The sequence below is a fragment of the Miniopterus natalensis genome, chromosome 5 (assembly GCF_054644295.1).
Source record: "Miniopterus natalensis isolate mMinNat1 chromosome 5, mMinNat1.hap1, whole genome shotgun sequence".
In the NCBI taxonomy this organism is placed as follows: domain Eukaryota; kingdom Metazoa; phylum Chordata; class Mammalia; order Chiroptera; family Miniopteridae; genus Miniopterus; species Miniopterus natalensis.
Genome location: NC_142085.1, coordinates 68,275,047 through 68,510,038, shown reverse-complemented (window position 1 = coordinate 68,510,038; position 234,992 = coordinate 68,275,047). Strand labels below are relative to the sequence as shown.

The 234,992-nt window shown below is 36.1% G+C and overlaps 3 protein-coding genes and 1 pseudogene across 3 annotated transcripts; 3 read left to right on the top strand and 1 right to left on the bottom strand.

Moving 5' to 3' along the window:
- The first annotated feature begins 8,990 nt into the window (after positions 1-8,990).
- Positions 8,991-129,526, top strand: THEMIS (thymocyte selection associated). Its single transcript, XM_016204897.2, has 6 exons — positions 8,991-9,081; positions 39,215-39,373; positions 52,983-53,441; positions 67,642-68,690; positions 117,073-117,226; positions 129,359-129,526. Exons 1-6 carry the CDS (start codon positions 8,991-8,993, stop codon positions 129,388-129,390), a joined length of 1,944 nt encoding a protein of 647 aa, XP_016060383.2. The 3' UTR covers positions 129,391-129,526.
- A 41,954-nt stretch (positions 129,527-171,480) lies between these two features.
- On the top strand, positions 171,481-189,157 carry LOC107530938 (protein LEG1 homolog). The gene is made up of 7 exons (XM_016204874.2): positions 171,481-171,592; positions 177,528-177,767; positions 180,395-180,481; positions 181,313-181,497; positions 182,438-182,538; positions 185,533-185,771; positions 189,057-189,157. The coding sequence occupies exons 1-7, from the start codon at positions 171,481-171,483 to the stop codon at positions 189,155-189,157; spliced, it is 1,065 nt and encodes a 354-aa protein (XP_016060360.2).
- A 12,245-nt stretch (positions 189,158-201,402) lies between these two features.
- Positions 201,403-213,907, bottom strand: C5H6orf58 (chromosome 5 C6orf58 homolog). Its single transcript, XM_087817768.1, has 6 exons — positions 213,607-213,907; positions 211,648-211,734; positions 209,374-209,558; positions 208,374-208,474; positions 202,201-202,439; positions 201,403-201,575 (listed from the first exon to the last, which is right to left on the bottom strand). Exons 1-6 carry the CDS (start codon positions 213,905-213,907, stop codon positions 201,403-201,405), a joined length of 1,086 nt encoding a protein of 361 aa, XP_087673894.1.
- LOC148093125 (large ribosomal subunit protein uL6 pseudogene) lies at positions 210,018-210,818 on the top strand (annotated as a pseudogene).
- Positions 213,908-234,992: the final 21,085 nt, after the last annotated feature.

The window sequence follows — 234,992 nt, the reverse complement described above, 5'->3', positions numbered from 1 at the left end:
AACTGAAATGATTATCTGAGGATCACAGGTAAGTCTAGGGATTCTTGACTATGCAATATGACCTTTTATGTCCAACTATCCTCCTTCCACACCAAATCTAAAAATTCCTCCCAAATATTCCATCAGCGTTGGACTTCTCCCTTTTTACTTCCAAGCTCCATTTGCTACCTCAGGTTGTTTCTAGAGTCTACTCACTGTGTTTTCTTAATATTCTTGACCTGAGTACCTAAGATAATGGTCCTGCTTCTGAAAGAACTTAGTCCTTTCTTTTCTCAGCCCTGCATTCTCTCACATGCCTATTTATCATTGCTTTTGCTCTCCTGGGGAGGATTAGATAATTACATCAGGGGTAATTTAACAACAGGGAGAATTTCCTGATGTAGTAAGACATTTAGCAGTAGGTAATCCAGAATTGATATAGTAACTCTGTGATGTTTTTCAGATGATCCAATTCCTCTCTTTTTTTAAACAAACTTTTTATTTTAGAATAGTTTTAGATTTACAGAAGAATTACAGAAGTTATACAAAGAATTCTCATTTGTGCCTGATTTCCCATTATTAACATTTTACTTTACTACACACACTTGTCACAATTAAGAAGCCAATATTGATAGAGTATTATTAACTAAACCTGATATTGTTTTCAGATTTTCTTAGTTGTTTTCTAATGTTTTTTCAGTATGCCAGGATCCTATCCAGGATACCATATTACATTCATTTATGTCTCCTTCACCATGGCAAATTTTCAGACTTGCCTTGTCTTTTGAGGGGTACTGGTCAGGTATTTTTTAAATGCCCCGCAATTATGATTTGTCTGATTTTTCTCATTATTAAACTGGAGTTATGGGTTGTTGAGGGGAAAAACCTCTAAAGATGAAGTGCTATTCGTATTACATCATATCAAGGGTCCACACTATCAGCATGACTTATTGGTGTAATGTGACGTTGAGTTTTATTACCTATTAAAGTAGTGTTTTGTTAGGTTTTTTCACTTGTAAAGTTAACCTTTGCCCTTTTTCAAACTGTACTCTTTGAAAGGAAGTCATTAAAGCATGGAGTGAACGCTCTACCTTCTTGAAGGGGAATATTTATAAAAATTATTTGGAATTCTTCTGATTGGAATATTTGTATTTTCCTCCATCTATTTAATCATTTTTAATTTGGGTGTGAGCTCATTAATATTTACTTTGTACTTTGGGTTATATTTCAGTACTATGTGGTTTTTTTTTCAAATTGTTTCCAGATTTGGCCATTGAGACTTTTAGTTGGCTCCTGTGTCCCTGACATACTCCATCATTGAGAGAGTATGTGTGTGTGTGTCAGTGTGTGTGCCTGTGTGTGCTTGTTTTGTGTGTTTGAGTACTTTCTTTCTGGCACTACAAAATGCTACAGGCTCATCTCATCTTATATATTTCTTGCCAAAGGCTTAAAATCAGTCATCCATTCACTTAATTTTTCAATACCAGTATACGTGTATAGTCTGGATAAAAAAGAGGCTCTGTAATAAATCTAATTGAAAGTAACCTTACAGGGTAATCTGATCAGAAATTCCTAAACTGGATAGTTCATGGTGGTTAGTCATGTCTCAAGCCTATAACTTCCCTAGTAAAAGATTATCTTTGTCCTGTTGTTTTTACCCAGGTAGGGTTAACACACCTTTGAAATGCCTCCTTTTTAGATCCTTTGCAATTCAAAAGTAACCACCCTCCAGAGAGCACATAATCTTGTTAACTATCCTGTAATCCAGTCATAGAGATTTCCCTGTCTTTCCTATGTCCACTTTCATATAGTCTTCCTTACATTCCCTCCTTAATTCCACATGTATAAAAGAAGCTCCAAAAATGTCATTCTTCGGAGCATTTCAGATTTTGCTTTCTGCCTGTCATCAGTAGGGCACAGATAAACTCTTACAAGAATTCTCTACAGGTTTGAATGTTTCTTACCTTGACAATAGCGATATCAGACTTGTTATCCCATACTTCCATGGGAAACAAGTAAATAATAATAGGTTAGCATTTAAGACATCACTATGAACTCATGTTTAGCTTACTATAAATATTCGTGTGTGTATGTAAAACTACACACCCATGTATTTCTTTGCTTTGTTATTTGAGATGGCCTAGAAGCAATTACACCCCAGTAGCAATAAATACACCTAGTACTCAGGTCTTGGTTTCTAGCACCATCCTTCAATAAAAGAAACCAGAACTTTTTGGAGAATAGCTGATTTCCTTCCTGTGGCAGGAAGCATGCAAAATGAGCCGGAGCCTGTATTTGCATTTGATTAGTGTTATCATTCAGCTTTCTGCCTTTGGAAATTTTCAGTGTTCTTGAATACAACTCTGTTCAAATGCTACAGGCCTCCTGTCTATTAATTTCTAATCTGCCTCATTAGTCAAAAGCCACAACCACAGATCTCTTAAGGAAAATCTCCTTTCTCTCTTGGGTTTACTTATGAGACTGCTAAGGGACAATGGCCTTAAGATTTTTAGAACTCCTTTTATTTAACTGAAAGCCATGCCCTAAGTTCTTCTGAGGCCTTTCTGTTTGTCTGAAATTTACCATGAGGCACTGCCTTAGGTCTTTTGGATAACTCCATAGTCACATTTTACAGTGATCTTTGCCCTGAGACCCTTTATTAGAGAGGCTTTTGCTAGATCAAAAGAACATTCGGGGCCCTTTAAATACTCTCAAATCCAATTCAAAACCTGAATAATTTGTTCTTTAGAACTAATTTGTTCTCTCATTTTGTAATAAGCAGCTAGAAGAAACCAGGCAGCACTCTCAACCCTGGGCCTGGAAATCTCCTTAGCTAGATCACTAAATTCATTGAATACATTTCCCATTGTCCAAGTTACCTCAGATGACAGCTTCGTTCAACTTTTTGTCACTACATGATAGGATCTCCTTTCCTTAACCTCTACTATAGGGTGACCCCCCAAAATATATATATACACACTTTGAATAATTATAAGGGCACTGTTTATTAAAATACATTTCATTTTAAAATTGAGCTATCAGCTGTTAAAGTGTGTATACATTTTGGGGGAACACTCTGTATGTCTCTCACTTTCCTTTAAGCTTTCACAGCTAGCCTTCTTCAGTTCTTTTAAGATTCTGCTAAATTCTTCAGGCTCTTTAGACTTTTCTTAATAGTCTCTTCAAGGCTCTGATAATTTCTGCATGGTCCAAGACCCAGTATCACATATATTTGGTTTTTATTATGGCATCCCGTTTTCATGTACTAATTCTGTTCCATTTCTCTCTCATTGCATAATAATTTATTAATCAGAATTGACAACAGTAATTTTGCCTCTCATGGTTTTGGTGAGTCTGGAATTTGGGAAGGGCTTGACTGTGGATTTCTGGCTTAGAGTCTCATGGATTTGCAGTCAGATAGTGACTGAATGTGAACAGTTGAGGGCTGCATCTCTCTCCATGTAGTCTTAGAGCTTCTCCATTGGTCTCTCTCTCTCTGTGGTCTTGTTGGGGCTTCCTTACAGCATGGTGGCCTCACGGTAGTTGAGGAAGCCAACATGAGAGTGTGGGCAAGCAGAGAAAAAGATAAATTGACTTTAATACTTTAGCCTCGCAATTTACACATTTGACACATTCGATTGGTTTTAAGAGAGTCAATCATAAGCCACAAAAATTCAAGGGGAGAGAAGTTATACTGCATCTCTTGAAGGAGAAGGGAAAGAGTATGAACACAGTTTTATTTTGTATACTTGTAATTCAATTCGTACAAAATGCCTTTGCCTTTGGTATACTAAGATATAGAGATAGTGGACCTATTAGATAAAAAAGGTCAGGGCCTCCCAGGAAGCCAGCTCATCTACTACCTAGAAATGTAAGTTAGAATTAAATACTTTTTTGTATGATAAAATATATACAACATTAAAATTTTAACCATTTTTAGGTATGCAATTCACAATGTTGTGCGTTAAGTACATTCATAGTGTATAACCACCACCACTCTTCAACAGAGATCATTGCTTTTGAAGGAGGACCAGGTTCAGGAGGACCTGAACCAAGATCATTGACAAGAAACAAACCACAGCTTCTAAAGAAAAACTATGCTAAGATAGAAAGAATATTGGGGGCTGGTGATTTAGGCTTAGTGCAGGGGTTGGGGAGGGCTTAATCAGATGTGAATGCATTGCTGAGAAACCCTGCTGTTAACAGCCAGATGGCAGGTTCTAGGTTTCAGAGAAGCGTAAAAAAGTAAAGCAGGAAAAGAAAGCAAATATAACTGTATCATATTCTAATTTTGTACAACTCATTGTACTGGTTACTTAGAGCTAATGAGTATACAATATTTAAAAACTAAAAGTTGACTTTGAATTTAACTTTCAGTTTAATATATTCTTAGCAACTGTGAACATAGTTGAGTTGAGTGGGGGATATTTCATTTCTGACTCCCAGTAACTCAGACATTAGAACAGGTAAGGAAAATGACAAACCAGTTTTCATTCTAGTATTATTATAACTTTTTGGTGTCAGGAAAGCCAGGCTGTTTTGCTTCTCTCTGTGGGAAATTGTCAGTTGATAGGCAAAACTTCAAGAATAATTAAAGAAATAGGATATGTACACTGTCCTTTGGGAAAATCAATCTTTTGCAAATGTATTTAAATGAATTCAATCTCCTTTCCTTTTAATAGTGCTTATCTGGGTGAAAACATTTATTTGATATTTTATATGGCACCCAGAAAACTCTGATGCCTCTTTAAAAATAAATTATAGTGTAAAAGTTACAGGAGTTTATTGAAAAGAAAAAAAATCTCAGGAACACTCCCTGTGTATCTTCTACTGTCTTATGTGTACTTAAAGTATGCCAAATAAATCTCAAAACACTTCCTGTTATCTGAGACTATCTTGAAATATCTCAGTAAATGTTTAATGCATCCCTATCTCTTATTCAGCATGCTAGGACAAGAGAGATTTGTTTTTGGCAGAGGTTGGCTTGGGCAAATGCCACAGGTTAATTCAGCAGGTGCTGTTGCACCTGTGTAAATTGAAGGCTTGACAGCTGCACAGAAATACTGGCCGTTCTCTTTGGGAAACCAAACTTTGACACTTGGATTAGGTCATCAGTGAATGTCAGTTTATCTGTTTACCACACCTCCTCCTCCACAACAAACAGGGAAAAATTGTTTTTATCAATAGCCTTTCTTTAAGAATACTCAAGGCCATTGGATTTGTGTTTAGAACTAGAGATGGAATGGCAGAGGTGTTTGGAGGACTGACATGGAAATATTGATACTAATAGCTCTAGAGCCATCAAAAGGTTTACCAAGTCCTGGTGCATTATGGGTGTCATGAATGTACAATATCTCATTTCCCTCTCACAGCAATGCTCTGTGGTTGATATAATTACTATCTTATTTTAAAGATGAGAAAGTGAGACTTGGAGAATTTAAATGACTTTCTTACGCTCTGCCTAGTGTGGTGCAGAATCAGGGCTAAAGAACATCGTGGTCAATGACTCCATCTACTACACTGTGTTAGAAAAGAAGCAGACAGAACGGAGGTGGTAATTATCTGGGCCTTCAAGCAACTATTCATCAACCTCATTTAATATGTATTCATTTGGTGCAATTTACCAATTAGTAAAACATGGAAGCAATTAGATTTGCATAGCTGATTTTAGTTGCTTTCAAGGTTGAGAGTAAAGTGAAGTAGTAATTGCTCAAACCCAGAAGTCAAAAGATTTGGATTTCAGTTCCACCTCTATTACAAACGAGCTGAGTGAATGTGAAAGTGTTACTTGGGCTCTTTAAGACTTGCAGAGAAAATAAAAATGAAAGATGATGAGAGAACACTTTAAGTTCCAGATGTCTTTTTGATTTGTAGTTCTAGTTTTTACCTGATCCCCAGCTGCAAGCTTGCCTTTAAACAATTCTGAAACCTTATAATAATTTGACTCTTCAGGTTAATCTACCTGGAATCAGTTGCTGTTACTTTCAGCTAATACAGCAGGAAATACTGAGTCTGGTCCAATATGAGTTTAACCACATCAGGATTTATGAGCTCCACCCCATTTGTAGACACACAGGTTCACAAATGGAACATTTTGAAGACTCAAGGTTTATATTTACATCTATAAGATTTATATTTACATTGTTCTTTTTTGCTGGTGGTGGGAGTGAAGGACTTTTTATGGCTCCCTGCTGAAGAGGAAGGGAAGACCTGGGTTGTTCCAATGCCCTTATGTAGATATTGATCCTTAGCATCAGTCTCTGTGATCAAGGGTGCAGCTCTTTGCAGGATAATCTTTCTTGCATAAGACTTCCAAGGGCCACAGTTATCACTGCTACTTTCAGGGTTTTCTCCTTGCAAGCAGCCATTACAGAGATGTAGACGAGATAAAAATTTCTCTAAAAAATATTACTGTTACCTGCAGAATCAGGTTGATAATCCTTTTCTTTAGGATTAAATACTGCTCATGGGGCATGTGTTATACGTGGATTTATTTATTTATTTTTACTGGTGGGAGTCTGTGCCAGTTTGGGGTTAACTATGAGGCACTCTTTTTTTAAAAAAATATATCTTTATTGATTTCAGAGAGAGAGAGAGAGAGAGAGAAACATCAGTGATGAGAGAGTCATTGATAGGCTGCCTCCTGCATGCCCCCCACTGGGGAGCCTGAAACCCAGGTATGTGCCCTGACTGGGAATCGAACCGTGATCTCCTGGATCCTAGGTCAATGCTCCACCGCTGAGCCATACCCGGTGATGAGGCACTCTTTATACTGGAATTAGGGCCTAATCCAAGAAAATGGCATCTAAAATTAATCCAGCCATGAATAATCTTAAAGACTGAGTCTTGAAATGGGGACCTTAACTAGAAAGTGTAGGGATCAGGGTTCTCTCAGATACCAGTGAGATAAGCTGACTCATGCTAGTTTAAGCAGAATGGAGAAATTTGTTAGAAACATATCATATTTTGTGTAATCTAAGGAAATGTTGAACCGTTCGGCCTTTGGATTTTGGAAACTAGGAAAAACAGGTCTTAAAAGCAGAGGTTTGTGATTAGGTCTTTTAAAGTTAATTTATAATTTCCAGCATGTCTTTTAGTTCAAATTCTAAATTTTGAAGGAAGAGAATTTGGTTGGCCCAGCTGATCTGTGTTGGTTTCTCTTCAATCAGTGATGGTCCACAAAGTGATCGTACAATACAGATACAGCTGAGAGGGTCTTCCCTGCTGATTGTTTGAAGAGAAAGAAAGTAATGAGCAGAGGCTGGGCAGATAGATCAGCAGTATGTTAAACAATGGCCGTCCAGAGGAGCTTTGACTCAATGAAGCACTTACAACTGCTGATTTGGGAGTTAATGTGAAAGACTAGGTACAGTGCCCACATATTCCAGATCCTGCTGCCTTGGACCCTGTCCTGTTTCCAGCATCTTATCAAGTCTACAAACAGTGAGTCGCCTATATCCACAGGTTTCACATCTGCAGATTAACCTAATAATTCATACTCATTCTTATAAATTAAGAATGAACATAATTATATCTCCAGTTGAAGATGGAAAAGTGAGGTGATTAAGGTACTACAACTAGAGATCATGCAATGTTGTGAACACTTATAGTAGACATACTATGATTTTGCTTATAAAACACCAATTTCTCCTTCTTTGGATTATAGTAAATGGTGAGGAAGGAGGTTTTAAAACTTGATAGTCTAAGAACATTTACCTTAGTATAGTCAAGAGATGGTAGTGGCTTTCATTACATAGGCTTGGGGAGAGATAGAAAAGAAATGTATCAACAATAGACCTGGATTTCCTCAGTGATTGTTTGGCAGAGGGGATGGCAGAGGAAAAAGTGGGATAAGACCCAGGGAACCAGTATAGATTCAGCTTCTTAACATCTTTCACGTGTATCTATACCAACCAGCCTTCCTTTATTCACCCTTAAAGAGACTTAGAAAATATTGCCTTGAGTTGTATACTCTAGCTCTAAAACATTGTTTCAGCTAAATAACAAAGAATAGAGAGGGAAAGATGTTTAAGATTTGTTTTTATAAGGCTTCTCTAGCTCCCTTTGACTTTGGGAAATTTCCACCCTAAATTTGGACCACAGAATCAGAACTGTAGAATTTTAGCCTACAAAGAAATTGTACAATTTATTTGATTCCTTCTACGTTTTTTCCATTTAATAAATGAGACGAATAAGGAACAGCAAAGACAAGGCTGAAGTAACCTGTGTATCAGAAGCAGAGCTAAACCCAGGAAATCCAGGTTTGCTAATGACAGATTTAGATACTTTCACTATAGCGTGGAGATTAGAAAATTCATATTAACTTACTGAATTAATTTACTGTATCACTTTGCATATTGCACCTCTGTCCCACTCTCCTTTAAGATTCAGCAAAATTTTTAATGTGGAAGAATAAAAAGTGGTTTCGATCCTCTCTCTCCAGAGTATCAGATTTCTGAAAATTGCTGACACAAAGCCCTTCTGGAACCAAATTTAATATAAAAGCACAGAGCATGCAAACAAGGCACAAAGCCAAACTTTAGACATGAACTAAAGAGATAAAGAATTAACATGGTGCCTTGTTTAAGATTAGGCTTTAGTCTTGCATTCCTGTTCTTTCCTGGTCAACAAGAAGCTCTGACCCCAAACTGTGGTTGCACACCTGGACCTACAACAGACAACGAGCTACTTATCAAATCTCACTTTTTGGGCAATGTCTGTTTAGACATGCTCACCCCACCCCCATCCTGTTCTACTTCAATGTCAGAAGGAAATGAAGCCACAACTAGAACAAAAAGAGCTCTCGCACCTTTTGTCCCCTATCTCCTCCCTCCCTCCCTCCTCACTGCCTTCCCCACATAGAACTACTCCACCCCAGTGGTGCTCTAGTGTGACATCCCTGTCAGCCTGAGGGAGGAAGGATGAGCAGGGCCTGCAATTTCAGGCAAGTGACACCCAGCAAACACAAGCTTCTCTAAGTACCAGGTCTGCACAAGAGGCAAGTCAGAACAATGGCAATGTCACTGGAAGAATTTGTCCACTCCCTTGACCTCAGGACCCTCCCCAGAGTCCTAGAAATCCAGTCTGGCATCTACTTTGAAGGTAAGCACCATCTGATGTCTTGGCTGGTTAGAAGTGCTTATATAGTGTAGACTCTTGGGAACTGAAGGAAGAAATTTTTATAGGACATATTGTTAAAGGGAAGGTAATTGTAAAAGAAAGTAATTAACTTACCAATGGTCAAGACCCAAGAGTGTTGCAGAAGAGAGGGGGGTGAACAAAGGCAAGGAACTGAGTGAAGCTTCTCAAGATTTCATAGGCCTCCAAATAGTTCTACATAAATGGTGAATTACTTCTACCTTTTCTTTGAAATTGGTTGTAATGAAATAGTGAAAAGTTACCCATATTTATGGTTTTAGAATATAAAAAATAAAATTTAGTTTTTCTAAAACAAAAGTAACTATTAAAAGAACAATGCTTAGAAAGAAAAATTTACTAAATTCTTAACTACTTCTCAAGGTTGCCTACGTCAATGCTTCTTGTACTCTTTCTGTAGGGACCTAATTCCTAATTTTAAAAATAATGACATTTTTATTTGAAGGTATAGAAATTAATGGTTTCTAACCGCAAGATACTTTAAAAAATGTATGTTGAAAAGTCAGAATTCAATTTGGATTATCGATTAATAATGTGTTTTGATGTAACTTACTATATTAATTCAGCAAAAGAATGTTAAAGCCTAGAGATTCTATCTACCCTAGAATTTTTTAAGCAGTTAGTTTGAATATATGCAAGAAAAAGATTCATTTTCTCAGCAAATATATATTTCTGGTCGGAATAGTGGTAGAATTCAGACAGTAATAAAATTAGATACAGAAAAACTACTGGGAAAATAACTTAAAGACATGTTGGTAGGTAAATCTTTTCTGTGTGTAGACAAAAGAATGTTTTAGATATCATATTATAAAATAAGACTGACAAAGGCCAGATCCAATACACACACACACACACACACTCACCTGTTGGTACAGGCTATCATCAGCTTAATATTGGGTTTTGTTTATTTGTAAATTGATTATCTGAAATAAAACCATATTTTTCCATTTATACAATATTATGAAATATATTTTTTTTGTTCATAAGTCAGCCCCCAATCAGTTTTTGTGTCATGGTTTGTGTTATGGAGGCTTTGCATAGAAAGTTGGTCTACATGTCTAAATTACAAAGATATTTTCCTATATTACTGTATATCACCTTTTCAGTTTTATATTTCCTATAGTTTTTAATCCATTTGGAGGACACTTTGCTCTGAGGTGCAGAGGGATCCAATTTTATTTTTTTCGCTATAAGAAACCCAACTTCCCAGTACCATTTACTAAGCTAACCATCCTTTCCCCATTGATTTGCGTTGCTGCTTTTAAGTTACTGGATTAATCTGTCTCTGAAATATCACTTGTATTCCATTAGTCTATTTTTTTCGCAGTTACGCCAAAATCACCCTATTTTTGTAACTATGGCTCCGAAATAAGTGTTAATATGTAGACTACTCCCTGTTTTTGCTCTTTTTTTCCTAAGTTGACTTAGCTATTTATAGACTTTTAAAATATGTTTTTAAAGAAATCAGTTATTTAAGAAATTCAACTAGAATTTGTATTGGATTGGATTGCTTTTGTAGATTAACTTCAGAAGAATTGCTATTTTTATATTGTTTTACAGAAGAACATAGTATGTCTCCCTCTGCTTTCAGACCCCCCTCAAACACTTTACTACTATGCTAGAAAAAAGTGTATATTTAGGTGAATTTTTACAAAGTATGCACATTTATGTAACCACCAAACTGGACAAGAAATAAAAAGTTATGTATTCTAGAAATCTCATATTGTACCTTTTCTCAATCATTATCTTCCACCCTCTGCAAAGATAGACATTATCATGACTTTTATAAAGCTTGTAAGCCACTATCCAGTTACAAGCTTTATATAGATGGAAAATTATAGCATGTGTCCTTTTCTGATTGGCATGTATGTTTAACATCATCTTTAAAAAATTAATCCATGATGGTCCATATAGTTTATTCATTTCATTTGTGTGTAATATTCCATTGAATAAATATACCACACTTTTTTATGCATTCTACTTCTACTGGACATTTAAATGATTCCTAGTTTGGAGTTGTTACCAGTAATGTCATCATGAACATTTTTGTACAGGTGTGTTCACATGTATATGCATTCAGTTGGGTATATAAACAGGTGGATTTGCCATGTCATGTTATATGTATGTTCAGCCTTGGTGAATAATGAAAAACAATTTTCCCTAGTAGTTTTATCAATTTACATTTCCACTGGCTGGGTATGAAAACTCTAATTAATCTATGTCCCTGGCAACCCTTGATGTTATCAGTCTTCATAATTTTAGTTATTCTGGAGTATAGTGGTTGTAGTTTGCACCTCCTGGTGACTGATGAGATTGAGCACCTTTTCATATATTTAAAGTCCTTTTGGAGATGCTGTTTTATGAAAACATTGTTCATGTTTCTTGCCCATTTCTCTATTGGGTTTTATAAACTTTTTTATTGATTGAACAAAAAATATATATATATTGGGTTTTGTGACCCTTCATCAGTTACCTGTTGCAAATGTCTATTTCAGTCTATAGCTTCATATTTCATTTTTTAAATGGTGTCTTTTAATGGAAATTTTAATTTTAGTGGTAGTGTAGTTGGTTTACAATTGCTTTCTTTTTTATGTGTTGTCAAAGAAATTTTTATTACCCTAAGTTCATGAAGATGTGCTCTCACTTTAAATTTCTAATTGTTTTCAATTACAGTTTACAGTCAATATTCTTTTGTATTAGTTTCAGGTATACAGCATAGTGGTTAAACAATAATATACATTACATAGTAGTCCCCCCAGTGTTTCAAGTACACATCTGGAACTGTGCGTAGTTACAGTATTATTGACTACATTCCATATGCTGTACTTTACATCCTCGTGACTATTTTGTGACTACTTATTTGTGCTCCTCAATGCCTTCATGTTTTTCGCCCAGTCCCCCGTCCTCCTCCCCTCTGACAGTCATCTGATCTCTGTATCCATGAGTCTCTTTCTGTGTGGTTTTTCATTTAGTTTGCTCTTTAGATTCCAAATATAACTGTGATCATATAGTATTTGTCTTTCTCTGTCTGACATTTCACTTAGCATAATACCCTCTGGGTCCATCCATGCTGTTGCAAGTGGTAAGATTTTGTTCTTTTATTTTGGCCAAGTAAAATTCCATTGTATATATGTACCACCACTTTTTTTATGCACTGGTCTGTTGATGGGCACTTGGGTAACTTCCATAGCTTGGCTATTGTAAATAATGCTGCAATGAACATAGGGGTGCATATAGTAGTGTTTTGGCTTTCTTCAGATATAGTCCAAGAAGTGGAATCGCTGAGTTACAAGGCAGTTTCATTTCTAATTCTTTGAGGAAGGTCCATACTGTTTTCTATAGTGATTGCACCAATCTGCATTCCCACCAACAGTGTGTAAAGGTTCCCTTTTCTTTACATTCTTGCCAACATTTGTTGTTTGTGGATTTATTATAGCCACTCTGACAGGTATGAGGTGATATCTCATTGTGGTTTTAATTTGCATTTCTCTGATGATTAATGACGTTGAGCATCTTTTCATATGTCTGATGGCCATCTGTATGTCATCTTTGGAGAAGTGTCTATTCCTGTCCTCTGCCCATTTTTTAATTGGATTGTTAGTTTTCCTGGTGTTGAGTTTGAGTTCTTTTTAAATCTTGGATATTAACCCTTTATCAAATATATCATTGGTGAATATCTTCCTACATTCAGTATGTTGCCTTTTCATCTTATTGATGGTTTCCTTTGCTGTGCAAAAACTTTTTAGTTTGATGTAGTCCCATTTGAAGATATTTTCTTATATTGTCTTTTAGAGATTCTATTTGTTATTATTTACTGTCTTTTTAAGATCTGCAATCTACCTAGAATTGCCTATTTTTTAAAATATGGTTTGAGATTGAGATCAGTGTTTATTTTTTTCTTCTATGGAGCTAATTGTTACAGTGGTTTTTGTTGAAAAACTGTCCTTTTCTTTCTCCCTTACTGTGTTGTATTAGTCATAAACAGTGTCCATACATGTCTGGGTCTCTTTGCACAGCTTTTATTCTGTTCCATTCATGTAATTGATATACTTATACTAATTTCACCCTGTCTTAATTAACGTAGGTTTGTGCCAATGTTATATGTAACTTATATTACATATGGTAATATGCTGCAGAGCCATGATTTTCAAAGTTGACTTCACATTAGACATATCTGGGAAGTATTAAAAATATAGATGCCTGGGTCTCTCCTCAAAATCTAAGAATTTAATTATGTAGGAGATAAGGGTTACCATGAGGTTTTAAAAAAAGCTCCCTGATGTCTATGACATGCAGCCAAATTTGAAAACTGCTAATTCTCTACTACTATAGAATAAGTTCTCTCAATTTATTATTCTCCTTCAAGTTTGGCAGCTTGACTTTTCATAGACCTTTTAGAATTAACCTCTCAACTTCCACAAAAATCCTTTTGGCATTCTGATTAACAGTGCATTGGTTTGGAGAGAATAGGTATCATTTTAAATTTTCTGATCCATAAACCTCATGTAGCCATTCAGTTATACAGCTTTTTTTTCATTTTATATATTTTTTGTGTATAGAATTCTTCACATATTTTTCAGATTAATTCTTAATTATTTGGGGCTTTAAAAAATTTTAAATGATATCTTTTGAAGCTCTCATTTTCTTTTTGCTTTGTTGAATTCTAAGAATATATCTTTAGATTACTTTGTATTTGTTTTTGTACACATTCATGTTTTCTGTGAATATTGGTGGATCTTGTTTATTATTTTCAATGATTGTTGTTTTTGTTTTTCTTTAGTTAAAGAACTGGCTAGTGCCTCTAATCTAATTTTGAAAAAGAGTAATGGTAAAGGACCTTCTATTCTCGTTCACAACCCCAGAGAGAAAGTTTCAATAATTCATGTTTAAATAGGACGTTTAAGTTTAAAAGTTTCTAATTTTCTAATAGTTTTTAAAAAATTATGACTGTGTTTAATTTATCAAATATCCTTTTTGTGACTTGTGATATACAAAAATGACATTTGATAAATTAAACATATATGTATATTACATTGATTAATTTTTTTAAATGTTTAACAAGACTTTTATTTGTGGAGTAAAACAAATTTGGTCATATAACACTGAATGATTTACAAATTTTTTTGTTTTAGGAATTTGTATCTCTTTTAGGGAATGAAATTGACTTAAAATTTTTATTTCTTATAATTTCCCAGCCAGGTTTTTCTATTGAGTTATATTAAACTTAAGGGACTTCTTGGGTAGAGACTTTTGCTATTTTCTAAAAATGTTATGCAAATTTGATGTTACTTATTTAACTACTTAGCAGAATTTCAAAAAAGCCACTCTAAAATGGAATTTCTAATGTAGAAATGTTTTTAATTATGACTTCAATTTTTAAAAATATCTTCCCATTCACCAGGATAGTTCATCTCTTATTATAACAAACAAAAAATAAAAACCCTTCTTCTAGTTTATGTATAGAGTTTATTAAAATATCTCCGTGGAGATCTTATATATCTTAGACAAATTCCTAGAATGCACACACGTACGTGTGTGTGTGTGTGTATATATATATATATATATATTGTATGTTAGTTGATGATCATATTCTTCCTTTTTTCTCATTGGTTATCATTGAAGTGGGAAATGCAAGTAAATAATAGCAGTACTTATTAACTCTCCTATTAATTCTAATAGCTTATCTTTTTATTTCATTGGTTTTCCTAAATAGATATTGATGTCATTAGAAAATATCAAGAATTGTATCTTTTCCCTATGTTTTACAACTGTTTGTTTTTTCTTATTATAGTAGAAAACTTTCTTATTTAAAAAAATACATAAATGTGGATAAAAGTCAAACTACAAACTGGGAAAATTGTCACAATATATATAGCAGACAGAATGTAAATATCTAAGTGTATAAGAAATTATTAAATAACAGTAAACACCAAGTGAATGTAAAATTTTAAAATGAGAAAAGGCCCGGCCAGGCGTGGCTCAGCGGTTGAGCGTCAACCTAGGATCCAGGCGATCGGGGTTCGATTCCCAGTCAGGGCACATGCCCAGGTTGCGGGCTCGATCAATGACTCTCTCATAATTGGTGTTTCTATCTCTGTCTCTCTCTCTCCTTTCCTCTCTCTGAAATCAATAAAGATATATTTTAAAAAATAAAATGAGAAAAGATGTATAAAAAAGGCAGTTCACATGCCTCAATCATATTAAAAATTTGTCAGATTTACTACTAATAAGATGCAAATAAAGATTCACAAAACCCAATGTAGGCATGACTGTATTAAAATTAGGAGAAGCACAGTTGTTGGGTATGTAAACTGTTACAGACTTTCTAGGTATCAACAGGGCAATATGCATCAATATATAATATGTGCATAAACATATGACCTCTAGAAATTAAGTTAAAATATACTTACAAAAAAACAAAAACAGTGATTATATGAGAATGATCATAGGAGCATGTTTTATACACAAACATCAAGTGAATCTGAGCATGGAATAGCTTATATAAAGTACAATAATATAGTATCAAGCAGTGTTCAAGGGGCTAGAATTATAGCAGAGGAAGAAAGCAAAGCCCTCACCCTATTATATTCCAGTGGATGGGACAAATGAAAAACATATGATAGTTTTAAAATATATGCACGTGTCATGAAGAACTAAATAGTATAACAAGGAGGAGGGAAGAGATTATTTTTTGAAAGGGTGATTAGGGCAGATATGTCAGATGAGATGAAATTTGAGCAGGGGCCAGAATAAACTGAAGAAATGAGCCTTGCACATATCTGGAAGAAGAACATTCCTGATGAGGACAGAGCAAGTGCAAATCACATAACAATGTTCTTCATCTAAGAAACAGGCAAGAAGCCATTGGGGATGAAGCATTGCACCTGAAGGGAAGGATGGTGGGAGATGTGGTGGGGAGGTACAGATTGCATAGGCCTGAAAGGCCAGAGTAATGCATAATATGGTACAGAGTGGGCTTGGGAACAGGTGCGGGCCTGTAAGATAAGGTGATCAGGGAAGGTTACACTAAAGAGCTGATTTAGGAACAGAGACCTGAATGTTGGGAAGGAATCAGCCAAGGAAAGATCTGAGAGATGAATGTTCCAAACAAAGTGAACAGCTAGTGCAAATAGCTGGAGACCAAAAGGGGCTTAGTCTGTTTGAGGACGAGGAAAATGTCCCTGTACCTCAAACATACAGAAGAAAGCAGAGAGGAGAGTCTATAAGAAGATGTTTAAGGAGTGGGCAAGAGCATTTCAAGGAGTTTAGATTTTATAAGAACCTCCAATCACCAGTTAGAGGCAGGAGATTGACAGGACCTGATTGCTGTTTTGGAAGAATCATTGGCAGCTCTTGGGAGAATCTGGCAAAACTAGAACGAGACACATCAGGAGACCATGCAATAATCCTGAAGAGAGATCATGGTGATTTTATTTAGCTTGAAATGGCCAGTTCAGGATATGCTTTGGAGATAGAAATGTCAAAACTTGTTAATAAATCCATGTGAGGATCACATGTATGCACGTGAAGAGAAGACGTAAAGGAAAATTGCAAGAATTCTGACTTAAAACACTAGATTGGTATTTGTGCATTTGGCAGAGTTGTGAAGACCAAGGGAGGAAGAGGTTTGGTGGGAAAAGCAAAAGTTCTATTTTGACATATTAAATATAAAAATTTATCCAAGTGGAAATTTTTAGTAGACTATTGAAAACACTGTTTTGGCCACAGAGTAAGCTCATGGCTGGAATGCCCCACCCATGATATAATTGATCAGGATTTTATTTGATCACAAACCTTGTCAGTTAAAAAAAAAATAAGTACGAACTCTTTATATTGATATTTATGGTCAGTCTAAATTATACACAATAATAAAAATTGTAAGAGAATAAAGGTAAAATTAAGAATATTTTAAACAATTTCAATTTTTTACTAATAAAATCCATTTTTCTCTCATAAGGGTTAACTTTATTATACTATATTAACTATTAATATATTTTAGTGAAAGCAATATTACTGAAAATTATTGAAAATATTAAATATTTTTACTGAATACATCAATATTTATGGAAATGTTGATTTAATATCATGTGATATAATAATTCAAACACATGGTTGTAATTTATTTATGTCAGTACTTGTTTTGAAAGCTAGCTCTTAAAGATACCTCATAAAGGCCCAATAAGCACCATATATATACACACCATATATAATATGCCCTTAGAGCAGATTTATCATTATGTTGGTGACTATCAAACTGTACGTGAAACAATCTCCATAAATCTGACTTTGGCAGTTTCTTTAGATAGCAATTATGTGCAGCTGATGACAAGTTTGTGCTAGGAATAGAAGTGTCACTCCATTTTCTTATTGATAGGTTCTGCAGTCTTTAATTCTCAAGTGTCTTTGTAGGCATCTTGCAATGTTATTATTTATTTTGTGAGTTAGTGTAGTTAAAAATAGGTTATAACAATTATTAAATCAACTTAATGCACATAAAATCCATTATATGGATATATGCAAGCAAATGACTGAATTAGGACAATGATTTTTTAACTCATTTTTTGGAATTCCCAATCCAGCTCAGTATATTATAGACTATACATGTCATGTGACCATCTGACGTAGGACATAATTAGGATTTTTAAATATTAAGTACTAGTAAAGTTTAAAATTAAGTATTAGAAAGCCTTTCTATTAAATATTAGTATTGTATAATTTTCTTATTTGTTTTATGTCAAAATGAATATGAATTGAAGCTCTAATGTTTTCTTTTCTTACCTCACATCTTGTAACACTCTATGGAATATGTAACCCACTTTAGATAACCCTGTTGGAAGATTACATAATTGTATCACAAATCCCAGATTAAAGATCTGGGTAAACTAGTTCATGAAAAATTATGATACACAGCATAGACCCTTGATCTGTGTCATCATGTCATCCTAAATTCTTTGAAAGAGCAGTTTGTAGCTAAGAAAGAAATTTGAAGAATTTTAGCTAAGAAAAAATTGGAAGAATTTTAAAAATTAGTGTTCATTTATTCTATTTTTCTCCTTTTGAGTAGATCATAGGATTGCACTTCCCAACACATTTGTAGCATAAGACTTGCACTGGCCAATGTAATAAGAGCAGAAGTAATGTGTATCATTTGGGAAGCAGATACTTGAAGAACCAGTTTATAATTTAACGTGTTCTATCCTAATAGACCATTCAAAATGGAGCCTTCAACAGTCTGGCTCCCTGGAGGACTAGAGTTATTAGAGACCTGCCCTCACATGTAGTAGAATAAGAAATATACCTACCTTATTTAAATTTGTAAGACATTGAAGTTTTTTGTTATTTCAGCATAACTTAAACAATTTCCTGACTGATACAAGTTGTATATATTATTGCTGGAATTGCATTTATTAATTACCCGTTTTGTAAATTAGACGTCAGACTTGTTCTGGAGAGAGTCATGCAGTGCCAGAGAAGTCACTTGGGTAATAATGCTACCACATGTTCATGGAAAAGTGAGTTCGCTTTTTGGGAATCCATTGTACATCATCGCCTCCTGAAATGAGACTCAATACATTTAACTGAACTGACTTATTCTCACAACTGAATGATCGAACTTATGAAATTGGGAACAATCTACCAACTTAGCTTCTGGAGTGTGAAACTTTATTATTTAATGTTTTAAAGGCGGGACTGAGGGGACCAAAATTATGCCACCCTGAAGCTGCTTTGGGGATATTGATTTTAAGCTGTTTATTAAGACACAAAAGATTCAGAACCTTTGACCCTGCCCCCTTTCCTTCCCAAGAGATTCAAACAAAGAAAAACCTGCTAAACCTGCTTCAGGAAGGAGATTTTAGGATGCTGCCTTAGCCTAATTGAATTAAGCATGGGCTTCAGGCTGGTGCCTGTTGGCTCAATACCCGCTGTCCCAGAGTTTCTGAGCCACCTAGGGGGATTTTCCTTACATGTGTGTTCTGCTCTTCCTCAACTACATGTAAATCACCCACTCTTTATTTTTTAAATTTATTTTTATTGTTGAAAGTATTACGAATGTCCTGCTTTTTCCCCCATTGATCCCTTCCACCCTGTACCCCTCCCCCAAGGCCTTCACCCCACTATTGTCTGTTTCCAAGGGTTATGCATATATGTACATAAATTCTTGTGTTAATCTGTCTGCACCCACCCACCCATCCACCCCAGCCTTCCCTCTGAGATTTGTCAGTCTGTTCCATGCTTTTATATTTTGTTTATGTAACATCATGTAAAGCACATGTATTTTATTACCCTTTGAAGATACTATGAATAATGTATCATTTCACATTTCTACTTAAAATGAATTAGGACTGCAGTTTCTCCAAATCTTTACCAAAACTTGGTATTGTCTATTTTTTATATTATGGCCAGTGGTATCTCATTGTAGTTTTAATTTGCATTTCTTTAGTGACAAATGATGTTGAGCATTTTTTTTCTGTGCTTATTAGCAATTTATTTGTTTTTTAGATACAAGTCTCTTCAAATTGTTTGTCCATCTTTGTCTGTCTTCTTGTTGAGTTATAAGAATTATTTCTATATTCTGTATTCTGATATTTGACTTACAGATATTTTCAGAAATTGCAAATTTACTATTGCAATTATATGTTTTTACCCTTCTGTAGTTTGTCTTTTCATTTTTTTAATGTCTTTTAAAGCAAAATTTTTAAAGTTTTGATGAAATCCAGTTTATTGATTTCTCTTTCTTTAGCACTTGTCTATTAACAAGACCACAAAAATTTTCTCCTATGTTTTACATGGGGGCATCTCCCAGACCACCCCAGTTTTGATGATTTTCTGGAAATACAGAACTCAGAGAAAAGCTATTTTACTTAGAGTTATGGTTTATTACAGGGAAAAGATATAAAGTCAACAAAGGAAAAACGCTCATATGGCAGAGTCCTTGAGGGAAAAGGCATGAACTGCCAGTTATTCTCTCCCAGTGGAGAGATTTAGATAGTGCTTAATTCTTCTAGCAATGATGTATCACAAGAGGGACAGACTATTTCCAACTAGGGAAACTCACTCATACTTTGTGTCCACGATTTTTATTGGAACAGTGACATAGGCATGGGGTATTTTTGTGACTGATAGCTACTGAGTCTTCATCCCTTCCAGAGGTCAAGTGATAAGTGTGATCCAGGACTATCAGGTGAACAAAAACAGGAATTCACCATTAATCACATTGTTAGCATAAACTATCTGGAGTGGCCCAAGATCTCAGATACCTGATAACACTCTAATCTGGCTGGATGTTCCAAGGGCTTAGATGTTATCTCTCAGTTGTGTGTCAAGGCTAGTGCTGTCTTTGGAAAGTGCAGAATTTGAGCACCAGGGAAGCCCATGGAGTTAACCCTTTGCTTCCCAGTTTTCTTTGAAAAGAGTTTTATCTCTTATCTTTACACCTAATTTTCAGTTGAGTTAGTAACAATTTTCTAAAGTCTTAAATCCTAGTAATAGAAAAATTAAGCAACTTTGTTCAGTTACTAAGGATGCTGGGAACAACTCAGAAAAGACTTTCTAGTTGAGAGAGACGTGGGAGTTTACCAAACAGATATCTGGGTGAACACTTCATCAAAATGTTGTAGCAGAAATGTGTTAATATATTTCAGAAAAAGTGAGAAACCAGTGAGGTTGGAAGAAGGAGGAGAGTGATCAGAAATGATAACAGAGAGGAAATGGTAGGGAACCATATATGGTCCTCTTGGACATTCAAAAAATTTTACTCTTAGAAGAATTGGAAACTTGGATATACTAACGTAAATTAACAAAAACAACTAAAACAATGATAGAACTTTTCATTATGTATTTAGATACCATGAGCCATTTCTTTTCACTATCAAGAAAAAGAATGTTGATGAAACCACACGTATATTTGCAGAAGTCAGAGCATAGTTTTGTTTAAATGAGCCCATAAATATAATGCTCAAAGTTGTATCAGTTTTTAAATACCATAAAGATGAGTTTCCTCTCTTGAACAGTATGATTTTTAAGCACCATGTTTTAAATATATTAAATGTTGTATTTCTTTTTCTTGCTAAAATATATTAAAATTAGGGAAATTATTGCATTAAATTGTATATCTATCTCACCTCATTTCTTCCTTATTTATTTCTTCCTTTTACAAAAGAAATAAAGTATGATTCTTGCTTAGAAGTTGCTTAAAGTATGATTCTTGCTTAAAGAACTCCACAGGACAGTAAAAGGAGATAGATTTTTTAAATCAGTATTTATCATGTAATGTGAAAGGTTCTCTGCTAGACATAAACTGTTTTGAGAACATTGGAAAGAGCACAGCTTACCACTCAAATCAGAGGAAGCTTTTAACAAGTGATAGAGATATTTTTGCAGACTTTATAGACGATGAGGGGGTAAATAAGAAATTTTCAGAATAAGAAGTGTTTAGAAGGTTATGAGAGTTTGAAAATTTAAAATATGGTCCAAGAACAGCTCAGGCAACAGTAGGTAATTAATTAATCTCTGGTCTCATTTTAAGTGGCTTCTGAACTATAATCAGGATATTGAATTTATTCTGTAATCAATAAAAATCTATAAAAGGATATTATTTTTATAATATGTTTTCCTTATGATAAAAGTAAAACTTGTTCATTGTAAATAATTTAAAAGTGATACAAAAAGCTAAAGAATTTCTGAGATACTTAAGGCAAAAAAATCAGCTCAGATGGTTAGACTTGATTCTGGTAGACATTGACCAGATGGATTTAAGTCAAACAGTAAGGTGCTAATAGCACCTATTAACAGAAAGGAAGAGACAGAATCTATGGTCTTTTGGGTAGAATCTTCTGAATGTCGCAGCTTATGAGAAGCAGCCAGCAAGAGGGAGGAGTTCATCGATCACAGGACTGAGGTTCCTGAACTAAGTAAAGATGGTAGATGCTAAAAAATGTTACTTGAAAGGGTTACTACAAGAGTGGCAGAGGTTTTGGAGATGGAGGCATGATTCAGTTATATTCCAGTGAGTTTGAAGCTTCTATAGGACATTCAGATGCAAATGAACATTAGACCAGCAAAAAAGTACTTCTAAAATAAAAGGAGTAGTAAACGTGTCACGTATAACACTACATGTGTGGAAGTGGGTGAAATAAGTCTTATTTCACAAATTACTCTATAGTCCACATGAGAAGAAATTCAAGTGTCTCGGAGAACAACAACATGGAAGGTATGGACAGAGGAGGAGCCTGTCAAAAAAAGTCTCCATTGGAGAAGATGGAGAAAGTGGAGTAGTTTGTTGATGAAATGACATAGAGCAGCACTAGATTGTGAAAGTGTCAAGAATAAATGTTTGCTTTTAGCACATAGTTTATGATGGATTATTAATTATGATTATAGCCCTATATATTGAGGGCTTATTATGGGCCATGCACTATGCCATGCCCTTTGTAAATAAATTTGGGTATGTAAGCATATATAATGCATATATAAATATATTTTATGTATGTATATGTCTACAGATGGATACATGTGAATATGTCTAATATAACACATAATTAAACAGTACTTTATATATGCTCATCTATGTACAAATTTAGTATCATATGTATATATGTTCACATATTTCATCTTATTTAAATTATTTAATTTATTATATTTACAGAGAAATTTAATCCCTGAGAGTATCTTATGAGATTATTATTATTTCCGTTTTTCAGGTCACTTACTTGCCATATAACCTGCATATGCCCAGAGATAAAACCTATAGTAAAGTTTATTCTTGCTCTGCTCACCTGAAGGGTTTACAAAATTCTGTAGTGAATCCTATCATTATAGAACCATCACTGTTTTTAAGAAATATTATAACAATTTACTAATGACATTAACTATACAAATTGGATTGCTAAAGTAAACATTCACAAGAAATAACTAGTACTAATTACACATTTGTCTTTTAATAACATTACTTATTACTGATTGCAATTGCAATTTGATAAGTATGATATTGAAGTATTAACTTTAGAGCTGGTTGAATAAGTATATTGAATAATGATACTTAGTAAATTATGTATTATATGAACATGATTTGTATGAATTTGATGCATCTATGAGAGTTCAAATGGCAACAAATTATGCCTATTTTAATGCCAACATAATTATTTTATGGCTAATTTAATTTAATTTTCTTCAGGCTTAATTTAATCAGCTGGGAACATGGTAGTAAGATCAGGGCAAATTTGAAAATTATAACATTGTATTCAATGTGTATTTACTCATATTTTATAGACTTCAAATATTAAGACAAAGTAAAACCATTTTTTCACTTTCCTGTATGTATTTACAATATTGATGTTGGTTCATATAGACTCAAGAGGAAGGAAATTGTTTAAAAGTCTAATGAAATATGGCCTGTCACATTTTTAAAAAGAAATTTCAGCTGAAAGAAAACAGGACAGCCATATTTCTTACATGAGCAAATGTTTATAAGGACTTATTAAAGACAAGTATTAAATTTTTATCATATAATTTTTTTTACATATTTACAACATGTTCTGTTGAGCTTCACAGATTGCAATTCAGGAGAGCCTAAGTTCACAGATGTTAAAAATTGAAAAATTTTTATATTTAAACTCTAAAATTAAGTAAAACTTGTTATATCCCAAATTTAAAATTGATAATGTTTCATTAAATAAATCTAAATTTCCTGTGTTTGTGTCAGTAGCATATGGTTGGATACTAAAATGACTATCAGAATAAAATTTGGAAAACTTAAATGTTCGTTTTCATTTAAGAAATTTACATTGGAATAATATTGATTTGGTAATATGCAAAATTACATTTATGGCTACATTTTTAAAGCAGAAACTTGTTTTAAATTATGTTGAATTTTTTTGAACCATTTTTTGTCTGAGACTTGATACTCCAGCTAATGTCCAATTTGGTGCCTAGAATGCCTGTAGGCCATACACTGCAGATCAATAAGAAGTTACTCTTTCAATGTAATTGAGCAGTTTTAGAAACAAGAATCAAAATATTTCAAGTTTAGAAACATAAAAGAATTTTACAAAATAGATTCAATGACATGGAAACGTGGATCAGACTGATGAATCTCATAGAGAAGGAGGGGATCAGGTGGGCAGGGGAGAGATTAACCAAAGAATATATATGCATAACCCAAGGACACAGACAGTGGCATGGTGAGGGCCTGGGGAGGGGTGGTGGTGGTGGTGGAAGGGGTGGGAGGGGTCAATGGGGAGAAAAAGGGACATCTGTAATGTTTTGAACAATAAAAATAAATATAAATAAAGGCATTAACTGTAAAAACAAATAAATAAAATGCATTTGTTTCATGTTAAAAAATAAAAAATAAACTATAAAAGAATTTTATAAGTTCAGTGCATTTTGTCTGTGTGTGCTTGAATGAAATAGTTTACTCTCCTAAAATTATCTCAAGTTGAAGCCTTATTTTAGGAAAATGTCCTAAAACAAGTACATTAAGAACAAGCAAAAGAAGCTCAGCTAAGAGTAATTTCAGCTATATTATTTTCAAAAGCTGTAGAAGACAATGACTGCCAGAAAAATTTTTGTGTTATTTACTGAATTGGAGTGTTCTAAAATGCAGACATTTTTGTATAATGGAGTACATTAGTTACATCTATAGCAGAGTACTTACACTTAAAATTTTCTAACTTATTTGTTGTTAAGTATCAAACTTGACTATGCAACACAAAGTTAAAAAGTGGAATGTAGCTTATATTTTTGCATATAATCATGTAAACATAGATTATTCATATATGTTTTTTATTTTATAAGTATAAAGAAAGGACTGAGCAAGAGATTAAATAAAAATTATATTTTTTATTGGCTGCTAGATTTCCAATGCTGTGAAATGGATATTTTGGTTAGGGATCTTAATTACCTAAATTCATTTTAATAGGTACAAATTATTGATCATTTATTTAACATTGAACAACATTTACTAAAGGAAAAGAAAATTAAAAATTTTACCTTACGTATGGTAGTTTATGTTTTTGTATATTATGATATCAGTACATTTTGTTAGGCACCGTTAAATGACTAATGAGTAAATATGGAAAATGGAAATGAAAGTAACTTCAAATAAAGCGTAAAAAAGTATGACAAATTTTTTTTACAAATTTCTATCTTTGATGTGATATTCAAACTCTTGAATTTAAAAACATTACATTTTAATTAAGGCATCTACTTTGTTTTACTCCTAACAAATATTTTGAATCATTTTACCTATTTAAAACTAAGATTCTAGCAAAAACTGTGAATTGAAATTTACTTAAGTGAACTATACCTTTTTCACATAAAATAATACTTTATAAATGGCAATGGACAGTCACACTTCAACAAGATTTTCTTGTTATTTTAGAGAAAAATAATTTATTAGAAATTGAGGCAAGTTTTCTTCTAATTTATGTAATGAAATTAGCTCTCCAATATTCTGATTCTTATAAAGAAAAATTAGGCCTCAAGACTTTTATTCTAGGTTAGAAAGGTTGGTTTTAATGAGTCAGCATTTGTGTCAGTTGAAGGAAGAACACCTGGCCCGTAAATGATGTGAATTCTAACCACAGACCAGAAAACTTTTTTTTAACTTTTCTTTTGTCATCAGAAAAAGCATAAAGCGTATTTAAAATAATTTTTCTAAAACCCCTGACATCAAATCACGTGAGTTTTGATTTAACTGTTCATTAACAGTGACCACTTTCATTTTGAACATTAGTAACATAGCTACTAATTTAAATAAATTCCTATGTAAATAGAATTCATGCATTTATTATAGTAATTTTAAAAAGATCAGCAATGATATAGCATGCTGAAAAAGTTTATAAAATCTTGCTAATAATGGAAATGTTCCATTTTCTTTTTTCCCCTACCCTTGCCCCTGCATAATTTGCCTATTGTTTTAAAAAGTAATTTTCTACATTTCTAGTCAATCTCATTTTAAAATGAGACAACATTATAGATCAATACAACTTAACCTCATTTTATAAAGGTAAAAACCTATTTAAGTCCCATTTTTGTGCAATTACTCCATTCACCAATTATTAATAAAGAGAAGACTAAAACTTATTCTAATAACAGAATCAAAAATTACCTTTCTTAGTGATACTTAATATAAGGAAGCAGATAAACAATAAAATGAACAAATAAATCTCAAAGAATATCCATTTATTCAGCTAACAGGGAGTGGCTGCCTAATACCTGGCAGTATGCTGAATTTGCAGCAACCAAGATTGTTAAATAACCATGGCCTTCTCAAAGAAGTCAAGGCCTCCTCCTGAAGTCAAGCACAACACTTAAAAAGATGTCATGACCTGCTCCACACAAACATGCTCAACAAGTTATGTACTCACTCCTGGATTGATATGGTTTCGGTCAACTATGAATTTTCAGATAATGTACCTAAGGGAACACTTTTTCTCTCAGTATAGAAATAACATTATTTTGAAGAAGACATTTTTTTTAAGTTGACATTTAATAAACCACTTCTTATTGTAACACATGCTTTAAAGTTTAAATGAGTGCTTTCAGCCACAGAAGGCAGAAGAATGAAATTTTAATTTCTGCTATTAAGAGCAGTCTGTTACTTGGAACAATAAGCCATTATTTAGCAAGGTCTCATTAAAAATTTGACAGTGAAATTAACAACTGATAGATGCCATTCATCTGACAAGTGACCTATAGTTTTGCCTTTTTATTGCTGGGCTTCGTGCTGGCTGCTTTTCTAAATAGATTCCTTTTAAAAACAAAGCTAAATTATTCAAGGCAGCACCATGTTTTTAAAAAAACCACAGACTCACTGCTCAGGAAAATTCAGCAGCTCCTATTTATTAATGTAACCCATTGATGAATATTAATTTCATCCTATTTATTAAGAGTAACTAAAAAAAAATCATGCCAAACTTTCCAGAGAAAATTACTTTTGTTGCAGACTGACCAGAACTGATTAGGTCATTCACCATGATTAGGTTTTTTTGGTAGATATTGATAGCCTTTATTCCTTGGAAGCACATGTTCTCATATAATGAAAGAAAACCTTAGATCAAATTTTACCAGATGTAAAACATTAATTTGCAAGCAGGCAAAAAAAGTTATATGCCCTGTGTGTCAGTTGATTTTATCCCAGCTGTTTGTCTTTTTAGATGCTCTGACAGCACCTTGCATGGAAGGTTCATTAGAGACTTCCGCAGCAATATTCCAGCAGCAGGATCCAGATACCTTTCTAGTTAGGTGGCAAAACAGCTTTGAATCAGCAGCTGAACTGGGACTATAAAGCACAGGGTTTATATTGGACTCACTATATTCTTATACCCCTTTGCAAGAACAGGAGTGCCTATGTTCTATTTGGAACTAATCAACACATTTTAAACACCACTCACTCACCAATGAAGCAGTCATATTAATACCCATTATTGTAATCAAGAAAACTTTTGTGTTCATAGGAAATAAATGTAGATGACCCACATGGCAGTTGTTTTAAGAGTATATATAGACTTCTAAATAATCTTTTGCATGTTAACTAGTCATTCTGGGTTGAAATATTTCTGATTAGTGTATTGCACATGTTGGAATTTTCTTCATCTCTTTCCCAGGTCTATAGGTTAAAACAATTAAACAACTCTACTTATGTGTCTCACTGTCTGTGCTGAAGTATTTCAAGTAAATTACATGTATATTATAATGTTAAACATTTACCTTCACATGTGTCCCAGATGCTCTATTTTTCTCACTTGTAGTGGAGCCGATTTATCTGTAGAGTTACTTTTGTTTCATTTTTGCTCTTATAGTTTTAACTAATCCTAAATTTGTATGATTTTCCAGGTTGACATATGTAGTCCTGACTTCCCTCTACCTATTTAGTGATTTGTAACAGTAGTTCTCAAACCTAAGTAAACTTTGGAATCTATGAAGGAACATTAAAAAATATCTATTCCTGGGTTGCACCCTGGTGAATATGCTTTAGAATTTTTTGACTATAGCCCAAGAATCTTTAAGTTGTGCAGAATTCATTCTGATACAGCCTGTTGGCAAACAGTTGTTTAAGAGGAAGTAGATAGGGCCATCTCTGCTTAAGGAGGACCATTTGACATTAGACACAATATATTAAGAACTGAGCTTGGCGTTTTCTTCTCAGTATTTCCACATCTGAGTATGCGATCACTCTTCGGGTCTCTGCTTTTCTTTTGCCAGTTCCCGCAAGGCCACATCAGTGTTCAGGGCTGCCCTCTTATTCAGGTTCTAGTTCTCCTCACTGCATACTTCTGTCACTGTAGGACATGGCAACACGTCTCAATTCCCCTAGTGTCTTTTGTTACTCTATAAGCTGCTCTTAGAACTTTCTTAGAACAATAGCACTATACTGCCTTAAGGTTGAATCCACTTTCCTTAAATTCTCTCCAACCACTGACTTTGTATTTTGTAATCAGATCATCTTAGAAATGCACTAGATGTCAGATAATCCTTTAACACATGTTAATTTGTTTAAATCTGAAAAGTATGTTTGTACTTTCTGAAATGCCCTTTTCATCAGTATTAATAACCAGCCATCCAGATTGACCCTGTTTGGCCACAGTCATACATCAACTACTAAATATGTAAGACATTATACTTTAAGGTGTTTGTTGCCAACTTCATTAGAATGAGAGGACAATCAAGGTGATACAAGGATGTTGAAATTACCAAAGCTCTGAAGCACATTGAATAACAAAACCTAGGTTCTCATTAAGCTTCCATTTTTCCTTTTAGTAGAAAAAAAGAAATGTTGCTCAATACAGTAGCCACTAGCCTTATGTGGCTATTTAAATTTAAATTAAGTAAATTTAAAAACTGAGTTCCTCAGTTACATTTACATTTCAAATGTTCTTTACCCTCCTGTGGCTGTTAGGTGCCGTGTTGGGCACCTCAAATTATAATGCGTCCATCATTGCATAAAGCTCTGTCGGACAGTGTTGCTCTGGAGTTCTTCTGGGAGACCCAAAGTTGGAAAGCGGCTTACATCTTCTCCAGCATCAGTATAACCCACTGCCTCTACCTCTATCTCTGCTGTCAGGACTCTCTGAAGGACTTACTGTAGGTTAGGGTTATAAATTTTCCTCAGGATGTTTCTACTACTTTACCTTGTCCACATGTGTTTCTGTGTTTGACTCAGACTTTCTCAGTGTGTCACTAGTGTGAATAGTTGCACTGCAGCACATACACACGCACACACACTCTTATCTTTTTAAATTAAATTCTTTGTTTTGGGATGATTGCTGATTCACACACAGTTGTAAGCAGTAATACAAAGGGATCCCATGTATCCTTCACCCAGTTTGCCTCTGTCTTCTCATCTTACAAAACTATGGTACCCTATCACAGCCAGGATGTTGACATCGGTACAGCCAAGGCACAGAACATGGCTATCATCACATCACTCCTGTTGCCCTTCAATAGGGACACCTACTTCCTTCCTACTTCCCCCATCCCTTCTTTTTTTAAAATATATTTTCATTGATTTTTAGAGAGAGAAAGGGAGAAGGAGAAAGAAACATTTGATGTGAAAGAGAAACATTGATCTGCTGCCTCTTGCACACACCCCTTCTGGGGATTGAACCTGCAATCTGGATATGGGCCCTGACAGGGAATGAACCCAGGGACCGTTCAGTGCACGGTACCATGCTCAACCAACTGAGCCACACCAGCCAAGGCCCCCATCCTATCTTTAATAGAATTCAACCATTAATTTGTTCAGCATTTTTATTTTTTATTTTTTAAAAATATGTCTTTATTGATTTTAGAGAGAGGAAAGGAGAGGGAGAAAGAGAGAAACATCAGTGATGACAGAGTCATTGACCGGTGGCCTTCTGCATGCCCCCTACTGGGAATTGAGCCTGCAGCCTAGGCATGTGCCCTGACCAGGAATCAAACTGTGATCTCCTGGATCATAGGTTGATGCTCAACTGCTGAGCCACACCAGCCAGGCTGTTCAGCATTTTTATAATTTTGTTATTTCAAAAACTATATATAAAGTAAATCATACAATATGTAACCTTTTAGGGTTGGCTTTTTTCACTCAGCATAATTCTCTGGGGCTTCATCCAGGATTTTTAATATATTAATAGTTGTTTCCTTTTTATTGCTGAATGGTATTTCATAGTATGGTTGTACCATGATTTGTTTAACTACTCCCATGCTAAAGGAGATTTGGCCTGTTTCTAGTTTTTGGCTATTACAAATAAATCTTTTATAAACATTTGTATACAAGTTTTGTGTAAAAATAATTATTTATTTCTCTGGGATAAATGCTCAACAGTGAAAGGCTGGTAGTTATTTTTAAGAAACCGCCAAGCACTGTTCCCAAGTGGCTCTACCATTTTGTATTCCCACCAGTTTGCATAGACTGCAGTCTCAGCTTCCTGAAGCTGAACATAGAGGATGCTAGGTAGGCTATTTATGGCATTTTCTATACCTCTCCACGTGATTTCTCCAAATTCATCCCAACTAATCTTCTCCAAGATGACTTTTATTTGAACTCATCTCTCCTCTCAGTTGGTCTCCTAGAAGTACCCTGGACTTCCTCTTATTCTCTGTACAAACTGACTTCAAAGTATAAATTCTAGGACCCTCTTCCTTAGGGCCTAACTTTGACTTCTCTCAATAAGAAACAAATCTTGTAAATAAATAGCTTTGATTTATAAAACTTTTTTCTCTCTCTGATGTGTCACAAAGAGCCAATTTTTGAAGTAAAAATGAGAATACTGGATTTTTAAAAATCTTTGTGATTAAAAAAATCTTAATTCTCTTTTTAGCCAGACAAAAATTTCTTTATGTCATGCACTGAATCTTGTCTACAATCTACTATATGATAATCTTTAATCATTTTATTTTTATAGTCACACAAAAATATTATGTCAATTGTAGAAACAAAAAAGATTTTCCCCTTCTAATAAAGCCTTATCTTTTTGTGATTACTATCTCCCAAATTTTCAAAAAATCTTTAGGTCTCAGAACTGAACTATGACTAAATGTCTCTCCTTTCCTGGGGAAATAATCTTCATGTCTTGTTTTTAATGGTGGAAGGAATGCAGAGGGAATCCAGCTACTAGTGAGATATATTGTTTTCTTAAATTTACTACTCAGCTTTAGGACATATTTACTTTTTATACTATAGGAATTATTTGACTCATTGGTTGGTAAAGCCAAATGTTGCTAGTATGAAATGGCTGTTATTTTTCTTATATAAAGATTTTTAGTTTCATGGCAGGAAACTTCCTTTGGACATCCCTGACAGGTACCATCAAGCCTCCCCTGGAACACTAAAGGGCACACATTTTATCATGTTACCACAAAACCAAGGATGGCATTCACATCCATGTAAGTTGTGCTTTAAGTAGTTTTACAATGGGTAACATAAGCTATAAGCAGTGGTCCTGAACATATTTCATTTGTTTGACAGATTGATATGTTATAAAGAATTGGTGAAAACTGTCTTCAAACATTTTAAGGTTGCTATAGGAAGAATTAAATTGTTGTTTTCTGTATGATTCCAAGGGCTAAAAACAGTTTTAATGTGTATATCCAATAGTAACACATATTCTACTTAATAAAATGCGGAGCTTTTAGCAGTGAGAATTGCTCAAAAGTAGAGTAGGTCACCCAAAAACAACTGGAGTTCCATCAGTGAAAGTGTTCAAATATAGTTTGGACAACCATTTGGTAGAGATATTTGTAAACTCAGATATTGTAGTATGTTAGTAGAATAAAATGGTATTTAAATTCCTGTCTGACAACTAAGATTCAGTGATTTAAGATATTATTAGAGCCCTGTCCAGTGTGACTCAGTTGGTTGAGCAGCATCATCCAGTGCACTGAAAGATTGCAAGTTTGATTCCTGGTCAGGGCACATGCCCAGGTTTTGGGTTCAATCCCTGGTAGGGGGGCATGCAGGAGGCAGCCCATCAATGTTTCACTCCCGCATTGATGTTTCTCTCTCCTTCTCTTTCCTCTCTCTCTCAAAATAAATTTTAAAAAAGATTATTTAAGGGGGGGAAAAATATTATTAGAATTAGTGACACTTTGCTTAGAGATGAAAATGAAACAAACTCACCTTATAGCTGTCATCAGAGTATAGAAAGTTGTTTTTGTTATCAAATTAGATGTTTTATGCCTCAATTTAGATGGCTGCCCTGGAAAAAAATGATGGATTGAGAGAGTCTGTATTCTGTCAGATTTCTTTTAATTAAGACTTTGGGTGTAAATTAGCCCAATCTGAAGATTAAAATCTTTAAAAATAAGTATCAACCAAAGGGGCTTAAAGAATGCGAGATAAGTCATAGCGTAGGACTGGGCTGAGAATAATTTATACCTGGCATGACCTCTTCAACTGATGGATAGTCACCTGGAACTTTATGTTGAAGAGAATTATTAGATCTCATCTGGATTCAGCTGGAAATGTCCATGGATGATTAGTGATGGGAGGGGAAAATGGTAGAATATGCTCTAGATATTTGCTGTCTCTGTCATGGAGAATACTGACACACTATGTAGGTAGAGCTCATGGAATTCACTTCCTAGGGAGTTCTATCTGCTTGTGGCTTTGGACTTTTGGTTGTATAGGTCTAACAATTCAAAGCATCCAGGGTCAGCTAGGCCCAAGCACTGCCTCATTCAACAAGGATATAATGTACAAATGAGAATGCCAGCATAATAATTTGCAATTAGAACTATTACTGTTAAGTTGATTAAAATTCCTGTCTTTTAGCCAGGACACCCAGGCTGCTGGTGACATTGAGATAGATAAGTTAATAATATCAATTAAGACTTTGTGTATTAAGTTCTAACTTTCTTTTTTTACATATGCTCAAATTTTATTCTAACTCTCTAACTCCCTCAGACTAGATCCTGGTTCTCTGCACTGACTGTGGTCATTTGTTTGTAATAAATGCTTTACGGAGATGCTTCTCAACCTATCTGTGGTGAAGGTCCAATTTATTTTCTCTTCCCAATCTATCATGGACAGTTACTTTAAGAACATACAATAAAAATAAATAGTTATAAAAATAAAAATTTAAAAGTAAAAATACGATCATATTTTCATTTAATTCAGTGAGCATAAAATAACATCAAAGTTCCAATGAGTTTCTAAACCTTTACTCTCAATATTTGAACTATATTTCATAAGCAGAATAGTTAATGAAGTGTTCAATACTAATGAACTTAGGGAAAATTTATAATATGGTGATGCTTTCTTTTTTATACATTGGATGAACACATTATAGTGCATTGGAGCCCCTGTATAATCAGTTCAACCAGTGTATTCATAGTCATTAAGTGGATGTAGAGAACAGGTTTACTATTTTAAGTGGCTATAGAGGTCTATGGTAGCTTTATTTAACATTTAGGATATAAAACATAGGCAAATATATAAAGTATATAAAATTACTAGAAACCAAGTGCTTCCTAAAACAAATCAAATTTCTAATGCAACATTGTTCATATAAGAAATTATTATTTATAATGACATTTTAAAGGTTAAAATTTGAGCAAAATGTGGTTAATAATAGTGTCAGGAGATGCAGAACCAGTGATTCATTCCATCATCATAAGGAAATGTTTCACAGATGTGTAGGACGGATATTCATTTCATACTCTCACATCCCCCATCCCTTTGCTTTGATAATTGTTAACACAAAGAGCCACAATGATGTCTTCTGTCATAATACCAACTTGCAAACCTTCTTAGCACAGTATTATTTAATCTTTTAAATTGATTCTTCCATTAAGCAAACATCAAGTTCTTAGCTGGTGTATAAAACTATGACTCTTTCTTCCTAAACCACTAAAACATTTAAATAACATACACTTCACTCAGGGTGTTTACAAATTGGGCATTTTCTAGTTTCTGGTCTCACTGCTATTTTAATCTGCTTTATTGGCTCTCAGTCTCCAGCCTTTCCAACTTGTGGCTTCCATTGCTTCCCCATATTTAGACTTTTTAAGACTCATCAACATTCACTGCAGTCTCTAGTATGTTTCTATCTTTAAGCTTAACTTTCTGGATAACACTTAAATCCCCAACTTACAAGAAGAACCCTATATTCTTAGAGGTAAGAGATTATACCTTAGTTGTTCTTAGTGTGGACATTTTTCTTACTACCTAATGCCCATGTTTTGCTGTCTTTATTTTGATATTTTGAAGTTGAAGTAAGAGAGTCTCTATGACCTTGAAAGATCATTTCTTATCAATGTTCAGATATACTTCTCTGTGGTATATCCAATATCTAAGTAGTTGAATCTACCTCTAGTAAAGCTGCAAGCTTATTGTTTCATGCTTACTTTTTTTCACTGCTTTCTAAAGAATAATAATACCTATTTATGAGGAGTGAAGTAAAGATACAACTCTGCTGGCAACACCAATCTGGTGTTGTTCTATATATGCACTATAATACAATATCTAGCAAACTTAACTCCAAACTATCTCAAATAATTTCATTTCATCATTTCATTTCACCCTCAAGTCCAGCAATATAAAAATGGTAAACATAGTTGTAAAATGGCAAACTAGAGTAGAGATTCATACGGTAGAATTACCTGCCCTAATGTTCCTAGGTAATTCACAGAATGGCCAGCTACTCTCATATATGCTTGTACGTTTCATAGTAAATGTACCAAATGAAGATAAAACCCATGCCAAAACCTTGGGTTCACCATGCTTTAAACTGCTAATGCAGAAAGACTTCTACTGTATTCAAAATAATTTACTGTGATTTTACAGTAAAACTGATATAATTCAACATTCACTAAGAATCTACTAAGAGACAAACACTGGGTTACTAGCAGTGTGTGGGGGGACAAGTTTAAATATAGTTAAGATATCTCTTCTCTAGGAACTCATAATAAATTCTAAAATAAACATAGTATCATTGGTTAGAAAATAATGCCTTAATATTAGGCTGTGATAATAATCACGTAGGGTGTATACATGCAAAGTTCTTTTAGAGCACAGAGGAGATAATGAATTCTCACTTAGGTGTGGCAATCAAGGAAGGCTGTGAAGAAAACCAGGAACATGAGCTGAATCTTTAGGATTGATTGATGAGCGGAATCTTCAGGTTGATTAAAATTCATTGACAGGCTGATGAGGAGATAAAGAGACAAGTGGCCTGTTATGGCTGAGGAAAGGGGTGGAAAATTGAGGGAATGGGTGAATCTTGAGTAAAGGGGGAGAAAAACAAACCTCTAAATGATGTTTCCTCGGCCCTGACTGCCATACATTTTTAACTTTGTAGAAGAAATGGAAGAAAATCTATTGAATCAATTGTTTTGGCTTTTCTGATGTGATCACAGTATTGCTTATATGAATTGTCAAATAAGGGATGAGCTCATAAAAGGATATTAATGTGTCATTTCTATTGAACAAAGTAGCATTAGAGAAGGTGACTTCAAAGGCACATGGCTCTTTCATTACAGCCTTCAGGGGCAATGTTTGATCACTGAAAACAGGCTTCTCTGTTCCAGCTTTCTCTGATGTTTGACATTCTCCTGAATACATATGCTCTGAGTTGGAAAGAATCAGTCTGCAAAGACTTAATAGATTTGCATATTCAAAGTACATGTCTTGTTAAAATGAAATAAAAACAGTTTTAATATCAATGCCTATATATACAAACAGTTCAGACACACATCTCAGCAAATCTTTAAAAGACATTTACACGTATTATGTGCACTTGAGCTGAGATTATGAAAGTTGGCTATTTTTTAAATTAATCATTTTATAATTTTACTGAGAAAAAGGTATATTTTAAGAGACACCGTATTGATGATAAAGTACAAGGTCCCTTTAAGAGTTTCAGGTATGTTCTTGTCACCTATCATGAACATAACTTTCTAGTGTTGGGCATTGCTGATATTCTCTTTATTAAAAGTGAATTAACAGCTTTCTTGGTTAGAGAAAATTGGAAACCACAAAAAATTAAAGATAAATGTTAAAATTAGTATTTTCATGAGGTGTTGTGGTTTGTTTTTTTTTTGACTGAAAGAAGTGATTTTTTTTTTTATTTAAAAGAGAGACATGTTTGGAAAGAGACCTAAAGAGTCAAAAGTTTTTTTGTGTGTTGGCTAAAACTCACAGAATTTTCTCCTCCTAGAATTCTCTAGCTTCTATTCCCTATAAATTGTTACATAATCTCACATACATCCATCTTTTAATTTTGAATTCCAGTGGAGGTTTGAAAAGGATGGCATTCCAACTCAGTCAGTTTAATATACATTACATCTACAATTAGATTTTCACTGCATTGAAATTAAGCCCAAAAGACTTCAGCTAAAATGGAATAGGTTACATTATGTTCTATTTTATGTGACAAAGAAAAGCCTTACCATATCACTTTCCTACTTAAAATCTTTTCCTTTTCTTGTTCCCATGTTCAACATCCTTTTCTTCAATGGCACTGAATGCTTCCTCTACAGGGCATGTTCTTCCTTCTCTGGTTACTTCTGCAACAGTCTCAGAACGGAGACTGTTTCCATTATACATTTGCTGCCTTGGACAGTGCTTTCCAAATGTCAGTGTGCTTATGAATCATCTGAGCGTCTTGTTAAAAATTCTGGTTCTGATTCATCAGGTTTGGGGTCTGGTCAAGATTCTAACAAGCTTCCATGTGATGCCATAGACTAGACTTTGGCGCCTAGATATGTATGACCTTTCATCAAATTCATATTAGTTCCTAGACCCTAGTAACTGAAAATGTAGATTCTTTGACTTTGCGATTGCTTCAGGTTTTTATAGGCCTTTTTGTTTATTGATTATTTCATAAAGATGCTGCATGACCTAGACTCCCTCTACTTCTCTAGTCTTCTTTCTTACCACTTCCCTTTCTTTACATTTGAGGCATAACAAGCTACTTTAAATTTCTGGAATGTATCATACTTCAGTACCTTTTCAAATTCTATTTCCTCTGCCTGTCCTAACATCTTGTGGGGCTTCCTTTAAAACAGCTCAGCTGTTATTTCCTCCAGGAATCTTTCCCTAACCTCTCTCCCATGTAATTTCTTAATCACCTCCAGTATCCTCCCACTGTGCTCTGTATTTCTTATAACTATCTCATAATTTGTTGCAGTACCTGCTTACTTGTCTGTTTCCTTCAAGACAGTGCTTCTTTGGGGGATGGGGGAAGGTTATGCGTTTTATCTTAGATGCCCACTGTCAATCACAATGCCTGATGCATAGTAGGTTTTAATTAAATATTGTTGAATAAATGAAGAAGGGAAGTTGATATGTTATACTTATGCAATAATGTAATGCAATATTTTCTTTCATAAAGCTTAAAATTGAATTGGGAGTAATAAAAACTAAAGTCATAAAAAGTTAAGTACAGGATGAGATAATACTGAAGATATAAAATGTTAGTATGTGATTAATTGCCAAATGAAGATCATAGAAATGAACTGTTCTGAGTTCATTGGAGGGAAATGTCACTATGGATTTATTATTATTTTTAATATCCCAACTTGTTCTGCAAAGGATTTGTGCTAGCTGGCAACACTGTGCATTGGAGTTGGTGAGAAGTACGAGCACGTGGTTCAGGGGTGAGGATGAAAAATAGGGGGGGTAGGGAGATACCCTAGAACTCGAGGGGCACATACACTGGCTTGCCGCAAGGGTGGTTCTTACTAAATACTGGGCAGTAAGGGTGGTGTGCTGGATTTTCATTTCCACTCTCTGCTTGGGAGGTGACTGCTGTGGGGACATCGGCCCCTCCCTTGTCCTCTGGCTTCTGGCTGAATTTGGCCAGTGAGGTGACCTGCGGAGGGTCAGATGGAGGGAGGACACTGAGATCAGGATATTTATTTTCTTGCATTGCCTAGAACTGACAGTGCTTCTCTGTAAATTGCTCCTTTGTTACAACCTTCTTAAATTATTTTAATTTGAATATTCCCCCTGATCTCTATTGGGATTCGGATACAATTGCAGATTTGTTTAAAGCTAGATTGGATGTCAGTTCTTAATAACTTTCATGATAACCATTAATGCTATAAAAGTGATTTAGGTGCCTGCTATGTATCAGGCAAGATTCTAGGAGGAGGGGGTTCAATAGAGAAAAATTCAGAAAACAAAAATAAACCTAAAATGTTGTGTGTTTATTGTCCACATTTTAGTGTGGTAAAGATGATATAAATCATATTGGAGGTAAGGAAAGATTGATATGTTTTTAAACCCTATAGTTTTGTAATGCTGATTTACATCAGCCTTTTGTTTATAATATTCCAGAGCTGTAGTTTTGGGGTGGTTCTCTTTTCACTAGGGGTAGATTATCCAGAAATTTTCACTCCTCCCTTTTCTGTTGCTCATCTTCTGACCATTTCACTGCTTGCTCTTTTTCCATTAGGAGATATGAAAGGAAAATAAATGAGTGGAAGGCTTAGCTTTAGCCTCTATGGTAAAAGGTTTGTTAGGAAGGAGACTGAAATATTGCACTAAAATGAAGTCTTCCTGTTTATCGGAACTGACCTGCCCCCTATTGCCATAAAAATATTGAGAGTTTCCAGCTTGTCAAAAAGCAAGAGGTAAAATGGACAAAAGTCTTATATTCACGTTAATGAAGAGAACCAGGTCTAAGAAATAGATATGATACTCTTGATATAAAGCCCTGGTGTGCAAACTTCTCTGTCTTTGGATCTTGGATTGTATTACGATCTTGTTTGCAGTACTTACTTAGATCATTGTTGACTCATATAAGCTTAATTCTGTGACCCTGCAGAAAAAGATCATAAATCCCAATAGAGAAAGACGTGTTTGTAGTTTGACCTTGGAAAGATGAGCTAAAGGTGCTGAGGAAACCATAAATTCGATTTACAATAATAACAAAAATAAGATTGTTTCTATCTTGCCCAGTGGATAAAGTGAAAATCTAATATTTTCCCTGGTACATGCTGTACATTTTGCCAAGGTTGGTTAAATTCCTGTTTAGTAGGTAGCTAAGAGAGGAACTGAATAAAAACACATAATATAAAGCTTTTGACTCCTACCTTGTTCGTCATGATTGAATTCTTTTTTAAGAGCTGCTTTTACTCTTCTTTTCTTCAGGTTCTATTTATGAAATGAGTGGAAATGAATGCTGTTTGTCAACAGGAGAGGTGATTAAAATTACTGGCCTCAAAATTAAGAAGATCATAGCTGAAATTTGTGAGCACATTGAAGGTGGTGAATCTCCACAACCATTTGAATTGCCTATGAACTTTCCAGGTACAGTATATTGGAACCGTTTCTTATTCGTAAAACTGCATTGTTAATAGGCATATGCATCTATACAATTGAAAACAATGAAAAAGGGGTAGTTGTGGGGTTTTTTTCCCACTCTAGAGCAATAGGTGAAAGAATCATAATTCTTATAGTTCAGTGATTTTAAGGACTGATAGAAGGCAAATACTTTCTTCCGCTTTTAAATAAACATCCTTTACTTAGGACTTAATACTTTCTGTTAACAAATATTTAGTGAGTTTCGACTATAAGCACCACTAACTATGGTACATAGTTAAAATAAAATAATCCAAGATATATTTTCATAAGTTATATGAAACTAATGAATATATATTAAACATATTGACCCTCTTTTTTCCTATTGCCATTATTTCAGCTCCCAGGATCACCCCCAAACATTCTTGCCTGATCTTACTGGCAAGTCTGGCTGCTTTTCTTTGTCTAGTTAATTCTACTCGGCCTTACAAAATGAGCCCAAATATCATGTCTTTTGGAAAACTTTTGTTGACCATCTAATATAACCTAGAAATCTCTCTTTTGTGTTCCCATAGTATAGTGGGCACCATAGCATGCGCCTTATTCTGACCATTGGTGATTTTCTTATTTGCACTATTCTTTAGACCAAGGATTGGCAAACCTTTTCTATAAAGGACTAGATAGTAAATTTAGACTTGGCTGCCAGATTGTTACTATAACATTGTGATGTTGTAGCATAAAAGAAGCTCTAGATAACAAACCAATGAGCATGGTTCAATAAAAATGTACTTATAAAAACAGGTGGCCAGCAGAATTTGGCCTGTGAATTGTAGTTTGCTGACCTCTGCTCTAAACTAAAATTTCTTCACAGATAAAATATTACGTAAGTGACTTGGTATTTCTAGTAACAAGTGCATTTTCTAGCACAGAGAATGTGCTCATTAATTGTTTATTGAATGAATGAGTAGTGGAAGAGAAAACTCTAATAAACATTTACCATATAGTGTGGTTCATTGTATGATGGAAGTATGCATGGCTTCACCGAGAGTCTTGATAAGGAGCACCTAACTCCAGTTGGTCACGTTTCACAGCGTGGATGTCTGAGTCGTCATTTGAAGGCCAGCTCTGCCGCTCTTCGTTGTGCAGCCTTGCCAAGTTATTCTCCTCCCTTATGTCAAGTGATGATGATAATAGCAGTGCTGCCTGTCTCCTGGAGTTTGGGGGAGCGTTAAATATTGAAATATGTTTAAAGAGCTCAGAATGGTACTTACCACTGAGCAAGGGCTCTGCAAAGTATCAGCTCTTATTACCATTATTAACATTGTTATTATCATTGGTGGAGTCAGGCAAAGCTTTTTAAAGAATGTTGTACTTGAGCTGAGGTTTGGAGAATAAATAGGAGTTAGCTATATGAGGAAAGGATTCTTCCAAGTACTCCAACATTCCACCCCTTTCAATTGAAATCTTTCTCATTATTTAATTCTAATCATTCCTTCCTCAGCCCATCCTTTATAATTCTTAAACTTGGCTCACATTGGAATCACCAAGGGAACTTTAAAAAATCTTGATGCTCAGGTCACTTGCCTGAGATATTCTGATTTATTTGGCCTGGGATAAAGTCTGGTCATCAAGGGTTTCTAAAGCTCCCAGAGTGATGATAATGAGCAGCCACATTTGAGAACCATTGCTTTAGAAGAATCTTTTCCTAAGTACTCTAATTGGATGTATCAACTCTCCTTTTGAATTACTGTAGGTGTTCATGCCTTAATCATTGCATTTACTACATTTTGTATGTAATCGAAGTTATTTATGCGCTTGTCTTATGAGCACCATCTGCTTAATAGATCACAAGGCTGCTGAGGACTGACTCTGGATCTCAGTTATTGCTGTAATGCCCACATTGTTTAGAAGATATATATAATAAACATTTAGTGAGTTAAAATAACTAGAGTCTTATGGTAGAAGAAGCATGTCTTATTATAATAGTTAAAACACTTAGCTTTTGACTAGGAGTTTAACTTGGGGAGTTGCTACTTAGAATATCCCATTGAACTTTCAGTTAACATAATCACCTTGCATGAATTGAGCAATGATTTGGAAGATGTATATACAAAGCTAGTTTTATTGTAAGGATAAGGATTACAATGAAGGGGTAAAGTGATAGGTGATGATCAGAGAATTGTTTCTTTCAGAAAAAATACCCTTCTAGGTAATGATGAAAGGGATCCCAGATATAGAACTAACTCATCGATATCAGCACTAGGGAGGAAGATAAAAATGAAGGCCGCCAATCTTTTTATAAATTTTGACAGAGAAATCTCTTTATGCTCTACTAAAAATTTTCAATTTCAACTTACAGTTAGATTTTAAACTCAAAAACTTCAATATATTTTTTAAACATCCTTTCTCTATTGGGAATTTCCTCCAAATTTATTTGTTACTGATTCCTAACTTCATTCTATTGTGGTCAAAAGACATACTTTGTTTAATTTCAGTTCTTTTAAATTTATTGAGATTTGTTTTATGGGCTAACATATGGCCTATCCTGGACAATATCCCATATGCACTTAAGGAGATGTGTATTCTGCTGTTGTTGGGTAGAATGTTCTACAGATGTCTGTTGATTTATAGTACTGTCAAGTCTTCTGTTTCTTGTGGATTTTCTGTCTAGATCTACCCATTATAGAAAGTGGAGTATTGACATTTCAAACTATTATCATTGAATTGTCTATTTTTCTTTTCAATTTTACAGCTCTAGCTTCACGTATTTGGGGGCTTTGATATAAGGTGGATATGTGTTTATAATTGTTATCTGTTCTTAATGGAGTGACCCTTTAATCATTATAGAATATTCTTCTTTGTCTCTAAAGTCTATTTTGTTTGATATTAGTGTAGTCCAGTTTTTTCTGGGTTAATATGTGCATGGCTTATCTTCTTTTATCTTTTTACTCTAAAAGGATTTGTGTCTTTGAATCTAGAGTATGTCTCTTATAAACAGCATATAGTTGGATGATGTTTTTTGTTTGTTTGTTTGTTTAGGAAAAGCTAGAACTTATAAACCAGTTTTTTTCCTTTCTTTTTATTGTTGAAACTATTACAGATGTCCCCATTCCCCCTTCCTTTTCTCCCCTCTACCCAGCTCTGGCCCCCCCTAGTTGGATGATGTTTTTTAATCCATTCTGCCAGTCATTGCCTTTTAATTAGAATGTTCAATTTATATATAGTTAATGTAACTTCTGATAATGTAGGATTTATATCTCTTTAATTATGGAAAACATTTGTTTTCCATATGTACTTAGCTTTTCGTGCCCCTCCATAACTCTATTATTGCCTTCTTTTGTGTTCAATATATATTTTCTAGTGTATCATTTCAATTCCTTTGTTTTTTAAATAGACTTTGTTTTTTTAGAACAATTTTAGGTTCACAAAAAAATTGAGCAAAAGGCACAGAGATTTTTCCATATTCTACCTGCCTCTAAATATGCACAGCTTCCCCAGTGTCAAAATTCCACAATGTCTCTTCATGATTTGTAGCTGACTTATTTTTCAGCACTGAATAATATTCCATTGTCTGGATGTACCACTGTTAATTTAGCCATTCACCTACTGAAGAACAGGTTGCTTCCAAGTTTGGGTAATTATCAATAAAGCTACCATAAATGTTCATATGCAGATTTTTGTGTGCATAAATACCAGGAGTATGATCACTGGAGCGTATGGTAAAAGTGTGTTTGGTTTTAAAAAAACCGCCAAACTCTCTTCCAAAGTGTCTGTACCATTTTGCATTCCCACCAGCAATGAATGATAGTTCCTGCTGCTCCACATTCTCACCAGCATATTGTGTTGTCAGTGTTTTGGTTTTTGATCATTCTAAACTGTAGACACCTATGGTATGTGTTTATTATTTTAATTTTTAATTCCTTAGTGACCGATAATGGTGAGCACATTTTCTTATGATTATTCACCAAGTGTATATCTTCTGAGAGGAGACTATACAAGGGTGTGACCATCAGGAGGCAGAAATCACTGAGGGCTATCTTGTAGGCTAGGTATCACAGAAATTTAAAAATAGTTAAAAGATGTAAAATTAATTTCAATAACATTTTATTAAAAATATACCTAAAATATCCTTTTAACATTTAACCAATATAAAATTCATTGAGATATTTTATATTCTTCTCATGTTAAACTTTAAAATGTGACATATGTTTTTCACTTATAGCACATCTCAATTCCAGCTATGCAAATTTCAAGTAGCCACATCTTAGATGCTCCGTACATTGCCTCCAGTAGTTGTACTATATTGTAGAGCACAAATACAGATCTAAAGAGTATGGTTCCAGAGTCTGTACTCTGGTGTACTTCTTGCTTAATCATAGAAAAAGAGTGAGATGGTTTGTTGTCAGCCAAAATCAGTATTGTAATGAAGGTCCACAGATCCCCTGGATATGTGTCATTTTTTTTCTGATTTTTTTTTGTTACATGCAGTAAGCATTTTAATGATAAGGGAAAAAGATCTAAATTAATGTCACTCCTAAAACAGGATGAAATTGGAATTTTTAGATAAACGTTAGAAAATTTAGTTAATATAAAATTCTTTTCATATAATGGATGAATTTAAATCATGCTTTAAATACAAGCTTCAGGCAGTGCCTCCCACTTAATTAATTTTGACCAGAGAAATGATTGGATGGATTTTATCTGTCAGGTGTTCTACCCATCCTTAAGTAGCTAGACTGACTTGCCACATTTCCAGAAATTAGGTCAGTAATAAAATAATGAGCCCATACGAATATAGCAGTTTATTTCTGATGGCACAGCAGACAGCATGAGCTTCATGCCTTAATGGTTTCCCTGAGCCCCACATCCCACGGGATAATAGAGAGCAGGCCCAGGAGGAACAGTGAGTTTAGGAAATCCCAAATGTGTAAGGGGCTGCTAGTAAACCTGCCAATCATTGCCTTAGAGGAAAACATTGTCTTCATTACTCTGGAATGTAAAAAAAAATTTTTTTTCTGGAGAGAAGGAAGATTTTACAATTTTAGAATGCCTGCAAGGAGGGAGAGAGTCTCTATTATTTCTATACTGGTTGGGAAGCAAATCTGTTATCTCCAGATTCTGAATCATGTAGATATGTCATGGAGAGTTATCTACCAACATATCTATTTCCCTTGACAGTTATACTCTTTTCAAAATCATTTTAATTGCAAATGTGAAAAACACAGAAAGGTACAATGAATGACCAATGAAAAAATTAGACTAATATTATAATTATTTTTTTCAAGAAACTGATTGAGGTTAAATGACTGAAATTAATGAAACCTGCTTCTTGTGCCTGGATATCAAAATACCTATTATGTTAACATTTTTCAAAATGAATTTTCCCACTGTTTTATTTGGGATGCTATATACTTAATAAAAAACATATAATATTACATTCAGTGGGCATTCATTATATGTTCGCCTACCATTGAAATGACTAATCTTTTATGGTTTCCGTTTTGTGATTGCACCTAATTTTTTAGAAGCTGACTAAAATATCAGCTTCTAAATTCCTTTTAGAAGTTACCTGATAGGAAAATTGTTTGCAAAAAATATTTAAAATATATTTAGTAGCTTTATAGTGAATAACCTTTTTAACTCCTGCTTTTTGAAGGACTTTTGTTAAAAGCAGCAAAATATAAGGCAGAATTTGCTCCTATTTTTCCATCTGGATGTTATGAAGACATGATTCAGAGAGGCCCTAAATAGGGTACCTGCCATTTGGATAATTTACTATTTAAGGAATCATGGGCTATTCTTCCAAAGTTTCTGGGTCAGCTTCTCTTAAGGCATCTCTTCCCTATTGTCTAATGTTAGTTTTCAGTGGTGTGGTAGATTTTCATTTTTTTCTATAATATTTTATGTCTTTTGCAAATAGTTTATTGGGAAGTCAGGAACTGTCATGTCTAGGCTACTACACAGTTGATATTTAAAACCCCCTTGATCAGATACAAACCATATGAAACCCCCCTTTGTTTATCTTCAGTATCTGAAGTAATCAACAAGACCAAGTTCTCTGGTCTTTCCTGCGAGCTACTGCCTGGCCAGTCTCTCAATAGTCTGAGGCATTTCCACAGGTGTTACCTGTGTCAATCTCCCAGTCCACTAAGACAAATCATCATCTTGAAACTGCTCAGGAACACTTGCTGAACAGGTCAGTTCTGTATGGAGTCCAGCAACCTGCTTTCCAAAGCAAATCCAGCAGGCATGGTGATAGGCTAACCAGTGAAAGAGATGCTGATTATAGGTGGGATTTTCAAATTCATGTTATTTGAGTTTTTTGTTGTCTGCCTAGTAATATGGCATCAAAAGGATACCTTTAGGAAGAAAATGTCCCTTTTTATATGCTGGTAAATTTAGGGAAAAAGTTGAGTTTTCTTCAACATGCAAATCAAAATCTATTTAAATCATAAGCTCTGATATTCATTTAAACCTTACAGCCATATTGAAAAATTATATCTCTTCCTAATTTGAATTTAATGTAAACTGATTTTTAATTGTTTTGTATAGCCATGGGTAACAGATTTTTTTGAACACTGCATGGTAAAAATCAGCAAATATGTCAGACAAAGCACAACATTTAAGCAAACACTGCCACATATGTGACAGTTAGAGAAGAATTGCTGCTGTTTTCACCCTTCACACCAGAATAATTTTTTCAATATTTACCTCCCATGTGTAGAGAAGGAAACATATGGGGCTTTACATAATCGTAAGCATAAACAGGTGGCTACTTAGGTACATTTAATTTGCAGGCAGCATCAATACTGAACAACGCAATCAGCGCCACATGGCTCCCAAACTCTTTCCACTAACATTCCATTAGCAAAATTATGATCATTAAAATAGAGGGAGGGTATATTCCTCCTGAATTGGCTTCAACTACCTTTCAGAGCCATGACTAAAACACATTTTGAAAAATGACTTGGCATTTTGCTGTTTCTTTTGTTCAAGGGAGCTTCAGCAACTGTGTTTAATGCATGCCTTGCGAATAACTACAAGCAGCACAATATTTGCATTTTAAAAGTGCTTACATCTCCCTATAATCTGCTCATTATAGGCATAAAATTAGGGTGGTTAAATTCTAAGCAGTTTATCAAAGCGTGGGGTCAGACAAACTCTTCAAAGCAACCTGGAAATGTTTTCCCAAAGGCAGTCCACCTAAAGAGATCACCTGAGACTCACTTCCATGTTCAAACACTTTGGCAAAATCTGTGAAAGATATTGTTGCTGGGATTTTTTGCTCAACCTGTGTCAGATGCTGAATTGTGGATTCTATATAGCTTGTCTCATTGAATTTGATCCAGGCTGGAATATCTGGTTTGTCCTCTTTGACCGTATAGATACTAAATGCTCTGACTTAGACTTCTAGGTAAAAAAAAGTGAAGAGAAGTAATAATCATTACTTTCTTGCTTTTTTCTTTTTTAGGTGCATGTTATATATTAAGTATTTTCTATGCATATTGCATTTATTAACTCATTTAATCTTCACATTGATTTTATGATGCAGATGATGTATTTTTTTCCATTTTACAGAAAAGAAAGTTGTAGCCCTGAGAGTTTGTTTTCAGGTTTACACAGTGAGGAAAGGGCTGAGGCCAGAATTAAACCCAGACTGTCTGAATCAACACTTCATACTTCTTACCCCTTCACTTTACTATTGGAATAGTTGTGTGTTGCTGGCTCTGAAAATTCTATTGCCCAAAGTCATCAGGGCCAGGAGTAGCAAATCTGTGGTATTTTGAAGTTTCTCTTAACAAAGCCTAGTGAGAGATTTGGGGTGACTGAGGTCTGGGGGGTTCTTTCCAGGCCTGATGCCTCTGTGTGTCTTTCCATAACCCAAGGGGCAGTGTTCTCCAGAACTAAAGAGTCCCTGGAGTTGTGTTCCTGCCGAGGTCTATGAGAAGAATTTCTCACATTCTCCCTTCTGATCCTAGGTTTATTGCTCATTCTCACTGCTGGGAGAGAGAAAGCTTTAACATGAACAAAAATATATGACAACTTTATTAATAAACTATGATTATAACAGAGATTTAGGCAGAGATACCAAATTATATCATTTGATTCCAAGACCTACCATTATTAGTATAAGTTATTTGTTAAACATCCCAAATGTGTTAGATATTGGAGCATCACTCCTTTCTAGGACTTTAAATGTTATTTGAGAAAAGAGGTCTTTTTTTTTCTCCTAAATATATTTTATTGATTTCAGAGAGAGGAATGGAGAGGGAGAGATAGAAACATCAATTATGAGAGAGAGCCATTGATCGGCTGCCTCCTGCACAGCCCCTGTTGGGGATCGAGCCTACAACCCGGGCATGTGCCCTGACCGGGAATCGAACCATAATCTCCTGGATCATAGGTCGACGCTCAACTGCCGAGCTATGCCGCTGGGCAAAGAGGTCTTTTTTAATGCCATAATTGACACAGAGTTAAAAATAAATTGGTAGGTTTTATGATGTATTCTTGTTACCTCCAGGTAAAAGAAGTATTAAAAACTCTTGATAGCTATTATAGACAATTCCAATTGCTGATAAGCATAGAAATTCTACAGCCTCACTTTGTCTCATCTAACATTTAAAAAAATCATTCGCCATCTTTGATGTATCTTTTTCCCTCCCAAATATTCAAGTTACTACACAAAATTTTCTTATCATGAATTTTTATTTTCCTCACATTATTTATTTCTGCTGTTGGAGACTCTTCTATGAAGATTATTAATGATGATTTTCAGTAATCCTGTAAATGACTTTGAGAAATCTGAAGAATTTTCTCACAATTTGAACATTATTATTACATTATTATATAATATGTTATTAGATATTATAATATATACTTTCTCAAGGATTTTTGAGGTTTTTGCTTTGATAGGTTATTTCATGCACTCCATTTCAATCTGAAGTTGAATAGAGATGCTTGAGCTAGAATTTCTAGTGAAAATAGTGGATTTGGTGTAGTCTTGAAGATTTTGTAGGATATGCTGACCTAAGAATTGTCTTGGGAATGTAACAAAATGCCAAAAAAGCCATAAGAAGCATGTGAAATGAGAAGTCCATATAGGCAAGTATAAAATAACAAGGCTGTTTAGAAATTCAATTGCTGAACAGTTTTTTAAGAGGTGGAAGTACACACTCACAAAAATGAGACCTGCTTTGCTTTATTGGCAGAGAGACAAGACACATTTTGAGATATTTGTAGCAGCCTGATTTATCTCCATTTTTTTCACATAGCACAGTACATTAGAAATTTTCAAGCATGCATCTCAAATATATGTGTATTAATTTAAAACTCTCTCTGTGTGTATTTGACATATCTTTACCTGTATCTCAAGGGCAAGTTTCTTTATAATGATAGTGGATGTGAATCCATATTTTGATAAATTTGTGTTAAAGAAGTTTCAGCCACTTTAATTATTTATTAGACAAAAGTACTATTATTTTATCTCACAGTATGGCTGAAGAAAAGCTTGAGTGGCAGTAGAAATGTCACCTCTCCCATTTTTGTTGCTCTTGTGTTTATATTAGTTTTAACTTTGATACATGGTTTTCTTGCAGGAAGTGTTTAAAGTCATTTATTCATTTTGTGAGGGTTACTTTTTTTAAAACTATGATAATATATTCTAGAAGTCCACTTAAAAGTGGCCAGATAACCTATAGCACATTGAAAGCACATGAACTAGTGTGTGCAGCACTGTCATCTCCTTCATCTTGTATAATTCCCAGGTGTCCTCAGAGGCATCACCTGCACCTACAGGCCTGTGGACATCTGACATATGGACAGATAGTGCTCATCAATGTCTTAAATATCAATGAGGTTCACTTTATTATGTTGTTAGATTTTAAAAGGTCTAAGTCTTTCTGCATCCAAAAGCAGAGTAGACACCCACCTTGGACCATCCCTGCTAGCTAATAAAAGGCTAGACAATGTATGGTTTCAGATAACAGTGAAAGGTTGAAATGTGTAGCTCTGTGATTAAGCCCTTGAGCTTTAGAGACACAAAAGCATGCTCTGTCTCTTACGATGTATGTGATGGTGGAGAATTTATGGCATCTCTTCAAACATTCCTGCACTTATCTGTGAAATGTTTGCATTTTATTTGTAGCTACCTCATATTGCTAGTTTGAAAATTAAATTTTTATCTTACATGTGAATTTCCAGCACATTTTAAGCTGCTAATATTTTAATCATTCTAATATTAATGATATGAAAGATGATAATCACTCTGTAAAGTTAACTCTTAAGATTCGTTGTTTCGACGATGGAGGAAATATACTGGGTTGGAACTGGGCAAGCAAGCTAAAGATTAGACAAGAAAAAGGATTGTAAACTTCACAGTGATTTCATACTATGTATATTAAATAATATTGTGATATACAGTTGGAAAATTTAATTTTAAAAATTACTCCCTATTTGGGTGGGAATTGATGAGTTAGAAAGAGAAAAAAGTAGAAAAAAAAAATAATGAGCCCAGATTCTGCAGTGAACCAGGAAATTATTCTTATTCTTCTCATACTGAAGGGTCTAGAAAGACTGATCCATGCAAGGGGAAGGCTAGCTCTGAGGTGTATATACATATTTTGTTAACTGGAATAAATATGTTTGCAATAACAATGTCTTTGAAAGTCATATGTGTGACAGGGAAGTGTGACCTATTGTGGTGGCAAGAGCATAAAAATCTGTTATTTGAGATTCTAGAGCCATGACTATGAAAGCCATAACCACTTTCATATCCCTCAGTAATAATATTTGTCTTACTGTCCTTAACTGATTATTGTGAACATAAAAGACACAAATGAAAAAAATTCTTCAAACGTAAATTTCTAAACAAATTTTATTTGTTACTATTACTATTAATAACAATGATTGCAGATCATAAGAATTAGTTAAAAATAAAAATTCCTTGAAAACCTAAGATTCAGAGTCAAGATCTTCCAGACTAAATTTAATTATTGGCTAATTTTCAATAGATCAATTTATTGCAGTTTCTTATCATTTTTGTTTCTTATGTGATATGCTTTTTGTGAGCAATTTCCTCTAATTATAAATAATAATAATACCCATTTTAATAGGTGATAATCTGATTTGGGAACAGAAATCTATTATCTGTTTTTTAACTTTCTTTATAACCATTACATATTGGCTTATTTTGTAATCACTCTCATGATCACGCAGCTCCTGGAATGTGTTTCGTTTTCCTTTGGAAGAATAACAGATTGTTTTTTTCCCCAGTGAAAACTTGCTATACTCTTTTTGAAAAAGATGGAGTAAATATTGGTCTAATTTAAACTTTATCAGGCCTGTGGTACTTCAGCTTATTGTGAAATAGAATTTCCTTTATGACATCATATATATATTATAGCTTGCCCTAGTTTATATGGTATTTAGTGGCTGTATATAAGGAGAGACTTTTGGATTGGCTATAATAGTATATGAAGAAATAAGTTAATAAAATTATTTGTGTACTCTGCCACTTGGTATGCTAAACTGTGTATTTAATCATTTTCTAAGGGAAAACATGCAGATTTATAGATGGATTTTTCTTGCAATAGAGACATCCAACAAGACAGCTCTGAAGTGTCTGATTAACTTGAATTAATGGTAGCCCTTAGGGTTTCAGGCTTTTTCTACTTCATAACATTTTAGGTCTGTTATTACCTTAGGTGAACCCAATTCCCCAAGAAAGAAGATGCTAAATTAATTTTCTGTGACTTATGTCATCAATATAGCTAGGATAGAAAAACACACACACAAAACAGTGTGTCTCTACTATTTATAAGATTCTAGGTAGCTATTTTTTTAAAACTTATTTCACAAAAAACTGCTGAATTTTCTATACCCTGATAATGATTGTGGACTGTTAGAAATAAATCTTCACACACAGACAAATGAGATTAAACATTGTGGGAATGCATATGTGCACACACAGACAGACACACACAAATTCATTTATTGTGAAGAATTCAGGAATATTATTTTATTAGATTTTCCCTGGTACAAAACATAATAAAGTAAGAAGTTCCTTCAAAGTAAATGTTCCTTTGCCTTAGTCTTTAAGCACTCCAGCAGTGGATGAACTCTATCAATTTCTGAAGCTTTTCAGGACAGGTTGTACATGCTATTTACGCATTCCCACCAGGATTGCATCACCTACACTTTTTCAGGAAGTTTATATCTAAAAATAACCAAAATCTTATATATTTTTTGTTTGAGCAAAGATCAACTACAAAAATAACTGACCATAAATCTTTGTACAGTAAACCAAAGAATACATAAAAGGCATCATAATTTGGGTAATAATGATTGATATATAGATAAACTTGGTTGAAATGTTCATATTGAATAAAACTAATAAATGACTTTTCCAAGCTATATCATTCCAGTAAGTTTTTTTTTAATACATTGTCTTCTTTGCGCATGCTAGTATATAATATTATCATTAATTTACTTTTGGGTTAAGAAAGCAACTATGTAATTATTCTCTTTATTTCTATTTTCTCTGGAATTTATTAAAAATTACGCAATATATAAAATTCTGAAAGTGCTACAAAGCAGATGACCCATAAAATAAAAGCAAAATTATTTAAGGAGGAGAATTAAACTTAACAATTAAACACACAAGCATAAAAAGATATATCTTAAGTAGTAAAATTTCATTGTATTAACGACTATTCTGATAGTATTAGAGAAAAAAAAATTGAATAGTAAAACTATGACAAAATTATAGAAGTAATGAGAAGAAGAATGATATGTATTTAGGAGTATTAAATCCAGAACTACCTAACCTGGCATTTTCCAAGGAGAGTTACGTGGAGCACTAATATATCATGGTGTGTTATATTGTGATTTATTAATGGATGTTTTACCAAGAGTTCTTTAATCAAAGAAATTTTTAAAATTTTGCATGCTATATTCCCCTTTTGTGAATCACAGTGCATCTAAAGTTTCTGAGAAATCTTAAAGTAATTGGAAATATGTGAATTCTTTGTTATTGTGGTAAAATATACCTAGCATAAAATTTACCATTTTAAAGTGTATACTTCACTGTCTTTAAGTATAGTCACAATGTTGTACAGTCATCACCAGTATCTAGGTCCATGTATATTGCTTTTGTAATTATTAATTTACCTATAAAAGAGTTTCCTTCTAGAATATCTCTTACTTTTGGTGTATCTAGAGATTATATTTATGGGAACATTGATCTAATTCAGTCCTCTCATTTTAAAAATTAAAATTAAAAAATGTGATCTTGAGAGATTAAATGCCTTGCTCAACATCACACTGTCAGTATCTCATACAGATTTTCCATTTCCAAAACCAGGGCCTATTCTCAATCATGATATTCTTTTTCTCATCTCCGTTTATGTTGCCTAGGACTGATGATCAAGTAATCTGCAGACCATACATTAAATTTTTTCTTAGAAGAGTTCAGGATTCAAAGAAGTATATCTAATCCTTAAAAAAAGATTAATTACTTTTAAAAGCTACATTATATTTGTTTTATAACTCTCTTTTTGTGATTTTTGTATAGAACTTTCTTTGTAAGAACTCTCTTTAATTCACATAATTCTGTTCTTAGGCCTTTTTAAGATTATGGCTGATAAAACTCCATACCTTACTATGGACGAAATTATAAGGACCATCCATATTGGACCAAGTAGACTAGGGCATCCTTGCTTCTATCATCAGAAGGATATGAAACTAGAGAATCTCGTCATAAAGCAAGGTGAGCAAATCATGCTCAACTCAGTCGAGGAAATCAATGGAGAAATAATTGTGAACTGCGGAGTAGTAAGGAATCATCAAAATCACTCATTTACCTTGCCTTTGTCACAAGAAGGAGAATTCTACGAGTGTGAAGATGAACATATTTATACCCTAAAAGAGATCGTCGAATGGAAGATCCCCAAGAACAGAACACGAACTGTGAAACTTACAGATTTTTCAAATAAGTGGGACGTAAAGAATCCATTCCCTAAAGGTTTTTATGGTGCTCTGATACTCAAGCCTGTTTATGAAATTCAAGGTGTGATGAAATGTAAGTATCCACTGACAGTGATTCTCTGTGAGCAGGAGCATTGTGGGGTTTGGGAAAGAGAAAGGCTTTAGACTGAAGAATGGGACTCTGTCCCTGACTTGTCCATTAAGCCCTCTAACAGTTAGATTCTCATCTACAAATAAGCAAGGCACATATTTGTTGAAAGGACCAAATTGGATAACGTATATAAACACATACTGTAAATTATGTGGTGCTATCCAAATGTAAGATGCTCTGTCTCATACAGCCAGATTAAAACACTTACTCATTTTTATCACTGCTAGTTCAACATGGTCAGAAAAAACTGCTTTTAAAAATAGAGTGCATGTGGTTAGAAAGAGGCTTTCTTGTATGGAGGTGGTCAAAAAGGAGGTAAAAATGCCGTTTCCTTAATGTGTCCCTTCTATTTTTGTGACAACCTTTACTTCAGCTGCCGTCACTGGTAATGAATCTTCCCTACTAGCTGGAAGTCGCTCTGACAAGGGAAATGATGTGACAAATTAGTTTACACATAGGTGTGCTTTAATATGTAATCTTCAGAGAATTATTTGCATTTTAAAATAGAACTAGCTGGAGAGAGCATTGTTACCCTAAAGGAATTAAAGTCTTGAGTTTTCATGATTAGGTACATAGGGCAAGACTGGAACAAAGAGCTCTGAACTTGCAGTCAAAAGTCCTGAATTCTAAGTCTGAATCAATACTTTAATAGATGGTGGCTTTGGGTGAGCCATTAAACTGTGCCTATGCAAAAAGGATATGATATCCCTTTGCCTGCCTTTTGGAGTTGTTTTGAGAATGGATTCACGGTCTAGTCAGGTACTTTATATAATACACTTGAGAACATAAAGTATATGTAAAAATATTTGATCAATGTGTACCCCCCTCTCAAATTCCGGATATCTGTTCTCCCATTAATATTGTTGGCCACCTATACAATTATGAAAAAGTTGATGGCTAAAGTTTGGGTAGGTTTTAAAACTACATGTTAAATTTTGTTACACACAAATATTTAAGCAGAAGTTGATTAATTCACTTGAACCAAAGGTATAGGAAAGGAATTCCATTCAAGTCATTATTTTTCAATACTGTAAAAGACTGAGGCCACAGTATGATTATTTTTTAATATGACCAAAAAATGAGGTTGCAAAAATTTTAATTCTTGCTTTAGTGTCTTGTTAGTTATCACAAAATGTGCAGTCAAAATTAATAAAAGTTTTCCTCAATATTCATAAATAATGGATAACATTTTCTTATTTTAAAACTTGTTAATTTTCTAAAACCACTGGCATCTTCTATCACATAGCTGCAAATGAAGGCCAAGCAAGAACCTAAGCATCTGAATAAGATGGTTACATTTAATTAATTTAGATTAGGGATCAAGAAAGGCTTCTCTGAGGAAATGGCATTTTAAAAAGACCTGAAAGCCCAGCTGGATGTGGTTCAGTGGTTGAGCGTCAATCTAGGATCCAGGAGATCGAGGTTCGATTCCCGGTCAGGGTACATGCCTGGGTTGTGGGCTGCAGCCAATCAATGACTCTCTTATCATTGATGTTTCTGTCTCTCTCTCTCCCTCTCCCTTCCTCTCTCTGAAATCAATAAAGATATATTTTTAAAAATTAAATAAATAAAAATAAAAAGACCTGAAGGACCAATAGAAGATAGGCTAACAAGGAGAGGACAACTTTGGAGGAAGTGGTAGCTGCTTGTGGCAAAGCAGGTGAGCAAGAGGTTGAAGCTATAGTACAGCTGGTGTGAAGAAAGAGGAGAAGGCAGGTCGAGACAGATACCAAATAAATCATGCAAGGGGGAGTTGAGTAAGTCATGGAGGGTTTTGAAATACATGCTTTTAGGAGAAAAGCCCAGTGCCTTCAGAAATTTGCGGGTACAGATTTTGTTCAGATATATGACATATTAATTCACCTATAAGCAGAAGACTGGAATCACACAAGCAGATATGTGATATCAGAAGGGCAGTATATGAATATTTTTTAATAGATGATAAATAGGTAGTGCCAGAAGCCGTTTCATGTCTCCTTGAAGGACTGTGTCAAGCAGCAAGGATGGAACGGCTTCCCGCAAGGTAGCAGAAAGAGAATGATTTTTTAGAATTCTGAGGGAAAGACACTCTCATTTCATTTTTTAAATAAATCCAATCTTTATCAAAGTAAAAAAAAAAAAAGTCAAATAGTGGTAAAAAGACTTATAATAAAGTTATCAGCAAACCTTGTGCCCTTGTTCATTCCCTAATTTTCCTCATAGTCTACTAATCCAGTGTAACTCCTTTCAACATTTTGTTCCTGTTTTCTTTTTTAAAATTATTTTTGTATTGATTTCAGAGAGAGGAAAAGAGAGAGCGAGCGAGAGAAACATCATTGATGAGAGAGGGTCATTGATCAGCTGCTTCCTGCACTCCCCTTTATTGAGGATTGAGCCCATAACCTGGGTGTGTGCCCTGACTGGGAATCCAGCTGCGATCTCCTGGTTCATAGGTGGACTCTCCACCACTCAGCCACGAGGCTGGGCTGTTCCTGTTTTCTTGTATTTGCATTTACATTTCCAAATGACACAGAGATTTTGCTATTTTTCAAGTCACCGACTTTAGACAGTAAATACCTCTACTCAATATGGTGAAGATCTAATTCTCTTCTATTTCTACTTACTTTTCTATCCCATTCCCTCAATATATGGTAAATTGTGGTTAATGTGTTTTTTTTGTTACAGTTCACTGCTGAATCAAGTGCTGTGTAATGACTACAATTCCATTTTGCCTAATTCTTTGGTTTTCTATAATGATGACCTTGTTGTTTCATGCTTGTGTTTCTTCAATCCTCTCCTAAGTCTTAGAGTATTCTTTAACATCTTTGTTAAAAAAAAAAAAGAAAAGCCATTCAGTGCAATTTTCCACAGAGACCAATCTGTTAGATCTTACCTTTTCTATTATTTTTTCCCCTGCAAGAGTTCCTCCTGGAACCCTTCATTTTCATGCTCTAATTTGAATTTGTTGTTCTCTAGACCTACTGCATCGGTGCTTGTCTTAGGCAGCTTGGGCAGCTATAGCAAAGATACCATAGATTGGGTGGCTTATAAACATTAGAAATTTATTTCTCATAGCTATGGAGGCTGGAAAGTCTGAGATCAGGGTGCCCTCAAGGTTGAGTTCTGGTGAGAAACCTCTTCCATGTTGCAGACTCCTGACTTCTCATTGTATCCTCACATGGTGGAGAGCAGAGAGAGGAAGCAAGCTTTCTCATAAATCTTAGATGGTCACTGATCCCATTCATGAGGACTTCATTCTCATGACATTTCTAATTTTAATCACCTCCTACAGGCCCGACCGAATACCATCACATTGGATGGCAGGGTTTTTAGGGTTTCAAAATATAAATATTGGGAGACACAGACATTTAGTCCATAACAGTGCTGTTCTGGGACTTATATTTTAAAAATCATCCTGGTGGTTCCCATTTGACTTGCTTCTGTGTCTACTAGCAATTTCTGAAATTAATTAACTGCTTTCTTGGTTTTCTTCCAGTTTTGAGGAACCCATCCCCCACTTGCTTCCTGAGATAGGCTCAGAGGATGTTAATTAGTTAATTAGGGAACCTGAATATTTGAAAAATCTTTATTCTACACTCACATATGACTGAGAGTCTTGCTACTCAGAGAATTCCAGGTTGAAATAATTTCTCCTCAGAATTTTGAAAGCTTTGCTCCCTCATTTTCTACCTTTCAGTGTTGCCTTTGAGAGATTATCTATGATATTCCGAAGCTTCACTCCAATGTACTTTGTGGTGAGTGGGTCAGTGATTTCATTGCAATGGCAGTTTTCAGTGTGGAAATTTAGGTCCTTCATTTCTGGGATTAATTCTTTGATAATTTCCCTTTAACCATTTTTTCTCTTCTCTCTCTAACTTCTGATCTCCTGTTGAAGCTCTCATGTTGATCTAGGACTTTTTTCTTCTCTATTTTATGTCTCCTTGTCTCTGGTTAACCTTCGGGGAAAATTCTTTAACTACATTTCCAACTGTTTTAATGAATTTTTAATTTTAGCTATCATATTTTTAATTTCCAAGAGTTATTTCTCACATAATTTTAAAAATATTACTGTGTTCTTATTTTAAAGAAGCAATATTTTATCTCTCTAGGAATATTTTACATTTTTTAAAAGTTTTCTACTGTTCCTTGTATTTTATCTGCCTCTTTAGGGATTTTTAAGAAAAAGTTTCGGTCTGTCATTCTTGTTAAGTGTTCTTTCTCAGACCTTGGAAATTACTTGCCATTTGTTCATATTTGCATGTGAGACATGTTTTAATGAACCAGTGAGGCACTATTTACATACAAGCTCTTTGTTTATGGATTTTAGGTTTCATTTTGCCAGGTTTTTCATAGAGGCATTTTCTCAAATTCAGTTTCTATGAATCTTTCCTCCAGAACATACTCAGTTTGACCTGAGAACAATCTTTATGAAATCGTCTGCAGGTCATGAAACTACTGTAGCTGAGTGCGAAAGCAGCTGAGGGTTTCACTATTGCCCCACAGACTTAGACTTCCCTCCTTTGCTTTCAGTGCCGTGCTTCTCCTCCTGTCCACCTATTCCAGGTTTCCAGATTCTGGGGCCCAGTACCTACTATTTCCTCTAGAGAAAGGAGTGGAAGGGTGGTCACTTATCTTCCCCAGATTAGTGTTGGAGCCTAGCTTTAACCACTTTTCAGACATTCAGATAGTTCCCTGTTTTTGCCACTTAGCTTCTTTTCCACCTTCAGAGGAGCCTTACGAACCTAATTCGTAAGCATAAGGGACCTTCTTTGGGACAAAAAGACTGACTTTTCATTGCACTTCTTAGGCACATCGGCTTTCCTTCTAGTCTGCCAAATCATTTACCATTCTTCCATCTGAATTCCATTTTCATTTAGTTTAAGGATTGCAGATGTCTTTTAGATTTACTGTACCTTTCTCCTGCCCCCTCTCTTTTTTCTTCTTTTTATGCTTGCAAAAATTTGAGGGAAGAAAGGGTTGGAAGGCAACATATTTCACCCATAAACCTCACTACTTGTTTAAATTAGTTCTAGCCCATAGTTTTACCAGGACTTGGTATAATCTTATAAGGACTGGTTGCCAGTATCGCTAAATGATAAGTGTAACTTATAAACAATAATTTTAGTAAAACATAATTTTCAGTAATTTATAAAAATATTAGAGTCAATTCCTTACGTATTTCTATTTAGATTCTCAATGCTTAAAATAAAGAAAATTTCAGTATTCAATAAATCAAATATATGAATGAATGAAGCAACTAAAATAATTGTTTCTGTATATACATATTGTACAGTACAAAGTTTTTATTTAAGTAATAAGAGGGTTTTCTCACCATATCCAGATTTGATTTATTACAATGACATATTCACAAATTTAATGTCTAAGGGGAATAAATGTTCACGGTATGGCACAAATTTGATATTATTTATGTTTATATAACAAGTTCAGTTTTTATTAGTGATGCTTTTTCTAATGTGTCTGTGAAAATACTGTGACTTAACATGATATTTAGAACCAGTGGATACTCTAGTCAACTTCCATTTCATGTTCTTCCTTCAGGCAGTCATCTTATTGCTAATAGAAATATGAAACAGCAAGCAGAGGAAAGTTTAGTTTTTAGTATGTATATGGATTTTTTAATTTTTACACTACCAACTATTAATGTTTTATCAGTCAAGGTTCTCCACAGAAACAGTATACATAATATTACATGTAGTTCGTATTATGTATACATAATTATATATTTATTTATTTATTTATTTTATTTAAATACTTGGCTCATGCAGTTATGGGGCTAATAAGTTTTACATCTATAGGACAGGCTGAAAGGCTGGAAAGTCAGGCAGAAGTTGGTGCTGCAGTCTTGAGGCTGAATTTCTTCTTTGGGAAACCTCACTTTTTGTTCCTAAGGCCTTCTTCAACTGATTGGATGAGGCTCAGTCACATCATCTAGGTATCATCCTTTACTTAAAGTCAACTGATTTAGATGTTAACCAAATCTACAAAATACTTTCACAGCAACCTCTAGATTAACTGTTTGGTTAAGTAACTGGGTACTATAGTACAGTCAGGTTGACACATAAAACTAACCACAAATATCAATGGGGAAAACATGTTGACCTGTATCATCCAGTATAAGAAATGACTATTCAAATTTTCTTAGCTTTTATAAACCAAGTGAAAATGTAAAAGACAGAGCAGTGTTACAAATAAACCCATATCACAAGCCAGTATATTCATTTTAAATGACTCTTCATTTCTCAGTGAGGTTCAGGATGATTTTTTTTCTGCTACAAATGTTAGCAATCCAAAAGGCACTTTCTCTATTTCTAAATACAAACAGCAGTAGAACCAGAGGAGAATCATCTAACAAAATGGAAATTTACAGTATAGCTTCTCTTAAGTTGTAATGAAACTAAATAAAATGAAAAAACATTCACAGAATAGTCATAAAGAAAATTGAGACCAAATGGGTGACTATATAGCAAATTTTAATTTAGAAGTCTAGAATAAGGCAGAGCTCAGAAACTACTAGTGTATCTAATAATCACCGTAAAGAGTATAATGTGATGCAAATGTAAACAAAACAATTCACCGAGTAATTGACAGCTGGAGCTGATATTTACAAAGGCACTTTTGAGAAAAATAAGTATAATTTTGAAAGTAAATGACAAATTAAACTTAGAAAGTGGAAATTTCCAACAAATATATGAATTATTATTGTTGTTAAATAATACTATAGGCAGAGCTAGAACCAGAAATTGAGAGAAACTGCAGGGCTAGAATTTACAAAACTTGTTTAGGAAAAAACTCCTTGCCTTTAACCCTTGAATAAGATTGCCTCAGCAGATTTCCAACCATATACTACAAATTGCAAAGGGTAGGTCTTCATATGCTGAGTTGATAATGAGAGTATTCCAGAGTTAAATATTAACTCTCCAAGGAAACATGCATTGCCCAATATTGCCCAAGCTTAAGTGTAAATCTTCATTTTCTTTTTAAAAATAGTGTTTAGTGGGGTCTGCCAAAATCACATGTAGCTAAAAGATTTGTTGCAGTGGGAAATGCAGAAAAGCACCACATTATGATTAACATTAACCCCAGCTGTAAAGGGACTTTCCCTGAGGGAACAGGCAGAAAGACAAAGTTTGGTGAAATGACTCAGCAGCATAAGGAAACCAGTGTAGCTCTTTTAGAGAAAATGGAAAGGACATTTTTCACAAGAGCTCCCTTTGAATACCAGAAAACATACCCAAGCAAGAACAATTCATGTTCGCCCAGAAAAAAATGGGAAGTCTAAACTAAGGTTGCATGAATATAAACTATTTTTACTTCGAATTAGTTTGAAACTAGAAAATTTGTAATAAACAACTCCAGGAAATTCTCTAGTGCTTTGAGTTGCTGTCTTCTTATCTCTTAATCATTTTGAAGTCAAGTTAACTGCTTTGGGAAATTTTTCAATTTAGCTTACATTCTATAGCTCTTTTTGTTTGTTTGTTTGCTAGTTTTTGTTGGGGAAGGGGAGCAGAGTGTAGATTACATCTTCCAAATGTAAAATAACAAATACTTGTTTAAAGAATATGTAACACACACACATACACAGGACTACAATTATGTATACCAAAATGTAAGTAGTAGTAACATAAAGCTGATAAGTTGAAGAAGATTGTAAATCTTTTATCTTGTTTTTCTCCCCTCTTGTTTTTTTTAACATGTTTTTATGAGCATGACAATTTTTATTTTATAAGGAAAGCAAAACAAAAAATGTTGATTTATCTTTCTCTTAGACACATACTCAGATATAATAAAATTTGTCATAAAAATTAGTTAATCCTATTCTAGTTTAAACCTTAGGTACAAATTCTAGGTAATTTTAAACAAATATAAATTTGTATTTTAACTTTTGACTATGGAGAACTTAAATCATGCAAGAGTAAAGAGAACAGTACAAAAAAAAAACACAAGAAGGATTTTGTTTTACTGTATTAACAGACATGAGAGCAACATAGGTAAAATTTGAAATTTATGCAAAATAACAGAGCAGATTGAGTCGTCAGTACACTGGGTATCTATGGGCTTCATTGCAGGCAATAGACAAAGAAAAGCAAATGCTCAGATTTCAGCTTCTCTTCCCATTGTGCTGCCAAATTACTCTGCCAAATTCCTAATTTAATTTGGTCATTCTCAGTCTCAAATATTTTGATGTCCTTCTAAAATTGTTCTTCATCCTCTGCCTGGTATTCACGGGGTTGATTCGCCTTTATAATCTTACTTTCAGCGGGTCCCCTGTCCAGGCCCTGTGCTCTAGTTTAAAGTCGCTGACTGTAGCCTGCTTTTTATGCCTCCCGTCCTGGCTTTGACTTCCCCCATCCTTAAAGGCTCATGTTACAGCCACATCTCTCATAGTATCTGTCTTTATCTCCACCCCTAAACTAGACATGTTATTTCTTTCAGTCTTTTTCTTCCTACTGTGGATTTAATGAACCTTTAACGCTATTCCATTTTTTCCTTCTCTCAGCATATCAGTTATACTTAAAAAATATTTTTCGTGGTTGCGGTAGAGTTTGCAATACACACTTATAGTCTAAGTCTACTTTCGAATAATACTGTATCACTTCCTGTGTAGTGCAGATACCTTGTTACAGAGTATTCCCAATCCCTCTCTCCTTTCCCTGACAGCATTACTGTCATTCATTTCATTATTTATGAGCTATAATTGCCCAATATATTATTGCTGTTATTATTTTGAACAAACTGTTATCAGTTATGTCAATTAAAAATAGGAAAAGTAGAACATTTTATTTGCCTTCATTTATTCCTTCTCTAACACTTTTCCTCTCTTTACGTAGATATGTTTCTAACCTATATCATTTTTCTTCTCTCTGAAGAGCTTCCTTTACATTTCTTGCAAGGTAGGTCTACTGGTGAGAAACTCTCTTAATTTATGTTTATATTAGAAAGTCTTTCTCCTTCATTTTGAAGGGGAGGTAAAGTTTTATCTTTACCCCATTAGGGTTTTACTGCTGGGCCTGAGAATTAAAGTGACATTAGACAAATTAAGAGAAGAAAAACATATAAATATATATTTTATGTGACAAATTTACAAGTTTTAGGTGACACAGGAGCCCATATAAGGAAATAAAGACCCAAAGAAATGGTAAAACCTAAACAAAGAGAGACAACTGTGGAAAAGTAACTAAACTATGTGGGTGGGTTAAAGGAAGGTAAGAAATCTTTTAACAAGATTTGTTTGTCCAGAATTCTCGTGACTCCCTCTAGTTTCTTTATTCCTGGTAAGGGGAGGGCATCTTTCATATAGGAGTTTTTCTATCCTGTTTCTAGAAGAAAAGGGGAGATCAGAATGCCATTCTTATTTGTGCTGTTTTTCAAGTATCTTTAGCTTAAAATAATCCTTATGCTAAAGTGGTATATTTTTGGGTGGCATATTTTGCCACCTTGACTTTTATAGGATAATCTCACTGGATACAGAATTCTCAGTTGGTGTTTTTTTTTTTTTTTCTTTCAACACTTTAAATATAGCATATACTGTCTTTCACTTTTCATGATTTCTGACGAGAAATCCAATGTAATTCTTGTCCATCTTCCTAGAGAGATAAGATGTTTGCTTGTTCTTTCTTTCTGGAGCCTTCAAGTTTTCTCTCTTCTTTGATTTTCTGTAGTTTGAACATGCTATGCCTAGATGTTGATTTTTTAGTATTTATCCTGCTTATTATTCTCTAAACTTCATTAATTTTAGAAAGTATTCAACCATTATTACTTCAAATATTGCTTCTGTTCCTTTCTTCTTTCCCTTCAAGCATGTATGTTACACCTTTTGTAATTGTCCCACAGGTCTTGGATATTCTGTTCAATTATTTTTTTCTCCTTCTTTCTTTTGATTTTTAGTTTTGGGAAGATTCTATTGATATAGCTCAAGCTCACTGATTTTTTTCTTTGCTGTGTCCAGTCTACTGATGAACCTATTGAAGTAATTTTTCGTTACTGTTAAACAGTGTTTTTAATTCCTTGCATTTCCTTTTGATTATTTCCTAGAGTTTCCATCTCTCTGTTTACATTACCCATCTTTTCTCACATTTTTTTCGTCCATTAGAGTCCTTAGCATATTAATCATATTTTAAATTCTCAGTCTGATAACTTCCAAATCTCTGCCATATCTGAGTCTGGTTTTGATGTTTGCTTTGCCTCTTTGGACTACACTGTTTGCCTTTTAACATACCTTGTAATTTCTTGTTGAAATCATGGTAAAAGAAACTGAGGTAAATAGGCCTTTAGTGTGAAGTTTTATATTTATCTGCTAAGAGTTAGGCTGTGCTTACTGTCTGCTAAGCTGTAGGTGTCAGAGGCTAAAATTGTACGTAGTATCCTTGTTTTTGCCTCTTCTCTTGTTGTCTTTCCTAGAGACCTCTTCTTAAATAGAGTCATTTAAAAATACCATTTTTAAAAATTGTAAGCCTCTTATTATATAGAGGTGCTGTTGATACTGTCAGTAAGGTGTGGGGGAGGAGAAGCATTCTATAGTCCTGTAATTAATTAGGTGAATCTTTTAGTGGTCCTGTGCCCCTAGGTTATGACCTTCACAAGTGCTTCTCAGTTCGCCTTCTCATGCCCCCTTAGTGAGACGGAATGGATAGTGGAGACTGGAGGTTGGAGCTGGATATTTCCCTTCCCCATGAGGATGGAGAGAGGTGACTGGAGTTGGGTAATTCTCTGCCTCATGTCAGTTAGACTCTGGTAAAAACCCAAGTTAGCTGGCTGAGGTAAATTAGTTTTTGTTTTTTAAGGATAACTAAATGCTCTGGATATATCTCAAAATGGTTACTTTTTCCCTCACTTGCCCAAAGCATGAAGAGATTTTTCTTTGATTTTTACCCTGAGAACCTGGTGGGGCTCTTGGAAGTAACCTGAAGGAAGTATGGGGGAATCCCCCTAATCCTGGCCATCCAGAAGTCTTATCTCTCAAGCTTGTCCATGCTTAGACCCCAACAATTATTAAGTATTCTAACCAGCTGCTGGCTCCAGCAGTGGTTTCTGCTCCCCATAAGTGGTAACTCTCTGTACTCAACTATCGCTCTAGTTTTGGGGGTGAGTTTGTCCTCTGACCTCAATTCTCTGATGGATCTAAGAAGAATTGTTGATTTTCACTGCATGTGCTATTTCTCTGTATTGAATCTTCTCTTAATGTATATGTATCATGATTATTGTTAAACTTTAAAAAGTCTAGATTATTATTTTGTAGAAACAAAACAATAAATAATTTATTGCAATTAACAGGCCATTGAGTAAGATAAACTACAACCTAAAGGGACATGTTTTAAATGAAATAGACAGTACCTTCTATGAGGTATCACAGGAGTTTTAGCAGTAGAAACTGCTTTCTTTCCAATCATTTTTTTTTTTTTTTAGAGCAAAGGAGAGGGAGAGAGAGAGAGAAACATTGATGAGAGAGTTGTCATTGATTGGCTGCCTCTTGCATGCCTCTGACTGGGGATCGAGCCTGCAACCCAGGCATGTGCCCTGACCAGAAATCGAACTGCGATCTCCTGGATCCTTGGTCAATGCTCAACCACTGAGCCACACCCAGCCGGGCTCCAATCAAATTTTACATGGAATTTAACTCGCTTGTTGACTGGACTGCATCCTTTAATGCTCAAAGACATTGTTCTCACAAATATTTTTCATTCAATTTATTTAGTGCCTACTATGTATCAGGCACCATTATAAACATGGGGATACATTGTTTAACAAAACAATCAAAGACTCCTGTCCCTTTGGAGTATATGTTCCAATCCGGGAGAACAAACAATAAACAATGGTAATAATAAAATAGCATATTATATGGAATGAATGAAGGTGAAGGGTGACATGGAAAATAAAGAAACTGAGAAAGGCAAGGGACAGATATAGAGTGCTTTCCTAGTCCATTCATTGGCTAACACAGAATGCCATGTTTTGAGACATCTATTAGATATCCAAGTAGAGATGCTAAGTAGATATTTGGAGGACAGAAGAACTATTTAGCTAGAGATTCTTTGTGGAGACCCCATCATACAGATGGTACTTAAAGACATGAGAGTGTAAGATTACAGTGGGTGTGAGTGTAGATACAGGAAGAGAACCAAGTCACATGAAAAGGTGTGTGAGGGGATAGGCAAGAGTGGGGGGTGTGAAGAGAGAAGAAACATAGGTAAGGTATGGAAGTAAGTGAGGAAAATATAGCAAGCAGGAGCAAGTCAGGTCTATTCTGTGAAATGCTGCTGCTATCAAGTAGGATGGGATCGGCTAGAATATCTTCAGTGGGTTTGGTACGAAAGTTTTGAAGACAGGTTAGGAATTTGAAACAATAACACTTAACAGAGGTTAGATTGCCTGGCCTGGAAGCTTTCTCTGGCAGCAATAAAGTTCTCCTAAGTTATTAAAATAATCCCTTGCTCTCAGTACCCACTGTGTGCCCAAGTATAGATTAGGATCCAGCTCTCATTCCGGTGCCTGTGTTCTGATGGATCAATTTAGGACTCCCAGAAATTCCTTAACAATATGTGTTCTACCAATGTCCAGCTGTTCCTTCAACTGAGGAATGACATGAACCTGTCAGTTGCTATCTCTACAATTCATAAACCTAATTCAATTTGATCTAAATAACAGATTTTAGAATTTCCAAAATTACCTTGGGGTTCAGAGAAGCCTGTGGCAACAATCTCAAAAGTTTGGGTATGCTAAACCTTATAAAATGAACTGATAAAGGTAAGAAATGTTCTTTTAAAGCCCCCCTCTCTCTCTCTCTTTTTTTAACAAATAATTTTTACTGACCTTCAACCTACAGATAAGCTTTGATTTTTTTCTTTTTTATATTCAAGTACATAATACATTTTCATTCTGTGTCTTCAATAACTCTATACATAGAATGTACAAATAATATGACACAAAGTATAGAGTTATAGTTTTCAGATGCTGCACACATAAACAGCATTATTATTTTTTCTAAGATTATAAAAATAATAATATGGGTAATGTTTTATAAAAGGAAGTTCTGTCTTCTAAATCTTCCAAATTTTTCATTTTCAAAAGCATACAAGGATGAAAGAATATTGATGGAAGCGTACCTGGAGATATTGGGACACAATGGTGGATCATGAAAACAATAAAACATTAAGTGTTAGGAAATTGTCAAAAAATATTAATCATAAAATCCTGTTAATAACATAGAACTTTATTTTTAATGCAAGACCATTTTTAAAGCTACTATGTGGGTTAGTACATGGAGAGCAGATAATTTCAGGACAATATTTTAAGTGTCTCCATAGTTTCAAATAAAGAGTTCTGGGACAGTGGGCTCTTGAAAAGAATATAGAGATTCATTAGTCTCCAGCGATACACCAGTAAAGAATACGTTGGTAACCTCCCCGCCAGCATAGCTAGGGCTCCTGAGGGGCTCCTCTGGCTACTGCCCATCCTGTGCCATCCTGTTCTATCCAAGTGTTAATGTAGCACCAGCAGAAGAAGAAATAACTGAAATGATTGCATAATGGTATCCATTTCCATATACTAATCTTAAGTACCTATATCCCACGATTTTACAATGTGGCTGTACTGTACATGATACAATTTTGTTTAAAGAATATGTCTTGGACCTTAGGCAGGAAGGGTCTTACTTAAAGTACCAAACTTTCTTTTAAGGTAATTTTACATATATTGTTTGGACCTCAAGAACATGATACAATAATAAACCTTTTGAAGAAAAAATACACACACACATACATTAACACACATGCACATATATTCATGTATGTCATGTGTGAAAAAATTATAATGAAAAATGAGGGAATAATTAACACTAGAATCAGGAGAATTGTTACTGTTAGGTTGCCATAAGGAGGGTGTGATTTTGGTGAGGTTCTTAGGGCTCCAGGGTACTGGTTAATGTCTATTTTTTAAGCTGAGCAACAGGTTAATGGGTGTTGGATTTTTTTCTATATCTATTTCATTTTACAATTTGAAAAAAAGGAAAGTCACATATAAGAAATGTTATATCATGAACATCTGAGTTTTTTAAAATTAAGTTTATCTATGGCACCTGGAGAAATTCTAATACTGCCTCACAGCAACATTTTGATGCACAAAATGTATTACTCTTTTTTTTTTTCAGTCCAAAAGGATATAGTCCGCATCCTCCCCAGTTTAGATGTTGAAGTCAAAGACATTACTGATAGTTATGATGCCAACTGGTTTCTTCAGCTGTTATCTACACAAGACCTTTCTGAAATGACCAGTAAAGAGTTCCCCATTGTGGCCGAAGTCATAGAAATGCCTCAGGGAAACCAGCTACTCAGAAGCATTTTACAGCCTGGGAAAACCATTGTGATTCACAAGAAGTATCAGGCATCCAGGATCTTAGCTTCAGAGATTAGAAGCAGTTTTCCTAAAAGACACTTTTTAATCCCCACTAGCTATAAAGGCAAATTCAAGCGACGACCTCGGGAGTTCCCAACAGTTTATGACCTTCAGATAGCAAAGAGTGAAAAGGAACCTCTGCATGTGGTGGCCACCAAAGCCTTTCATCCCCCTCACGATGAGTTGTCATCCGTGTCTGTCGGGGATCAGTTTCTAGTGCATCACTCACAGACGACTGAAGTCCTCTGTGAGGGTATCAAAAAAATGGTGAATGTTCTGGCCTGTGAAAAAATCCTCAAAAAATCCTATGAGGCAGCACTGCTCCCTCTATACATGGAAGGAGGCTTTGTGGAGGTGATTCATGATAAGAAACAGTACCAGATTTCTGAGCTTTGTGCACAGTTCCACTTGCCCTTCAACGTGAAGGTGTCTGTGAGAGATCTTTTCATTGAAGAAGACATTTTGGCTGCTATGCCAGGACTGCAGCTGGAGGAAGCTATCACAGATTCTTATCTACTTATAAGCGACTTTGCCAACCCCACAGAGTGCTGGGAAATTCCTGTCAGCCGCTTGAATATGACTGTTCAGTTAGTTAGTAATTTGTCTCAGGATACAGGATCATTTCTAGTCCGGACTCTAATCGAAGAGATCACTGAAGAACAGTATTACATGATGCGAAGATATGAAAGCTCACTCTTGCACCCCCCACCTCGCCCTCCCAAACACCCCTTAGTGGAGGAAGCAAAGCCAACTCTGCTACACTTAGCAGAAAAGAGGACCGTGGGGCTGCCTAAGTCTCCCAAGGTAAGGCTATGAGTTTGCATTTTTCCTTCTTGAGTGTTTTTTTTTGAGGCAATTTATTTCAAGTCCCTCCTGAGTTTATTTTTTGCTTACTTTTCTTTCTTTCGTGCCACATTTGAAATGAGCCTTTCTGATGCACAGTAGATGAATGAACATCAACAGAGCATAAGCTGTTGCAGCATTTTGTATTTTGATGCTTAACCAGTAAATGTGACAAACAGTTTATATTGAATTAGAAATAGCAGGGATGACATTTCGATATGCTGACCCAAACTGCCATTTTGATGGGTTTTAGCAATTAGGAATGTTTTATAAGGTGCCTCAGAAGCAAATCTCTTTTATTTTGAAAGCATTGTTTATTTTTTCTAGGTCGAGTTGTTTTAATATTTCATCTAGGAAATGAGTATACAAAAAAATTCTCCTTTTCTTGGGGGTTACCAGTAGCGTGCATCTATAACAACACATGTCTTCGTTTTGTTTTAAGTGCAGAAAGATGTAAAAATATCTTGGCAGAACTGTGTGAGCATATGAGCATCTGCCCACATTCTGCCTATCTGAGAATTGTAATCTTTAACAGTTCTGTTGAAAAACAAAATCGATAAAATCACAGACAGTATGAGATCATTACAGAATCAACAACTCCATAATGCTAAAGATTTTGGGAGGGGAGGGGTTGCAGCTTCATTTCTACTTGAAGTTTTTGCCTTTTGAAAACTGCTGAGTGCTTGAAAGCACTTGCCCTTACACCATGAAGCATAGGTCATTTATCTGGCAGGCAGTGGTTCTATGGTGTGTGGAAGGAGCGCGTTCTGGCCTGGCAGATGTTGTTCGAGCAGCTTGGGGAAACAGCTATTAGTAAAACAAAGAGAGATGCTGTGTTTACTCTCTATACTCGGGAATGATAGCTGCCTCAGGCTTCAAGTATGTGGATATGGATCTACTTTTAATTCTACATTTCGAAGATTGCATCCGATTGTATGCTGGGGAAATTCAGTAAGGATCTTCAAACTCACCTTCAGAAGAAGATAAAATTGAGCAAAATTATCTTTCCAGAAAAACAATTTTGAAGCAGTCATTGTGAATTAAACAACTGTTCCCAAATAATGTTGATTAACTTGCTTCTGTTAATGTGGAGGGTATCTGGCTTCTCCTGTTAAATATATTTTTATTACTGAATTGAATGATATGAGAGATGGATTGCTGGTTGTATTTTAGTGATAAGCAGAGATGCCTCCCATCCCCAGGGTGTCCATCCCTAAACCTTAAGAACCTGTGAATAAGTTACATTGGATGGCAAAATAGGCTTTGTACATGTGCTTAAAATTAAGGACCATAAAATGAGGAGATTATTCTGGATAATCCAGGTATGTCCAATTTAATCACAAGACTCCTTTAAAGAACTTTTCCCAGTTGAGTCCAGGATAGGAGAGATGTGACTACAGAAGAATCATCAGAGAAACACAACATTGCTGACTTTGGACAATAAAACTTTATTGTCCCAGAGTTCTGTAAGTCAGAAATCTGACATGAGTGTCATTGGCTAAAATCTAGGTGTCTGCATAGCTGAATTCCATTCTGGAGGCTCTGGAGAGGAAGGTTTCTTTTCTAGCTTCTAGACACCATCTTATTTTTCACTACAACACTGGTTGAGAATAAAGGGAGGACAATTTTGGTGTAATATGTTGGAAAAGATTTATTGTCCCCAAAAAGGTTATAGCAGAAGCTAGGAAACCCTAGTTTCAGTGATGATGTCAGCAGCTTGGTTGAAAGTTTATCAGTCAGTTGAGAAGGGTCTATGATTCTTTGTTTATAATTAGTTCCATCAAATCTAGCATAGTAGGTAAAGAACTATATTTTCCCCTGAAATCACTTTAAAATGTCAAGGGTACTATAATTTATCTGTGTTTAGACCTACTGACCTCATTGTCAACATTTTTTTCTTACCATGAAGATAGAAATCTGCTTAGAGGATAATTTTTTGGAATATAAACAGGAGCTCTGTCAGTTTCTGTGTAACCTATTGAAAAGTCTTGCAACCAACTATTTCTTATTATCACAGTGTCATACTTCCATATATTTATTTTAGATTTTTTCTGATATCTACATTAAAGCTCTTTTATGTATGCTTTTGAAGTGACTGGATAGAACTTCTTTTTAATATTCTAAAGGCAGGAAGCTGCCATTGAAAATAAGCCTCTAAGATTTTGGACTGTATGTGGAATATTGCTTTAAATTCAGAGAACAATTTCTAAGGGTTATTCAGAGTTTAAATATTCAAACTCACTTAACTCATTATCACATATGCAGAGGAGAATATCAGATGCCTCAATATATAAGTTTACTTTTGCCTTCCCGGTGGATGGTTAATTTTACTAGATCATTGCACTGTTAAGTAATAGGGCAGATGTATGGGCTGTCAAAAAGTAAGAAACTAAATGTATTCAGTATTAGCCAAATTCACCTGTATCAGGTATCCATTGTTAGTTATGAATCCTACAAGTTTATCTTAAAAGTTAATTAAAAGTATATAAGGGCACCTTGGCTGGTTTTGCTCAGTGGTTAGAGTGTGGGCCCATGGACTGAAGGGTCCCGGGTTCAATTCTGGCCAAGGGCACATACCTCGGTTGCATGCTCGATCCCTGGCCCCAGTCGGGGTGTGTGTGGGAGGCAACCAGTCGATGTGTCTCTCTCACATCAATGTCTCTCTCTCTCTCTCTTCCACTCTCTCTGAAAAGCAATGGAAAAATTCTCAGGTAAGGATTAAAATAAATATATATATATGCCAGTTATAAGACTGGGATAAATAGAAATAAGTGTTTTCTCAGGTTAGATTGTCAACTTTTCTCTAGTTTTAGCAATACCTAACTAAATAAGAGAAAATTAATTGTCATAGAAATTGGAGAATTGTTATGTGGATATGAGCAGGGACAGGTAGGGAGCAGACAGATATTAACAAAGATGGTGGCACATTTCAAGGCCTATGAAGTTTTACACTGAAGGAGCTTATTTTTGTTTGGAAAATATGATAATAACCTGAGAGCATAATGCATGGAGTCTAAACACAGGGCTGAGAATATACGAAGTGACCTCTCAAAAAAATTTTAGGCTTATGACAATGTATCTTTAGATTTAGTATCTAAATATTTAGTATCTTTAGAAATAGTATCTTTAGATTTGTGCATCCTGATTCTTAATCAGATGAAAACAATATTATAAAGTGATTAAATAAATGAGGCTGGGCCTAAAATTGTGTTTAAATAGGAATCTTATGGGGTAGACTCTTCTTCTCTGAGAGTTAGTTTCTATGTCAGAAGTAGTTTCAGAGAGTGTGAAAGAACACACTCACTGGAGTTTTTGCCTGTCCTAGATATATATGGCTATGACTTCTGAGTGCCACACAGGAGAAATGTAACTTCTGTATTCTGATGAAAGAGCCTATAACCGGATTGAAAAACAAACCTTTTGTTGAAACATGACATATTCCACCCCTTTGGAGACTGCAACTGGGACCAGAAATCTTGCATTTCACTAACACTGTTTGGTCATTTAATGCCCAAGTGTCCACTTTGCTGCCAGAATTTCTAGATTTCTGTTGGACAAGAACACCCATAGGAGACATTAATACCAAGAGCAAGGGAGGCAGTAATGGCAAGGTAGTGTGAACTGAGCAGAAAACAAACCCTGTACTAGAATTGGAGTGAGGGCTGGAAAAGGCAGAAGGAAAGCAATAGTTTCTGGGAGCTGCAGAGAGAACACAACAGCTGCTGCTGGGTGCTAAGACTTACTTCTGATCTGGTGTGACAGTTAGAGTGGCTGAAAAGTGTTAAAGAAACCTACGCTCCTGGGCTGAATCTAGATCTTTAGAGCAGCAATTTTCAACCTTCTGCATCTCATGACACACATAAGCTAATTACTAAAATTCTGCAGCACATCAAAATATATGTTATATTTTTTACCAATCTGACACACACAAAAATAGGTATAATTTTTATTCACTCACACTGGATAGATATTATTGTGTTGGCTGTTGTCATTTTTTAAAATTGACAATTTAAGGGAAAAGAGGTCAGTGCCCCTGACTAAACAGGTACTGCATGTTTCAAAAATTATTTTGGTAGACCAGTTGAAAATCACTGCTTTAGAGAATGGTATTATATCCACTCGTTTGTCATCTATAAAATTTAGACATTTTACACATAAAAATGGTGTAATTTGTTTATATTTTTGTTAACCTGGTATGGTATAAAAGCATTAGAGTATTTGTATTTATAACCAACTCTTACACTTCTGCAGACTGATAGCTATCCACTCTTGGTGTGTGCTTTTGATCTAACAAAGATGTAAGTCTATTTCCCTGTGAAGAGGGAAAATTAATGTTTTAGCAATTTCCGAAGACCAAAGATTAGAGGTGGAACATGGACATACTCTAAACATTGGAGCCTTAAATCTGACTAAAGAAAATAAAGGGATTTTATTATTTTTCTTTAAAATTTTGAAGAATTTCAACTGTGAGATACAGTCTTAGCATATTTTTAACAAATGCGTGGGTTCTCTGGAGACAAGATGTAAAGAAATCGTGACCAATGAATGTATTTCCTAATGCCCAGGAGCTGAGGGTGATAGTTGTAAGTTGTTAGCCTTAGGTAAGTAAGCTGCAGTGTCATTCCCAGTTGGGATGATTTCCAAGTGTTCTGCAAAAGTATTCTGTGAATTAACGGGTTGGCTTTTAATGTCTGCACATCTAAATTTCAGAGATATCAGCAACCCAAGAGTGTGTATCCTTTTTCCTAATTCCCTTTTCTCCCTCGACCCTATGCTGGAGAAGTGAAAAGGAGAGTTTAGTGAGTAGGGGAAGGAGGTGGAGAGAGCTAATAGTTAAGAAGTTAGCCATATTTTCTGTTACAGATTTGGAAGCTTCAGGAGGGCTTAAGTTTGCAGGGAGAAGTCTTAAACTAGGGAAAGTATTTGAGCTTTGGTTATTATGCTAAAATGGCCTGGAATGAAGTATCTATTACATATATAAATATAGATTTTATGGACTATTTGTTCACTAAAATCTATGGGATTTCCCCAAGATTTTATGCAGAGTTAGAACAACCACTAGTTCACAGAAATTTGAAGGGATGGAAAAGAGCAAGAATAAAGTCAGTTCCTGCTTAGAGTGTGTGTGCATGTAGAGGTTTGTATAAGTATTCAGCCATGTAGACACCCATTGGGCACATTTCTGTATGTGAGGACATATGTGTGGGTATGTGCAATGCAGTTGTCCACAGTCAGAGAAGCCCTCAATTTCACATAATTTTTGGCATTCTAATGCCCTTCCCTTTATTTCCAAAAATGTATGTGGGAGCTTTACATTTTCTCCTGTGATCTCCTTTGCTGTTGATCTTCACTCTTTTCCTCAATTTCATTTTTTAAATTTTATATTTTATATGTATAAAGCTATACATAATTAAATAACTTGATGAGTTTAGTGGTAAGTATACACCCGTGAAACCATCAACACGGTTTATGCTTTAAACTTATCTACTCCCTCCAAAAGTTTCCTCCTGCCTTCTTTATTACTGTTTTTCACTCTTCATGTTTTATCTCAATATAGGTGTTCCAAATATATCAGATTACTCTGGTTTTTAGTGCCTCAAAATATGAATTCTATTTGTTCTCTTTGATTTTTTTCAAGGAACTATGAACAATCCACTTTTGGGTAAAAGTGAATTAGCTGAAGATCAAATGAGAATAGCTAGAAATAGGAAGTGAAACTTTTAAACCCTGATGCCTTGACCCTTAACCCTCTCCAAGTTTTTTCATCTCCCAAAATCAATGCTTTTCCATCTAGAATCAGCTCATATGTGTTGGTTGCTTGTTTTATAATAATTATTATTATTACTAATGCATTCAAAATACTCTCATAATTTAGTTATGTAGTTTTAAGCTTAGAAAGCCTGACCTGCTTTGAAATCATATCAGTGTATAATTATTTTAAATCATTTTATATTTTCTTACTTAACTCCTGAATCCATGAGAAGTTTATATGATATAGTATATGAAAAAAACCTTTTTTAAACAAATGGTTAATACATTTTCCCAGTTTCATATATTTACTAAACTATTCTTTACCCATCTGTTCTGGAGGCAGCTTCTCAATTTTTTACTTGATTTCTTTCATTTACCTGGTTTGTCTTAAATCAGTAGTTCACAATGTAGTATTTTCTAAAATGTCACACACACATATCTTTTCCCCATTAATAAATATTATCTGGAAGTTAAGAAAATATTATTCTTGTCCTGGCTCTGTTACTAGTTTTTCATGTTATCTGGGATAATATTAGCATCCTTGTTTATAAAATAAGGTTGGAGTAAATGATTAGTACTATTTCTATGAGCCTAAATATTCTACTAATCTATGACTCTGTATCTAGATCCTGGTCAGTAAAGAGTAAAAAGTAACTGAAAATCTTGATTTGAGTCCCTTGAAATATCAATAGGTTGCTTTGCTGTAGCTGAATAATTTTAAAGAGAAGAAGTGAGAAGCATCCAAAAATGAGCTTGTGGTGTTTGGGGAAGTTGGTAGTCTCCCTGGTGACATTGCCTGTAAGTTTCTCTGTCTTTGGCACCTAAAGAGTACTTTTTGTCTGCAACGCTTGACTTAATAGGGCCTGTTTTGTCTTCTCAATCCTGCATTTAGTAGGAAATTGGCTTCAGTTTTATCTTTTCTTACTTCTCTGGGAGGATTTTCCCAAGAACGGCCTCTTTTAAAAATCACCCTTTCCTATTTTAGTCCTGCACTTCCAAACCCTGATTTGTGGTGATTGTGTCACTCCATTAAATATGCATATGGCAGTATCCCCATTCACCCTTTTATCTGTGTCATCTTAAAGTTTCCCTGTATGTGTCCCCCTTCTTGAGATTCCTTTCCAGGCCTACCAACTCCGTCCTCGTGCGGCCTCCACGGGGACCCATCTTCATGTGTCAGTTGTCCCTGCTCGCTCCTGCATCACACAGTGCATCTGATTGGTGCAGTGGCGCAGCCTATTCCTTCCTGAAGCTAACTCAGTTCATTTTCAAACAAGTATAACAATATTGTTCTCCCATCTCAAGGGTGTTGTGTTTGTGACTTTATTTGGCATTGAGAGACCAGAATTAAGGTAGTAGGAGGCTTTGGAATGAAAGACAAGAATAGCTTGTTCTTGCAAATGGAAAGAAATTTACCCCCATTTAGCTAAAGGCAAATGTCCTAATCAGACTTTTGACATCATGACCAGGCTGGGAGAAAAATGTACCTGTTCAGTTATAATTGGTTCTGCTCACAGTTGATTTCTCATTGTCTCTGCAGCTATGGGAAATATGGTTGATAAAAACACATGTCAGCCTGACTGAAGCTGTACTGTAAAGCCCTCCCAGACACTCTGAGACACCATTATTTCTTATTATGAAAACTAAATTTCTAATCATGCTTAAAAGGTAATCAGTCTTCAAAAGAGTGGTCTGTAGAGCTAAGCAGTAATTCAGATTTGATTGGCAACATAGGAGTTTCAGTAAATAGTTCAAAATGAGATGCATTCAGAGAGATCCAGAAACAATCAAAATGATTCTAAAATTTTCCTAATGTTGGTTATTGATAAATATATTAAGAATGCTTTAAGTTGTGTCTTTCCTAGAAACTGTAATAATAATAATAATACATAGTGGTTTTGTATACTTCATCTTATTTGAACCCTGTAACACAACCCTGTGATACAGATATTATCATCACCATTTTATAGTGGAGGCAGCTTGCTCAAGGTTCCCAGATTTGCAGCCAGTGCCAGGGCAGGCCTTTTTCCCTTCTCTTCTGCCCACAAAGCCCAGGCACTTCACATGGTCCTGTGACACCTCCTGGAAAGGTGGTATATGAATGTCTCAACTCTTCCACCCTACTGTTTCTTGCATGGAATCCCTGTTTATTGCTTTTATCATAGCCAAAACAGAACAATAGCATCTTTCTCACTGGGTGGTTGTAAAGAAAAAATCCAAAGAAATGACACGTCTAAAAATCATAGTACATCAAAGGGAATTAATGTGTCCTACCTAAAAGACAACTAAATTATTCTTGTTTTATTTACAAATTTTATTATTTGAAATGAAGTTATTTTCTTGAGATGAAAGGTATCAGTAACAGAAGTTTAGAGCAATCACATTTTTCTTTTCATAAAAAAACAATGTTACTGACACATTGTTGGAGAGACAGGTGTTGTATACCATTTTCCTTATTGGATCTGCACTGATTCTGTATTTCTGTGTGCTAACCATGTGAACAAAGACTGTGTTAAACCAATACACATGGATTGCATATTAACATTGCTACCAATTTTTTTAACATTATGAAATTAATGTCTCTCTACTTCTGTTTTATCTTCCTCTGAGACAGAACAAATTTCAGTTCATGAATATTCCTCATTCACTACGGAGAATTTTCCATTTTGGACCAAGTAATAAAGTGACCTTTACCACAGTTTTCCTGGAATTCCTTAGCTTTTTGTGTGTGTGTGCTATTTTTTTTCTAATAGTAATATTGATGTACATATCTTATCTCCTTTGTTACACCTAGGATAATCTGTACAGCAGATGCCGTATATTGAATGAGTGTACAACTGTCTTCAAAAGAAAGCATGTAGGAAAAGCTTCTTGACATTGATTTGACAACAATTTCTTGGGTATTATAACAAAGGCACAGGCAACAGAAGGAAAATAGACAGGGGCGACTGTATCAAACTAAAAAGCATCTTCACAGCAAAGGAACCAATCAATAGAATTAAAAGGCAACCTATGAAATGGGAGAAAATATTTGCAAATTATATATTGGATAAGGGGTTAATTTCCAAAATATATAAGAAACTACAACACCTCAACAGTAGAAAATAAATGACCTGGTTAAAAAATAGTCAAAGATTTAAATAGACATTTCTCCAAAGAAGACTGGCCAGTGTGTATAGGAAAAGGTGCTCAACATCACTAATCATCATGGAAATACCAATCAAAATCACCAGAGATTAGCCCACTCCTGTTAGGGTGACTTTTCATTTTTTTAAACTAAGTGTTGAGGTTATAGAGAAATTGGAATCCTTGTACATCATTGTGGGAATGTAAAATTGCATAGCCACTATGGAAAACAGTATGGAAGTTCCTCAAAAAATTAAAAATGGAACTACCAGAAATCCCACTTCTGGATATATATCCAAAATATTGAAATCTGGATGTTGGAGGGTTATTTGCACTCTTCTATATATAGCAGCATTATTCTCAATGGCAAGAAACAATCTAAATGTCCATCAACAGATGAATGGATGTAGTAGATTTGAAATATACCATGTCTAGTGTTTTCACTATAAACACTTTGCCATAAACATCTTTGTTACGAGCACTTTTACCACAAATCTTTTTACCACACAACTCATTGGCTATAGGCAGTTTTGCTGTAAAAGATACAATAACTGGTTAATAGTTTGGTTCACATTTGGCACAGTTAATGTATTTAAGCTAGTTGTCAGTTTGATTTCTCCATTGAAAAAGTTCTTGAAGAGGAACTTCTTTTATAAAGGAAAAACCTCTTTAATAATCAAAATAATTTGATTATAATTTACACATTTTAAATTCATAGGTTTTAAAAAGAATTATACCAACTTAAACTGAAAGGAACAGATCTTTCAAAACAAAAAGTCTTTGAGCCCCCAAACTTCCTACTAGGGGGAAGCAGGTGAGAGAACACTGCTCAGCTGCAAATTTAGGCCTTTTCCTAAGAAAAAGACGCAAAGGGTCGTTTCACGGGTCCAGAGCTTTGGACCAGCAGCCAAGAACAACCCCCAGGGCACATACTTGAGTCCCACTCAACATTCTCCCTTCCTTCTGAGCAAAGGAAAATGACAACTTGTGCTCTTCTGGATCTGATTTTTTTCAGACCAGTGACTTCTATATTGCTTGCATTATTCCTGTTTTTTAATAGAAATATCTCAGCTCTGTCTTCCCACTGTATGTTGGGTAAGTGAGGGCATATAGCTTATTTCTCTCTTTCATAGTCTTCAAATCCAGAAGAGGTTTCCTCCAACCTCAGTTTCACCAAGTGCGAGGCCTATAGTAAGGCACCTTGAATGTCGCATACCCAGAAGACATCACATGGAACTGGGCCTAAATGATACCTAGAATGGTGGAGATCATAAAATGATGTTGTTTTAAACCACTAAATGTTGAGGTGATTTTGTTATGCAGAATAGATAACTGAGACACTCATGTAAGCCACTATGTATAAGAACATAAGATTATATAGAATAAAAATGAGTAGATTGTCTAATTTCTCTCTTTGAATTTGAGCTAATCTTAACTTTCTCTGGTATGTAAGTGCAAAGCCACCAATATTAGAGTCTTGTACAGTTGTTGCTATATTAATTATGATTCTTTTGGCTGTTTGGCTTCTTACCTAAGGTTGCTTTTTACAAAGTTAAGTGACAGTTTAAGTTATTTGTTGATCTTGGCAGGGAAGAAGATACCAGATACCATGTTTGTGATGAAAATATCCATAATCTCCTTGTCATTAAAAAATCTTTCAACATCCTTTAGTGGAAGTTTATATTTGTAGCTACTTATCAGTAACAGGAAAGATGATAATTTTTTTAAATACGTAAAGTGTTTTTAAGAGATCTCTGAGTATTTTTAACAGTGTATATTCATTTTAATGATAGAAAATGGGATAAAGAGCCCCAAACATGTTCTAGACGTATAATACTTTTTTGGAAGTTTCTCGCATAAGAATTTGGATTCCTAATCATGCAAAAATATATCAGGAGTATGTATGATGATCAGAAACAGTGATTCTTTTATACATTGGTACTCCAAAAACATTCTAATAGATCTCAATGGTTCTACATTAGTTTAATTATATGAGACCATTATAAAAACTGCATTCTTTGCCATGTTCCCTAAGGAAATGCATTTCAGGCTAAAGTTATATTCTCTTGTCAGCAAAAATCTTGGGATTACCTTTAGCATCTTAATTATTTTTCTATCCTCAAAATCATGCAAAAAGTAACTTTCAGGCTTTACATACTTAAGTTTGAATCAGCATGTATTTATATGCAAACAGACATTGAATTCTGGAATTTATCCAGAAATAGCAACTTGATTTAGTATAACTTCATTTTTATGCTAAGTAGATCATGAATGACAGAGCCAATAGAAGTCTAATAAACAAGTTTTACTTCTTATAGAATAAGAATTGATTGAAGACTGAGTTTCCCCCACCCTTTTAGAGAGCTACCTAAATGAAAAGATTGGACTTCTAAATCATGCACTAGAACTTCTTGCAGTTTTAGACTTCTCTGGGAATGTAAACATGATAACGACATTAGATTGGAAGGATATTGCTGCCCCCCCAGAGGCCATAGGAATTAGACTCTTGGCAAGAATTCTTACTAAAGAGAAGAGTGTAGTCTATGGAATGATAGAGATGGGAAGATGTTCAAGTGATTCTTTTATACGGAAATGAAGCATCATATCCGAGATTGTTACCTAGAGGATGATTTCAAGAGCTTAATCTTTAAGCAATTAAGTTATTTTTAAAAACACTTTATTAGCTCTGATATAAGGACTCTTTCTTAAATGTCCTCAGTGAACAGATTAACATTTTTTTCTGAAAAATGAACAAATGATATAAATAGAAAATTTACATAACTACAAATGACCAATAATATGTGAAACACTTCTTAATCTAACTAAAAATCAATAATATACAAATTTTAAAATAAGGTACTTTAATTCACGAGGGACAAAAATAGGGAAAAACAAAAATTAAGAAGCTAAATAATCAGAGAGCATGCTTCCTTTCTAATGCGCTATATGAATACTTTTTGACCTAGCAATTTCACTTATCACTACCTAAGAAAATTCCCCCATACCTGCATTCATATAAGAAAAATCAGTTACCATGTTTCAAGTAATGAACACATGGAAGCAAGCAATATAGATGTCTATTAGTAAAGGAATAATTACGTAAACTAAGAATATCCATACTATGGAGATTTTTAAAAGAATGAGACAGATGTAGAAGTAATGGAAAATAAAAGTACCCAGATATATAATGAAGTAAAAAAAGAAAGTTTAAAACAAAATACACAGTATTTTTCTAGTTATTAAAAAACCACAAAACAGAATTATACATTTCTATATAATCGTATATATGTATTCTGATACATACATGTGGTATGATACACACATATCATGCTGATTTCAGTGACCCTGGGGAGGGAAGATGGAGAAATAGTGAAGTAAGGGATATTTATATATTAGTTTTGTGATTATGCAGAAATAAAAAGAATAAGAAAAAATCCACGGTGCATCTTTTGGCTTTAAACCATGCTTTAGGTGAACCATAAGTAATTATAGACTTCCACAGTTCCAACTTTCAATGTGAGATTAGTGATTGCTATGGAAAATAAAGTTAATTTTTAAGGTCTTTTATCTAATGGAGCAGAAATGAAATCTTCTTAAGCCCAAAAAGTAAGTATAATTGGCAGTAGACAGCAATGGCTGAGTGTATGGACTTAGTGACATTGAACATGTTGCTTTACCTCTGTGCCTCTCTTTCTTCCCTTGAAAATGAGGAGATGATGTCTACCTAGTCAGTTCCTGGGAGAGATCAAAGAAGATATTGTTGAAACACTTTATACACTGCCAAGCACCTAAATGCTCAAAAATTGGTACCTATTTTTATTTATAGTAAGTTCATAATAAATACAAATAACTGAAAAGTTTATAACAACTCCTTTAATTACTGATTAGAACAAAGTGAAGAAAACCAAAGACACTAACTCAAATGAATTACCCAATATAATAGAATCCCTAAAATTTGTAGATGTTTTTCAGTCTGTTTCTTTCCTCATTAAACCTTTCATTTGAAGTGTAGCTTTAAGAAGTCAAATAATTCTCCCAAATGAAGTTAATGTTTCCATCTCCCTGCTGAGTCACAAGTTGACCAAAATTCAGAGAAAGACTTAAAGAAAGGTTTGCAAAGTGAAAGGGAAATGTATGCTGTTTTCTGGTGATGTGTTTGAAACACTGTAACATTTAGACTGAGCTCAACATTGTGCTGCTTAAGGGTAAAAATTCTCTAGGATTAGCCATGTTTGATAAGTAAAGATTCGTTATGTGCCATAGGAGCTAAGACCAGGACTACCAAAAGGATTAGAACCTGTTAGTGGAAAGCAAAGCCAATATGATGAATAAAAGTGATATTTTTACATTGATCATCGAGCTATGTGCAGGTAACTGCAGAAATGATGAATAACTTAGAAACTTATTTAGAAACCTTTTAATATTTTTGGAACTGATACATTTCTGATCTGGGTAATTATCTGAATACATAAAGAATTCAGCTGATAATTATGTTATGTGATTTTAATATCTAAATTTTTAAAGTATAGTTAATATGCTTGAAGATCTCTTTCACACGTTGCCTTTCTTCCTTCACAAAAGGAAGTTCCCTAGTCTTTTTCTTTCTGGAGGAAGAGGCACACGTATTTTAAAAGGAGGAAGTAATTAGTATCCCGATTCTATTGTTTTCTCTGTAAAGTACGGTTTCATTTTAGGTAAACCAGCTCTCCCTTTAGACTACAAAACTGATGGTGAAGCAAAAATATTCATGCTTTGAAGTCAGAAGGAGCATGTTGCTGGGCTGACAGAGGCAAGTGGAGGGAAATGTGCCTGGAGTTGTTAACGAATCCAGAAACACAGCGTGGCACTTAAGTTAGAAGGGATGGAAGATGAATCCCTAGAATACAAATAGTGATAGTTAACACTTATGTTGCTCTGAAATTACACTTCTCTAGTTAAATGAATGAAGCATCATATTCCTCCACCAATGTGTAACCTGTAGGAGTGGAAAAATCATTAAATAGCTTAACTTACAACTAAATAGAGAAAATTATGTTTTTGTGTGTCTGTGTATGCTATAGTTCAGAGAAAGAGATTGTAAGAGGAAACAGAAAAATGTACTTATGAACATTTGGGAGGGGGTTCTATCATAAACCATAATAAATACTCACCAGTTGTTATATTGGGCCTATTGAACATATTTTACATTTTTTACTTACCTGAAGAAGGAAATTATTTTTTTTCTAGAAGTAGAATGGAAGAGTGGCTAACTCTGTGTCTAATAACCAGTTGTTTTACCAAAAAGATCATTCAGTTAAACATTTCAAAAACAACAATTTACAAATGCTACCAAGTTTGTGTTACATTCAATAAAACTGCTAGTTACTGCATGCAACAGACCAAAAAAAGCTACATGGGATGTATGACATTCACACTGGGGATTCCTGGTGGCCATCACAAAGAAGTGAGCAGTCGGTGGAAGAGCTAAGGCTGCGATGTGGTGGGCGCATTGGATGATGATGAAGAGTCTGTTAAATTTTCATGGACAGAAAGTATTAAGCAACCATTTCAGGTATGTCCCTTATATTGCAAGTTATGAGAGCAGATGCTTTGAATTTTGGTTGCTAAATTTGATCTGTTTGTTTCTACATTTCACTAATAAAGACTTGCTCTAGATTGATTAACAGTACGATTTAAGGATAATTAGTTTTTTCCATGGATTGCTGTATTGGTCAGCTAGCACCCACATATACCCAATACAATTCAATTTTGAATAAATTGCTTGCATAATTCCCTACATTTGGCAGTACAAAATTCTCTTCATTATTTTGCAAACAATAGATAAAATAATTTGTAATTTATAGCTGAAATTGACTCTTGCTGTGAAGCTAATGTGCTGTAGGAAGCTTCCCCACCCTTTTTTCCTAGCTGACAGTTCATCTCATTTTGGGTTTTTATTCTGTCTTCATCATCTTCTACACAGTTATACCCATGATGTGATGAAAACTTTGTTGCTTTGTGAAATATTTCCCAGGAAATAGCCAACTGATATTGTTGGTAGGAAGTAAAGAAGCCTAAGAAAGTAGCAGTTCTTATCCCTCACATAGCTTTATACATGATTTTGGCCTTGTGTTTGTAGAACCATTAAGTCTGAAGAGACCACTTACATATTTTTTTTCCATTTTGCATTATTGAATTTTTTAAGGAAGAACTTATGTGATATAAGAGTATCCTTGACTTTGAGAATTCTAGAAAGTCTCAGGGGTATCCCTTGAGAAAGCCAGGGTCTCTCATAACAGGATTAGATTAATAGGACACTTGTAGTTTACGTGAAGCTTTGAAATTCACAGTTAATGAGGTTTCCCTGGTGGTGGCCTATACAAATGGAGATGTCAGAACAAGATGAAGCATTAACTCCTACTGTAGTTGGGGAGTCTAATTTTATTAAAATGTGGAAGAAGAAAGGAGAGGGGAAAAAGCAAACAACATTTATGTTAATCTCTTCAGGAAAAGCAGAATTGGAACGACTTCTGGAAATTTTAAGTAAAAAATTAAAAAATATAAACACTAAAAAATTGAATGAGAGAATGTGAAAAGTAAGACAATACACAAACTGTTATTGACTCACAATGTCATTACCAATGATCGCCATTTCCTTCAGGTAAAGCCAGCAAGTAGCACTCTTCCTTAGGGCCCAACCTGTATCCTTACCAAGTGCATTATTTTAGGAAATGGGTCTTAAGTAGTCAAGGGTAGATAAGGGACAGTGTTAGTGGACTAGTGTCCCATTCAAGCCCTCTCTATTCTCTCTCTCTGTACACTTAATAAGGAGTTTATTTTATACTTTAATCTTGTTGACCACAGAATTCTCCTGCACACATATATTTTATAACTGATACCATTGTAATAATCTGGTTATTAACAGGAAAGGAATGAAAGGAAGACTAAATATAGACATGCCATTTATGTAGCTTTGCCAAAAAGCTGCATTTAACAGAGTCCAGGTCTGTTCCCTGCTCATTGATGGGGGAAGGGACTAGACAAAAACAGACACATGCCCAGCAAGGTCTGAGTGACATGGGAAATGCTTGCCTGTCAAACACACCTGGAAATAGGTAATTGGCCCTAATAGGATGGGCATGGCCACGGCAAGCATGAGAAATCTAAATATACAAACTTCCAAATGAAGTTCGCTCTCTCGGCTCTCTCTTGGCACCAGGGACCCGGGCCCTCTTGGGACCCCTGCTGCAGGGGGTGCTCTCCCCTGTGCGCACTTGGCGCACAGCCGTGTCAGGCACTGCACATGCACTAATGGACTTCAGTCTGCCTGAATGCTGAACCACACCCAGCCGCAAAATGGAATGGAAACTCTGGACACTGGCCCTGTTTCTGACTCTGCTGAACTCCCAGCCGCCCCTCTTCCAGGACTGGCTTAAGGGGCAGGGGACTTTGGAACCCGAGAAATACCACTACACAAACAAAGCCTGTTTCCACATCCCATCCTCCCGTGGGGGCTTCTGAAAAGTGCTTCTTTCAGCGGTACCCAAGAACTGTGCTTCCCCAAGCGACGGGAGGTTCATGCACTAGTAACATAACCACTTTTATTTTTTAATGTTTTACTATTTCTTTAGTATTAATTCTATCCCAGAATTAAAGGGAAGCTGCTGGAATAAAAAAGCCTCAAGTTTGCAGACTTCAACCACATGAGAGGGAAAGAAGAACTAATTTTTGGCAAATCACCATGGAAAAATATATAGTAAATGGCATTAGTATTGATTTAGCACCTACCTCATAGTGGTTTATGAGTATTAAATGGAATAAAGCATGCATAATGCCAGGTACCTACTAAGCTCTCAGTACCTGTAACCAATTGTAAGGGACTCTATTAGCCAATCTTAGGACAGAGATTATGTTACACACTTCCCAGTGTCTTTCTAAACTGGTGATAGATGTCTTTGTGTTCTCATTTATCCTTTCTTAATTAAATCTGATTAAAACAGCTTTAAAGAATGTATGTATAAGATTTGTCTATTACAACTTATCTCTGAATTATCTGTCCAATAGTGATATAATATGAGCCATAAACATGGGTCATATATGCAATTTTTAATTTCTTAGTAATCACGTAAACAAACAAAAAACCCAGGTGACAATTTGATTTATATGTTTTATCTCTCTACTTACAAAATATTAATTTCATTGATTACATGTAATCAAAATTTATTGAGATTACTTTTTTTTTTTGGTGTGTCTATTACACTTGCCGACATACTAGTTTTGACTAGCCACACTTCAAGCATTCAATAGCCACCTGTGCCTAGTAGGTACATATTGGATATTGCAGGTCTGTATAAAGAGGGAATAACTTTAAACTAAAGGAAGCCGTCTCTAATTATGAATTTTCAATCATTTGTAAGGGCATTCGATAATTTTTTATGGGCCTTGGTAGGTAGAGAGTGTAACAAAGCTAGGACAAATGTTTTTTGCTTTTGTTTTTGTTTTACAATCACTTACAATAATAACCTGTTCTATTATGCAAAAGCCTAGTGTTGCTCAAAAACACCTGCCTCACACAACTATCAATTCTTTTGGGCATTCAAAAGTAACTTTTGTTTTTGATCATGTTAATTAGTTAATCCAGTCACAACTACAACACACATCTTGATTTTGACGATCCAATGAGAAAACACACATGAAAGCATTCTGTAAACTGTGAAGCACTATATAATGCATATTAAGGATTAGGAATATTTTAATCACCCAGAAAATTTGGTTCATGTACTTAAACTAAAATAACAATGCTCTTCCTTTCCTTTCTAATGGATTTTTCCTTTACAAGTTATTCATTGAAATCAGGTAAATCCTTGTCTTTCTCAAACTCTTAAATCTCAAATTCGTAAGTTAAAGAACAAAGCCCGGTTGGGACTGATTGAAAAAAGGGACACTTGAAAGCGTTCCCCTTGTCTTTCCACCCATCTTCCCCAACCCAGATATTTCAAACTTACGTAGGACTCTATGATTATTTAATTATTAGAAATTATTTATCTCTTTTTCAGGGCAGATAGAGAACCAATTGATTAGGTTGTTTTGGGAGTTTTGTTTGGTTGGTTGGTTTCTTATGAAAGTTGGTAAGTTGGTAGGCAATGCAAAATGTCTTCCTTCTGTTTTTTCAAAAGAAATAATAAGGAAGAGATGACAGAAATTATAAATTTGAGGAAGATCAATGTCAACTTATCAAGCTGAATATAATTTTCAGTGCCTGATAAATATTGAAAACTTTAGAAAAGGCAGAGAAAATGTTGGGGGTGGGACAGCTGTTTTAATTGATCAGATAGAGTGTCAGGGAATAAAGTAAGCAAGTCTGTGGTTCCTGTTTCTGGGAGAAGAACAACAGAGGCAGAGGGAAGAGGCAATGCAAAGGCTTCGAGATGAGAAAGGTCCCATCCTGGCTGGAGTAGAAATAAGAGGTAGGATATAGATTTGAGAGTTAGCAGGGAGCCAGACCATGTAGGCAATGATGAGAACTTTAGATTTATATTCTGAGTAAAGTAGATGCCAACAGAGGGTTTTAAGTAGGGAAGTTAACATCATCTGATTTGCATTTGAAAATGTTCCTTTCAACCATCTATGAAGAAAGGATTGTAGAAGGGTAAAGACACAATGAAAAACAGAACCGACCCATTTACAACACACCTATGATTTGATATTTTTATACTCCCTCGTTTCTTACTATACCGTATTTTTATTGTATTCTCAATTCTTTATTTTTTGTATTCTGTTGGTTTCATATATAATTGTTGACCAATTCACATCTCTTTTTAAATTAAGCTGTGTAAGTATATATGTATAAATATATATGTATGCATAACTATACATATATATACATATTTGTGGTATATCTATCTATAGAGAAAAAATTATGTTACTGTTAAAATATTTGCTATCATTTTCTATCTGATTCCTCTCTACCAGACTAGGCTATGCCTGAAGGTAGATAATATTATCAGTACCACCAATATCTGGCTTGTCCATATATCTTGACTTGGCTGATGAAATGTGAAGTATGTGACACATGCCACCTTTGAGCAAAAACTTTGAGAGCCAATATATGGATCCACCATTGTGCTCTTCTCCCTACCAAGAAATTGTTAAGACCTAAATAGTAGCCACTCCCACTTGGTCCCAGAGCCTACCTATAGCTCTGAAAAAAAACAATAGGAATAAGAAATAACCTAAATTGTTGTAACTCGCTAAGAATTGGCGATTGTTGATAACCACAACTAAGTAGTTTAAGCTAATATAGTCTCTCTCTCCCTGTCTCTCGCTCTACTTATCTATCTGAATGACTGAATTGATACTTTACATATAGAGCACCTAAATATATTAGTGCCTTTAGAGATGATCACATTTTCAGTATATTTGTGTCTATTAAATAACTTTCTATATATTACCCAAGGTTTAGATACATCATTAGAAACTCTGACAGTAATTATATAATCAGGTAACATATTATGCCATACATTATGGCTAATATAGCCACTAGCCATGTGGAGGTATTTAAATTTCAGTTAGCTGAAATTAAAAATATAATTTCTTAATTCAACTAGCTACATTTCAAGTGCTCAGTAGCCATATGTGGCTAGTGGCCAGTGTAATGGGTAGCAAAGAGATAGAATGTGTCTATCATCCCAGAAAGTTATATTGGAATGCTCTACTATGGAATAAGTAGATGTTCTTTTGACTTGCAGTACAGATATTCTTGATTTCCTACTTTGCCTTTCTCAAATAAGGTGGTGCTCATTTTTTTAATTATGATACTGCTTTATTATTTTTGCCACAAAAACAAATTGACAGAAACATTCTAATGAAGGAAAAGTCATTATATGTTGTCCACTTAGCAGAAAAAAATTCAAGATTAACTGTAGTGACATTTTCTATTAGGATATAAATAATTGCAGTCCAGTTATTGCAGAGCAGGCATCATTTGGAGTTCAAAGTGACATTACCACACCCTCAAAAAAGTAAATAATGAACCACTCTGATAAAACTCGTATTTGAATTAACTTGATTAGCATATTAAAATACCAGAATATACACTATCACTAATGAAATAGGCTTTATTTCGTTAGCTAAATAAAGGAGCTGTCATATTAGTAAATAGTTAATAATTAGTGAAAAATACAGGAGGATGCAGTTGACTGACAGAGAAGTCAGAAGAAAAAAAACCCCAAAAGCTTCATTAAAAAGTGCCAGAATGTTTTCTGAAATGTTTTTTGTATACTGATCATTCTCATATTATTTTTTATTATCATCTTTTCAAAAGTAGCATTAGAGGCAATGGACATGCAGACATTTGAATTTGGTCATGGACATAATTCTGTTAGAAAATGTCATATAATAGTTTTCATCTTTTGTGCTGCTGCAAAAAGTGAAATTGATTAGTAACAACCTTTGGTTTGGTAAAAATTTGTCTATGATTTTATGGTTGCATTTGTGTCATTGATCTACAAGTTAATGAGATGTTTATGCACTACCTTTTTAACCTGACAGCAGCTCTATACAGTTGTTCTTCCAAAGTCGTACAAATGAGAACCTGCTTTCATATTGATATTTTTACATGTAGGCTTTTAGAAAGTCAAATTAAACAGGGCCAAAGTGACATTCTTAACTTTTTAAAGTTGATGATAACACTTTAAAAAAAAAAGGGTGGTGAGGAGATTTTTAAATGACATATCTGGTTGTATACTATGAATCCTTTTCTGTATTTGGATGAGTTAGTGTTGAATATTGTTGCTAAAGTATGACATGGGAGATGAGAATGTTGCCAATTTTCTGCTTTTACTTTATGGAGAATATTTGTGCAACATACAATTAAAATTTACAGTAAGTTGATACCAAAGTAAAAAAAAAAAACCAAAAAAACTTTAAAAAATGGTATCTTATATTCCAGATGGTTTCTTCCAGCATTCGGTAGGGTAATGGGAAAAAATGTCTATTTTCATCAAAATGTGAACTATTAAACATTTATTGGAAACCTCATAATTCTTGTTCTTTGACGTCTCCATTGCTGTCATAGTAGAAAAACCAAAACTTCCTTCTACTGGGAAGCAAAACTGGCCAGTTCCTTATGATAACATTTAATTTAGGTCTTTTTTTATTTAGGGACTCAATGCCTATCATGAGCAATAATCCCTAACTGTGTTGCCTGAGTCTGATTGGTGATGATGATAGTAATGCCAGATACAGTTTGGGAGTGTTACATGTTCCTGGAAGACATGTTCTGTAGATGCTGGCAGTTTTGGAGGAAAGATGCCTTGCATACTAGAGGAGCAAGATTTTTCTTCAAAGACTATGTTACCAAAGTAACAAGCGGTCATATCGTTTTTTAATGAGGTATTTTGAAAAGAATGGATAAAATGGAGTTTTAAGATAAGTCTTAACCTGCCTTATTGGGAAAATTTTCTAATTAGTTGTAATAATTTCTAGAAATATAACCCTACATACATGTTTTATTATGAATGTTAACATTCATAAACAATTCACTAATTTGAATAGTGAAAGAATAGGAAAGAATTCACTAATTCTTTCCTCATGTTTTTATTGTCTCCACTGTTGCCATCCCAAATCCTTAAAGCTGTATTGTGAATGTCCAGAATGCATTGCTAGCTTCTTTCTTCCTAATATAACCCTCCATTTTTTAAACCTTTGTCCCAAACTCCAAGGTTATTTTATAATTTGTTTAAGGCAATTTTCCTAACAACCATTCGGAAGATGATTATATGACCCAAGGTTGCCCAATGAGTTTGAAGGGAGGAAATGATGTTCCTTAGTTGAGGGAGGTATTTCTCTGTCTTCCAGTGGATGTGGACTGGGAGCATTTTATTGAGGGCTGCTGCTAGCTGTCTTGTGACCATGAGAAACGTTGGCCAGTGGACAGGATTGACATCCTAAGAATGGCAGAGTAGAGAGATAGCAAGTGTCTGGGTCTATGACAGCATTATTTAGCCATAGCATCCTGAGTTGCAAATATATATACATTTCACAATGAAAATAATATATTAAATATCAATTTGAAAATATTATTTGTATGAAAATGCCCAGAAACCAGTACACATGGTTGAGAAAGCTTTTATAGAAAAATTCTCCAAATCTCTTTACCCAAGTGTAGGAATACATCCCCTCTGTAGGCTGGAGACTGCTTGTATAGTCTCTGTTTGTAAAGCGTTTAAATAATGCAAAGTGAGTACCAAGCAGCTTCTTTATCATAGTATAATTTTCCCATGAATTTCAACCATTAACTCAAAATTGTATCCGTAATTAGCCAACCTTAGAACAAACAGATTTTTTTCCTGTGTCAAATCAGATAAGAAGATCTAGTTTGCCTCTGTTTTGTGCCAATGTTACGGGACTCCAAACCCAAACATTTATTCAGAGAACAGCTCCTGTATTAATAATGATGTATTGACATCCTGGTTTAGAATTTGTGATCAGACACAAATTTATCAACTATAAATAATGAGTTGTTTTGTGTTTTCTTTTTGATATTGACCATACAAAATACAATATAAGGTATATAAAAATAAAGTAAATATTTGAAATGTATATATGAAGAGAAACTTTTTCTTTTTAAAATATATATTGATTTCAGAGAGAGGAAGGGAGAGGGAGAGAGAGATAGAAACATCAATGATGAGAGAGGCATTTATTGGCTGCCTGCTGCATGCCCCCACCTGGGGATCGAGCCCGCAACCCGGGCATATGCCCTGACCGGGAATCGAACTGCGATCTCCTGGATCCTAGGTCAACGCTCAACCGCTGGCTGAGCCACACCTGCCGGATGAAGAGACACTTTTTCATGTAGGCCAAAGCCATGATAAAAATTTATGCCTACCTCAAAAGAATGATATATAAACCATAATATTTCCTTGTTTTTCTCTCAGTTAAAAGTAAACAATTTTTTTCAACTAAAGGTGATTAGAATGTGCTGTGAATTAGACTAGAACACCAGTAATTTTTTTCTCTTCCTGTGAGGCTAGCTGTTTCTTTACAAGCCAGGCTTAATAGGCTCAGTTGATTGACACCTGGACAGAAGTATGGTAATACTCCACAATAACAATGATTATAATGAAGCCATTGTATACTTTTTCTATGTAGAACATTTCTCATAAGCATTTCCAGGTGCTCAATGAAGTAGGGCCCTATTTCATAAAGAAATGAACAGAGGTTAGGAATGACTTTGTATTAGTGTCCCAGGAAAGATCAAGCAAATTGCCTTTTTATTAATACTTTGACCTACTCAAAACTCCAAATCTATTCCTATATTCTGTAAAACTCATGACATGGTGTTATAGTGGTCAGTGGAGCTGGCTGCAATTCTCCATGATGTATTATGCTCTAATAAACTTGCAGTTCAGCTATGTGTCCAGGATAGCATAAGGCTTATTTTATAGCTTAAGCTTCATGTTCAATCTAGTAAGGTCCAGGAACATTTAGCCCTATGGCCCAGTAATGCTTCATCAGGGTCTTACAGAATAAGATGACTTAATTGGAGTCTTAACCTTTTTTCACAGATCTCTAAAATGTCTCTGGTTCTATCATAGCATCCATTTCAGACTTACCTGTAAGTTTACTGCTTGCTATATGAGGGATGCCGCTTCCTATCAAGGCATATGGCACATGAAGCAAAAATCCTAAGGGAGAATTGGAAATGTGATAGAGCCTTTTTATGAGCATGAATCATTCTTTTCTGTTTCAAATCTTCTTTCAAAGTAAGCTGCTGATGTGCAGTGCTTCATATCTAGTTTTATGAAGACTTTTCTTTCCCATTAACTTGACATTGAGAGTTTCAGTCCTGGGGTTCAAATAAATATGAGTTCAATTGTTTTCCATGCAGTTTATAATCACCACATATCATTATGCTCTTGTCAGATTTGAACGATGGAGACTAAAGAAGTTACCCTCACTGTGAGAGGCATAGACTAAATAATTATGTGCTTTTCCAGCTAAAGGAAGAGCGACTTTCACCCTGCAGTGAGCTCTAGATTCAATGAGGCATAATATACTCAGGGCTTGGTCAGGTTTTACATATAAGGAGATTCTTGCCAATGGTAATATTCTGGCATGTGAAATTGTTATCTAGGCTGTACTTGAAGAATCATGGAAAGTTAAACTGAATGAGACCTTAGAGTTCATCTTATCCCATGCCTTCATGTAGAGATATACTGGTAGCCCCGAACACACTGTCTAGTTAGGGGTGGAACTGAAACTGGACATATAATGTCCCTTAGCTTTCAATCCAGGCATGCTTTTATTATGAAATAATTTGAAGTATAAATAATTTAAGGTGTGACTATCAAAATTTAATTCAGTAAAGCATCTAAATAGCACATTATTGTATCGTTATATGTTAAAATGGAAACAGAGTTTCTGAGAACCTGTGACTTTAACAAGATAACCTTATTTTTTGATGCCCATTTCAGTGCACTATTCATAACACCTCCATCTGGCCACCAAATCTTGATATATATGTTGGTAAAGCAGACTCTCCAAGTGAAAATAAATCCAGGGAAATACAATCTGCCCAGTAGAGGCAACACTGTAGTCCTACCAGCAGATCCTGCCAGCCATTAGCCCAAACTCACAGCTTTGCTAATTGTAGAAAATGCTAGCGGAAACATCAGGTCTCTTTGTGGGTGTGCTCTCTGTATAATGTCGCTTTTTTTTTTTTAGGTTGTTTTCAGTTTACTAAGAGCTGATTTGGTTCCCCTGGAAGTTTCTTTTAGTTATTTTTTCTTTATTTATAGCAAGCTTGTTTTCTGTGCAAGTATGTAATTGTGTGTGTGTATGTGCATGCATGTATGTGATAAAAAGAAGAGTCTAAGAGAGAATGGGAGGAAAGTTGGGAAACATACATAATAAAGAAAAAATAAGATGGATTTTTCTTGTGTCTCTCAATTATTGCTCGACCAGAGTATAAAGAATTTTCAGTATGAATTGTGAGCACTGTGCTCTTTTGATGCTGATATTACTTATCCCAATATGGCCTAAAAATAACTGTAATGTGAATAGTCTTTTGTGCATAAATACTGTTGTAGAAAAATATTTTGTAAAAGAGATAAGTAAGCAGAAACATAAACTTTACTATAATTCAATACTTAGCTAATTACCTTAATAATTCTGATAAATTTCCTTTCAGTTCCTTTTCCCTGTGCTCAATCTGATTTGTAATCAGCTCTTTTCAATTCGATTCATATGAAACCAACATTTTTCATACATAGTGTTATAATTTATGGATATACTATAGTTTATGTAATCAGTCTTCTATTGTCGATCATTTATGCTTTTCAATTCAGTAGTATTAAAAATAGTATTTTAATAAGTAGTGCATTCTTGTTGTTAAATATTTTAGCACATCTTTGGTTTATTACATAATATAAATAACTAGAATTGGCATTTCTAGATTATACTCCAAAATTTGTGACTGAATAATCTTACATAAGTTGAATTACATTTTAAAAATACTATTAATCAAATATTTTTGTACACTTTTATTTTGTTCAAGCACTAGGTACTCTGGGAATATAATGAAGAGTAAAAGCTATGTGGCAGGTTGCTGTTTGTTTTCTCATTGTTCTTCTGTACCTCCTCCTTTGTAATATAGAATCCCTGATGTTTAGGGTATGGCTAAACTATCTTTCCCAGCCTCCCTTGCAGCTAGGTTGGTTATGTGACAAAGTTATGACAAATGAAACATAAGCATGAAATGGTATATGTAAATTCAAAGAAATGTCTCAAAGGGAGGTTGAAGGTAGTGAATGTGCAGTAGGAGGTTGCAGTGAATGTGATGGCTGGAGCTTCAGCAGCTATCTTGACCATGCTAAGGAAGCAGTATTTTGAGGATGTTAGTGAGAGAGAGGAAGAGAGAGAGAGAGAACCTAATGGTATTTAATAAAATATTATTGCTTGGAAATAGAAGGACATAAAAGCCTAACTTGTGAAGAAATAGAGAAATAGCTAGATATCAACTGAGTTTGAACCAAATAGTTTCAATGTTCTAAGTACACATATCAACATTAGGCATTTTATCCTTTTAAATCCTATTTTAGTAGTATGAGCAATCTTTGAGAATTCTATCCATGTTTATAAATATAAGAGGATCAGTCTAGACAAGAAGTTGTTTTTTTCCCCTTCAAATAACATAGTTCAATATGTTGAATGAGAATTGGATCCAAATCCACCCACAGGGTAAAATACTAATGTATTATGTTTATACCAACAGAACAGCATGTTTATATATCAAACAGAACAATACATTATCTAATATATCTATGCTCTTATTTACTTTTCTCAGTATAGCACAAAGATATTTATGTGTTATAGATTATCTTTTTAAATGACTTAAAATCTACCATATGGATTAACCACAATATCCCTAGTTATTCTGCATTACTTGTGATTTTAATTGTCATTTGAATGATCGTTGATAATTTTTCTTTATAAAACATTTTATATTTAAAATTTGTTACTTAGGCAGATATCCCACCAGTAGAACTATTGGTCAGGGGTATAGTAATATCTGAGTCCTTGATACATAACAGGGTGTCCCAAAAATATATACACACTTTGAATAATTATAATGGCAGTGTTTATTAAAATACATTTCATTTTCATTTAACAGCTATCAGCTGTTCCATAAGGGTTGAGAAATAATTTAAGTTCTCCCAAGTTAGATTGTGTGAGAATGATGTTTTGATCACCTTGGTTGATTGCTTTGCAAAGTTAGAGCATTCTGTTTTAGTATCTCTAAAGCTCAGAAGCCATCAGCAGGAGTTCCATTGTGTTTTATTTCTCTTTTAGTCTTTTCCCTCTCTTCCTTTTTAATTGCATAGTTGACATAATATGAAGGATCTGGGGTAACATAAGAGTATTAAGGGGGATAAAGGGATTGAAGGAGGAGAATGAGCAAGAAGAGGCTACTGAAGAGAAACTTGGTTTCCAGTGAAAATTCCCAGAGGATCAACGTCCTTTAACTTGCTGAGCTAAGGGGACCAGAGAATTCTGGCAAACCCCATAAAGACATTTTGTAGCTTCTGTAACTTATTGGAGAATAGTTGCCTGGAGTAGTCAATGAGCCATCTGTTCCAGTGGCAACTCTGACCATTGCATGTGATATCAGATATTGGAAAGTTGGTCAATTTCAATGATTTAATAATGGTTTTATTTCCAGATGTTTGTATTTACTGTTTATTTTCTTCTGGGCCAAAAGCAGTTTTCGTAGGGTAACATGTTATACTGTTGGAAGTAAAACCTACTAGGCTGTTGTTCTTTTGCCTAAGGAAACACGTGTAGGCAGTAGGCATAATACAGAAATGACTAGAATAATAATGAAAAAACATAGACTTGCTTTTCACTGTTTACACATTGTTTTAACAGAACTTATTCTAAATACAAGATTTGCTTTTGTGATACATTGTGAACCTGAGAAATTTGAGTTAAGATTTATGAAAGAAATTTATTTAATCATCGTCTTCATCATCATCACACATATGTCTAGTTCCCCGGGCACAATAAGATGACTGTACTTTTGTTTGACTTAAGCATCTGCCCACAAAGCTAATACCATAGCAACTATGAAACCCTTGTACATCTTTCTTAAGAGACTCTATCTTAAGAAACCTTTTGTACTCCATCCCTATTACATTTAAGGACGGAATAGTGCATCCTCTGAACATTACAATTCTGTCCTACTATTTTTTCAGTTATCTCATTCTTTAACCCCTCTTGAGCTCCAAGCATATTTCTAACATGAACTTCTTTCCTTCATTCCATTCACATCTATGAATTTCTAAAGGTCAAGCCAACTTTTTCATTTAATTTGGCTTTGGGAGTCAGAAAAATTGAGGGTGACGACATTTTCTCAGGCTCAGACTTCATATCTGTTATGTTTCGTGCCCAGATGATTAGCAGTCAAGTGATAAACTTCAAATTAAGATGCTCTAATGCAAAACTATCACCCGAGCAGACATATCATTATTTTAATCTGGAGAACACAGTCACCTAGTGGTGCTTCTTGCCTTTTAGTCCTCCATGAGCCGCTTGGCATCTGACGAATCAAGAGAATAGTCCACTTTACCTCTGTCCTTTCTTTAATAATTCATCTTTACATATGTTGTATTGTATTTCTAAGAAATTTTGCTTTTCTATATGATAGCGATTTTAATAAATAAATTTTTTAAAACTCAGGAAGAAATATTCCTCATATCTTTTTATTGTGGTAAAATATATATGATGCATATTTACCGTTTTAATAAACATTTAAGTGTACAGTTTAAAGGCCTCGAGTACATTCACGTTGTTGTGCAGCCATCACCACCATCATCTCTGGAACTCTTCGTCTTCCCACACTGAAACTTTGTACCCATTAAACAGTAGCTTCCCACTTCCCCTCCCCGCCAGGCCGTGGCAGCTACCATTCTACTTTCTGCCTCTATGAATCTGGCCACTCTAGGTACCTCATGTAAGTGAAATCATACAATATTTGTCCTTTTGTGTTTGAGTTATTTCACTTAGCATAATGCCTGACTGTGTCAGATTTTCATTTCTTTTTAAGGCCAAATAATATTCCACTGTATGTATATTTCACACTTTGTTTATTCATTCATCTGTCAGTGGACCCTGGGTTGCTTCCACCTCTGGTTATTGTGAATACCGCTACTGTGAACATTTGTGTAAAAATATACATTCAAGTCCCTGCTTTCAGTTCTTTTGGGTGTATGTCCAGAAATTGCATCACTAGATCATACGGTAATTCTATGTTTAATTTAGGAACCACCATACTGTTTTCCACAATAATCCATATTCTCTTTTCCCCATTAGCTGCCCTACAGAGAACTTGCTTAAGTTATTTTTCTTTATTCTGCAGCAACCAAGCCTTTTGTCATTTTTCACTAATGCCATGTTACTATTTGTGTGGGGATCAAATGTAATCTAATGGAAAATTATCAGGGTTCTGATGATGTCTTCTGTCTTTCATCTAGCCTGAGAGGCCTCGACCCATTCTCTTGGCCAGCCAGTACCTGTTATTCCCATTCTGCAGATTAAGAAATTGATGAGGAGGTCGGTTATGAGAATGAGTTGTTATAAGTAAAGGATTAGCTGAAAAGCACAGTAACCACAAATGACTTCCAGAGGTCACTTACAGAACTGGAGAAGCTGGATATCAAATTAAATATAGCTGAACACTTCCTTCTGCGTCTCTTGATTTTTGTGTGCTCCAGGCCTTAAGAATTCATTCTAGGACCTTTGTATGTCATTAGTTGGCTTACCCTCCTCGTTCGCTTCATTTTGCATCTTTATTTTGTTACGGAGTAGAGTGCATAACATGTCTGGCGGAGTCTTTCTCCCACTACGATTCTAAGCCGGTAATATTGAAATGAAATTTGATAAGCAACAGCAAACAATGCTACTATGAGCCTTTATCAAGATCAGAAGAAACACCAAAAGAAATAAAAATGATAATTATATTTAAATGAGGTGTAGATCATTATTTGACCCTTAAAGGTACAGAAAACTTAAGAGCAAAGTTTAAAAGAAATGGTAAGCTTACCGGTATTTTTTATAATTTATGTATTGTAGACTGTTATCTTTTACTGCTTCTGTTAATAACAACCATTATTAACCACATGTCTTTTGAGAAAGTGAAGTTGGATAATATGTTTGTAGACTTAAAACTGAATTTCTTACAGAGAGCTACAGTATTTATAGGGTTTTATTGGTTCCTAATAGATGATATCTATAAAATTTAAGTACTCTTCAGGTCTGGGCAGGCAAACTTGTGCAAATGTCTTTCTATATATACGATGAGGGGAAGAGAGAAATGGACCTATTTTCAAACATGATTACAAAAGCAAAAATTTTAAAAAGGCTTTAATTTTTAGTTAGAACACTTGTTGGTAATATAAAAAATATATATGTATTTCATAAAATGCCCCCTAAATTCTTACTTCTTTTTTCTTGAAAAAGCATTGTAGTAAATGGTTTATAGTTTTGTCTTGGGGTCCTAGTAACTCACAAATGCTCTCGAGAGGCCTACTGCTATGTCCATCACAGATTGCTTCAATAAATAAGGCCTCTCCTTCTCTACAACCATTTGTAACCATGTACCAGCTTTATTTTCAGATAGCAGTGGAAAAGAGAGTCAAGATGTTTATGCTCTCCTGCCTTTGAATAGCAGCTCAGTGAAATGAGGCTGGCCTTACATATGGTCATTGTTTTAATGACATTGGGAGGTTTTAGGCCAATTAAGAGATACTTTGGGGAGAATCAGTTGGATTGGCTATGCAGTTGAGTTTGATTAAAATCATTTTATTAATCATTTTTGTTCCTTTTTATTTCTATCATTGAGCTATGGCTATAAACAGTGCGAACTTTAGATCCAATAAATATTTTTAGGAATGTTCAAATCCACTAGAGCCTTCCAGACTTCAATAGTGTTTGTCTGACAAGATATTCTTACTAATCAGGGATCACAAAGTGGTAACTTCAACTCTGAAGTCAATCACAAATATGGCCCTTCCTTTTATTCTGTGATCCCTGCTTCATGTGCTCTGAAAGTGTTTGAGTTTGCAGTACCTGATGTCATGGGCTTTTAAATGATTTTAGATGGCCTTTTTATTTTTATTTTTTATTTTTTTATTTTTTTATTTTATTTTTATTTTTAGATGGCCTTTTTAAAAAAATTTCTCTTTTAAATTTTTCAATTAAAGTTGACATACAATTTTATATTAATTTCAGGTATACAATATAGCGATTATATAGTTATATAATTTATGAAATAATCACCCAACATTATTGACTATATTCCATATGCTGTTCTTTCCATCCCCATGAATGTTTTTGTAACTGGCAGTTTGTATACATTTTAATCCCTTCCCTTTTAGATGGTCTTTGTGATAAAATATTTCTACCTGCTCAGAAAAAGAAATGATACAGCAGAAACAAGCCAATTAGTTTCCTGTTGCCAAAGCTCTTACTATTTTCCTAGTTCTTCCTCTGGAGGAATCGGGGGATAATCTCTGCCTCAACGTCCAGTGACCCCTTCTCCAATAGCTCTTTTTCCCACCCTCTCCTCACATGACCATGCATACATAGATGACACTGGAGAAAGTGAGTATGAGCCCTGGCCATCGATAGCATGCCTTGCCTGAGGACCAGTGCGGTTCTGCTCAGTACATATGCACACCATCTGAATGGGAGGCCTTCAATGAATAATATTAAAAACCACTTTGTGTTTTTAACTATTTGTATACTGGAATCTTGGAGAGTATGAGAATATTGGAAAAGTGGTAGGTTGCAGAGTCATACAAAACCACATTTTAGGTTATATGTTTAGAACAATCTGTTAGTTTACAGCGTTAAGCAGGCCGCCCAGGCCCTCCCTGTTTCACCTGCCACCTCTTCCTTCTCACTGGCTGGTTCTTCCTTTTTTCTTCACTCCCAGAAGTAGGTGGAATTCACTTTGATTTATTTTTGTCCCACAGTTGTTCGCCCTCGCTATCTTTGTTCCTTGGAAGTGAAAATTGATTTTCCATCTTGAGCTTCTTACCCACATTTTGGATCTGGCTCCCACATGCTGCCCTCTGGACAGCATGTGTTTGAGATCGCTGTCCTCAAGCACTCACAGCACTGGCCTGTCCAACATGCAGGACCAAAGTGCATTGATCAAGTCTGTTTCCTGAGTTACCCTCTTATCACTTCTGTTTCCCGCATGGGTTTGTTCTCTAGGAAAGTGTTGCTTTATTTGGAGCTCACTTAGCAATAGCAGTCTACCTGGGTACCGTATGTAAAATTTCCATTTCAGGGCTATAGAAATGTCTGGACTTAGTTCTAACCAAGAAAATCTTGTGTTGGAGATAGGAACCCCGAACCCAGTTTGAATTTCATGTTCTCATGGGGTTATTTGCTCTCAGGTTGTGGTAGGCTGCATGTGACCCCTAAAAAGATATCTACATCTCAATCACCTGATACTTGACTATCACTTTACATGGCAAAAAAAATGAATATTTCCCTGAAAGGAATGATGTGATTAAGCTAAGGATCTTGAGAGGAGGAGTTTATCCCAGATTAACTGGTGGACCCTAAGTGCCATTATACATATCTTACAAGAGCCAAAGGGAGGGAGTTCAGACACACAAAAGTACAGAGAAAAAGGCAATGTGGAGATGGAGGCAGAAGTTGGACTGATGCAGCCACGAGCCAAGGAAACTAAGGGACTGTCAACAGCCACCAGAAGCTGGAAGAGGCAGAAATGTTTTCTCCCCCAGAGCCTCTGAAAGTAACATGGCCAGGGTGACAATTTGATTTCAACTTCTGACCTCCAGAACTTTTAGGGGATAGATTTCTGCTGTTTTAAGCTAACCAGTTTGTGGTAATTTGCTACAGCAACTCTAGGAAACAAATATACTACACGGGTATTCCAGGGCCTCCCAAGGAAGAGTGGATAGATGTATTTCCCAGGCATTTTGGAACTTTTTAGAAACAGCCTAGTCAGAGAAGCAACTATGAGTCATTTAATTAATTGATTAATTAATTCATCAAATATATATTGAGGAATCCCTGGAAATCAGAAAGGTGAGCAAGTAGAAAGACTGCCAGGAGCACACTATGTAGCAAGATGGACTTGAAAATAAGCAGTCAGGACATACTCAGAGAATTACAGAGCAGAGTGTAGAAGGGGAGGCATGAAATTGGGTTGTGAATATCTTAAAGGTCACAGAATTTACTCTGGAATTTATCTTTGGGCTATAGATTAAGAGTTATAGAGGAATTTTAAGTAGAGAAGTTAAATCGAAAACTCTAATTTTATATGAAAAACCTATGACTCTTTGCTATTGAAATAGGATAGAACTTTAGCTGTTTTCAACTAGCATGGACAATACTACAGCCTCTCCTTGTTGTATTGTTTACCTGAATAATTTGGTCTCCAATTTGCTATGTGCAGAAAATTTTCCTTTTCTGTGCATGATTGTATTCACACATGCTACATTATTGGGCAACTGTATTACAGTCCTATTCTCTGTGAATGACTGTGAATTTAGTTCTGGATAATGAATATTGTTTTTAAATGTATACTGAATTCTAATGCATATGAAAAATCATTTAAATTCTCTAGATTTGCAGCATACTGCATTGTATGGAGTGGGGGTGAAAGGCTAGGTTGAGAATCTAGGGCAGGGTTATGTTGCCCATAGGTTTTTGTTCAATAACTTGTGCTTTTCTCTTTTATGTGTGAGTAATGTAGGGGAAAATTTTTTTCCTTTTACTCTTAGGACTTCTTGGCTGAGTACCCTGTAATAAAGGACAAATTAACAGGAGAAAAAAACAAAGTTTGTAAACATGTAGAACTCAAGTATATGCTGGAGATACCCAGGAAAATTGAGTAGCCGAAAGAGGTAGCTTTAGAACTTAAGCTTAAATACCATCTTAATAGGGAAAGGGGTGGGAGATGTAGGTTGCTTGGGGGAGAGTAAATGGTTTCAGGAAGGATAGGATGAAGGGGCCCGAAGAAGAATAGGCGGGAGGTATGCCAGTTTGTGACAGAGTTATCTGTGTGTGGTGTCATGACTTCTGTGACAAGAGCCAACCTTCTGGTTGATGAAACCCCCGGGGGGGGGAGTGATTTATGACAATCTAGTTACTTTTGGAGGAACATAAGGGGAGTTCAGAGACTGTTTCTCCCTGCATTTACTGTTTTTCCAGTGCCTACAACTCAAAATAATTAATATACCAAACCAGCTGAACTCTTACAGTCATATTTTGGGATGGTGTGTTCTACTACCATTCAGCAAGAAAACTCCAAGGGATGAGCACAGAGCCCCACCTCAGGTGCCCCCCTGAGTCACTGTCATGCCCTTGCCTGAGAAGTCATTTTCCCCGAAGCCCCACCCTCTCCCCTGAGCAGGTACCCTATGAGAAGGCTCGAAGCTTACTCCCTATATAAAGGATACACAGCATCTAGTATTGTGTGAATTCTCATATTGAAAAAGTAATCCGCTGATACCAATACCGATCCATGTCAGGGATATACATCTGTTAGAAGTACAAATTAAAAATAGTTTGGAGAATGTATTAGGTTTTCTAGCAATGGGGAGTGGATGAATTCTGAATTGCTCAGAATTCCTGAATGCAAATGTCACTGATCATTGAGGTAAGCCTTTTATTCTGGAATTAGTTTGTGATATATTTGTGCACATGTAGTTAGAGAGTAAAATTCTCAAACCTAACACATTAGCCAAAAATATCTCAAGGATGTATGTATAAGGAAGGTAAAATTGAGTGCATTTACATAGTTCCTTGCCAAGAAAATGAAAATGTTTTAAGTAAATACTATAGGAGTTGAGATTAGATGAGAATACTAGAGATATGGGTGGCATTTGAATATTTCTGACTTGGCTGTGCTTTTAAGAAATACGATACTCTGAAACACTCACTAGTGCAGTTACCGGCCTCTTGGAGTCCTGAACATCAAGAAAAGGTGCCAACTGCGATCTAAGATGCTCAACTTAAGCCTGCAGTTTATGTAAATAGCCTTTGTCCAGAAGATAAATGGATGCCTTGAAAAAATAAAAACCTCTGCCCATGGAAGTCTCTTTTCAAATGAGAGACATTTAATCCTGGAGCCACGGAGTCCTGGCAGATTTCCCACGTTCAAACCGAGTACATAGATATAATGCCACGGCTTTGTCAGCATGAATAGCCAGACTCGAAGGTGGCTGTGAAGAGCCAGGGAAGACTGCCATCTGGTGGCAATAGAAAATTACTACCAAAGTACAGTCACAACCTCCCTGACGCTTGATCAAGTCTTTGTTGACAACCTAATTTTTAAAGCAGGAGCACCATGATATTTTAAATCAAACATCGCTTGAGCAGTGTTTTAATTAGTTACCATATTTTTATTAATGTTTTACAACTCCCTGTTTTTTTGTTCTACTGTTTTACCTTTCCTCTTACCTGTGGAAAAAACCTCAAGGACAGATACATTGTTTTTATTCTATTTGGTCCTTCAGTTTTCCCTACTCATTATTTTGTAGTTTTCAGAAACTGGAATAAACCTTCTAATTATCATAAGGGCAATGTAATACACAATTCTGACTACATCAGATCAAAACAGATACAGAGGAAGGAAAAAAAGGCAGGTAATAAAAGCAATCTGAACATAGGTCTGAAAACGGTGAGCCTTTAGCCTAGACTCCAGTCTGGTTTGCCTTTGAGGCTGTTGTTGAATCCTTTTGTACTTGAGTTTGGGTTATCAGCTTTGACTGTCATAGTTTCTCTGTCAGCTGAGTTTCAACTTGACAGATAAAGACATATCATGTACTTGTGTAGAGGTTTTAATGTATTTAAAGTGTTTATATGATCCTGGGGCTAGATTTTGGTAAAGACCATATCAATAAATACTCAGCTCTTAAATATCCCTTATCATTAGTTCTACTCTCTTCTCTACTGAATTTCTCTCCAGAGTAATGTGTGAGTCGAAACATTTTTTGCAGAATGTCAGATGCTCTGTGTGTGTGTGTGTGTGTGTGTGTGTGAATATGTCAGCTCTGCCTCATAGTATTTTCTCAGCGTAAATTTAAGATCTCTCCATTTCCTGTATAAATTACATAGCATAAAATTAATTTCCTCTCAATCCAATACTTTAGACATGCATTACAAAACATCAGAAGAGAAATGACATTTCTAAATTTTTGGTTATTAAGTGAGAATTTCATACACAGGTGGAAAAGACACCTGGATCCAAACAACCTTCTCTTCTCTCTTTATTCCTCTGTAATTAACCAAGAGCAAATGCCATGATGGACGGTGAGCTTGGCCACAGTGGAGGATCTGGTCTATGTTACTGTCTGCCAACAAATCCTTCCAGGAAAGTCCAGATTTACATGACTGGATTTACTGATGATTTCATTAACCAAGAATGTATGTAGTTCAATGAATGCTTGGAGGCTTAGTGTCCAAAAATGTTCAAAAAGAACACATACTAGCTAGCTGGTTTCCCTGCAGACCCTTAGGAGAAACACTGATCATCATTAAATAAATGTCTCCAAATCCAAGTCATAGAGCAGACAGCACAGAGTTGCCCAGGTGAGAAACAGCTTTATCACCTAGTAATGCCTTACATCAGAGGAGTTGCCCTGGCGACCGTCACTTTTGGAGGCTCTCAATGTGCGAGGCAGACTGTTTCTGGTCTACAGCACAAGGCCTCTTGAATGCAGTGTCACCGGATTCAGATGTCTGGCCTGTTCTTCGAGGTACCTCTCGTGATCCTCAGTGCTGACTTTGAACACATCATGATCATGTAGTCTGTATTATTCATGTGCTCAGCCTTGTTGTTAGATTGTAACCTCATGTCCTGAGCACCCCTGTGCCCCTCCCTGCAACATTGTCCAAACTACGGCTTCCTATATATTAAAACTACAGCGAGAGAACATTTTATAGAATCGCTAGAATGGTTAAATAAAATGACAGCACCAAATCTTAGCAAGAATATGAAGAAACTGAAACTTTGTATACTCCTTCTTGGACTATTTTCTAGAAAACCTTTTGGTAAAGCTGGGCATACACATACCCTATTAACCAAAATTTACATGCCTACAGAAATGTATTCATATATGTACCCAAAAGAAAAGTGTATGTATGTGCTCTAAATGATGTGTACAGGAATATCCATAGCACCATTATTTGTAATAGATAAAAGAAACAACTCAAATATTTTTCAGTAGTAGAGTAGATAAATAAATATTTGTGTATTCATACAGTGGAGTGTTCTATAATGTTATGGTTAAAAAGAAAAAAACCCATATACAAAAGAGTAAAAGTGTAAAGGTTTTGAATCAAAGTGTAAAGGTTTCCAAACAAGAAAGAGAAATAATATGTAGATTCACCTGTTAGACTAGCAGGTGGCTTTGGGGAAGAGGGACTGGCAACGTTACTGGGTTTAGCATGAGGAAGCTGCTGAGGGCTATTAACACTCTATTTCCAGATCTGGGTAGTAGTTACATAGGGGCATTCAATTCCTATCAAGTCATTGAGCTGTTCTTATTATTTGTGCATCTTTCTAAAAGCATTACATACTTCAGTAAGTAAATTTATTAAAATATTGTATTTATGATAAAAGCAAAGGAAAACTGAGCGATTTTTTAAAAAGTAGAACTGACAATTTTCACACTGGTAATATTGCTCCATCAGCCATGTTAGGAGAATAAAAAAAGATGAATCATACCCTTCAAGATGTCAGCCAAAAATTTGAAATCACCAAGATTGAAATGAAGATTTACAAACACTCTGAGAGTGAACTTCATCATATTTTTATACTGTGTTATGCTATATTAGTAACTGAGAAAATGAAGCAATGGTGGTTAACAATATATTTTAAAGCTAAGCATCAAAAATATGGAAACAATTGTTTATAGTTTTGCAGTGTTGCTTATAATTGCGTTATACTCAATCCAGTACTTCATTACATTTAAAATTCACTAAAGTTAACCTTAACTCTTTTGAGTTTTCTTTAACAGTAATAAAGAAAGCGTGACGTATCACTAGTACACCAGTTCTTCCTAAAAATGGACAAGTTAATTCAAAGAAGTAATGTGATGGCAAATTAAAACCATTTCTTTTTCTGAAAATACTCCTGGAAGTTGTTTTTAAAAGTGCAGAAGATTTCAGCATGCTAATACATGAAACAGGCATAGACACAGAGTGAGCACAAAATAAATGTTAGCTATTGTTATTATTTGAATAAACAAGTGACTCCAGTGAGGGAGATTTTCTATAAAGTGCATGAGAGTTCAGTTTTTTCCTGACATATATGTTTATTATATTTGTGAGATTGTGTTTCAATAATGAAACCCATGAAAAAAAATAGAATGCATTGAAGAAGCCATTATCCTTTTCTTCAGTGACTTTAGTTGAAAGCGTTGCTTTATGGATAAACTAAATAAGTACAAGTACTGCTATAGCAGCTGCATTGTCTAGAATTTTTAAGAGTAATCCTTAAGGAAGCTTAGAGAGATGAATCTACATATGAAATGTATTCCCAGCATTATAGGCAAGTTACTGCAGCAAAGAAATAGTCGCCAGGAGTTTATAAAGGTCTGCAGAATGTTTTGAATATGGTTAATTTGCAGAAACAAAAGTGTAAAACAAATGTGCAAAATCCTCAGGACACTTTGGAGATGGGGAGTGACTGTGACACTCTTTTGCACCATATAAAGATTTACTCATTATCTTATGACAAATCATTTTTTTAAAAATTAAAGATGTATTAATATTAATATTTATTTTACAAGAAAAGGTGTGTTCAAATGTGCCTACCTAGTTCACAGTAAGTGCCTGTTAGAAGTCTGCTACCTAGAGGAACACACATACACACTTGAGCTGGCCTTTCAATTAAAAGTGGCAAAAATAATTATAATAAAAGAATAATTCTACATAGAAAATTTGAAAATGGATTGTTATGAAATAGGTATAAAGTTATGTACTGCTTATTGCTGAAAATAAGTGTAAATGCAGTGTATCTAGTGCAACCTATAAAACCTCTCATCTTGCAAACTTTAAAAACTAGGAAACAAAATTTCTTACCATTCATAAAATCTTCTGAAGAATTTCAGTGGGTTTTAAATGCAATAGTTAAAATTTTAATTACCTACTCATTCTAATCTGTTCAATTTTTAAAAACAGTTTGACATCAGGGAAGATAGGAATTTCCTAGCCAATTTCAACAACTTTGCAAAATTAGGTGACATTGTTGTATAATGACAGATCAATTAGCAATGTACTTTTTTCATTTGGATCCATGTGTGTTTGTGAAGCAACATGTTTTAGTGGTGACAATTATTAAAACTCAATATATAAGTCAACTGAATCATGAAGCAAACAATTGAATTGCTGTATCACAAACTATTAAATCAAGATTTAAAAAGTAATGAAAACTACTCAACCATTTTTCTCAATATTATTATCAAAAATAAAATTTTGCTTAAAATATCTTTAACTCTAATTTTAATGTTTCTAATTGGAGTTTGTTTTATGATGTGCATGGTATCTTAGTAGAGTAAATGTACATATACATGAATCACATTTATGGTTCATGCTTAAAAGTTTTATTGTTAAGATACAATCAGAATAGTTTAGAGATCAGTGATTTAGAGGGTGGTAGGAAAAAAGACAGCAAAGGAGAGGAGTGAGTGACAATTTAAAAGATAGAAGAAAGATGAGGGTACAGTGTTACCGGAAACTGAGGAGAAAATTGTTTTTTAAAAATGATGAGGTGGTTAACAGAGTGATGTGCAGCAGAAAGCGCAGGAACTATGAGGTCTGAGAAAAAGCCATGGGATTTATGACTGATGGTTAGAAAGTTATTGGTGAAAATATTTTCAGTCAAGTGGTAGGAATAGAAACCAGATGCTCTGCAGTAAATACCCATATAATAAGGCAGTGGGAGGAAAGGAAAATGAGCAGGAAGAAAAGATTACTCTTCCTAAAGCTTGGCAGAAAATGAACACGGCAATGGAGAGGCAGAGAGGCAGAGACTGCACTGGGAGTGGGCAGGACAGTGGATTAAGTCAGTCAGTAGGGAAGGGGGAGGGAAAGTGTCACAGGCAAAGCAGGAGGAGGAGGGTGGGACATTTTGTGGGAAAAATGAGAGAGAAGTGCACTCCTAAGAAAAGACAAAGGGAGCTGTGGGAATCGATTTCCTATGGTCACAATCTCAGTGAATTAAGTGATTACATAACTTCCTACGATTGAGGAATGCCAGGTTGCAGTTGTGAGCTAGATCAAAGAGGAAAAGATTTGGAAGATCTTCTATGGATTGCTCACAAGGAACTGAAGCAGAGATCCTCCGATAACAGCACCATTGAGGACCCGATGTCCCCAGGCAGCACCAGTTTATGTCAGAGCCAAATTGGGACAATTACAAAACAATTATTGTTGTTGTTGTTGTTATTATTTTACCATCAGTGAATTAATTTTGACAGCTGAGAAAACAAAGTGATTTTTAGGGATTGGCAAAGAGGGTAAAATGGAAAGTGAGGATCTTATAACCACAGTGAGAAAATTGTTAAGCTGTTTCTAAGGACTCTGAGGGTAGGAAAGCAAGTGAGGCAAAGGAGAGGCTGAAAGGAAGAAAAGAATTGAAGACTGAGAGGAAAGAACAGTGATAAGTGTGAGCACAGAGGGAAGTCTTAGAATCCAAGATCTCAATGGTGGAGAAATTCTGAGGGACAATGAGGTCCAAGTTCTGACTGTACTTACATGAGGCTAAAAAGGAATAGAAAAAAGTGTTCGACTAGATGTAAACACTAAGGGCCTCTGCTATCAAGCTGGTAGAGGGACGACAGAGGACCTGAGATGAACAGAGCGTTATGAGCCCTCTTTGCAGCAGGATCCCAGGGACAATGGAAGGGTCATGCCTGAATGCTGTAGAAAGCTGGAGACGGTGTTGGGTGGTGGTGTCAGACAGTGCTTTATAAAGGGATGGAGAATAGGGTGGGTGTGCAGGAAGCAGGGAGAAGGGCAGCCTTTGTGGGAAAGGGTCTCAAAGGAATGTTGAGGTGAGGTGGGAAGCCGGCCTTCAAGGACAACAGCCTATGTTGGGCGCTTGTTCACAATAGCATGAGCTTTTTAATTTTAGCAACACTTTAGTGGCAAGAATGCCATTTACCATTTCACATAATATGAATGCTTGAAGAAATGGTGAGATGAATCATACTTATTAAAAATTGTTTCTAGCTCAAATAATAATATAGCAATGTTTTCAATCAGATTGCCAAGATGGATACCTTTCAGAGACTCATGTGAAAGGCTGTGTTTTAATACCCAGAAGGTTAAAATTATTTCAAATATAATTTTTAAGGAATGAATTTAGAATACTTCTCCTAGATCCAGAACTGTTATGTGGTACACTGCATTCCCCATCTGCCATCTGCAGCAAGAGTTGCTCTGCTGGACACTTTCCAAATGCTATTCATATGTCCACTGATTCAAAACTAATTTCACCAAAAGCTAATCTAAACAGAAAATGTGTCATATAGTTTATTCTACTGTAATTTCTATTTCTATCATTTAAACTAAGATTAATTTTCCTCCCCTTTGGCCACAGATTACCTCACACGAAGAGTTACAACTTCCCAATTAAAATAGGAGCTATGTAAGTTATAACAAGAACCATGTGAATTAATAATTTTAAGATTTACAGGAGAGCAAAATAAAGTAAAAGAAGAAGATTAATTGATATGCAAAGAGCTATCCCAGTGTTCACAATTCCAACATTGTAAGTAAACCAGTCTTGGTATTTTGAAGGGGATGCACTTGTTACAACATCTTTAAAATAGCAACCCCTTTGCATGCTTGTCCATTACTGGGAGTGACAGCACTAATATCTTTGAGGGCAGCCAGACTGCTCATTTATCTTCTTAAGAATAACAATTCTAGAGATTAGCTGTCTATTCTGACTGCATTTTAAAATAAAAATATATTGGTTAAACATTGGCTCAAGGGTCCATTTCATCTTTGACTAAATTCATAGATTAGAGTAGCAAAAAGAAGATTGAATTGAGCTTGACTAGGGTGTGAAGAGCTTCTCTACCATGAGTACTCTGGAACAAAATTCTTAAATTTGTTTTGATCCAACAAAGTGTGTGATTATATTGAGTTCTTCCTGCATCCAAGAGCTAGAATTTTATTTTTCCCAAGAGGGTTGTCAAATCAACATCAAATAAGGATGGTGAGACTTCTAGATGTTAAATTGTCTAGTTCCCAGTTGCACTAGGAAAAACAGAGGAAGATACAACTGAAATATATGAGTACTGTGAGTCTCTTCCTTTAGCACATAATATGTTCTTGAAACGTGTTTGAATGTAAAGATTTAAAGTCTTAAGAGTAAATGAAGGATTTCTTTCCCAAAGAACATGGTAAGGTCTTTGATATATAATACTTGTTAAGATCTCTAATCATAGTTCCAACAAGGATGTTTTCTCTTGGGTCTTGCCCCAGCAGGTCCGCCAGGTAGAGGAGGTCTTTAAAGAATTGGGATGTTGTCTCTTACCAGGACAACTTAGGAAGCAGACACAGGCATTTTTCTTTCCTATAGGCCAATTGCCTCTTCTCCTACCCAAGGGAATGGGCAGGGCAGATAGAAAACCTCAACTCTTTTAAACGTCTGAACTTCTGGTGGTACTTGGAGCAGGGAGAGGAGAAAGGGATTGTCCCATCTGTCAACTACAGTTGAGCCCAAGAGTGTCTAAATGTCATGCCACATTCATGTACCTGTGACTGTCACTAAGGCTCCCAATCAACTGCCAGCTCATAGCCCAGCCAGGATGGTCCCATCTGAAGAAGGTGTGCATAATCACGAGGTGAAGAGCATTGGCTGAGAAGAGTAAGTGATGCCAGCAAGGAGTCTCACCAGGGAGGGCCACAATCTGAAACTCTAGAAGTGAGAGAGATGAAAATGGGCTTCTGATATAAGGCCTACCAGTCACAGGTCTGGCCAGCCTCTCTGCAAACCACCTGAGACTGCATGGACAGGAACCATGTCAATGACAGCTTGTCTTCGGGCCTGGGTGGAACAAACACAAGAGCATATTCTTTCATTTGGTATAAAGAATACATTCTGTGCAGAAAAGACAGTTTATGAGTATAGATGGATAATTGTATAAAACATCAGATAACCATCTGAAAGAGAGGACTGTTTATATGGATGATCAACGTTAGATGATTTTTCATTTTACATTCTTGCTTGTTTAAACATTTTCTTCAGGAACAAAACCAGACATTTTCTTCCATATAATGCACAATAAAAATATTAGGAGTTTTTTAAACTACTTGATAATCTTATAAATTATTTCTGGTGATTCAACCGTATAACAAACAAAAGAGAAAATACACACATGGCGCGCACACACACATTAGAAAACATTACATAGAGGATTACATGTTCTCATGGAATGATACTTTGATGTGCCCTGCAAACCTGTATTTCTTATGATTCGATTTTAATATTTATTTTAATGCATAGTCTCTGAATTACTATTTTTGTTCTTGATTTAAGCAGATTTAATTCTGAGGGAGAAAGTTAGTTACTGAGAAATTTTCCCCCAAATATCACCTGAGTTTACTTTTCTTGTAAAATAAGAAGTACGCACAGCAGTGGGAAGGAGCAGTTGTTTATAGAAGCAGAAAAGGAGGCAGGGTTTTTAGTCCTTTAGGAGAGGGAGTGATTTTTTACAAAGTATAAAGTGAAGTGCATTATCTGGGATACTTCATGTTGTTTTAAATGTGAGTGATATTTAGTCCCTGGGCCATGACAAGCTCTGTGTGGCTTTTTAAGGAAAAACAAACTTTATCTGCCCTTGGGGAGAAGAGACACAAGTGAATATAATCACGCACTGGGAATCTCAATGGATGGTTTGGAAAACGATGATGTTTACCCAACAACATGGCTCTAGGTATGAGATGAAAGATAGATTTGAAGAAATCTTTTACTTTTTTTTTTTCATGGACATCTTATTTTTTGGTAACGCTTATTTGTTCCTTTCTTTGTTCATGGGAAAAATATTCAGAACCTTGTAATTGAATCATTGCTTTCAGCAGGCACACTAAAAGCAGTATGCCAACTACAAGCCAAGAATAACACGAGAAATAATTTAACAGTTGTTTTATATTAACAGACAGGATCCTAATGACTCATTTCTAACGACAAGTTAAGTGGAAATTGCACAAAATAAACAGGATTTATTTTTGAAGCACAGCTATAGAGTGGTCACAAAGGCCTGATGATGCCAGTTCAAATTTATCTGTCTTCCTCTTTATTCTTTGCACACATTTTATTTTTCTCATTTTCCTCTGTACCTCATTTTCCACATTTCCATCTACAAGTTGAAGGCTTGACATCTTTGAAGCAGTGTCTGACAGAGAGTTTTATTTCTTTCATTATTGTCGGGCCACAGTCTTGTGCCTCAGGAATATGGGGTCACTGTATATATACACTCAGTTCTCAGGATCTCCCTTTCCCTTACATAACCATTCTTTGATTTATAATTTCAGTATATAGTGACTAATCTAACTTGAACCAGAGAAATGAGTTTATTTAAAAGCATAAGACTTGCAATATGTATTTCTATGAATAAAACCAGCTAAAAGGTGTGTGCCTTTCAACTATATAATAAGGATTACTGTTAGGAGTGACTGGATATCACTCTTCACATAGGAACATACGAATTTGTAATGGCCATTGATAAATGAATCAAGAAAAAGTTTGTAAAAGCTTGAGTCTATATTTTATTCAAGCATTTCTCCACTTATTTAATATATAGTTATTTGATACCTACTATATTTAAAGCACTGCAATAAGGACTTAGAACACTGACTAAGACAGACATAGTCCTTATTCCATTTGGTTTATTTTTTTAACCAGAGAAATAGACATTAAACATTAAGTCAGGTGTTATTTCATTGTATTTGTGAAAACTGCTTTGCAATACAAGTATAAGGTGCTCAGAGACTAGAAAACAAACAAAGATGCTGGCTAAAGTCTACATGGTGAGCGAAAACTTGAATGAACTTAAAAAATTTAGTAAAATTAAGGAGGAAGAGTTTGTGATAATGCTCTAGGTAAATGGAATAGCCAAGCCTTAAGTCAGGAAGGGAGAATGGTGGGATTGTAGAACTAGAGGTCATTAGAGTTGGAGTCCAGAGTGCTTGGCATGTTATACAATCTCTGCTTCATCTTATTTCTTAAATCTGGCCCCTCCCCTGAGTCATAAATATATAGATGGTAAATTAAGCCCTGTAATTATGCAAGTTATCTAGGGATGGTTTAAAAAAAAACTAGATCAGTAACAAAACCTTGAGAAACACTTAACAGTCAATGGAAACCAAGAATGAGTGGTCAGAGTGGTAAGAGGGACACCAGAAGCCAGGAAAGGAAGTGACAAGACATGTCAAATGCTGCAGAGAGATAAAAAAGGTCTCGTCTGACATCTAGTTTTAGAACTAGGATGAATGCTGCGTAGAGAAGGCAGGGAAAAGAGCCTAGAGGGCTGGTGGCTGTAGAGAAAGTAGGGGATCTCAGTTCCCATTGAGGTCCAAGAATAGTCCTGGTTGGCGAGGGGGGCAGTCTTGAAGGTAAGAGCTTTGGCTGGAGTGAAAACAAAAAACTTGAAGACAGGAGATCATGTGAGAGGGAAAGACATTTAGCAATTTTGGAAGCGGAAAATATTCTGGTTATGACAGGTTTCAGGTGTGGTTCTGGGAGAGAAGAGCTAAGGTGGAGAAATGAAAAGCTTATTTATAATAAGGAGATCCTGTCAGGGTATTTTAAAAAATGTAATGTTTGTGTAGATGTGAGCATCATCCAGGATCATGGGGCTAGAAGAGAAAACAATAATCCAGTCCTTTTATGAAGGATGGATTGTAACTAGAGATTAGTAGGTAGATGATTCTAACAAGAAGGGAGATGGTGCATAGCCAGATGGCAAAATATCAAAGCAGCAGGGACTTTTTTCCAGAGGTAAGGATGCAGTGGGTAGCACTGTGGGCAAGAGGATCATCCCTGAGGGCATCTGGGTTGTGGAGGAAGAGGCAGCCGTCTTCATTTGCAGGAATGCTGTGCTCAGTGGAGAATGAAACTTTAGGAAGAAAGATACAACGTTCTGAAAGGAAGTTGAGTACATAGTGCAATTTGCAAACCGTGGAGCAAAGTTCTGAAGGCACAATAGAATAATTTGAGACGTAAGAAAAGGGGAAGGGGGCGGAGACAGAGAGGCGGAGGGAGGGAGGGACGGAAGGAGGGACGGAGGGACCTAAAGGACTCCAGCTGGGCAGTGGAGAACAGAGCACTGTGGGAGCTTTATTGTAACAGAAAATTAGTATCTGGGCCTGGTTTGGAGACTCAGAGAACTGGGGGGAAGGCTGACTAAGTAAACAAGCTTGAGAGATTGTGGCAGGTTCAGTAACTTAAGACACATCTACCTCTCTTTACTTAGAGAGCAGGAAACAGGAGCATAGCTGTGATAGTAAAACAGAGAGATTGGAAAACCTGACGGGGCTTGACTATAGGAGCCTCGATGTGGGGGTTTTAATTGTTGAGGTGCTGATATGTCTATAACAGGCACAGTTTGCCAGAGGTTTGCATGAAGAAGCACCAGGCCTTGGTGATGCTTGACTCATTCTAATCAATCAGTCATTTTCTCGGCCTTTCAAACCTTAAGCTTTTAGGTTTCAGGTTTAAGGACTTTACTTAAATTCAACATTTTTCCTTTGAAGTCTGGGATATATTGTAAATACACAATTTACATGGACCTCTTACATTTTCCCTCAATGTCTTAATGTTATCGATTGAATTTGGCATGAAAAAGCGAGAAGCAGAGTCCCTCCTTTAGTGTGGTGTACCCCTCAGTAAGGAGAAAGCAAGATTTAATTCTCAGCTAATAACCTGAAGAGTCATGTATTTCCCAAAACTACCAGGAAAGTGCTTAGATGCTGGTTGAGTCTGCTTCTTTCCAAAGCTATGTAGTAAGATAGGCCTCACAATAAATTTATAAATTCGTAGTGAGTAATGGATGTTTTTGTGGGCTGTGGATGAGTCCAACGTAAACAAGTGTAGTGGTTTAGTTCCAGTTAATACCAACATTCAAACTCTGATGTAAGTTGTCACTGAAAGCGTCACCAGGATCCCATCCTTTGTCATTAGAAAAGAAATTGGAGAATTATTTACAAAGTGATGTACCACACTGTGTTTTAATTCTCTGCTTAAACAATTTAAGAAATTCTGTTTGAACAATTTAGAGCCTGAGACTGTGATATTTATGCTTGTATTCTCACACTGCAGCCTGTATCTGGGATAATACAGATAAATGTTGTTGATGTGCTCATTAGCTATTGCCACACAGTGCTGCCTCCTCACCAGAAAAACTCAGGGGCCTACATCCACAAACATTGATTTAGTTCGTGAGGCTATGGGGTTCAGCTGACCTGAGTTATTTTCAGGTGATCTAGGCTGGGTTTGACCAGATCTGTGGAGTTCCTCCGGCTATGGTTGTCTCAACTTGGATAACTGGGATGACTTGAATCTGTTCTTTGTCCTGGTCAGCATCCAGCAGGCTGGTCTAGGCATGTTCTCATGGCATAGTGGAAGGGTAAGTGAGAAAAACCAATTATGCAAGCATCTTCCAAGTGTCTGTGTGTGTTACATGGGCCAGTATCCTCATATGGTGCAGAATTCATATGGACAAGTCAAAAGTCAGAGTGTGAGGGCACTGAAAAAATTACATGGTCAGGACATGGATACAGAGAAGGGTAAAGAATTGGGGCCAGAACGGTAACCAGCCCACCACACTGAATGACTATATGAACACATGGATCATAGAATGATACGGGGAACACTGAATTAAGGGTCAGGAGACATATCCCCAAGGCTCAGCACTATCTATTCTGTTAATTTGGGTGAATCATTTAATCGTGCTGGACCCTCGCTTTCTTATTGGTCTTTTCCAAGCTTTAAAGCCTTTGATTCAAGCTTTCAGGGAAGCTTTTAATGAATTTAATGCTATAAGCAACCTATAGGAGGAACTTAAGGAAAGTTGTTCATTATGTTATCCTTTGGTGAATTAAAATGGCTATGTGGATTGCCAAAACTAGCTCATTTTGACTTTATGAATCTTTAAGTGTGTTGTAATCACACTCAAACTGAAAAACTCCGAGTCTGAATTTGGGTATAAAACAATGCTGCAAGTTCAATTTCTTGTTTAGGGCTTTAATTTTTGCTCCTATCTGATGATTCTTTTGAAGCATACAGTATACCAGTATACCAAACACTACAGGACAACTCATATGTGATGAGTTTGGGGATCCTGGGGTTTATTGATGTTGTGCCTTAATAATTCATTGTTATGATGAATTATTATTCTTAAATCGACTTGAAGAGCTCTGTCAAGTTTGCGTAATACTGATACCAGTGTGATTAATTTTTAGGCAGATGTTATGATTTGTTTTATATAAAGAATGACAATAATACAGAAGTGAAATCTCTTCATTATACAGTGTATAATCATGCAATATATAAAGAAATGCAGGATTATTTACTATAGGAATAAAAACTGAGTGAAAATGTTCTAAATGAAGAGTACTTTATAAGATCCACAAGAAGAAAGCAATATATACAAATGGCCTTTGGAGATGATTTTCTCTGTCTGAGATGACTTCTTATTCTAGTCCATTAGATTGCCACAAAAATCCCACACCTAGGTTACCAAAATGTATTGATGAAAATATAATTTGTAACTCCCTTTGACATATAGAATGTTCTGTTCCAGATATAAGAAATAACTTGCCATATGATAAATGTTCACCCTTGTCATATCTCTGGGAAGCATTTATTTTGGACTGATAATTTACTTGTAAAATCAATCACTTCTGGCCGGTCTCATTTCAGAGTCTCCATGTAGATATATCCAAGAAAGTGCACACCAATCAAGCTGGCCAGGATTTAAAAGTACCAGTTGGTTGTCAAAATGCTTTGGCAGATCCGGAGAAAGAGAGAAGCAAGAGTGGAACAACTGTAGTAGATGGCACCGATGGAACCACAGGTCATTAGCCACATGATACTGGTTTCAACCACCTACGTGACAAATGCACAATATACAAATTCTTACTACTGTTTTGTCTAGAATATATAATTCAAAGTGACTGTCTGACCTGCAGATCTCATTGGAATATAGTTGTGTGTGTTTTTTCCCAATTCCCGCTTTTGCATTTTTTAAAATTTATCTTTATTGTTAAAAGTATTAGAAATGTCTTATTTTTCCCCCATTGATCCCCGCATGCCCACCCCAGCTTTCACTTACTACTAGTTTTGTCTGGAATATATAATTCAGTCAAAGTGACTGTCTGACCTGCAGATCTCATTGGAATATAGTTTTAAGTGCAGCATAGTATTAAGCACAGTATTAGAAATGTCTTATTTTTCCCCCATTGATCCCCGCATGCCCACCCCAGCTTTCACTTACTACTAGTTTTGTCTGGAATATATAATTCAGTCAAAGTGACTGTCTGACCTGCAGATCTCATTGGAATATAGTTTTAAGTGCAGCATAGTATTAAGCACACACAAATGAGAGGTCTCTTCATTGTTTTTTATTAGATTTTTCTCACTTGTGGTTTTCATGGCCAAGGCAGTACTTTATTTTAAGACAGCTTATATTATTATGACAATGATATTTTTAATTCTTTTGCTAGAATTAACAAGAAGGATTAATGGCTTGAGAAGAGGTTAACAGAATTGAGATGTTTCAGTTTAAAGAAGTGCCAGATAAGTAATCTAATGCAGACTTGAATTATGATAGCTTAGTTTACAGAGAAGGTGCTCTGATATTTTTCATCTCTACTGAAAGCAAAACAGGAGCAAATGGACTTGTGGAAAAGTTGATAGCATTCAATTAAGCCACCCAGACTAACTTCCATATTGTGGAAATCTGAGATGAGTTAGCAAGGGAATTACTTTAGACACACCAAAGCAGCTCAATATCTATTACACTTCATCTTTGAAACTTTACATTTCAGTTTGTAAGAAAAATGAAACTGTAATTATTCTTAAGCATATGGTTTGTTTCTTCCCCCTCCTTATCTGGTTTTATAGCGAGCACTCTTTCTTCCTCCAAGGGCATGTAAAAGTCAAAATATTAGATATGAAGTCTCTGAAGTGCTTCTGCTGAAACACTGTCTGTACAATCCGTGTTCTTTCATGTGGTTAGCTTGCTGGCTTCTGACACTCCTATAAAAATATCCCATAGAGCTTTTCTTATTACCTTTTCATTGACTCTCTTCGAGTGATAAAAATGAAATTCTGTAAAGGGCTTTGAAAACCATGCATATTGCAATTCCTCCAAGTTTCAAATATGAACCAAGTGTGACTATAAAAGAAACAGATGCTGCAGTGAAAATTGCTGCAGTACGTTGAGTCTCAAGTCATTATTAACTTATTGGAAACTATTTTTTCCTAAGATTATGGATCCTAAAAAGGAACCAGATAACACAATTCCTGAGATCAAAGCTTTTGTTTCAGTTGTAGGAAAGCTTGTTATCTGACCTGTCGCTGGGCGTGCGTCTCCTGGGACTGGTGCGTGGTGGCCCCAGCCTCGCACCCCGACTGAACAGTGCAGAGCATGTCGCAGACCAGGGCGGCACTGCCTCGAACACACTGCCTGCAGGCGATGGCTTGAGGAAAAAGAGGCCCTTGAACTGAAGCACAGGTTCTAGGCAGGACTTCCTAACTTCATTCAAGAGAGCAAAATGAAATCTTACTTAGGTTAGGTAATTTGAACATGCTTTTTCCCCCCAGAAATTATTTAGTATGCTCACCTGAACAGTAGCTTCATTTGCTTTCCCATTTGTAATTACAATAAATTACAGAGTCTGTCTCCATTGTGAACTAGAGTTGTATGACAATTCCATATGTACAAACGCAAAAGTTAAGTAAAGCAGAAATATAATTCTTCAAATTTCATTTATCTCATGTAATAGAGTATTTGTTTCTTTATTTAAAATAGATGGACTCATTGGCTCTCTACTGAACATTTACCAGACTCAGAATAGGTAGCTCATCTCTGAATTTTCAGTCACCACCTTGGAGTTCAGATGGGCAAATGATACCCATTCTGAGCTTTCCTCCCCTCTTTTTAATACTTAGACATAAGTCAGTCATTTTCTAAACTCTCTTTGGGTGAGACTGGCAGTTTTAGAGTCTTTGTACATGTTACAAAAAACCCGCCTTATTAAGACATGGTTGCTGCTTCTGTGGTTTTGCTCCATCTGGACACCCAGGTCTTATTCTCTCAGTTAGATGAAGTGAAACCACTTTGTGCACATAATAATTACACTAAAGGGAATTCTTTTTTTTGGAGTTGAATATGAACACCTGGAAGTTTCACTGTGAATGCACAGTTGTTAACGAGAGTTTACACTGTTGCAGCCAGGAGTACAGTAACTATACATACCTCGGTCAGCCCTGTCTCCCTGTCACTAGGACACGGGTGGAAATGACTCACCAGATCTCATGGATGACCTTCTGTGGGTCCTTCACTCACTCTGGTTGCTTGGTGATGCCCACGTTTTATTTTAGGAACACTGTTATTAAGTCTGCAGGTGGTTTTGTTCATAAATTACTAAGAGAACAGTTCTCCGAAAGTAGGATGATTAAGTGGTTAACCTTTGGAGTCTGAACTCAGACTGCTGGGATTAAATCTTGTATGTCCCAGTCGCTAGCTGTGTACCACGAGCAATTTGTTAATGTCTCTATCTCTTTATTTGTAAAATTGGGTTAATAATAGTGCTACACTTTAGGCTCTTTCAAAAACTACATTAGAGAAAATAGGTTAAAGTTGGTATAGTATGTAATAAACTCCAATTGAATCATAGATTTTATAATTAACTTCAGCATCTTTATGAGTTGATTGCTAAGGAAAACTTTGCTTCCTGATGGTATGTTGACCACTTCACGTGGCTCTTTAAGTCTTTGAGTTTCTGTCTGTACTTTTTCTCCTTTGAGAACTGTATTTTCTTGGAAATTTTATAGCCTCTCTGAATCCTATGGACATGGGAGGTGATTAGAAATCTTCTTTTGGAGATGAGTCACTGATTCTTCTGTGTCCAAGAAACACTGTAATTGTGCAGATACAAGGAAGCCCTGAAACTCCCTAACGGACCCTTTTCCCACTTTACCTCTGCAGCAGGGAGAGCACAGGGCTTCACTCGTGCTATTCTTAGTAGGTGACTTGTGTTAAATGCAAATGTTTGCTTTAAGCAATTTGTTGCATGCCAGTTCCCAGGGTAAACTTGGCCTGTGAAAGTTTATTGGGAAGGGCTCTCACGAACAACACATAAGGCAGAGGAACAAAAGCAGGTCTGGGCAGAAGGAGGAGTTACAATATAGTGAAGTCACAATAGAGACCTCAGTGGTCCCACTGGGAACTCTGGAGCTGGCATGGCTCTTCAGAGTTGTGCTGTGTTGGGGTGAAGGGGCCAGGCTTTCATAGCCCCTGCATCAGCCAGTCATTGGGTACAGATAGCAAGGAGAAAGGGGCATGGTGGTGAGCAAGGTGGCTTCCTTCGCCCAGGGCAGTCATCTGGTATCATCTAGCTGTGATGAGGATGTGATGATTATGTAGGTCACTCACTAATTGCGGGGCTTGCTTCTGGTGATCTGACTGGCTAAACAGGAGGCTGTTTCCTCCAACCCCCTCCTTGTGTGTCTCTCTAGAAATTGCCATCTTTGCCAGAAAGGATAATCTCTTAAAATATACCAGTTTGGTTTTGCCTTACATAAATGTTCTCTACTGAACACATTTTATAGTCTCCTAATCTACATCCTCTAATGAAATTTCCTTTCTTTTGAAGCTTCAAGTATGTTCTTCTAATTGTTCCTACGTCTTTGAGCTAAACCCAGGACTCATCCTCCGTAAGTTAGACTTGTCAAGTAGTGAGAAAATAAAAGTGTTGATTCTATGGCCTCTTCTGATATCACAGGGTGATGCAACTGTAGCTCATTTCTAAGTAAGACTCACATGGAAATGATCCCCACACTTATTGTGGTAAATTAAACAGATGAGAGGAAAGAAGCTCCATGGAAAAACTCCTTACCCAGGTCAAAGTGGGAGCTAGAAATAAAGAATGGATCTCTAGTAAAATAAAGAAGTCTTCATATTGAGTTTTAAGTTAATCTTAATATTAAACTTCAGATTTCACTTCTATGATGGGAAACAAAACATAAGGCAGTTCTGTATCAGGGTTATTTTGAGAATTAGACAAACTGAGGGTTCTGTATTAAAGACTTCGACTGAGTGTCTGAATGTAGGCTATAAAGAGGTAGGCACTTTAGATATCATAGAATATATAGTCTTGTCTCTCAATTTTAATAAAGAAACACTTCAGCAATTAGTGTCATTCTGAGTAGTGTGTAATTTTAAGCACAATAATTATTTACTCTAAAGGCCAGGAAACCTGTTATTTAAAATACTGGATCATTTCAAACTGCTAATGCAAAAATCTCGTGTATTTTTTACCCTTCCATTTAACATCAGTGCAGTGTTTTCACAATATAAACAAAATAATGGCACCAGTAGAATTCCCCTTACATTTCCAGGGAATACTATCTCAGTTTGGAACTACTGACAGCCTGAAGTAAAATGTTACAAGATTGCTCTTCATTTTATAGCAACCTATTTCCCTCTTCTCAGAAGGTTTAAATGTTTGAGAACATGTTGGAAGGAGAACCCTCAGTCATTTCATTCTTTGAACAATCCTGACATATCATTTCCTCTTAGGCAGCTGTGTGAGTACTGACAGCCTTGCCCCTCGTCTCCCCTAGAGATTAATTTATTTCCTGCAGTGCTTGCTCTTCATGGAAAATCTGACTCCTCAGCCTTCACCAATGGGAGTTCTGATCAGCAGAATGTTAATTATAAAAGCAAAACCATATAGCATATTGAAAGGGAAAAAACAGTTCTCCAGGCAAAGCAAACTTTGTCTTCTTTTGTCTTGTCTGTTCTGTCTGCTCTCACTGCCTTCTCTCCTCAGTGCGGGGCTGGGCAGGACATTAACCGTTGGGGAAGCAATCTGTAGATGGTGGGGAGTAGAGGAAATGTGCAGCTTTGCAGCCAGGCAGACCCAAGACTGAACTGTCACATTTCCTTGTGATTTCACTTCCTGATCTGTAAAATGATAGAAATATTTGCCTCACATGAAAGTGTATAATAAGACTGGCACAGAGTAGACACTAAAAAATTACCATTATGACACAGCTCAATCAACCACCTTTATTTAGCACTTACTGCATATTAATTGCTGTGGCATAATATTAGCTGTGTATCATGTTAGTTTATGAAGGAACCTGTTAGAGACTTGAAGAAATGTGTCTTTCAGCTCTTAGGAGTTGGGAGTGTTAGACTAAGACAGATTACTTAGATAGACTGTTTGAAACCTTGTCTTCATCTTCTTGCTCTTCTCATCACCACTTTTATAGCTTTCATAATGCTTGCTAAGGAACATATTATTTTTTTCAAGACTAAATTGTTTTTTAAAATCCCAAAACTCTTTGCTAATAGTTTTAGATCTATTAGAACTTGAAACTGCCTTTGAGTTTATTCTTTAAAATTATTTTCTCTAAAATAAAAATGGTCAGTTTTTCATTGATTTAGTCTCAGAAATAAAACTTTTGTGAATTAAATCTTGATACAAAGAAAAGCAATAGCATGACAGTAAAGTAGAGATAAGGTTGAAAAATACTAGATAAAGAAACAAAATCAATTACCCTAAAGCCAGAAAGATCCACTGTTTCAGTAACATGACTGTGGTTAATAAGTAGTTCATTTAAGTGAATTAACTTTCTACTTATTTTCCCCATGTTATTTTATGATTTGAGGGTATCACTAGAAAAAAAGAATAACTGAAGCATTGGATGATAAAGTAAAATTAAAAAGAGATGTCATGGTGCAAACCCGTAACAGCTGAGACCTAATGTAGGCTGCTACAAGCAGAGATGAGCTGTGTGTGATCTGCAGCTTACGGATGGGCAGCATTCTTTCATATGAAAATATATTTTTCATAAGATCAGTGACAGTATCTCAACTTGGGTAGAACAGTGGACTGGATATGTATGATGACCTCTGTTTTTGACTTTTATGGAGTCAAGTACAAATCATTGAATTGATCCTTTTTAATGATAAATGCATTTTTTAAAGTATGAAAGTTACTACTAAATAATAAGTTTTTGAGCCTCCCCTGGAACCTTTATTTTCCTAATGAATAATATTTAATCTTATTATTTTTAATTTTCTTTCTCCTTTCTTCTCACCATTTTTTGAGTATTATGCAAAAATCTTTATTTACTTTTCTAAACCAAATCTGGTTTTTATTTTATTCAAGAAGATCATCTTTATTCTGATCCATGAACTAAGGAAAACAGATGACAGTAACTTTCAAATTTTACTTTAATGTTTTTCGAAGTTCTTAAACATAAAAAAAGTCACTTATGAACATGTTAAAAGTACTTATTCTTGGGATCTGCTCTCTAGAACGAGGTTAGCAAACTCTGGCAGTTGGTCCAATCTGTCCAATTGCCTGCTTTTGTACAGCCCACAAAATAAGAATTTTAAAAAATATATTTAATGGTTAGAAAAAAATAAAAAGTATTTTTTCTAATAAAATTGTTAGCCAGTGTTAGGTATTTTTAATTTATCTTTATTGTTGAAAGTATTACAGCTGTCCCCTTTTTTTCTGCCATTGACCCCCTCCTCCCCACTCCTGCCCTCTCCCCAGGCCTTTGCCTCACTATTGTCTGTGTCCATGGGTTATGCATATTTTTGATATGTGAAAACCACATGTAATTCAAATGTCTGTATGAAGTTTTATTGGAACACAGCCATACTCATCATTTACATATTGTCTGTGGCTGTTTCATGCCCATGCTCTATCAGCAGAGTTCAGTAGCTTTGACGGAGGCCAGATGCAAAGCCTAAAATATTTACTACTTGGCCCTTTAGAGTAAAAGTTTGCTAACCTCTGTTCTAGGGAGTCTGATTCGGAAGTTGTCAGGGAGGAACAAGAATCTATTGCAACATGTTTCTTGGGCGATTATGGTGCAGGGGTCTCCGGACCACACTTTTAAAAATAATGCAGAAGACGTGTGAACAACCTTTCTTTTCTTCTCATTCATCACACCCACTACTTCAACAAGTCCTATTGACTTTATTTTCAAACAATATCTAGAATAGAAGCATTTTTTTAGCACGATCACTGTAATCAACCTAGTGCAAGTCATCGTTTCTCATCTGGTTTTTTGAATTGGCTTCCTAACTAGTCTATCTGCTCCTGCCCTTTCCTCATACTCTCCATTCTCAACACAACAGCCACAGTAATTGTGTTAAAACCTTAGTCAGATCATGGAACTCTTTTCCTCACAATCCTCCAGTGGTCACTCTACTTCATCTTCTTCCTCATGACTGTAGCTACGTTGGCCTCCTAACTGTTCCTTAGAAGTTCTAGGGGTGCTCCATCCTCAAGGCTAACACAGGCTGTTTCTCTGTCATAATCTTCTCTCCAGAAATCTACATAACTTTCAGCTTTGCCTCTTTTAGGTCTTTCCATAGCCATTACCTTCTTTATGATACCTCCTGTAACCACCTTATTTGAATTTGTAATCTTCCTAACTGGAACTGCTATCTCCCTTATGCCATTTAACACTTCTTTATTTTGATTATGAGTCACCTTTCCTATGTGAGGGATTATGATGGCAGAGACTTTTTATTAGTCTTCTGTATCCCTAGGCTCTCAAAAAGTGCATGGCTCATTGTAGGCCCTCAATAAATATTTCTTGAGTAAAGAAATGAACCCCAGATTCCCATTCTGTGGTTGAAATGTAATGTATGATGCCTATCAAACAATGCAAAAACAGTTGCTTGGAGTATAAATGTACGACCCAGTTCTGAAAAATGATGCAATATCCATGTAACCACTAAGATGAGAAGAATAAAGCAGCTGGTTCAGTCTTAACCAACAACTTAATTATAAAACATGCTAAGAAAATAGACGATGAGTACAGACATGAAAATGGTTCATGGGTGAAAATCCACTTGAAAACTTTCAGAAGAACCACATGTCACAATCAAGCTGCCTCTTAAAGGTGCTTACTACAAATTTTACTGTTCACCATCAAGTTGAGCAATTTGAGGAGGCTGGCACTCAACATTCCCAAAGGGGAAGTAAGTAGAATGTGACTCACCTTGATTCAAATTATGTCTTTAGGAAACATCACTTTTATATATACTTGAACTTGATTCCTTTAAAATAAAAGAAAATAAAAATTTTTTCACTTTAATCCTCTCCATCAAAAAAATCAGTCATCTGATTTTATACTGTAAAGCTTCGTTTTGTTGGTTGAACAGCAGGTTATTTGTACATAGATGTAGATCTTGACTATCACAGGACACTTTTGAATATTGAAGACTAGCTTTTAGAGGGAAGAACAAGACAAATTCCATTCTTTATCTGTTCCTCGGTGGATGAAGTGTTTGGCTTGATTTCCAAGGAACTGAGTGTATATGATTCCACATCCCTCACTTAATTTAATCATTTAAGTAACTGTGGATATTCAAAAGTAATCAGTGACTATTCAATTCAATGTAAGAAATATCACCTCCATATTGTTTGTGACATTTTTGAAAGGAATGGTTGATGAATGAGAAAAGAACTGAGGGTTTTAAATCTATTTGAATTTTATAACCTAAATAATTGTCAGAAAAATCAGTTTCTGCACATTTTGAGATTTCTTGGAAGTTAATGCAATAAAGAACACAGTTTTGATTCAATGTGACATCTGCTCTGTCAACCTGAGCTGGTGGTCAGAGCACAGATGTAACTTGGAGCATTCCTACACTGGGTGGAAGATTGGGCTAGTTCAGGCGGAGAAGGGCCCCTCCAAAACCAAGATTGTTTAAATCCTATTATTTTATATTGAGATAACCTAATTGTTCTAATTCCCTCACCTCTCATTTTTCTGCTTAACTATGTACTATCTTAAATCAGTTTATTAACAAGGGAGAGTGAGACTAATAACTGTCAAGATGACAGATTGAACTTTCAAACTATGGGCTTATAATAGTTTTATGTGAATATGAGAAGGTAATAGCAAGTAATATTTCTGTAGCACTTTACATTTTACATAGCACTTGCAGGTCTATTATTTCATTTGTTATTTCTTCAACTCTATGATTCATTTATTACTATCAAAATTCATTCATTGATAAAGTAATGGAATTTAGAGATTCCTCAAGACACACAGCCAGTAAGTTTTAGAGTACGGAATCATACTTAGGGCTTCTGGTTCTGTTTTCTATACCACAGTATATCCGTTTCATTTGCCCTCAACCTCCATTCCCCCCAAGAAAAGCAGCACTATGAGGGAGAAATACTGTTGTTATCCCTTCTTACAAATGAAATCACAAAAATAATAGGCGATAGAAGTGGGAATAAAATCTAGGCATACTGCCTAAAAACCCAGTGTTCTTTCAGCTATAATGTATATACTACAGTGTGTAGATTTATTGCTGCTTGTTATGTAAGGAAGACCAAAATATCTCCAGGCAGCAGTTGGGGATAGTGGATGATGAGGAGAGGGAATGAAATCAAGGAGAGCATGGAATCCAGGCAGCTTCTCTCATCAGGCCACTGACTACCCCTGCTCTGCCCCAGCTCTCAGCTCCTAGCCCAAGTCAACACTGAGAGGAAATATGACAGAAGAAAATAAATCCAGGCTGCTAAGGAAATTAGCATGATGTGTGGAGAAATTCCAGTTCTTTCTGCTTTGACATCTCCTTTCTTAAAACTTCCCCAATTAGCCTGTGAGCTCCTCAGAGGTCACAAAACTGTATATTTTGCTTTTTTATTTCACACATGTAAAAATAATTAGCAGTTGGTGAGACAATAAAAGTCCTCACTCTAAAATATAAAACTCTACATCTATTAACTCATTTAATCTTTGTCACAGTAGGCACATAAGCATCATATCCAATAGGCACTGTTATACCTCCCCCTTTTTATTAAAGATGAGGAAATGAGACACATAAAGGTTAGATAACTCCCTTAAGGTTATTAAGATAATATCTAGCAGAAAAAGAGGGAAAGAAGGAAAGAAGGAAGGAGGGAAGGAGGGGAGGGGACGGGAGGGGAGGGGAGGGGAGGGAAGGGAAGGGAAGGGGAGGGGAGGGGAGGGGAGGGGAGGGGAGGGGAGGGGAGGGGAGGGGAGGGGAGGGGAGGGGAGGGGAGGGGGGAGGGGGAAGGGAAGGGAAGGGAAGGGAAGGGAAGGGAAGGGAAGGGAAGGGAAGGGAAGGGAAGGGAAGGGAAGGGAAGGGAAGGGAAGGGAAGGGAAGGGAAGGGAAGGGAAGGAGGGAGGGAGGGAGGGAGGGAGGGAGGGAGGGAGGGAGGAAGGAAGGAAGGAAGGAAGGAAGGAAGGAAGGAAGGAAGGAAGGAAGGAAGGAGAGAAAGGGAGGGAGGGAGGGAGGGAGGGAGGGAGAGAGGAAAGAAGAGAAAGAAGAAACAAAGGGGCCAAATATATGGTGACAGACGATGACTTGACTTTGGGTGGTGGGCACACAGTGCAATATGCAGATCATGTGTCATAGAAATGCACACTTGAAACCTGTATGATCCTGTTAACCAATGTCACCTCAATAAATTTAATCAAAAATTAAATAAATCAAGGGCCCAATGTTGTAAAAAAAAAAAAAAATAGAAACAAACAAAGGGAAGAAGAGAGAGGGAGGGAAGGAGGAAAGAAAGGAAGCAAGATATGAAGGGGAAGGAAAGGAAGGAAGGGAGGGGGGAAGAAGGGGGAAGGCAGGAGGGAGGAGGGCGTGGGCTGATGAGCGCTCAGGCAAGAGCCCAGAGGCTTCCTCTGGATGTGTGGCCGGCATTTACCAGATCACTCAGTGGGTAGGGAGAACCAGAGATGACTGGTTTTTTTCACCTCTCTACTATCGTGCTGGTGCCTGCTGTTGGGGTTTTCACCCCCACGCCCATCCCGCCAGACTGCAGAAGGATGCAGTGCCTTTTCTGAGCACACACAGACTTCCTCTCTGCAGTGTACACATCTTTGCAATGTACACAGACTTCCTCTCTGCAGTGTACACATCTTTGCAATGTACACAGACTTCCTCTCTGCAATGTACACATCTTTGCAATGTACACAGACTTCCTCTCTGCAATGTACACATCTTTGCAATGTACACAGACTTCCTCTCTGCAATGTACACATCTTTGCAGTGTACACAGACTTCCTCTCTGCAATGTACACATCTTTGCAATGTACACAGACTTCCTCTCTGCAATGTACACATCTTTGCAATGTACACAGACTTCCTCTCTGCAATGTACACATCTTTGCAGTGTACACAGACTTCCTCTCTGCAATGTACACATCTTTGCAATGTACACAGACTTCCTCTCTGCAATGTACACATCTTTGCAATGTACACAGACTTCCTCTCTGCAATGTACACATCTTTGCAATGCACACAGACTTCCTCTTCGCAATGTAGCGTTGGTCACTCGAGTATGGATATGGTGTTGTGTTGAAGTCAAATCTGTGCACATGTTAATCAGAAGCTGAGATCATACAGCTTATGCCTGAGACGCGTTGCCTTTCCTTCAGCGTAACGCTGATAGGTAACCTTTTCCTCCTCTGCAGCCGTCAGAGCTCCACTCGGCTTGGGCTCTACTCCGCAGGCCTCGTGCCACAGCCAGAGCGGTGGGTCTGCAGTCAGCTCCACTGGAGAGCACAGTCCGCTTCAGGCTCTTTGGGAAGCTGTGTGATTGCTGCGAGTCTCTCAGCTCCACTGTGAATTCTGTTTTTTACCTTACATTACCTATATAATAGAGTTTTTATGCGTATAAACTAAAAATGCAAAAGAAAGCACTTTGTAAACTGAAAAACACTTTACAAATTTGAGGTATTATCTTCTAGGTGATAAAAATACTTACCTTGTATCTGAAGAGTTTACGTTTCTTACTTTTATTTTTTTACTCTTCTTATTTTTACCTCAATTATTTCTTTAAAAGTATATATGCATGAGAGTGTCCTATGAACAGTATTTGAAAGCAAATGGTTTTCTTCCTGGCTATTTCCAATACATATTTCTGATAGACCCTTCTTATTTTTCCTTTACTTATAGAAATCTTCAAAAATGAAAAACACCAAAAATAACAAGATGTGACTGAAGCCACTTGGCTGTTGAACATAAATGCTGCAATGGAAAAGTAAGCCCAGCCTTCTAGCTGAAAAACATCGATTTCCCAGAGGTGCCCACAAAAAACTTGACTGGCCAGTGCAAAGAAGAAAGCAATTTTAAAAGTTTTAACAGATAAAACAAAGAAGACACCTACATATAGAATTCACATAGTGTACTCTGTTGTGCCAAAATCTTTATGTATTGCTTCATTGTTAGCAGGACATATTTATTTAATGTGCACATTTTTTATAGTTCTTATTTTCACTAACAACTATTAAGCAATTGAAAAATAATTTTATATTTCAGTTTCTGAGTAAAACCAGTACAAAATGAGAGGACAACCCACCAAATATTTACTTTTCACAAGTGGTTTGGCCATTTTTCTGGAAATACCATTCTTGTTAAAAATAACTTTTAAAAAATCATTTCTGAGAGTGATTTAAAATACTGAGGTTTTTTTATCTGATTTACTTGGAGCTGTGAAGATCAGTTTTACTCACATTTTTAGTTTGTTGTGGAAGTACCCTGTAAATAAGTGTGTTGGAGGCTTAACAGCCCAAGTCATCATGAGTCACAGGGATTTTGCTGTATCTTTCTTCCCTGTTTCCTAGCAACCAGAATTCATGTCTGTAATAGCACCAAAGTTCTGGTAATATGCCTTATTATTTTATGTATTATATGTTAGATAATCCTTTAGGTGAATGTTTATTAGGATCGTAGGAAAACCATTTTATTTATGTATTATAATGTGTTAAGTATATAGGGACAATATTATTTTGCATCTAACAAAATGGGGAGACAGAAAAGTTCTCTCATTGGAGTTATACAGGAATTTAATGGCAAGCTTTAGCTTTATTCATAGGTCATACTCTTTACAAAAGTTATTCATCTCCTATCTCATAATTATTTTATGTATAGAAATAATTCATTGATTTAGTACCAAAGAATTTCTGATGGCAAAATATCACTAGACAACTTTTCAACAGAAAAGAAAATTACAGTTACAGATCTTTTACATAATGTTTATATAGTCCTGCACCCCTTAACAATGTTTTGGACAATGATGAACCACATATACAATGGTGGTTCCATAAGGTTATAATGGAGCTGAAAAATTCCTATTTCCTGTTGACATCATAGCCATCATAACATCGTAGCACAAAAGTTGCGAAAATCAACAAGTCTGGACAAGATGGCAAACAACCTTCGCCCGAGTGTGGGTGAGGATGACTTGGAGAAGCTCCTAGGAGCGGTTCTTTCCTCAACAGCTGATTAATGGGAAGCGGCTGCAGCTAGTACAGGAGCGCGTAGCTGAGGATTAGGCCAGGGAAAAGGAAAATGCAGAACACGAGAAAGAACCCCCGAGGAAATTCAGTGAAGGATTTAGCAGAAGCTTTTTCAGACCTCAAAAAACTTCTGAAAAAGTGTGAAAGCATGGACCCCAACCCCCAAAGGTATTCATGGTATATTATCTATTTACAAGCAAATCTAGGATGAAAAAAAGAGAAACAAACCATCACAGACATATTTCTGAAAAGAGTGGGACCCCCTCAAGAAGAGCCTCAAGCAGGCCCTTCAGGAGGTGTTCCAGAGGAAGACGCTGTGATCATTAGAGATTATAGCTCCATGTGCGATATTGCCCTGAACAGCTTCTAGTGGGACAACATGTGGAGATGGAAGAGAGTGATATTGATGATCCTGACCCTGTGCAGGCCTGGGCTAATGTGTTTGTGCCTTAGTTTTTAACAAAAAGGTTTAAAAAGTAAAATTAAAATTTTAAAAATAGAAAAAAGCTTATAGAATATAAAGAAAGAAAATATTTTTGTACAGCAGTGTTTTAAGCTGTGTTATTACAAAAGAATTGAAGAGTTTCAAAAATTAAAAAGTGTATAAAAGTAAAAAGGTTACAGTAAGCTAAGATTAATTCATTATTGAAGAAAGAAAAATATTTTTGATAAATGTAGTGACCACCAAGTATACAGTGTTTCCACAATAGTGTATAGTACTGTCCTAGGCCGTCACAATCACTCACCACTCACTCCCTGGCCCACCCAGAGCAACTTTTAGTCCTGTAAGCTCCATTCATGGTAAATGCGCTGTACAGATGTACCATTTTTTATCTCTTAATACTGCATTTTTACTGCATTTTTCTATGTTAAAGAGATGTTTAAATATGCAGATACCGTTGTGTCACGGTTGCCTACAGGATTCAGTACAGCAACATGCTGTACGGGTGTGTAGCCTCGGAGCAGTAGGCGGTCCCGTATAGCCTGGGTGTGTAGCAGGCTGTTCCGTCGAGGTTTGTGTCAGTGCACTCTGTGGTGTTTACACAGTGATGAAATTTCCTAATGATACATTTCTCACGGTGTATCCCCATTAAGTGATGCACGACTGTTCTGATTCATCTTACTTTCTCTTATCTTGTGTTTTCTTTTGAAATGAAAATGAATCCTGATTTATAATATCCTAAAGATGGTTCAGCAATTTGATGTGGTAATGTCATTAGTTATCTATAGTTACAGAAAATCTCTGGGATGGTTTCACTGTTTTTTATTTTTCTTGTTTAGGCCTCTGAGAATAAAAGCTTGTCAGTTTATGATTCCACATTTGATTATTGAAGTACACAGAGAATCCTTTCTCAACCCAATGACCTTGGCAAACTCATGTTATTTTTCAAAGAATAATGGATACTTAGTTGGGATTTTTTTTGGTATATGAGAAAAATTAAATTTGTACACTTAGTAAGTACAATTCTTTAATTAGAAAAATCAAGAGAATACACCTACCTCTTAGTGTAGTTGTAAATCATCGAGGGCTTTCTAGTGGCAATTATATATATCATTTCTAATTTAATATAATTCCTTCTATGTATGTGCTTGATATTGAAAAGTGTTATAAACGTTATGCTCATCTGTGGAAGATTTGAGGAGGTCGAAAATAAATTTTCTAATTTTCATTTGTGTGTTCTCTGTCATGCTTAGCTGTGAAATAACTATCTTCTTATAACAACTAAGTTAAAATATTCTTTAACTAAAAGTAAAATCAATCCTTCAGTACTAAGGAGGAGGCTGCCAGTGTTAAAGTTTAAGTCAGGAGGAGAGAGATCCTCTTTGCCCCCACCCACCCCCAAAGCAGGGACCTACAGTGTTAAACGAATTTCACAGCATGGTCAGGCTGCATGGACATCTGCGAAGGCTGCTAGTTATTCATGCTGTGCCAGTCCGCAGTCAAGGGAAGGGGGTGGGAATGGAGTGGGAAATGGAAAAAGGAAAACCTTCTTGAGGTGTGTTGTTCTTATAACCAGGACTGTAATAAAAAGTGCCTGTTTTGTGCCCTGGCCGGTGTGGCTCAGTTGGTTGGGCAGTGACACATGCACCAAGGGACTGCCAGTTCAATCCCTGGCCAGGGCATATGCCCAGATTTCGGGCTAGATCCTCAGTGAGGGGCATGCAAGAGACAGCCTATTGCCCGGCCGGGCGCGGCTCAGCATTTGAGCGTCGACCTGGGATCCAGGCGATCGGGGTTCGATTCCCGGTCAGGGCACATGCCCGGGTTGCGGATTCAATCAATGACTCTCTCATCACTGATGTTTCTATCTCTCTCTCTCCCTCTCCTTTCCTCTCTCTGAAATCCATAAAGATATATTTAAAAAAAAAAAAAAAAAGACAGCCTATTGATGTTTCACTCTCACATCAATGTTCCTCTCTTTCCCTCTCCCTTCCTCTCTGTCTCAAAAACTTTTTTTTTTTAAATCTTTTTTAAAAAGTGTTTTAAATCAAGGTCAACATTAATGAGATTTCTAGATGTTTATCCAAAGGATTAAAACACAAATTGCTTCTAAAAGGAGGAGGCTGTGAGAACTGTGGCAAGCAAGAGTCAGAATTAGGATCCAGACATCCTCAACAGGCTGCAATACAAAAACGGAATCTAATAGAATTAAAGTATTCTTTTTATTTTACCTTCAAAATATTTCCACCATTTTACTACATCTTACTGCTTCCACTTTCCCCACTGTGAGCCGAGCTTCAATCATCTCTTCTTGGATTATTGTAGTCACCCTATAACTTGTTCTCCCCATTCCTGCATTTGCCACCAATCAATCTATTCTTACTGCCAGAATGATCTCATTAAAACATATTGCATTATTTAACGCCACAGTTGCTTCCTACCTCACTTAGAGTAAAAGCCAAAATTCCTAAAATGATCTATAAAACACATGTAATTTATTCCTGTCATCTCTCTGGCCTCTTCTCCTCTCACTCACTATGCACAAGTTCTGCTGGCCTTCCCGCTGTTTATCAAACATGCCAGGATGTTTGCTTTCTCTGGACCCAGAATATGCTTTTTGCTCATGTATCCAGCGGGTCTCTCCCTCAATAACTCAGGTTTTACATGAATACCTGCCCTGGCCACACTACCTCAGACTATAACCTCAGCCCCACCTGGTTTTCCCTTTCTCTTTCCCCCATTTTATTTTTACTCCCTAATAATTGATTCTATGTAACATATTATATATTTTCTTTAAATTTTTTAAGTTGATACTAATTTCTGCCAATACACCTGGGATGTGATATTGTTTTGTTTACTACATGGGCCAGATGTAAGTAAAGGTAGCTTAAACTCAGCCATTTCTACTCTAATAGCTCTTTCTCCACAGACCAAGGAATCATTTCTATGGTTCCAAGAGACACTGCATATGTCAGTTTTGATGATAACTTTAGAAAGGAGGAAATAACCACTGGTAAGGTCTGTGGAACCAGTGGACTCAGTCGGAGATGGACTTGCCCCAGAAGATTCTACTTACAGTTGATCTATCCTAAGAGGAGTTGCATTATTTGTAAAAGGGTTAGTCTAAGCATTATGTGCATCACTGTCATGATTGTTTATTTTATATTCTATCATCAGTGTATTGAAGCTGTACTAAAAAATGAGAGTGAGGTACACACCCCTTTAGGTAACAAGCAAGATACTTAAGCTGAGAGGCCCTAACCCCTGTGGCTTCCCTGTGCTGGTGTAACTCACACTCTTAATATCTTGTCATTACTTGAGACCAGTGCAATGACTGGGTGCATGAGACACTGCACCTGGGTGTTTGAAGGCTCCAGGAATTTCTTGCTCTGCATAGTGCTTGCTATCTGTTTTCTTATTAAAGCTAAGTAAACTTGGTGCTGGGTAAGCCTATTGTGCCCTGTATATTTGATTGACAATCTGAAACTGGAACTCACTGTTGTGGTCTTGTCCTTGCCAGAATACAATAACAACAACAAACATAAAAAATATTATAAGCAAAAAAGATAATAATGAAAAGAAATACATGTTAAGCACAACAGAAGAGAAAGTAAATGAGATGGTAGATTTTAAGTCATCACCCAGAATGCAGCAAAGGAAGACAAGATAATTACAAATATAAAAGATGTTAAAAGCTACTGAGATGAATTTAAGAAGGAATAATATTCTTTTAATTAGAATTGGAGCAGGAAAAATTAAGAGTGGTGCAAGGCTGAGGTGAGGCAATATTCAAAAATGTTATCTAAGAACTTTCTAGAATTGATAAATGATATCAATTCTCAGAAAATACAGCATACTTCAAGAAAAAATTTTTTAAAAAGTAATTTTCCAACATATACTGAAATTCGAGAAGATGGATATGAAGATAAGGCTGACAAATGGCAAACAGTAGACCACCAAGGCCAAACCAGATGCTGGAAGCCAGGATGCTAGGGGGTAAAACTCTCAAGAACTGTAAACCAAATTAAATAATTAGAAAACAAAGGCGATGTACAATCAGCTGAATTCTCACTACAAGACTACATAAAGGATCCATTCTATGAAAGAAATTAAATCCAGAAATAAGGATCTGTGAATCAAGAAGAAATGGTCAAAGAGAATTCACAGAATGGATGAAGATATTTGCCATATAAATACCCCAAAAAAGAATTGTATCTAGAATATATAAGTAAGTCCTAAAAATCATTAAATAAAATACAACCTAATTTTAAGAAAGGATAAAGGACTTAAGCAGGCATTTCATAAACAAGGACAGTCAAATGGGTAATGAGCATGTGTGAATGTGCTCAAAATCACGGCAGTCTTAAGGAAAATGCAAATTAAAGCCACAGTGACATACCATTTCAAATCTGCCAGATGGCTATAAAAACTTTTTTAAATGAAAGAACAAGTTTTGAAAGTGTGGAGCAGTCAGAACTCACACATATTGCTGGTGGGAGTTTAAATATATCTAGTTTCAGAAAATGCAATATCTACTAAAGCTAAACATATACCTACCCTATGACCCAGAATCTCCACTCTTAGGTGTAAGTCCAACAAAATTGAGTGCATTTGCCTACCAGTAAGACACACATATACAAAGATGTCTGTAGTAGCCTTATCCATAGTAGCTCTAAACTGGAAGCAATCCATGCCACGAGCTGTAGAATAGACAAATTGTGGAGAACAATATAGCAACATGAGGGCGATGATACATGCAGCAACGTGAATATATTTCAAAATTTTGAAAGATAGAAGTCAGACACAAAATTAGTATGCTATATGGTTTCATTTATATTAATTTTAAGAACAAACCACTGCTTTATGTTAATAGAAGAAAGTAAACTATTTGAGTTGGTAATGATGGGATGGGGTACAATAAAGCTCTCTGGAGTGCTGGCAAAGTTGATACCTTAATCTGATTATATGGATATACACATAGATATAAAACCATCAAGCTTTACGTTTAAGAATTGTGCTCTTCATATATATACGATAAAGCAAGGAAATGATAGGCACAAGTTTCAGAATAGTACTGACTCCTAGGGTCAAGGTTGTGGAGAGATTGGGATGAGAGCCCAAGGGCGGTCAGGTATATTAGTAATGTTTATTTCTTATGCTTGTAGGTAGGCATGTAGATGTTTTTTCTTTATATCACATACACACACACACACACATTTGTATATTGAAATAGTTCATTCATAATAAATAAAAGATAGAATGACTTAAGGAAAACACTACTATTTGATTTTGACAAGAGGTAAATATTCAGTGAACCTCCCTCAAAATACACATTGTAATTCCCTGGATGAACTTTATCAAATGTACTATTATTAAGCATATGTTTTATCTCTGCTATCTTGGTAGAATGCATTTTTCCATTTATATAATCTCAGAAATATTTTTTTTTTTTTTTTAGAAATGATATTTCTTTTTTTTTTTTTTTAATATATCTTTATTGATTTCAGAGAGAGGAAAGGGAGGGAGAGAGAGATAGAAACATCAATGATGAGAGAGTCATTGATCAAGCCCACAACCCAGGCATGTGCCCTGACCGGGAATCAAACCCCGATTGCCTGGATCCCAGGTCGATGCTCAACCGCTGAGCCACGCCTGGCCGGGCAAATATTTTCTTATATTTGTCTCACATACTAATAAAAGATAAGACATCGGGTAATGTGATCCCTCCCACTCTGTTTTTTTTCTCTCAAGATGGCTGCAGCTATTCAGGGTCTTTTTTGATTCCATATAAATTTTCGAAATGTTTGTTCTAGGTCTGTGAAATATGCTGTTGGTATTTTAATAGGAGTTGCATTGAATCTATAAATTGCTTTGGGCAGTATGGACATTTTAATGATGTTAATTCTTCCAATCCATGAGTATGGTATATTCTTCCATTTGTTTATATCTTCCTCTATTTTCTTTTTCAGTGTCCTGTAGTTTTCTGAGTACAGGTCTTTTACATTCTTGGTTAAGTTTATTCCTAGGTATCTTATTTTTTTAGTTGCAATGGTAAATGGGATTGTTTTTTAGTTTCTGAAAGTTCATTATTGGTGTATAAGAATGCCACCAATTTCCGGATGTTGATTTTGTATCCAGCTACCTTGCCAAATTTGTTTATCAAATCTAGTAGTACTTTGATGGAGTCTTTAGGGTTTTCTATATTTATAGAATATATCACGTCATCTTCAATATCATGTCATCTGCAAATAATGACAGTTTCACTTCCTCCAATTTGGATACCTTTTATATTTTCTTCCTGTCTGATGGCTATGGCGAGGACTTCCAGTACTATGTTGAATAAGAGTGGTGAAAGTGGATATCAAACTGTACTACAAAGCCATTGTAATCAAAACAGACTGGTATTGGTACAACACCAGACATATAGACCAATGGAACAGAACAGAGACACCAGAAATAGACCCAAGCCATTATGGTCAGTTAATATTTGACAAAGGAGGCAAGAGAATCCAATGGAGTAAAGACAGTCTCTTCAATAAGTGGTGCTGGGAAAATTGGACAGGTACATGCAAAAAAATGAAACTAGACCACCAACTTTCACCATACACAAAAATAAACTCAAAATGGATAAAAGACTTAAATGTAAGTCACAAAACTATAAAAATCCTGGAAGAAAACATAGGCAGTAAAGTTACAGACATCCCAAGTAGTGGACTTTTCACTGATACAACTCCTAGGGCAAGAGAAACAAAAGAAAAAATAAACATATGGGACTCCATCAAACTAAAGAGCTTCTGCACAGCAAAAGAAAACAGCCTCAAAATACAAGGGAACCCCACGGTCTGGGAAAACATATTTGCCAAGGATGTATCTGATAAGGGGCTGATTTCCAAAGTGTACAAAGAGCTCATAGTACTCAGCAAGAGGAAGACAAACAGCCCAATTTAAAAATGGGCAAAGGACCTGAATAGACACATCTCCAAAGAGGACATACAGATGGCCAAGAGACACATGAGAAAATGCTCAACGTCGATAATCATCAGAGAAATACAAATTAAAACCATACAAATGAGGTATCACTTCACACCTGTCAGAATGGCTCCATCAACAAATCAACAAAGGACATGTGCTGGCGAGGGTGTGGAGAAGGGACCCCTGGTGCACTGCTGGTGGGAATGCAGACTGGTGCAGTCACTATGGAAAACAGTATGGAGGGTCCTCAAAAGATTAAAAATGGAGCTGCCTTTTGACCCAGTGATCTCACTTCTAGGAATATATCCTAAGAAACCTGAAACACTAATCAGGAAGAATATACACACCCCTATGTTCATAGCAGCACAATTTACAATAGCTAAGAGCTGGAAACAGCCCAAGTGCCCATCAGTGGATGAGTGGATAAAAAGCTGTGGGGCATTTACCCCATGGAATACTACGCAGCTGTAAAGAAGAAGGGTCTCGCACCCTTTGGGACAGTATGGATGGACCTGGAGAATATTATGCTAAGTGAAATAAGCCAGGCAGAGAAAGAAAAACATCACATGATCTCACTTATATGTGGAATCTAAAGAACTTAATAAACTGATGAACAGAAGTGATTCAGTGACATGGAAGCATAGATGAGACTGAAAAATCTCAGAGGGATGGAGGAGGGCGTGTGGGTGGGAGGGGGAGAGAGTAACCAAAGAATTTATATGCATATACGCACAACCCAAGGACCCCAACAATGGTGGGGAGAGGGACTGGGGAGGAGGTTGGGATGGGGTGGAACGGGTCATTGGGGAGAAAAAGGGACATCTGTAATATTTTGAACAAACAATAAATATGAATAAATAAATAAGACGTATGTTTTCTCCAGCATGTTTCTTTAATGCCCCAAAATCTTTTGTTGAAAATAAATGCTTCCTACATTGTATGGCAAATTTCTATCTTTTGCAGTATTCAAAAATAAAAGCTAAACTCTTTGGTAAGTATTATCAAAGTACTTAATGCATGTAATATTTATACTCTTTTAGGCATAACCCTGACATTTTTTTCCTTTTGTGCATTGTGAGGAAATTTCAAGCTTGAGTTGCATATTTCCAATGCATGGAAAGATACATGAAGAGTTCTTATTTCTAAGTTAGAGATTAATCTACTGAAATAGTAGCAAAAATATTTATAAATGCTCATATCCTTAATTAGACTAGTAGTATGTTATTGGAGGAAAAGCGCTCTATCATTTCTCTCTTCTTCTTACATGGAAATAATGGCCTAATAATAACTTCATCTGGATTACTGATGTATATATTAACAGTATAAAAAGGTTAAAAGGTATCCATATGTATCTCTCATTTAGATTCTGAAAGTCTGAAATATAAATTCACTTTACCATAGTTACATAAAGAATTTCCTTATGAGAGTGGAAATTAGACCATATATTTTGTTTTATATTACGTTTGGTAATTTTTGTCATTGTGGTTTGTGTTTTGAGCAAGTTTATTTCATTTTCGTATGTGTCTAGAGAGATGCACTCAAAATACAATTATAGCTCTTTCTCACAACGGTCATGGGAAAGTGAAATTTTGGACATGGGTTTACAAAATCCTAGAACAACTTGATGGACAGGTCCAATCTAAACTTTCTTTGATACCCTTAGCCATGGAAGTTACAGGTGAAAGTAGATTTTAAAGAAATCTATAAATCGGAAGCTGTTATAGTGAGGAATAAAGAAAACTGCTAATGGTGTTTTTAAATTCCCCGTGGATATTAACACTGGGGATTTGGGATTATAATTCCTGAGAATCTGGGGAATCTGCAAATCATAGATTTTCCTATATTTTAAAATAATGTTATTTATTTGTTTTAAAATAGAGTGCCCATAGTAATAAAAAGTGAATGGTTTTGTGTGATAGTTTTGGTTTCAGAGGTTTCCAGTTTAAAAAAAAACAACCATATGATAATAAATGCATGGTTTATTATTCTTAAGAGATAATATATATGGCAATATTAAAATGATGTCTACCTGAAATAATTTGATATTAGAAAATACTTAGAGAAGGGAATATTAACAATATAAGTATCAAATAAAAACCCCTTAAAAATGAAATTACACAATATTTTTATTATTTAAAAGTTATTTTTAATCTTACAGCACACGAAGAAGTAACTGTCCTAATCCATAATCTTGATGTTTGTTTTGAGACAAATATTCCAGACATAGAAAACGTCGTGTTTTTAAGATTGGTTGTTAGGGTACATGTTTCATGTAGATGCCGTTCCATTTTTAACAATGAATATATTTTCTCTCCTTGTCCTGGCTTGGGTTTTGCCGTTGAAATTGATATTGCTTGGGCTGTATTAGATTTGAGATCGGTTTCTGATTTCGCGTCAGTGTCCAACACGCCGAGCTTCTCTGCGTTTCCCCCGGGGCGCTGCACAGCTGCAGCCCAGGGCAGCCGCTCAGCGGGCGGGGCGCCCCGCGCGGCCCCCAGGACAGGCCCGCGCGGCTCCAAGGCCGGCCGCCGGGCTCCGCAGCGCCCTGGCGAAGCTCCTACGGCTGGCTTGCTTCGGAAACGTCGTATTTTTTGGACCATCACCCATCATTTTGTATAAAGGACACTATACGTGTCAACTTCTCGTTTTAACTTCATTTTCAAGAATAGCTCACCATCACCAGCAGCCCCGGCCATGAACGCCTCATGGCAACGCGGCAACAGCCACAGGCGGGCGCTCGCGGCCGCCCGCGCCTCGCCCGCACGCTCCTCCTCTGCCTCGCGCTCCGCGCAGCTCTGTCCGAGCGTAAGTTTAACGCAAGTTACGAAGACGGAAGAAAAGGCCTGTGGTTCCCCTAATTTCTGCACGTATAGAAGTTACTGATAATTGTTTTTTGATATGGTTTCAAATATCTTGCTCAATAAATTGTTTTTAGGATACCAGCCATTTGTTGTCATTTCTACAGAATATATTTAAGCCACTCTTAAATGGGAATTTCAGTAAAGTATTGAAAAATATAGTTTTACATTAATAAATAACCCCAGAATTGTAATTAAGATTTTGAATTATTCTAACTTTTTTTTAATTAATTGAAAAAATTTCCCCTTTGGAGGGAAAATGCTCGATTTTTATTTTCAAATGTTTCTGTGACTCATTAGCTCCATATTCTAACAGTTGGCAGCTATGTTAGTAAAATTACACTGATATATATTAGCCACATAATTAAGGTAAAAGTCTAACAATCTTTAGAAATCTGCCAGACAATAAAAATGACAGAACTTAAAAACATACTGTGTCAATACTTAATCAAAATTCTTGTCTTATGATATGAAAAGTCAGAACAATTTTTTAAAAGTTGAATCAACTTTATTTTAATTAATTTATGTTGCCAATGAACAAATATAAAGCAATATAATTCTTAAGTAAATGCAAAGTTAATGGCAGTATAAAAGATAAAGAAAAATGGAATAAATATATTTTTATATTTATATTTATAATAGCTTTTTCTGAGATATAGTTGACATACAATGAACTGTATACATATATATGTTTGCATATATATATATATATATATATATACACTGAAAATTTTGATAAATTTGAATGTGTATTTATGCCCACAAGCCATCACCTCAATCAACATAAAATATCCCTAATGCCAGAAAATTCCTTCCTGTCCCTTTGTATTCGTTCCTTCTTTCCTTTGTCCCTCCTCCCTGTCCCTAGGCAATACTTTCCATCTTTCTATCACTATATATTAGTTAGCTTTTTCTAGTTTTTATAAATGGAATCATGGAGTGCATACTTCTGTGTCTGTCTTTACTTAGTGTAATTATTTTGACAGTCATACATGGTCTTGCATATATTCTTTTTTCCTTCATAATTTTGCTGAGTAGAGCTTCATTGTATAAATATACCACAAGCTGTGTATCCATTTGTCTATTGATGGACATTTGGATGATTCTTAGTTTGGGGCTGTTACAAATAAAGCTGTTATGAACAACTGTATACAAGTCATTCTATGGATATATGCTTTTGTTTCTCTTGGGTAAATAAAAAAGTGAAATACTTAGGTCATGAAGTAGATATATGTTTGACTTTTTAAGAAACTACCAAAATGTTTACACAAATTGTCCTATTTTTCATTTCAATCAGCTGTGTATGACATTTTCAGTTGTTCTACACCCTTAGTGTGGTAAATGCTGTGCGCGTGTGTGCGCGTGTGTGTATGTGTGTGTGTGTGTGTACAGGCAGGCCTTGCCTTGCACGGTTCTAATATGCACAATTTTCAGTTACCATGGTTTTGTTAAATAATACCAGCCCCCCAACAACACAGTTCAAATTTCAGTTTTACAGTATATTCACTAAGTACACAAACTACAAACCTTTCACATTAACTAGCCTAACCTCACCTGTTCCTCTTCCCCAGCACTATTTCCAAACAGTCACTAACTGATCATGTCCCATTACACCAATTAATTTGCAAAGTCAACACTTTTTATCATTGCACCAGATTCTTGTGCATCCTAGTGGTGATAGATATTTCCCCTTATTCAAAGGCCAGGAGGAGTCTTTACCCTTGAAGTATTTTTGCTTTCTAAATATGCTTAAAACCCTCTACTTCTCTCTGTCTTTCTCTTGCCTTTATATGGGCCCCTCTTTATAACTGGCATAATCTTTCATCCCACTTCAATCGGGTTAGTGAACCACACAATTCAAATCTCTCTTCTGTGAATTCTGCAAGATTCAGTCAAGCAGATACCACCATCATTCCCACCTCTCTTTCATGACTATAGTACATGTGCAATAATGTATCTTCAGTGTTGTGAATACTTGTGTGCATATACTTTCACTGAGTTTCTGGTATTCAGGCTATTTGTGCCATGTGTCTTTGTATCATCCATGACAATTCATACACACATAATACATGATTTTTAAATGAGTAAATCTCTCATGTTATATAAATTTAATTTACTGTGCTGCCTTTAGCTTAGATTTGTATCTTAAGTTTTCTCTAGTTGCATGAGTGCCTAAGATAATATTTGAATAAACATGTGAAAGGAAAGACTGTTCATTGATGAACAAAAGTCAGCCTTGACCAGTGGGGTATCTTTCAAGATAATGCATGACCCTGGAGCTACAAGGCTTGCAAAACTAAATGACTAAAAAGAAAAAAATGCTGATGACGTATTTGAAACTTTTCGCCCAAAGTATAAACTTAGCGTATGTATATTATGATGTTGATAAGCACCGAGAGCATTAATTTTGGAGTCAGATTGAACTGAATTCAGATCCATCTTTGTCACTTACCAGTTGTGTGGTCACAGGAGTAAGACTCTATTTCTTTATCTATAAAATGGGGTGCAGGAGGGTGTGTGGCAAATGACATCTGTTTCCAGAATTGTCATGGAGATGAGGTACAATGACAGATGCAGATGAAGCACCATTCGGTGTCAGGCACTTGAATTGTGCATCACAAACATTAGTGTCTGCCCACCATTTCCCTCTCTGTTTTTAGATTGCAGTCACGTTTCTATTTTCAGTATTAAATCAATATTATATTATCAATATTTAAAGTAAATAATGTTTTAGTGCATTTGAATCATGTTAGTAGAAACCATCCTTTTTCTGACATTTTAATCTATATTCAAGTCTTGGGTTATTTATTTATAGGTTGACTAAACATATAAAAACCCCAGGCAAACTTTCTTTTGCCTCCAAGTAATTGTTCGTTGTTATTATTTCTTAATATGTGTATAAGTCCTCATTGCTAGATTATGTGTATTCAAGGATCAAAACCTGCTGTTCTTGAGTTAGATAATTGTTCAAAGTCCTTGATGACTCTATCAGATAAAATAATGTAGCATTATCTGTAGCAGGAGTCTTAAAATCTTAATTTAACTTTTGGGGTTAAAGTTGATAAAATTAAGTCTTGTCCCTTCCTCTGTGTGGCCAAGTTGCAACCCTTTTTATGATAAAGCAGTCGATCACTCTTTACTACTCAGTGAATTTAATTCTGTTGCTCATAGACCAAACAAATAGTCATAAATCACAGTACACATATTGTATGGTTTATATTATATATGCATTAGAATTTATGCTTATATTTCAATGTATATTGTTACCTGATTTTGTTTTATTTTACTTTTTCTTGCTTAATTCAAAATACCAGCCAACACTCTTGGCATGTGACTGAATTCTAAGCATCAATGGAAATGAAGAGAGGGAGGAGGGGTGGGAGGGGGGCGAGGAGGTCAATAGGGAGAAAAAGGGGAGATCCGAAATGCTTTCAACAATAAATATTGTTGATAAATTTTAAAAATAAAATAAAATCAATAAATTTTTTAAAAAATTAAAGGTGAGAGGGCAGGGAATTTCCCCCCTACCCTTATTTCTTTTTAATTAATTAATTAATTTATTTATTTATTTAAATTTATCTTTATTGTTGAATGCACTACAGGTGTCCCATTTTTTCCCCCCCAATTGACCCCCTTCACCTCACTCTCACCTCCTCCCCAGGCCTTCACCCTGTCATTGTCCGAGTCCATGGGTTATGCATATATGTATATAACTTCTTTGGTTAATCTCCTCCCACCCTCCACCCCCTTTTCCTCTTTCCTCTGAAATACGATTGCCTGTTGCATGTGTCAGTGTCTCTGTATCCATTTAGTTTGTCAGATTCTTCTGTTCATTAGCTTCTTCTTAAGGAAGACCCTTCAACATTTCCTGTAGTGCTGGTCTGGTGGTGATGAGCTCCTTTAGCTTTTTCTCATCTGTGAAGCTCTATATCTGACCTTCAGTTCTAAATGATAGCTTTGCTGGGTAGAGCAATCTTGGTTGTAGTTCCATGTTTTTCATCACTTTGAATATTTCTTGCCACTTTCTTCTGGCCTGCAAGGTTTCTGTTGAGAAATCAGCAGACAGTCGTATGGGTGCTCCCTTGTAGGTAACTGATTGCTTTTCTCTTGCTGCTTTTAAGATTCTCTTTGTCTTTAACCTTTGGCATTTTAATTATGATGTGTCTTGCTGTGGGCCTCTTTGGGTTGCTCTTGTTTGGGACCTTCTGTGCTTCCTGGACTTGTAAATCTATTTCTTTCCCCAGGTAGGGGAAGTTTTCTGTAATTATTTTTCAAATAGGTTTTCAATTTCTTGCTCTTTCTTTCCCTTCTGGCACCCCAATAATATGAATGTTGGGTCCCTTGAAGTTGTTCCAGAGGCTCCTTATACTATCTTCATATTTCTGAATTCTTTTTTCTTTTTGCTCTTCTGGTTGGGTGTTTTTTGTTTCCTGATGTTCCAAATTGCTGATTTGATTCTCAGCGTCCTCTACTCTACTGTTGACTCCCTGTAAATTATTCTTCATTTCAGTCCCTGTAGCTTTCATTTCAAATTGGTACTCTATTAGGTCATCGATGATCTCACTTGTTTTTGTAATAGTCTTACTAATATCCTTGAGCATCCTTATAAACAAAATTCTGAACTCTGTATCTGTTAGCTTGCTTGGATCTATTTCATTTAGTTCCTCTTCTAGAGATTTCTTCTTTCTTTTGTGATGTTTCTTTGCCTCTGCATTTTGGCTGCTTCCAGGTGTTTGTTTCTATGTATTAGGTAGAGCTGCTATGTCTCCTGGAATTTGTAGAGTGGCTTTGTGTGGTAGGTGTCCTGTCAGGTCAGTGGCTCAGCCTCCCCAGTCACCTGAGCTGGGCCTTCTAGGTGCTCCCCTGTGTGGGCTGTGTGCACTGTCCTGTTGTAGCTGAGCCTTGGTTGCTGCTGGCGTCCTTGGGAGGAACTGACCCCCAGGCCAATCAGCTGTGAGGACCAGCTGCAACTACAGCCAGAGAGCTGCTGTGCTGGAGACACCCCTATGGAGCAGGATTTACTTCAGTGGGGCTTTGGTGTTCACCAAGTGCGCCCCTTGAGTGTGTCACTCGTGGATGTGGTTGGGCTGTAATCCAGCGTGGTCGAGTCTGACCACCAGGTGCACTGTCTCTGGGGCCTCCTGGGAGGTGCAAAGTCAGCCTGTGCCAGTGCCTTGCCCAGGGCCACCCAGCATGAGCTGCACAGCAAACCGTAGTTGGCTGCTGCTTGTGCTGGGCTTGGAGGTGCCCAGGAGAGGCCAAGCGATGAGCCAGTGCAGCTGCTGCTAGTGCCAGGCCTGGGCCGCTTATCAAGCCGTATGGGGCCTACTGCTGCTTGTTTGAGAGCTTTTAGGAAAGTCCTAAGCATGAGGCTTGAGAGGCCCCTTGCACAGAAAAGCCCCTGGAAATGGCCTGGATGAGCTGCAGGTGGGGAGGGGCGGGGCCTCCGGGAATCACGGGGCGGGGCCAAAGGCGTGAGTCAGGTGCTGGTGATTCAAACATGGCGCCTGCCTGCTGGCTGTGTGCGGGGAGGACTCACCACAGGAGCCATGGCCTCCGCCAGCCCTTCTGCCTGGGAGGAAGCCGCCCTCCGCCTCTCGCCCGGATCTCAGGCAGGTTAGTTCCCCCCGAGTGTCCCGGGTCCTTTCAGGCTGCTGCCCGGCGCTGGGCTCAGAGGGAGCGTCCGAGTGAGTCCGCGCTGGGCCCTTTAGAGGAGCTGCTGGGGCTCCCGCAGCCTCCGCGACCCTCAGGGACAGTCCCCGCTGGTTTCACAGCCTGGAGTTGTGGGGACTTCTCTTCCCGGCCTGGAGCCCTGGGCTGGGGGCCTGCTGTGGGGCTGGGACCCCTCCCTCCTCCGGGAAACCCCCACCGCCGAGATTCCCTCCCGGGTTTACCCCGCGGCACCGGGTGTGGGCCCGCCGCGGAGTCTCTGTGATTCAGCCCCGATCCGCCCGCGTCTCCGCCCCTCCTCCCGGTCTCGGTGCTGCTTCAGCTCCCTGGTTGTGGGGCTTCTGTGCAGCCAGATTTCAGGAGGCTCTGAGTGCTGGTGGTTCTGTATTTTAGTTGTAATTCTGATGCGGTTGTGGGAGGTGGGGGGCTCAGCTGCCATCCTGTTGTCCAGCCTACCCTTCTTATTTCTTATTGGTTGCACTAAGAATTAAATTGACATGAAACAGATTAACAGGAGAAAAATCAAATTTAATCTCATACATACGTACAGAGGTTTCATAGGTATGGGACCTCTTCAAATGACCAAAGCAGGCAGCTTGTATACTTTTTAGATAATAATCCATAAATTTGTGAGGAATTCACAGGAGAAAGACAAAGAAACTTAGGCTTCAATTAATTAATGAAGAATCTAAACAGTTTATTGACACAGAGTTGTTTAAATAGTGATTTAACACCAGCTCATATTGTTATTTGGAAATCTCAAGAGGAGTTTCAAATTTCTCAAGTTAAAAATGATAGAAGCTAATAAATTTTAAGAACATAAGCCCAAGAGTATATGGTATAGAAATAGAATTTTTTATTGATTGATTTTTAGAAAGAGAGAAACTTTGATTTGTTGTTCCACTTATTTATGCATTCACTGGTTGATTCCTGTAAGTGCCCTGACCAAGGATTGAACCCTCAACCTGGGTGTATCAGGACAATGCTCTAACCAACTGAGCTACCCAGCCAGGCCTAGAAAAAAATTTTTTTAACTGGGCACACAGCCATCTAGGAAAAAAGGATTATATTTTCCAGCCTCCCTTGTAGAAAAAGAAAAAAGAAATAGGTTGGTCATGAGAATGACCACTAGATGTTGCTAGTTGCCTAGCTGATAAATCTAAGTAGCTGTATTACTCCAAAACTTGCTCTTTCCCTTTATTCGACAATGTTTTTCAAACACCATACCTAATCTAGTGCTAATTTTCAGCAAAATTGGAGCTTATAAAAAGCTAAAATTTTCAACATCCAAGTTTTTTTTTAATGCTTTTAACTCTCCGCTCAATCTCTTTATATCCTAAAAGTAAGAGATAGTTTATACCGTTCAAATCTGGAATTCAGTTATGATATCTAGAAAGTTATTTAATATAATGTTTTAGTGTATAGCATGACTCCTTTCATACCCATACTAATTCAGAAATTTTGTAAGGACTACAAATAACTCAGTTATGTTGTGACTTGGTCCAACGGTGCACATTTGTTCTAGAACTAGTCTAATGAGTAACTTTTAAACTTTTACTTTTCTGTTTCTTCCTTTGCTATGTAACTTGGGAGTTGGGGAAGGGCTGGAGCAGAACACTAAGATTTAGGGAACGAAATTTTGCTTATGTCTGAAGCCTACAGAACGAGAGGCAAAACTCTGGAATGGCAGTTTTCATTTTTGCTTCCATTAATCAGGCAGGTTTCTGTGTTTAACTTTTTCTCTGCTCAAGGGCAATGGAGGAAGCAAAAGCACTGAGCCTGGGAAGGGAATAGAAAGGCTTCATACTACCTCTGGGTCAATCAAAGGGCATGCTACAAAGGGCCTGCTTCAGACCACACCAGAGCACCACCCAATTAGCGCCACAAGCGACAACCCCAAAGGGTGGACTCAGCAAGGCCCCGAGCCCCTCTGACCGACGCAAATCCTGCTCTTGGTGTAAGCCCCGCATAACAGCTTGTCCGCTGAGGGCCCGGCCAGTCAGCCTGAGGGTCAGTTCCACCTGATGACGTGCCAACAGCAGTCAATGCTCTACTACAACAGGGGAGAACACACAACTCACAGAAGCACCTTGCTCAGGTGACCAGTTGTCAGAAGCAGGAAGAGCCGTTGAAGACGTTGCAGTCCTAGTGTAACTCAGAAACCGATGCAGTCCTAGTGTAACTCAGAAACCCATGCAGTCCTAGTGTAACTCAGAAACCGATGCAGTCCTAGTGTAACTCAGAAACCCATGCAGTCCTAGTGTAACTCAGAAACCCATGCAGTCCTAGTGTAACTCAGAAACCCATGCAGTCCTAGTGTAACTCAGAAACCGTAGTAGCCAAGAGCCTTCCCTACACAGCCTTAGGCTCAGTCATGAAAGATTATCAGAGGATAGAGGGAGCGAAGCAATGGAATCAAGAGGTCAGTGGGAGAGACACCACGTACCAATATTCCTCAAACACACATGCCTGGGTCTGCAGTCATGCGAGCAGTAACACCTCCCTTGTTTGTTTCTTCTGATTCCATCCAGGTTAGAATGACATGATTTCTAATCCAAATCTGGATACTTTAGGGGCTCAAGGGGTCCTGTCAGTCTGCCAGGTAAACTTCTTATCAGGCAAGCCGGAATTATGTCACTAGCTCTAGATTATGTCACATCAATTCCCAATTTTGATAGTATGCATGCTTACAGTGTTATCTGTTAACAAGCAGTTTTGTATTGTGTTTATATGTTGTATTTAGGGAATATTCTTTTAAGTAACTTTCTTTGGCCCTTGGGCACTCCCTTGTCTGTCATACTGTGATGGTACTTGTTTGTAGTCAAGAGTGTTGTGATCATAATATATTTCTGTGATAAAAAATATTTAGATATGCAGAATTTACTTTTCATTACATCTTCAAGTGTTATAGACAGAAATTGGTGATAAATGGACTTCAAAAAATGTCCTTGTTATTTTTTGCTTTTGGAGGAAGGGTGCATTATTGTTTTTCCACACATTATTTTCTGCTTATTTTGACTTTTGAGCACAGTATTTTCTGGGTTTTGCCTCCTCAACAAATTTATATTATTAAATTGGAAAATTTAATGATATTTCAGGAGAAACCTATATGACTGAAAGTGGGTTTTTACATCAAGTAGAAAGGATGATTTAAAGTAATATAAAGATCTAATATTGCTCATCATTAAAAACTTTCCCAGGAACTTCCAAGGACAAGCTGTATGCAGTTCATTTGTACTTCCATAGGTCATTAAAATTATTAGAAGATACCTGTGAATGCTAAACCAAGGGGAGAATCTTATTGCTATTTGGACAAAAGTAAAATCCCTCTCACCCTAAACAATTTTATTTACATATGTAGTTTTGTAATGTTAAAAATGAAGGAAAGACACCATTTATGGTAATTATATATGTAAAGCCTTTTATCCTCAAAACACAGAAAAGCACTTTAGATATGCACCCAGAAGAATGAGCTGAAATGCTTTCAAAGAGCATAAGTATTCATAATAGCTGGAACCAGATTTTGAGTATCTGCTTATGTGGTGTTTTTTTCTGCTAGAACAATAACATTTATGCGAACTGAGAAAAAATACGGCATTAAATATAATAACATCCCAAAATTAAATGGTTATATAAAAGTGTAATAAACCTGTTTTTGATAATCAAACTTAGATTCTGTGTATTTTCTATATTCAAAAGCCTTAATTTTGGCCAGCAAATACTCAGTTTTAAATCCCCCCAAATTGTTTCTCATCAACTCTGCAAAAACCAATTCCAAAATCATACCTGTACCAAGAGTTAACCTTGATAGATTTAAATTTTCAATGAACCTAAACACATCCTTCTTCATCATTTAAGTTTTTTTGGCTACATGTTTAGTTTGTAAAGAAAGAAATGGATGAATATGGTCAACACTTTGCTGAAGAGAATTAATAATGATACATCATAGTATATTATTACTACAATATTAATTTACACTGATATTATAGGAATCTCAGTTCTTAGGAAAATGTGAAGTACCATATACTAAATATCTTATCTATTTTAAAATACAAGCAATTGTCTTTCCCAACCCCAAAACAGTTTAAATGCATTTTGATTTTTCATTGCTTTGGGGAAGAATGAATGGCAGTTAATTTTAGTTATAGTATTGTTTTATATGTATTTATATATGTACACATATAATTTTGTTTTGTTATACATGCTAAAATTTACCTGATCCCATGACCAAAATTGTCAGTTGGTCTAAAAATATCTTATTGTGTCAGGATCAACTGCATCAAGAAAGGGTAATTGAGATAAGTAAGAACTCACAGTTGTAAGAACAGTGACACCTATTGTTACAATTTAAACTTTTCTATGTAAAACTGATGATTTTTGAAGTAATAAATCATTTAGAAAAAACCTACATCCAGATATTTATAAGAAAGCTTATGCAGGAACAGTGATTACCAATAGGAAATCAGAACTCTCCCAAGGATCGTTTACATGATTTTACCATACTTCTATTACTAACCCTTCTATCTTAAAGCAAAATTGAACAGGTAGCTATAATTTTAAATGTGATCAATATTGATAGATTAACTATCGATTCAACTCTGGAAAGCATTAAGTTAAAAGGAATTAAATTTTCAACTAATTGTAATTACATGCTAATTTTATAAACTCTGATAGTTCTCTGAAATTTTAAAAAATTATTCATTGACTTAATAAACAATTGGTGTTTTGTTTAGTTAAATTTAATTGGTCAACATGGTAGAACAGTTTCTTTATGTTTTATGTCCTAAAATAAAAGAATTTCTTGTATCAATTACTGTCATAGATCTGTGAATAACTGAGCTTGATATTCACAAAATTTTAATTTTTAAAATATCAATTTAAAGAAAACCCAATTTAAAACATCCATTATTTGGAAGTTAGTTAGATATTATGTTTCTATTGATTTTCACTAGTGTTTCAGAATATTTTTTACTATAGATACATATGGCTAACTTTATCATTTATGAGTATATTTCCATGCCTAAAAATAGGAATCTAGCGTCTGAAAGTAAAATGTATTCTGAAGCTCCCATTGATAAAGCTACATGAAAGAAAATATTTATTACAACGTTGTGGTGTCAAAAAGTGGAAATAGCATTATTAAATGTTCATCAAGAGCAGCATGTCATAAAAACATTTTTTAAATATGTATTTTATGTCTTTACCTGCAGAACATCCATATATGTTTATGTGTATGTGTGTGTGTGTACACACACATTTTTTTATTTGAGATGCAGATCCTTAATATCTTTATAGATTACCTAAAGTTGAACTTAATCACCTCCCAAAGGCCCACCATAATAACACTCAGACGGTAGCACCATATATTCTCAGTAATTGGTTTCTAATGTATTCCATTTTGGTCAAAGAACCCTGTATAATTTTAATTCTTTTCAGTTGTTGAGATACATTATGGCTCAGCATATAGGCTATCTTGGTGAATGTTCCATGCACACTTTAAAATATTATGTATTGCTCATTGATTACTGTTGTCATCAGACATTGAAGATTTGAGTGTTAAAATCTCAATATATGTAGGAATAACTTTATGGTGTTTCAGGAGGGCCACTGGAACACCTTAAAGAATTTGAAATTGCATAGAAGCATTGTAAAATAAATGATAACTTCTAGGGTACATTTTATGGGTAAACAATGGATATAAATTTAAAAAATAGCCAGGACTATGGGAAGCTTAAGAAAGCTGCTTGGTTCTTCGCTGTTTCCTGGCTCCTCACTTTTTAGTTTTTGCATTACTTTATTCATCACAGAGCATGTAAGCTGAACTTGGATGAAGGAATTTACAAGCTGACATTATTGAAAGGAGACATATTATAGTATTATCAAGGTTTGATGGAGTAACTTCAATAAATGCCAAGTTGGTGACCACTTCCTTGTACATTAGTTCCCAGGAGACAGACTTGAAAAATCGTTGACTGCCACAGGTAGATTTTGCTTATTAGAAAGGACGTCAAATAAAAGACATTCTCCAACCTCATCTGAAGGTACCTACCAGGCGCCTAACCACAAATAGACATCTACTCCTGTCTAGGGACATCAAAGACAAGAAGCTGCTGACATCAGAGGTAGACAGATATGCCAAGACATTGACAAGACCTGAATGCCTATGGATTCATACTGAACTCAGAATGCATTTTAAACTGTCTATACCTGTCTGCTAATTATATTAGTCATAATAATAGTTATACTCGGTGTTTTTTTTTTCCTATGTAGTCCAATCTAGGATTACTGAACATGTATAAAATAACAGCTAGTACTCATTTCATGGCTTATGTAAATGTTATACTAGATGCCAAAAAAAGAAAAATGAGACATAAGGCAAAACTCGGATCAGGAGATTAAAGATGGCAGCAGACTGAGTGGGAGCTACACTGAAACTCTCCTAGGACCAAACTGAAATTACAACTGAAATATAGAAAAAACAGCCTGAATAATCAACTGCAACTGAAGAGAGCTGGAGAGCACCCTCCTAACCAAGGAGGGAAAGTGGAAACCGCACAGAGACTGGTGGAAGTGTGGACGCGAGAGGGCCGGCTGGGCCCCCACAGGGAGCAGCTGAAGGTCTGGAGGGAGATCTCAGCTGGGGGGGCGGGGTGTCCCACTGAGGACTCTGGGGCCTAAACCCCAGGCTGGGCTTCCCAGCCCAGAGCACAGAACTGAGAAAGGTGCCCACATAACATCTGGCTATGAAAAGCAGCAGGGTTTCTGTCTGCCAGGGAGAGACGGCTGGAACTACAGGCCCCTCTCAAAGAGCTAATGCACAAAGCTTCATGTGCACCCACTCACCTTGGGCTCCAGCAGAGAGGGAGGGCAGAGTGGACTGGTGCTGTGTGAGGAGAAGCTAGGATTGTGAGCTTTGGAGACAGAGCCTATAACTTCTTTAGTAAGCCAGTCCTATCCATTTTTCTTGTGCATCTAGGTGAATATACTTTTGAAATACCAGAAGTAATAACCTTTGAAGGGGGTATTGACCCTCAGAAAAGTACATAATTTTGTTAACTACCCTGTAATCCATTGCCCAATGCTTTCTCCCACCTTCATGTAATCTTTTTATTTTATGCTCCCTCCTTAATTTCAAATGCATAAAAAAGCTGCAAAATTGTTATTCTCTGGAACATTTGAGATCTTCCCAGTATATGTCATCAGTTTGGCTCAAAGAAACTCTCATAAAAAAATTTTAAATATGTATTCTGCAACTATTAGATATAGGGCTCAGTCAATTTTAATGAAATCAAACTGATAGATATTGTTCAAATAGTCCTTATGCATCTAATTTCTTTGTTTATCTATTCTACCCAGGAAGGAGAAAAAGTGTTAAAATATCAAGCTATGAATTTGGATTTTTCTATTTTGACTGTGATGTACCATAATAAATTTTATTTTTATTTTTGGTATTTTTTAGTTAAGTATATATTGTACACTTGTGAGATGCTGGGGCTTCCCAACTTTGAAGATGACCTCCCAAAATAAAAATCTGATATGTTGTTTATAGACCGGTCATATGCAATCACAGTTATTTGCTTCATTATTAAAAGTATTCGATCATTAGCAGTTGTAAGGCACTCTACTAAGTGCTTTCATGTTCCTTAAAATTATCTTAAGTTAAATAATAATGTTAGATTCTAACATTATTGGCACAATTTCCTCAAGAAAACCTGGATGACTCTAAGTGAACCCTTGGCTGAAGAAGACCTCAGCTTTTTGGTCATATGCGGGCTAGGGAAAGAAGAGCTGGTGTCTATGTCATATCATTTGGTTTTTATGGGCTGATATTGTCTGTGAAACAGCAGCTTATGTAATGCGATCATTCCAGTAAATTTGATATTAGGCATAGTTTTGCTTTCCTTTTGCCAATATGCTTTTGAAATTTTACTAAATGTCACTAGTCAGGTAAAAATTTTAGAAGCAGTGAGGCTTAGACTCATACATGTTTAAAGCTGGAAAAGTCATAGGACGTCTTTTTTACATAAACAAGGGAGCTAAAGGTCTTCTACTCCCAGGTAACTGAGAGTAGGAGAGGTTGGAGGAAGAATCCAAGTCTCCTTCTTTGTAAAATTAACTTTACATTAAGCCATATTATTACGTATTTATATCATTATTCATTCATTATATAAATAAAACAAAATATTGACAGAAAATCCATTTTCTTAGTAACTGTACTACTTTGCCTTCCTAAAGCCCAATCTGCAAAAAAATTTGATAATAATTTTTTATTTCCAGTTGAAAGGCTTATTTTAGGCCTTAAAGGTCAACTTCATTATAGACTACATCTAATATATCTGCTGCTTCTCAATGGTTTATTCAAAAATATAACTTGACTTGGGTCAAAATTTTTAAAAAATGAGTCTTGTAAATGCACATTTCAAAAATAAAGTTGATCCCAGGCAAGAAAAAACTGAAGGAGTTCATTACCATCAAACCAGTATTACAAGAAATGTTAAAGGAACTTCTTCAAGAAGAAAATAATCATAGGTATGACTAAGAAAATATCACAAGAAAAAAAAATCCACACTGACAGAGGCAAGCACATAATAAAAGCAGTGAATCAATGAACACTAAAGGTAGAACAAAGGTTAAAGACAAAGGCAGGAAGATCGTGTGTAATTACAACAGTAAATTAAGGGATGCACGCAAACACACATGCAAAAGAAGTAAAAAATAATGACAAAACATAAACGTAAGTAGGGTGTGTAAAAATGCTAGTGATTTTAGAATATGTTTGAACTTAAGGAACCTTCAACATAAAATAGACTGCTATAAGCATAGCTTGGCATATATGAAGCACATGGCAACCCAAACTCAAAAATCTACAAGAGATACACATGAAATAAAGAAAAAGGAATCCAAAAGCAACACTATGGAAAGTCATCAACATACAAGAGAAGAAAGCAACAGAATAAGAACTGCAAAAAGGATCAGAAAACAATTAATAAAATGGCAATAACTATATACCTATCAATAATTACTTTAAAAGATGGATGAAGAAGTGGTACTTATATACAATGGAATTTCACTCAACCATAAAAAAGAATTTTTTACCATTTGCAACAAGATGGATGGACCTAGAGGGTATTATGTTAAGTGAAATAAGTCAGACAGTGAAATACAAATACCATATGATTTCAATTATAGGTGAAATCTTTAAAAACCAAAATAAACAAACAAAACAAAAGAAACTTATAGATACAGACAACAAACTGAAGGTTGCCAGATGGGTTGAGATGAAGCTTGGGCAGGCTGAGAGAAAAAGGTGAAGGGATTCAAAAGTACAGATAAGTAGTTATAAAATAATCATAGGGTATAAAGTACAGCTTAGGAAATATAGTCAATAATTTTGTAATAACTATAATGTGAGGTGGATGCAATACCTCTCATATATAACTATATAAGTTATATAAAAGCCTAATCACTATGCTTGTACACCTGAAAATAATACATTATTGAATGCAAAATGCAATTGAAAAATGAAAATATTTTTAAATTAATTTAAAAATACAGTTAAAACAATAAAGGTCATACTTGGTAATTCTTTCAGGACTAGTATAGACAGACCGACCAAGGTAAAGTTTACATTGGCAATCACCCATGCAATTTTGAAAATTCATGGAAAGAGGTCACCTAGCTACCACGTTTCAAATAGTAAGGAAACAACTTGTCATCTACAGGACCAAAGAACATTTCTTGAATTTCCTGTCTATTATTTGTATCTTCGCCCATATGTTTTATATCACTAGTTACCTTGGCTGCTCCTTGACAGCTAGAGTAACAATCAAAATATCAATGGTTCCTTCTCTGGTTGCCAAAAAGGAACACAGAAAATGCATTTCATTAACAGAAAGCATGGATCTATGCCTGTACCTACTGAAGCCTGGCTGAGGAGTAGGCTTCTCAGGAAAGGCTACCAGAATAGCTCAGGACTGGAAGTTGCCAGAATCCTGGTAGACAAAATGAATACAGCAATTGAGAATTTGATAAATTGTCCAAAACAGAATCTGCACATGTGCTATAGTGAGTGCTTGGTAAAAATTAGCTGGCATCAAGAACCAGAAGAAAGATAAATTGAAAATTAAGGAAATATATTGGATATCGATTAGAAAGAATGTCAGAAAGATGAATCCCTAAACTAACTGAGAGGATAGAACAAGGTAGTTCATTCAAAACCTTTTCCTCGATTTATGCAGTCTCTGCAAGAAACATATTTAAGCATCATCTTCTTATATACCAATATCAGGTAAATGTTTTACTCATCCAAGCCTTATTGTATATTTCCTGTTTGAGGAGCAAATAAATATAGAACATAAGTAATTCGGAACTGTGTTGATTTCGGTAGATCATGTGCAAGCACCTGTAAAAGATTTGCAAAATTTTATGACTGTGGTTAACCCTCGGCTCTCCTAGTCCTGTGCATGCCCTAGAATCAACAAATTTAAAGTCATGGTTTGGGGGATAAACCAGCTACATTTTGTAGGCTAAGCTATCGTCATTTTGCTGACTCCTGTTTTGAGTAAATAGTCGATGATTCCAGACACAGCTTCTGCTTCATTACAGGCATTAACTTCTGTGTGGCTGTTCTGTATTTCCTTGCTGCAACTGACTCCGAGTTTTTGAAGGATTTGCCATATGAGGTGGAGTTAGTACCTCGAGGAGAATACAGATCTGACTTCTGTTACTCGGTTGCAGAATGCCTTGCATCCTACCCACAAGCTATGGATGCAGCCCACAGGTTTTATCAGGTAAAAGAATGTGACAGTGTTTGTATTAGTGGGATGAATGGATTTATGATTTTAAAATAGGTTAAATTTTACATTTACATGCAGATAAAACTGTAAGTATAGTTCTGTCCTTTCTCCTTTGGAATTTTTCCTATTAGTGTGCTGAAATTATGCTAAGTGAATGATTAATATCAAATTAGTATATTTTCATTGATAAAAGTGTTTTTCAGTAATAATTATATAATAATTGCCAAATTATGTTTGTGCAAATAAATTAGCATAAACTTGATTGGAAAGCAAGTAAGTAAAGTTTAACAACATTTTCAGGTGTTAAAATTTATTTTGAAAATAAATCTCTTTCTAGACAACCAGCTAGATGAATATTTCACAGTATTTTATTTTAGGAATTCATGATTTTGGTGATTAAATTTATTTTAATTTTATTTTGATATCATCTATTCATATAGATCATATTATTTATTCTGTAGTATTTGCAGTCCAGAGAGGTCACTCTCATTACTGGAGATATTCCTCAGTACAACACAGATGACAACGCAGCAATCCGTTACATGTGGGATGCCCATCAAGCAGCCATTGATATTGGAACATCGAAGTTCAGTGACATGTAAGATAATTGTTCCATGTAATACAGCTAAAGTTTTGGTTTCTTTCTGGCATTGTATAACATAATATATGAATTTTTTTGTCTCAGATATTCATTTCTCGTATTTTCCAAAGTTCTCAGGAAATAGTTTTGCTATTTTAGTTTGCAATTCATCTGAGAGTCATACAGTCCATCAATGAAGATATTGAAATAAAGATGGCTGGTTGTTTATACTTCTTTCAGGAGGAAGTTTCATGTGTTTTTTGACAGTACAGTTTATAGTAAAATAATTTTTATATCTAATCAAGTTTTTTTAATGGATGCAACATTCAATTCATTTTTGTTCTTGGATTCTAGATGTTTATATAAGGTAGCTATGCAAATATAGTGGGAAAAGATTCTGAGTCAGATTTCAACTTGCAACACCACACCTCACCACCGAAAGCAAAAATGGTTTGAAGGACTTAGTATCTGGTCATTGTCTGACAATTCTATGGGGTTCATCCAGTCACCTGATACATGTAATACTTTTTAAATGATTTTTTTTTAAAGGGATGGCCATTTTTCCTTTTCTTACAATTAAAAATGTATTGGGATAAACTATTTGAAATTTATCTGCATAACATAAACCCCAGCAAATATAGGAAATTTCATTTAGTAGTGGACAATGACTACAATGAGGCCTGCTGCTAAGTATCAGTCAACCTTACCTAGGTATTAATTAAATAAGAGCTTTCAAGAGAAGTCCAGGATCCTGCTCCAGGTGCGTTTTTCTTCTAGGCCTTTTGTCTCCATGGTTCTAGGTCATCCTTGACTCTCATTGTCAGCTTCTGTGCTCCTGCCCATAGCACTGTCCATGAGCTCCTGATCCCAGTGAGTTACTTCATATAAATGTCAGTTGCAGAGATTTGAATTATCTAAGTTCAGTAATTAAACATGAGATTTTGTCTCAAAATTGCCTTCAACAAACATTTTGATGTCTATTCCTATATAACAATGCATAGATATTGGAACCTCAGCAAACCCTGGAGAGATGATTCTTTTTCATTGAAAATGATTTTGTGAGTGGATGTATTTTGATTTAGATAATGATCTTGGCAAAATCCCCTCACCTATTTATAAAATACTGTTTCTCTCTATTTATTTTCTTTGCCACTGCAGACTTTTTTTTCATTCCTCATCACTCTGTGACTATTACATTTTTTTTAGTATTAAAAATTGTCCGCTTACAATAAGATGATACCATGCTCTTTTAATCCTAGTGGTATCATGCTCACTGGTTCACATTTTTTTTAACCAGCAGCTCCAAACTTCCTTTAAAAGCATCTTCATATTAACATTAATAAATTAACCCCTGCTGCTTTTTATGGTAACTTGTTTACCTTTCTGAGAGCTTCTGTGGACCAAGTGCTTTGCAAGCATTATCTCATTTAAACTTTTCAAAAATCTTACTTGTTTTATAGAACTGAACAGTTTTAGATCTACTCATTTTGGTTTTTAAGTATTATAATCAGAAAAGGAATAGTGATATTTTTGTAAATAATGAATTCATTAATCCAAAGAAATTAGATTAGATCAGGAAAGTATGTGTATTTCAGTGTTGAAAGTTCTTTAACTATACTCTCTATCACTAAGTTCCATATGTGAAAGGGAGTATTTCTATAGCCATACCTCTAATGCAATAAACAGAGAACATATTTATAATCAATTTTTATTGATATAACAAACATGCAGACAAGTACACAGACTGGAATTATTCAACTCAAAGGACTCTCAAAGAATAAATGTCCCATGTTACCAACACCCAGGGCAAGAAACAATCTAACCATCACTCCAAGGACCACTTTTCTCCTTTTATTTGCTACTTTTTCCCTTTGACCCAAAGGTAACTACTCTTCTAACACAATAGATTATTTTTGCTTGTTTTTAAACTTGTATGGAATAATACAATAACCGTTTTTGGCTTCTTTCATTTAAATTTTAAGTGTTGGAGTCATCCATGTTGTGAGTGTGACAATTTGGTCTTTTTCATATCTGTATGATGACAGATTAATAATATATGACAGTTTTATGAATCATTTTACTGTAAAAGGACTAGTGTGTTATTTCTAATTCTTGACTGTTACAAGTAGTACTAACATGAACATTCTCCTATGTCTTGGTATGCATATGTATGAAGAGGTTTTTCTGGGTCAGGATGATACCTTTTTACACAAACCATTAGCATTCATTCTAGCAGTGTTGATGGGTTCCTCTGCTCCTTTTGTTCCTCTCTTATCTTTAATATGGTCACATTTCATTCCTTCAAGTAGTAGTAGCTAACTGTGGAAATAATTTTAAATCCTAGAATACTAAATGAGATTGTAAATGTTTGCAAATGTTCTCTTTTGTAAAGTTTTTAATTAAAATATCTACCTTTTATTTATTGATTTATAGGAATCTATGTCTATGCCTATTGAACGTAAACCTTTTCTCATTTATGTATATTGGATATATCTTCTCTTAAATTATGCTTGTTGATTCACTTTTAAAATGATGTCTTCTTAATATAGAAACATTTTAGTGTAGACTATTTTAAAAAATTATTATTATTTAGTCTTTCTTTCTGGTTTAAGAAAAAAATTCTACCTAAGATTATGAAGAGCTTTAATTGCTCAGTATTTTGTGGTATGTGTGTGTATGTGTAGACTAAATTTTTTTCTCACCATTCCATTTGTCTTACATGAGTACTATAATGTCTTAATTTCTTAGGTTTATAATAAGATCTGTTGCCTGGTATTATAACTACTTCATATATTTTTCTCACATTCACAATCGTCTTGGCTATTCTTGGTGCTTTACATTTCTTTAAATTTGAGAGTTTGTTAATTTCACCAGCAGGAGAAAAAAATATATTGGAAATTAGATTGGGGTTGCATTAATTTATTGAATTTGGCAGGGAAATTTATATCTTTGCAATAGTGAGTCTTCCCCATTTATTACATTGAACTGTAAGAAGCAGTTAATATTCGAAGATCTACAGAAACAGCTGTTTCAAGCAATTAAATCTAATATTTATATCTTCCTTTAGTATTTTTCAATGGTGACTTATGGTTTCCTGTGTCAATTTCTTTAACATCTTTCACTGAAAACTACACATTTAATGGCTTTATATTATTGTTAATGCTATTGATTTTTCAACTTAATTTTTAATATAATTTTTGTTAGTATATATAAACACAAGGGTTTTTTGTATAACTTTCTATCTAGGTATTTTTCTATATTCACTTGTTAATTCTAATAGGTAATAGGATGTGTTTTCTTCATATTATATGTATAAATAATTGACTGTGTAAATATTGAGAGTTGTGTCTATGCCTTCCAAATCATGTGATTAATTAATTAATTAATTAATGCACAAGCTGAATGATCCACCACTAGCAGCTGGAATTTTCTTGTCTTTTGCATTGCTTTACAATGCTGAATAAAAGTGATGAAATCAGGTGTAGAATTTTCATAGATAACCTTTGTAGATACGATTTGCTCTCCTATTCTTAGCTTGCAGCAACCTTTTCTTAGTGAATGAATATTGAATATCATCAGCCAATTCTTGCACTAACTTAGGTAAATAATTGTCTCTATTTTTGTGTTAATGTAAAAAAAATACATTGTTTGATTTTCAAGTGGTATATCAACCTCTGTCTCTGAAACAGACAAAATTAGCCACCATGTGTTATCTTTTTATAATATGCATTACCACATTTGATAAACTAATATAATATACAATTTTTGCATCTGGAGCAAGGTTGGCCTGCAGTTTTTCTGTTGTGTCTATCTAGTTTTGGCTATCAAGGTATGCTAGCATGGAAGGTGAGTTGAAAAGTGCTTTTCTGGAAGATTTAGTGTAAAACTGGTGTAATTTCTTTCTTATATGTTTGCTAGACTTTACTACTTAAGCCACATTTTTTGCAAGAATCAATTTTTGACTTTCAAAATTTTATTTTAGGTTAATTTTCCACCTCACTATTTTAGCTTCTATATATTTTTTTATTTGTTCTTCTTTTTATTTACATCAAGATGAAAATTAAGATAACGTATATCCACTAACGACTATAGACTTATTTCTAAGTGTGGTTTTTACCTATGTCCCACAAGCTTAATATATCATATTCTCATTACATCTAATAAATATTGTCTTATAATCTTCATTGGGACTTTTTTTCTTTGACTCATTTTTAATGTGTTGTCTAATTTCCAAATATATAAGACATTCTAGTTACTTTTTGTCATGAATTTGTTGTATAGAAAATATTTCAATTTGATTTCAATCCATTGGAATTTGTTGAGACTTGCTTTTGACCCAATTTATTTTTTTCAAATATTGATTCTACCTCTTTGTATAAATTATCCCCTTTAGAGAATTCCCTGAATATTAGAAAATTTTGCCTTATGTCATAGGTATTTTCTATTATTTTCTTTATTTTTATCTCTATTATTTTGTTTAGATATTTTCTTCTCTCTCATCTTTCAGTTCACCATTTGTGCTGTTTTGTTTTCAGCTACATCTCCAAAGCCATCCATTGAGATCGTAATTTATTATTGCATTTTCCTGCTGAAACTTCCATTTAATTTTTATAGTTATGCTCTCTCTGAAATTTACCAAGTTACCCCTTATTATCATAGCTATTTTAAAGTTCATGCATGACCACTCCGAAATACAGATCTCTTTGGGATCATGTGGTATTTGTGCTTGTGTACATGTGTATATGTATTTTGGTAGCTTTTCAGTTAACTATTATCTTATTTACTTCATTATTTTAGATTGTATGTTGGATGCTGTAAGTGAAAACTCTGTAGATAATTTGTGCTTGTGGGTACTATTATTTTACTCCAGGCAGAATTTATTTTTTGCTCCTGGCAGCCAGGCTAGAACCACATTGCCTTAATACAAGTCAGGATTACAATTTTTCTTAGATGGACTAAGTGTGTGTGAAGGCTAGTTTATTTCTTGTTCACTTATAAACCCACCTTGTGGTCTATAATAGTTCTAAATGAAATCCAGGGATATACACCATGGCCTTGTCTTCTTCGTTAGTCATTAACTCCAATATTTTGTTTCTTAGTGCCACGATACTACCAAAGACTATTCTCACCTTCCAATATTAGAACCACAGCTTTCAAAACCATCTATTGCCTTGAGTAGAATAATGTCCACATATATCATACCAAATAGCTTCCCTCTGTATTAGTGAACTTGTGCTGCCATAAAAAAAATTCAATAATCTTGTTGGCTTAAACAACAGAAATTTATTTTCTCACATTTCTGGAGGATGGAAGTTTGAGATCAAGGTTCCAGCATGGTTACCCTTTCTGGTGAGGTCCCCTTTTCTGGCTTGCAGATGGCTGCCTTCTTGCTGTGTCCTCACCTGGAGAAGAGACAGAAAGAACTCCGGTCTCTTTTACTCTTTTTTTTTTTTTTCTTTAAGATTTACTGGAGGATTTTTTTCCCCAATTAATTTTAGAGAGAGTGGAAGGGAGAGAGTGAGGGGGAAAGAAAGAGGGAGAGGGAGAGGGAGAAGGGAGAAGGGAGAGGTAAATTCCTAACAGATTATTCATATAAGATACAACTTTAGATACCTAGAATAGAGATTTTAAGTATTTTAACTTTCTCTGATTGAGCTCAAAGTACTTTGTGGTATCAGCAGAACTGTCAGTCCAAATAGCGAAAGAGGCCATTTCTTAGTGTCTGAGCACTTGGAAAAATCATTTCACCACCAAAGAGAAAACTTCTCAGCTACTCCAGTGTAAAACACTAAAACTTATAATTTTCTTTCTTTTTAAATATAACTTTTGCTAATACTGAAGCTCCTATATGGAAAAAGCACATATTTTAAAATATGAGTTAAAAATTATCTAGCCCAGCTGGAGAGGTTCAGTGGTTGAGCATCAGTGTATGATCCAGGACATCGTGGTTCAATTCCAGATCAGGGCACAAGCTTGGGTGTCAAGCTAGATCCCCAGTGAGGGGCATGCAGGAGACAGCTGATCAATGACTCTCTCTCATCACTGATGTTTCTATCTCTCTCTCCCTCTCCCTTCCTCTCTCTGAAATCAATAAAAAAATATATATAAAAAGTTATCTAAAACTTACCATCTTTAAGTCATTGTTGATGTCACTTATCAAAATAATTATGTTAGGTTAAGTATCTTCCAATGGTCCAGGCACCAGTTATACCTTTTCCCTATAATGTGTCACTCCTTTATTTCCCCTCAAGTCCCAGAATTTTTTAGCTTTCTCTCAGCCAAAATTGTCCCTATGAAAAGATATAAAATTTTAAATATCATCAGTATTCCTTAGAAGAAAGTCTTATTAACCAAATTGCATTGTTTAAATCAAATAATAGGTTGATCAATGTCAACATACAAGAGATTTTTTTACATGAGGAAATAAAACTATTAAGTGAAGATAAGAGACAAAATGTATGGAATCACAAAAGACCCAAAATAGCCAAAGCCATCATAAAAAAGAAAAACAAAACTTGGAGGCATCACACGTCCTGATTTCAAACTATATCACAAAACTATAATAATCAAAACAACATGGTATTGACAGATACCTAGGTTAATAACAGAATAGACAGCCCAGAAGTAAACCCAAGCATACGAAGTCCTACCTCATTTCATTGTGCTTTGCCTTTGTGCCTGTGTTGTGGGCTCAATCAATGACACCCTCATCTTTGATGTTTCTATCTCTCTCTCTCCCTCTTCTTTCCTCTCTCTGAAATCAATAAAGATACATTAAAAACAACAACAACAAAAACAACCACAAATAATATTTTTTTCAAAGATAAATTTACATCTTTCTGTTTAACCAGTTTCTATTGTTATGCAAATTTGGATATTTTCTATTGTTTTCCCAAAATATCTTGACAGATATTTTTATCTGTCAAGATATCTTTATATAACATGTTTCATTTAATGAAGTTCTAAATTCTGTATTATATCTTATCGTGGTGGCGGAGAGATTAATATATTATCACACCACATATCAGTTAATATGATATTTTTCCACAAAAATACTCTTTCTCCATATACTATACTATATTTCTTGCTATCAAGATAGTCACCAGAGGTGTTGCTTAGTAAATGTTAGTTCCGTCTGTCCTGGGAGTCTCACAATACCTAAACACTAAGGAACAAGTTTTTTTTGTTTTTTGTTTTTTTTAATCTTTATTGTTGAAAGTATTACAGGTGTCCCATTCCCCCCCCCCCAATTGACCCCCTCAACCTTGCTCCCACCCCCCTCCCCAGGCCTTTACCCCATCATTGTCTGTGTCCATGGGTTATGCATATATGCATATAACTTCTTTGGTTAATCTCTTCCCACCCTCCACCTCCCTTTCCTCTTCCCTCTGAAATATGATTGTCTGTTACATGCTCAATGTCTCTGAATCTATTTAGTTCATCAGATTCTTTTGTTCATTACTTCTTGTTAAGGAAGACCCTTCAACATTTCCTGTAGTGCTGGTTTGGTGTTGATGAACTCCTTTAGCTGTTCCTTGTCTGAGAAGCTCTTTATCTGACCTTCAATTCTAAATGATAGCTTTGCTGGGTAGAGCAATCTTGGTTGTAGTTCCATGTTTTTCATCACTTTGAATATTTCTTGCCACTCCCTTCTGGCCTGCAAGGTTTCTGTTGAGAAATCAGCAGACAGTCGTATGGGTGCTCCCTTGTATGTAGTTAATTGCTTTTCTCTTGCTGCTTTTAAGATTCTCTTTGTCTTTAACCTTTGGCATTTTAATTATGATGTGTCTTGCTGTGAGCCTCTTTGGGTTCCTCTTGTTTGGGACCCTCTGTGCTTCCTGGACCTTGTAAGTCTATTTTGTTCCCCAGGTAGGGGAAATTTTCTGTAATTATTATTATTTTTTAAATAGGTTTTCAATTTCTTGCTCTCTTTCTTCCCCTTCTGTCATCCCAAATGTTGGGCCTCTTAAGTTGTCCCAGAGGCTCCTTATACTGTCTTCATATTTCTGGATTCTTTTTTCTTTTTGCTCTTCTGGTTGGGTGTTTTTTGTTTTCTCATGTTCCAAATTGCTCATTTGACTCTCAGAGTCCTCTACTCTACTGTTGACTCCCTGTAAATTATTCTTCATTTCAGTTTTTGTAGCCTTCATTTCAAATTGGTACTTTATTATGTTATCGATTTTCTCAGTTATTTCCCTAATAGTCTGCTTAAACATCCTTATAACCAAAATTCTGAACTCTCTATCTGTTACCTTGATTGGATCTATTTCATTTAATTCCTTTCTAGAGATTTCTTCTGTTCTTTCCTTTGTGACATGTTTCTTTGCCTCCACATTTTGGCTGCTTCCAGGTGTTTGTTTCTATGTATTAGGTAGAGCTGCTATGTCTCCTGGAATTTGTAGAGTGGCTTTGTGTAGTAGGTGTCCTGTAGGATCCAATGGCTCAGCCTCCCCAGTCACCTGAGCTGGGCCTTCTAGGTGCCCCCCCTGTGTGGGCTGTGTGCACTGTCCTGTTGTAGTTGAGCCTTGGTTGCTGTTGGTGTCACTGGGAGGAACTGACCCCCAGACCAATCAGCTGTGAGGACCAGCTACAGCTACAGCCAGGAAGCTGCTGTGCCAGAGACACCCCTATGGAGCAGGATTTACTTCAGTGGAGCTTTGTTGTTCACCAAGTGCGCCCCTTGAGTGTGTCACTCGTGGATGTGATAGGGTTGTAATCCAGCATGGTCGAGTCTGACCATCAGGTGCACTGTCTCTGGGGCCTCCTGGGAGCTGCAAAGTCAGCCCCTGCCAGTGCCTTGCCCAGGGCCACCCAGCATAAGTTACTCAGCAAATGGTAGTTGGCTACTGCTTGTGCTGGGCTTGGAGGTGCCCAGGAGAGGCCAAGCTATGAGCCAGTGCAGCTGCTGCTAGTGCCAGGCCTGGGGCCGCTTATCAAGCTGTATGGGGCCTACTGCTGCTTGTTTGAGGGATTTTAGGAAAGCCCTAAGCATGAGGCTCGAGAGGCCACTTGCACAGAAAAGCCCCTGGAAATGGCCTGGATGAGCTGCAGGTGGGGAGGGGCGGGGCCTCCGGGAATCACGGGGCGGGGCCAAAGGTGCGAGTCAGGTGCTGGCGATTCAAACATGGCGCCTGCCTGCCGGCTGTGCGGGGAGGACTCGCCACAGGAGCCATGGCCTCCGCCAGCCCTTCTGCCTGGGAGGAAGCCGCCCTCCGCCTCTCGCCCGGATCTCAGGCAGGTTAGTTCCCCCCGAGTGTCCCGGGTCCTTTCAGGCCGCTGCCCGGCGCTGGGCTCAGAGGGAGCGTCCGAGTGAGTCCGTGCTGGGCCCTTTAGAGGAGCTGCTGGGGCTTCTGCAGCCTCCGAGACCCTCAGGGACAGTCCCCGCTGGTTTCACAGCCCGGAGTTGTGGGGATGTCTCTTCCCAGCCCTGGAGCCCTGGGCTGGGGGCCTGCTGTGGGGCTGGGACCCCTCCCTCCTCTGGGAAACCCCCACCGCCGAGATTCCCTCCTGGGTTTAACCTGTGGCACCGGGTGTGGGCCCGCGGCCTCGTGTCTGATTCAGCCCCGATCCGCCCGCGTCTCCGCCCCTCCTCCCGGTCTCGGTGCTTCTTCAGCTCCCTGGCTGTGGGGCTTCTGTGCAGCCAGATTTCAGGAGGCTCTGAGTGATGGTGGGTCTGTAGTTTAGTTGTCATTTTGATGTGGTTGCGGGAGGCGGCGGGGCAGCTGTTACCTATGATGCCACCTTGTTTTCCTCCCCCAGCTGTTGGTTCGGAACAAGTTTTCGCCAATGTAGGTGCCATTTGTCAACTGAAACCCACCCATCTGCTCAGGCCAACACAAGCCAATTCAGGCTCAAAACAGTGTGACTTTGGTACCACAGGGTATGTAAGTTCCTTTTCAATTATGATCCTCTGGAAATGAGGTAACAGCAGTTATAAGCATGTTTCCCAGTGACATTATATGAAGGTTAAGCTAGCCATAAGGTTCTCCAAAATGTAACCATCTACTCTGGGTCTTACAATCCTAATGTCAGTAAGCCCCTAAGGCATGTGGGAACATGCTGTGGTAAGCTGAATGACAAATGGCCTCCAAAATATGTTTATTTCTGTTATGTGTCAAATTGTGTACCTCCCTTCCTTCCCAAATTCATATGTTGAAATCACCAGTACCTCAGATGCAACCTTATTTGGAGATAGGGTCTTTACAGAGGTAATCAAGTTGAAATGAGGTCATTAGGGTGGGGGAAAATAGGGTTAGACTAATCCCATATGACTGGTGTCCTTATAAAAAGGGAAAATTTGGAGACAGGCATACACACCGGGGGAATGCCCTGAGATAGAGCAGAGATCAGGCGATGCTTCTACATGCCAAGGAATGCCAAAGATTGCCAGCAAATCACCAGGAGAGAGAGAAGAGGCATGGAACAGATTTTTCCTCACAGCCTTCAGCAGGAATCAGTTCTGCCAGCACCTTGATCTTGGACTTGTAGCCTCTACAATTGTGAGAAAATAACTTTTTATTGTTTAAGCCACTCAACTTTTGGTACATTGTTAAGAAAGATCTTGAAATGGGGAAATCATCCTGAATTATCACTGTAATCACAAGGTCCTCATAAGAGGGATGCAGGAGGATTGGAGTGAGTGGTGATAGATGAGATGATGAAGCACAGTTTGGAGTGATGTGAGGAGGGAATCACAAACCAAAAAATGACGGTGGCCTCTAGAAACTGTAAAAGACAAGGAAATGGATTCTCCTTTCAGAACCTCTAAAATGAATCAGTTCAATTTGACACCTTGTATTAGCCCAGTCAGACCAATATTTGGACTTTTGATCTCTGGAACTCTAATATAATAAGTGTTATTTGAGCCACTATTTTTGTAGCAATTTATTATAGCAGCAATGGAAAACTAATGCCCACACTCAGGCACAAAGCTGGTTATAAGCGTGATGCTACATCATTTAGTAATCTGCGAAGTCCATTAGCCAATTTATCTTTCCAGTGACCGAGTGCTGCCAGTTACTGGGAAGGGAATCCCTCTTCCGTTTCCTCCTGAGTTAATTAGCTACATCCTGTTGTTGTAACACATCATATTCAGTTCCCAAGACCACCTGGTCTACTGTAGTATATTGGGGAGAGTGGTGTTAAAACCAGTACGAATGTTATTTTTAGTGCATATTACATCTCCAGAAGACATTTCTCTTTTCTTCCTACCTCTGTTCTACCCTCTCTCAGTAGAACACAACTTGGGAAAACATCTCCCTTTTTGTTCTAAGAGTCTCATATGTTCTTCTGTTTTTATGAACCTTGTCTCACTGGAGCAAAAAGAAATTTGACTGGCAGATAATTTTTAGTATTTAACATAATTCGATACAGTAAATGAAAGTGGTGAAATGATAACATAAGTCTATGGGTGTCCTTTCTTTGTGATTGACGTCAAAGTGAATTCACTAGTTATTTTTCCACAGAATAAGAGCCATTCTACAAAAGAAGCCAAGAATCAGTAAGATTGTCATCATGAAAATGTCAACACATTTTCTATTCTGTTATTGTATATTGTTTCTTCACTAAACTATGTAATGTTACTCTTATAATCTGTTCTTTCATTCTTTAAGTCTTTATAAAAAATTCTGAAGTTGATTTAAGGGATGGTTTGGTTCCATGAATGTTTGATTCCCTGGGTATGCATCTATATATGGCTATCTCCAGTATAAACTGAGAAGTCCTGATTCTATAATCCTTCTTTGTATAATTCTGCTTGTATAAATTTGAAAACTCAAGTAGTTCTTTTGGAGTGTAGCATACTTTTTCACATGTCACTTTGTACGTCACCATTAGGAGCCTGCTGGGACTTAAGTTTAGTTAGAGTAGATCCAAAAGCAGAAACCAAAATGTAGTGGGGGTGAGTTCTGAGTAGAATCAATACTGTTTTGCATGGCAGCTGTCTCAGAAGAGACCATTACCATTTCCTCAAGCAATGCAGGGGTGACATTCTCAGATGGAGGCAGAAAGGCCAATATCTGGGTGGGTAGAGATACTACTGTAGAGACTGCTCTCACTGGTCACTTCTGCTGAGGTGTGGCTCCTCCAGCTGGACATTATGTTAGGTAAACAGAAATCTATATCATGATCCACATGAAAATTGAATTATTTTAAATTATTTTTCAATGGTTTCTTTAAGAGTTCTATTTTATTTCTTTATGACACTAAGTAATTACCTACACAGGTTCTCAGTGTTGTGCTTTTAGTTTTGACTTTTGTGATATCTTCATTGTACTGAAAAAATATCTCAGTTTAATTTTGAACTGTTATTATCTCCATTTTTTTAGGGACTACCAAGAGGGAGAATATGTGATTGAATTGAACAGAGTAACAAACTCTTGCGTAGAAAGACTCATCATCATCAAAGTGTTAACATTCCAAGATTATCTGAACTGTAGTATCAGACAGATAAAAATATAATTGGATTTTTAGAAGTCTACATTTTCTAGCAGATACTATATCTTATCTGGAAAAAAACACAAGCAAGAGTAGTCAGAAAAAACTCTTAAAATAAAATTATAGCTGTGTTAAAACATATTACAAAACCTATTTATTATTTATTTATTTATTTATTTATTTATTTATTTATTTCTTATCTTTATTGTTGAGAGTATTACAGATGTTCCTCTTTTCCCCCCATTGATCCCCTCTGCATCCACCCCAACCCCAGGCTTTCCCCATACCAATGTTTGTGTCCATAGAAAACCTCGTTATTTAAAGTAATCTGAGTTATGAAACGACAGACCAAGAAATAGAGTAGAAGATAAAGTCCAGGGAAAAATTTCAAATATGTATGAACATTTAGTGCAATATTTAGTCAATGTCTGAACACCTTCTGCAATAAGCTTCAACTGATAATTGCTTTTGTTTGAACCTGGCTAATGATTGGTAACAGCCTTCTAAGGCACTTCATTCCATTCCAATGAAGTTCATTGTATTTCACTGAAGTCCAAACCACCAATCCTTTCAAAATCTTTTGAGGAGAAGTAAACAAATTCACTCTGAAAGATTTCCTTCAAGTAAGTAGGGGTTTTAGAAATAAGAAAAACTAACTCTCTCTCTCTCTCTCTCTCTCTCACACATACACACACATATTTCTAGATAAGGAACACTAAGAATAAACAGAAATGCTAATACACTATAAAATATTTTTAAAGTTCTTAAAAATAATTACTTATATAGCCTTACAATAATTTAATAATAAATTTACCTCAAGTCATATGAATAAAATCCCAGACTGGCAACCTTATATTACAAGGGAGTCACCCTAGTTTCATTGGTAAGGCATTTCCATCTCCACCTTATTATCATTGGGAAAAGGAATGCAGATTTTGATTGGCCAGATATAAAAATATACTATGACTTCCACCTCAATTCCCCAATAAAAGCCTTGCCGTAATTTTCACCTCTAACTTTGTCACCATGACTCTCCATCTTTCATGGGCCTCTGTAATAGTTGGTTGCATATCTGCTGCTTTAGTTGGAACAACTGATAACTTAGACATGCATCCCCCTCTGAGGAAAGAGTGCCCTGGTAAGTTCAGTGACTACAGGGTAGAGAATGAAAAATGTACTGGTCGCTGGGCGTATCTTCAGAGAATGGGGGCCTGTAATCCTAGTGAACCAAACAGCCAGATATTTTGAAAATTTCGCACAGAAAAATGAACAAAGTTTTTATGGGAATTGCCTCTTCAGCATGGCTGCCATAATCATTCAGGTAAGAAATTACTCTCTTTTTCATTTTAATGAATTTTCAATATAATGTAAACCAATAAGGATATCAGATTTCTAAAAATTGGTTATGCCTCTCTCTTCACCAACTCTGGTGTTTTTTTCCTACCTCTTCCTCCCACAGCTCTCATTTTGAGTCTCATTTTTCTGTATCAAACATTTATGAAATAACCCCTGTGCTCAGGATTTTGTATCCAGCACTGGCCAATAGAACGCTCTTCCTTGATAAATATTATGTGCGTGCACTTTCTGGTATTGTAACACCAGCCGTATATAACTACCGAGCACATAAAATGGGGCTAGTGTGATTAGGGAACTGAGTTTTATATTTTATTTAAATTGAATTAATTTAAATGTAAATGGCCCAATTGGCTACTTCCCTCAAAGAATGACAACATATGGGAGAATTACAACTAGAAATAAACCAACTATTGGACAATGAGGACAAAGGATATGACACAGTGTGGTAGTGTGATAATATCTGCAGAAGAGAGAAAATACTGTGTGCTGGAACAACCATGGAAGGAAATGAGAACTGGAGTAAATCTTAAAAAATGAATAGAATTTAAATGGATGAAATAAAAGAATAGTAATCCACGTAGGAAGAAATATAATGAGATTAAGTAAAGCCAGAGTTTGTCGGTATTGTGATGTATAATGTGTGTGTGGTGTATGTCTGTGTGTGGTGTGAGTTGTGTGTGTGTGTGTGGTGTGTGATATGTATATGTGATGTGTGATTTCTGATGTGTGTGAGGTGTGTGTATGTGTGTGTGTGATATGTGTATGTGATGTGTGATTTCTGATGTGTGTGTGTGTGTGTGTGTGTGTGTGTGATGTGTGTGTGAGTGACACCAAAGAACAGGGAGAGAGGAAAGAAAGGCCCAGCCAGAGCAGAAATGCATAGTGTACTCGGGATAAGTTAATTGCATGTTGGGTAAGAAGGCCAGGTGTTTGTGTTTTGGAACAATAGGAAGGATAGAATTACTTTGTTTTGTGAAGAGAGATGATGGAAACTGCTTTTTGTTCAGGATTACCGGGAGCAAGTGTCAAACTGACCGAAGGAAGAAGATGAGATCAGCATGACCGGTTTGGAAGCTTTAGAACTAATCCAGGCGTGGGGCACAAGCACTGATTAAAGGGTGGTAAAGGGGGGCAAAGCAAAAGTTCTTCCAAGAGAAAAAAAGACCAAATGCTGGAATTGGCTATGAAGGAGGGAAGAGGGGATAAAAATGTCTAAAGGAGTGGTAAAACGGGAAAATACCTATTCTCCCAACAGGAAAAGGAGGGTTCTCCAGGAAGACGTGTTGCAGGTGAGGGGTTCAGTCTCAGGCACGTCCAGTTTTCAGCGAATTGCAATCACAGATGGAGAAGCTACGTAGGGATTTGACAAAAATGGAACTGGCTAGAGCTCTGTGAGGCTTCAGGACAGAGCATCTGGGTGTTGGCAGCACAAGGCCTTCTTTTGGGTCGAATCAGTGAGTCCCTTTAAAAGAAGAGAGAGTCTTGGAGGCAGGATTCAAAACAACCCCCCAAGGAGACAATGCCAAAAACCAGGAGAGAAACTCTACACAGATTTGAATTTTATTCCAGTTTTTAAAAAAGGATAATGAATTTGAGAAATTTACATCCATTAACAAAACCACCCAGATCTTCATTCTTGTCCACTTGGGGGTAAGCAGGTCAAGAAAAGCAAGTGAGGAACTGAAACAAGAAGACAAAAGAGAAACAAAATAGGTTCATATCATCTTTTCCTCCCTCTCCTCCTGTACATTCACTCATCCGAGGAGCTAAAAGTGACCAGCTTATAGTCTCAACTTCCAATTTGAAGAAACTATTATTGTGCCCCTAAGAGAAAATATCTTCCTTTGAAATTAAGACCATGAGATCAGAACAGCCCAAAGCCTAAGGCACAAGAAGCCAAAGTTTATTAGTGAATCATTAGGGATAATAGTGAGGACTGACACTTTTGTTTTCACTCCTTGATTTTGAAAACCATAAATCAGGGATATAGAAGGGATAACACCATGGATTAGTCTTTGATTACCAGCATATATCAAATCTGGAGGACATTGCCCCACCCACACAAGTATGGGAACTGATTCTCCAAAGATCCTTCCAGTTACTTCAGAATGATGGAACATGGTCACACCAGTGAAATCCACAGCATGAGACTGTTTCTGCTCTGTACTTTCAAGTAGTGCCCATATATCACACAGAAGCATCTGTAAATCAAACTCAATTATTTTTTTCTCTCCAGCTGGTCATATAGAACTGGCCGTGAAGCCAGAAATAAGGCACGAGATAGAACAAGCAGAAGGCTTATGGGTCATGGGAATCTGAGCCACTTTCTCGGGCAGCATACAGGACCCACTCAAAATCTTTTTTTTTTAGTATGTTTTTATTGATTTTAGAGAAAGGAACTGAGAGATAGAGAGATGGAAACGTATTTGGATTGGGCTGCCTCTTGCACACCCCCTACTGGGGATCAAGCCTGCAACCCAGGCACATGCCCTGAACAGGAATCGAACCGTGACCTCCAGGTTCATGGGCGTACACTCAACCACTGAACCACACCGGCCGGGGGCAAATTCATTTTTTTATATACTACTTCAATTTAGTGATGGGCCTGGTGGTCAGATTACAACCTTTCATGATGGGCAACTCAGGTTGCATGGTAGCTTGTTAGATCACAGTCAGGCATGTGAGAGCCAGTAATGAGGGAGAAACTGCTTCTCAAAAGGAAAGTCATTATTTGCAGAGGATTCCACAATCAAGATAATTAATTATACCATCACCACAAAACTTCTGCATTCTACCTTTTTATATCCACACTTAGCCGATCCCTTCCCCCACCCGACCCCTGGCAATGACTAATCTGTTCTTCGCTCTATACCTATGCTATTTCACAAATATTATATAAGTGGAATCATGTAGTATGTTTCCTTTTGGGACTGTCTTTTTAAAAAATTAAGAATAATATCCCTGAGGTTCATTCACGTTGCTCAATGTATGAGAAGTTTGTTCCTATTTATTGCTGAGTAATATCCCATGGCATAGATATAGTTTGTTTATCCACTCATCCCCTGAAGCCATTGAATTTTGGCTCTTACACTCTTTGGCTATTACAAATGGAGCTGCTGTTAATATCTGTGTACAATTTTCTGCATGAGCAGAAGTTATCATTTCCCTGGGATATATGCCTAAGAGTTAAATTGCTGGGTCATATTGTAAGTCCGTTTTTAGTTTTAAAAGAAACTGCCAAATTGTTTTCTAGAGTGGTGGTACCATTTAACATTCCCACCAGCAACATACAAATGATACAGTTTCTTACATCCTTACTAGCATTTGTGTTATCACTATCTTTTATTTTAGCCATTCTGATAGGCATGCAGTGATATCTTATTGTGGTTTTAATTTGCATTTCTCCAGTGGGCAGAATATGTTAAACATTTTTCATGTGCTTACTTGACATCCATATCTCTTCTTTGGTAAAATGGCTGTTCACGCCTTTTGCCCATTTTCTAACTTGATTACTTGTTGAGTTGTGAGAATTCTTTATATAGTCTAGACACAAGTCCTATTTTAGATATGTGGTTTGCAAATACGTTTGCTCAGTCTACAACTTATATTTTTATCTTCACAATAGGATCTTTCACAGAGGGAAATTTAAAAGGTTTTTTTTCCCCAGTCCCATTTATGTTTTCTTTTTATGACTTATCTTTTCATCCTCTTAAAATAATTTTTCAGACAGCAAATTTTTAAAATTTTGCTGAGTCCAACTGATCAAATTTCCTTTTATGAATTTTTACTTTTAAGTGCTTTGGAGTTAAGTCTAAGAATTCTTTGCCTAATCCTAGGTTTCAAAGATTTTTATCTTAAGTTTTTTCTAGAAGTTGTATATTTTAAATTTATGTTCCTGATCTACTTTGAGTTAATTTTTGTATAAGGTGTGTGAATTACTTTGAAGTTTATTTGTTTGTCTGTGAATGTCCAATTGATCTAGCATCATTTATTTAAAAATCTATCCCTCCTTTATTAAATTGCTTTTGCAACTTTGTCAAAAATCCATTACACATGCTTGTGAAGATTTATGTCCAGTTTCCATATTCTGTTTCATTACCTATGTGCTTATTCCCCCAACAGTACCACATTGTCTTGATTACTGTGGCTATGTATTAAGCCAGGAAAAATGATTTCTCCCACTTTATTCTATAGTTCAAAATGGTTTTTAGATATTATAGGGTCTTTCCCTTTCCATATAAATCTAGAATAAAATGCCTTTTATTTAGGGAAAATAAACTTTGTTGAGATATTGATAAGAATTATATGAAACCTATATATAAATTTAGGGAGAATTGACATCTCTACCGTATTAAATTTTCCAAACCACAAATGTGGTGTGTCTCTATAAGCATTTAGGTCTTCTTTGATTTCTTTCATCATGCAGATTCTTTACATGTTTTCTTAGATTTAAATATTTCATTTTGTGTGGAGTGATTGTAAATGGCACTTAAACAATTCTGTTTCTACTTGTTAATATATAAACATGTTATTGTTTTTTGTTTGCTCACCTTGCATTGTAGGTAATTTTCTTATTGCCTTTCTGCTATTGATTTCCAGCTTGATTTCACTGTGGTCAGAGAACATTCCCAAGTGCTTGGCCAGAGAGAGAGGCTTTTCTCCTGACTCTTATGTACCCTGTTGGCAGTTTCAGGTTGCTGGACTCCCTGGCTCTAGAACCAGTTCCACACAGGCTTTGACCTGCTTCGTGCAAGTGCGCCTGGCAGCTGTATTTCAGTCACTCCCTGTGCCTTTACCCTGCTGCCCTGGTCTGCTCCTCCTCTGCTGCTGCCTGGGACACCTGTGAGAACCTGTTTGGTACTCAGGCTTGCACAACCAGAGTGACAGGGAGTCCTTATCCTTTGGGTCATCTACAGCAGTGGATGGTTAGGCAAAATTCTTTCCGCTTTCATCTTTCAAGGCCACTGCGTCTTTTATAATAATGGTCTTCATTAGTCCCAAGACAACATTAAGCACCCATACCCTTAGTGGAGGCAAGCCAACTATCTCTTCCTGTATTAGCTTACCCTCCTTTACTTATTTTCTCCCTCCTTTTTTTAAATTCTGTAATCCCCAAATAAACTACCTGCATATAGCCTTGGGCTCAGATCCTGCTAATGTGGAATTTGGGCTAACAGGTCAGACATATAAGTCTGGGTTTGCACTTGGCTGAAATGTAAAAATGATCTAGTGAAGTAAAAAAAAAATCACTAAAGTGTCTTTCAAATTCTATATAAAATTATTGACTTTATAATTTTATGTTGCTAAATGTCCCCAAACAGAGACTAGTTTAATCAATGGCCATCTTTTAAAATACAATACCTCCGGGAAGCACATACAATTCGTTATTACAGTGAATATGAGAGACAGACAGAGAGAAGACAGTGTGGCAGAAGGAAATTTAGGAAGAAACCCAGCCTTACGAAAAAGTCTGGAGACTGATAGATAGTCAACATTATTTACTTGGGAGATAATTAGCAAGGGAGGTACCTCCTTATCTTTATTCCTCTCCACTCACCATTTTCAGTAAAGATAACAGAGTTTTGATTGGTTGGCAAACGTGAAAAAAATCATATGACTTCCTCCTCCATTTCCAATTTGAACCTCCAGATGAAATACTATGGCTTCCATTTCCCTGCCCTGTGTGGTAATTGGCTGTATTTTGCTTCATTTGGCAGGAGCATCCCCTCTCTCAGATGCCTATCCCCCTCTGTGGAAAGACTGTCCTGGTCAGCTTAGTGACTACAAGGTAGAAAATGGAAAATACATAATTAATTTCTGGCATTACCTTGAGAGACAAGGGGCGTATAAAATCCTACTGAATGAGACAGCCAAGTATTTTGAAAAATTAGCGCCAGAAAATGAACAAAATATTTTATGGGGACTACCTGTTGCTCATGGATGGCAATATCATATAGGTAAGAATGACTCTCTTTTTCATTATAAGGACCCTTTGATTTAACTCAAAATTAATTAGGAAGGACTACCTTGTATATGTCACACCACTTTTGTGAAAATTGATTCTGTTTTCTTTTTTCCCTTCCTAGTCCTTCAACTATTCTTTCTCCCACTCCTCCTCATCTCCGTTTCCCCTCATTCTTTCCTAATCTCTCTTTATCAAGCGTTTATGGAATGCCCTCCTTGTGCACAGTGTTTCTACTCAGCAATGCCCGTTAGAACTGTGTACAATAATGAAAATTTTTGTATTTGCACTGTCCAGTAGGGGAACAGGAGACCTACTGTGCTCACATGTTGTTGTATATGGCTATTGAGCACTTGAAATGGCTAATGCTTCCACAGACCTGAATTCTTAATTTTATTTAATTTCAATTAATTTAAATAGTCACAAATGGCTAGTGGTTACCTCATTCACTGAGACACAGCATATTAGACCTAGTTCATTCAATATCAACAACTATTTATTGAGGTGCTACTAGGTGCCAAGTCTAGTTTTAAGCCCTGGGGATGCATCGATAAACAAAACAGCTAAGGCAATATACATTAATTACACAAGGGTGCATAAAGTTAATTTGCATTATCTACAGTTCTAAATGTGATTAAGTCATCATGTAGACTGGAGTGACAAAGGATTAGAAAAACCTTTCTCTTATATGTTCTCTTCCTGAAAATTGTGTATACACTCATGAATGAAAGTAAAGATTTATTTTGGAACAAAAATATCATAAACACCAAGCTATCTTCTGTCTAACAATGGCATTTGAGAAACAAGGACCCTCATCATCAGTGTCCAGAAAATAGTACTGGATGGAGGAAAGGAATCAATGAGAAAATAGGTGGTTTTGTGGGAAAGATAGAAGACAAGATTCTGCAATGTCTGATCAGTAATGTCATCCTGAGCTGGCATTATAAGCAATTTTGTCAGGGTGATCTTCTGACACCCAGTATAACTCCTATTGCTAGGCAGTCCTTAGCATGGAGAAGAAAAAGATCTGAACTCCTGAGACACATTTGAAGAGGAGCCCAAACATAAGGTCCATAAAATTTTCTACCCTGGGATCAGTAATGAGCAAATGGCAAGGTCAAATGTTGGAATGGATATCGTCTCAATTTTATTTTCATTCAAAAGCATAATAAGTCGGATTCTTCTCTTTTTTAGTGGGTGATTTTATTTAGTATTTGATTGAGTTAAATTATATGGCATAACTATAAAAAATAAATATGTTATTTAAAATGTTGAAAGTAAACCATAAAAGTATTTCAAGATAAGGACCATAAGTACAAGAGTAGTTCAGAAAACAGCATAACCATCATGGGCTGAGATCAGCATGGAAAGAAGGTAGGACCAAAGAGCATGGTGGAGGGATTGCTGGAATAAAATAGCTAGAGCACAAATGAAGATGGCAATGATGGCAGGTTCTGTTGGGGGCGAGACTACCACATTCACAGGAGAATTGGAATGTGAAAAGAGTAGTGGATGGAAATTTGACATGAATTAGGGCCAGTTTAAGAGATGTCTTTAAAGTCAGACTGAATCGTTTTTAGTTGGGCCTTTAAGCAATATGGTTTGGTTTAGTTTAGTAATAAGGACCTGATGTTTGTACAATACTTAAACACCCTAAATGTTTGCTTCTCAATTGTTTAATAGAGTTTTTAAAATAGCTTTATTAATGTCTAATAAACTACATACACATTTTAAGAATGTATTATTTGATAGGTTTGATATATGTGTATAACCTTGAATCTATCACCATAGAGAATGATCACTTGTAAGAAGTGGACAGGAGGGAGGCTGGAGGAGCAAAATACTGTCTGGGCAGCTAGAGAAAAGAGAAAGCAGGCGTAGAGAGAATACGCCAGGAATGGAAATGGTTAAAAGGGGGAAGAGACAGAAGTAGAGTCAGAGGCAGCTGGAGGCTCATGCAGGGAGTGTATGTAGAAGGTACAACAGATTTTTAAAAAAACAAGTGTGAAAGAACCAGAAACGAAAGATTGAGAAGCAGGAGATAAGTTAAAGATGAAAAAAAGGAACGGGGTAGAAATAGAGTAGGGACTAGTATTTGTGGAGCACACGTTACCGAGCTGAGCACTTCATGTTCTCTTCATTGAACACCCCCAGGCTTCTATGAAGTAATTATTGTTAGTCTCTCTAGGTTGTAGATTAGAAAAGTGAGGCTTGTAGAATTTATTTATCCAGGGTCAAACTGTGAGTAAGCAATGGAAATAAATTTTATTTTAGGCAAACAGAGGCTAGATCTTGTTTATTATAGCTTAGTTTTGACTCCTTATATGTTGAAGATAAAGGGTAGAACCCAAACTACAGAGGTTAAAAAAAATAAGGCCTTTGAGAGAGTTCTTGTAGGAATGTAAAAAAAAAAAGGAAAATATAAATAGGAAATGGAAAGAAAAAATGTCATGAAGAAAAGGCAGTGATGGGAAGGGTGACGCTTTTTTTTTTTTTTCAGAAAAAATATTTTGTGCATTCCTGTAAACATAATGTATCTAGTTAAGTTTTCTTGTTGTTTGTTTTTAATCTACATCTTTGAAATGGTCCAATAAACCCAACTCTGGATTCCCTCTCTTTCAGGCAGATTAGCTGATCCCACCCAAAGAACAGACTGTGGCCTTAAGTCTGGGGATCACCTGTGCATCTCTGTAGACAGTTGGTGGGCAGGTGAGTATAATGTAACCGTCAAACATCAAATTGACGACCTTTCCACAAAGAATCAAACCTTGAATCCCAATTAGAGGAACAAACACCAAAACCAGAATTACTGCTTTTACAAAGCGAATCAGTTCAATCCAAATCTGAATGTTTTGAAATGGGTTCTTAAGTAGATATTTTAAAAATGTACAAGTTTATCAAATTATGAAAATACCAATTAGATAAAACTAGTAACCTCAAAACTTGCTTTAAATACATAGGACAAAAATAATCCAAAAATCATGTTTCAAAATATATTTAAATATAACATTGCATGTATTTTTAAATTAGGATAATAAACTATATATCATATGATCCAAAAAAATACATAGGACATAAGTAAGAATTTCTTATATATTAAAAACAAAATTTTGTTAACAAAAAAATTTAGTTATATGTTAGAATATTTTATAGATACATCAGATTTTCAAATTTAGAATAAAAACTTATAAAAGTATAGCATCTTCTAGATAAGTTACTTATTTTTTCACTTATTGTGCTTGAGAATTTAATTAGTATTTTAAATTCCAATGCCATTATTGTCATCTTATGTTTTAAAATAATAAACCTACAACATAAATCCATTCTGCCTTAGGAGAGTAGGGTTTTTAAGAGAAGCATATTCGAGTTGCATACAACTATAAAGGAAATTTTTGATGGTTTCCTAAGTGCCCAGAACTACTGCTTAAGTTTTACCACGTTTCTAGATGTGTGGGTTCACCTTTATGATAAATTTTCTTACTTCAAAAATAACCTCTTTTGTATGCTGACAATACTAATCATAACTTTTTGTTTACACAGACGTTAATTTTTATCTCTCTGCAATGCCTTTTCTTGCTGCAGTTGATTCTGGCATAATTGGGATACCTTCAGACAATGTCACATTTCTGCTACCATACAAGGATCAGATGAGCTTTTGTTATAATGTTTCTAGCTGTCATTCATCCTTTCCAGAAGCAATGAAAAAGTGGAATGAATTTTACCAGGTCTTTTTTGCTGTTGTTTTTTGAGTAATTTAATTAATACTCTGAAGTGGCCAGATAATTTTTGAATAATATATTTAATGTAGGGATTTCTTTACACATGGAACAATATTTTCTTAAGGAATTAAGTTTCTAATATTAAAATATTTATTATGATGACAGCAATATTAATATGATTTGATTACTGAATGACATCATATCACATTAGCACCCTCATTACCCATAGAATACTGAGGCTGCCCTATGCACATTTCTCACACCAAATAAAGTATACACAAATATGTGATAAGTATAGTTTAATAGAGCATAAAGTGTTTTCATTTCTCACAATTTCAGGCCAACTGAGCAAAAACCTATATTGAAATATAATTATAAAATAGGTTGTGGTAAATTTGATCAGATTATTTCATCTATCTTTACAAACACATATCAGTTGACTGAAATAACCATTTGACAATCAGAATCAATATTGATATCCAAAGTAAAGTGTCTTGGGTGAAAGAGAAAATTACCAAAAAAATCAAGTTTCCCTTTACAGAACTTGATCTTCATATTTCATAGATTAGACAAAATACTCTTACTCCTCCCATTTCCCCCATTTCTAATTCTTAAGATTTTGTGGAAACTTCATTGTAGGGCCAGAGAAAAACAAGTAAATAAGATATAATAAAATACTAAAGCTCTGGTTCTAAACAGTATAAAATTCTAAAATATGTGATTTATTGCTTTCAAATGGATTCATCATCACTAGAAATGAATATAACTAATATTAATCTTTTACATATTGGTAAGCATTGAATCTTTCATACTTTAAATATTAGAAAAATACTATCTTCTCCCTTCCTTTAAAAGTTGAAAAATTATATTTATAAAGATAATTGATTTTCAGGAAGAGAGATTGTTATCATTGCTTAAATAGTATAATATTGTTCTTCTTGGACAGCATTTAAAGTCGGATTCTAATAGTTTTGATGACCTGCTGAAGTACTTATGGGCTGCACATGCCTCATCCTTGGAGGTTGCTCATAAAAATTTTCACAGCAGGTAAGAAAAGATCTAAAGTTATTTTGTTTTAATATGATAATCTTTCCATTTTACACTATCTTTTTCATTGAAGTCTTTTTTAATTAACCTATTTACCAATATGTCAACTATGGGGGAGTATTATGATAAAGAGAAAACTGGCAAGCAAATGTTTTCCTGGATAAAGTCCAAAAGTATTTTATAAATAGGAAAGAAAAATATGAAGAAAAGTAAGTTTGTATCATAAAGTATAACAAAATAAAAAGCGGTAAATCAAAATGAACCAGAAGTACAAGACGACAAACAAAAGGCTGTTTTTCACAAACTGGTGTCTTTAAACCAAATAATGTAATGGCAAATAAGGATGTGATCTCTGCATCATTTCAATCAGAGAGAATGGCTTGGTTAACACCTTTGGAGAGAAGTATCCAAGAGGCACCTTGGTTATGATGCTGGATAGCTAAAATAATGTCAAAAGTCTCCCCATTTTATAGCAAATGAGGTTGAATGAGGCAGCACAACTTGGTATGGAAGTGAATGACACTGGATTAGGGGTAGTATTTGCCACCCAGAGTGAGACCTGGTGTAGAACAAAGGAAAGAGTGGGTGACTGGTCTAAAAAGCACACATAAACGTGGCCACACATGTCTGAGGACTCCTTATTAACCACCTCATTTTATCTTTCCCATCGAGCACATATTTAATGAAGATAAATCACAGATTTAGGAGTCATGTTGTTTTGTATATATTAGCTCTCAGTACTGCTGCCAAGCTGATTTTTATAGTGGTCAACAGAAGAGTCCACCCTCTCGGCATGTCCGTGAAATGAACTGGAATTGCAGTCGTCATCGCATCTTTCTGCTGTGACTCAGCTCCTTGGCCTATTTCTGATGACTGCTAAGGAGCCTTGAGATTATTAGTCAAGCAAGTAGAAAGGGAGCTGCAACATCAAGATTGGAATTGAGGTCAGGTCATTATAATTTATAGAAAATAGTTTATAAAATACTGGTTTTTATTTGCAGACTTTCCCAATCACATGCAAAATGAAATTGCTCTAGAAAACAGCATTTTTTTAATAGCAACTCAGAGGATGATGAGATCGGCCCTCACTATCTGCAATACATCGACAAAGTTGAATTTATTGCAACCTTAGGAAGGGAGAACTACATCTGTCAGGCCCATTTCACCAAGCAAAACACTCTTCTCATCTTGTGGTGGGGTTATTAGGAAATGCAGATTCGGGGCTTTAAGGATTGTCAGTGGGTTGAATGGCCAGTGTAAGCGAGCTCTCAGGCATGGCAGCTATCAGTTTGCAGTAGAAGCGTGTTGGTGCAATGGGAACCAGTTCCTAATCGCCTGACTTTCAGAAGAGAGAGGATGCCACTGATTAGAGGCCTGCCAAACCCTGTTTCCTAACGCAAGTTTCTGTTAATGGATTGAAGTCTAAAAATGGTTTGATGAACACTTGTTACTATGTCTGCAGAGCATTTGTCTTCTCCTAGTGATGAAACAGCCTATTTTTAATCTTGCAAGTGTGAGGATACTTCAAGGGTTAAAGTTCAAGGATATTGCAGATTTTTGCTTATGATCTAATTTCTATAATTTGCTTGCTTTGTTTTTTATGCTCATTGCATTTATTCCAAACTATTGAATGTAACTAACTTGGAAACATTTGACTAATTTTTCAATAGATCAAATTTATAAATAACCTGAAACAAAATGACATCAATATAAATTGTTTGATGAGTAAGTTTAAATGTGTAGGTGCCTGTTTTTTCACTCACCACCAAAAAATAAAATAAAACACACACCTCCTTTGCTCTTCTTAGTAGAAACATGACAAAACTTATTTATTTTTGCTACTAACACATTTACTTTATTTTCTGAACTTCTTTTTTATATGGCTGTCTACATAGGTGTTAACCTGTACCTATACCTATATAAATATTTTTAATAGCTGTGTAAGTGCTACGGATTTTATTATCATCTCTCACTCAATTCTTTTAACAATAAATTTTTATAGATAGTAACTCTTCTGAAGTTACACTGATTGGTAGTGTCAGGAAGAAAGAAGATTTGTGTCAAGGGTTGTCTCACTCCAAAGACTATGCTTTTACCCTTATAGCTCTTCTGTTTATAAAACTATGTATCCTGCAAACTGATGTTCAAAGGTGCATACACAGAAATCCTCAACACAATATTGGTAAACAGGATTCAGCTACATATAAAAAGGATTCTAAACCATGACCAGGTGGGATTTATACAGGAATTCAAGCACTGAGATACCGCAGCAGTCGCTCTAATAACCCAGGGGCTGTGAAGTGACTAACCTGCAGGGAGGTAAACAGCATAGACATGCTGCACAAAAGAATGATCCATGTCCCTGGAAAGCTGGAGTGGAACAGGGAGAGATTTCACCACGCTACTCAGGACACACAATTTAAAACTTAACAATTTTTTTTTAATTTCTGGAGTTTTCCACTTAATATTTTTGGATCGCAGGTAACAAAAACTGCAGATAGTAAAACTCCAGATCAGGGGGGGACTACTGTACACATTATAAGAAAAAAGTACCAAACTACCTAAAAAGCAAGAAGAATTCCCTGTAAACTATTTCATTGTTTAGTGGTTACCTGAAATGAAAATCATGTGTTCCTTAAGAAATATCGATATTCAGCAGAAATTTTGCTAATCTTCTTTTATTTTTATCTTTACATTTTAAAATAATGAGACTTGGTACATTTCAGCATTTATGCAAGTGGAGAAATCTTTATGAAAAGGGCAAAACATTCAACCAAAAGTGTATTTTCTGGGATGGTAATTTCCAAATTTAAAATTGTAATAAAACCTCTTCAAATTTTCAAATCTAAAGGCTAAAATAACACTGACTTTTTGCAGTCTATATTATGAAAAGTAAAATAATGTCATTTTGAAAAAATTGTTTTGAAAATTCAGTTAGCAATATTCTGAGTTGACTAATTCTAAATGCATACTTTTCCCGCACTTGTTTTGTAGGTTAAAGTATTATTCTAAACAAGAAGCACATTTTGAAAGAAATTGGGCTTTGTTTGTGGATTACTTAGCTCCACCACTCTTTCCTTCAACTTTGATTAGAACCCACAACTTCCTGAAAGGTCTGCCGACACGAGTGCTTCTTAGTGGGGATCGAGTCCCCTTCATCAGTGACTTTACTGCCTTTCAGAAGAGTGTCCTGCTTGCTCTAAATCTTTTGCACAAAGTGCATGTGTATACAGGTAAAAGACACAGAGAGACTTTACTTTTTGGAAATTCTATATATGCTGATTTCATAGGTAATGGAATATCATTAGAATCATTGTTATAAATCATTACAACAGAATGTCTATAGGAAGAAATGTTGACTTCCAATAGATATCTGTTTCGAAGTTCTAACAGTTATCCTTGTGGGCTTATGGAAGGTTTTGTTTCGTTGGCATGTATTGTAGACCCTCTCTTACTTAGCATGTCCTCTCCTCTAGGGTCATTGGACAAAGACAGCAGGTCAACATCAGCCCACGTTAGTTTGATGAGGAGATCATGGAAATATCTATTTCTGTCTTGGATAAGATTTACTATTTCATTTTGTTTTGTTTTTAAATGGAAAACATAATAAACATAACAATTATTTGCCATGACTAACAGAAGCATGAAATAAATTGTTATATATACCTTTCCTATCCAGTTCTTCAGATTATAGAATAAAGAAAAAAATCTGACCTCCCCAAATTCCAGTTTTGGAGGAGGTATATTTCTCTAAAATTTTCAAATCTTAGGTTACTAAGAGTAGGAAAGAAGAAATTACATAAATGGTATATTTGAGAATCACTGTATTATTCAACTTCCCAGGGAACACGTACCCTGTGTTGTGTGTATACGTGTGTGTGATTTCTCTTTCTTAAAACAAAATTCAGAAATGAATAAAAAATTTTAAAAGATGTATGTTGTATACTAAATTTTAAAAATTGTACATACATTACTTAGGGTAACACTTGCCTTAATAGATAAACCTTCCAATTATAATGGTAAAACAATAGGATTCTATTTCTGGCTCACATAGTGATTTAGGATACAGTGGCACCTCGGTTTCAGAACTGGAACGGTCTTCCAGAACGGAGTACATTCGAAAACCAAGGCACCACTGTATTCACTCAATTGACAGGAGGCTCCCCTCCATGATAACCCAGGGACCTGGGTCCCCCCACCTCCGGCTCCATCAATCTTCCCAGCTTCACCATGCATACTTCCTATAAAGTCAGCGGAGCCAGAGATCTTAAGGGAGCCCCTCTTGTAAAGCCCTAGGACTAGATGTGACACATAACCCTGAATCACATGCCTTTGGCAAGAACAGTCATACAGCTCCACTAGATGGGAGACAGGAGGGACTTGGGAAAGTTACATCTTGTCCGAGCCTCACTGATAGAAGAATTACAGAGTTTGTGGATTTGCCAGTCATCTCTGCCACATTGTCAGGTATAGAAAGTACAGTCTAGGCTCAGATGATATGAACAGACTCTAACTTCCTAGTATATAAAGGGTGAGAATTGAAGGGATGGGTATAATTGATTGTATTTCATCATTGTATATAACAGATTTCTAGTTTATTTTAAGCTCCAGTTTTACGAAAATTAGCTTTGGACTTAAGTTTTGAATTTTTTCTATAGGCTACAATAAAAAAAAGAAGGGAAAAACCCAACAAATTGGAGTGCAGTTAAACTAGGTATCTTGCTTTCTAGCTTTCTCTAGCAATTGCATGCTCCTGTTGTTCACAATTCAGAAACTGTGCAGGTCTTTTCAATTAATTCAAGTACAGAAAAAATTGAGTAGAATACCAGTAATAAATATATTTTTTACAATTGAGCATCTGGTTTATAGTCAATAACATGTATTGAACAAACTTTTTAACATAAGATTCAGTTACATTTTTGAAATCAGAAAATTTTTAAATTTTGTTTTACACTGCAAACTGGAATGAATTTCTTGTACATTAGCCTTAGTATTTTGAGGCTTTAAATCTCCATTATTTGACATTTTTAAAAACATTTATTTATTTCAACCAGACTTGGGAAAAGCCATGCAGGGGAAATTTTAGTCTGCAGAGTAGACCACTTACTTGTATGGCTGCTCTGTCTCACTGACAGTGTGGAGTAATGTGGGGGGAAAATTGACTCCTGACTTTTGAGACTTTTGATATATAAGCTACAACTAATTGTCAACCACCAATCAGGGATTTCCATGGAGAGGAATTAAAGGTGTGCCAAGGGTCTCTGATGATAACGGAAATAGCTGCTTGAGAAATAAATCAATGGGAAATAAACATGATTTTTCCTAACATGGGTCAAAAGAGATAAAAAAAACTTTAGTTCTGGACTCAAGACTACTGTATTTTTTGTTCTTGCACCTTGACTGATCCATCCATTCTGACGAATTAATCCATTCTGACATATTTGTTCTACTCAAAATTTACTTTATTACTAAATACTTCTTCCACTTCTTAATATAATTTTATTTTTATAGCTATATGTATTTTTTTTCAATTACAGTTTACATTCAATATTATTGTGTATTACTTTCAGGTGTACAGCATAGTAGTTATACAATCGTATACTTTATAAAGTGGTCCCCCTATATTTGTTTTTTTAAATGCATTCAATATGTTTTGTATGAAAAATTAAAATGCTACAGAAATGCAAATTATTAAATGCAAATAAAACTTACACTCTTCATCATCATCTCTTAACATTCATACCTTGATTCCTTGCTTGATTTTTTTTTTAAACTTTTGAGCTCATTCCTACAAGAAAATTGATATGTTAGTTGATATAAATAAAGGAATAAATTATTTGATAAAATTGTTGCTTGCATAAATGAGATTATATGTATGGCACTGCTCTTGATACACATTTTTACTAAGCATGTATATCTGAGATATTATCAAGTCAATAAATAGTTATACACATCATTCTCTAAAAATAATACACAACTTTTCACAAAATGGATTAATATTCTCCCCAGTTTTAGGCAATTTAAAAATGACATTCAATGTGGACTTTAAGTAACTTAATTTGTTGGAATTGTGACAAATTAAATGACATGGAATGAATTTATGGATCAGGTAGTACTAAATGGCAATTATGAGGTGTGTCATGATTATATTCTTGCAAAATAAAAACAAAAACAAAATGATACAAATTGTTTATTAAAGTTCATGTCTCTGCATAGACACCAAAAATGACTATCAGCAAACTTTTTAATTTGCAACCATGTGACATATAAAAAGTGGCACTTCACTTTTTCATGAGTTTTCATTCTTTAATCATTTTTGTGTCCATTAATCTCTTTAGTCACTATGTATCATAAGTTTTAATATGAAGATATAACATAATTTTAAAGAGCAAAACATTGTATGTTTTATTAATGTATATAGAAAACATGCTTATTTCATAGTAATTAAATAGAAAATTTAAAATAATTTCAACATTTGGAATAAAAATTAAAATTTTATATCTTTACTCTTTTTTTAGGAACACTGTCTTTCATTGTATGGGAAAATTTAATGAAGTTCAAAGTTGCAAGAAAACTGTTTCTAGAGATTTTGGAATTCATCCTTCACGTTTTTGATTAAGTACTTTTGGAAACCTATAATAAAATAAAAATCTACAATGATAATTCCTTGAGGAAAAGTGTTCTTAAAGATTAATCCTTGCATATTTGCATAATTTTGTCTTGTTTTTAAAATTTGAATTAATATTACTGTTAATTTGCTTTATTAATAATTACTGCATTAGCATCAGTAGTAAACTGTTTACTGTTAAATGCAGATTTGTCTGAATAGCTGAATAAATGCACATAAATTAATAAAAATTATAAAACCTGATTGGAATTTTGGATGTTATTCTAATTAAATTAATTTCATGAAATTTGGAGGAATAGATCTTCATGGTCAATAGTCAAGGGGCAGAAAATGTCATTTTATTTATTATTTATTTATTATTTATTTATTTATTTCTCACCTGAGGATATATTTATTTTAGAGAGAAAGAAAGAAAGACAGAACATCAATTGGTTGCTCTCTCGTACACAACCCAACCTGGGACTGAACCCACAATCCGGGTATGTGCCCTGACTGGGAATCAAACCCATGACCTTTCGGTGTATGAGACCACTCGCCAACCAACTGAGCCACAAAGGCCAGGGCAAGGCAGAAATTTTGAAAAATAAATTTAGATGATGAATTTGGATTTCTAAAACACTTAAAAATGAATTATTTTATTTCTTGATCAAAAAATGTTTTCAAATATTGTTAGTTCTCTCAAAGTTAGAAAAATTATTGTTTTTTTTAGTCTATCCTTTCTATGAAGCACTTCAGGATCATAGAAGGTAAAATGTCTCACCTTTAAGCAGAGACAACGTGTACTGACAAGAAGGTGGTTCTCCCTTCTGCTTGTGCTCATGGTGACTTCCTTCCACAGCTTTTACGAAGCTTGCTTAGAGGGCTTCACGTGGGCCTCATATAGGGGCAGAATATGTCCTCTAACAGGACCAAGATGCGCACCAAAGTCTGCTTTTCCAAGGCCGGGGTCCAGAAGCAGGTCAGGCATAGACTCAAAGCACCCTGAGGTCTGCCTCTGCCTGCAGACTGATTAATCTGATTCTCTTAACGAGCCTCAGGCTGCAGAAGCTCCACAGGGTGGGACAGGTGGTTGTTATCAGTCTCTTAGCAAGCCTCAGGCTGTAGAAACTCCTCTGGGCAGGGCGAGAGGCTTCCAGCAGGGTGGGGCAATTGCTTCCCCCTCAGGCAAAAGCTGAAAACTGGCCGCCCAAGAAAGATGTCCCCCACAGTCTGGGGGAATGACTCGGCACAGGAGTCCTGATGGGCGTCCCCTGATCTCACTCTCCAGAGCCCACAACCCCAGACTCTCCCCACGCAGCTCCAGTCACTCCGCTCCCCCTCCGCTGGAGCCCAAGGTGAGTGGCTGCACACGAAACTCTGTGCATTAGCTCTTTAAGACAGAAACCCGGCTGCTTTTCACAGCCAGATGTTGTGTGGGCACCTTTCTCAGTTCTGTGCTCTGGGCTGGGGAGCCCAGCCTGGGGTGTAGGCCCCAGAGTCCTCAGTGGGACACCCCGCCCCCCCCAGCTGAGATCTCCCTCCGGCCCTTCAGCTGCTGTCTGTGGGGGCCCAGCCGGCCCTCTCGCGTCCACACTTCCACCAGTCTCTGTGCGGCCTCCCCTTTTCGTCCTTGGTTATGAGGATGCTCTGCAGCTAGTTCTCCGTTAGTTTTCAGGATGGTTTTTCTATGTTTTAATTGTAAATCCAGATTGGTCCCGGGAGAGTGTCAGTGCAGCTTCCACTCAGTCCGCGGCCGTCTTGGATCCCCTTCCCCAAACTTCTTTTGAACGAGAGAATGACGTAGAGATGAAGATGTTTCTGGAGCTGCTATTTGGTGTATTTCAAGGAAACTTTTTAAATATCAAGATATTACATTTTAAAATAACTGCAAGGATGTAATACTACAAATATATTTAATATAATATTATCATCCACACATTTATACCAGTCCAAAGTATAGTAATGACATGTCTACATTTTTTAAGGCCCCTTTTTAAAAAATTCAACTTTCCATAGCTGTCTGTCTGCTCTCTATCTATGAGACTCTCTTAAATTCCACATATGAGTGAAACGTGGAGGGTTTGAGCAAAAAAGAAAAAAGAGAGAAAGAACTCATGGACATGCACAACAGTGTGTTGACTGTGGGGCATGGGGTAGGTGGAAGAGGGTATAGAGGGGACAAATGGTGATGGGAAAAATAAAATAAAATAAGTTCAACTTTCCTTTTACATAAATTTACATTCAAAAGGTTTTCAAATTTTAAATCTTACCACTCAGTCAATTGCATACACTAGCCTTTAGTTTACTATGCCATAAAAACATAAAAAGCACTTGTTCTCATACTGGCATTTAATACAGAAACTGTTAATTAAAGTAATTAACAAACTAGAGTGGCAGCTCTTTTTCACCTGGGAAGGGTAAAATAATATGTTCATATATCCTGGAGTATTGCTACTCAGGGAAAGAGAAATTCATGAACAAGTTACTTACTTTCTTATGATTTTTTTCCTTGCTGATAATATTCAAGATTTAAAAAATCTCATCAAATAACTGGAGATTTCTGGGTATTAGCCAGATTCTAGGCATCTGGAGCATGATATGATGAATTCTCTAAAGATGTGTAAAAGATTTTGGTATATGTGTAGTGCTCCAGGGACAAATTTATTGATCACATGCACCATGAAATATTACTCCTGCAATAGAAATGCAAGTTTATACTAAAATTCACGAAATGATGTTGAACAAAAGATTCAAAGTCAAATGGTCCATTTTTTTATATGAAGCTTTCAGGTATCCTTACATTAAAATTATGCTGTGCTATGTGGAAATGATAAATGCTAAAATTCTGCTGTTGTAAATCACAGCTTTATAAAAGGGAACAGCATGGCTGCATTGTATCCAAATGGTTGGTGGGACATGAGTGGACATGTGGATTCAGAATCAGGTGGAAGGGCCAGCTCTGTGCCCTGTGGCTCCCTCTCCCCCAGCCCAACAGCAAAATGCAGAGCAGCTGCAGTGTGGGCCTCTGGGATAAGTGAGTGTCCTCAGGAAAGGCCCTGAGCATTTACGTACCTTGTACTTCATTCGTAAATGTAGTAGCAACTTTTTGTTCCCCAAGAAGAAGGCTCACACACTACACTGACTGTTGCAAACCTCAACATCTAGCTCATTTCACACTGTATCTGAGAGCAAATGACTATTTTCTGAAGGAGAAGTTATTCCAAATTTTTAAAACTCCAGCTTTTGTCAACATCAGCACTAGGAAGCCAGTTTCTTGAACATCTATTGGAGTGATCCTTTAAATGTGTGTTGTTCTCTTACTGGGCCTACAAACTATGTAAATATGTGATTTTAAATATATTGCCAATTTGCAATGTTGTTTAAAGGTCATTATGAAAAAATAAAACTTCCTTCGATTTTATGAGGTGAAATATGTACAATGATTAAATTCTCTAGATCACCACTAGATGGTGTATGAAACCTATTAAATATAGTACATTCCCTTTCATTGCTGCTGTTTCAGGTCCTTCTCAAATGGCATCTTAATAATGGCAAGTCTAATTATAATTCATTAATATTAATATTACAATTAATACTTGTTTAATGACTTCCATAGACACTGATCCAATAATACTATACTAGCTGAGTGACCTTAGATAAGTCACGTATTCTCCCTGTACATCAGCTTCCATATCTGTGAAATGGAAAGAATAAGTATCTACCTAGTTCATAAGAGTTGTAACAATTCAGTGAGTAAATAAGAGCACTTAGAGAAGTCCTTGACACTTTATAGGTTAGCTATTATTATTTGCCAGACACTCTCTTTACATGACACTTATATAGAAAATCTGTATATGCATGTATGTTTTCTAAATTTTAACTTTCCCAAGTTCAGAACTGAGACTTGAACTAAGATCTTTGCTACTCCACACTATGACACTATGTGGACTTACTCGCCAAGCAAATGGCCTCTCAGTGTGCTGTGCTGGTGTCCTTTACACATTCCATCTCTATTAACTACTCAGTCTCGAACATTTCTTAAGTGCCCACCATGTACCAGAAGTGGTGGGATGTTCTGGTACATAAGAGTTGTAACAATTCAGTGAGTAAATAAGAGCACTTAGAGAAGTCCTTGACACTTTATAGGTTAGCTATTATTATTTGCCAGACACTCTCTCTACATGACACTTATATAGAAAATCTGTATATGCATGTATCTCTATGGAGATAGGCAGGTTCTGCCAGAAAGAAAGGGGAGTCAAGTAGGATAACCATTAGGCAGGCAACTGCAGGTTGCTGTACATTCCTCCAAGAATGGTTTTCTTTTGTTTTAACATGGATGCTGCCATAAATAAAAATTAAAAAAGAACGAATCTCTACTATGGAATGCCCCAGATCCAAGCATATAGACGACCAGTTTTAGAGACAGTGAGGCCTTTGTTTCCCCCTTCAAATCTCTCTGTATACGGAGAGTAGTCACACGGCTCATTTGTTGGCACCTCTGAGTCAACATCCTTCTTCTTGGAGTGACCTTCTCTTCTCTCAGGTCACCTGGTTGGAATGGGAGCTGTAATGTTAGTTCAGATCTAATCCCTAAAGCCCCACACTTCCTGTGATGTTGACTCACCCAGGATTAGGCCCCAGACTCAGTCTGGGTAATCATTGCATCATGATCTCATGGCCTTGGCTGAATACACCAGGGCTGAGCCTGTGACCTGAAAAGACTGACTCAGAATCCTTCCCCAGGTTTTTATTTCCAACTAGAATTAGCCAGTGCCTCCCTGGTAGTGGGAACAGCAAGGTGTGGGCTGCAGGTGCTGGGTAAGGAGCACAAGAAGCTGACCTCCTCAGACAGGAAGAAATGAAGCTGAAAAGCAGAAGAGCAGAGATAAAGGGCCGAGACAGTCTTGACAGTGGTCGTGTCCCCAGTTCCAGCCATTCCTGGAGCCTGTGACAGCCCTGCCTTCCCAGAGGTTGATTACTCACACTTCTTTAATCACATCTGACAACAAGGCATCCTCCAATAAATACTCCTTTTTGCCCCAGAGAGTTTGATTTGGGTTTCAATCACTTTAATCAAAGGAACCCTCACTAATCTAGGTGGTCACTCATCCTATCCATTCAAAAGTGTAGCAGAGCAGTTTAAGTTCTTACCCATAATCCATCCAGGTTTAATTCTCACAGTAGGTAGGTATAACACCAAAAAAGAAAAAGTGCAAGGATCCCAAAAGGTAAAATATGGAGTTGATATGTAAAAACCTGATGGTTCATTAGGACTAAGAAGCATCTTGAAGGGACACACCTTCCCACACATGCCGAATGCTCTGCTAATGGATGTTGTCTCTGACAGCCATCACCTCAGTCCTACAAGCCTGCACGGCTCAGCCCTCCCAGACATTCTGCTCCTGGGGATTTCAATAGTTTTGCAGTGTAGGTGAGTGGTACGACTCTACTTCATTAATTTAAAAGAGTTTTGAAGGCAATCTCTTTAAACTAATTGAGTAAACATTTCTTTTTTCCAGTTATTTATACTTTCAGAAATTCAGGACCAAAGGAAATTCAGGAGACTTGGTTCTAGTGCAAATACCTTAAAGAAATTGATCACTTCAGAAGATTTCTATGGCTCTCTTCACTCTCGATCTCACTCTCCTTGCCTCAGTGGGAAAATGTTAGATCCTGAGGTTCCATTATGTCAATGTGCTGATCACAAAAGTGCGGCGACCTGTGCGAGAAAGTGGGGGATCCTGAGAGGGCGCGAAGGGAGATTAAGAAACACACAGAGACATAGGAGACAGTGAAAGCTGGGGCAGGCGGGACCCTGCCCTCGGGTGGAGAGACAGTGACCCCAAGCGAGCTCAGCGTCTTTATTATATACATCGAGGTAACAATTCTTCATGGCAACTGCGGGTAACTGAGAGGGACAGAAACAATCCCTTGGCAAGCTTGCTCAGGACATACTGCTTTGCTGTCCCAGAACATCTTGGGGATTTTCTGCTGTTACGCGCTGTGCCCTTGTGCCTGGAAGCTGGCCCCTCACCGCTGCTCGGCTGACCGCACATCCTAGGCTTTGGCAGGACGCGCTGCACGCACGCAGAGCTCTGCTAAGCCAGCGTGTCAGCTACACAATGGGCAGGGGAACCTGCATCCGGGCACGGCTCTGCCTCTGCCCTGGACAGGGGCCCTCAGGGTCTCCAGGGCACAGCCTTGCTCCTGGAGTCCTGGCCAGCCTCAGGTTCAGCCGCTCTCCACATGTGAGCTAGGGCTATATGGCCAGATAGAGCCTGGCAACTACCCCTGCCCGGTGAGGCTCAGTGGTTAGAGCATAGGCCTGGGGACCTAGGGTTCAATTCCCGGTCAAGGGCATGGACCTGGGTTGCAGGTTTGTCCCCTGGTGCAACCAATCAATGTTTCTCCCTCTCCCTTCCTTTCTCCCTCCCTCACTTCAACTCTCTAAAAATCAATGGAAACTTACAACCATGATTTCATTCACCCCTCTGAAAAGAAAGTTTGTCCATGCATTAATTTATTCTTTTTTTTTTTTAATTTATCTTTATTGTTGAGAGTATTACAGGTATCCCATTTCCCCCCCCAATTGATCCCCTCCACTTCGCTCCCACCCCCTTCTCAGGCCTTCACCCCGTTATTGACTGTGTCCATGGGTTATGCATATACGCATATAACTTCTTTGGTTAATCTCTTCCCACCCTCCACCCCCCTTCCCTCTTTCTTCTGAAATATGATTGTCTGTTGCATGAGTCAGTGTCTCTGGATCTATTTAGTTGGTCAGATTCTTTTGTTCATTAGCTTCTTCTTAAAGAAGACCCTTCAACTTTTCCTGTAGTGCTGGTCTGGTGGTGATGAACTCCTTTAGCTTTTTTTCTTAATCTGTGAAGCTCTTTATTTGACCTTCAATTCTAAATGATACCTTTGCTGGGTAGAGCAATCTCGGTTGTAGTTCCCTGTTTTCCACCACTTTGAATATTTCTTGCCACTCACTTCTGGCTTGCAAAGTTTCTTTTGAGAAATCAGCAGACAGTCATATGGGTGCTCCCTCGTAGGTAACTAACTGCTTTTCTCTTGCTGCTTTTAAGATTCTCTGTCTTTAACCTTTGGCATTTTACTTATGATGTGTCTTGCTGTGGGCCTCTTTGGGTTCCTCTTCTTTGGGACCCTCTGTGCTTCCTGGACTTGTAAGTCGATTTCTTTCCCCAGGTAGGGGAAGTTTTCTGTAATTATTTTTTCAAATAGATTTTCAATTCCTTGGTCTCTTTCTGCCTCTTCTGGCACCCCAATAATATGAATGTTGGGTCTCTTGAAGTTGTCTCAGAGGCTCCTTGTACTAACTTCATATTTCTGGATTCTTTTTTCTTTTTGCTCTTCTGGTTGGGTGTTTTTTGTTTCCTCATGTTCCAAATTGCTGATTTGATTCTCAGAGTCCTCTACTGTTGATTCCTTGCAAATTATTCTTCATTTCAGTTCATGTAGCCTTCATTTCAAGTTGGTACTTTATTGTTATCGACTTTCTGAGTTATTTCCCTAATAGTCTGCTTAAACATCCTTATAACCAAAATTCTGAACTCTGTATCTGTTAGCTTGCTTGGATCTATTTCATTTAGTTCCTCTTCTAGAGATTTCTTCTGTTCTTTCCTTTGTGACATGTTTCTTTGCCTCCGCATTTTGGCTGCTTCCAGGTGTTTGTTTCTATGTATTAGGTAGAGCTGCTATGTGTCCTGGAATTTGTAGAGTGGCTTTGTGTAGTAGGTGTCCTGTAGGATCCAGTGGCTCAGCCTCCCCAGTCACCTGAGCTGGGCCTTCTAGGTGCTCCCCTGTGTGAGCTATGTGCACTGTCCTGTTGTAGTTGAGCCTTGGTTGCTGTTGGCATCCTTGGGAGGAATTGACCCCCAGACCAATCAGCTGTGAGGACCAGCTGCAACTACAGCCAAAGAGCTGCTGTGCTGGAGACACCCCCATGGAGCAGGATTTACTTCAGTGGGGCTTTGGTGTTCACCAAGTGTGCCCCTTGAGTGTGTCACTCGTGGATGTGGTGGGGCTGTAATCCAGCGTGGTCAAGTCTGACCACCAGATGCACTGTCTCTGGGGCCTCCGGGAGGTGCAAAGTCAGCCTGTGCCAGTGCCTTGCCCAGGGCCACCCAGCATGAGCTACTTAGCAAACCGTAGTTGGCTGCTGCTTGTGCTGGGCTTGGAGGTGTCCAGGAGAGGCCCAGCTATGAGCCAATGTAGCTGCTGCTAGTGCCGGGCCTGGGGCCACTTATCAAGCTGTATGGGGCCCGCTGCTGCTTGTTTGAGAGATTTTAGGAAAGTCCTAAGCATGAGGCTCAAGTGGCCACTTGCACAGAAAAGCCCCTGGAAATGGCCTGGATGAGCTGCAGGTGGGGAGGGGCGGGGCCCCGGGAATCACAGGGCGGGGCCAAAGGTGCGAGTCAGCTGTTGGGGATTCAAACATGGCGCCTGCCTGCCGGCTGTGCAGGGAGGACTCGCCACAGGAGCCATGGCCTCCGCCAGCCCTTCTGCCTGGGAGGAAGCCGCCCCTCCGCCTCTCGCCCGGATCTCAGGCAGGTTAGTTCCCCCCCCGAGTGTCCCGGGTCCTTTCAGCTGCTGCCCGGCGCTGGGCTCAGAGGGAGCGTCCGAGTGAGTCCGTGCCGGGCCCTTTAGAGGAGCTGTTGGGGCTCCCGCAGCCTCCGCGACCCTCAGGGACAGTCCCCACTGGTTTCACAGCCCGGAGTTGTGGGGATGTCTCTTCCCAGCCCTGGAGCCCTGTGCTGGGGGCCTGCTGTGGGGCTGGGACCCCGCTATGGGGCTGGGACCCCTCCCTCCTCCAGGAAACCCCCACCGCCGAGATTCCCTCCCGGGTTTACCCCGCGGCACCGGGTGTGGGCCCGCGGCCAGGTCTCCGGGATTCAGCCCCGATCCGCCCGCGTCTGCGCCCCTCCTCCCGTCTCGGTGCTGCTTCAGCTCCCTGGCTGTGGGGCTTCTGTGCAGCCAGGTCTCAGGAGGCTCTGAGTGACGGTGGTTCTGTAGTTCAGTTGTAATTGTGATGTGGTTGCGGGAGGCGGCGGGGCAGCTGCTACCTACGCCACCATCTTGTTTCTCTCTATCCATTAATTTATTCTTTGACTTTATTTTGTCATTGTGATTATGTATTTTCTGTTTAATATTTGTTTATTTTTCTTATTCTTTTGTTTTTATGTGTATGTTTTATTCTATTGCTTTAATCTTCTCCAGAAGGTTAAATGTTCAACTGGCTAAGGAGGCTTTTTCTTCTTTCTTACTGAAGTCCTTTTTTTAATTTAACAGTGTGTCCTAGGAATCACTCCTCAGTTCACAGCAATCATTCTCATTCTTTTTATAACTGTGTAGCGTTTGATTTTTTTAGTGCAACCACTCTCCTACTTGAGGGTGTTTATGTTGTTTCCATTATTTTGTAATTACAAACAGTGATACCATACATAAACTTTTACATTTATATTTTGTATTGTTGGAGGTATATTCTTCAGGATAGATACCTGGAGGTACATTTGAAGGATTTTTTAAAAAGTGCATATGTAGTTTTGTCAGGTCTTACCAGCTTTCCCCCTTGAAGGTTTATACCAATTTACAAGCCCACTAGGAATATACCCTGGCACCTATATCTCCACAGCCTGGCCAACAGAGTGGTCATCACATACGGGGTGTCCTGAAAACACATGTACACACACTTGCTGTTTTTGTCATACAAACACTTTCACTCGTTAGGTCATAAAATCATTCCTGTGTTATGGCATTCAAGCAATAAAGTTAAAAAGCCTGTGCCTACACCAAGGTTTAAGAAGTATTCACCCAAATTTTCCTCTTGCATATCCATAGTTTCATTTCTTTACACTCAGATGACTAATTCACTCAGAGTTTGTTTTGTGTAGGGTGTGAGAAATAAACTTTATTTAACCTTTTTCCAATGTGCTATTAATCTTTCTCATTTTTCCCAGAATCATTTATTAATAAGTTGCTCTCTACTCCAGTGAGATGAGATTCCATGATATTCATGTACGAAGTTTCCACAGGCATTTGGGTCTAGGCATGAACTTTCCGTATCATTCTTCAGATCTATTTGATCTGTTCTCTGCTCTTGGATATTTTACTATTTTTCTTTAATCAAACTTATTAAAATTTTATTTGCGCTTACTATCCCTTAGGCAACTCAACTTCTGCTTTCTTTTTCATTTCTGAGATGATTTTGTTTTCTTTATGAATTTCTTTCTCTCAAGTTTTATGAACTCTTTTTTTTTTTCATTTTTTCTCTTTAAGAATTCATCTCTGTTCCTAGTTTTTAATATTTAATTCAAGTTGGTTTTTATATTCTCAAAATCTTTTTTGAGAATACTTAATTCTGTTTAGTGTGTAGGCTTGCAGGTTCCTTTTGCTTCATGATGATTTTTCTGCTAGTGTGAACCCTCCTCAGTCTATCTGACAGGTTTCCTTGGTCTACCTTTGCTTGCTGGTCTTGGGGCTCAGGGATGACTGCCCCAAGATATTCCACAATGGCATATTGGTGATTTTGAACTAAAATGATTTGAGAAGCTCCAAGAGTGGGAGCAGCACTCTGACCCTCCTCTGTCTCTCTAAAGGAAATAAATCATGTGACAGGTGCCCGCTCTGCTCCTAAGGGCTGAGAGATGACCTTATCACCAGAGTTAAAAAATCCAGAGTTGGAAAAGCCTGTATAAATGAACATTGTAACACCTTCACTAATTTACTACATAAGCCCAAACCTTGCTTTTGTTCCTGCAAACGAGCACTTTCTTCATCCTGTCAATTTCTCACAATTTTATTGTTTGCCTAAAAAGCATAAAAAGGGTGCCTAGTTTGTTCATTTCTTTGGGCCTTATTTTATGATCTGAGGATTGTATCACATTGTTATTCTCCTGTCCACACATATTAAATTGATTTTTTCCCCCTCCTGTCAGTCTAGTCTTCTGTCAATTTTATTATTTCATTACCAGTCCAGCTGTAAGAACTAAGTGTGTTGGGGGGGAGACTTCCCCCCACCCTGACACCAGAATGGGGTCAAAACCTGTATTATGAATGCACTGCTATTTGTTAATTTTTCTCTTTTTACTGAGAGTGGTTTTGCCGTTTTTAGCATCATCTGTCTTCAAGTAGTTTGAGGATTTGGTTTTGTATAAACATATCATGGATGTGTAGTTATTTCAAATCTTTTGGGAAGGATGCTTACCCTACTTCCTCTATTGTATACAGCTAAAGAAAATCTTTCATGTGTTTTTGGATTCATTAAAATGTATTCATGTCTTGGCTCATCAAAGATGTTTTTACTGCCCCAACAATACAACATGTGCCATCCATCTCTCAGGCAATTATTGTGACAATTGTTACCTTTTGTAAATTCATACTATTCTATGGGAAGAGCCCTAGTTACTTGATAATCATGTTTTTATTGACTTTTCAAAATAATTCTGCCACTGGGCTTTTTATAATATTCATTTTAACTATAACTAAGCTGGGGCATAGAAGGGGCTAGAAAAATTGCCCAAGTTTATACTGGAAAACAATAGAGCTGAGATTTAAACTATGTCTTTCCTATTCCAGTGCTCATATTATTCAAACCAATTTATATAATTTTCAACAGTTAGTGGGTAGAATTAGTCTGAGATAAAGCCCTGGGAAACCTTCATATGAAAGCTTCATGTCAACTCTGGAAGTCACCACTTCTGGCCAGTACATTTCTCTCCTAAAAGAGAGCAACCTTGACAAACTTGACCATTAAACATTCATTATCACAAGTGGACCGAGGAAAGGAAACTTAGTATACAACTGCTATAAATTTGTGATCAGTGAAAACACACACAAAAAACTGACAACTCAGGTATTCTATTTGCCATTTCAGTTTTATGAGCTTTAAAATTTTAATAGACAGCATTTTTAAAAAATATTCTGGATTTTGGTTATAAGTCAGCAAGATATTGCTCTAAATTTTATGAAATTAGGTTATACAAGATAACAACAAAAGAGCCATGTAAGTTTGATGTCTGTTTATTAATTTCACAGTGACTAATAATAGCTTAATACAATTTTCTTTTGATGCTAAACATTATATATTGATGAATTTTAAAAATCAAGAATTATTAATTGAGCAAAATAATCATAACATTAATTTTAATTTAAAATTAAGAATACATGGACAGAATCTTAACAAATGAGCATAAATCAAACACAACAGAAGCAAGAAAACTATATGGTTATGATCATGTTAAATTTTTTGCTGTTGCAAAAAACAAATTAGAAATGTTTATTGATGACTCATTTTTCCAGAATTGCCTAGTAATGTTTTCAAGAATTGCTTCTAAAAGCTCTAGAGCTAGTTTTCTCGAACCATCTGTCTTCATTAAACTTTTCCATATAATCAACGAGAATGACCCTGGAAAAGATATAACATGTTTACATGTAAGTTTGAACCCAATTATTGAAATGTTTACTTTAAATAAAACTCTATGCATTTTGCATATAAATAATATATGTTCATTACATGATAATTGTACACTTAATTTTTTTAATTTAAAATTTATTGACCAGCTCTTCAGATAAAAATCAGTAAGAAAAATTAAGTGACTCCCCAGAAAACCAGGTAAAGTACACGAACATGTTCAAAGATTGTAAATTCATATAATTGTGAAGCAACATTTTCTATACAACAAACATACAATTTATAGAAATTGCTATATGATAGTGGGTTGGAGAAAAACAGGAACGTTAATTCATAGTTTTATGACAAAAATGGAAACTCCTGGGTTATAGATGAAAAAAATGGACTTGAGGTAGTGTGGCGGCTTCATGGTCAATAAGGACCCATGAGAAAGGACAGATCATGAGTGGAAGGATCAAAATCTGTTAAATGGATACCCATAGGAAATCATGACTTTCTTTGAAAGTATGTGTTATAATTATATGTACATATATATATGTACATATAGATATAGATATAATCATTTCCTTAACTCAATGTAATATTGATTTTCTTGAAAGTATTTTTATGAGGTCCTTACCTGTAGCGTTATCCATTTCACGAACAAGATTTAAACCAAACAGTACCGTGTTTTGAAGGTCAGTAAAGTCACTGATGTAGGGGGCTCTATCCCCATCAACAAGAACTCGTGGTGGCAGACTCCTCTGGAAATTATATACTCTATTCAAGGTTGTAGGGAAAAGGGCTGCAACTATATATTCCATATTTATAGCCCAACTTCTTGCAAAATTTTCTTCTGGTTTAGAATAATATTTCAACCTAAAAGACAAGTGAACACATGTGCAATTATAATTAGTCCACTCAGAATTTCAGCTTCAGCGTTTTCTTTCTTTTTTTTCTTTTTTTAAATATATCTTTATTGATTTCAAAGAGAGGAAAGGAGGGGGAGAGAGAGATAGAAACATCAATGATGAGAGAGTCATTGATCGAGTCCACAACCGGGACATGTGCCCTGACCGGAAATCGAGCCCTGATCGCCTGGATCCCAGGTCAACACTCAACCTCTGCGCCACGCCCGGCCGGGCAGCTTCGGCGTTTTCTAAGAAAAAGCCATCTTCTGACAACAAACTAAGAATGTAGGTCTTAGTTTAAGAATGTCATGGCTTGAGCTCCTACCTTTGAAAATACAAATATAGGTAGTTAAAATTTTAAATTTGTAAAGGACCATCCAATCAGGTGTTTATATTTTATTTTGAGTTTTATCACTTTTAACAAGATACCTTATCTTTGCATATTACATAATAACCAGATATTAGACTATGACAAAGTAATACCCTTTAGAAATGTGCAGATAAAAATCAAAGATTTCAAGGCAGCATTTTTGCTAGACTCAGGCATCCTTTGTAACTATTGATTTCCTGAAGTCAGGAGGCCCCCAAAATATTGAGCATCCTAGAGAAAGAGATGTGCAATTTCCTTGTCCCAATTTTCTAAATACATGGGCTTTTCCTGCAGGACAAAAAAAAGTCTTCTAGGAAATCAAATTCTCTCACATATTTGAGGAGCAAATTATTATAACGGTAAGGTTAAAAGTGTAGCAAATCATTTTTTGCTGTTGTTGTTGTTCATCCTCACCTGAGGATGTTTTTTCCAGTGATTTTTAGAGAGAGTCGAACAGATGGAGGGAGAAAGAGAAAGAGAGAAACATCGATGTGAGAGAGATGCATTGATCAGCCGCCTCCTGCACGTGCCCCAGTGGGGCAGGGGATCAAACCTGCAGTCCAAGCATGTACCCCTGACCTGGAGCCAAACCCACAACCCTTTAGTGTGTGGGCTGCTGCTCTAACCACTATGCCATGCTGGCCAGGGCTGGAGTAAATCATTTTGTAACTATGTAATTCATAGTTCCTGTCCTCATCAGCTGCCTACACATGCTGAACAACTTGCAGTTTTTTTAAACAGACTCATTCCTCTTAAAATATTGTCTATTCCCTGCTTTGCTCACCAGCTACATTTTCTTTCAAGTCACATCCTAGATTCCACCTCCTTTACAAAGTTTTCCCACTCACCTGAGGCAGAATTGGCTATCCTCCTCAGGTGTATTCCCATGACACCGTATCAATCATATAGTTAAAGCTTATTTTCTCATTAGATTATATCCTAATTTCTGCCTCCACAGCACATATGCAAGGTTCATTAAATAGAAAATGCTTACATTATGTCTGTCAATGCTAAATAAGCTGTAACATAACCAGGAAGATACATCTTGCCATGTTTGGTTCCCATGCTGGTGGGCTCCTCCCTGACCTTAATATCCAGAATTAGAAGAGTGAGTTCAGTGGACCCTTGATGAAAGAAGAGTTTGGCTTAGATTCAGAGTCTGCTATCTTCAGTCACATCACAGCTGACTATGAAATAAGCATTAAGGGATATGTGAATACATAAGGAATTTGAGCAATGGCCATACACCTTAGCAGCAGTGAGTTAAACAAACTGCAAAGAAATCAGCAACATTAGGAGAGAAGGAAAGACACTGGAGTACCAGTTCAAGGTACAGAGAACATATGAGCGGAAGTGAAACTCAACAGAAGTCTTTCAAATAATTTAAATAAATATAGTATTGAAACATTTAGCTAACTACATTTAAGATGTGGTCAAGTAAAAATATTAAAATATATCTTAAAAGGCTCGTTTTAATTTAAAATATAAATATATATGCACAAGCCAATTTTAAGATCCAAGACCACAGAATTTTATTAAGTATATGTAGACTACACAGAGTTCAGCATTGTTTTATGTAAATAAAAAATCCTACTATATTTTTTACCTAGAAAAAGTAACATATGAGACTTTAAGGAAGTTCCCCAGCATTAGTAGATCAAAAACATGGCCCCAATTCTTCAATACTCTACATATTCTTATTTTTTGGTATAATTATTCAACATGGTACTGGAAGTCCTAGCTAAAAGGTATTCAAATTGGAAAGGAAGAAGTAAAACTGTCGTTATTGCGGATGACATGATACTGCAAATAGAGAATCCTAAAAATTCCACCAAAAAAAACCAACTATTAGAACTAATAAATGAATTCAGTAAAGTAGCAGTGTACAAGACAAATGTTCAGAAATCGGTTGTATTTTTATACACCAATAATGAACTATCAGGAAGGGAAACTAAGAAAACAATCCTATTTACAATTGCATTAAAAATACACACACACACACACAAAACCACCTAGGAATAAATTTAACCAAGGAGGTAAAGGCCTATACTAGGAAAATTACAAGACTTTCAAGAAAGAAATACAAAAAGATACTAATAAATGAAGCATATACCTGTGCTCATGAATAGGAATAATTAACATAATAAAAATGTCCATAGTACCAAAAGCAATCTATAGATTCAACACAATTCTTATCAAAATACCAATTTTTTTTTTCATAGAACTAGAAGAATAGTCCAAAAATGTGTATGGAACTGCAAAAACCCCCAAATAGCAAAAGCAATCTTGAAAAAGAAGAACAAAGTGGAAGATATCACACTACAATATTAAACAATACTACAAACCTATAATAATCAAAACAGCATGGCACAGGCATAAAAACAGACACATAGATCAAAGGAACAGAATAGATAGCCCAGAAATAAACCCATGCATATATGGATAAACTTGGAAGCAATCCAAATTCCTATCAATAGACAAGTAAATTAAAAAACTGTGGAACATATATACAATGGAATACAATTACTCAGCCATAAAAAAGAATGAAATTTTACCATTTGCGACAAGGTGGATGGACCTAGGGGTTATTACGCTAAGTGTAATAAGCCAGATAGAGAAAGACAAATATCATATGATGTCACTTATATGTGGAATATAAACAACAAAATAAATGGACAAACAAAATAGAAACACACTTATATATACAAAGAACAGATGATGGATGCCACAGAGGAGGAGTGTTGGGGATGACATAAAAAAGAATAATGGGATTAAAAAGTACTAATTGTTAGTCAGAAAATAGTCATGGGAATGTAAGGTAAAATATAGGAAACATAGTCAACAATATTGTAATAACTATCTATGGTGCCAGGTGAGCACTTGAAATATCAGAGAGAATACTTTGTAAACTACATAAAAGTCTACCTACTGTACACCTGAAACTAATACAAAGCAGTGTTGAATGAAAACTGTAATCAACAAATAATATAGTAAAAAACAAAAACTCCATCTATAAAAAGTTTGCTGTTTGCCTCATACATCTCATGTTTAGCACATCTCTTGATTGCATAATTTTCTCTTGTGTTGATTTAATCTCGTGTGGTTTAGATATGTCTAGATACCCAATACTCACCATTGTGTTACAGTTACCTCCAGTATTCAGTACAGTTATATGCTGTACAAGTTTGTAGCCTAGAAGCAATAGACTATACCATATAGCCTAGATGTGTAATAGGCTATACCACCTAAGTTTGTGTAAGTACACACTCTGATGTTTGTACAATGATGAAAATGCCTAATAATACATTTTTTCAGAACATATTTTCATCATTAAGCAACGCATGACTGTACATTAAAAAGGTAGAGGCATATTTTTATTGTTTAATAGCTTTTAATATATTTTAGGAAAGGAAGAAGAAACTTCATAGATATTGACTTCTGAAAGCTAGTTTGGAGGTCACACACATTGAAGGCACTGCAGCCTATATGGTGAGATGAGGGGCTATGGAACCACAGGGAATTTAATTACCAGCCCTGTCATTCACTAATTGTAAGATTTTAATCAAGTTCCTAAACAACTCAGTTTCATATTCATGATCTACAAAAATAAGTTATTCTGAAGGGAGATATTATATTAAAATGCTTGGTGAAATTTCATTTACTTATTGTACTTAAGAAATGGTAACTATTTTAAAAATCCACTTAGGAGGGTCATTTGTTGACACTTAAATGAAGGGTTAAGTAAGAAAGATAGAATTTCAGGAAATAAAATGAGTTGATAAATAAAACAGTAATATTTTGTTATATTTAGTGAAGAAAGTGCTCTAATAATGTCAGGAAACTGATTTATTTTTTGGTTTATAAGCTTGTAATCAAAATGGTCATATACAGGTTAAACTTATTCACTAAATATTTTATATGCTCTGTAATTTTGGAGTAATTTTTAAATAAACTTGACCTGTTAAAAATATTTTTTTTTCAAAAGCAGCTCCACTACATAAATAGGAATAAATACTATAAGCTTAAAAGCCTAAGTCCACAAAAGAAAGGAAATATAAGAAAACAAATTCTGCAATATCCTTCACTTTTAACTAAATCTTATTTCCTATACACAAAGTTTCATTCTCTAGTGATTTACCTTTGTGTAAAAACCTGAAAAAGCTGTAAATAGAAAAGGAAACTAAAATACGACTTGCTATCTGTCAAATCTTGAGTTTGACAATTCCAACTTGAATTCCTGGTCTGATCATCTTATCCCTGTTTCCTGTCATCAGAATAGAAAGAGCAGTTGAGTTACAACTGTTGTGATGGCACAGCCCTAAGTCATATCACTGGCTGCCAAGGGAGAAAACCCCTCCGTTGCTCAACATAATATCTAGTTGTCGAAGCCAAAGCAATAGGTAGAGGAGGAAATGTGCTGTGAATTTGCTAATCAGGTTATTTATTTACCCTACTGGATGATGGAGTCAATGAGAGAGACAACCATGAAATATGAGATACTCAAATGTTCCTGCCTGGATTTACAAATATACAGCCCCATCGGGCCTTGATTTTGTTTGTTCCTTTTTTTTTTTTTTTTTTTACCATACCCAGATTTTTACCCCATATTTCACTCTTGGTGATTGACTACACCCCTAGATAGTGTCTGTGATGGTTGATTTTACGAGCCAACTTGACTGAGCCAAAGAAAGCCCAGCTATTTGGCCAAATATATTTTGGGTGTTTCTGTGAGAGTGTTTTTGGAAGAGATTAATACTATTTAAATCAGTAGACTGAGGAAAGCAGATTGCCCTCCATAATGTCAATGGGCCACATTCATTCAGTTGACTGTCTCAATAGAACAAAAAGCTTATTTTCCCTTGAGTAAGAGAAAATTCTCTTAGCTGACGATTGGAACGTAAGTTCTTCCTGGTTCTATAGCAGCTGCTGGCCTTTGAACTAGAGCTGCAGAGCTGGACATTGGCTTTGCAGATTATGAACTTGCCAGCCTCCGTAACCATAGAAGTTAATTCCTTATAATCTCTGTCTCTCTCTTTCTCTGGAAAACCCTGACTAACACAGTGTCCGTCAAATCTTAGCGCAAATTATTCTTACACCTTCATATCTAGGTATATAATACCTCTAGGTTTACATGTAGAGTGGCTTGCTAATCTTCCAGGCTATTTTGTGTACTAACCCTGATGCTGGTTGATTCCCCCCCGCAAAGTATGTACCTATCATATTCTTTGTCTGTGATCAAAATAATTAATAAAATGTTGTTGTTTTAAAATAGAGAGAAACTGAATGCAAGTTTTATTTGTTGGTTGGCTGGTATAAGATTTTTCTTCTCAAATGTGTGCCCTTTCTTCATAAAACACTTTTTAAGCCTGATCATACTAAAATATTTATACCTCATCATTAAATACTCCAATTATTAGATATATTATTTAATAGGAAGAATGAGAGTCATGTTAAAAGAAGACTATAAAAACATAAATAAACCCCAAAATTATTTGCCACGTTAAATAAAAATGATTTGGGATCCATTCTTACCTTTCGTCAAATATTTTCAAAGTTTCTTCCAAGGTTGTGGCATGTGCAACCCATAAGTGCTTCAACAAGTCCTCAAAGCTACTAGAAGGTAACTGCAAATGCTATATATAGTAAAGAGGAGAAATTAGTTCATGTTTGAGCAAGTATAGCAATTGCTCTCCCCACAATTTAATCTTGTTCAAATTTACACTTTAGCAATATTCTACATAAAAGGAGAATTTTGTGTCTAAGAAATAATTTGTGTAAGCTATCAGTCACTACTGCTCCAGAAAAACTATAATAATTATCTATTATTAGTAGTAATATCAAGTGCATTTACAAGAAATGAACTGTAAATATTTTCCCAACAGTCAATACTTTATTTTTTATCATTTTTTTCTCTGCTACCACAGTTCCAAGTTATCACAAGAGTTTAAAAGTAAGGAAAAAATTATTAGAATATGTAATTTAAACTTATCTAAAATAATGAACTAAAACTAAAGAACTAGAAAATCTATGTTTTCAGCATTGATCTTGGTCCATGTCTATGCTTAACCAATGTATTTTATATTGGTCATTGAATATTTGATTTTGATTGCCCCACAGTTGCCAGTTCTACCTATATGTGATCATTTATTAATGCAGTTTAAATAAGTTAATTGACTGGTTAAAAACCAACACTATAATCATATTTCTCTCAAGTTATCCCATGGTTCAATTAACCAGGATAATCTCATTCAGTGAGATATCCTGGGGGCTCTCACATTTACATATAATTTTTTTAGGGTGAGATGAGTGGATAGATTTTGTGCTAATGCTGTATTGGTTCAGAGGATATTAATGACATGTAATGTCCTGCTGCAATGTAACAATATTATCACTTGCATAAAACTTATATTGTAATACTTAGGAAAATATTGTATAATACACACACAAAAATTAACCAAAGTATTATACCAAAAAAAAAGAAATGATCTTACCACCTCCTAAGAGAATAAATTACAAATATTAAAAAAGAAACCTGGTAGAAGACATTCCACTTCCTCATTGTCTTAGAGAAGGCTGACTGACAAGTAGAAACACTGAGACAAAACTTCGTCTCATCCTCGGGTGGTGGCAAAAGTATGACTTGGTCTGATGATATCCCCATTATGCCAGAATCAACCGCAGCAAGGAAGGGTAATGCACAGAGAAAGTAATTGAGGTCTGTAAGAGCAAAATACCTATTATCACCACAAGCACTAAAGAATGGGATAGAGGATATTTTTAAGTAATCTATAAACCATTAAGCAAAAACTCACAGATCCAGAAAAATATTAAAACAGTCACTGCAAGAAAATTGAAATTCTCTAAGAATTATATATATAACTTTAACATGTGTCTGTTAATACCTCTACAATCATAAATAAATATGAGTCAAAGTAGTTAACAATAATATTTTAAAACAAAAAGTGATTTTAATGGATTTGGTAATACTTATTTTTTAAAGCATTAAGTATAAAAGGAAGATATTTACTTGTGCACAGAATAATACAACACTTTTAACTGAGGTTTTAGCATGAAATGTGATTGTTTTCTAAAATATTTTAATGTGGTTATAGCATTGATATTTTGTATTTTATTTAACCAAGTTCAATGTGCAACCATTAGGTCTTTAAAGTAAAAATGGTGGGTAAGGGTGACAATAGGTCTTTGGATAATTAAATTGACAATGAATTAAGGGTTTTTTCCTCTCTAAATAGAACCTATTCCAGCAGATTTAGATGTTATAATATCGTTGCTATAAAGCTTAAAGCGATTTCCACTGGTGATGCGGAAAACTTTTCATCGTACACATAACATACATTTGTGAAGGCAGATGCACACCCAGTGCTGCAGACTGATACTCCAAACTACCAAGTCAATCTGAAAATAAAGAAACTTGATTCTAGCTCTTTCTGCCACATCTACTGAGAGGTGAAGACCATTCTCAGCAATCAGACTGCGACATTCCAAAAAACGTCGACATCACTCTGAAGGGATGCCCAGTTTTTGTGAAGGGCGCCAGAGGCACCCTGGAGAGGGACTTCAATCACATCAATGTAGAACTCAGTCTCCTTGGAAAGAAAGAGGCTCTGGGTGGACAAGTGGTGCAGCAGTAGAAAGGAACTGGCTGCAGTTATGTACAGAACATGGTCAAGGGTATTACACTTCCCCATGAAAGTCATTATTCAACAGAAGAATGGTTCTTTTGTTGAAATCAGAAATTTCTTGGATGAAAAATACATTTGCAGAGTTCGGATGAGGTCAAGCGTTTCTTGTTCAGTATCTCAACCCCAGAAAGATGAGTTAATTCTTGAAGGAACTGACATTGAACTTGTATCAAATTCAGCTGCTTTGATTCAGCAAGCCACGACAGTTAAAAACAAGAATATCAGAAAAATGTGGGATGGTATCTATGGTTCTGAAAAAGGAACAGTTCAGTAGGCTGATGACTAAGATCTAAGTTTTCTAGCTACAGCAACAGCAAGATGCTGGATGATTCCTCAGACTTGTGATATTTTAAAGATGCAATAAGTCATCCTTGTATTGATTTGGGGAGAGGGGAAGAAATTTGATTCTAGACCTGTGGCCATGACTCTTTGTGGATCTTTGAGAAGAACCAATCAATTTCATTTTAGAAAAATATGTAAAGGTTCATATGATGTGTGTCACTCCAAGAAAGTGAACTGTAGTGTGATCTTGTTACTAATTATTGAGAAATATCTCTAAGAAATTGTGTGTAAATTAATTTCATTACTAAAACAAAATAAAGAACTAGAAAACAGCTTCTGATTATTGTCATATTCAATATGTGACTGAAGCCTTAGACTACTGCTTGACAAAAATGATCTGTGGTAGACAAATCTCTGTCTACAGGTTTAAAACCTAAACACACTTGCTCTTAGCAAAATGAGAAAAAGTATTATTTTCTTGTTCTCTCATTTCCCTGTCACTGGTGGGACCTCCCACTTAACCATGAGCGTTGGTCTGTCAGAGGCCACCATCCTTTGCAGTTCCTTGTTTCAGTCCTTCTGTGAAAAGCAGAATATGTCCTAAGGAATCATTATTGACATTTTGTGGCTGTTAAATACCAGAATGTGACATAAGGCCACAAGGTACATGATGAAGATTCCTTTTACCAAAGGAATAGTGCTGCTTTTGTTTTGTCTCTGTCCCTAGAATTTTATGTTGAATACATGTTCTGGTGGTGGTGTTTTTTTGGGGGGGGAGGGGGCGGGGTGTATTATCTACTTTGCTATTTAAATGAACCTACCAGCCCACCAGCTGTTCACAGAGATGCACTGACGATCTCCAGATTCATAGCCACAGTCTGTCCTCCGGCTGGGATCAGCTAATCTGCCTAGAAGAGAGGAGAGGCACCAATTATTTATTAGGCACATTTTGAAACTGGCTATAACTGTCACTTGATTAGGAGCTTTTCTTTTCTTTTCTTTTCTTTTTGCAAAGATGCACAAACATTTATCTTTTTAATAATTGTTTTTATTTTTTAATTGCAGTTGGTACTCAGTATTATATTAGTTTTAGGTGTACAACATAGTGATTAGACATTTGTATAACTTAAGAAGTGATCCCCCCAATAAGTCTAGTACCCAGCTGACACCTCATATAGTTATTACAACATTACTGACTATATATTCCCTGTGCTGTACTTTACATCCTCACGACTATTTTGTAACTGCCAATTTGTACTTCTTAATCCCTTTACCCACTACACCTGACAATCATCAGGCTATTCATACATTTATCACCTGATGATGAGTATTTATCTTCCTATCACACTTTGTCCTTTATTTCTCTTCTCTGAACCAATTTATTTTATTACTAAAATTTTCTACTTTGGAATGGCCTGTCTTGAATATTATTTCCTTTTGTAATTTTTCTCTCTTCTATTCTTCCTTTCTAAACGAGGGAGGTAATAGGCACACAGATTAAAAGAGGTCTATAGGCAAATCAAATTCCTGCTTTGTCATTGACTCAGTTTACCTTTGCTAAATAACTTCCCATTTATGCCTTAGTTATAAAATGGTGATAGTAATATTACTAATTATTACTACTGACCCCACTTTGTTTCCTGTTTCGCACTTCTAACTTTTGTTGGAGAGTTGTTATGTACTGTTCTCTGTTTAATTTTTGCTATCTTTCCTGTTCCAGTGGTGTTGTAAGATCTTTGATGGCAGGGAAACTGTCTGAAATACTTATTTCCACTCCACCCCCTCCCCACCGCTCTTAGAAAATGCTGTGTTTAGTCAGGCTTGATTCTAATGTGTGAATGTAATGAAAGAATAAGAAAGGCATTAATTTATCAGCCCATTCAGCCTCCAACTACTACAGACCTGCAGGCCCCTGAGGCTGACATGCTTCCCATAGTGAACTATATATGTTCATGATTTCTCCTGGACCATGGTCTTTTTGACTCCAAAGAAAGCCAGATAAACAGGAGTAGGTTTGGGTCTCAAGATATACTCTGACAATGATGGATGGCTTGCCAACCTCAGTAGCTCCTGTATATGACCCCTGCAAAGGCCACAGATAAATTCTGATCTCCCTATATTTTTCCATAAGAACTGAACTAATACCCTTATTGGTGGTGTTATCAGTATGGAGTGGGCAAGAGGCACCGCTGTTTTTCATGAGCTCTTCTGTCTGCCAAGACAAAAATATCCTTTAATTTGTGAATCTTTGGCACAAGTGTATTTTCTAAGTGAACACTAAATGTACTTTATTTTCAAAAGGAATAAGTCATTTGCAGGGAAATACCCTTATGAACAAGGTGCCACTACTTGCCATCACCCCCAAAGGTCACCATAATTAGAACTCTAAGGAATTGAAACTAATGTGATATCACCTCTGTTTTTAATATATCTCTTCCTCTTGACTATTTTGTTCATCTCAGTGTTTAGAATGGGTTCTGGCACCTAATAGAAATTGAATAAATACTTTCAGAATGCTCAATAGATTAGAAATGAAGTGTTTCTGTATTTGGCAACTATACTATATGCCCATTGCAGTTTCTACTAAAAACAAGCCACACATAAAAGAAGGACTTATGGAAGAGAAGAAGGAGAGAAATAATGGTTATGTGGGGGAAACAGGGAAAATAAAATAATTAATTTTGAAAACATCGTATGATATATAGAGAGAGTCCCATTTCCCAATTACTATGTGGCTATATTGGTAGATCATTAGATTGAAAAACAAGAGGAATTCTTACCTGATCTATATTGCCAGCCATGCTGCAGAGGCAGTCCCCATAATGGATTTTGTTCATTTTCTGGGGCATATTTTTCAAAATATCTGGCTGTCTGGTTTAGTAGAATTTTATACATGCCCATTCTCTCAGGATATATCCAGGGGTTGATAATGGCCTTTCCATTCTCCACCAAGTAGTCACTGAACTGACCAGGACTCTTGTTCCATAAGGGAGGGTACAGAGCTGAGAGATTGGAGGCTTCTGCTGAAGAAACAGAAAAACAGGCAATTAGTAAGCAGGCCCAAGGGGAAAGGAAAGCCATCATACCAAAGCTGGGGACTGAGACTGTGGCAGGCCTTTTATTGAGAAATGAGGAGGAAGTCATAGTATTCGTTTGCTTAGATGCCAATATAGTAACAGTGTGTGCTTTTCAATAGACTACAAATAAAAGTACCTTTCCAATGAAAATAGGATTCTTTATTAGTTAAATAACATTAATAACATAGTTTGTGGTTTAAAAAGTTACTGAAAATTTTAATGTTGATTCAGTAAATATTTTGAACACTTTTAGAAAATGCCTATTATATTTCCATTGTATTTTTATGCCTACTAAATTAAGTATACTCCTGCAGGGGTAGCTCTACCTTATTTGTTTAAATTTAAAGATATGGGCATTTACTTTGCAAAATTTACATAGCAGGCCTGTGGCTGCTATAATTAAAAAAACAAAACAAGAGGCAGAGGCAAACCTCAGAGTGCTTTGAGTATTTGCCTGATCTGCTTCTGGAGCTGGGCCTTGGAAAAGCAGACTTTGGTGTGCATCTTGGTCCTGTCCAATAGCACCCAGCCCCAGCAGAGGAGACCTCAAGCAGAGGGTTGTTGATAGCTCCAAACAGAATACTCAGGATCAGTCACAAACTGTGTCTGACATTGGCCTGCACCAGAGACCCTCCAAAAAGACTGAGAGTCCTAGCAGGCCTACCTAATATATAGAAACAAACCCAAACAGACAGTCAAAATGGGGAGACAAAAAAACAAGCTCCAAATGAAAGAACAAGAGAAGTCTCCAGAAAAATAGCTAAATGAAATGGAGATAAGCAATCTCTCAGATATAGAGTTCAGAATACTGATTGTAAGGATGCTCAACAGCATGAAAAAAGATATGGAAGCTATGAAGGAAATGAGAATGACATAGCAGAAATAAAGAACACATTGGAAGGAATAAACAGCAGATTAGAGGAAGCTGAGGATCAGATCAGTGAATTAGAAGACAGGGTAGAAAAAGGCAATGAGAGATCCAAAAAGAAAAAAACAATTAAAAAACAGGAGGACAATCTAAGGGAACTGTGGGACAACATAAAACATGACAATATTTGCATTATAGGAATGGCAGAAGAGGTTGAAAGTAAACAAGGGTTAGAGAACCTGTTTGAAGAAATAATGGCAAAAAACTTCCCTAACCTGGTCAAGGAAAAAGTCACACAAGTTCAGGAGGCACAGAGAGTCCCAAACAAGAATCCAAAGAGGCCCACACCCAGACACATCATAATTAAAATGCCAAGAATTCAAGACAAAGAGAGAATGTTAAAGGCAGCAAGAGAAAAGCAATCTGTTACCTACAAAGGAGCCCTCATAAGGCTGTCAGCTGACTTCTCATCAGAAACTCTACAGGCCAGAAAGGAGTGGCATGAAGTGTAATGCAAAACAAGGATCTGAAACCAAGACTACTCTATCCAGCAAGGCTATCCTTCAAAATAGATGGTGAAATAAAGAGGTTCTCAGACCAAAAACAAGGCTAAAGGAGTTTATCACTACCAAACCATCACTGCAGGAAATGTTAAAGGAACTGCTGTAATTAGAAGTATAAAGAGAGAGAGAAGCATAGGCATAAAGAATTAAAATGGCAATAGATAAGTATCAATAATAACCTTAAATGTAATTGGGTTAAATGTCCCAAAAAAATGACAGGATGGCTGAATGGATTAGAAACATGACCCAAATATATGCTATCTACAAGAGACCCACCTCAAAACAAAAGACTGACACAGGATGAGAGTGAAGGGATGGAAAAAAATTTTCCATGCAAATGGAAATGAAAAAAACCTGGGGTAGCAATGCTCATATCGGATAAAATAGACTTCAAAATGAAGACTGTAGGGAGAGACAAGAAAGGTCATTAGATAATACTAAAAGGATCTATCCAACAAGAGGATATAACCCTGATAAACATATATGGATATATCAGATATAACCCTGATAAACCCAATATAGAAGCACCTAAGTTTATAAAAAACCTTCTAGAGGCCTTTCAGGGAGAAATTGACAGCAATAGAGTCATACTAGGGGACTTTAACACCTCACTGACTTCACTGGATAGGTCTTCCAGACAAAAAATCAACAAGGAATCAGTGACCCTAAATGACACACTAGATCAGATGGATTTAATTGGCATTTACAGAACATTCCACCCCAAAGTTGCAGATTATACATTCTTCTCAAGTGCACACGGGACAGTCTCAAAGATTGACCACATATTAGGACACAAAACAAGCCTCTACAAGTTCAAGAAGATTGAAATCATATCAAGCACCTTCTCGGACCACAATGGCGTAAAATTAGAAATCAACTACAATAAAACACTAAAAAACATTCAACACATGGAGGCTAAATAGCATGTTATTAAACAATGAATGGGTTACCAAAGAGATCAAGAAAGAAATCAAAAACTTCCTAGAAACAAATGAAAATGAACACACAACAATTCCAAATCTATGGGACACAATGAAAGCAATCCTGAGAGGGAAGTTCATAGCACTACAGGCCTACTTCAAAAAACAAGAAAAACTTCTTATAGACTCTCTAACCCCACAACTTAAAAAATTAGAAAGAGAACAACAAGAAAAGCCCAGAGTAAGTAGAAGGAAGGAAATAATAAAGATCAGAGCAGAAATTAATAACATAGAGACTAAAAAAAAATACAAAAGATTAATGAAACCAAGAGCTGGTTCTTTGAAAAGATAAACAAGATTGATGAACCTTTGGCCAGACTCATCAAGAAACAAAAGGAGAGGACCCAAATAAACAGAACCAGAAACAAAAGAGGTGAAGTAACAACTGACCCTACAGAAATACAAAGGACTGTAAGAGAATACTATGAACAAGTATACACCACCAAGCTGGACAACCTGGATGAAATGGACAGATTCCTACAGGCCCCTCCACGCTGTCTCAAAGGGTAAGAGTTCTTTATTTTTATAGCTGGGTCAAATGGCAATTCCATTTTTTAAGTTTTTGAGGAAACTTCGTACTGTTTTCCATAGTGGCTGCACCAGTCTGCATTCCCACGAGCAGCGCACTAGGGTTCCCTTTTCTCCACACCAGCACTTGTCATTTGCTAATTTATTAACAGTAGCCATTCTGGCGATACCTCAGTGTCATTTTAATTTGCATCTCTCTGATTATTAGTGACTTTGAGCATTTTTTATATCTCTTTTGGTTATCCGTATGTCAAGACTACATCAAAATAAAAAGCTTCTGGACAGAAAAAAAAAACACATCGACAAAATGTAAAGGATCCACTGTATGGAAGAACATATTTACCAATGATACATCTGATAAGGTGTTGATTTCCAAAATATATAAAGAACTCATACAACTTAGCAAAGGGAAGACAAGCAACCCAATTTAAAAATGGGCAAAGACCTAAATAGACATTTCTCAGTTACTCTTAAGAGTTACTTTTCCTCTGGTTACTTATAGGAGCTTCTCTTTGTCCTTTGTTTTCAGAAGTTTGAATATATGCCAATTATTTTTTAAAATTTATGTATTCTGCTCAGTGTTTTCTGTCCTTCACAGGTTTGCACTTTTATGTGCATTATTAATTTGGGAAAATTCTAGGCAAGTAATTCAAGCACACCTTCTGTCCCATTGTCTTTCTCTGTTCTGCCCCCTCCCCAACTCTTTATTTTTTGTTCATTTAAGTCTTGGTAATTTCTATTCACCTATTTTCAAGTTCACCATTTATTTTTATTTTTTTGCCACAGGAAAATATACCTATGATTATATTGATGAGGCTGTCATAGGCAGTTTTCATCTCTTATGGTGTTGATTTTTAACATTTCCATTTGTTTATTTCTTATAGTTTCTATCTTATTAAAATTACATATATAATCTTGTATGTTGACCACTTTTTCCATTATAGTCTTTAACATTAATCTAGATCAGCAATTTTCAACCTTTTTCATCTCATGACACACATAAACTAATTACTGAAATTCTGCAGCACACCAAATATATATTATATTTTTTGCTGATCTGACCAAAAAATAGGTATAATATTGATTTTAATAGCTATTGTTGTGTTGGCTGTTGTCATTTTTTAATTTGACCATCTAAGGGGAAAGAGGTCAGTGTTCCTGACTAAATAGTCAGGTATTTCATGTTTTAAAATTTCTTGCAGCACACCAATTGAAAATCACTGATCTAGATGTTTAAATTCCACTTGAGATGTTTTCAGCACCTGTAACATATCTTAGTCTGGTGCTAATTTCTTTGCATGTTGGGAGTACATTTATTTCTTTGACTTTTTATATGCCTCCAAATTTTTGAAACACGAAACATATTAAAAGAATAATAGTTAACCTCCATTGTACAAAGACAGATTATATTGAACTCAGAGCTAGGAATTTAGGTTATCTCAGGGCAAGAAAACTCCGAAGCTGAAAAAGGACAATCAGTTTTTTGTATGGATACGGGGCACATCTTCCTTTCTGTTAGGCCTTTGTGTGCATGTGAGGGTGGGGTGGAGGGTAGGGGTGTCGTGTCAACCTAGTTGAGCAGGATGTGATATTTGTTCTGTTATTATAGTTATACTCAGTGAACCAGAGACTTCAAATTTTTCTACTGATATTTCGTGCTCTGTGTTGGGGATTGGTTTGCCAGGTGATTTATAAAATATTTGCTCTACCTTCAGCTTTAGATTTTTCCTTTCCGTTGTGCTATCTTCAAGGAGAGTCAGCCTCATCAGCTCTCCCAGCAGCATTGCGCTGACTTTTGCTTGACACGGCCTGGCCGTGGGGGTGGGGATCAGGAGCCATTCTTGGATGTTGGCATTCAGCCTCCGCCTTTGGTGGGCGCTGGTCAGGGAGGTGGCCTGCACAACTGTTCACCCACCTCTCGCCCTGGCTCCTGGCCTCCTGGCAGGTATTCTCACCCTTCCCCATGGGTAGAGGAGTTTTGTGTTACTTCCTCCCAGCTGCAGCGGATTTTCATCTGTCTCCTAAAGTGACAGTTTGTTGCCCTATTTTACCCTCACACACAGATTAGGGCTTTTGTTCCACATTGGAATAAGAGAGAAGGGTCCAGGAGGAGTTTTGTGTCCCTTCTCCGGTAACTGCCATTTCCCCTCCCTGCTTGCATCATGGGAGAATCTTTCTCAATATGATCTCTCATTTTCTCTGTAAGAAACAACATTTTTTTTTTTTTTTTCAAAAAAGAAACTATATATAGTTTTTACTGATGAAGTATGTGTCAGATGAAAGGAAAATGGACACTGAGGTTTTATTCCAATTGCTAACCATGGTATAGCTTTTTATTTATTTGTGTCTTTGGTACTTTTTTCAGCAATATTTATAATTTATAATTAATTATGTATGGTTTGCATCTATTTTGGTAAATGTATCCTTAAAATTTCATGTCTGAGATACTAATGTAAATAGATTTTTAAAATTAATGTCATTCCCCAACATATAGAAACTATTATATCCTTTGGTGTTGCTAAATTTATGTAATAGCTTCTTTTCAAGATTCCTTAGTATTTTTGTGTATAAAATCACATTGCGTGAGAACAAAGACAATTTATTTTCTATTTCCAGTCTGTACAATTTTATTTTTCTTATTTTTATTTTATTTTATTGTAATCCTAAAATTTCCAATAATATACAGAAGTGGTAAGAGTGAACATTTTGCTTTGTTTCTGGTTTTAAGTGAAATACACCCTTTGCCATTAAATACAGGGTGGGGCAAAAGAAGGTTTACAGTTACAAGTATGTGAAAAAGAGTTTATTCTTATATTTTTATTTATTATTTACTATATTATTTTCCATATGAACAACTGTAGAGCTACTTTTGCCTCACCCTATATAATATCACCTGTAGAATTTTCACAGATGCACTTTTTCACTTTGTGAAAACGCCCTTCTCTTCCCAGTCTCCTTATTTTTAATCACAATTTGTCAAGCAATATTTCTAAACCTATGGAGACGATCTTTTTCCTCCCAAATCTTGTGAATTATATTGCTTAATTTTCAAAGATTAAATTAGGCTTCTATGCTGGGATGAAGCATATTTGTTCATGATGTAGGACCATTTTTATATATTGCTGGATTCAATTTGCTAATATTACTATCAGTGTTCCTGTATCTGTTCAGAAGGCACATTGGTATGTCATTTTCTGTTTTTGCTTTGTTGATGGTAAAAGGGTAATGTAGGCCTGATAAATGACTTGAGAATTACTCCCTCTTCTTTTATTTTCAGAAAGAGTTTGTGTAAAATTGTATTATTTTATCCTTAGATGTCTGAGAAAATTCACTAATGAAAACATCTGGGCCTGGAAAGTTTTCATGGGTCTAGGAAAATTTTTTTAAAAATTACCCTTCAATTTCTGTATTTAGTACATTCAGATTTTCTATTTATTGTGCCAGTCTGTGTTTTTATCTTTCAGGAAACTTATTGGTATTTTCTGTTTTCAAGCTTTTGTTGACATAGTTTTTCATGTTATTCTTTTAGCTGGTAAAGTATCCTGATATTGGTCATTTGTGTCCTACTCTTCTTTTCTTCATCAATCAAACTGCATATTTGTAAATTCTATTGATATTTGTGAACATTATTGGTTTCTTTGGTTTTTTTCTGTTGTTCATCCTACAGTGACCCTTTGAAGACTCAGGGCACCTCACCTCATCCTTGGCTCATATCATATATACTTCATTTTACCTTTCTGCCCTTGAACCTCTCATATAAGTGGTGCTTCTGACCCTCTCGTGTATGTGGGGTTCTCATGTCTATATAAGTGTTAAGTTTTGTTATTTTCTCTTGTTAATCATTCTTATGTAGGTTTAATTATTAGACTTGAGGGTAGAGGAAAGTTTCTTCCTCCCCCACAATGGTAAGATAACATTATATATTATTTTCTTCTGTAACTGAGAGTGTTTTCATAGGAAGACTTACACAGCACATCAGTCCTGGCAAGGCAGCCTCATTTAGCCATGTGCCTCTAATCAGACTGCACAGACCAAGGTTTTACCTAAAACTGTGTGCTTGCCCCAGAGGAAATGAGTGACAGCGTTCAGATGCTGCCACCATGTGGAAAAAGAGAACAGGCTCTGGTCCCTGCTGAGAGAGAGCAAATGCTAAGAGGCCAACTTAGTTGTGTGTTTTGAGCAAGTTTCCCATCCTCTTAACTGAAACACCTACTCATTAAATAATTACTAATATTTTAGTTTTACTCATCTTTAAGGACTATCAAACAAATAATAATGACTTATATGCAAAGTTATTTCCATTAATAGTTTTCTAATTGTGCTATTTGGGGAAATAATGTAAAGAATAATAATACTATTTAGAAAGTAGGTAAATATTTGATAATCTAACCCTCATTAACTTATTTCCTTAATTATTTACTCATTTATTTAGGCCAGTTGTCCTAATGATGATAAAAATAAAGCCAACAATTTAACAATTTAGTTGTAAAATTTGGGTAGAAATTCTTTGTATTCTTTTAGGTGCATGCTTAAATTTTTTACCAAAATGGAATTATATTACGCAGTTTTTCAACTTATATTTGTTTAGTGTAATTTAATACTGTATATTTATCAGAGATATTTATAAATTTTATGAAATGCCTGTACTTATAAACTTACTTTATTCTTTTTAAGGTTGATATAATACTACATTGTAAGTACATATCACCAGCCACATAGCATAGTGTCATTGTGTGCCACTCACAGAAGTTTGCTGGCTAGATTACAACCCAGGATCAGTGAGAGCAATAGATGAATAAATACTCTGTTGTCATTAAGTTACTTGCTACTACAAATAGCAGACCCTAAAAACATGGACTCAAGAGGCCCTATGGGGAAAACTTCAAACCCTGTATTGATCTAAACCAGTGATTCTCAAGTAGGGGTAATTTTGCCAACCAGGGTACAACAGGCAATGTCTGGAATCATTTTTGGTTGTCATACCCAGAAGAGAGGGTGCTAATAACATCTAGTGGGAAGAGACTGGGGATGCTGCTAAGCATCTCACAATGCACATGACAGTCCCCCCAATAAAGAATTATGTGGCCTTAAATGTCAGTTGTGCCAAGGTTGAGAAACTGATCTAGATGAAGGAAAGCTAACAGGTTCACTCAATAGAATCTCTTATTAAACAAATGTCAAAGACCCTCCATTATTAAAATGAACACTGAGTTCATTAGCTTGCTCAGGTGTGAAAAAGTAGCCCATTGAATAAACTTCCCTGAGTGTCCCTTTGAAGTAAAGAAACCTTTTTATGATAGAAAAGGAAAGTTTATTGTGATTTAGACTAATTAAAGGATTGAATCTTGGACCTTCGAAGTGTAAGATTAGTATATAAATCTGCACTTAATTTGTTAAAGCACATCCTGTTGTTCATTGATCATGAAGGGGTCTCCCACTAAGTCCAGTATTGACCTAATATGTCACTGGACTTCAATATGCTGGAGTTTTTAGTTGCTGATCATCTTTGGCATCAATGAAACATATTTGTTCATCAGCAGAATGACCACACCAGGGAGGCAACCTACCAGCAGGGGGCGCACAACTGCCATTTAGGGGAGGAAATTCCATCAGCCTGAGAAGTCACTAAGTTGGTAAATCACACCAACCATGGTCTGTGTCATCAAAGACTAAGTTTTGAAACTTTTTTAAGATGTTAAGTTACTTCAATTTGAAGCTATAGAAGAGATGGAAATAGGATTTGCAGATTATTTTTAAAAAAATACCTTACTTATAAATCAGCTTCAGTACAATTTGAAAGCATGGAAGTCAGTGTAAATGCCCAGGCTGCTTAGGGCAGAGGCATGTCAAACCAAATATTCAGTCCATGAAAAACAGCACAGCCCCTGGATATTATCGCACCTTTAACATAGAGTCACAATAATGAGTCAATGTGAGATTATAGCATAGAGAATAAAAGAAGACTGTGGCTAGATTTACAATTAGTTTGACAGATCAGCCAAATTTTACTTTAGAAATCATAGAATTGGATCATAGAAATCAGGGAACTAGTTGAGTAAAATTTAAAAAATAAAAATAAAAAAACGGGAAAGAGTCAGAACATGGGGTTCTGAGAGAAAGAACAGGTTAGTTGATGAACCAAAGTGCTATTTTTCCATTGAAAGAATAAAATGAAACTATAATATGTCTCAAGACACCTGGTACTAGAACGAATGTGGGTGCAGGGGTATAGATTAGCAGCAACGTTCAAATTCATTTTGAATTTTGGATTAAATTTAAGAGCTTAAAAACAACTGAGAAATGAGCTTCTCAGTGTTATATGGTATCCGTTTGCTGCAAAAAACTAATTTTTTGATAAAAAAAATTACAGAAATGTTTTTATATCCCCATCATACACTTTAGCAAATTTTCTACATGCCGTAACAAAAAATCAAGCATAAGCTTTATAGATAAATTCTGTTTTCCTCCTTTCTCAAGCTCCCATGATTTGCATGGAATGAAACAGAACACCATCCTGCCAAAAATGTGATTCAGACAATGGGATTTCATCATGAAAGATACAACGAGACCCAGTACTGTAAAACATAGTCAGAGTAGTGAATCTTTTGAAAGATCAGGCATTGATATGCACAAATTTACAGTGTCCTACTCGAAAAATACTTGTTATTCAGAGAAAATATTAAGAGAGATGTTGTTTTTCTTAATTACTATGCAGTGTTTATCTAAAATAGAACATTGTTCCTTACGGAGGTTCTTTGCCAACATTAATAAAAGGAAAATAATTCATGGAATAATTTGAATAAGAAACACTCTTTCAACACATGTGCTTAGTTTTCACTTCTTTTGGAAAGTGACAACTTATCCATATTTATATTTTCCCTTTGGAACCAGTTTTCTTAATCCAATGTTAATTAAATTAAGTAGGATAACAATTTTAAGGGTGGTAGGAACTGAGTTTTCATGTATTATTTCCATCTGTATTTATTACTTAAGGAAAGTTTCACGTATGTTTTGACACTTGAGAGTTGAAAACGATACATATGATTTTCAAAAGAAGCATTAACCATTTCATATTTGTTGGCTGAGCTGATATGTTTAGTTAATTCCCATTGACATTCCAGAAAAATACTAAATCTCTCTGAGACAGCCGAGAAACATCATGTCAAATATGTGGTCATTTAATGAGCATGCCTTTAGCAATGACTATGTACCAGGAACTGCTAAGTTGTTGATAATACAAAACCAAATTAGATATTTCTATAAAGGGTTTCACACTATAGTAGGAAAGATAAGTGAGTAAATGATCATAATCTAGTGTAAGTACAGATATAGACGTGGATGTTAGAAACAGTGTAGAAACAGCGATGGCCTGTGAAAAGCATGACATTCACAGTGCTTAGCACAGCTGACCAGACCCCCATCACAGGGACCCTTCAAATCTCTCTAGCCTCATTTTTGCCACACCATGTAGCCTAGCCTCCAGTGTAACTGACCATCTCGAAGCTCCTCTAAAACGCCTGCCAGTCCCCTGCCACTAAAACCTGGGTCTACCTCTCCTGGAGCCAAGTGGTTCTGAATATCTCCATATAACCTTTCTGAAGGGCAGCACACTAGAGCAGCCTTTGTCCATCCTTCTGTCAGGCTTTCTTCTTTCCTTTGCTTTTTAAAAATTAAGAGAAATCAGAAGAGTTACTTCAAGCAATTTCTGGGAAACACGATACCGGTGAAATTAAACTTGGGAAATGGCAAACCACCCAGTAGTTCAGTAGCCCACCTAAAAAGTCAATGGACAGTTTTCAGAAACCACCATGGACAAATCATGCCCAAATCATTAAAGCGCCTGGGGTCTTTCATCAGGTCTTAGGACTGTACAATATGGCCACTGCCCTTGTTGTGAGAAGGGAATAAGAAAATTTCCTCTCTGGTCCCACTGTCTCTTCTCTCCTCTGATCCCACCTCCATGTGTCCTCTGATTCCTCTGCTGGCTCCTAGAGTCATGCCTCTTCTCCTCAGCCCACCTCGCTGCAGAGTATCAAGTGTTCCGTTTCATCCATTTCCAAGGATGGAGCAGTGGAAAGCAAATGGAAAGCAAGAAGGTCTCTTCCTTGCTTGTCTCCTTGGGGTTATTATGCTAAATCTGTCTCTGTTTCTTCACCTGATTCACATTGCATTTTCAAAAGCTGACTTTGTGTTCAAGATGTGCCTTATACTTGGTCCCAGAAAGAAGGGTACACATAGAAAACCTGGTCACCAGTGGTTGCAAAAGACCCAATCTCAGGCTCAAGGAATGAGATCAACAGTTTAGTACAAAGGCTGGTCTCCCCATTGCACACTCTTGGGTAAGGAAAGTCTTCCGCCCTTTGGTAGATGACATCGAATGTAGTCCAGGTACCTAATATGGGGGAAGATGGGAAAGTAATTATGGAGTGGAATAGAGAATTGTGTGCCTGCAGAAGCACGAGCACATGTATCCAAAAAATAGTTGCAAGTTCTGGAGGTTTGGATCCGTGCATTTTCAGCAGAAAACTGAGGACTGTAGGAAATATATGTAGAGAACATGGCAGTTTGGACTTAACCTTCATGCAAAGCTCATGGGAGAAAGGGAGAGGATTTTGTGAGCGTTAGGGCTCCCATTAGAAGAGACCCACTTGGAGAAACCACTCACTTGGGATGATCCTACTCGGAGGGAATAAAAAGACCACATGGGACCAGAAACTTGGGTCACAAAATGGATTAAAGCACACCTTCCTCAAAGCCTCATCGCCTCTCTTTGAATTATCCTACAGAGGCTCTGGGGAAGGAGGCCTACTCATCGTGTTTCATCTGCTTTCCCTCATCAACTAACTCAGCAAAGGCTGAGGGCCTGTCAGCATTAGCAATGGGCCCAATCAACCTCTCCTTTATTATTATTATTATTATTATTATTATTATTATTATTATTATTATTATTATTTTAACTTCTCCTTTTAAAGATTGGCCTCAGGTAGAGTCACGGAGGCAGTTGTGCTTTTAAACCTTCAGCTCAGGTGGGAGGCAAAGCCTGGCACCAACAATTCCACTCTACCTGCTTGGATCCTTGCTAGCCACACCTGAGCTGACTTGTCTTCGTGTCACTAAATAATTTGCAAAACTGTTCCTGGCCACTGCCAAGGGCAGGCTAAGTTTTGTCTTGCAGTGAAAAATTGGTAAATAGTGTTCATTCCCTTCTGTTGTGCTGTGCACAGTAAAACATGCCTAAAAGATGACCAGGAATCCTGTATCCTGCTTGGATCCAGAAGGGCTCACCTCACACTTTCCCCAATCAGAAGAGTGTGACCAAATGACACTCTTTCAGGCTCTCCAAGATTTTGGGCCTTGAGTGTGTCTATGATAACTGATTCCTGATGAATCCCAAGGGATTTCTGTGATTCATCAATGAGCTTCTCTACAAGGAAGGACTATGTAGAGGGGGAGATATTGCAGGAGCTACTGCTTTCTATATCCCTTGTGACACATTTTTAAAATTGTGGTTAACATGATACATTTAAAAATAACTACTAGGAAGCCAGATGGTTTCAATAAGTATTCCAGATATACTTGGTAAAATATATTACATATATATACATATATATGACAATAGGTATACATTTTATATTTTAAGACTCCATTAAAAAACCTTTGCTTCCACACAAATAAGATTTACATTCAAAATGTATCTAATTTTAAATCTTACCATTCAATTCATTGCATCCATCAGCCCTTAGTTTACCAATGCCACTAAAAATTGCTCCCATGCTGGGAGCTAATGCAAGAATTGAAAATTAAACGAATTAGCCAGCTGGAATAGCAGCTCTTTTTATTTTTACGTGGGGGAAGAATAGAATAATATTTCCACAGATCATGAAATCCTGTTACCTCAAGGGAAAACAATATTACATTCAAGTTATCTACTTTCTCATGAATTTTTCCCCTTGTGGACCATATCAAGATTTAAATGACCTCATCAAAACTGGAGAGTTATTTAGTGTAGTAAATTCTCTATAGATATGGAAAATCTCTTGTTACACATCTAGTGCTCCAGGGACAAATTTATTGATCACATGCACTATGAAATATCATTTCTGCAATAGAAATGTAAACTTGTACTAAAATTCATCAAATGATGTTGAACTAAATGCAATCTTTAAAATATTCAGTCAAGAGGTCAATATTTTTGTGTGAGGATATCAGGTTTCCCTTACCTTAAAGTTGTGCTGTAGTATAGAAATAATAAATGCTAGAATCATATTGTTTTAAATCACACATTTTTAAAAGGGGAACAGCATGGCTGCATTGTATCCAAATGGTTGGTGGGACGTGAGTGGACATGTGGATTCAGAACCAGGCTGATAGGCCAGCTCTGTGCCCTGTGGCTCTCTCTCCAGCCCAGCAGCAAAGTGCAAAGCAGCTGCATTGTGGCCTCTGGGATAAGTGAGCACATGCTCACATCCTCGGGAAAGACCCCTAGCACTTAATTACCTTTTACTTCATTCATAGTAGCAATTATTTTATTCTTAGATAGACCATGTGTATTACCAGACAGACTGTCTGCTGCACACCTTGAAATTTGGCTAATTTTTACTGCATCTGAGAATAAATGGCTATTTTCTGCACAAATTTTTTAAATTTCAAAATTATTGTCAATATCAACACTACAAAGCCGGTTTCTTAAATATCAATTGGAATGATTCTTTAAATGCGTGCTTTTCTGTTACTGAGCCCATAAGCTATATAAATTTATTATAAATATATTTCTTTATAATCCCTTTTTAAAGACTACATTAAATAAAAGTTATTAGAGTGAAATAAGAATAATGATGAAATTCTTTAGATCACCACTAGATGGTACCATAAAACCTATTAAATATATTCCTTCTTCAAGTATTACCAATGATACTTAATTCAGCCAATTCTATTTTTGTCCCATTTGAATTCATTATTTTTTTCTCCATTTCCATTAATATTTTCTTAAACCAGTCCGATAACATCAGATTGGATTACAGCAATTCCTTTCCCACCCTTCTTGTCTTTCTCAGATTTCCCTTCTCTGACTTCAGGTAGCCTCTCTTCCCTTCCTCAAGAATCCATAGTCTACCTGTGTTGCTTTTCATCTCAAAGCAAAGCTTGGTTTGGCATTTGAAACCTCCAGGAATTATTTCTGATTTACTCATGTATTTATGTATTTGTTCATTTATTCAAATATATAAACTACTTTTTTTTTTTTTTTTTTTTTACTTTCTTAGGTCCTCTGTCCTGGATCCTAGGGATAGACAATGAAAAGCAAAAAACAAAACTCTACTCTCTTGGAGCTCCCGTTCTAGAAGGGGGAGGCAGACAGGAAACAAATCAATTCACAGAACACATTAGATGGAGGTAAGTACTGTAAAGAAAAACATAAAGCACAGAAGGGAAAACAGAGATTGATGAACAAGCACCAATTTGTATAGTCAGAATATTGGATAGTCAGAGAAGGTGACATTTGGGGGAAAAACCGGAGTAGGTGTGGAGATGAGGCAAAGAACTATTTTGGAGAAGAACCTTCTTAAAATAAGGAAAATAAATGCTTCAAAAATCATGATTCATGAGTGTGCTGTAGCGTTTCATGAGCAGCAAGCAGGCCCATGTGAAAGTGGAAGCGGGAGGCGAGCAGGGCGGAGAGTGAGGGAGCCAGATCATGTAGAGTTTTGTGAGTTATACACATGCCTTGGGCTTTGCTCCAAAAGAGGGGTCAAGCCATTTTAAAGGCAACATATGTTCTGACTTACAGTGGAAAAGATCACTGCGGTCACCATGTGGACGTTACCTACATAGGAAAGAGAAGGGTAGAAGCGGAGAGAGTCTTTCAGGTAAGTAATGATTTTCCTGTGGACTGCAATGAGAGTGGTGAGTGTGAGTCTATTTGGAATTCATTTTGTATTTAGGGCGGACTAGACTACCTAATTAATTGCTTGAGGTGGTGTCTAAGAAGAAAAAGATAACTTGAGTATTTTGAATTAAATAACTGAAAAAATATGGACTTTCTATTAACTGACACTAGAAAACGGCTGAAGAGACCCAGCTACTCATAGAGAGAAGCCACTCTCACTTTGGCCTCCTGCCTTGCCTTCGCCTGTACTCTCAGTCCTTTTGGTTAGAGTCATCTTCCAACCCCTCCAGCCTCACTCAGCTGAGAAAATTTAGGAAGCACTCAGCATTTGCAAAGCCCTGCACTAGACACTGGGAAAGATATCAAAAGATGGAAGCTGTGGCCCCACGCATTCCTGACAACCTCTATGAGAAAAATAACACCTACATTTGCGATAATATGACAAAATAACTCACATATGCAAATCTTTATGAATAAATAACCTTTGTGAGCAAAGAGCAGTGAATTGATACAGAGGCACAGGAGGGATGGAACTGCGAACAGGACATGGCCCTGTTCAGTGAGTGGAGTTACCATTTCATGGTTGGGATCTAAGAGTTTTTCAATAAGCACTAAATGAAAAGAGAATGAAACATCAGAATTAAAGCGAAAAGAGATCACTGCCGAGGGAATTCAGTAAACGGGTCAGACCTGCAGTGCTTTCAAGGCCAGCTTAGGCTTTACCATTCCGTGGTGCTTTCCCTAAATAAATGCCTCTCCGGTAAGTTTCTGCAACACCTTCATAACATCAGTACTGGTCTGATTTGCACTTATGTTGATTATTTCTTAGAAGTATTCATTAGTTATACTCCAGAGTGTAAACTTGAAAACAGGAGCTTCATCTTATTTACTTTCCTCTGAACTTTACAAACATTAAATACATATTGTGAAGAAAGTTATAAAATATACCTAAATAATATAAAATATCTTGGCATTAAAATGTTTTTGAAAAAGTGTGGGAGAGTAAGAGAGTTTCCCCAGAATCCTTTCAGAATAGGTGTATATTTTGCAGCCCAAAATAGGGATCCACTAAATGTTCAAGAGAATTAGTCAAGTACTTGTCCCCTAATTTTAGTTCTTAGACTTTCAATCAAGCAATTGTACTATTTCTATACATTCTGTGCAATTTCTATCAATCATGAGACATGTGATATAAAATTTCTATTATCTGGCACTGCATGCTATTTTAATTTCCTCTGAAGTATTTTAAAGTTAAACCACTATCCCTTTTTGATAAAGATTTTAAAATAACAATGTATGGAAACACTATCATGTTTAAAGCATTTTGAAAGGTAGCATATTTATATACACCACTAAAACCTGCTATGATGCTAGCTTGGTCTTCTCCTGGCAAGATGCTCTTGCTCAAAACAGAGCATTTTATTTACAAATATCTGCAGTTTGTTGCTTTGTTAGTTTTATTTTTCACACTTCAGAGGTATACACTGGTGTGGATAAGGGTGTGTGTGTGTACGTGTGTGTTTTAAACAAATATTCTCTAGGTTGTCCCAGGCCATCAATCGCATTGATAGTATTTGGCATTGATTTGCCTTTTAAAGGTGCTGAGATTGACAAAACATAAGGAAAGGAATTACTGCACAATGCTGATATTTTCACTTTGAGTTAGGCATTCTTTAGTTGCTTAAACAAGATTCAAGATTATCATAATAATGTAAATTGACATACTTTTTCTTAAAAATTAAAATTAAAAGAAAAAGCCAAAAGAGACAACATACATTTTTATTTCTTTTTCCAACAGTAGAAGTTTTAAGATCACCATCATACATGAGAGATATGAGTTTATGAGGAACATAGTAATTTTTAAATTCTTTTAGTTATTGATAATATTCTAGCTTACTCTGCTGAATATCTTACATTTGACTCTCAGATCTGCTTTCCAACCAGGAAGCTGGTTTGAGCGGATCACATCAAATATCTCCATAGCCCTCTGGGTTTAATTGGACTAATCAATAGAGTTCCAGGAGACCAGAGGCAGGGAGGAGAGTGAGATTCTCTTGAACCAAGTGTATCACCCAGTAGAAAAAACAGTTTTCAAGGTGGCATGCTCTACACAAATCTCTTTTTCTGTGTTTCAATGACCACTGTGTACCCTCATCAATTTAATACTATTGCCAATAATGTCTTCTTTTCAACAAAGTGTGGTGATAGGTCTCTTTGTTAGTTAACCCCAGGTTGTGAAAGTATCCATTGTGGTTTCTCCTACATCTGATCTATATCATATAGATAGTCCCATTGTAAATAAACCCTCTTCAAATTATCCTAATGAGTGTGCCTGAGTGGACACTTACATACAATAAATATCATTGAGTAAATAATAAAGTCAAAGTAGTCTAGAATCTTGTCAGAGAAAAGAGTACTCTGATCTTTAAAAGCATATCATAATATCCAAAACTTTAGTGATTAAACATTAAATTAAAATCTCACTGATATTTAAGAACAAAAAGAAAAACAAAGTATAATAGAAAATGTAAGTGGCATTTTGCTTTTTTTCTATAACTGAATCAGTTGAATATAAAATATAACCTTTGCAGTTTACTTAGCAAATATTCAATATATAATAATACAAAAAGCTACGAGGCCTACTTACAGTTAATTGAATCTTTGCTTGATTATGTCTATGCAAAGGACCCTTAGACTTTTTTTTTTTTTTTTCCAGAGAGCAAAGGCGAAGGAAAGTAGGTGGTAGAAATGAAAAACTTGTATTAAAATTTTGTAGTGACATACAGAGCAACTTAAGGTGCCATCCTTGTTGATCTGGAACAATGAGAATTAGCTTACTGTACTCATATTAGAGCAGCTTAATTACTGATGATGGTGGGCTTAGAGTAGGTAGGATAAAGAATTATTAAAGCACTCCTATAAAAATTTGATGACCCTAAATTATGACACTAGTGATATTTGGTGAAATTTAATGGTAATCTTAAATGTGTACAGCATTTACATAATACCTACCAGACTCGTAAAAATCTCCACTAAGATTAAGAAGGTAAAGATAAGATTGGAAATGGGCTGGGCTGAAATCAGGCTACATGAGTGGTTAGACATTGCTTGAATTACCAAGGGTGAATATTCATGAGCATTTACAGGAGTAATGGCTACGTAATATCAGATTGCAAACTTAGCAGCAAAAACATAAGTAACTAAAGCATCTATAGTAGAGTTGCAATTTATGTCATTCATAAAGCAGCCTTAATCCAATACATGAACTAAACCATTAGTTTTCATCATAATGTTAAGTTATAATGTGTATATGTTTACCCTGGGAGATTGTAGAGTGGACTTTATTGAGATGCCTGAAATTGGGCTAAATCCAATGTATAATGTAGTTTGGGTAGCCTGCTTAGAGATAAAAAGGTGAATCATGGTGTTTACAATCCAAGGAGTCTATGATTCATAAATTATTATCTGAAATGAAATCCAGAGAATAAATGTGGCTTGTGACTGCATATATATGTCATAAAGGTCAAGACAGCAGCACATATCCAAGCTAAATTGCTCTCTGAAAACAGAGGATGAATCTAAAAACATCAGCTTTTCTCTGTCACTGAAAGCCTACCAATCAATCCAGCCCCTATACTGACCAGCCTCTATGTGCCTAACTCCCTGCTGAAGGTAATGAGGGAAATAGGAGTATTACTTGAAGATAATTACCATCTGGGTGAACAATTATAAAATAACCCAAGACTAAGTGTTTCTAATAGTATGACATTACGTATTAGTTCTACAGAAATTCAGGAATAGTATCGCTTGGTGTGAACTAATGTAATAATATTCCTAAAATATGAATACTGACAAAAGTAGCTAACATTTATCAACAGCTCATAATGCCATGCACATAGTTATTATTTATTATTATTTGTTATGATGATTGCATGTCTCATGCACTGTGATAAGAATTACCTTCAGCATTTTAAAATAATCACATAAATTAGTTACTATTGATAACATGAATTCCACAATATATAGTAAATACATAGATAAATTAATAAACTGAGTGAAAAAAATTAGGCTTGAAAATTTAAAAATTTGCTTAAGTTCATAGGGCAGAAGGGTTTGAAATTTAAGCTGAGGCCTAGAATATGGGTAACTTTTGGACAGGAAAGGGAGGACCTGCCAAATATAAAAAATGGCAAGAGGAAAAGTATACAAGCAGAATGAGAACCACTTGCTTATGGGGAGAGATGGTAAGTCTAACTAGGACAGGGAGTATGTGTGCTGAAGTATTAAGGAGTACATTTTGGGGGACAGTGCAGTTTCTTGAAGTCTAAAAGGAGAGTTTGAAAATAATGCAGTGACTGTAAGCAGAGGGACTTGTAATTTTGGTTTAATAAAGGTGTAAACTGAAAGCATTAGATTATATGGATTTGGCAGAAAGCATTTATCTAATATAGAAAGAATTTGCAATAGTCTAAATATAGAATTATGAGGGTATAGATTTTGGTAGTAATTGTACAGGAAATAGAAAAGATAAGTCTAGAAAATATTTTGAAAAAATGACTAGAAAAGAAGGGGAACGGGGTGGAATGGGTCATTGCGGAGAAAAAGGGACATCTGTAAATATTTTAAACAAAAATTTAAAAAATAAAGAAAAGAAGGGAAAAGGTTAAGAAATGAAGAAAACAATGTTTAGTGGGAAAGTATACCAACTGACAATATCACTGAAAGAAAAATAGACATAGAATATATGGTTGACCTTCATTAAAAGAGAAATAGAATAGACATTGATATCAGTTGGAGGAGAGAGGAAAATTTCACATGGGGATTGAGGTGATGTTTTTATCTCCAAATACAGTCTGTGCATAAGTAAGAAGAACAGGCTAGGACACAGATAGAAAGTCAGGTTTAGAGGTACAGATTTTTAAGTCATAGCAAGAAAGAGAGGCATATGTGAAGAATATAAAAATCAGCTTTAACGGAAGAGAGGACCCATTCAAGTTGATTGTGAAACTGAACTTGAGCCCTGGCTGGTGTGGCTCAGTGGTTGAGCATCGCCCCATGCACCAAAAGGTCCCTGGTTTGATTCCCTGTCTGGGTACATACCCTGGTTGTGGGCTAGACCTCCCAGTAGGGGATGTGCAGGAGGCAGCTGTTCCGTTTCTCTCCCTCTCCCTTCCACTCTCTCTCAAATCAAAAAACATTTTTAAAAAATTGAACTTGAGTAAGTCACTTAACAAACATCTCTGAAGCATAGCTACTTCATTTTTAAGTAGAGCAGACAGTATTTACTTCACAGTATTTTGACCATACAAAGTGGAAGGGCTTTGCAAACTGTAAAGTATTGTAGCTAAAGATACAGTTATATGGGTAAAGTCATGAGAGTAAAAGGGTAGATTTTCAAGCTGTTTTTCTTAAGGGCTTTGAGTTTGAGACTTTAGACTCTTGATTGAAGATCCACATCTTCCTGTGTTACAGAGTAGATGATTCATTATTACAGTATTAAAAAGTTGTTGGCCTGTCTTCTTCTAAAACACAGTAAAAGTAACGCCTTTCTAAATTCAGACAAATCACTGAATAATCATCTCTGAGGTTTGCTAACTTTAACTAGCAAATAAAGGAATAGAGAAGATATATTTCCAGTTCAAAAGTTCTTCTTTTAGCATATTTACTTGACTAAAGAAGCATCTTAAATATCACTTATTCTGTATTTTAATGTTCAACCTTGAAATTGCATACTAAATTATTATTTTTTTAAATATATCTTTATTGATTTCAGAGAGAGGAAAGGAGAGGGAGAGACAGAGATAGAAACATCAATGATGAGAGAGTCACTGATCAAGCCCACAACCCGGGCATGTGCCCTGACCGGGAATCGAACCCTGATTGTCTGGATCCCAGGTCAATGCTCAACCACTGAGCCACGCCCGGCCAGGCACATACTAAATGATTAATATACACATTTAAGTACATTGACTGCATGATAATCAATTCTTGATTTTATTATTTCTAAAGCTACTAATTACATTAAAATAATTAGAAAAATTTGAAATATAAATGCCTGAACAATATACAAGTTGTTAAGAGAAGCAGGGCCAGGATATTTTGTGTTCTTAGACTATGTTTATAATATCATTTTAGTTTTTATAATTAATGTGAAAAAATAATTTTATTCATTTTTATCCACTTTGTTGAATGATACCTATGAATCTTGGTATTTTTTAAGGAAATCACAACTCAAATTTGGGTACATAATGATAAATTGCAAAATA

Coding starts and splice junctions, on each gene's coding strand:
- THEMIS (XM_016204897.2), top strand. CDS start 8,991: ATGGCAATGTCACTGGAAGAATTTGTCCACTCCCTTGACCTCAGGACC. Junction 9,082..39,214: donor GTCTGGCATCTACTTTGAAG/GTAAGCACCATC, acceptor TCTTTTCTTCAG/GTTCTATTTATGAAATGAGT. Junction 117,227..129,358: donor TGGCACCGATGGAACCACAG/GTCATTAGCCAC, acceptor CTTTACTTATAG/AAATCTTCAAAAATGAAAAA.
- LOC107530938 (XM_016204874.2), top strand. CDS start 171,481: ATGACTCTCCATCTTTCATGGGCCTCTGTAATAGTTGGTTGCATATCT. Junction 177,768..180,394: donor TGGATGGCAATATCATATAG/GTAAGAATGACT, acceptor CCTCTCTTTCAG/GCAGATTAGCTGATCCCACC. Junction 180,482..181,312: donor TGTAGACAGTTGGTGGGCAG/GTGAGTATAATG, acceptor TTGTTTACACAG/ACGTTAATTTTTATCTCTCT.
- C5H6orf58 (XM_087817768.1), bottom strand. CDS start 213,907: ATGGCTTTCCTTTCCCCTTGGGCCTGCTTACTAATTGCCTGTTTTTCT. Junction 209,559..211,647: donor TGTGAACAGCTGGTGGGCTG/GTAGGTTCATTT, acceptor TTGCTCTTACAG/ACCTCAATTACTTTCTCTGT. Junction 202,440..208,373: donor TTGAAAATATTTGACGAAAG/GTAAGAATGGAT, acceptor CTTGTCTTTTAG/GTTGAAATATTATTCTAAAC.